Here is a 288,358-nt window from a genome sequence, read left to right on the forward strand (position 1 = left end):
CTTCAGTTTAAAAAACTTTTGGAACATGTAGCACAACTAAAATCGACAAATTATAACTTCCTTTGGAGCTCTTACTACACAAGACCGTATCATGGAAAGGCTGGGCTCCGACTTCTCTAAACTGCTGTAAGCATTCTGTATCTCCAAGTGAAACTGATTGGTCAGTTTTCTTTAAGGCCAATAGAAAAACATTATTCTCCCGCGATAGTCCGTGCTTTTAATGGCTATCCAATCAACAAATAACACACTTTCGATCTGTACTTTTTACAGAAATAAAAATTAATATTCTGATATTTTATTTGTACTTTAAATTATTAACTTTTTCCATTTGCACTCGAATTAGCTTTCCTTTTATCATAAAGTTACTTTACATATTATGATACAAAACTCCCCGTCGTGTGCATTCACAGTCTCTTAAAAACATCTCACGCTAGTTCGTACAGTGTTTATCAGTAGAACAATGCTCTACATATTTACTTTAGACCACATTCACGCATCATTCACACTACTAAAAACATATACAAAACTGTACAAACATAAATAAACAAAAAAACCTTCAAGAAATAAACAAAACTATTCACAAAACATTCTCTTGAACTGTTTCCTGAATGTCTATGTGCCCTACGTACTCGACTGAACCAGTTTCAGACCATGTGTCACTGTGCAGGCACGAGTCATTCTCCTGATACATAAGCCCTATGCAGGAGCGATGTAAGGCGCCACGCTTCAATCTGTATCTGCAGTTGTAGTTTGCCATTCACTGAGTGAAGCATAATTTCAGTTTTTCGTGGTGATTGGAAGATGGCCTTGATATTTTTCTTCAAGGATTCTCGCAGGGAATAAAGGCGAATTTCTCTTCCTCTGCCTCTGCCTCCTCTTTGAGGACAGTTATATCATTAATTTTCTTTAATGCGTGTCTAATCTGCGCTTTGCTGTACCCTTTGGCGAAACACATCTCTAAGGTGTTGCAGCTGAGAAGAGAGGCTGTCTTTGTCACAAATGGCATTTTCCCTGCGTAACAGAGTCGTTAGAACAGTGTACTGCTACATCAGATGGTGACACCTCGTTACATGAATGTACAGATCCATGTGAGTCTTCTTTTTCTAGACTGCATATCCTAGGGTACTGTCTGCTATTCTTCTTACTAGAATGTCCACAAATGGAAGATACCCATTCTATTGTAGTTCCATCATGAGCTGTGTTTTGGTGGACGCCATTCAGGCTGTGCAGGAACTTATTCAGGACCTCTCTGCCATATTCCCACACAGCAAAGGTGTCATCCACGTAACAGAAGAAGTTTTTAGTTTTGAGCTATGCAATTTTTAATTCCATCTCCTCAAAGTACACCATATGGAGAGTAGCAATCCCGACAGCAGGCGGCGAGCTCATGACTACTTCATCAACTTGTTCATAGAACTCACCACATTTAAAGTAGATTGTGGTCAGTACCTGTTTAAATGGCTTCGCCAGCCAAATTCGTGGCCAAACTGAAACACATGCGACTGCAGAATGACGATCTGCTCGCGAGCTTCGACATAACACCTCTTCTCCCACAAGCACCACTTCAAGACCCCTTGATTCTCTTAGCAGATCATTTTGAGCCCCAAATGGTGAAGCAAATAAAGCGCTGCGATGTGCATGTTCAAGGAATAAAGGTAAACCAACAGTGGCAGAACACACCCTCAACGAAGGACATGCATTCGAATTTCAGAAAAAAAATTTTGTGCTGAGCTACAGTCTTTTGGGAGGACATTATAAATTAATCGCTACCAGCTAAGTTCTACATTGAATCATGCATTAGTAGCTCTATGCCAAGAACACACCCAGCAGTTGACGTTTCTCAAGTCTGGGTAAGACTGAATGCATTGAGTGTCAAACAGCAGTCCGTGCAACCCCCCCTCCCCACCCCCCACCCTCCCCCATCACCACAGGTCCCTAAACCCTAAACCCTGCGTGTTGGGAAGGGATTTATTTTATTTATTTATTCTTTGGGCAGGGCCTCTAGATGATGTTTCAGCTGACACTATAGTGTGCATCATACAATTTTATTTATACAATAAATGTACAGTAAACAAAACAGGATTATATTTTATTGGTACTCATGAGATTATTATGTATTTTCTGTTACAGTCAGCAGCTAACATGTAATCTGACGGCAGCCACTCAGTTTTATATATATATGTGAGATGCCTTTGCAATGTTGACAAAGCTCAGCCTGAGCCAGTGAAGCGAGTGCATAACTGCTGTTGTGAACTACACTACTGTGGCTGATGGAAAGCTGTGATGGTGTGCTTGTGCTGTAGCTTTTGTGGAAAGCAAATTGTTACTGTGTCACTCTCACTTGTCGTGTTTTTGCGTACAGCAAGGTCAAATGAGACAGACAGAAGAAAGTTGATGCAGTGAAGGGGCCTTCAGTCACGAAACTCAGCGAGTTACTGATCAACAGGACAAGGAAGACAACCACACACTTATCTCTCTCCTCCACATCCAATGCAGAGGTACAGTATGGACAGGGATGTGTGACAAGACAGCCAGCTACTGCAAGAACAAAGTCGCCTCGAGTCTGTTGACTCTGATGTCACTATCGAGCTGCAAGCAGCGGGCATATCGTTGAGGTGTCGAGGGACAAGAAGACGCCACCACAACAGCATGACAACATGACGAAAGTACTCATCCATGGATTGCCTTGGATTTGCGATGAGGCAGCTGTCAAAGAAGGGCTGTTGCAGGCTAGTTTTGTGGATGCAGCAACCAAGAAGGAGCTGCCACTGTCTGTCATCACCGTGCAAATGACACATGAAAGCTCCTTGGCTTCCTGATCGAAATAAAGACCCTCCCTCCAGGCCTGGATGCTAAGCCAGGAAGAGGGCCATATGGCTAAATTTTGACACAGTGCCCTGAGATGTGTCAACTGCTCGCTGCAGCATGAGAGCTGCACCTGTGACAGAAGAAGCTCTGATATGTGCGCACTGTGACTTGCCTTATGTCTCTGGCCATGTCTGAGCCACAGACCAGAAGACCATTACCAAGGAAAAACGCCATTAATGGGGAAGGCGCCAACAGAGGGCAGCAGCACAAGCAAGAAGTGAGCAGACAACTGCCACTTCCGCCGACTACGATGGACCATAATATTTCACTAGGGGCAGTGGTGTGAGAGGCTGGCCACAAGCAGAAAAGAGTACAGTGTAGCCAGCACCTGAGACATGGTAGATGATTGCCGACTGCAATGAGCCGGAATATCGCGCCAGCGGCTAGGGAGGGGGGAAGGGGGCGGGAACCAGCTGTCAGAATAAGGGGGTGCAGTGCAGCCAGCACCTGAGAAGGACAAGAAGAAGAAGTGGGCGACCCTCCCATTTACTGAAGTCGACCATAGGGGAACTGTTCCTCAAAGATGCTATGACGAAAGAGAGAGTTGCATACGAGACTGTCTTTATGGCAAATGCCGAAAAAGCCAACTACCAGCTACGAAATCAGTATGAGGTGATTATCAAAGCCTCACTGTCTTCCAAGATGATACATAGAATTGCCTTAAAGGGTAGTCAAGCTGAGGCAGTGGAGCTTCCCAACCAATGATATCCTGGATCGTGAGGGGGAGGGGCCACTGCTGGCAGCACAACTGAGAGGTATGACACATGAAGCTACAGCCAACCTGGGCCTGCTGACACACCCAGTCACCACTGATGGAGTGCTGCAGAGGAAGCCCCACAACAGCACATGGCACTACCACACAGATTTGTGAAGAGCAGATGGCTATGACATGGCCATCAAGCTGCATGATGCCCACTACTAATGTAACCTATCTCTGCATTCGCTGCAGATAGCAACCAAGTCCTCTTCTGTCCATTCCATCTCCAAATGAGCTGGTATCAGTGGGACTCTGACCGAGACATATGGACAACATCACAATCCTGCATCCCGTGATAAACTCAATTCATATAACTAATCGGTGCAGAGGTGACAGCAGAACTTTATGTGATGATCGCAGTGCTAGTGCAGTCATGGAGGGTGTCCATTCTTATTGAAAAAAACTCTAGACTTGATCGCTGCTACTGAGCACACTGATGTTGGAACTTATGAGGACTGTGACATCATGCCCTGCTGCTAGCATTAGTAGAGTTGTTGTGTGTCATTCGTAAAACACTAGCAATTATCGTGTAATGCTGCAGCAAGGGCTCAGTTAGTCGTACAGACACTTTTGCTGTGGAGAATATGCAGTCTGCCACGATGGAGATCAAGATGGTGTGCCCTTCCTACGTCAGTACAAAGACAAGGCATGGGTGGAGCTGCACGGCCCCCTGACGACTGCTGCAACCTCGCCATTATCGAGAGACAGGCACAAAGCATGGACAACTTCATGCCAGTCAAGACTGCTGCTGCCAAATACTTCATAGTGGCGCCCAAAAAGAAGATGATGCCACCATGCAGTGGGAGAAGTCAACTGAGACACTACTATGAGGACTTTCATGGATCTGCAATGAGGCAACAGTCAAGAAGGGACTGCTCTGTTGCATGCAGGGTTTGTAGATGTGGCCATAAAACTCCACAACCAAACAAACAGAAAAGAACAGCCACTCTTCATCATCGCCAAGCCAGTGGCTGATCCTCAGCGAAACAAATGTAGCAGCGAGATCTTTGATTTGCAGAATCTCCTTGGCTTTCCTGTTAAAGCCGAGATCCTCCCTTCATGCCTGGATCCTTAACCTCAGCGCTCTAGGTGCCAGGGAGAAGGTCACATAGCAAAAGACTGTCACAATGCTATGATGTGTGTGAAGTACTCAGGTGAGTACGTCAGCTGCACCTGTGACAGAAGAGCAAGCCAAGAGGAATTGTTGGAGGACACAAAGACATGGAAAGGCCATGACCTTGCATCCAGAGCTGAGCAGAGGCAAGCCAGCAAGGACTTCCCCTCTCACATGGATGGCCATCACCACCACCAGTAATAGAGACGAGGGGGGAAACCTCATGAGCACTGCAGAGTAGAGGCAGTCAGCATCAGCCAGCTATGAAGAACAAGTTACCGTAATGGCAGAAAGTGGCACATAAACAATTTGTGTAACAGATGCCTGGTGCACCCTGGTAGATGCTGCCCTGTAAGAAGCAGAGAAAAAAGTCAGGGAGGATGCTCATCTCCTGCTGTTGAAAGTCTACAATTGGCAAACACAAATGGAGTCATGAGTGGCACAAACCAATGAGCAGAGGGGCACAATGACATTCTCACAAATTGAGGCACCCACACCAATAACAGGGAATGCAGACGATCATGACATATGGGCCAAAGTTGGTCATGTTGATCTTTCGAGTGATCCACACAACGGAAGTCATCACAGCAGAAGCAGCTCCAACACCTGCAAAGGGACATGGGCAGGATCAGCTGCAAGTCACAGAGTGTTGAAAGAGTCGGTCAACACAGCATAATGATGCCTCCCAAGTGATTTAAAAACTACAAACTGAGTATGGAGAAAGAGCAAAGGCTACACAGACAACAAAGTAAGGAATACAGCCACACTCCGACGGGGAAACACCCTGTGGACTAAAAAACTGCTAACACTAGCAGTTCTAGACAGGATTTGAGGAGGTTTCTCATGGCTGTGATGTAAGTACCATAACTGTCCACAACAACGCCCTCCAAATATATTTCTTACTGGGAGATAAGCCAGCTAGAATTACAGAAAAATAATAAAGATGCAAGCAGAATAACACAACGCAAAAAGGCTGACAATAGCAGCCAAAACGCCTTCAAACAGCCTGCTCTTCTCCGAAAGGGGGGGTGGAAAATAAAAGCAATCTAGACACCATATAGCAGAAGAAAAGGGTGACACGATCTCACTGAATGACACTCATCAAAACTTTGCGGAATTTCCATGCAGCTGCCTGGATGGAAGCCCAAGATTCCATCAGCAGTGTATGTCATTAAAGTTTAGATTAGATTCAGTTTTCGTTCCATAGACCCAAAAAATGAGGTGATTCTCGTGGCTGTGGAACATGTCAGAAAGTACGACATAAAAACATAAAACATTTGAATATAATACTTACTACCCTGATCATTTGTCAGGAGATAGTCGAAAATAAGCTAATACAATGCAGTAAACTGGGACAGCTAATATTTACAGAATTAACACACTGTCAGAAAGGCTGGCAATGGCAATGGATTGTCTACATTCACAGATAATGAATTGTTTCTGCAATCACCACCTCCCCCCTTCCCCATTAATTTTCGAGTACATTTCGCGTGGGGAAACAGCGGTCTGGTTAAAAGTACTTTAAAAATGGATTACAGACAGTTTCGACCACAGCAAAACGGTTATTTTAATGATTGCCGGTTTCAGTGAGTTTACGATCATGGAGTTAAAACACCTGCTCCTTTCACCGCCACCGCATACCATCATTGTACAAGGATCTGAGAATGGTCACATGCTGTCTGAAACTGGTAACGATTGAAATAAATGCTTTATTGCGGTCGAGACCTTTAAGAATAACATTTCCATCCTGCAGATCGAAACTTGATATTTTGCAAAGAAATATTTACCGTATTTCATAACGTTTTGCTCTTAGATGCCCATCTAAAAATGAAAAGCTATTCAATATTAATATTCTAGATGACACTATTCTCCTGTTGGGATTTATTCTCCTTTTATTTAATGAAAATTCGTTTGTCTTATTTAGTGCCTCATTTCATTTCAGTATTAAAGGGCAGTATTTTCTTCAACTAAATATTGAATATTAACCGGAAATCTTTCGAGGCAAGTGATGTAATTATCTATGGTATCATGAACTTCATAGTCGTTCGTCGAGTAGGCCTGTGGGTGTACAAAAATATAAAAACGGGCACCTGACAAAGGGTTCACTGTTTCTTTCAGAAACAAAATGTCCGGGAAACTGATTATCGGAAATAATTGCCGTAAAAATGCGCTGTTCATATGTTCGTCATGTAAGTTAATAGCGGTGTAAAATCATAAAGCAGAGGGAATGTTCGCCGTTTTGTGATGTCATGGATCAAGGCCGATAAAAATTCATTTGCCAACCGTCCGCTGTGCTGTGACTTGCTCGAATTTCGAGAAGCAGAACCCACAGCTGATTGTGACGAAGAGTTCAGAGGCGCTGTAGGTGCCGTGGTTCTCGTTTCCAACGAGGTTCTATTCCTACTAACTGCCTTGGACTGGACAGAAGTGAGAGCGAGCGGCACCTGTTGGTTTAAATGAGAGTTATTAATACGTCGTCTGCAGTACTAGTTTAGTAGTGATGGGCTAAACTGCGATTTTCCGATATCAGTGATTTCTGTGAATGCTACTTTTCAGTATCTGTTATTCTTAACTGTGATTTGTCGCAGTTAAGAGTCGCAGTTAAGGAACCTAAGTCGCGTATCCCTCCGCCACTGCTACTTCTGCTACTTCCGCGATTTCTGCGACTTCTGCTACTTCCGCGATTTCTGCTACTTCTGTGACTTCTGCTACTTCTGCGATTTCTGTGACTTCTGCTACTTCTGCGACGTACCACCGTATGAAAAAGTTACATCTGTCCACACAGAAAATTGCATCTCAACAAACCTGTCATTGGTAAGTATGTTTTATGTTTATTCTTCCGTTGGCTTTAATTTTGTATTAAAGAAACAACTGTGAAAATATTAATAGTCTAATTAATACGAAAGTAGCCGCACAGTACCGTAATAGTTCGTGTTTAGAAAGTGAATTCTAACATATTGTTATGTTCATAGGTACCTGAACTACATTTCAGTCACTCAGTAAAGTGATAATTCAAAATATCATTGTCAACAGATCTAAAGAAATTGCCAGTCTTTAGACCGTTTTCGTCAGACGACAGGTTAGTTTCTAAGCGTTTTGATGGACTTAATTACTTCAGTGAGATCGTTCTTGCGAATGTGATATAGCAAATATTAGCAAATGTGATATAGCAAATATTAGCAATCTACTCTGTCAATTATATTGCTAGTAATTAGTGACAGCAAAAATTCTTTAATAATCCTTGTGTTTTTGCAGACGCAGTTCTGACTGATTACTGGTTGCTGTACATATCTATCCACATCAAGGCTGTTGAGAGACACTCGTGAAGATTCAAGACAGCTCTTAGAGGATTTGCAGTTTAAAAGTGAAATAATTATGAAATAAGTGTGTGACTGATTAAAGTGTTTTATTGAAGTTGTTGTGCGATTTTAAAGGAATAATAAATGTTAAATACATTGAGTGAATAATAAAAATCTCATTTTCCACATGTTAAGCCATCCTATACCCGTAATTTTCCGCCACTTATTTATTGGTAAACACTTGTTGGAGAGTGACATGCCACCCCCCCTTTCTCCACAATCTTGGTGTGACACTCACTGACCTGTAACATATCCCGAAGTCTACAATATGCATTATGCATTTTGAGGCTGTTGATATGAAAGTGGGAAGTACAGATCTTCCAGTTAAATCAGGAATAGCTTAAGTGCATTACTTGAAAGTGACACAGGAAAAGCTTACTTATGTAGGTGGTAGTAGTGTCGGCAAAAAGTTCTTGTGTGTGAAGTTGCCATGTAGAACACCAGGTGTAAAACTTTTCTCCCGAGTCTTGAACTGTGTCGGAACAAAAGTGAGGCATTCATATGACTGTTTTCATTTCTCTACACTTATACAGATGACTTAGTTCTGCTGTGTTAACATTGCAAAGTCCTGTAGGCATGTGGAGTATTAACCAAAACTGTCATATTGGAAGCAGAATCAAACACATTTGTTACGTTACTTGATATTTTCAGGAGAAAAAGGCAATGTTGCTTCTTATTAATATAATACATTCAGAGTCACAGCAGTATTTGACCAACCATAACTGATGCTGAATGTGCATGTCGTCATATAATATGAAGGGCTTATTTCAATAGTGGTACAAGTCCATTACCTACACTTTTCTGTCTATAATGCTTCTGAAATTAGTGATCCAAACAAACATAAATAAAGGTTCATCTCTAGCAAGAAGCCATATGCTTGAATATTTCTGGTATCTCAACTGCAGATTTTTCAGCACTCATTTAACTTTACGACTCTATATCTCAAAATTAACAAAAATGGACTTGTACCACTATTGAAATAAGCCCTTCATATGCACACACAGCACATCGATCTCGTGAGGCACAAGGCTCTCATAACGAAGTACATACGTCGGTCAACAGATGACACTAGGAAAAGTATGTTAACTGCGCTTTTTAGTTGCTACTTGCGACTCTTAGTTGCGATTTGTCACAGAAATCGCAGTTTGACTCTGTAGCGAATCGCGTAGTATGAACTTTGCTCAACAGATGGCAGTGCTAACTGCGCTTTTTAGTTGCTACTTGCGACTCTTAGTTGCGACTTGTCACGGAAATCGCAGTTAGATTCCATTGCGTACCGCAGAGATGGACGTAGTACGAACTTTGACCCACAGATGGCACTGTTAACCGCGCTTTCTAGTTGCTACTTGCGACTCTTAGTTGCGACTTGTCACGGAAATCGCAGTTAGACTCCTTAGCGTACCGCAGAGATGGACGTAGTACGAACTTTGGCCAACAGATGCCACTGTTAACCGCGCTTTTTAGTTGCTACTTGCGACTCTTAGTTGCGACTTGTCACGGAAATCGCAGTTAGACTCCATAGCGTACCGCAGAGATGGACGTAGTACGAACTTCGGCCAACAGATGCCACTGTTAACCGCGCTTTTTAGTTGCTACTTGCGACTCTTAGTTGCGACTTGTCACTGAAATCGCAGAAAGCAGTGCTAAATTCGACCAATAGATGGCTCACGTCTTTCAATGTGAAATACTACTTGCGACTGCTAACTGTGACTGAAATCGCAGTTAGATTCTGTAAAGTTGCTACTGTGATATCTGTGACTTCTCAGTCACTGTGATTTCTAACAGATACGCGATTTCCTGCCCACCACTATAGTTTAGTAGTGCAAGGCACCGAATGGCCATAGGACCAGAGTCTGTTCATCTGGTACCTAGAGTCAGTGTAAAACTTGGAGGATTGTCAAACAAAATGACCTGAAATCCACTGCGGTCTGGGATAACAAGACGCTGTGGGTGTGAGTTTACGCTATAAAATCAAGTTTCCTCCCACCGCCAATTATATTAAATCTTTTGTTCTTTCGACTTTTATGACGGAAAGGCCGTAATTTTAAAACATTATTCCTGGGAAAAATAAACATATTTAAGATACTCTCTTTGAACTTAATTTCAGATGGACCAAATTTTAGTACTGGTAGCTTTAATACACCTGTTGTATTGCCCATATACGAAGGTAGAAGAGAGCTTCAATTTACAAGCAACACACGACATTTTATTCCATGGATTCAACTTTACCAAGGTAACTTAAGTAGAAAGCCGGTGGTTTTTTTGTGTGTGTGTGTGTGTGTGTGTGTGTGTGTGTGTGTGTGTATAATATATAATCTGTGTGTTGTAGCGTTATTCGTTCAGAGGACAGTGGGCACGTCGTCAGTTATACGAGGCCCCAATCATGCTCCACGTCACCTTTCGTTTGATACATGTAACACACAATAAAGAGTTTCTAACTGCAATAAGAAAGACCTCACAACAGTTGACTTTTATAGTAAATTTTTGTGCCGGAAATAAATTTTCCTCTTCCGGGTAATTGGTTGCAGTATAAGCCTGCACATGGCAATGTGATTGGCTTGAAACGCACCGTATTGTTCCTTTCGATTGGTGATTGAATCACAAATAAATGCGTTAATTTGATTAGGCGATTTTTCTAGAATAAGAAGTATGCAGTATTGATATTTCAAGAAACACTGGTTATAATGCCTGTATGATACTGAATAATGGTTCAAAAAGAAAACCAAACTAGTATCCAAGCCATATGAACGTGTTTGAAATTACTTACAGGTACAGTAAGAACAAATAAATTGAGAAATATGGACTTATTACACCTGGCAGCACCTTAATATTTGCAACCTTGAAGAAATTATAAATTACACCTATAGTAGTGTACTTGAATATCTGGTGTACAGGCATGTTTATCTTCCCACACTTTTCCCTTGGAATTTGGTCAGCCAAGCAGTGTATTGTTTTCCAAAGGGTTAAATGTGATACTGTAGTGATTATTTTTACTGCATCCAGATTCAAGATACACTATTTTACTTGTGTTATGTTACAACCTGTTCTGATCCACTGGTACTCTTTGACAAATCTAAAAAGGAATGCAGTTATTGTATCCATAACTCATTGTGATTGTTTCAACAATAAAGAGGGGAAGAAGTGGCTTTATAATGTTTGCACTAATTTAAACTGATAAGTTGTGTTAAGACAAATGTGCAGTTTAGTGATTACCAAATCAGTGTCAATATTTCAATAAAACATGAAAAGATTGGTCAGTGAAAACCAACAAAATTATGGTTTTCTTAGAGAATTTACAAATAATAAACTTTTTTAAACATTTCACAGAACATCATTTTATGACTACCACTATTTTCTCCCATTTTATAGCTAAACCATTACCACTTCATACTGTAGAGGTAATATCAGAATAGTATGTATATTTATAAAAACCAGGCATTCATCCAAAGCTCTAGATGTTCAAGTATTCTGACTGCAGCAGCATTTTGATGCATCTGTCATTGAAGTAGAAAACACTTGTCATGTTTATCAAATTTTAGTTCTTGACAGTGCTCTTGCAGATAATTTCAGGAGCTTTCTGAGAAAACAAATATACATCCATAGCTGCTGACAGTAACAGTGAAAGTGAGCAATACTTTGGTTCTTTATGATTTTAACGTAGCTTTGATTGACAACTCTTGTTATAGACTTTATCTTGAACACACATTGTGCTACTTTAATGTGTACTGAGGTGGCAAAAGTCTTGGTTTAGCAATATGCACATATACAGATGGCAGTAAAATTACATACATGAAGTGTAGAAGGGCAGCATGTTGGTGGAGCTGTCATTTGTGCTCGAGTGATTCATGTGAAAAGGTGTCCGATGTGATTATGGCTGCATGACGGGAATTGACAGACATTGCATGTGGAATGGTAGTTGGAGCTGGATGCACGAGATATTTCATTTCAGAAATAATTTGATGATGATGATGATGATGATGGTTTGTGGGGCACTTAACATCATGGTCATCAGCGCCCATACAAGTTCCTAATCTTTTCATTTCCATGTCTCGGGTGATGATGACGATGCACACTCTCTCTCTCTCTCTCTCTCTCTCTCTCTCTCTCTCTCTCTCTCTCTCTCTCTCTCTCTCTCTCTCTGTCCGTGCATGGAGAAAATCTTCGACCCGGCCAGGAATCAAACCTGAGACCACGTGATCCAGAGGCAGCAATGATAGCCGCTAGAACACGAGCTGCGGACAGAAATCATTAGAGAATTCAATATTCTGAGACCCAGAGTGTCAAGAGAGTGATGACAATACCAAATTTTAGGCATTATCTCTCACCAAAGACAACTCAGTGGCCAATGGCCTTCATTTAACTGCTGAGAGCAGTGGCGTTTGAATAGAGTTGTCGGTTCTAACAGATAAGCAGCATTGCATAAAATAACCACAGAAATCAAAGTGCGACATATGAGGAACATATCTGTTAGGACGGTTCGGTAAAATTTGGCATTAATGGGCTATGGCAGTGGACGATCAACATGACTGCCTTTGCTAACAGCACAGTGTCACCTGCAGTGTCTCTCCTGGGCTTTTAACCATGTAAGTTATATCCTAGACGAATGGAAAACTGTGGCCTGTTCTGATGAGTCCTGATTTCAGTTGGTAAGAGCTGATGATAGGGTTAAAGTGTGGCTCAAATGCCACGAAGCTATGAATTCAAGTTGTCAACAAGGCTCTGTGCGAGCTGGTGGTGGCTCCATAATGGTGTGGACTCTGTTTACATGGAATGGACCAGCTCCTCTGGTCCAGCTTAACCCATCATTGACAGGAAATGGCTATTTTCGGTTACTTAGAGATCATTTGCAACCATTCATGAACATCATCTTCCCAAACAGCAATGGAATTTTTGTGGATGACAGTGCACTGTGTCACCAGGCCACAGCTGTTTGCAATTGGTCTGAACAACATTGTGGGCAGTTTGAGCAAATGATTTAGCCACCCATATTACCCAATGTGAATCCCATCGGACATTGATGGGACATAATCAGGAAGTCAGTTTGTACACAAAATTTTTCTGCACTGGCAACACTTTAGCAATCATGAATGGCTGTAGAGGCAGCATGGCTCAATATTTCTGCAGGGGACTTCAAACGACTTGCTGAGTCCATGCCACATCAAGTTGCTGTGCTACGCTGGGCAAAAAGGGGTCCAACACGATATCAGAAGTTATCCCACGACTTTTGTCATTTCAGTGTAATTCTGATACTGGACTTCAACAATGAATTTGTAGATGAAAATAATATCAACAGTGTTGCTGTCATGCCTGTATTTAACAGCTTTACAGACCACAACAAACAAATGTTGACACAGTCTTCCTGTAATGTGTTTCAAAAAACAGTAGAACTCTGTTGGAGAACAAGTCAGTTAGTAAATAATTACACAAAATTGTGTTGAATTTTCAACTGTTTAAACAGTGGATTCAGCAGATTGCAGATAACTTCCTTCTTTGTTTAGAATCTGATATAAACTACAAATTCAACACATTTCTTCCATTGTTCCTACACAATTCTATTTTATGCTGTTTGTACGAGGGTTGAATGAAAAGTAATGCCTCCACCATCGTTAATTGGGTTTGGATGGGAATAGTTAATAAATCAATTTCAAAAATAATCTTAGAATGTGATCTTTAATTACCAATATTCACTTCTCCACATAATCACCAGCCAAGTGGATACATTCCTGCCATCAATGAACAAGCCGTCATGGAAGAAGTCGACACTCTGTTTCCGTAACCACAGTCTCTCAGTTCTCTCAACATCTTCATCAGAAGCATAATGATGTCCCCACAGATCGTCTTTCATTTTCGGGAACTGATGGAAGTCAGACGGTGCTAAATGCGGACTGCATAGAGGATGCCATACAGTGGTGAGATTCAGTCTCTGCAGTTCTGCTGTGGTGGCATGTGAAGTGTGTGGTTTGGCATTGTCATGCTGCAGTAAAACATTTCCCTTTTCCTTTCAGACCCTTGTTAGCTGTCGTTTCAGAGTTCACAATGTTGTGATGTAACACTCTGAATTTATTGTGGTTCCACGATCAAGGAAATCAACACGGATAACACTTTTTGGTTTCCAGAACACTGCGGCCATGATTTTTCCAGGTGAGGGCTGCGTCTTGAATTTCTTTTTCTGGGGCGAGTCTTTGTGTTGATATTCCATAGACCGACATTTCGTCTCTGGGTTGTAATGATGTACCCACCTTTTGTCTCCTGTTACAATTGAATGGAGAAAGGCATCACCTTTATTCTCGTAACGTGAGAGGAGTTCCTGGCAAATTTCAAATCTGTGCACTTTCATTTCAGGAATTAGCATCCGGGGCACCCGTTGTGCACTGATCTTCTGATAGCCAAGCAAAGCAATAATGTGACCCACATGTTCTTGTGAAATCCCGATTGTACTTGCAATTTCTCTCTGAGTGGCATGATGATCGTCCTGAATCAATCTGTCAACAATTTGCTTGTGAAACTCGGTAATTAAATAACAATAAGAAAATAAATAAAAATAATGGTACGGCTTCCACATTAGGAGATTTAGTAAATGACAAACCGATGGCAACAGTATCTATCCCTTTTGTAGGTAATGTTAGTTACAAATTAGGGTGTTTGCTTAGAGCCTATAACTTTAGAGTAGCCTTTTCCACCAACTCTAATCTGCACAAGAATTTAATCCACTCGTTGCAGATCACAGATGATAAATTGTCTCAGTCTGGAGTATAAAAAATTACTTGCGGTGACTGTTCGAAATTTTACATAGGTCAGACAGGCTGAGCTCTCATGACTAGATATACAGAGCACATCACCACTAGAAGCGGTGATGGCACGAGGGGTTCCACTTATGCAGAACACCTTATACAGATGGCTCATGCGCCGAGTCCTCCGTCTAACATCGAGTGGCTTCATACTGAAGTTAAGGGTTCAAAACTGGATATCTTAGAGGAAATGCAGATTTTTAAACACCTGCAGTATGCCAAAGATGATGTCCTTAACAATCAACTCCAATTAAAAAACAGAAATTTCTTTGAAGGTTTCGGTCCCTTACTTAATTCTTCACATTAAGTTGCATGACGTGGAAGTTGGTTGATGCATGCGCACAATGTTGATTGTTCACGGATGGTAACGATGCCGCCCCCCCCCCCCCCCCCCATTTTGGTAAATTTTCTCTCCTACTGTGTTGAGGGTTTGGTTAGCCAAGAAGAACACCATTTGTATTTTCTTATTGCTGCGCGCTTTTAGGAGGTATTTTATGTATCTTCGTTGGCTTCTATGTAATTATAAGATCATGGAGCCAAGGTATGTTATAAATCTTTAACGTCTTCTGATTATGGCCTGGTCGGTCGCTTAGTATTATGGCAATGTAGCGACTATGGTTGTTTCTCTTGCAGATATTATTAGTGCGGTTTTATCCGTTAACAATAACGTCCTTAGCATAGCTATCTTTTTAGTTTAGTTGTAATTTCTACCTAATTCTAGGGCCTCCATATTAACTTGTGGCGAATTTACCATCCGTGCACAAAGTTTGTCGTGCACTGCTGTTAAATATGTCTTAATTCCTTCATCATCGCTTTTATCATTTGCTCACTTTGCTATTTATGCGACAACTTTTGGCAATCAGTTAGGTCCCAATCCGTGTTAACTTTGTAATCCCGCTCCCATTCGTAAAAAGAGCATTTCCTGGCCGTGCGCATGCGCAGTGATTTCGATAGCCGCGCGTGTGAGCAGCCCGCAGTGCTTCAGTTTGGTGGGCAGCCTGTGACCACCGTACATTGGCTGGGGAGAGGTAGCACACACAGGGTTGGGATAAGTAATATTATTGACTTGGTACATATGTACCATGTATTTGTAAAAAAAAATTTATGGGGTCTTGCTGCTATAGGTGTTGATTTTAGCCTTTGACTATGCCTATTTAGGCAAGCTGCTTTATATTTGTTCTGAAGAAGGTGTGGTTACCCACGCTGAAACCTACAGGGTGTTTCAAAAATGACCGGTATATTTGAAATGGCAATAAAAACTAAACGAGCAGCGATAGAAATACACCGTTTGTTGCAATATGCTTGGGACAACAGTACATTTTCAGGCAGACAAACTTTCGAAATTACAGTAGTTACAATTTTCAACAACAGATGGCGCTGCGGTCTGGGAAACTCTATAGTACGATATTTTCCACATATCCACCATGCGTAGCAATAATATGGCATAGTCTCTGAATGAAATTACCCAACACCTTTGACAACGTGTCTGGCAGAATGGCTTCACATGCAGATGAGACGTACTGCTTCAGCTGTTCAATTGTTTCTGGATTCTGGCGGTACACCTGGTCTTTCAAGTGTCCCCACAGAAAGAAGTCACAGGGGTTCATGTCTGGCGAATAGGGAGGCCAATCCACGCCGCCTCCTGTATGTTTCGGATAGCCCAAAGCAATCACACGATCATCTAAATATTCATTCAGGAAATTAAAGACGTCGGCCGTGCGATGTGGCCGGGCACCATCTTGCATAAACCACGAGGTGTTCGCAGTGTCGTCTAAGGCAGTTTGTACCGCCACAAATTCACGAAGAATGTCCAGATAGCGTGATGCAGTAATCGTTTCGGATCTGAAAAATGGGCCAATGATTCCTTTGGAAGAAATGGCGGCCCAGACCAGTACTTTTTGAGGATGCAGGGACGATGGGACTGCAACATGGGGCTTTTCGGTTCCCCATATGCGCCAGTTCTGTTTATTGACAAAGCCGTCCAGGTAAAAATAAGCTTTGTCAGTAAACCAAATGCTGCCCACATGCATATCGCCGTCATCAATCCTGTGCACTATATCGTTAGCGTATGTCTCTCGTGCAGCAATGGTAGCGGCGCTGAGGGGTTGCCGCGTTTGAATTTTGTATGGATAGAGGTGTAAATTCTGGCGCATGAGACGATACGTGGACGTTGGCGTCATTTGGACTGCAGCTGCAACACGGCGAACGGAAACCCGAGGCCGCTGTTGGATCACCTGCTGCACTAGCTGCGCGTTGCCCTCTGTGGTTGCCGTACGCGGTCGCCCTACCTTTCCAGCACGTTCGTCTGTCACGTTCCCAGTCCGTTGAAATTTTTCGAACAGATCCTTTATTGTATCGCTTTTCGGTCCTTTGGTTACATTAAACCTCCGTTGAAAACTTCGTCTTGTTGCAACAACACTGTGTTCTAGGCGGTGGAATTCCAACGCCAGAAAAATCCTCTGTTCTAAGGAATAAACCATGTTGTCTACAGCACACTTGCATGTTGTGAACAGCACACGCTTACAGCAGAAAGACGACGTACAGAATGGCGCACCCACAGACTGCGTTGTCTTCTATATCTTTCACATCACTTGCAGCGCCATTTGTTGTTGAAAATTGTAACTACTGTAATTTCGAAAGTTTGTCCGCCTGAAAATGTACTGTTGTCCCAAGCATATTGCAACAAACGGTGTATTTCTATCGCTGCTCGTTTAGTTTTTATTGCCGTTTCAAATATACCGGTCATTTTTGAAACACCCTGTAGGTAAACACCAGGTAGTTTGTGCAGTCGATGCGGATTTTTCATAATTATTTCGATACTTACGATTGCTGACGCTCTACAATGCTGAAAGTTCTTAACTTGGTAATTGCGGTCACAGGCCATCCAACTCTTTGTTTGTCATGCACGTCAAATGTTCCCACCTCAACATCTTTAAACTTATTCGCCCCACGATGCACAGTACTCACATCAACACAATCACCATAAACTGCCTTCATTCTCTGATGAATTTGCTTTGGAGTGACACCTTCTGCTGTCAAGAATTCAATGACTGCACATTGCTTAAATTGCATTGACCGACTGTCTGTGCAGGGTTCCGTACTTTACACTGTAACAACACAACCTTTCATTGCTGAGGCTTTCTGCCAATTGGACCTGTAGAGAAGAGGCTACAGAACAAGCCAGTACCTGCTGCATACCAATGCTACCAACTGTTGAAGAATTACGAAGGTGGAGGCACTACTTTTCAGTCAACCCCCATATAATGGCCTCAATATCAACAAGATGTAAAGATTTAGACTTGCCTCTTCATAGTATAACAGTAGAATAGGAATTACGTGATGTAGAATTTAGACGACAAAAGATTCCCTTTGTGAAAAATTTTTATACAGACCTTTGAATCTTGAGTACTCCTAAAACACTTAGGGTAAAATTAAAGAGCAATGTGACATTAACACACTACTACTAGGCTGCTCAGTGATCACAGCAAAGCCTCAGACCTGATGCAGTTTGCCCACCAGCAGCCACAGCAGAACCTCGTGTCTAATGCTTCTGGGCCATCTCAGCCTAGCAGGGACACAGTCATCACTGTGTGTGTGTGTGTGGGGGGGGGGGGGGGGGCAGTCGACGTATTAAAAGATCTTATGTGTAGAAGAGAGAATTCTATTTATTTTAGAAGACAGGTCATAATCAATAACTAACACTCTATTACCAACAGTTTTGCAAAATTCTCTAGTTTTTTAATATAAACAGTGACACACTTGTAAAACTCTGAAAGTATAATACAAATATGATATGAAGCATTATTAATCAAGGAACAAATGAAAACATTGAGCCAAATAAGACTGAATCCCTAGACAATAGCTGTAACAGGCATGATAATATCTTGAGGGCTGTAAAATTGAATGGTTATTTCCTGTCAACAGCAGCAGAGTTTGTTCCATTAATATACAATTAGATGCACTTCTACAGACAATGCAAGTGCTGCTGACAATCTTTAGTTTAATAATTATTTGATCAGATGCAAATGATGTGGTTTTAGCATTTAAATCTCTTCTGGTTTAGTAGTACCATTTCTGAACAATGACGTAAGGCATGTTTACTAACTGATTCTTATGTACTACAGAATTGGAGATAAATAAATCATGTATAACTGCTCACTCATTTCTTTTCTCCCAGTCTTTTCAGAAGCTTTCACTACAGTAGCTTACAATAGAATTTTGACTCACTTTTCTGAGGGAAATTACCAACTGTTCCACAGTTGTGCTTGAGGCTTTATTTCTGTATTGTATTTAAAACAAAACATACACACCACAAAATCACTTTAAAACTAGAATCCAGACTCTATAATCATTCAAAGGCGATGTTCTTACCAAGTGAGCTATCATGCTGCCCTCACAACTTCACTCATGCCTGTACATGTCTCCTACTTTGCAGGACTGTCACTCCTGGAACAAAGGCTGTTCTGTAGAAATGGCTTTGTCTAGCAGATGACTCTCTAGGAGTACCGAGTGAATTTTTCATTCTGCAGTTGAGTGTGTGTTGCTTTGAAATTGTGGTGTGAGCATTGCTTAAGAAAGGGAAGGTTTTGTGTTTGAGTGCCGATGTTACATGCTTCTGTAACATGCCAGGAAGTTTCAAAACTGTTCATTACTATAGAGCACAAGACTCGTTCGGAGAACAATCTCCTAGGCAGTGTCTTCACAATATCCTTTCTTCCAGAAGTGTTAGTCCAACAAGGTACAAAGGATAGCATCTGTGAAGTTTGAAATGTAGGAGACAGGTACTGGGAAAAGTGTGCTATGAGAGCAGTGAGGGGTCATACGTGGATAGCTTTCTCAGAGTATTGCTGTAAAATGCAAGATTCCACGTTTGAGTCCAGATCTGACACACAGTTTTCATCAGTATAGAAGTTTCAAACCAGTATGTTCACCATTGCAGAGTGAAAGATTGTCCGCTCATAAATACATAGATTAACTAAAAGCAACAGGAAAGTACTGCAATTATTAAGAAATTGTACTCTTAAGTTTGGCAGCCTTGAGGGAACATGTGCTAACTTTTACTGAGTCTTCCACGGTACATGAGATTGGACATAAATAGCATTAAGACGTTTGCTGAACTCTGCTCAGCTGCATGTGAATAAAATATAGCTTCCAGACCGAAACTCCATCTTTGAGACTTAGTCTTCCTCCTTTTAAAGCACGAGTCAATTGAGTGACGTCCTTGTTGCACACCCTTCTTTGTTGCTAAGAGGAAGTTATTTTCAGTTTATCAACAATCTTTCAAGATGATTGGTTCTAACATGCCACATTGGTGTGGTGATCCTGTGAGTATCTCAGTAGTTTTAAGTTAAACAATGGAAACTCCAAGTTAGAATATCAACAATATTATGAAAAGGATAGATTGCTACTCACTGTAAATGCGACCCGTTGAGTTGTAGACAGGTGCAACAAAAAGACTGTTATACATCGTAGCCTTCGGACAAAGCCTTCTTCAGCAAAGCAAAGCAAAGCGCGCGCGCGCGCGCGCACACACACACACACACACACACACACACACACACACACACACACACACACACACACACACACACACACACACGACTCCTTCACCAGCAGCTCCGAGCGAAATGTGACTGTCACATGAATAGCAATCTAGAGTGGGGCAGGGGGCATGTGACAGTCATATTCCCATCAGAGCTGCCAGTGGTTGCACTTTGTGAAGACCAAAACTTGAATGGATTCTGCATCAACATGAAGTACAGTGTGGAGTCTGTCAGAGCCCTTTACCTTTTAGTCTAAATGTATTATACATCAAATGAATTCACAATTACGAATAAGGATGAAGAATGGAATGAAGACAATGAAAATCTGTGCTGGTCTGGGACTCGAATCTGGATTTCCCACTTATTGCAAGTGGTCACCTTACCATTTGGCTGTCTGCGCACAACTCGTGGCCAGACCCAAACCTCCATATGTCACCAACCATGTGTCTGCTGCACCCTGTACTGGTTGGTGACATGTGGAAGTTGGGATCTGGCTGTGAGTCGTGCATGGGTAACCAAATGGTAAGGTGACCACTTGCGATAAGCAGGAAATCCTGGCTTGAGTCCTGGTCCAGCACAGATTTTCATCATTGTCATTATGTTCTACAGCTGATGGTAGTCCTTATTTGCAATTGCAAATTCATTTGACGTGTTTCGTAACAGCTGTGCATGCATGTCCAAAGAAACTTTGCATCATAATCAGAATAACACAGGCACTGCAATATTGTAAATGTGTTATTGATCAAGCAAAGACTGAGAAACTGCTTACTGTCTTGTTGGCATATGATCGGCATTCAGAACAGTTTGCATTGATTCCAGGCTCTGGGATTTAGAAACACACTGCCGTGGACTGAGTGTGCTGTCTGTGTAACTTTGCTGAGCCTTAGCACTTTTCACACCAATTGTTTCGGCACTGGCAGCCTAGCATAGCCAGAGCAAATGCCTGGGGAATTACTTTTCTGACCCAGGCAAATTTCTTTTGGGAGTAGTAGATTGAGGAAATTCAGGGAATGGCATTAGGCAATGGATTCACACATGCCCTTCTGTGCTCACACTTTGCTGCTTGAAGTTTGACTGGGAACGCAGTAATATGGACTACAGAAACACAATGGCTTCGAAAACTTCTTATTTATGGACTTACGAACTTTGTGATTGCAAGATAGGTTAGTAGAGATGGAAAAGGAGTTAAATAATAGGAAATGGGATCCAGTACAATTGTCACAATTATGGCAAAGGAACAGAGTGAGGAAGACATTCACATGTAGGTTTGATTCTAAAAAATAAAATTGCAAGTAATATTATAGACATTGAAGAATTCTTGTACTGAATTTGCAAGACTTGTTTTAAAAATAAACAAACTGTATAACATTGATATAATTCAAAAGCATATGCACCAACATTCTGATAAGGAAATAGAAAACAGCTACAACTTTCAAAATAATAAAGAAGACTTTAGTGCAAAACTAGGATGTAATCTGGAGAACAATTCATCAGTGGAAAACTTAAGCAGACTCTGTAAAGAATGGTTCTCAACTCTTAGAAAATAGACCTGGAAATGACCAAAGGCAAACAAAAATAAAACGGATCATATGGAACCATTAAGAAGTTGTACAGGAAGTGACAGCCATAAAACATTTTAGAATTTCTGATGCCTGTAGAATCCTGAGAGAGAGGAAAAAAGGAGAAAGAACCATATCCTTTAGTCAGAAATCAGAAATTTAGAATGAGCTTTACTGGACATGGCGTATTCCCTTGGGCCGCCCCAATCTTAGACATACCTGGCCAATTATAAGAAGAACTAAAATTAAACATGGACGCCAAAGCATAGTTTAACCATACATTTTTCAGGTTAACAACTCAGTGCCAAAAGTGGATGAAAAAATAAGTGACAGAAAAAATTTTTAATACCAACTGGGGATTGAACCAGAGACTTTTGGACTTGAAGCAACAATTTCAGTACTATAGAAAATGAGCACTTATGCATGGATGAAAGTGACAATTGTTTAACGAAGTGGAAGACATTGCAGGTACAGTTCAAGAAAAGAAGAAAAAAATCACATTAAGCAAACAATTATAGGGACATTATAGAACTAAACAAAATTATTCAGAAATGTCTTTGAGAGGGTGCGACAAGGTGCAATAAAAGTATGGTAAGTGAAAATTTCGAAAATATTAACAGTATGAAGAAGGAAAAAATATATTTACGTTGAGCAGACTTGTGCATTGCCAGTTAAGATGACAGATGTCACTGTTACAAACAAGATATTCATTTATTTGGTCCATCAAATCCTACATGTACGAAGGTATAAAAGAATATTGGAGAAACTTAAATTTTTAGTGCAAAAATTCAATTTATATTCATTTGTACAGCTGGCCAAGAATTCTTGAAATGTTTATAAGCCAAAGAGATGAATCAGTAACAAAGATAGTAAATAATGAAATTCTATCAGTAATGAGGTAGTGAAGTTTTTTGAGATATGAAGAATTTTGTAATGTATTTGTGTGAAACATGTAATTACATGCATAGCAATTGGTAGTACAATACAACAGTATACAATCTAATTTTACTTTATAATAGGAACTTAAGAATGTAGTCCAAATTATGTGACATAGTAATACTTTAGATTTTAGTTTCTACAGTAGGCTATACAAGCACTGCTCAATGAGCCACGATTTTAGGTGTTTTTTGAATGTCTCTCCAGTTATTACCTTCTGTTCATTTGGCAGTGCATTGAAGTATTTTGCTGCATTAATATATGCACTGTTTGCTGTTCTCTTTTCAGTCTTCTGTGTATCATATGGTAATTTTGTACTTGTCTGTATTGTGATCATGAATTTCTGCATTACGACATGTATGTTTCTTATCTTCTACATTTAATACTATTGTTCCAAACATATACATAGAATAGATAGTCAGAATTTTAAATTCTATAAACAATCCCTTACATGATGTTCTGGCATCTTTTTTGCCTAATATTCTCAAGGCTCATTTCTAAAGTTTAAATACTCGGTCTACATGAGTTTTGGAAGCCCCGCCCCACAATGCAAGACCATATGCTAGAAATGGATGTATTAAACCAAAATACATCATCCTCATTGTTTGGGTATTGACATATGGAGCTATTCTTCTTAAAACGTATAGGCTAGATGATAGCCTTGCACATACATTGTCAATTTGTTGTGTCCATAGTAGTTTGCTATCTATGTACCTAGGAATTTACACTCACTTTAGATTTTCCGTAAAGCATTGAAGGGGATTATATTTGTTTTTTGTAAGTTGACTTTTAGATTGTCATTTTCAAACTTTTCCTTTGCAATATCTATAAATTTTTTTACCTCTATGCCGAGATTAAGAAAGGAAAGGGGCCTGTTTTAAATGAAAGTAATTCATTCATTTTCACACTGTGTTCCATAAATCTCATTATTAAGGAATGTAGATCAAGTCAGATTGCATTTAAGTGCTGAATTCTTTAAATAATACATACAATAAGTTAAGAGTAAGTGCTAAAACTGCTGCAGCTTTTATCTGACGCACTTAGGTAACATTACAGAGACTATTATATGCTTTCCTGTTGAATACAAACATTGGAGTAAAGCAAAACTTACATCTCTTGAGAACCACTATGCTAATAAATTATTGGAGTGGCTAGTAAAGATGGAGTGCTACTTTTTATTTGAATATCTGTGGATTTTAAATTACCTGTCAGAAATCTACTGGCAATTTGTCAAAAGATTTTTTACCCGAATAAAGAACTCCATTTTGAACCCTAGACGGGGATGGACAGTTTATTTTTACTTGCAGTATTCTGTGTCTGTGGCATTTACAGTTCATTCTAAATTGACTATTTTTTTTCAATTGCAAATAAATGTATTGCCATTTGAGTGCAAGAATCTCTAGGTCCCTGAATAGGCTTCTACAAGATGTTGGTTTATCAACTTTACATCGTATTTGTATTGTTTCTGTAAAATAAGTACTTCTTTTACATTTGCTGCATTTCTCTAGAAAATTATGACATAGGACAATATAGAGTGAAAGAATGCTAGCAATCCTGTCTGCAGATTAACACAATGAGAGAGATTTCCAAGTGCAAAGTAGGCAGAAGAGGGATTTTTTTGTTAACCTACGTGCTTGTACAACCTCAGTCTATTATTCATCTGGATGCCAAGGAACATAACACATTGAGCCTCGTCTAATGTGTGCCCATTGATCTCTAGTTCTGGTAACTGTAAATGTATTTTGATTTGTTTATGGTTGTGTAATATTAGTGCCGGCCGTGGTGGTCTAGCGGTTCTAGGCGCTCAGTTCGGAACCGCGCGACTGCTACGGTCGCAGGTTCGAATCCTGCCTCAGTCATGGATGTGTGTGATGTCCTTAGGTTAGTTAGGTTTAAGTAGTTCTGAGTTCTAGGGGACTGATGACCACAGATGTTAAATCCCATAGTGCTCAAAGCCATTTGAACCATTTTTTGTAATATTTGTCTTTGTAATATTGCTGAATCAGCTGGAACCCCGTTCTGTTATTCTCGTAACTGTGTCTGGCATGGATGTGTTTCGGTCATTTATCAATATACTAGTGTTGTCAGCAAACATCACAGCTTTTGAAGAGTGCTCCAATGTTTGTCAAGGCCAGGAGCCGACCAAACACTGAACCTTTGTGGACATCATATTTGAAGTTTTTTCCTCTCAGAATTTTGTCTTATTCCTGTAGTATCATTTACTGTTTTTAAGATAGGAATCCATTTGTGCCAGGGGAATGCCTTTACCATAATACTACTTTAGTTTTCCAGTGGTACTTAATGATCTACACACAAAATGGCCTTGGAAAAAATCACAGAAAATATGAGTGATGTAATTTGCCATATTTATTCTACTAATATCATATATTCCTTTCTCAGTAAAGAAGCTAATAAGGGAAGCAAACTGAGGTGCTATTGAAAAGATATTCATAGAAAGATCATTCAATGTTCTGTTGCAATTCATAAAAAAATGAGAACATGAGGAAGAGGAAGATAGGTTTATAATTAGATGTAATTTGATTTTCGTCAGTTTTGTAAATGAGAATTGCTGCCGTTTACTCTAGTCTCTCATGAAATACGCGTAGACTCATCATCTGGGGTTCATATGTAACTCAAGGGTGTCCATACCAAGTCAGCACAAGACTATAGTACTGTGGTGGAAATACGATTGTGATAGAAGAAATAATTCAATGAAATAATTATTTTTGTCATCTTTCTGACTTTCGATGTACCAGAACTGTCATCTGGCGATGGAGTATGCAATGCCTGTCTAAGTAAGACTAATGGATCTGCGTCTGATAGCTTCATTTTTGGTACCTATATTTTTGAATGTCTGCAAGAATTCATTGGATTTAGCACCAAATGATTTGAATTCAACACCATCTTTCTTATAGTTACACAATCAGGAAAATTTTTATTATTTTCCTTACTGAGTTTATTTCCTTTATGTCCAGTAATGCCCCAGGTTATTCTTTCCTTGTGCTTGGAATTTTGAATTCTTCGGCTGTAGTAGGGGTTACATGATTTGCGTCTTCTTAATCACAGGCTGAAGAATTTTGCAATACTACTAGTAGGTACCTTTGTGTCTTGATCTTAAATTAGTCGTCCTTTCTCTCTACTTGCACTTTGATGTCCCTGAATCATTGTAAAGGAGAACTGGTTTCATAGTGAAGTAAGATTAGTTAATAATTAAATATCTTCTATTCAAGATCAGATACTGCTGCTTCTTAATCTCGAAGTGATAAACCCAGTGCCAAAGGAAATATCTCGATCCTAACAGGTTGCTTCACATCATACATGAAAAAATGTGTAGGGAGTCTTCACACTGTGACCCATTTCTCACTATTCTGTGGTAGTTTGCGCACTTTTTTTGCATTCTGAGGATTTTTATCTAGGCCAGAGAGATTATTTAATATAATTTATAAACATTACCATGTTAAATGTTTTTCAATAAAAGGTGGTGATACCTATACGTGATTTAATTGGTACTGCAGCAGAAACTGAGATTAGGTTAAGTGGCAATGGATTCACAAGTGTAAAGTATTAAAAAAATGAACAAAAATATTGGAGTAAAATGTAGTATCTTAATTAGATATTTTTATCATATATATTATTTCTCATGTCAACGTCCCTTTTATCAACACATGCTAAGCGTGCAGGATTGAATGAGATATCACCAGAAAAGTTTTTTCACCAGCTTTTAACATTGCATACTGATGTGCTAAAACTTACTATTTGTGGAAAATTTTAACGTAATGAGACTCGTAATTATCATTGGCAAAAGGGCATCACAGATGCTCTCCTTCATCCCTATATTTTACAAAGCTAGCTTATTAATCGTCAATAAGAGACACTCTTTTCATATTATCTAATTACAAATACCTTTTGTTTGTTTTAAAGTACTTATTAATTCAGTAATTTCTATACAGCACTGTCGTTGATAATAACCATGACCACTGTGGCAGTCCATTATTTCTGCCTATCATATAAGTTGACTTTTCTAAATGAATATACTTTCCAAAACAACAAACGTAGTCATCATTGTCACCGGCTACTATTATCCCAATGACTACATTTATTTGTGATAAATTTCTATCTTAATTCATCATTTTCTTGCATTAACTGTCCTCTTAAGTGTGTGTGTGTGTGTGTGTGTGTGTGTGTGTGTGTGTGTGTGTGTGTGTGTGTGTGTGTGTGTGTGTGTATGATATATATATATATAATCTCCCACTTCCAGCTCCACACCCTCCAAAACCTCAAAATTCCAATCAACACAATCTGGAACCACAACACCCTAATTCAGTAGTTAACCTTTCCTCCAAACCTCTCTCCCAATCCGAAACCTCTGTCCTATCCAAAGGCCTCACCTTCAGCCCCACTCCCAGATTCAACCAAACAGCCCTCGTCAAAGATTTACGGTCCTACACTCGTACTCTCTGCTGGAAATATCACTTTGCCACGAAGAAAAATGATCCTAATCCTACTCCTAATGATCCAACTCCCCAAGACACCATCCAAATTGCCCCCCAGGGGGTCCACAACTCTTTTGTGGACACGTGCGTAGCGAGCACGGGACCCCGAGCTAATGTGGCCCTCCTTCCTTTCCGGGCTGCATACCTTCCCTTCCCTCTCCGCATCCCTCCCCGTCCCCCATCTTCGCCCCCCCCCCCCCCCCTCACCTCTGTCTCTTTCCTTCCCTTTCTCCCCCTCTGGGAGTATGGTTTGTGCCTACGTCCGGAGACGGACGCTCGAAACTGTTCCAAATTCCTTGCTTTTACACTTGCAAGTCCTTGTCCTTCCTCTGTCCTTCTTTTCCTTCCCTCTTCTCCTTGCCCTTTTCTCCGCTGCGGCGTTTGAGACCCCCTTTTCTTTCCTTTCCCTTTCTCTTTTTTCCTCCCTGTGCGTGTCTGAAGGCCGACCCACGCACTTCCATGCGTAGCCGGTGACGGGGTAACGCGTAATTCCCCGCCCCGGGTAGACAGGTAGGACACGTACGTACCCCCTGGTAACGGCCAGGCCCAGGGAGGGGTGATTACCCGAGCTGATACCTTCCGAAAGTGCCGATTGGTCCCTCCGTCCGTTTGTCGGGAGGTGTGACCTGAGGTGTGAACAATCACCTACGGCGGGTGTGCCCTCGGTGAGGGCCCTCACAAGGGAGGAGCGCGCCATCGGAGACGCCGGTAACCATGGGGGATTCTTCCGCAATGGTTTCCTCACCTTCCACTATGTCTGCTCACAAACGTAAGTTCACTGAGTCTCAGCCACAGACGGTTCTTCCATGGTTGCCACAGTTCCTTGTTGTTTCTCGGTCTGACGAAGGTCACGACTTTTCCACGGTCAACCCTCTCATTATTCAGAAAGGTGTCGACGCAATTGCGGGTCCTGTAAAGTCTTGTTCCAGATTACGGAATGGTACCCTGTTGTTAGAAACACACAGTGCCCTCCAGGCTCAAAAATTGCTGCGTACTTCTCTGCTCCACACCTTCCCTGTCCGGGTGGAACCGCACCGTACCTTAAATTCCTCGCGTGGAGTCGTTTATACACGCTCCCTCGATGGATTGTCTGACGAAGAAATTCAGCACTACTTGTCTGACCAGGGCGTCACCGCTGTTCATTGGGTTATGAAAAGGGTTGACTCGAACATCATTCCAACCCGCACTGTCTTCTTGACATTTGACAAAGTTCAACTCCCATCAAAAATCAAAGCAGGCTATGAGATAATTTCCGTTCGCCCTTATGTCCCAAACCCTACGCGTTGCTATCGATGTCAGCGGTTCAATCACACCAGCCAGTCCTGTTCCAATCCGGCCAAATGTGTTACGTGTGGCAAGGATGCCCATGAGGGTGCTTGTCCACCTCCATCCCCTCACTGCATCAACTGTATGGGTGACCACGCTGCTTCCTCTCGAGATTGCCCCATTTTTAAAGACGAAAAGCTCATCCACGAAATAAGAGTGAAGGAAAAGGTGTCGACCTTTGCTGCTCGAAAGTTACTCGCCAGTCGACAGCCCACCGTGCCTCAGAAAGGAAAATACAGCACTGTCCTTGCTTCTCCTCGGCCAACAAAGGAGGCGGCCACGCAGACTTGCGACCTCACATTTAGTACCACAGTCGTCAGATCGGCCAGCGCAAAGATCGCCCGTTCAACCTCACCACTTTCGCCTGCCCACTCTCTGGCTCACCCTTCGTCGGGTTCTGCTAAATCTCGAGCCCAAAAGTCAGACGCCAAGTCTTCGAAAAAAGAGCATTCTCGTGCAGAGTTTTTACGTACTGCAACTTCACAACCATCGGTTCCTCCTTCATCTAAACATCATACCTCCAAGAAGGCTACGAAGAAACACAGTTCCTCTCCTTCTCCGCCAAGGCGTGCCCCATCTACAGCACCACCTGGCGGAAATCGCCCTCGGCCATCTTCTGTGTCGCCGAGGCGCACTGCTGGTGGCCGGTCAACTGGCCGATCGTTGGTGGCAGGAGCTGCTCCTGACCAACCTATGGATCAGGATCTTCTGCCTTCGACTAAATGCCATTCCATGCTGTCGGTCGCAAGCTCTGAGCAGTCGTTGAGTTGACAGCACCCTTGGTCACGTTTCTCCATTTTCTGTTCACCCTATGTCCATTATCCACTGGAATATCCGCGGCATTCGCGCCAATCGGGATGAATTGTCGATCCTCTTACGATCCTACTCGCCGGTCATCTTCTGTCTTCAGGAAACAAAGCTGCGTCCCCATGACCGCTTTGTTCTCCCTCATTTTCAGTCCGTCCGATATGACCTCCCCTCTGTTGAAGGCACTCCAGCCCATGGAGGACTCATGATTCTGCTCCACGATACTCTCCATTATCACCAAATCCCCTTAAACAGTTCCTTCCAAGCTGTCGCCGTCCGTCTTTCCCTTTCTGGATACACGTTCTCTCTTTGTACGGTATACATTCCATCGTCCACACCAATGGCACGAGCTGATCTCCTTCATCTTCTTGGTCAGCTTCCACCCCCCTATTTGCTGGTTGGGGACTTCAATGCCCACCACCCGCTTTGGGGATCTCCACATCCTTGTCCACGTGGCTCACTATTGCTAGACGTCTTCCACCAAGCGGATCTAGTCTGCCTCAACACTGGAGTCCCCACATTTTTGTCTGCCTCCACGACAAATTTATCTCATTTGGACCTTGCGGTCAGTACTGTTCCGCTAGCTCGGCGCTTCGAATGGTTCGCCCTTGATGATACACACTCGAGTGACCACTTTCCATGTGTTCTTAGACTGCAGCCTCAACTGCCTTATATGCGCTCGCGACGCTGGAAGTTTGCCCAAGCCGATTGGACACTTTTTTCGTCTCTAGCGACATTCGATGACCGTCGCTTTCCCAGCGTCGACGATGAGGTCACACATATTACCGACGTTATTCTCACAGCTGCGGAACGTTCAATACCACGCACCTCCGAATTGCCCCGGCGCCCCCCAGTTCCTTGGTGGAACGAGGCATGCCGTGACGCAATACGTGAGAGGCGACGTGCTCTTCGCATTTTCCGTCACCATCCAACTTTGGCAAACTGTATCCGATATAAGCAGCTCCGTGCGCGATGCCGTCGCGTCATCCGCGATAGCAAGAAGGCAAGCTGGACATTCTTTATTAGCTCATTTAACACCTTCACTCCCTCCTCGGAAGTTTGGAGTCGGCTTCGACGGTTCTCAGGCGCGCCTAGTTTCTCCCCGGTCTCTGGGCTCACTGTCGCGCATGATACCTTCGTGGACCCCGTCGCAATTTCTAACTCATTGGGTCAGCACTTTGCTGAGATTTCGAGCTCTTCAAATTACCCACCAGCGTTTCTCCCGAAGAAACGTGCAGCGGAAGTGCGACATCTTGCTTTCTCCTCTCAAAATCGCGAAAGTTACAATACTGTTTTCTCCATGCACGAACTCCAACATGCACTCTCTTCTTCTCGCTCCTCCGCCCCAGGACCGGATGGTATCCATGTCCAAATGTTGCTGCATTTATCCACCCATAGCCTGCGTTACCTCCTTCGCCTTTATAATCGAATTTGGACCGACAGTACCTTTCCCAGGCGATGGCGGGAAGCTATTGTCGTTCCCGTTCCGAAACCTGGAAAGGACAAACATCTCCCCTCTAGCTATCGCCCCATTTCTCTCACGAGTAGTGTCTGTAAGGTTTTGGAGCGTATGGTGAATTACCGTTTAGCTTGGTGGCTGGAATCCCACAGTCTTCTAACACCAGCCCAATGCGGATTCCGACAGCATCGTTCTGCCATTGACCATCTTGTTGCTCTCTCCACTTATATCATGAACAATTTCCTCCGGAAACGCCAAACGGTAGCAATATTTTTTGATCTGGAGAGAGCATACGATACCTGTTGGAGGACAGGCATCCTCCGCACACTGTTCTCTTGGGGCTTTCGAGGCCGGCTGCCCCTTTTTCTTCGCGAATTTATGGCAGAGCGCACATTTAGGGTGCGGGTGAACACTACTCTCTCCCGTACTTTCTCCCAAGAAAACGGGGTACCCCAGGGCTCCGTGCTGAGTGTTGTACTGTTTGCCATCGCCATTAATCCAATTATGGATTGTCTCCTTCCTGATGTCTCGGGCTCCCTCTTTGTGGACGATTTTGCGATCTACTACAGCTCTCAACGGACCAGCCTTCTTGAAAGACGTCTTCAAGGATGTCTCGATCGCCTCCACTCGTGGAGCATCGAAACCGGCTTCCGTTTCTCACCCAGTAAGACCGTTTGGGTTAATTTTTGGCGACGTAAGGAGTTTCTTCCGCCCTCCTTACATCTAGGTCCTGTCAACCTTCCGTTTTCCGACGTCGCTAAATTCTTGGGTCTTATGTTTGACAGAAAACTGTGCTGGTCCTCCCATGTTTCCTATCTTTCGGCTCGCTGTCTGCGTTCCCTTAACACCCTCCGTGTCCTGAATGGTACCTCTTGGGGAGCGGACCGAGTGGTCCTTCTCCGCCTCTATCGCGCCTTAGTGCGCTCGAAATTGGATTATGGAAGCATGGTCTACTCCTCTGCTCGGCCGTCTATTCTTCGGCGTCTCGACTCTATCCACCACCGTGGATTACGTTTAGTGTCTGGAGCTTTTTACACCAGCCCTGTGGAAAGCCTTTATGCTGAGACTGCTGAACCTCCGCTGCCCAATCGGCGGGCAGTCCTTCTGAGTCGTTATGCTAGCCATCTGTCTTCCATGCCTGCTAATCCAGCCCATGACCTTTTTTTTGACGCCTCCTTTGATGTCGGGTATGCAGGCCGCTCCTCCTCCCTACTACCCCCGGGAGTCCGCTTCCGTCAACTGCTCCATTCTCATTCCTTCCGCTTTCCTAAAACCTTCTTGACAACTTGGGGTACAGCACCGCCTTGGCTCCGTCCCCGGATCGACTTGCTCAGAGACCTATGTCAATTTCCCAAGGATGGTACCCCTACACTTGTTTACCATCGGGCATTTGCTGCTCTATGTGCACAAATGACGGAAGCCACATTTATTTACACCGATGGCTCGAAAACATCGTTAGGTGTAGGGAGTGCCTATATTGTTGGCGACACCACAAATCACTTTCGGCTTCCTTACCAGTGTTCGGTTTATACTGCGGAGCTTTACGCTATTCTCCAGGCTGTCCACTACATCCGCCGCCATCAGCGGATACAGTACGTAATCTGCTCAGATTCTCTCAGCTCTCTCCTAAGTCTCCAAGCTCTTTACCCTGTGCACCCTTTGGTCCACCGGATTCAGGACTGTCTGCGCTTGCTCCACCTGGGGGGCGTCTCAGTGGCGTTCCTCTGGCTCCCGGGACACGCTGGTATCTGTGGAAATGAGGCGGCCGATATAGCGGCCAAGACTGCAGTCTCTCTTCCTCGGCCAGCTATTCAGTCTCTTCCGTTTACCGATCTACGGAGCGGTTTATGTCGCCAAGTTGCTCATTTATGGCATGCGCATTGGTCAACACTTCCCCATAATAAATTGCGGGAAGTGAAAGCCCTTCCTTGCGCTTGGACCTCTTCCTCCCGAACGCGTCGTCGGGAGGAGGTAATTTTAGCTAGACTCCGGATAGGGCACTGTCTTTTTAGTCATCGACATCTTTTAAGCGGTGATCCTCCCCCACTCTGTCCCCACTGCTCTCAGCTGTGGACGGTCAGACACCTTTTAATTGAATGCCCCTATTTTAATCCGTTACGCTCCCGTCTACAGCTATCGCCTGATCTATCGTCGATTTTAGCAGATGACACGCGCTCAGCTGACCGCGTTCTACAGTTTATTAGTGACAGTGAAATGACGTCAGTCATTTGAAGCTTTTTTTGGGGGACAACCAACCCCTTTCTATAGTGGATTTTTAAGCATTCCTTCTGCCTTTAGTTTCTCCAATTTTATGACTTTGTTCCCATTGCTGCTGATTTTAAATTTCGTTTTTTTCCTGTTTTCTACGTCACGGGTTGGGCGCTAATGACCATAGAAGTTTTGCGCCCTAAAACCACAAACAAAAAAAAGAAAAACACCATCCAAATTGAACCCTGCCTGCAACAGTTCCGACCTCCGTCGCAGCGGGACCCACCTCCTCTTCCTCAAAATCACCCTCTCCAAACCTTCCAGGAATTTCTGACTTCCAGCCTTGCATCTCAATCCTTCTTAAAAAACCTTAATCCTACTCCCAACATCACAACTGCTGAAGCCCAGGCTATCCGTGATCTGACTGCTGACCGATCCATCGTCATTCTTCCGGCGGACAAGGGTTCCGTGACCATGGTACTTGATCGTCGGGAGTATGTGGCTGAGGGACTGCGTCAGCTTTCAGACAACACCACATACAAAGTTTGCCAAGGTAACCCCATTCCCGATGTCCAGGCGGAGCTTCAAGGAATCCTCAGAACCTTAGGCCCCCTGCAAAACCTTTCACCTGACTCCATCAACCTCCTGACCCCACCGACACCCCGCACCCCTACCTTCTACCTTCTTCCTAAAATCCACAAACCCAATCATCCCAGCCGCCCCATTGTAGCTGGTTACCAAGCCCCCACAGAAAGTATCTCTGCCTACGTAGATCAACACCTTCAACCCATTACATGCAGTCTCCCATCCTTCATCAAAGACACCAACCACTTTCTCGAATGCCTGGAATCCTTACCCAATGTGTTACCCCCGGAAACCATCCTTGTAACCATTGATGCCACTTCCTTATACACAAATATTCCGCACGTCCAGGGCCTCGCTGCGATGGAGCATTTCCTTTCACGCCAATCACCTGCCACCCTACCTAAAACCTCTTTCCTCATCACCTTAGCCAGCTTCATCCTGACCCACAACTTCTTCAGTTTTGAAGGCCAGACATACCAACAATTAAAGGGAACAGCCATGGGTACCAGGATGGCCCCTTTGTACGCCAACCTATTCATGGGTCGCTTAGAGGAAGCCTTCTTGGTTACACAGGCCTGCCAACCCAAAGTTTGGTACAGATTTATTGATGACATCTTCATGATCTGGACTCACAGTGAAGAAGAACTCCAGAATTTCCTCTCCAACCTCAACTCCTTTGGTTCCATCAGATTCACCTGGTCCTACTCCAGATCCCATCTCACTTTCCTTGACGTTGACCTCCATCTGTCCAATGGCCAGCTTCACACGTCCGTCCACATCAAACCCACCAACAAGCAACAGTACCTCCATTATGACAGCTGCCACCCATTCCACATCAAACGATCCCTTCCCTACAGCCTAGGTCTTCATGGCAAACGAATCTGCTCCAGTCCGGAATCCCTGAAGCATTACACCAACAACCTGACAACAGCTTTCGCATCCCGCAACTACCCTTCCGACCTGGTACAGAAGCAAATAACCAGAGCCACTTCCTCATCCCCTCAAACCCAGAATTCCCCACAGAAGAACCACAAAAGTGCCCCACTTGTGACAGGATACTTTCTGGGACAGGACCAGACTCTGAATGTGGCTCTCCAGCAGGGATACGACTTCCTCAAATCCTGCCCTGAAATGAGATCCATCCTTCATGAAATCCTCCCCACTCCACCAAGAGTGTCTTTCCGCCGTCCACCTAACCTTCGTAACCTGTTAGTTCATCCCTATGAAATCCCCAAACCACTTTCCCTACCCTCTGGCTCCCATCCTTGTAACCGCCACCGGTGTAAAACCTGTCCCATGCACCCTCCCACCACCACCTACTCCAGTCCTGTAACTCGGAAGGTGTACACGATCAAAGGCAGAGCGACATGTGAAAGCACCCACATGATTTACCAACTGACCTGCCTACACTGTGACGCATTCTATGTGGGAATGACCAGCAACAAACTGTCCATTCGCATGAATGGACACAGGCAGACAGTGTTTGTTGGTAATGAGGATCACCCTGTGGCTAAACATGCCTTGGTGCATGGCCAGCACATCTTGGCTCAGTGTTACACCGTCCGGGTTATCTGCATACTTCCCACCAACACCAACCTATCCGAATGCCGGAGATGGGAACTTGCTCTTCAATATATCCTCTCTTCCCGTTACCCACCAGGCCTCAATCTCCGCTAATTTCAAGTTGCCGCCACTCACACCTCACCTGTCATTCATTATCATCTTTGCTTCTGCACTTCCGCCTCGACTGACATCTCTGCCCAAACTCTTTGTCTTTAAATATGTCTGCTTGTGTTTGCATATGTGTGGATGGATATGTGTGTGTGTGTGTGTGTGTGTGTGTGTGTGTGTGTGTGTGTGTGTGTGCGCGCGCGCGCGCGCCTGCGAGTGTATACCCGTCCTTTTTTCCCCCTAAGGTAAGTCTATCCGCTCCCGGGATTGGAATGACTCCTTACCCTCTCCCTTAAAACCCACTTCCTTTCGTCTTTCCCCTCCTTCCCTCTTTCCTGATGAGGCAACAGTTTGTTGCGAAAGCTTGAATTTTGTGTGTATGTATGTGTCTGTTTGTGTTTCTATCGACCTGCCAGCGCTTTCGTATGGTAAGTCACATCATCTTTGTTTATATATATATATATATATATATATATATATATATATATATATATATATATATATATATATAATAGAGGGAAACATTCCACGTAGGAAATATATATCTAAAAACAAAGATGATGTGACTTACCAAATGAAAGTGCTGGCAGGTCGACAGACACACAAACAAACACAAACATACACACAAAATTCAAAGCTTTCGCAACAAACTGTTGCCTCATCAGGAAAGACGGAAGGAGAGGGAAAGACGAAAGGATGTGGGTTTTAAGGGAGAGGGTAAGGAGTCATTCCAATCCTGGGAGCGGAAAGACTTACCTTAGGGGGAAAAAAGGACGGGTATACACTCGCGCACACACACACATATCCATCCACACATATACAGACACAAGCAGACATATTTAAAGACAAAGAGTTTGGGCAGAGATGTCAGTCGAGGCAGAAGTGCAGAGGCAAAGATGTTGTTGAATGACAGGTGAGGTATGAGTGGCGGCAACTTGAAATTAGCGGAGATTGAGGCCTGGTGGATAACGGGAAGAGAGGATATATTGAAGAGCAAGTTCCCATTTCCGGCATTTGGATAGGTTGGTGTTAGTGGGAAGTATCCAGATAACCCGGACGGTGTAACACTGTGCCAAGATGTGCTGGCCGTGCACCAAGGCATGTTTAGCCACAGGGTGATCCTCATTACCAACAAACACTGTCTGCCTGTGTCCATTCATGCGAATGGACAGTTTGTTGCTGGTCATTCCCACATAGAATGCGTCACAGTGTAGGCAGGTCAGTTGGTAGATCACGTGGGTGCTTTCACACGTGGCTCTGCCTTTGATCGTGTACACCTTCCAGGTTACAGGACTGGAGTAGGTGGTGGTGGGAGGGTGCATGGGACAGGTTTTACACCGGGGGCGGTTACAAGGGTAGGAGCCAGAGGGTAGGGAAGGTGGTTTGGGGATTTCATAGGGATGAACTAAGAGGTTACGAAGGTTAGGTGGACGGCGGAAAGACACTCTTGGTGGAGTGGGGAGGATTTCATGAAGGATGGATCTCATTTCTGGGCAGGATTTGAGGAAGTCGTATCCCTGCTGGAGAGCCAGATTCAGAGTCTGGTCCAGTCCCAGAAAGTATCCTGTCACAAGTGGGGTACTTTTGTGGTTCTTCTGTGGGGAATTCTGGGTTTGAGGGGATGAGGAAGTGGCTCTGGTTATTTGCTTCTGTACCAGGTCGGGAGGGTAGCTGTGGGATGCGAAAGCTGTTGTCAGGTTGTTGGTGTAATGCTTCAGGGATTCCGGACTGGAGCAGATTCGTTTGCCACGAAGACCTAGGCTGTAGGGAAGCGACCGTTTGATGTGGAATGGGTGGCAGCTGTCGTAATGGAGGTACTGCTGCTTGTTGGTGGGTTTGATGTGGACGGACGTGTGAAGCTGGCCATTGGACAGGTGGAGGTCAACATCAAGAAAAGTGGCATGGGTTTTGGAGTAGGACCAGGTGAATCTGATGGAACCAAAGGAGTTGAGGTTGGAGAGGAAATTCTGGAGTTCTTCTTCACTGTGAGTCCAGATCATGAAGATGTCATCAATAAATCTGTACCAAAGTTTGGGTTGGCAGGCCTGTGTAACCAAGAAGGCTTCCTCTAAGCGACCCATGAATAGGTTGGCGTACGAAGGGGCCATCCTGGTCCCCATGGCTGTTCCCTTTAATTGTTGGTATGTCTGGCCTTCAAAAGTGAAGAAGTTGTGGGTCAGGAAAGAGGTTTTAGGTAGGGTGGCAGGTGATTGGCGTGAAAGGAAGTGCTCCATCGCAGCGAGGTCCTGGACGTGCGGGATATTTGTGTATAAGGAAGTGGCATCAATGGTTACAAGGATGGTTTCTGGGCGTAACGGATTGGGTAAGGATTCCAGGCGCTCGAGAAAATAGTTGGTGTCTTTGATGAAGGATGGGAGACTGCACGTAATGGGTTGAAGGTGTTGATCTACGTAGGCAGAGATACGTTCTGTGGGGGCTTGGTAACCAGCTACAATGGGGCGACCAGGATGATTGGGTTTGTGAATTTTAGGAAGAAGGTAGAAGGTAGGGGTGCGGGGTGTCGGTGGGGTCAGGAGGTTGATGGAGTCAGGTGAAAGGTTTTGTAGGGGGCCTAAGGTTCTGAGGATTCCTTGAAGCTCCGCCTGGACATCAGGAATGGGATTACCTTGGCAAACTTTGTATGTGGTGTTGTCTGAAAGCTGACGCAGTCCCTCAGCCACATACTCCCTACGATCAAGTACCATGGTCGTGGAACCCTTGTCCGCCGGAAGAATGATCATGGACCGGTCAGCCTTCAGATCACGGATAGCCTGGGCTTCAGCAGTGGTGATGTTGGGAGTAGGATTAAGGTTTTTTAAGAATGATTGAGAGGCAAGGCTGGAAGTCAGAAATTCCTGGAAGGTTTGGAGAGGGTGATTTTGAGGAAGAGGAGGTGGGTCCCGCTGTGACGGAGGACGGAACTGTTCCAGGCAGGGTTCAATTTGGATGGTGTCTTGGGGAGTTGGATCATTAGGGGTAGGATTAGGATCATTTTTCTTCGTGGCAAAGTGATACTTCCAGCAGAGAGTATGGGTGTAGGACAGTAAATCTTTGACAAGGGCTGTTTGGTTGAATCTGGGAGTGGGGCTGAAGGTGAGGCCTTTGGATAGGACAGAGGTTTCGGATTGGGAGAGAGGTTTGGAGGAAAGGTTAACTACTGAATTAGGGTGTTGTGGTTCCAGATTGTGTTGCTTGGAATTTTGAGGTTTTGGAGGGAGTGGAGCTGGAAGTGGGAGACTGAGTAGGTGGGAGAGACTGGGTTTGTGTGCAATGAGAGGTGGTTGAGGTTTGCTGGAAAGGTTGTGAAGGGTGAGTGAGTTGCCTTTCCGGAGGTGGGAAACCAGGAGATTGGATAGTTTTTTGAGGTGAAGGGTGGCATGCTGCTCTAATTTGCGGTTGGCCTGTAGGAGGATGCTCTGAATAGCCGGTGTGGATGTGGGAGAGGAAACATTGAGGACTTTTATTAAGGATAGGAGTTGACGGGTGTGTTCATTGGCTGAGTTGATGTGTAGGTGAAGGATTAGGTGGGTGAGGGCAATGGATTGTTCAGTTTGGAACTGGTACAGGGACTGATGGAAAGAAGGGTTGCAGCCAGAGAAGGGAACTTTAAGTGTGAGGCCTTACAATTGTTAGCCCCATTTTCGTAATCTTTCACCACAACACCACTCCTTTTAATACATTTACACGTTTTTTCGAAATTTTCCCGAATTTCTCCGTCCTTTAACGTGTTTTAGCGGCAACACAACCACCTAACCTTCATGCACATCGCTGTCTACCAACCCAAGTTCACCACAGGATCAACTTAACCAACACCTTTTCACCTTTTTTCATACCAGATGTCCAGTTATTTTCTAGTTCACCCTTATCTCTCCCCATATATTTTTATCTATCATTTTTATTTCAACCTCATGTTACACTTTCCACCTTCTGATACCATGTCACCCTCACAACACCCCCACCACGACCCCATTAAGTTTTATTTACATTCCCTCCGCAAACATGCCTTCACCCTAGCCAGATTACGCTCGCATATTTTATTTTCTCAGGCTTGTCTGACATTTGGCATCCGTTACCCCCAGAAACCATCCTTGTAACCATTGATGCCACTTCCTTATACACAAATATCCCGCACATCCAGAGCCTCGCTGCGATGGAGCACTTCCTTTCACACCGATCACCTGCCACCCTACCTAAAACCTCTTTCCTCATTACCTTAGCCAGCTTCATCCTGACCCACAACTTCTTCACTTTTGAAGGCCAGACATACCAACAATTAAAGGGAACAGCCATGGGGACCAGGATGGCCCCTTCGTACGCCAACCTATTCATGGGTCGCTTAGAGGAAGCCTTCTTGGTTACACAGGCCTGCCAACCCAAAGTTTGGTACAGATTTATTGATGACATCTTCATGATCTGGACTCACAGTGAAGAAGAACTCCAGAATTTCCTCTCCAACCTCAACTCCTTTGGTTCCATCAGATTCACCTGGTCCTACTCCAAATCCCATGCCATTTTCCTTGATGTTGACCTCCACCTGTCCAATGGCCAGCTTCACACGTCCGTCCACATCAAACCCACCAACAAGCAGCAGTACCTCCATTACGACAGCTGCCACCCACTCGACATCAAACGGTCGCTTCCCTACAGCCTAGGTCTTCGTGGCAAACGAATCTGCTCCAGTCCGGAATCCCTGAAGCATTACACCAACAACCTGACAACAGCTTTCGCATCCCACAACTACCCTCCCGACCTGGTACAGAAGCAAATAACCAGAGCCACTTCCTCATCCCCTCAAACCCAGAATTCCCCACAGAAGAACCACAAAAGTGCCCCACTTGTGACAGGTTACTTTCCGGGACTGGATCAGATTCTGAATGTGGCTCTCCAGCAGGGATACGACTTCCTCAAATCCTGCCTAGAAATGAGATCCATCCTTCATGAAATCCTCCCCACTCCACCAAGAGTGTCTTTCCGCCGTCCACCTAACCTTCGTAACCTCTTAGTTCATCCCTATGAAATCCCCAAACCACCTTCCCTACCCTCTGGCTCCTACCCTTGTAACCGCCCCCAGTGTAAAACCTGTCCCATGCACCCTCCCACCACCACCTACTCCAGTCCTGTAACCCGGAAGGTGTACACGATCAAAGGCAGAGCCACGTGTGAAAGCACCCACGTGATCTACCAACTGACCTGCCTACACTGTGACGCATTCTATGTGGGAATGACCAGCAACAAACTGTCCATTCGCATGAATGGACACAGGCAGACAGTGTTTGTTGGTAATGAGGATCACCCTGTGGCTAAACATGCCTTGGTGCACGGCCAGCACATATTGGCACAGTGTTACACCGTCCGGGTTATCTGGATACTTCCCACTAACACCAACCTATCCGAACTCCGGAGATGGGAACTTGCTCTTCAATATATCCTCTCTTCCCGTTATCCACCAGGCCTCAATCTCTGCTAATTTCAAGTTGCCGCCACTCATACCTCGCCTGTCATTCATTATCATCTTTGCCTCTGCACTTCTGCCTCGACTGACATCTCTGCCCAAACTCTTTGTCTTTAAATATGTCTGCTTGTGTCTGTATATGTGTGGATGGATATGTGTGTGTGTGCGCGAGTGTATACCCGTCCTTTTTTCCCCCTAAGGTAAGTCTTTCCGCTCCCAGGATTGGAATGACTCCTTACCCTCTCCCTTAAAACCCACATCCTTTCGTCTTTCCCTCTCCTTCCCTCTTTCCTGATGAGGCAACAGTTTGTTGCGAAAGCGTGAATTTTGTGTGTTTGTTTGTGTTTGTTTGTTTGTGTGTCTATCGACCTGCCAGCGCTTTTGTTCGGTAAGTCACCTCATCTTTGTTTTTATATATATATATATGATTCAATATAATGGAAGGAAACATTCCACGTGGGAAAAATTATATATAAAAACAAAGATATTTAAATATGTCTGCTTGTGTCTGTATGTGTGGATGGATATGTGCGTGTGTGCGAGTGTATACCTGTCCTTTTTTCCCCCTAAGGTAAGTCTTTCCGCTCCCGGGATTGGAATGACTCCTTACCCTCTCCCTTAAAACCCACTTCCTTTCGTCTTCCCCTCTCCTTCCCTCTTTCCTGATGAGGCAACAGTTTGTTGCGAAAGCTTGAATTTTGTGTGTATGTTTGTGTTTGTGTGTCTATCGACCTGCCAGCGCTTTTGTTCGGTAAGTCACCTCATCTTTGTTTTTATATATATATATATATATATATATAAAACAAAAACAAAGATGATGAGACTTACCGAACAAAAGCACTGGCAGGTCGATAGACACGCAAACAAACACACACACAAAATTCAAGCTTTCGCAACCAACGGTTGCTTCATCAGGAAAGAGGGAAGGAGAGGGAAAGACGAAAGGATGTGGGTTTTAAGGGAGAGGGTAAGGAGTCATTCCAATGCCGGGAGGCTTTCCGCTCCCGGGATTGGAATGACTTTTTACCCTCTCCCTTAAAACCCACATCCTTTCGTCTTTCCCTCTCCTTCCCTCTTTCCTGATGAAGCAACCGTTGGTTGCGAAAGCTTGAATTTTGTGTGTATGTTTGTGTTTGTTTGTGTGTCTATCGACCTGCCAGCGCTTTCGTTTGGTAAGTCACATCATCTTTGAATTTAGATATATTTTTCCCACTTGGATTGTTTCCCTCTATTATATGTATATATAGGGTGATTTTTTCCACCGCGTACAAACTCTAGAGATTGATTGATGAAAGGATATGGAACAATAAAGTTCTGATGAACTTATGTCTGTAAATGCATGGTTTCCATGCTAGAGACAATTTATTCAATAATACTATGTTACGAGACTGTGGTATGTACATGCTGTTGCCATGTAGCTGCAGATTCAGTATGCATGGTTTCCTCTTAGAGGGTGGTACTGTTCCGCATGTGTCATGCCCTAGTGCCCTCTCCTGCCATAGTAATTGGTAATGTTATCTCTGATTCACTTTTCTTGCTGACTCACCTTGTAGTGGACGTGATGTAGCATTGTACACAACGGTTTCACATTTGAATCAAGAGCTTGTTGACATGGTGTTTACTTACAGAAAGGCAAATAGCAACAGGCAGCGGGCAGCAAGGTTGTATCAGGAGGCCTATCCCCACCGACAACAACAACAGCATCCAATGTTTGCAACAGTGTTTAGACATTTGTCTGAGATGGTCATTTCAGGAAGCAGGAAATCATGAAGGATATACCTGAAATGTTCAGACACCAGACTTGGAGGAAAATTTGATTAACATTGTAGAAGGTGACAGCCTTGTCAGTACAGTGTAAGCCAGACGACCATGTGGAACATTCTCCACGACAATTGTTACTACCCTCATCACTTACAGCAACAGACTTTGCACATCGGAAGCAGTTTTGCCACTGGTTTCTTCACCAGGCAACCACAATTCCGGGATTTGTGTCATCCATCCTATTCACAGATGAGGCCACCTTTACGCTGTTTGTTATCTTCAACTTTCGTAACAGTCATATGTGGGATAGTATACAGGACCCCCATGGTATGGTGACAGTGAATCATGAGCATCGGTGCAGCCAGAATGTGTGGACTGGAATAATTGGCGACCATATTTTGGGACCAGCCTTCCTTCCAAGTCGCCTAACAGTACGGAACTATCGGCATTTCTTGTGGGTGACTTTACCTCCCCTGCTGGAAGAAGTGCCATTGATGATTCAAAGCATTGTGTGGCTGCTACATGGTGCTCCAGGCCACTTCACCATTAATGTCTGGACACTTCTCAGTCGTGTCTTCCGTGGTTGGTAGATGGGATGAAGGGGTCCAGTTGTATGGTGTACTTGTTCATCAGACCTCAACCCATGCTATTTCTGTTTATGGGGCCAACTCAAAAGTATCATGTATGCAGAGCCACTGGAGCAGCATATTCGTGCTGCCTTTGACACTGTTCGGATGGAGCCTGGTCAATGTGAATGTGTGAGACACAACATGCTACAGTGTGTATATGCATGCATTGAGGGACATGGAAATCCTTTTCAACTGTAACTGTGGCTGCTGGTACAGCACACATCATACCGCAATCTCTGTAACAAAGTTGGATTGAATAACTGGTATCTAGCATGGAACCATGCATTTCCAGACATAAGTTCATTAGATCTTTTTTGTTCCGTATCCTCTCATCGATCAGTCCCTAGAGTCTGCACATGGTGTAAAAAAATCACCCTGTGTAAAGGAATTTGTTGCACTTAGCATTAGCATTTGGTTTATTGTAGAGGTAAATCCAATTATTTTGCAAGCTTCCTCTGCAGAGTTCTGTTTTTGTATCACTGATCAGTCTTCATGTTTCCTTAATCTATTCTTAGCAGTGCATCCCACCAAATGGTGTAATTTAGCTTACTCTGTGTCATAATCTGATAATCCGTTGCCAGTAGGTGAGGTCCATGTTGTTAACAATGTACATGTATGTTCTGTATAAATATTTTATTTACCAAGTTACCACTATTTTAGCTAATTTAGTGTCATAATTTGTAATTGATACTAAGTAACAACTGGCTTGCAAAGACTCCACAAATTATCGTTTTGTTGTCTACTGAAATTTAATGCTTTTATTTGAATGTGTTTCAGTATGACCACCATGAATTTCCTGGTGTTGTTCCGCGAACATTTATTGGTCCCATAATAATTTCTGTATTGTCTTCACCCGTAGTGCTAATTATTCACATACTTGGGTTGAGCAAATTTTGGGCACAGTATGTTGGTAAGTAATTTTTTCCTTCTTTTCTATGTATGAGTGTTGATATTTCTAGTCTGCTACCTCAGTTACTGCTTTTTTGACTGTTGACTTGTGCGGCAGTGCAGTACAGTGCACTTCCTGTGTTGTAGCTTTTTTTAAATGTAATTGTTGACTTTGAAACTTTTTTCCTATAGTGCGAGCAGCTTTGGGCCTTTGTGTTCTGGGAGCCTTTAGAGTATTTCAAAATACCATACAATCGGAATTTGGACAGCAGTTTACAAGATGGTTTGTTGCCATTGTTGTGTCGCAGTACCATTTTATGTACTATCTTAGTCGACCACTTCCTAACATCATGGCACTTCCTCTCGGTAAGAAAATAAAACAATATTTCAGTTCAGTCGTATAGGATTAAGAGTTATACTGTATTGTACATATGAATTGGCACACTGTTGTGCTGTAAAAATGTTGACCTGTTGTCCATTACATAATATTTAAAATGCCACAATTGTAAGTCAAATTTCAATTGCTCTTCCAGAGGCAGAAAAATGTACTCACAGTGCCAGTGCCTGCAGTGAAATGTTGAATGAAAAGATTTTCCAAGAACTCTCTTCCACTTGAGTAATTGTGACCTAATCATGAGTTATGTTAGTTCATTACTCATTCAAGAATGTAACTTCCTGAAGTAATGCATTGCAGTGCTTTATTGCTTCCCAATGCCAGGTAACTGCAACATCCTCTTACAAGCCACCATACCACCAGACTATTTTTCTTTCGTTGTACGTAACCAGCCCTGGCTCAGAACCTGCTTCTATGCAGTCACATACCTACTTGTTAATCAACCACTATAGGAAATGTCTTAGACCAAGAGTGAGTTCAAATCTCCATCTGGCCATGTAAATTGAGGTTTTCCATGCTTTCTGTAAACAACTTAAGGTGAATAATGAGGTGGCCCCATTGAAAGTGCATTGTCAGTTCTTTTCTTTATCCTTCCCCAATCCAAGCACAAGCGCTCCATCTCTGATGACACCAATGTTCTTTCCTTCAACAAAATAGTCCAAGATAATTTAGAACTTTAAGTGTAGGAGCAGGATATCTTTCTATGAATAGATAAGAAATTAAGAATTGCTCATTGTAATTAGTGGGAACTGAGTGGACCATATGCATTATTGCACAATTGCAGATTACTGTTTGCAATTTGACAAAAGAGGTGGATTGCTGGTTCTACCAATTGTGGTTCCCAGCCCCAGATTGTCAGGTAGGGTTCGAACATACCCCTGGTAAAGGCCAGGCCCAAAGAGGGGTGATTACCTGAGCTGTTACCTTCCCAAATTGCCAGTTGGTCCCTCTGCCAATTGTTTGGGAGGTGTGAACAATCACCCAAGGTGGGTGAGCCCCACACCGAGGGGCACCTCCAGTTGAAGGAGCGCACAGTCAGAGATGCTAATAGTTGTGAGGGATTTTCTCAAAATGAACCAAATGTCTTCTTCTCAGTCTACGTCTACTAAACATAAATGGAAACAGGCTATCGATTCAGAGACTCTCCCAGCTGTACCTTGATTCCTTGTGGTTTTGCTTACTGAAGACGGTCAGTCTTTGCTACAGTTAATCTGTTTATTTTTCAGAAAGTTGTTGATGCAGTTGCAGGCCCTGTGAAATCATGCTTTCATTTATGCAATGGCAATCTGCCTTTAAAGACTACTCGTGATTCTCAAGTACAACAGCTGCTCGGAGCTTTTCTCCTCCACATCTATCCTGTTTGTGTCAAGGCGTATCAAATGCTGAATTCTTCATGTGGTATTATTTACACTAGGCTGCTCGATTCTCCGATCGAGGCAGAAATCCAAACTTACCTCTCTCCTCATGGCGTCATTGCAGTCCGTCAAGTGATGAAAAAGGTAGATGCATCGTTGGTGCCCACGTGCCCTCTTTTCCTCCAATTTGATAAAGTTATGCTTCCATCAAAGACAAAGGCAGGCTATGAGGTTATCACAGTCTGACCATACATTCAAAAACCGATATGCTGCTACCACTGTCGTCTTTTCAACACACACTACTATCCTGAGACACCCGGCCAAATGTGTAACCTGGGATAGGTAAGCTCACGAGTCCACCTCCTCCTCGCTGCTGTATCAACTGTACAGCTTCTTCTTGAGTGTGTCCCACGTATCTTGATGAGCGGGCCATCCAGGAGATCCAGTGAAAGGAAAAAGTGTCTTACTCTGTTGCTCGCAAGTTTTTGGCTAGTCAGAATTCCTGCAGTTTACCATCTGGCACTTACACTATTGTTCTTACTACATCTCGCACCATGAAGGATGTGGCCACGCAGACGTGTGACCTCAAATTCAGCATCACAGTTGTAAAATCCCCCAGTGTCACAGTAGCATCCCTGTCTCCTTCTCCTGGAGCTGTGCAACAAGCCATCAGATTTTCACCTCATGCGCTGATATAATCTGCTACATAGGTGGTGGGCCAGGAAGGATAGAAGGAATACTCAGAGAAGACTTTTTATGTCCCTCCACCCAACAAACACCTGAATCATCATCTGCCAACTGCAAAGGCTCCAAGAAATCAAACAAGGGCAAACGGTCATCTCCTTCACTGACTAGGAGATCCTCTTCAACAGTGTAACTGCGTGATACCCTCACCTGGGTGACCTCCGTGTCACTGGTCCACATTGCCTGCCGTTTTTCTGCCCACGACTCTGCAGACCAACCTAGGGAGAATGCTGATGCCTCTGTAGATCTCATGGAGCAGGATCCTCCAGCCTCTGCACCCTGTAGCAGAGAGTCTTCAAAGGCTGTCACTCAGCAGCAACCGAGGTGACACCCCTTCATGTTTTCGCTCCTCCCCTTTGATCCTCATGACTCTCCTCCAATGGAACATTCAAGGCCTTAGATTCAACAAGGAGGAACTGTGGCTGCTCTTGCAGTGGCAGCGTCCTCTTGTTCTCTGCCTTGAGGAAACAAAATTGCATCCTCATGACCGCTTTGACCTCTCGCATTTCTTTCCGGTCTGTTTTGACCTTCCCCTCCCTGAGTATGGCATTCCATCTCAAGGGGGTTTCATGTTGCTCATGTGGGATGATGTTCATAGTCAAACCATCTCCCTGAACACCTGGCTTCAAGCTGTTGCTCTCTGCAGATCATGGTCTCGCGGTCGCATTCTCCCTTCCCAAGCATGGGGTCCCGGGTTCGATTCCCGGTGGGGTCAGGGATTTTCACCTGCCTCGAGATGACTGGGTATCTGTGTTTTCCTCATCATTTCACGATCATTCATTCAAGTGGCGAGATTGGACTGGGCAAAGGTTGGGAATTTGTAAGGGCGCTGATAACCGCGCAGTCCCACAAACCAATCATCATCACTTTTTCCCTTTATACCATTTACATCCATCCATCATTCGGTGTCACCAGGACAGACTTTCTCCAACCTGTTGGGCAACTCCCTTACCCCGTTTTGCTGCTTGGTGACCATCTCAGTACCTGTCAGAGAGGTGCACTCTTGTCTGACTTTGTCAATCAGCTCAGCCACATCTGCCTTAATATTGGAGCACCCACGTTCCTTTCAGACTCCATACACACCTATTCCCATTTGGACCTCTCATTTTGCACTGCCCAGCTTGCTGGTTGTCTCGAGTGGTCTGTTCTCTCTGACAAATACTTGAGTGACCATTTCCTGTGTGCTGTCTGTTTGCTGACTCCTACCCCGCCTACGTTCAAACCCAAATGGCAGCTTTCTGAGGCCAACTGGAGGCTTTACTCCCCCTGGTGACCTTCAACAAAGAACCTTTTGCAAATTGTGGTGACAAGATTGAATACCTTACCTACGTTTTCATTACTACCGCAGAACGTTCCATTCCTCGAACTTCACCTTTACCACACTGTTTCCCAGTCCCTTACTGGACTGAGGTTTGCGTCAACACAAAATGTGTGTGAAGACGAGCTCTCCACATTTTTATCCATCATCCTAAGATGGCAAATGTGTTCATTATAGACAGTTGCATGTGCAGTGTCATAGTATTCTTCGGGCTAGCAAGAAAGCTAGCTGGACTTCATTTACTAGTTCTTTTAAGAGTTCTATTCCCTTTCCATCATATGGACGAGCCTCTGATGGCTTTCTTGGACCAAGATCCATTACCAAATTTCTGGCCTGACGGTAGCAGATGATGTCATAGTGGACCCTGTTGCTACCTCCAACTCCTTGGACCATTATTTTGCGGATATTTCGAGCTACACTCACTATCACCCTGCCTTCCTCCATTGGAAACAAGTGGAGGAAGCTCAGGTGATACCCTTCTCTTCTCAGAATCATGAGTGCTACAGTGGTGCTTTTACTATGAAGGAGCTAGATCATGCTCTCATTTCATCCTGATCCTCCACCCCTGGGTCAGACGATGTTTATGTTCAGATGTTGCAGCCCCTTTCTCTAGCAGGCAACCACTTTCTCCTTCATACGTGCAATCACATTTGGGCAGATGGCACATTTCCCAGATGCTGGCATGAAGTGAGTGTCATACCCATACCTAAGCCCAGTAAGGACAAACACCTTCCTTCCAACTACCACCCCATTTGTCTCACTAGCTGTGTTTGCAAGGTGATGGAATGTATGATTCATGCATGGCTGGTATGGTGGCTCGAGTCTCATAATTTACTAACCACTGCACAATGTGGATTTTGAGAGCGCTGTTCTACAGTTGACCACCTCATCACTTTGTCAACCCATGTCATGAATAGTTTTCTGTGGAAATATCAGACTGTGGTCATGTTTTTTGATTAGGAGAAAGCCTACAACAGCTGGTGGAGGACTGGTATCCTCTGTACTCTCTACATGTCGGGCTTCAGAGGCACCATTTCCATCCGGGAAAAGTGTGTGCCTCAGGGTTCTGTCCTGAACGTCGGCATCTTTGCTATCACCACTAACCCTGTTATGGCCTATCTCCAACTTGGCATCTCCAGTTCCCTTTTTGTTGACGATTTTTCCATGTATTGCAGTTCTCCATGAACTTGTCTCCTTGAGTGGCACCTTCAGTGTTGTCTTGATTGTCTTGACTCATGGAGCATTGACAAGGGCTTCAACTTTTCCACTGACAAAACATTTGTAAGAATTTCTGATGGTGCAGACAGTTTCTTCCACTGTCTTTACATCTTGGGCCTGTTGCTCTTCCATTTGTTGAAACTATGAAATTGCTGGGGCTCATGCTTGATAGGAAATTTTTGTGGTCCTCTCACATGTCTTACCTGGCAGCCCACTGTACCGGACCCTCAATGTCTTACGTCTCCTCAGCGGTACTTCCTGGGAAATGGATCAGACCACTCTCCTCCTTTTGTACCAATCCCCTGTCCATTTGAAACTAGACTATGGGTGTTTCATTTATACTTCTTCATATCCATCCATCTTATGCTGTCTCAATACAATCCATCATCATGGCATCTGTTTGGCCACTGGTGCCTTTTACAGGAGCCTAGTTGAGAGTCTGTATGCAGTTGCTGCCGAACTCCCACTGTCATGCCGATGTGATGTTCTCCTCAGTGAATATATATACAGTTCATCTGCCTTGCCTGTCCACCCATCCTGTGCCTCCTTCTTCGATGATTCCTTTGACCACCAGTATGGGGTGTGTCCCTCTTCTCTGCTACATTCTGGAGTTCACGTTGGCTATTGCTCCGGCAGCTTAACTTCACGCTATCTGCCACTTTCCCAATGGATGTGAAGCCTTCACCACCTTGACTTCATGCAGTGGCCCATTTTCACCATGGACTTAATTTGCTTTGTAAGGACGTCACTCCAGAGTTGCTCTATCAGCGTAAGTTTCTCGACCTTCACACAGAACTTCACTATAGTACCTTTATGTATATGGATGGCTCTCGGACTGACTGTGATGTCGGACGTACCTTCATCATTGGCACTGACATTTTTCAGTATCAGCTTCTGGAAAACTGCTCAGTATTTATAGCAGAGGTTTTCACCCTGTATCAGTCCACACAGTACATCTGGTGATACAGGCTTTTTCAGTTGTGTCATTTGCTCCAAGTCTCTCAGTGCCCTTCAGAGCCTCTGTGTGCTGTACACCGTCCATCCCTTAGTGCAACGGGTCTAGGAAAGCTTTCAATTGCTCACTCTTGATGGAGCCAATGTGATGTTTATGTGGGTCCCTGGTCACATAGGTCTGATGGGAAATGAGGCCACTGGCACTGCTGCCAAGGCTGCAGTCCTTGTACCTCGGCCTGCTAGTTCTTGCATTCCCTCTGATGATATCTGTGTTGCCGTCTGTCAGTAGGTGGTGACACTTTGGCATCATCACTGGTCTTCCCTTCATGGGAACAAGCTACAGAGAATTAAACCTCTCTATGTGGCTTTGCCAATCTCCTCTTGGCCCCCTTGCTGTGCGGAGATCATTTTAGCTAGGCCATGTATTGGACACTGTCGTTTTAGTCATCGCCATTTGTTAAGTGATGGTACTCCACCACTTTGTGCCCATTGTCACAAATCTTTAATGGTTCCCCATTTCCTGATGGAATGCCCTTTTTTTAACCACTTATGAGTTATCGGCCTTTTTAGCAAACGATGTATGGGCTGTCAACTGTGTTTTACTTTTTAATCATTTTAGCAGTGTGTTGAAGGCCATTTAATCTTTAGTTTGGGACCTCCATTGTCTCTATGGCATATTTTATGCCCCTTTCTCAAACAGAAAGTCTCTGTTTTTAGCTGTCTTTCCTTCCGTTGATTGGGCTTAACATGTAGTCATTTTTAACTCCTTTTCCATCTTCTTGTTTTACGGGTCTGTGGGCGTGTATGACCTTAGTTGTTTTTGTGCCCTAAAACAAAACAAAACAAACAAACAGACTATGTTGCAACAGAAGTCATTGTCCATTTGAATTACCCCATTTCAATTTACTTTATAGTATTTTACGTCATGTGGTTAATTAATCCTTCTTGGAATTGTGGCTAGTAAAAACTGTGGTTCCAGAGGTCAATACGAGGGGCATTCAGTAACTAATACAACACATTTTTTTCCCCTGAAAGCGGGTCAATTGTATTTAGCATCCCAATACACCATATTATTCCCCATTGTTTTGATTGCAGAAACCTAATTTTCAACTTAATCTCCATTCAGAGCGACTGCCTTAAACCACCTTACTGGGAGGGCCTATATGCCTGCATGATAGCACTCAATGTCAGAACCAGTGTCTTGCTGCACCAATAACCTGCCCATCATCCACATGCAGCTTCCCACAGAGAGCATTCTTCATTGGGCCAGACAGGTGTAAGTCGGAAAGTGTGAGATCTGGGCTGTAGGGTGGTTGAGGAAGAACAGTCCAGTGAAGTTTTGTGATCTCTTCTCGGATGCACAGACTTGTGTGAGACCTAATGTTGTCATGTAAGAGGAGAAGTTCGTTTGCATTTTTTTGACAGTGAATGTGCTGAAGTCATTTCTTCGATTTCCTGAGGGTAGCACAATACATTTCAGAGTTGATTGTTGCACAATGAGGGAGGACGTCAAACAGAATAACCCTTTCAGAGTTCCAGAATACTGTTACCGTGACTTTACGGGGTGATGATGCAGCTTTGAACTATTTCTTCAGAGGAGAGGTGGTGTGTTGCCACTCCATGGATTGCCATTTTTTTCTGGTTCAGAGTAATGAATCCATGTTTCGTCCCATGTGATGATGTTTGATAAAAAATTTTCTTGATCAGCCTCATATTGGGCAAGCAATTTTGCACAGGTGGTCCTTTGTTCTTCTTTATGGTATCCTGTTAGGTGGTGAGGAATCCTGTGAGCACACATCCTTGAGCACCCCAGCTGGTGGATGAGTCTGGCAGTAGTACCGACAGAGATGTCCAGTTGTGCAGTGCAATGTTTGATTGTCAGCCATCACTCACCTCGTACAAGAGTGTCTGCACATTACAGCATCGCATAAGCACATGAGATATTGGACAGATTTGCATTACCTTGTTGTGATGACAACAGACACTTCGCCCAATAACTCTATAGTTTTGTTCAGTGTCAGAGCCCTGTAGACATTGTGCAAGTGCCTATGAATATCTGTGATGCTCTGATTTTCCACCAAAACAAACTCAGTGACCGCTCTCTGCTTGGAACACATCTTCATTACAGATACCATTTTGAAGGCTACTTAAAGCACTACCATTTATTGGAACTTCATGAAACGATAGGGGCTGAAGCCGGAATATTCCACAATGTTCCGCAACAAAATTCATATTTTTTCAACCAAAATTGGCTGGGGGAAAAAAAAAGATGATTTGCATTATGTGAATGCTCCTCATATTTGCTTGTCTGATAAGCTTCCAGTTCCCACCAACTGTTGCCTATAGTAGGATCAGCAGTCCATTTATACACTTGTATGGTGTTAGCTCAATACAATTTTTGTTTCTTCTGTACAAAAAGGGTCAGTCATTTTGTGTTCTATTGTGTTACATTAAACTGACACCATTAGCTTCATGTAAATATCAGTCTTGTAGAATTAAAAAAGGCAAAAAATGTGATGTGTTCTTGTGAAGTGTGCTCAAAAATCTTGTATGTTTGATTGTTTTTTGTACAGTTACTGGCCCTTCAATCCATATATTTATTTACTGACTACATAAATTCAAATTACTCATGTTTGAAGATCAATTCTTCAAATCAGATAATGCACTTCTTGTCTTAGAAACTTAAAATTTTCTGATGTTTCTATGCTTAGTGCCTGTGACATAAATGGTTATCTTTGTCAAAAATTGCATCCAGTAGCCTTCTCGAAACAAAATGTTTAGAACAAGCAACCTGACATTTGACTCAAATTGATAATGTGCTTAGAAATAAGAAAATGCAGAATATTCACATTTTTTGATCGTGGTGTGTGCCTCTGATCCACTCATCAAATCAGAATTTCAGAAACTGAGCTTTTTAAAATATTTTATAAATCTCCTTTCATGTACACAACAAATGCTGAATTATAGTTTGTACAACACATGCTTTTATAGCTATCGTTCGCTAGGTATTTTAAGTACCTTTTCTGTCATAACTGTTTTCCATGTGGTATATCATATAGTGTGGCTTTAGTAAAAAGAAGCTATACTCATAAATAAATAATTTAGGAGTAAGGGAGACCCCCCCCCTTCACAAAAACACACACACACACACACACACACACACACACACACACACAAAACAATTTGGGATTGAATTTGGCAAGTGGATTGGGGTGAGGTGGAGTTTGTGTCAAGTGGGGTGGATAAAGGGTAGTGGGGGGAGGGGGGGGATGGAGGGGGAGAGAGAGAGAGAGAGAGAGAGAGAGAGAGAGAGGCGCAGGAAGATGGGCCGCGGTGGTGGGTAGCTAGCAGAGGGAGGCAGCAGGTTTGCTGGCTAGGACTGGGAGAGGGAGGGGTGGCAGATGCACAGTCTAGGCATTTGATACACGGGTATCGAAGCCAGTGGGGTATGGCACACAACAAAAATGATATGGATTAAGGAGGGGGTGACAGGAAATAAAGACTGTTGGGTGGAGGATGTGCATTAACAGAGTTTGGGGCCAAGAGAGTTATGGAAGCAAATGGTTTGTTGCAAGGATAACTTCTATCTGCGTGGTTCAGAAAAGCTGGTAGTGGAGGGAAGGATCCAGATGGCCCAAATTGTGAAGCAGCCATTGAAATTGAGCATGTTGTGCCACTGGATGGTCAACTTTGTTCTTGGCCACAGTTTGGCAGTGGCCATTTATTCTGGTGGGTAGCTGGTGGGTTATCAAAACAGCTTGAAAAGTTGTCCAGTGGCTGCAGTGGAGTTGGTATATCCCATGGCTGCTTTCACAGATGCTTGTTCGTCCGATTCTTGAGTATTGCTCATCAGTATGGGACCCTTACCAGGTTGGATTAATAGAAGAGATAGACATGACCCAGCGAAAAGCAGCGCGATTCGTCATGGGGACATTTAGTCAGCGCGAGAGCGTTACGGAGATGCTGAACAAGCTCCAGTGGCGGACACTTCAAGAAAGGCGTTACACAATACGGAGAGATTTATTATCGAAATTACGAGAGAGCACATTCCGGGAAGAGATGGGCAACATATTACTACCGCCCACATATATATCGCGTAATGATCACAACGAAAAGATCCGAGAAATTAGAGCAAATACGGAGACTTACAAGCAGTCGTTCTTCCCACGCACAATTCGTGAATGGAACAGGGAAGGGGGGATCAGATAGTGGTACAATAAGTACCCTCCGCCACACACCGTAAGGTGGCTCGCGGAGTATAGATGTAGATGTAGATGTAGATGGCCTGCTCTGTGATGGGGTAGAATAAATCTGTGACTGGACTGTAGTAGCAAGTGCTGGGTGAGTGGATTGGACAGGTCTTGCACCTTGCTCTTCCACACAGATATCCCTGTGGCAAGGGATTGGGAGTGGGAGTGGCATAGGGATGGTCCAGACCTAGATGTTGCATAGTTTGGGTAGGTGATGGAATATCACTTTAGGAGTAATAAGAGATATACTTGAGTAGGATGTCTCTCATTTCTGGGCTTGTTGATAGATAATCAATAGTTCCATTGTTCCATTCCGGGGTGATACTGGGTGAAAAAGGGGCCATTTCTTTGTAGCTGATTCTTGGGGGGTGGTGGGAGGATTAGGGGTGGATAAGGATATGGTACAGGGAATCTGTTTTTGGACTGGGTTTTGGGGGTGGACGGGGGGTGGGGCAGGCACTCGTGAGACCTTAAGCGCACTGAACAAGGAGTTTTTGTCACGCCATATATTCCATTCAGGTTTGACAAGGCTATATGAGTGGGAATTTTTGGTATGAAGGGACGACAGCTTTCAGAATGCAGTTACTATTGGTGGTTAATGGGTTTAATATGGACAGAGATGTGGATGGAGTGATCAGAGTGATGGAAGTCAACTTTCAGAAAGGTGGCACATTGGGTTGAGGAGGACCAGGTGAAGTGGATAGGAGAGAAGGTGTTGAGATTGTGGATGAATGATGATAGGGGGTGTTGGCCCTGAGTCCAGATCATGAAGATATCAACATCGACCTGAATGACAAAAGGGGTTTGGGGTGGCTTGGAGCATTTGCTCTAGATGGTCTATGAAAGGGTTGGCATTGGAAGGTTCCCTTCCAGGTGCCTGTGGCTCTGCTGCAGATTTGTTTCTATACCTTCCCCTCAACAAAGATGTAGCTGTGTGGTAAGCTGTATGAGGAATGAGGTAGTGGATTTGGAGACTGAAGGACATTGGGAGAGGTAGTGTTTAGTAGTGCAAGGCCACAAGTTTGAGAGTGTTGGTGTATAGGAAGGTGACATCAGCAGTGACAATTAGGGACTCAGGTGGTAAAAGGATGGGGATTGTGAGAAATCAGTGGGAACTTGTTAGTGTCTTTGATGAGTGAAGCTAGGTTAGGTGGAGGTGTTGCTTAACAAGAGCAGAAATTCTTTCAGTGGGAGTGCAATAACTAGCTACAATGGGATATCCAGGATTTTTGGATCTTGGGTAGCATGTAGAAGGTGGATGTATTGGGCATTGTTAAGATGAGGAGGGAGATGGGCCTTAGAGAAATTCTGGAATGGGCATGAGGATTTCAGCAGGGATTGGAGGTTATGGTGGATTTCCTGGATGAGATAAATCACAGCATTGTCATTGTGTGTCCAGCTGGCACAGTATAGTGGTGTGTGTGTGTGTGTGTGTGTGTGTGTGTGTGTGTGTGTGTGTGTGTGTGTTTGGGGGGGGGGGGGGGGTTAGGGGAGGGGCAGGTTGTGTGCATGAGCACTTATGCTATTTGGTGAAAGTCTCCTTTACTCCTAATTTTTTTTTTCAATTTGCCCAGAACTTTCTTATATATTGATATTCGCATATGTAACACATACTTTCTATGTTGCTAGACTTAAGAAGTTTCTTTCTTTGTATAATTTATTTTAATCTTTTACACTTTCTTTCTAAATCAGCCCCCTTTTAGGAAAGAAAGTCTGTCTTGTTCAGAAGAGAGCCATCTGAATTAGGAGTCAAGTCCATCCAAGACATCCATGCAAAATCTCAAAAACTGCAGATAGTCATACTGAAGTTGCACTACGTTTTTCTCTCTGTGTTGTTTGTCAATAGGAACTGCTTTTTTGACCACAGAAATGTTAGCCTATCATGACCATAGTATGAGGTCAAAACATCACTTTCATATCAACAGGAAAGTTTAGAGTTTCGTGCAGAAAAAAGTATATTCCTCAAGCACTAAAGTGTTCAACTCACTACTGCCAGACATCAAATTTGTTATGGTGCAACACCACAATTTAAGAGCTAAATGAAGAAGTACCTTCTCAAAATAGTAATAATAATAATAATAATAATAATAATAATCACCCAGTGAATTTTTTGAAGTAAATGAATATGTGTAAATAGTCTGCTGTATTATAGAATATTTCACCAGTGCTCATACCAAATTATAGACTCAACTTCATGCAAAGTAACACATACCAAATCATTGACAAGTTTTTATGTTCAGGTGTAAGATATATTAATCAGTGTTATGGCTTCATTTTGGCTTGTGGTAACAGATGAACTGTTTCTTTAAGTATGTTTAATGTCAATATTACTACATGAGTATTTACATATTTTTTGTTACATCTTTTTGCTTATACCACTGAACTCTACCTTGTAAAATCTGATCAGTTTCTTATCCTAGCATTTCATATAATAAAAACTAGTTTTATATTTTAAGCATAATAATATACATGGCTCCTCATGTAATGCTGACACTCTTAATATTTCATAAACAATTACAGATTTAAATTGAGGTTTTTAATAAGTGGTAGTAAGGAGTGTGTGTGTGATGCATAGCTAATACTTGTATTTTCTGTTACTGCTTGTGTGTTGAAGCAATGATACTTTTCTGTGGTTCTGTTTTTGTTTTAATGGCATTCTTTAGCTATCAAAAACAGAAATGTGGTGATATTATGCTTGTCTAATGTTTGTAGTTAAACTATTTTCAAAACTAATGAGACGTTAAATGCTCTATAAATGTTGTATACTGATTATGATACAATACGAGGTCTGTTGGAAAAGTATCTGACCTTTGGCCGGGAAAAAGAAACTGGCTTACCTGGAGTGTTGGACACATAACCACCCTCAGAGTAGTTCCGTTGGGACTCTGGACACTGCTCCCATTGGTGCTGCCATTGTTGGAAGCATGCCGAAAAAGCCTCTTCCAGAATGGCGTTTAGCTTGGCTGTCGTTGCTGCCATATTGTCCTCTTTTGTCTGAAATCATGTTCCTTCCAGTAGCCTATTGAGTTTGAGGAACATCAAGAAGTCACAAGGGGCCTTATCAGGAGAGTAAAGAGCCTGTTGAAGCATAGGCATCTGGTTTTTCACCAAAACTGTCTGAATCAAGTGCGAGGAATGTGCTGGGGCATTGTTGTGATGGAGACGCCAGTTTCGTGTTGACTTCAAGTCCAGTCTCTTGTGGCACAAGTAGGTGATGGAGAAAATCCCTGTAGTACTCATTGCTGAGAGTTTGATCCTGTGGTTTGTACTCAGGGTGTATGAGGGGTGTCTGAAAAGTCCGTGCAAAAATAAAAACTACTTACATGTTTGAGGTAAACCTTTTTTATGTTTCGACATAGTCTCCTTTTAGACTTATACACTTCATCCAACACTGTTCTAATTTGTTGATCCCTGCTGAATAATAGGAATTGTCCAAGTCTGCAAAATAGCTATTAGTTGCTGCAATCACCTCCTCATTTGAATAAAATCTTCATCCCGTCAGCCATTTCTTCAAATTGGGGAACAAATAATAGTCCGAGGGAGCCAAGTCTGGAATATAGGGGGGTGTGAAATAAGTTGGAATCCTATTTCCATTAATTTTGTGACCACAACTGCTGAGGTTTGTGCTGGTGCATTGTTGTGATGGAAAAGGACTTTCTTGCGGTCCAATTGCCAGCGTTTTTCTTGCAGCTCGGTTTTCATACGGTCCAATAACAATGAATAATATGCATCTGTAATAGTTTTTACCCTTTTCCAAAGAGTTGGTGAGGATTATCTCTTGCGAATCCCAAAAGACAGTCGCCATAACCTTTCTGGGGGAAGGAATGGTCTTCACCTTTTTTGGTGCAGATTCTCCCTTGGTAACCCATTGTTTAGATTGTTGTTTGGTCTCAGGAGTACAATAATGTATCCTTGTTTCACCCACATTGACGAAAAAATGCTTAAAGTCCTGCGGATTCTTCCTGAACAGCTGCAAACCATCCTTGCAACACTTCACACAATTCCGTTTTTGGTCAAGTGTGAGCAGTCGCGGAACCCATCTTGCGGATAGCTTTCTCATGTACAAATATTTATGCAAAATATTGTGAACCCATTTATTCGAGATGCCCACAGCACTAGCAATCTCATGCACCTTAACTCTTCTGTCATCCATCACCATATCATGGATTTTATCAATGATTTCTGGAGTCGTAACTTCCACAGGGTGTCCAGAACGTTCAGCAGCACTTGTGCCCATATGGCCACTCCGAAAATTTTGAAAACACTTATAAACTGTTCTAATCGAAGGTGCAGAGTCACCATAATGTTTATCAAGCTTCTCTTTAGTCTCCTGAGGCGTTTTGCCTTTCATAAAGTAATGTTTAATCACCACACGAAATTCTTTTTCATCCGTTTTTTGACAGTCACCAGACTTCCTTGATTCACGTGAAACACAAAGAAATGCAGCAATACGTGCCTTTGGTGCCTTCTCTCAGACTCTGCACAGACTTTTCAAATGCCCCTCGTACTGCACCACACCAGGGGAGTCAAGGAAAGCAGTCAGTATCACTCTGATGTTGCTGTGCACTTGGCAGGCCTTTATTGGTCTTGGTAATGAGGAATGCTTCCACCGTAACAACTGGGATTTGGTTTCCAGGTAGTACCTGTACACCCAGGACTCTTCACCAGTGATTGTGGTGTTCACAAAGTCAGGGTCACTGTCTGTGGTGTCCAGCACGTCCTGTGAGACTTCAACACAAAGTCACTTTTGCTCCACTGCCAGCAGCATCAGCATGAGTTTCACTGACACACTCCTCGTGGCCAAATCTTTGGTCACAGTGGAATGTGTCAGAAAAGTGCTGGTGCCCACCTCTTCCACAGTTTCTCTGACAGACACACAGTGGTTCCGCATCACTACAGCGTTCACTTCAGCAATGGCGTGGTCATTTTGGCACGTTGATGGCCATTGGGAGCATGGCTTGCTCCCACCGATGTGCAGCCATCATTAAACTGGTTGTACCACTCCATAATCCGTGTGATGCACATAACATCGCACCAAAAATTGTCTGAAAATTCCATATGGTTTCCACCAGGCTGTCACCCAGTTTCTGGCAAAATTTGATGCAGTAGCACTGCTCTAATCGTCCCATCATTTCCCTTGCAATGGAAAACTGACACAAGCACTACACACTACCTCACACAACTGCTGTTTGCCACCAACTGATGTTGTTGACAGCCAGGAAAAAAAAATCATGCATGCATACAAAGATTCAAGGTTGGCTCATACAATCTCAGTAGATTCAAATCCATCAGGTGTTCATTATAAAAAATGAGGTTGCATGCTCTTCGAACAGACCTCATATATGAAATTGTTGCAATGTCAGTTGTTTCTGCCAGCTTACTTGCTAATGCAGCAGAAACAGCAAGTCTTTCCTACAGAAACACCAGCCACACAGGGAAAAATTAACTACTCTTTTCATGTGCTGGCCATTTTCACAACAGCTGTATCTAAATTACAGTAGTTCAAAAGAAAAACATGCTTTGCATGCTGCAGATTAAGTTTTTCTATTCATCTTGTGCACCCAGATGTGTTTTGTCGTAGTTATGAGGCATCTTCAGAGGGTGTCCTGAAATATTAAATGATTTTTTTGTTTGCACATATAGGCTATCATTTACACTTATACATTGTTGTTGTTGTGGTCTTCAGTCCTGAGACTGGTTTGATGCAGCTCTCCATGCTACTCTATCCTGTGCAAGCTTCATCATCTCCCAGTACCTACTGCAACCTACATCCTTCTGAATCTGCTTAGTGTTTTCATCTCTTGGTCTCCCCCTACGATTTTTACCCTCCACGCTGCCCTCCAATACTAAATTGGTGATCCCTTGATGCCTCAGAACATGTCCTACCAACCGATCCCTTCTTCTGGTCAAGTTGTGCCACAAACTCCTCTTCTCCCCAATCCTATTCAGTACCTCCTCATTAGTTATGTGATCTACCCATCTAATCTTCAGCATTCTTCTGTAGCACCACATTTCAAAAGCTTCTATTCTCTTCTTGTCCAAACTATTTACCGTCCATGTTTCACTTCCATACATGGCTACACTCCATACAAATACTTTCAGAAATGACTTCCTGACACTGAAATCTATACTCGATGTTAACAAATTTCTCTTCTTCAGAAACGCTTTCCTTGCCATTGCCAGTCTACATTTTATATCCTCTCTACTTCGACCATCATCAGTTATTTTGCTCCCCAAATAGCAAAACTCCTTTACTACTTTAAGTGTCTCATTTCCTAATCTAATTCCCTCAGCATCACCCGCCTTAATTCGACCACATTCCATTATCCCCGTTTTGCTTTTGTTGATGTTCATCTTATATCCTCCCTTCAAGACACCATCCATTCCGTTCAACTGCTCTTCCAAGTCCTTTGCTGTCTCTGACAGAATCACAATGTCATCGGCGAACCTCAAAGTTTTTATTTCTTCTCCATGGATTTTAATACCTACTCCGAATTTTTCTTTTGTTTCCTTTACTGCTTGCTCAATATACAGATTGAATAACATCGGGGAGAGGCTACAACCCTGTCTTACTCCCTTCCCAACCACTGCTTCCCTTTCATGTCCCTCGACTCTTATAACTGCCATCTGGTTTCTGTACAAATTGTAAATAGCCTTTCGCTCCCTGTATTTTACCCCTGCCACCTTTAGAATTTGAAAGAGAGTATTCCAGTCAACATTGTCAAAAGCTTTCTCTAAGTCTACAAATGCTAAAAACGTAGGTTTGCCTTTCCTTAATCTTATACATTATAGATTTAAAACAGTTAGTCGAAGCTTGTAAAATGAAATGGAAAAGTACTTACAGATCTGTGCCTAATTCGTTATTTTTAAGCCAAACAGCTTTCTCCCAGGTGGCAAACTGGTTGAAGGTTTGCAGTTTTTCTTTTGGTCACTGTTTTCAATCTGTAGCAATTTAGCTACCTTTTCTGTGTGTGTAGTCTCATTTGTTTCTGTAAGTGCTGCCAAATTCATCAGGTTTTGCTTTCAACTGTTTTTTTTTTTTTTTTTTCTGTGTTTATAAGGGTGCTGTGTAAGTTCTGTGTGTATGTGTGCTTTTATTATTTTATTTTTTTCTTCACATTTATATCCTTGGGAGAGAAATGGAATTTGTGATCATCTATTGTGATTACTGTGTATTATATGATCAGTCAGTGTAAACAGTGAGTATTTAGTCATATTCACTTGGTCATTTAGCAGCATTTTCCATTAGCCTTTGTTCTGTACATGTGGTAAATTTTTGTGAGGTTAGGACATATCTTTCATTATTTATTCTAACTATTTTCATGTGTTTCTCTCTTGTAGTAGGTTTATGATTATATTCTCTTAAATGTTCTGCAAAAGTTGAGTGGCTTGTACCATATTTCGGATCAACTGAACAACGGGGTACAACCCATCAGCTTTGACCAATGATGTCAAAGGTTGCTCGTAGATATTAATGTCTTTAGTTTCGAGCCATAGTTAATAAGTCGGTTGTCTGCTGTGGATAAGCACCATCATTGTAAATCGAAATAAATGAATGTGCTTTTAAAAGACAGCACTAGACATTGCGTAAGATTCTTTTTCATTTGCATTGATTTAAATAATTGATTCTTTCCAGTTCTTTCGGTACTTAATTTCATTCTTAGTGATTTTGAGATAATTTGGAAGAATAGCTTTTCATTTAGAAGAATGTTTAGCTTTTCATTTTCATTTGTAGTTATGGATTTATCTATTCCCTTGAATATGGAAGACTTAAAGCAGGCTTTTGGCATAGATATGATGGCAACCATTCAATTTTTGCAAATGTCTGGTCTTCTTGCTGATTACGTTTGATGTTGTGAGTGCGGCGAACACATGCGCCTGCTCTTTGTACTCACAATTTATTCATATGGAAGTGTAGCAAGGATTGTCTATGGTGCTCAGTTAGACGAAGAGCCTGGTTTGAGAAATCGAAGCTGGCCTTGAGGGATATAATAGAAATTACGTACTGTTGGTGTTTGAGAGATCCTGTGTGGTTGTGTGCGCATGAATATTGTGTGAGTGAGCGTACCATTTTAGACTGGTATTCATTTTATAGCGAAGTTTGTGGGGAATATATTGAGTGTAGGGGGCCTTTGGGGGGAGGGGGAGGGGGAAGGGGTGCTATAGTAGAGATCGATGAGTCTAATTTCAGTTACACAATGTGATGATGTGGTTTTTAAATTAGTTCCTAATTGAATGAAGAAAGTGTTGATAAAATTAATTGAAGGTCATGTTGCAGAGGGTTCTGTAGTTTTTTTCCAGTGGTTTTTCTTCATATAGGGATTTGGGGAATAGGGGTTTTCAGCATCTTGTCATGAATCATAAAACTGAATTCAGATCTTCATCAATTGGAGGTTGTACCAATAGTATAGGAGGTTATTTGTCAGCCATAAAATCTGTTGTAGGGAGGGGGACACGACACATTTTGACAATACAGAGCCATTGAGATGGATATACATAATGTACCTGTTACATATTGCCCATTTAAGTGTGTCATTTTGCAGTCATTTCTCATTTTCCCTTGCTTAGTACTAGTATCACTAGGTTTTTTCAGTTCTATACAAAGACTACTGAAGGCGAAAAGACCAACATTTGTAAAATTTGTATCCCATACTTCACTTGACGACGTATACGGGTCAACTGAAGTGCAGGATATTGGTGCTACACAGATGAAAAAAGCAACATATGTATCATTGATATCATTTACCTACATAGGTCAACTGAAGAACAGGATACAAATGTTAGGTATGCCACTATTTTTCGCCTTCGCTAGCACTAGTATCTTATTCTTCAGTTGACGTATACAGGCCAACTGAAGTACACGGTACACGTGTTATAAATGTCATTATTTCCCATTCACTAGTACTAGTATCCTATTCTTCAGTTGACTTTCATAGCTGAACTGTAGAATGGGATACAAATTTTGCTGTTGTCAACTGAAGTATGGGGTACAAGTTTTATATATGTCGTTTCTTTCCGCCTTCGCGTAGTTGAACTGAGGTACAGGATGCCTATGTTACGTATGTGATTTCTTCGTTTTTGTTAGCAGTAGTATCCTATTCTTTAGTTGGCATATACAGGTCACCTGAAGTATGTGATACAAATATTTTGTGTGTAGGTCTTTTCGCCTTCGCTAGTAATGCTATCTACATAAGAACAGAATGCTACTAGTAGCGGAGGCAAAAGAAAAAACATCTGCAAAATTTGTATCCCATACTGTAGCTAAGCTATACAGATCAACAGAAGCTCGAGATACAACTTATTTATGTGTCAACTGAAATATTCCATGCTACCGTTACTTCTATTCCTTTTTTTCTTCACTTTTTACAGAAGTACTAGAACTCAAAAAAGCGATATTCTTAACATTATGTTCAAAATATTACTGGATGTGACGTAAGTGTACCATCTGTTTTCTCTCCTGCATTCCTTTGTTTATGAACACTCATCTTTGCTGTTAATTCTGTCTAATAAATCATCTCTGGCAAATTCTGATGTCATTGGTCAAAGCCGACGGGTCATATCCCGTTCATCAGTAGTCCCCATATTTCCATGCCCTGATATGTTCTTTGTACTGGATGTTGAATGTCCTGCTGGTTGTCCTACATATCTTCCATCACATTTGTTATATTGTAATTGATATATTCCTTTTTTTCTGGTAGACATCTGTGTCTTTTGTTATTTTTGGAATGTACTTTTGGATTGAACTGTCTGTTTTGAATGCCATGTTCATACATTGCCTTTTGAAATTATTTGTTATTTTATGTGTGAATTAGTGCTTGTAGGCCATTGTTTACCATTTTGAATCTTCTTTCTTGTTTTCATGTCTTCTTTGTGTCACTGTTTGTTGTGTGTGCTATTTGTGTGGTGTTATGATGTGCTGTTGTTTGGGGCTGAGTATGTGTCCTGTTTATTGACTGTATTTGTTGTTTAATCACATTGTTCAAATTTATGACTAGATTGCTATTGTATCCAATGTTTGTTGCTATTTGTGTGATGATGCCTGTTTCTCTCTAGCAGCTTTCTGTGCTAAGCCGTTCTGTGTGGAGTCTACGAAGCATGTATCTGGGGGCTGATTTCTTATGTGAGTAGGGTTGATTTGAAATCTGATGTATGACTGTGTCCATTGTAGGTTTTGTGAACCTTATCTTTTTGTGTGCTGTTCTTATATCTGTATGCAGTTGATTAATTTTTGCTGGAGGTTCATCAGTTAAACAAAGGATGTCATCCATATATCTGATTCAATAAAGTCTGTTGTAATTGATTGTGATAAAGTTTATAAAAATCAGGTTTTGGACATAGGTTATCAAAATGTTGGCTATGACAAGTGACACTGGGGATCCCATTGGTTGCCATCTTCTTGTAAATAGTACTCATTATGAAATTGAAAGTAGTTCATTCAGCTATCAGTTCCAGTATTTTGTGTATTTCTGTGATGGGTTCATCAGATAGTTGGCTCTTATCCTTCAGGTTTTGTTTTATGATGTTTATTGTTTCTGCTACTGGTATGTTAGAGTACGTATTATCTATGTTGAAAGAGAATAGGGCAGATGTGTCTGGGATTTTTATACCTTTTATGAGTTGCATTAACTGTGAGGTTTTTCATATAGTTCTGTCTTCTTCTATTTTATAGGTTTCAGATACTAATTTCAACATGTCCTTCAAATTTGTAAGTGGGAGCTTTTTTAAAGTTTATAATCAGACGTAAACGGATATTAGTTTTATGGATCTTTGATTGGCTTTGGAGGGTGGGTGCAGTGGGTAAAGGGATATTAGTTTTATGGACCTTTGATTGGCTTCAGAGGGTGGGTGCAGTGGGATTACTCCATATTAATTATCCTTTTTCTCAGTCATCTAAATTAATATGGAGTAATCCCACTGTACAGACCCCAATGCCAACCAAATATCCGTTACGCCCGATCAGAGCCTATTATTTGGCAATCACTAGGGCTTCAGAGCATGCTGACTTCAAGCCATCTATGGTACATCTAGCAGGACATATTCTGCGATGTTTAAGTGCTCCGTAGTTTGTTGAATTCCGCAGTCAAAGGGTTGATGATGTGGGATAACCCTAATACTTCAAATTGTCTTCTGGCATTGCTACCCTGTCCTTAGCCTGTTCAGAGTCTTCCATATGGGCCATTCGTTGGTGAAACCAGCAGCTAGACTATTCTAATGTTGTCCAATGGTGTTCAGACCTCATCTTCCATACAAGTAGTTGGGGACATGTCTGTTGGGCAGTTTTATCTTTTGCTCTCATGCAACTTTGTAGTGAGTGCCTGTTGGATATCTGGAGGGGCAGTTCCAGCTAAATGTTTTAGTTTTATCCCAAGGTACAGATTTCAGACATCCAAGAATGAGTCTACCCAACTCATTAAGAGCAATACAGTATCTGCTTGTTTAGCATGGCGGAATTGTACCAAATGGGGCTAGCATATTCACCTGTTGATGAACTCGAAGATAAAGCTGTACTTTTAACTTTCTTGCCACCACATTCCAGAACATTCCCACAATTTTGTGCAATATGTTGTTTCTTGCAGATACTTTTCATTTTAAATTAGGTGCTGCTTGAAAGCCAATGTGTGGTGTAGAGTGACCTGAACATATTGAGTTGGAAACATGTGCTCCAGCTGCACTCATCTTCAAGTTTCCTGAGGGTCCGTCTGTTCTTCACATGGAATGTGCACGCTTCTGTTTTGCTGGAATTTGGTTTTACCTGATCCTTGTAGTAATATTAATCTAACTCCTCCAAAGCAGAATTAATATTTATTTCCACCTGTTCAAAGATCTCACTCTGGGAACAGAGGGCAAGGTTATCACCATGGTTGAAACTTCATGCATTGTTAGGTAGGGTTTGAATCATTGGTATAAATATTGGGTAACAGAGAAGCCAAAACTCTGCTCTGTGGTAACACATTCTTTTGGATCCTCCATTGGCTGTGCTAACTTTGAAATTCTATAAATAACTTTTGATTTTGAAGGACATTTTGAATCATTCATGTAAGATAGTGATCTTTAGTTATTCCATACATTTCGATTGGAGCATTTGACTGTTGTTTGTGTCTTTAGCTTCTGGTAGATCAATGAATGCTACCCCAGTCACCATTCTTGTATCAAATTTTCATTCAATATGCTGGCTTAGATTTAACACAGGTGCTGCAGAGTCCTTACCCAGTCCGATTCTAGATTGCTGTGGGATTGAGAGGGAGTCAACTGCTTCTACTTGTAAAAGTCTCTTATGGCTCATTCATTCGAAGATCTCATAGAGATGATATAGAAGAGAGATGGTGTGTAATTACTTGGGTCGTCAAATTGCTTGCCTGGTTTCACAGTGGCACATACATGGGACTTCTTACCTAGCTTTGAGATCTGACATTAATGAGACAATTATTGAGGAAACTTAGGAGCCAGGCATACATTTTTGGACCAGAATGTTTTATGTTTTCAATTCTTAGTGTATTTACCAGGTTTATAACTGATATTGGTCCCTGCAGTTATTCAGTTGGGAAATATCACTCCATATGTCTTTCTGAGACCTGCATACTTTACTTAAGACTTAGGAATGCAACAACCTGATATACCATTATTAATGAGGTTACCTGCTATTTGATCACCAGAAACATTGGGATGTACTGATCTCTTCAACAATCTCCATGCTTGTTGACTGCTTCTCAACATATCTAGTTCTTCCATGAGTTCTGTCTACTTCTCTCAGTTGACTTCAGTGAGTATGTTGTTAAAGTGGTGGCCAGCTATTTTTGTTTCCTTATTCCATGGATTTCCCTTGAAAAGTTGAAGGTACTTCTTTAGTTGTTGCCCTGTACTCAGAGGTTTGTCGGTATGTAATTGGTTCTGCAATTCTGAGGAATAGTCATCTGTGAGTGCTTGTGTACTATTTCAGAAAGTTGTTTGTAGGGCTCAAGTGTATGGACTAGTTCAGTTATCTTCTGATCCAATATGATTGAATTTCTGCCAATTAGCCTTTCTGAAGTTAAATCTTCAATGGTCTTATTGCCGACATAACTTTGCATATTAATGGTCATGTTAGGTGTTTAGGATGGTGCCCATACAGACTTCGCACATTGTTCAGCAATGTTATCACCAACAGACAAAAGATCAGGAATATAGCCACTCCTCCAGCTGCTACTATAGAATGATGTGGGTTGTTTGTTGCAATGAATTAATCTTAGCTTATAAGAGTCTGCCCATTGGATAACATTTTCACAATTTTCAACATCATCAGCTGTAACCCCATACAATACTATGACTGTTGAAATCTCGAGTTATGGACTTAATTTTTCCTTTTTGAAAGTTCTCAGATGTGTTGAAATTGATTTGTTACCTGGAGGTTTGTACACAGACGAAATAACACAGCCACTAAATTCAGTGGTGATAATCTCTAGTTGTATCTTTTTCTGACATCAGTTTACATGATCTTAATATCTGGTTTTGCAAACACTGAGCTCTCGCACTGTTGATGCAGCCATTTCACAACGTGAGATATACAGTGGACCCTGGGAGTAGGAGTGGGGGGGGGGGGGGGGAATGGTGGTTTTGGGGTTTGTGTTAACAGCTGTCTGTGTGGGGAGCAGCTGAGACACACTGTTTTTTTTGGAACAGATATCAGATCACCTTCATCTTGAGCTTCAAACCATCGCAAGGCATTATGTAGACTTGTAAATACTTCAGAAGCAGCTGATATAATCTCACCATCAATTTCTGGACCACTTGTTAATGAGATGCTGGTGACATCAGCTTTATCAGTGATGAGGTTTACAACTTCAAATGCTGCCAGCCACAACTTTCGAACAGTTGCTATGTAGTTGCTCTATGAAAGTGTGAACAACAACTGAACTGCAAGCGACTGACATACATAGAATGAGTGAGTAATATTGTTGAATGTGAGTTCCAAAAGTGCCTGTTGGATGGTATGTTGGCTCCTCTGTGAGGCAGCGATGGCTAACAAGGTAAATTGATCGAAATTGAAAAAGCCGTAGACACGACCTGTCTGAATCGTGGACTACAAAGAATGTGAATACGGACAGACATACAGATAGGCAATTATAACTCGAGAACCACTTATACAATTTACATGTTTCTTTCTTTAACTCACAGATATATTCATTTACTATCTATTAGTATATATTAAGCTACTTCAGGTAACACAAGAAATAAGCTGTGGCTAAATTGTAAGTCAAGTCGCAAGAAAGTGGGCTGCCGTCACGCTCTCTTGCAGTATGCTGCTTAAACTATTAGAGCAAAATCATTTGATTTAGTAATGAATCATAGACCTCAAAAAGAACCACAAAAAGTCGGCGGGAGCATGTGTTTGTCTTTCACAGTTGAGTCACAATGACACTTTCTCAGCTTTGCAGGTGATGAAACAGGCGACTTCAGAAGACAGAAATCATCATTATCGTTCAAGCGTAATCTTTTATTTAGGTACATCTTTTTGAGCTCTACAATGTGGTACTACATAACATGATATAGTTCTTATGGACTACGTAACGTATTTCAAGAGAGCACGCTGGCGGAAAACATTTTTACTTCAAATAGATGATGAAATTTAAACGGCTGAACAGACTTTCAGAAATATAGCTAAGAACTGTCCTGATTAAACCAGCTTTCAAAGAAAATGGCTTTAAAATTGGCACTTTCGTTTGAGAACTATGTTGGGGCAGACAGACACAGACTTATGGGTCAAACGTATAAACCTCCGTTCTGCATTGGGAGTTCAAATTTGCCCCCTGTGGGAGCTCCCCTCTACTGTATAGCGTCAACCATGTTCTAACAAGGGTGCGGGCAGATAAAGATTGAAAGGTCAAGAGTGACGTGGACAAAGGGACGTATTGGCTCGAAAGGTTGCCAACTTTTAGTCAAACATGCTCCATACGCACATTTGGTAGTAGCTATGACATAAATTACGACAAGGAATAAAATGATTTTGTGAAAGCACATTATACAGACATTCACATTCAAACATGTCTTACATTATTTGTTTCTCATTGACGCACATGGCCTTACTACATTGTTGAGGTTGTTGGCAGTCATAAACAAAAGGCGATATGTAGTGATCAAAATTTTTGAATGATACTCAACTTATCTTGGATATACTGTACGCGTTCTGGCTGAAATTAAGCCCTGATGTTTACTGCCTTGCCTACAATTTTCTTGTCTTCTAGTGCACTCTTTGGTCAACGTTGATTGTCTTGAGTTTACATTATTACTCACATTTGCAATGATTTTATAAATTAAAGTTGCTAAGTACCTTTCCCAAAACCAGTTAAGGTGAAGTTCAGTATTGGTGTAAAGTGTTGTGGATTGAGCAAAATGCGATGAACATTTAGCCTTTTCATCCATCTTGCTTATGTCAACTGTCTAAGCTGTTCCTTTGTGCTGCACTTTTAGGTCACTGCATGAGTCACTCAATCATGTGATAACGCATGTCACATTGACTTCAGATTAAGGGTTGTTACATGATCAAATTAGTAGGTTATTAATCAGCCTGTATTCCATTGCTTACAGCTCCACTGGTAGTTCGGGTGATAACTGCTGGGCAATTGCCTATATGCATTAAACCAGTGCTGGAGCTCCTTCATGTTAATAATTATGCTAATGTGTTCCTTTGGTAATTGTAAGTTTCATCTGTTTATTGTCTACTGTTAGTCAGCTAGTTTCACTTTCCATGGATCATTTGCATGATAAATCATAATGATGTGGGGCACGTCATTTTAAATTCACAGTGCAAATTAATTTATAAATACGGCTAAATGATGAAAATTTATAAGTTTTTATTTATTTATTTATTATTATACAGGTGTGAGTTAGTATTTCCTACCCACCATCTTTTACACATTATAATAATAGAATTTTATCTATGTAACAGAAGGAAATGTCAAGGAGAAACTTTTTTAGTTTGTTTTCAAGTTTTACTCTGTTGTCTCTCAGACGTGTTATATCTCTGGGCAAGTGTTGAAAAAATTTAGTTGCGATATTGTGCACTACTTTTTGTACTAAAGACAATCTTAATGAAAAGTATGTACATCATTGTTCCTTTTAAACTGAGTGGTTTATTTACAACAAATTTTCTGAGGGAATAAATATTCTGTGAATCAGTGGTAAACAGATGTCAGAAGATGATAGTGGGTGAGCACCAGATTTTATTCTACAGCATATTTTTGAGCAATTAAGACTTCCTTTCTTAAAGATACAAAATATTAGAAATTGGACAGATTGTTACTCGCCATAAGGCTGACCTACTGAGCTACAGACAGGCACAACGAAAAGTCTGTTACACATTACTGCTTTCAGCAAAAGCCTTCTTCAGTAAAGAAAGATGGACAGATTGTTACTCGCCATAAGGCTGACCTACTGAGCTACAGACAGGCACAACGAAAAGTCTGTTACACATTACTGCTTTCAACAAAAGCCTTCTTCAGTAAAGAAAGATGGACAGATTGTTACTCGCCATAAGGCTGACCTACTGAGCTACAGACAGGCACAACGAAAAGTCTGTTACACATTACTGCTTTCAACAAAAGTCTTCTTCAGTAAAGAAAACACACACACACACACACACACACACACACACACACACACACACACTTACACTTACACAAGTAAGCACCCCTCACGCACACATGACCGCTATCACTGGCAGTTCCAAACAGATTGTGACTGTGATGTGAATAGCAATTTGGAGTGAGATGAGGAGGGGGAAGGGATAGCAGGGAATGGGTGGGGGAGGAGAAAAGTGCTGTCTGGCAGGGTGTGCAGGGACCAGAGACTGCCAGATGCACCATTAAGAGGTGGAGCGTGGGGGAAAAAATTGGAGAATGGAAAAGGAGAGGACCAGGGAGGGGGAAAGGACAGGTGGGCACATTGGCAGAGGGCGGCACACAAAGAGGGTGAGGGAATGTGAAAAAGCAGGAGGTGAAAGGATGAGGGGGCGGAAACTTTTGAGTGGAGGATGTGGGGACAGTAGGTTACTATGAGTTGAGGCCAGGATAATTTTGGGAGTGGAGAATGTGTCATAAGGGTAACTTCCATCTGCTCAGTTCTGAAAAGCTGGTGGTGGAGGAAAGGATCCATATGGCTTGGGTTGTGGAGTGCCATAGAAATGAAGCATGTTATGTTCAGCTGCAAGTTGTTCCACTGGGTGTTCTGCTTCACTCTTGACCATAGTTTGACAGTGGGCATACATCATGGTGGATAGTTGGTTGATAGTCATACCAATATAAAAAGTTGTGCAATGGTTGCAGTAGAGTTGGTAGACAACATGGCTACCTTTGCAGGTGGGCCGGCCTGTGATGGTGTATGGTAATCCTGTGACAGGACTGGAATAGGAATGGGCAGGTCTTGCACCTGGGTCTTCCAAAGGGATACATATGATCCCTGTGGAAAGTGGTTAGGATTGGGAGTGGCATAGGGTTGGACTAGGATGTTGCGGAGGTTGGGTGGGTGATGGAACCCCACTTTAGGAGGCATTGGTAGAATCTTAGGTTGAATGTCCCTCATTTCAGGGCATAATGATAGATAATCAAAGCTCTTATAAGGATGTGGTTCAGTTGTTCAAGTTTAGGGCAGTATTTCGTGATTGGGGTGGGGAGGGGGGGGGGGGGGGCACTCATTTGTAACTGGCTTTTGGGAGTGGGTGGAGGATTGAGATGTGTGGACAAATGCCATGGGAAATCTGTTTATGAACTAGGTCTGGGGGATAGTCGACAGGTAAGCATTCGTATGCCACTCCAGTCCCAACACCTTTCCATAGGGGTCATATCCCTGTGGAAGATCCAGGTGCAAGATTTGCCCTAATCCACCCGCCCAGCACTTCCAATTCCAGTCCTGTCACAGGCTTATCTTACTCCATCAGAGGCCAGGCCACCTGTGAAAGCCATGTTGTATACCAGCTCTGCTGCAACCAATACACAGTGTTTTGTATTGGTGTGACTATCAATAGCTCTCCATGGTGGTGGGTGGCCACCACCAAACTGTGACCAAGAGCAGAGTAGACTGCCCTGTGGCACAACATGCAATTGAATATAACATGCCTGATTTCAGAGACTGCTTCAGAACCCAAGCCATATGGATCCTCCTGTCCACCTCCAGCTTCTCTGAACAGCACAGTTGGGTGTTATCCTTATAACACATTTTCTGCTCCCAAAATTATCTTGGCCTGTATCTAAAGTAACCTACTGCCCCACACCCTCCGCACATCAGTTTCTAACCCCTTGTCCTTTCACGCCTTGTCCTTTCACCTCCTCACTTTTCCCATTCCCTCTTCCTCTTTGTGTGTGCCCTCTGCCATTGTACCCACCTGTCCTTTCCCCTTTCCTGCTCATGTCCTTTTCTGTTTCTCATTTTTCCCTCCAAGACCCACCTCCCGATGCTGCATCTGGCAGCCTCGCCTCCCTGTACATCATACATCATGCCAGACAGCACTCTTCTCTTCCCCCACCCATTTCCTGCTATCCCTCCGCCTTCTCCACCCAACTCAAATTGCTATTCATGTTACAGTCACATTCTGCTTGGAGCTGCCAGTGATAGCAGACATGTGTGCATGAGGTATGCATACTTGTGTGAATGTGGCTGTGTTTTCTTTGCTGAAGAAGGCTATGGATGAAAGCTGTGATGTGTAACAGTCTTTTCGTTGTGCCTGTCTGCAACTCTATGAGTCAACTGTACAGTTGGTAGCAATCTGTCTTTTTCCAAATATCATTGATATTCCAACATGAAGTTTCTGTTTCTTTCCAAATATTGTTGATATTCCAACCTGGAGTTTCCATTTCTTAAAGATGAGATACCCCAGAACATTATTGCATATGACATTGTTGAATGAAAATACACAGAACATGTGTACTTACTGATTTGTCTCTCCCCAAGGTTTGCAACGACTACAAGTGCAAATATGGCTGAACTAAGTTGGTTTAGGAGTTCCAAAACATGATTTCCTAGTGTAAATTCTTGGAAATATGGACACCCTATTTATCATGTATCACCATTTGTTACACTTATCATTATGTAGTACCTCTAGATGTGCAGAACTAAATATGTTGTCTTTTTGAAATTGGGAATGAGACCTTTCTCAGAAAACCAGTCAATAACCTTTAAGAACATTGTTAACCATTTCTTCAATTGCTGTTTGTATGCTTGGATTACTTAAAATACTACTGCCATCTGCAAAAAGAACTAATTTTACTTGTTGTTCCAACAATTATAAAAATGATAGATTGCTGCTCATTGTAAAGATGACACATTGAGTTGCAGACAGGCACACTGAAAGGACTCATGGTGAGTCGCTGACAGGCACAACAAAAAGACTGCTAAACAAGTAAGCTTTCAGCTATATGGCCTTCTTCTGAATTAGACCACACACACACACACACACACACACACACACACACACACACACACCATACATATTTATTCACGTAAATGCAACTCTCACATGGATGACCGCTGTGTCTAGCTGCTGAGGTCAGGCTATTGTAATATTGTCATTATTCCATCCTGGATTCTCCATTGTTTGACACTGATAAGACTGTTATACACTTAACTTCAGCCAAAACCTTCTTCAGAAAAGAAGGGAAAACATACACGCATTTGCACAAGCAGGAACATCTCAGGCACATGTGACCACTATCTCTGCTTTAGCGGGTCTGGCAGTCTGACGAAAATGGCCGGAGGTAGTGGTTATACATGTATGAAGTGTGCCTGCATGTGCATAGGTGTGTGTATTTTCTGTTCTTTTCAGAAGAAGGCTTTGGTTTTAAGTGTGTATGATTCTGCTTGTTGTGTATTAGATGGAAGATCATTTACATAAATGAGTTACAATGGTGGACCTGAAATTGAGCCTTGAGGAACCCCATATATGATTTCTGCCCAGTCAGGAGACTCTCCCTTGATTACACTGGTTGGGTTGCTATGAACAACTTTCTGACCTCACCTAAATCTGTGCCTGTTTATAAGCACATGCAGACTGCACATGCACACACTGCCTTTCACCCACAGTAAGTAATCATAATCATAATATTTATTTCTCCTCTCATCATAACCTTAAAAATTTTAGTTGGTGTGTGTTCTCTATTTGAATCAGTGTAGTTCCACAAAAATCAGGGCATGTTATTGTGCTGTAATTCGATTATTTGCAAAAGATAGGGCTAAACTATTAGTATTATCACTGTCCTTGAATTCTCAACACACTAGTTTCACTTTATTTCAGGTGAAGTGCTGTTCTTGATGCAGGAGCTCTCATATCCTTTTGTCACACATACTCATTCTGTCTTCAGCTGAATGAATAATTATTTCACATCATTTTTTAGGGTTCCACACCTCAGTTGGTAAAAATGTAACCCTTATAGGACAAGGATCACTTCGTTGTCCATGTGTCTGGCTGTCTCTCTGTCTGTCTGACTGTTAAATACCCTTTTCCTCAGGAATGGGTAGATGTATCAAGCTGAACTGTATGTCACATGCTAAGGGCTATAGACCCTGGGGGGAGCGGTGTAAAGAATCAAAAGATACGGTCATTTATGTCACATTTTTTGATACTCGCAAACTTACTTACTTAGTAGAACTGATAGGATACTTCCTGTTGACTTAGAGTCGTGAAATTTGGCAACAAGCAAGACTTTGTAGAGAAACTAAAGGAAACATTCTGAAAATTGTGAGTTTGTAATTAAATCATATGAAAAAGATTGTCATTTGTTATTAGTGTGTCTGTGTCTGTATGTTAAGACCCTTTTTTCTCAGGAACGGGTGGACATATCAAGTTGAAATTTATGTCACATACTAAGATATAGAGTCCCGTGGGAGTCTAATAAATGTAAGCTTCTATATCAAAGGTACGGTCTTCTATATCACATGTTTTGGAGCTTCCAATCTCACTCATCAATACCTGTGGGATACTTCCCGAATCATAAAATTTGGCAAGAAGCAAAGTTTCACCATAGAAGTAAAGGGAAAAAAATCCAAAAATTGTTAATTTGCAATTATCACACAAAAAAAATTCATATGTTGTATGTCTGTCTGTCTGTCTGTCCGTCTGTCCATCCAGCCATCTGTCTGTTAAGAACCCTTTTTCTCCGGAATGGTCGACACATCAAATTGAAATTTATGTGACATGCTAAGTTCTTTGGTCCCTTGATAGTGTAATACACATTAGGTTCTAAGTCAGTGCGGTCAAAAGATACAGCCATTCATTTTTTATATTGGGATGCTTGCAAACTCACTCATCAAAACCTACAGGCTACTTCCTGTTGGCCTAGAGTCATGAAATTTTGCAAGAAGTAAGATTTTACAGTATAAGTGAAGGAAAAATATGAAAATTGTGAATCTGTACTTTTTTCCTACAGTTAAATATTACTTTTTTTATCCAACTTCAAGCTTAAAATTAAAACATTCTCAAATGTTTTGCAATTTCTGAGACTGATTGTTGCATTTACCAATGTTGATAAATGGCAGAAATTATCAAGATTCTCCATTCCCAGGACCGATGAACTGTCTGTACTTATAATTACATTTGTACAGAAACTTCAGAGCGTGAGTCCTACTCACATCTGGCCAATGTTTCGAGTAGTTGTATCCTTCATGTGTAGTTATAAATGTAGCCCAGCCATGTTTTTTGTAATATATTATGATAAGCGGTATCAGGAAGCTTAGCATGTCAAAATAGGAACTGTGTACACACTTAAAATCTGTCAGTATCTTATATAGTTCAAGAACCTGCAATAGTAGTTTGATTGCTTCAGCCATTACTTCCATTTTCTGTCTGACACTTTGAAAGGTCAAATCACTGCAATTCCTGCAGGTGTAAAGATTAGTCAGAAAAAAAACAGTCATTGAGGATGACTGATAGACAGTGTTATAAAAAAAAAAATAAACTATGAAAAACCAAAACTATTTAATGTTTGAAGTCATAGTAAATGGTCACATCTTTTCTGAACTTTATAACGCATGATTACAAGCATGAATGCTTATGAGTATCAGAAACTTATTCAAGAACAAACTTTATGAATGAATCTCTTGCAAATGAAATACACATTTTGTAACTTTCAGTCAACATAATTTGCAGCTTCTCAACTGTGTTGGGTATGGAGCTTACATTTACTCTCATTTGCACATGTCTAGATGGAGTATCTGTGCCATCCTATAATTTACAACAATTTCCTCCATTACTTGTAAACATCACTAGTTCCCAGTACTACACTTTTTCCTTCAAAAGTAACTATGCTGTGCGTGGCACATTGGAATGTTCCATTAATCTTGTGTTCATAATATTTTTGAGAGTTTGTTCAGTATTAGCCCTCCATTTTTTCTCAGAGACATTGTCTGCTGTATTTGCATTTCTGCTATTAATGTTCCATTTAGTAACTATTAATTGTTAATAATCTTGCACTCAGATCTATATATAATAAAATATCTCTTGTAAACTTGTTGAGCAGTGTATTAAATACTTTTGGAAAAACTGTGGCCAATGATTTCTTCATTATGTAGCTATTTGGAAAAACTATGGCCAATGATTTTTCCACTATGTAGCCATTTACTAAAATATTGAGCTCAGGGAATCTACAATTCTAGTCATATCACTAATAATGAACAGTGAAATCATGAGACGTACCAACTTTGAATATTTTAATATTTTGTGGCATTTCCAGCCTCCCTGTTTATGCTGAGTATGTTGCTACAGTAGTTAAAAACATGAAAGATGCAAAAATTTCATAATGGATGAGGCAGCCAAAAGTGAGGCATTGCTGTGAATCTTTAGGTTCAATTTGGCAGTATTGTTATTATAAAAATATTTTGTAAGTCATTATTATGAAAAGGATATAGTGCTACTCATCATACAGAAGAGATGTTGAGTCACAGATTAGCACAACAGAAAGACTGCAATATATTTAAGCTTTTGGACAAAACGAGTCCTCCTTCGAGAGGAGGAAACATACACACACATTCGCCCAATTACAACTCACACACATGACCACTGCCTTTGGCCAGTGTGTGTGGGAGAGTTGTGCTTGTGCGAAAGCGTGTATGTTTCCTACTTTGGGAGGAGGACCTTTTTGTGGAGGAGGAGGAGGAGATTAGTGTTTAACGTCCCGTTGACAACGAGGTCATTAGAGAAGGAGCGCGCAAGCTCGGGTGAGGGAAGGATGGGGAAGGAAATCGGCTGTGCCCTTTCAAAGGAGCCATCCCGGCATTTGCCTGAAGCGATTTAGGGAAATCATGGAAAACCTAAATCAGGATGGCCGGAGACGGGATTGAACCGTCGTCCTCCCGAATGCGAGTCCAGTGTGCTAACCACTGCGCCACCTCGCTCGGTCGACCTTTTTGTCTGAGAGCTTAAATATATAGTAGTCATTTTCTTGTGCCTGCCTGCGACTCAACGTCTCTTATATATGGTGAGTAGCGGTTTATTCGTTTGATAAATTGTCATTAATCCATCCTTGGATATCCCATTGTTGATTCTTTTCTTTTGTAAGTCACTGTTTGTTAACCCCTGACATAGTCGCATTTGGTAATACTCACATGATGTCCCATACATTCAGCCTTACAGACTAGTACAAATTATAAATAATTATAAGTAGTTGCATAATTAATTTTGACTGATGGAAGAGATAATTCTTATTCATAATTGTTACAATGAAATTCTTACAGTTTTACTTGCCCTGCATAGCTGGATCAGGCAGAACCACGTGAATTTCATCTCCTTTTCTGCTGCTGCAATCATCATATTTCGTGCTGAACTAGCGTTGTTCCTGGGAATTTTGCTGCTGTCTGATGTAATCTTCCGAAAAATCAGTCCACTAAGGTAATAACATGGCAAGCAGTTTGATAGCAAAAATTAAAGTTGTTATGAAAGAATCAAGGTGATGGAAAATTGAAAACATTATCTCATGCAAGGAAACTATGGTCCAAGATTTCATATTGCCATATTAAAATTGCCCTTAAGGTTGTAATCTCTATTGTTTTATTATGACTGAAATTATTGAAACTGCAGAACATATAACTGTGTGAGTGTAATTCGGTACAGTTCTGTAATCTACAAGGTGTACAACTTTGCTTCCGCCGTTTGCTGATAGGTGGCGACAGCAGTAAATAGCGGTCGAAAGAAACAGATTGCAGATGTCAGACAGTTAGCTTGGACCTTGCTCAACATAACCTCATTCAAACATTAGTCAATTGTGTCTGCGTCATAAAGTTGTTCTTGATTGATAATGTCAGTTTACGAGCCTTATTCTCATCATTTGTGGGAGGTGTTACTGTTTTGTTTCAATACGAAGAAAACAGCAGCTGACTGTCATCGAATGCTATGAAGTGCATATGCTAAGGACGCTATTAGTGAAAGAACGTGTTGTGAGTGGTTTCAGTGTTTCAAGAACAGTGATTTTAATGTCGTAGACAGGCACAGTGGTGCAAGAGAGAATATTTTCGAAGATGCAGAATTGGAGACATTGCTGAGTAAAGACTGACATTGAACTCAAGAAGAATTGGCACAATTAGTGGGAGTGACACAGCAAGACATTTCAAAATGTCTCAAGGCTATGGGCATGAAGGGAACTTGGATCCCATGTGAGCTGAAACCTAGAGATGTTGAATGTCATTTGTGTATTTGTGAACAGTTGCTTCAGAGGCAAAAACAGATGGGATTTCTGCATCACATTGTGGCCGGGGAGGAAAAATAGGTTCATTACGATAAACCTAAATACAAAAAATCATGGGGATATCCTGGCCATGCTTCCACGTCAACGGTCAAACAGAATATTCACGGCTCTAAGATCATGCTCTGCATTTGGTGGGACCAGCTCAGTATCATGTATTATGAGGTGTTAAAACCAAGTGAAACAATCACAGTGCTCATTATCAAATGCAATTAATGTGTTAAATCGAGCATTAAAAGACAAATGGCCGCAATAGGCTACAGCAAGAGGCACGATAAAGTAATTTTGCAGCACAACACTTGACCCATGCTTCAAAAGAGGTCAAAACATATTTTAAAACATTAAAATGAGAAGTCCTACCCCACCCACTGTATTCTCCAGACATTACTCCCTCTGACTATCACCTATTTAGATCAATGGTGCATGGCCTGGCTGACCAACACTTCCGATCTCATGAAGAGGTCACGAATTGGATCAATTCGTAGATCACTTCAAAAGGTGTACAATTTTTTCGACGCGGAATTCATACACTGCCCAAAAGATGGGTGAAAGTAGTGGCCATCGATGGAAAATACTTTGAATGTTACATGTGTAACCAATTTGCTTCATTGAAGCCTCGAGTGTTGGGGGAAAAAATGGCAGAAGCAAAATTGTCCACCTTATATCAAATAGAATTATTGCTAATAGGTTATCTGTCTATGATGTGTTTATTGTAATGTTCCAAAGTGTTAAGTAAGAAATGGGTAGTATGCAGATATGTAATAAATTTAGTCAGTAATGACTTGCAGTAGATTTATGTATGCAACTCTCGAGAGACCATTATTTATGTATGCAATTCTCCAGAGACCATTATTTTTGCAAATCTCAAGGGAACATTATTTATGCAACTTCCTAGGGACCAACAGTTGTAGGAGGTCAGTGGTGAACACAGCTTGGATGATAAATATAATGTATAAACTGCACAAATTTTTATTGCATTTTATTGCATTTGGCTTTCACCGAGGTACATTTTTGCACCATAAATTAGCAATGTACTAGGTTTTTTGGGTAACTCAGTTTTCTGGCTAGGCTTTTCTGAGGCTAATTTAAATAATTCGTGGTGTACAGGCCAGTCTTGCATCAGTCACTTTTTCCTCTAAAAACTTTTCAAAGTGGCAATGTGTAAAAATAATAGCTTCCTATTTCTCTGAATACAATGTATTAACAAAATCACATTTTGATTTTAGCAATAGGTCATCAATTCACTGAGCAATATAATCTGTCTCATGTGGGATAATGGAAGACTGTGCCATTTTAAAGTATATTTACTGACAAGGGAACCTCCCCATCGCACCCCCCTCAGATTTAGTTATAAGTTGGCACAGTGGATAGGCCTTGAAAAACTGAACACAGATCAATCGAGAAAACAGGAAGAAGTTGTGTGGAACTATGAAAAAAATAAGCAAAATGTACAAACTGAGTAGTCCATGCTTAAGATAGGCAACATCAAGGACACACTGAGCTCAGGAGCGCCGTGGTCTTGTGGTTAGCGTGAGCAGCTGTCGAACGAGAGTTCCTTGGTTCAAGTCTTCCCTCGACTGAAAAATTTAATTTTTTATTTTCGCAAAGTTTTGATCTGTCCATTCGTTCACGGACGTCTCTGTTCACTGTAATAAGTTCAGTGTCTGTGTTTTACGACCGCACTGCAAAACCATGCAATTAGTAGACGAAGGACGCATCTCTCCAATGGGAACCGAAAACATTTGATCGCAAGGTCACAGGTCAATCGATTCCTCCACAGGAAAACACATCTGATATATTCTATACGACACTGGTGACGGCATATGCGTCACATGACAGGAATATGTTAATACTAAAATGTAGACTTTCACGGCCGGAAATATCATGTCCATTATAATTATCCGGGCTGTTATGTTGTGGTCGGTTGATGAATTCTGTGTCGATTCCCAACGTTTCGTCTCCGACTGCGGGAGACATCTTCAAGGGGGTCCGTAGCTCAATCGAAGGTCCAACACACCCACTGGCTCGCTACTGCAGCAGTAGCGAGCCAGTGGGTGTGTTGGACCTTCGATTGAGCTACGGACCCCCTTGAAGATGTCTCCCGCAGTCGGAGACGAAACGTTGGGAATCGACACAGAATTCATCAATCGACCACGGCATAACAGCCCAAATTTTTCCGTGTGTAGACCGTCAAATCCTGCATCTGTCCAAGCAAATCTGAACATGTCCTAGAATTTTGGAGAGGGAAGTTAATTATGTGTGAGTGCCTGAACTGAAAATTGTCTGAAAATAAAAAATTAAAACTTTTCACTCGAGAGAAGATTCGAACCAAGGACCTCTTCTTCCGCAACTGCTCACGCTAACCGCGGGACCATAGCACTTCTCAGCTCTTGTTATCCTTGATGTTGCCTATCTTCCGCATGGACTACTCAGTTTGTATATTTTGCTTATTTTTTTCATACTTCCATACAACTTCTTCCTGTTTTCTCGATTGATCTGTGTTCAGTTTTTCAAGGACTATCCACTGTGCCAACTTATAACTAAATCTGAGGGGGGTGCGATGGGGAGGTTCCCTTGTGAGCAGGCATGTCATATTGCCAGACAAGGGGTACCAAAAACATAGCAAATCGTATTCTAGTGAGAAGCCACTTTTGCTGTATGCCAGTAGACTGACTCTCAATTGCATAAAATTCAGTAAATCTATCTTATTACATGCAATTCTGTTTGCACTCATGCGTTCAGCTTTTCTTGTAATGATTTATGTAGCAGAAGACACAGTGTTGCAGGATAGTTGGGGATCTCTCACGGAAGGGACATATTCATAACGTTTGTGAAAGCTGAAAACAGATACCTTTGGAATTCGAATATTATTCACTGTTCAGTAAGTTTAATATTCTGACACTGACATTGTAGTACATCTGCTTACTTGTAAGATTTATGATGGGTAACAAGAACATGTTTAAAAGAGCAGAAAAGGAAAACTTGTTTGAGAATGTTGTACACTTCTTTGAATGGTAATAAAGTTTGGGCTCATAACAAAGAGACCTTACCTCCATTTTGTGTTCACAAATGAATACTACTGTTCCTTGCAAACAAGATGCTGTTGTCAACCACAGATGTCGCAAGCAATTAGATATACTGTGAAGTCGGTCAAAAATTTCTAGTTCATTAAATGGAGACTTAGTTCTGCTTTCTTTGCACTTAGTAGAAATTGCTCTCGTTCCATTGTCTTGCGGATGTGATTGCTAGCATACTTTTATTATTTTGGCATAACCTTCAGGACAATTCAGTTAAGATTTAAAAAGTATTTATTCTGCACAAGTTGACAGTCAGAATATTGTATAGAGTTGATAACCAAACACCTTGCAGAAACTTCTTCAGAGAAAGTGGAATTATTACACGAACATGCAAGTATGTTTACCCTCCGTAGTATTTGTGATTAGTAATAGATAATTCACAGTTAAGTGAGAAAAACCCAGCCACAGTACTAGAAGTAAAAATAATTCCTATGTAAAGAATGCACCCCTGCATAGGGCACAGACTGGATTTTTATATACCAATGCAAAAATCTTTAATAGGTTGCCAGTAGATATCAGGGAGGATATTGCAAATCTCCAGATATCTAAAAAATAAAACAAAACAGGACCTTACTACCCATTCCTATATTTATCAGAATATTTGGGCTTAGGAATGTAAATTCCATTTAACAATAATGTTTGCATTAAACAGGTTACACCTTTTCCAGTATATAGACAACTAATAGTTTTCTCTGGAGTGTCCGTTTTGTGAAGATATGCACTACAAGATGTGGAAAACCCAAGTAGCCAGAACAATGGAAGTGTTCAGTCTACGAACAACAGAACAATACTATCTGGATTTGCTATGAATAACGGAACAATACTTCTTGGTTGCATGACTTGATGTGAGTGTGGTGTGCATCACAGTGTAGTAGAATGGCCTTGGCCTGGTTGTGGTGATGTCCCATTAAAGTTGGGAACACTATGTTGAAGTTCTATATCTACATCTACATCTACATTCATACTCCGCAAGCCACCCTATGGTGTGTGGCAGAGGGCACTTCACGTGCCACTGTCATTACCTCCCTTTTCTGTTCCAGTCGCGTATGGTTCGCGCGAAGAACGATTGTCTGAAAGCCTCCATGCACGCTCGAATCTCTCTAATTTTACATTCGTGATCTCCTCGGGAGGTATAAGTAGGGGGAAGCAATATATTCGATACCTCATTCAGAAACGCACCCTCTCGAAACCTGGACAGAAAGCTACACCGCGATGCAGAGCGCCTCTCTTGCAGAGTCTGCCACTTGAGTTTGCTAAACATCTCCGTAATGCTATTACGGTTACCAAATAACCCTGTGACGAAACGCGCCGCTCTTGTTTGGATCTTCTCTATCTCCTCCGTCAACCCGATCTGGTACGGATCCCACACTGATGAGCAATACTCAAGTACAGGTCGAACGAGTGTTTTGTAAGCCACCTCCTTTGTTGATGGACTACATTTTCTAAGGAATCTCCCAATGAATCTCAAACTGGTACCTGCCTTACCAACAATTAATTTTATATGATCATTCCACTTCAAATCGTTCCACACGCGTACTCCCAGATATTTTACAGAAGTAACTGCTACCAGTGTTTGTTCCGCTATCATATAATCAGACAATAAAGGATCCTTCTTTCTATGTATTCGCAATACATTACATTTGTCTATGTTAAGGGTCAGTTGCCACTCCCTGCACCAAGTGCCTATCCGCTGCAGATCTTCCTGCATTTCGCTACAATTTTCTAATGCTGCAACTTCTCTTTATACTACAGCATCATCCGCGAAAAGCCGCATGGAACTTCTGACACTATCTACTAGGTCATTTATATAAGTTGTGAAAAGCAATCGTCCCATAACACTCCCCTGTGGCATGCCAGAGGTTACTTTGATAACAACATGCTGCGTTCTGTTTGCTAAAAACTCTTCAATCCAGCCACACAGCTGGTCTGATATTCCGTAGGCTCTTACTTTGTTTATCAGGCGACAGTGCAGAACTGTATTGAACGCCTTCCGGAAGTCAAGGAAAATAGCATCTACCTGGGAGCCTGTATCTAATATTTTCTGGGTCTCATGAACAAATAAAGCGAGTTGGGTCTCACACGATCGCTGTTTCCGGAATCCATGTTGATTCCTACAGAGTAGATTCTGGGTTTCCAAAAATGTCATGATACTCGAACAAAAAACATGTTCTAAAATTCTACAACAGATCGACGTCAGAGATATAGGTCTATAGTTTTGCGCATCTGCTCGACGACCCTTCTTGAAGACTGGGACTACCTGTGCTCTTTTCCAATCATTTGGAACCTTCCGTTCCTCTAGAGACTTGCGGTACACGGCTGTTAGAAGGGGGGCAAGTTCTTTCGAGTACTCTGTCTAGAATCGAATTGGTTTCCCGTCAGGTCCAGTGGACTTTCCTCTGTTGAGTGATTCCAGTTGCTTTTCTATTCCTTGGACACTTATTTCGATGTAAGCCATTTTTTCGTTTGTGCGAGGATTTAGAGAAGAAACTGCAGTGCGGTCTTCCTCTGTGAAACAGCTTTGGAAAGAGGTGTTTAGTATTTCAGCTTTACGCGTGTCATCATCTGTTTCAATGCCATCATCATCCCGGAGTGTCTGGATATACTGTTTCGAGCCACTTACTGATTTAACGTAAGACCAGAACTTCCTAGGATTTTCTGTCAAGTCGGTACATAGAATTTTACTTTCAAATTCACTGAACGCTTCACGCATAGCCCTCCTTACGCTAACTTTGACATCGTTTAGCTTCTGTTTGTCTGAGAGGTTTTGGCTGCATTTAAACTTGGAGTGAAGCTCTCTTTGCTTTCACAGTAGTTTCCTAACTTTGTTGTTGAACCACAGTGGATTTTTCCCGTCCCTCACAGTTTTACTTGACACGTACCTGTCTAAAACACATTTTACGATTGCCTTGAACTTTTTCCATAAGCACTCAACATTGTCAGTGTCGGAACAGAAATTTTCGTTTTGATCTGTTAGGTAGTCTGAAATCTGCCTTCTATTACTCTTGCTAAACGGATAAACCTTCCTCCCTTTTTTTATATTCCTAATAACTTCCATATTCAGGGATGCTGCAATGGCCTTATGATCACTGATTCCCTGTTCTGCACTTACAGAGTCGAAAAGTTCGGGTCTGTTTGCTATCAGTAGGTCCAAGATGTTATCACCATGAGTCGGTTCTCTGTTTAATTGCTCGAGGTAATTTTCAGATAGTGCACTCAGTATAATGTCACTCGATGTTCTGTCCCTACCACTCGTCCTAAACATCTGAGTGTCCCAGTCTATATCTGGTAAATTGAAATCTCCACCTAAGATTATAACATGCTGAGAAAATTTATGTGAAATGTATTCCAAATTTTCTCTCAGTTGTTTTGCCACTAATGCTGCTGAGTCGGGAGGTCGGTAAAAGGAGCCAATTATTAACCTAGCTCGGTTGTTGAGTGTAACTTCCACCCATAATAATTCACAGGAACTATCCACTTCTACTTCACTACAGGATAAACTACTACTAACAGCGACAAACACGCCACCACCGGTTGCATGCAAACTATCCTTTCTAAACACCGTCTGTGCCTTTGTAAAAATTTCGGCAGAATTTATCTCTGGCTTCAGTCAGCTTTCTGTACCTATAACAATTTCAGCTTCGGTGCTTTCTGTCAGCACTGGAAGTTCCGGTACTTTACCAAAGCCACTTCGACAGTTTAAAATTACAATACCGATTGCTGCTTGGTCCCCGCATGTCCTGACTTTGCCCCGCACTCTTTGAGGCTGTTGCCCTTTCTGTACTTGCCCGAGGCCATCTAACCTAAAAACCGCCCAGTACATGCCACACAACCCCTACTACCTGTGTAGCCGCTTGCTGCGTGTAGTGGACTCCTGACCTATCCAGCGGAACCCCACCACCCTATGGCGGAAGTGAGGAATCTGCAGCCCACACGGTCACAGAACCGTCTCAGCCTCTGATTCAGACCCTCCACTCTGCTCTGTACCAAAGGTCCGCAGTCAGTCCTGTCAACGATGCTGCAGATGGTGAGCTCTGCTTTCATCCCACTAGCGAGACTGGCAGTCTTCACCAAATCAGATAGCTGCCCGAAGCCAGAGAGGATTTCCTCCGATCCATAGCGACACACATCATTGGTGCCCACCTGCAGATGGGTGCACCCTGTACCCTTCATGGCATCCGGAAGGACCCTTTCCACATCTGGAATGACTCCCCCCAGTATGCAAATGGAGTGCACATTGGTTTTCTTCCCCTCTCTTGCTGCCATATCCCTAAGGGGCCCCATTACGCGCCTGACGTTGGAGCTCCCAACTACCAGTAAGCTCACCCTCTGCGACCGCCCGGATCTTGCAGACTGAGTGACAACCTCTGGAACAGGACAAGCAGCCATGTCTGGCCGAAGATCAGTATCAGCCTGAGACAAGGCCTGAAACCGGTTAGTCAGACGAACTGGAGAGGCCTTCCGTTCAGCCCTCTGGAATGTCTTTCACCCCCTGCCACACCTTGAGACGACCTCCCACTCTACCCCAGGTGAGGGCTTAGCCATACCAAAATAATAATTGTCTCCTTCTACTGATCCCCCCCCCCCCCCCCCAACTCAGATGATATAATAGCTGAACGGTTCAAAGAAAACTTGAATCTCATTACAAATGAGTACCCCACTCATACAGTTATAATTGGTGGAGACTTCAATCTACCCTCGATTTGTTGGTGAAAATACATGTTCAAAGCCGGTGGTAGACAGAAAACATCTTCCAAAATTGTACTAAATGCTTTCTCTGAGAATTTCTTTGAACCATTAGTCCATGAGCCCACACAAATTGTAAATGGTTGCGAAAACACACTTGACCTCTTAGCCACAAATAATCCTGATCTAATAGAGAGCGTCATGGTGGATACAGGGATTAGTGAACACAAGGTCATTGTAGTGAGGCTTAAAACCATATCAACCAAAACCACTAAAAATAAATGCAAAATATATCTATTTAAAACGGCAGATAAAAATTTGCTTGATGCCTTCCTAAGAGAGAGTCCCCATTCCTTCCAAGCTAATTATGTAAGTGTAGACCATATATGGCTCAAATTCAAAGATACAGTATCGACAGCAATAGATAGATTCATACCACATAAGTTAATAAGAAATGGGACTGATCCACCATGGTACACAAAACATGTCAGAACACTGTTTGCAAAAGCAACAAAAAAAGTGTGGCAAATTCAGAAGAATGCAAAATCCCCAAGACTGGCTGAGTTTCACGGAAGCTCGAAATTTAGTGTGGATGTCAATGCGAGATGCTTTTAATAGTTTCCACAATGAAACATTGTCTCAAAATATGGTAGAAAACCAAAAGAGATCTGGTCATATGTAAAGTACATTAGTGGCAAAAAACAGTCAATACCATCACTGCACGATTACGATGGAAATGTTACCGATGATGGTATCACTGAATACAGTTTTCGGTAATTCTTTCACAAAAGAAGATGAAGTACACTACTGGCCATTAAAATTGCTACACCAAGAAGAAATGCAAATGATAAACGGGTATTCATTGGACAAATAGAACTGACATGTGATTACATTTTCACGCAATTTGGGTGCATAGATCCTGAGAAATCAGTACCCAGAAGAACCAACCACCTCTGGCCGTAATAACAGCCTTGATACGCCTGGGCATTGAGTCAAACAGTGCTTGGATGGCGTGTACAGGTACAGGTGCCCATGCAGCTTCAACACGATACCACAGTTTATCAAGAGTAGTGACTGGCGTATTGTGACGAGCCAGTTGCTCGGCTACCATTGACCAGACGTTTTCAATTGGTGAGAGATGTGGAGAATGTGCTGGCCAGGGCAGCAGTCGAACATTTTCTGTATCCAGAAAGGCCCATACAAGACCTGTAACGTGCGGTCGTGCATCATCCTGCAGAAACATAGGGTTTCGCAGGGATCAAATGAAGGGTAGAGCCACAGGTTGTAACACATCTGAAATGTAACGGCCACTGGTCAAAGTGCCGTCAATGCGAACAAGTGGTGACCGATACTTGTAACCAATGGCACCCCATACCATCACTCCAGGTGATATGCCAGTATGGCGATGATGAATACACACTTCCAATGTGCATTCACCGCGATGTCGCCAAACATGGATGCGACCATCATGACGCTGTAAACAGAACCTGGATTCATCCGAAAAAATGACGTTTTGCCATTCGTGCATCCATGTTTGTCGTTGAGTACACCATTGCAGCCGCTCCTGTCTGTCATGCAGCGTTAAGGATAATCACAGCCATGGTCTCCGAGCTGATAGTCCATGCTGCTGCAAATGTCGTCGAACTGTTCGTGCAGATGGTTTTTGTCTTGCAAACGTCCCCATCTGATAACTCAGGGATCGAGACATGGCTGCACAATCTATTACAGCCATGCGGATAAGATGCCTGTCATCTCAACTGCTAGTGATACGGGGCTGTTGGGATCCAGCACGGTGTTCTGTATTACCCTCCTGAACCCACCGATTCCGTATTCTGCTAACAGTCATTGGATCTCGACCAACACGAGCAGCAATGTCGCGATATGATAAACCGCAATCGCCATAGGCTACAATCCGACCTTTGTCAAAGTCGGAAATGTGATGGTACGCATTTCTCCTTCTTACACGAGGCATCACAACAATGTTTCACCAGGCAACGCTGGTCAACTGCTGTTTGTGTATGAGAAATCGGTTGGAAACTTTCCTCATGTCAGCACGTTGTAGGTGTCACCACCGGCGCCAACCTTGTGGGAATGCTCTGAAAAGCTAATCATTTGCATATCACAGCATCTTCTTCCTGTCTGTTAAATTTTGCATCTCAAATCACTTAAGAAAGGCAAATCCTCCAGTCCAGATGGTATACCAGTCAGGTTCCTTTCAGAGTATGCAGATACAGTAGCGCTTTTCTTAGCAATCATATACAACCACTCACTTGACAAAAGGTCTGTTCCTAAAGACTGGAAAGTAGCACAGGTCACACCAATATTCAAGAAAGGAAATAGGAGTAACCCATTGAATTACAGACCCATATCACTGACCTCAGTGATATGATATGCGAGTTGGGGTGACAGTCACTGAAGCAAAGGTGGTTTTCTTTGTGGTGAGATCTATTTACGAAATTTCAATCACTAACTTTCTCTTCGGAATGCAAAAATATTTTGTTGACACCCACCTACGTAGGGAGAAATGATCATCATAATAAAATAAGAGAAGTTAGAGCTCAAATGGAAATATTTAGGGGTTCCTTTTTCCCATGTGTCATTCGAGAGTGGAATGGTATAGTAGTAGTATGAAAATGGTTCAATGAACCCTCTGCCAGGCACTTAAGTGTGAATTGCAGAGTAACCATGTAGATGTAGATGTCTGACAACTGCTGAAATCAATTTTTTGACTGTAATCTGACAATGTCCTATTCCTACCTCTTTCTCTTCAACTACTATTTCCCAGGCCTTCTCCACCTTTCCCTCCATTCCCATGTCCCCTTTTGAGCATGTCTGGTTGTTCATGGTCTTATCCAAGTATGAAGGGCACAGAGCCTCCCTTCCTGATCCTCTAATAGCCTCTTTCTCTCATTAAGTTCCCTGATAAATTCCTCCCGACAGAACCCACCACTCGTAAACCAATGGCGGGTCCTGCACTTCTCATTCATGGTTAGAATTCACATAAAAAAAAATAAAAGATTCAGAAGTGCAGTTGGGATGTTTCCTGCTGTATTTGATGGATGTCCTGAGGGGTGGGGGGTAGTGGTGGTGGTGGTGGTGGTGGTGGTGGTGGTGGCGGTGGCGGTAGGGGGGGGGGGGGGGAGCTTCATGTAATAATTGCAATGCTGTGGTGTAAAGATTTGCAATCACTGGCTTGTTTATTTGGAGTACAATTCTGTTCTCTGAATTTTTCTTTTTTATTTCCTTGTACTTTGCCTCCTGGACAGTCTGGCCTGTGTTGGAGATAAAATTCATGCTTATCTAGGTTCAACAACCTACCAAATAAATGAACTCTCTTTTTGAAGTTTTGCATCTATTCTTCCAACTTATACAGCTCTGAAAACTCCCATATACAATTGTCAACAATTTAGCTTTGACAGTTAAACTGAGTGTTCACAAAATTATTGACATCTCTACATCCACTCACTAACAGGCTTTAGTGCAGGCTCTTCGCTGGAACTCATTCTTCTTTTTTTTATGATTTAGGCCAGTGTCAAGGCCCACACTATTGTGTGGAGTGCAGTGTGTCTTAGAGGCAGGGGTGCAACAGCATGGAATAACCACCAAATCAGCAGGTTTGGAAAGCTTGACCAAACTGCACAGCTGCCCCATTCTTGTAGAGTTGCTTTTTCCATCACATTCATTAGGATACACAAGCAATATATATTCTCAACATAGTATATGTATCCAGAAGTCCCTAAAATTATTAATAAAATTTAACTGTGTGTTTGGTGAGCGTCATTTGTTGGTACTGTTAACGTTGTGCAACACAACACTTCATGGAACAGGTATTTCACACCTCACAATCTAAACAGAGACAGCACTTTTCGTACATTACAAGCAATAAAGAAGAGTCATTGGCGACCGGAACTTTCATCACGTTCCATAGATTCTGTCATCAGATATGTTACAAAAGTCATAGTATACATTCATGAAAGAGAAGAAACTGTCAGAAACTAAATTTGTATATTGTATAAACAATGAAATATCACTGTGCTGTTCTGTACAATTTGTACTTAAAACACGGAAAAGCTGCTAATTTGAATAAAGCTGCTGCTTCTTCAGATATATGTTAAGAACCTACTTGTTCCCCCCTGATATTAACTTTACACTTATATGGATATATTGATATTTATCAAAGAATAACTGTCATTTACATTTAACAGCAGAGAGTCCAGGTTGTAATACCAACAATTATGGAAAGAACAGAGTGCCATGCACCATGAATATGACATATTGAGGTGCAGACATGCACAACAAAAAGACTGTAGTTACACATTAAGCTTTCAGTCAAAGCCTTCATCAGAAAAGAGAAACATATACGCATTCATGCAAGCGAGCACTACGCATTCATGCAAGCGAGCACCTCTCAAACACCACACACATACATACACACACACACACACACACACACACACACACACACAAAAATTGCTATCTCTGGCAGTGAGGAGTGAAAGGATGTATGTTTCTCTTTTCTGATAAAGGATTTGGCTGAAAAAATTGTGTGTGGTAGTCTTTTCGTTGTGCCTGTCAGCAACTCAACATGTCATTTTTATGGTGGGTAGCAATCTATCCTTTCCATAATTGTTGTTGTTTCCATCTGTAATGACTGAGGTTGTTTACAATGAGCATTACTGCTTTTCAGCCAGCTAACAGAACTCTTAACTCTTTATATCTAGGTAACCAGATAATTTGTGGAAAGAATAAGTTATAAAGTATCACTGCTTAGAATTTGTAATGATTTCCAATGTCTTGCTTTATGTCTTATTGAAGGTTGTTGAAAAATATTTGCATCGGAATCCAAAACCCCATTGCTAACTGTAGAGGCAGAGGCACAATGAAAATTTTTATTTCTGTATGTCTTATAGTGCGGCTGTATAAACCACAATCAATATGAAACATTTATTTTTCATATTATTAGAAGCAGATACAAGTACAAAGTAAATGTATTCAGAAGTGTGTGTAAGAATTCTGTGGGTAAAGTCTTTAAAGACACATGGTTATCTTCAGAGTGTTCACACTGCTTCCATTGCTGAAATGGAAGACATGCTTAATCTAACTTTTTAATTAATTTGTCTTTTTCTTGACTCTGTTTTGTTTTCTATTAGTTTGTTTTCTATCAGTTTATACTAAAGACAGCATATCATTTAGGATATGACCATTAATGGCTTTCTTTGACTGGTCAGTTTTGTTTGTTGAAAATTGCACAGTGTGACCCTATGTGAGACTTAAGTCTTGATCGTTTGTTGTGAAACAGTTGTGCATCTGTTGAGGTATTGTCCTATCTGACTAGCATGACACATTCCATCTGTGATCTAAATGTCTGACTTCTTCAGTCCAAGCTGAGGTGGGTGGCACAGTGGTAAGACATTAGATTAGAATTTGGGAAGACAGGCCTGCCATCCAGATTTAGGTTTTCAGTGGTTACCCTGTATTATTTAAGGTGAAATCTTCAATGGTTTCCTTGTGAAGGACATGTTGATTCCCTTCCTCAGTCTGAGCCTGTGCTCAGTTTCTAATGACACTGTCGACAAGACATTAAATCCCAATCTCTCTTCCTTTTATCAACCCATATGGAAGAGGATGTAGATGAAAATGAAAAGGGGAGATATGATACTGCGTGAAGAGTTTGACAGAGCACTGAAGGACCTGAGTCAAAACAAGACCCCCGGAGTAGACAACATTCCATTAGAACTACTGACAGCCTTGGGAGAGCCAGTCCTGACAAAACTCTACCATCTGGTGAGCAAGATTTATGAGACATGCGAAATACCCTCAGACTTCAAGAAGAATGTAATAATTCCAATCCCAAAGAAAGCAGGTGTTGACAGATGTGAAAATTACCGAACTATCAGTTTAATAAGTCACAGCTGCAAAATACTAATGCGAATTCTTTACGGACGAATGGAAAAACTGATAGAAGCCGACCTCGGGGAAGATGAGTTTGTATTCCGTAGAAATGTTGGAACACGTGAGGCAATACTGACCCTACGACTTATCTTAGAAGAAAGATTAAGGAAAGGCAAACCTACGTTTCTAGCATTTGTAGACTTAGAGAAAGCTTTAGACAATATTGGTTGGAATACTCTCTTTCAAATTCTGAAGGTGGCAGGGGTAAAATACCGGGAGCGAAAGGCTATTTACAATTTGTACAGAAAGCAGATGGCAGTTATAAGAGTCGAGGGACATGAAAGGGAAGCAGTGGCTGCGAAGGGAGTGAGAGAGGGTTGTAGCCTATCCCCGATGTTATTCAATCTGTATATTGAGCAAGCAATAAAGGAAACAAAAGAAAAGTTTGGAGTAGGTATTAAAATCCATGGAGAAGAAATAAAAACTTTGAGGTTCGCCGATGACATTGTAATTATGTCAGAGACAGCAAAGGACTTAGAAGAGCAGTTGAACAGAATGGACAGTGTCTTGAAAGGAGGGTATAAGATGAACATCAACAAAAGCAAAACGAGGATAATGGAATGTAGTCGAATTAAGGCGGGTGATGCTGAGGGAATTAGATTTAGGAAATGAGACACTTGAAGTAGTAAAGGAGTTTTGCTATTTGGGAAGCAAAATTACTGATGATGGTCGAAGTAGAGAGGGTATAAAATGTAGACTGGCAATGGCAAGGAAAGTGTTTCTGAAGAAGAAAAATTTGTTAACATCGAGTATAGATTTAAATGTCAGGAAGTCGTTTCTGAAAGTATTTATATGGAGTGTAGCCATGTATGGAAGTGAAACGTGGATGATAAATAGTTTAGACAAAAAGAGAATAGAAGCTTTTTAAATGTGGTGCTACAGAGGAATGCTGAAGATTACATGGGTAGATCACATAACTAATGAGGAGGTATTGAATAGAATTGGGGAGAAGAGGAGCTTGTGGCACAACTTGACTAGAAGAAGGGATCGGTTGGTAGGACACGTTCTGAGGCATCGAGGGATCACCAATTTAGTATTGGAGGGCAGCGTGGAGGGTAAAAATCGTAGAGGGAGACCAAGAGATGAATACACTAAGCAGATTCAGAAGGATGTAGGCTGCGGTAGGTACTGGGAGATGAAGCTTGCACAGGATAGAGTAGTATGGAGAGCTGCATCAAACCAGTCTCAGGACTGAAGACCACAACAACAACATCATGATTACTAGAAGAATTTAATTGTGAAAAGAACTGTGGGTGATTGCTGGCCTTTTAAACATTGTTTTTTCTTCAAGACACAGTGAAAATTTTGATAGATACTTAATTATTATTTCTTGGAACAAGTTCAGAGACTCTGGAAGCTCAATGTTAGTCTCTGAATTTTATTATTTTTATTGTTATTATATTTGTCATTACTACTGCCACAGCATCACAGCAGTGATATGTAGAAATGCCTTTGTATACTAGTTGTCACATGTGATATTTACTTTGCTAATAAAGTTTCATTTACATTACAGTAATTCTTTTCTGTTTACAGGGTCATTCAAATTGGTGTTCCGGTTGGATTAATATTTCTTAGCCTGTCAGTGTTAGTTGACTCAGTATTTTGGAACAGATTATTATGGCCAGAAGGAGAAGTTTTATATTTCAATACTGTGCTGAATAAGAGTCATGAATGGGGTGTATCCTTTTTTTTTAATGCTTTGTTTTCATTCAGATCATTTTCAGAATGCTCTCGTAGTCATTGTTGATTTCTCTCTTATCCTGTTCTGCTGTGGCTGCCTAAGTCCAGTGCCCCAGATGGCTGAGTGACTTGATCAAAAAGAATTTTTTTTCTATAATTTCCTCTTCAAACATTCTTGTGATAAATGTTTTCTGAATTAATTTAAGTTCTAAAAAACTACAAAACAGAATTGCTAGCTGTACTTTTAAGAGGCAAAGTACTTAGCACTGCTAATAGACATATGAAGTAGTACCCAACATTATCCGAGCTTTTGGAGAAACTTTTCTCCCTTTTTTTCTCACAATTTGGGGGGGGGGGGGGGAGGGGAGGGGAGGAGTGTGGTCCCTTCTCACAAAGGGTAGGTCTGTGACTTGCCCTCCTTTTTAACCTTACCCTAATCTCTTTTTAACATTTTTGTTCGCAACAGTGTATTTTTGTAAGCATTCATAGTTTCTTGTGTTTTTTTAGATGGGAACTACCTTTTGTCTGTGAACTGTAAACAAGGAAGCAAATGCTGCATAAAAATTATTTTTGTGTCTTTTACTGTAATTAAAACTGATTTCTATTTCCAGCAACAAAAATCACTGAACAGTAATTGTACTAGGAAGTAAGTGTAAGAATTCCAATATCTTCGAGGAACCCTCAGATGTATATGTTATTACTTATTTTGAGTAAATACATTATGTACGTAAGGTGTGGTTTCCAAGAAGATAATTCAATAACATAACAAGTAAAATTGCTAATGTTTATGCCAACACAATAGGAGATACTTCTAAGAGCAAAATATCCTTATCTGAGCTGCGTGGTTCTACATCTACACTCTACATGCCACCTTATGGCATGTGACATAGGGTACATTTTGTACCTGTCTCACTTCCCTCTTCCCTGTTCCAGTCGCATATGTTTCATGGAAAGAACGATTGTTGGTAAGCCTCTGTGTAGGCTTGAATATCTCTGATTTGACCTGCATGGTCTTTTCACGAGATATACATAGGAGGAAGCAATAGACTGACAACTCTAATAGGAACATAGACCTTTGGAATTTAACTATAAATCACATGATGCAGAATGCCTCTCTTGCAACATCTACCCCTGGAGTTGGCTGAGCATCTCTGTGACACTTTCGCATGTACTAAGTGAACTTGTAACAAACCATGCCGCTCTTCTTTGGATCTCCTCTGTTTCCTCTGTCAATCTTATCTAGTGCAGATGCCAGACTGGTGAGCAATAAGTATTGATCGAACGAGGGTCTTGTAAGCTAGCTCTTTTGTGGGTGAACAACTTATCCAGAGGATTCTTCCAGTGAATCTCAATCTGGCATCTGCCTTACCTGCAATCAATTCTGTGTGGTACTTTTATTTTATTAAATTGCTCCATACACTTACTCCATGGTATTTTATGGATGTGACTGCTTCCGGTGAGTGTTCTGAAATTGCATAATCACACAGTAATGAGTCTTTCTGCCTATTTATGCACAATATGTTACATTTGCTTAGGTTGAGGGTCAACTGCCTCTCCCTGCACCAAGTGTCAGTTCTCTGTAGGTCTTCCTGCATTTTGCTACAGTTGTCTAGTGGTGTGATTTCTCTGTATACAGTAGCATCATCCACGAAAAGCCTCATGGAACTCCCGATGTTATACACTAGGTCCTTTGTACAAATTCTGGAAGGTAATGGTCTTATAACACTTCCTTGGCATACGCCTGACATTACTTTTAAGTCTGAAGATTTCTCTACATTGCCAATGTTCTGTTTGTGAGAAACTCATCAGTCCAGTCACATAGTTGATCTGATATTCCATATGGCCATGTTCTGTTCATTAGACAGCAATGCAGAAGATTATCTAACACCTTCCGGAATTCAAGGAATGTGGCATCAACCTGGGCACCAGTATCTACTGTCTTTTGGGTCTTTTGGATGAACAGAGCAAGCTGGATTTCACATGGTCATTGTTTTTGGAACACATGTTAATACCTATGGAGAAGATTTTTGGTTTCCAGAAACATGATAATACATAAGAATGAAACATGGTCCAAAATGCTACAGTGGACCAATGTCAGAGTTATAAACCTATTTATGTTTTGTGTCCATTTTAACTTGTTACCCAGCTAGACCCCCAAAAATTTTTACGCAGAGTGTTTCATTGAGTGTGTCGTCATTTGTGTCTAGCTCAGGTACCATTAGCTCATTTTTGATTATTTGAAATTTTATAATATGGGTCTTTGTGAGTTTAAGAATCAAACAGTTTATTGGGAATCAATTCTAGGCCTTTTCAACTATCATCTGACCTGTTCCTGTTAGAGATGAGTGTAGATCCTTCATTAGTGTGTAATCAGCAGATGTTAAAGTTTTTTAACCACCCTTTAAAGTTATTAGAAAACCATTTATGTAGATTAAAAACAGTAGCTGGTACAGTTTTGTGACATCACAGTTTGGAATTTCATGTTGCATAGCATTCTTAAGTGTGAAAGGCAGAATAAGATGCATCAGATTTTGGCTTTGAGAAGAAGGAGGTGACAATTGGAATGTAAGATCACTTTTTACATCACAAGCTTAATGTAGAAGATACTATATTGAATTACATCCTTTGCAATTGAAGCCCATATTTTGTCTTTTTAAGTTATAACTTACGTCCTATGAAAGTATGCCGTTTCAAAGCACTGGCACAATGACGATATCTCAAGAACACATTGTTTTGGGTACTATTTGTTGTAATAAAATGACATATCAGTCACTGAAGGCTCTTTTTATTCATGCTTTTCATATTATAACTCATGCATTATCAAAGTATGCCACTTAAAGGCACTGCCACATTGAACGTTTATCAAAACCTATTGTTTTTCATAAGATTTGCTATCATCAAATGTCGAGTAATGCCATATCTGTAGTTAAAGCTTCTGGAACAACATAAAATAAAGGACATGGACAAACATATCTACCAAATGTAGTATAGTGGATGAGATGTGATCTGTGAACTGAAAAGTTGCAGTTTTGAGTATTGCTTAGATATCTTTTTATTTACCTTTATGTTTTCTGAAAGTTTTTTGGGCTTTAATTTAATTCAGGAGTATTCCATGCTGTGTCTTTATAAGAGAAGTTTCCATTAAGGAGTGAATTTGTTCAGCAGTTTTGTGAATGTATCAAGAAACATGTATCAAGAAACATGAACCATGAATTGCAAGACAGCTATCTACTTCACTGTCTGATTCCCTTAAATTCTGTACAGTGTATACTAAAGACAGAGCAACTCGCTTAACTTATGGACAGGGGAGCAAATTTGTATTTTAATAGACAGAATGAAAGAACAACAATGTTAGTATACTGTTTGAAAGAACAACAATATTATTATACTGTTAAAAGTAACAATGCACAATAGTTACTTTTTGGTGACTGGTAACTAAGCTAACATAACTATTTTATGTGTGTCCACTTTCATAAACAAGCTCTGTGGTTTGCACACCAGATGCAACCAACAGTTGCTGCTGGGTAGCACTGCAGTGGCGGATAATGTTGAGGAACGTATTCTATGTAATGTACCATCTCATTTCTGTGCGTGCATTGAGCACATTGGAAGTAATGTTTCACATTCAGAAGCAAAGAGAGGATGCAAAGAGAGGATGGCTAAATGGTGAAAAGAATATGTAGAAGGAATGCATAATGGAAACACATTTCAGGACAGTGTTATAAAAAGAGAAGAGGAATTAGATGATGATGAGATGGGTGATGGGATACTGCAACAAGAATTTCACAAAGCATTGAAAGACCTAAATTGAAATCAGACACTTGGAGTAGATGACATTCCTTCAGAATTATTAAGATAATTGGGAGAACCAACTCTGGTAACATTTTTCCACATAATATGCATGATATTTGATACAAGGATATACCCTCATATTTCTAAAAGAGAGTATCATCCAACTGTGGTTGTCAGACAAACAAACAAGACATTATCCTTTTCAGAGCTAACTGCAGAAAACACACACACACACACACACACACACACACACACACACACACAGTGTTTGATCTAGATGATAGGTTGTAATTTGGGGGCGGGGAGAAAGGAGATGTGGAGCAGAAGGGAGGCTTGGAGTGAATTTTAACTGTTGGCTGGAAGGAAGAGACAATAAAAGTACAGGATAACAGGATAGTAATGTGACACCAGAGAGCATCTCTGGTATGAAAAGGGGAGTGGTGTGTTTTGCACAGTGATGTAGAGAACTGGAGTGAGGGTAAGATAGAATTGGGGGGGGGGGGGGGAGTGAGTGAGTGAGAGAGAGGGAGAGGGGGGGAGGGATGGAGGAGGGTACAAATGTACAGAGAGTGAAGTGGGGGGCTTTGAGACAGGGATGAAGGTGGGTATGGGACAGGTGTTAGTGGTGAGTGAGGCAAGGAGGATAGCTGGATCAAAGTATGTGTTGTAAGGACAGGTCATGTCTGTGTAATTCAGAGAAACTAATATTTGGGCAGGAGTATCTGGGTGACACAGGTTGTAAAGCAGCTTTTGAAGTTGAGCTCATTCTGGTCAGCTGCATCTTCTGTCATATAGTGGTCAGTTCTGCTCATGGCCGCAGTTCGACAGTGGCCACTCATCCAGGTGGACTGTTGTTGGTGATGACATCCATGTATAGGACTGCGCAAAAGTTACAGCATAGATGGTAAGTGACATGACATCTTTCAGTGGTGGCCCTGCCATTTATATGATAGGATATGCCTATGATTGATCTAAAAGAGGAAGTGTTGGGTTGGTGCATAGAACAGATCTTGCACCTGGGCCTTTTACAGGCATATGACACGTGTTAAAATGTTGTGAGGAGGTGTGTCATAGGAATGGATCAGCATATTTTATACGTTGGATGGGTGACACAATACCACTTTGGGTTAGGTTAGGTTAGATTAGCGTGTTTAGTACACAGGGTGGTCATTGGAATGCCACTTGCAAGGGGTGGGAATGATTCTGCATAGGATGTTCCTCATTTCAAGACTTCATGATGTCTGTGGTGGTATTAGGTGATTAGAAGTGTGTTACTCTTACCTAGTTCATGAGGACAGTTGGAGGATGTGACATGGTAAATCTGTTTGAGAGTTAGGTTTTGAGAGAAAGGTCTGTCTGTAAAAACTTTAGTAAGACCCTCAGAATATTACGCAAGGGAGTGCTCATAATTACAGATGTGCCACCCTCAGATGTACAAACTGTATGGTAGAGAGTTTTACTGAGGATAGGACGGTAGCTATCAAATGGAGGTATTGTTGATGGTTAGTGGGAAATATGGGCAGATGTTTTCATAAACCGATTGCAGAAGTGGAGTTTCAGGAGGACCAGATGAAGTGAATGGGAGAGATGGTATTGAGGATGTGGAAGAACGAGATAGTGTGTTGACTGTGTCTCCAGTTCATGAAGATATCTTCAGTGAAACTGAATCAGACAAAGCTTTGTGTTTTTGGGTGGCTAGGAAGATTATATCTAGATTGCTCACAAAAGTTTGGCATAGGAGGGTGTCTATTGTCATGCCACAAATTGCCGTATGTTTACTTACATATCTTTTCCTCAGGAGAAGCCATTGTGTGTGAAGATGTAGATTCTAACTCATGACATATAGGAGGTATTCAGCCCAAGACAGGCACAAAGTAAAAGAATATAAGACATTTTTAAGCAGTCCTTTGAAGCCGTTACCCACAAACAAATCCAGGGTAAGGCTATGGGCACAAGCATGGCACCATCCTACGTTAACCTATTCATGGGCCATCTAGAGGAGTCCTCCCTAAATACCCAGAATGCCAAACCCTTCACCTGGTTCAGATTCATGTCACTCAGCCTTCAGTCACAAACTGACCCCCATCTCTCTCGCCACAAAATTTACTTCATCTTAATCTCATAACTGCATCTTACACCTACAAAGCCACCTTCCCTGATAGAGAAGAATATTACAGAAGATAGATTCATACTCCTTGACTCAGCCAGGTTACTTACCTTAGGGGGAAAAAAGGACAGGTATACACTCCCGCGCGCACACACACACATATCCATCCGCACATACACAGACACAAGCAGACATTTGTAAAGGCAAAGCAGACAAATGTCTGCTTGTGTCTGTGTATGTGCGGATGGATATGTGTGTGTGTGTGTGCGAGTGTATACCTGTCCTTTTTTCCCCCTAAGGTAAGTCTTTCCACTCCCGAGATTGGAATTACTCCTTACCCCTCTCCCTTAAAACCCACATCCTTTTGTCTTTCCCTCTCCTTCCCTCTTTCCTGATGAGGCAACAGTTTGTTGCGAAAGCTTGAATTTCGTGTGTATGTTTGTGTTTGTTTGTGTGTCTATCGACCTGCCAGCACTTTCGTTTGGTATGTCACATCATCTGTGTTTATATATATATAATGGAAGGAAACATTCCACGTGGGAAAAATTATATACTTTATTTTCTAATGACTTCAATTCATTTTCCCACATTTCTTTTAAAACAGCAGTCTGCTTTTCAAGTTTTTCATTAAACTCACTATTAAGTTTACTAATTTTTTCACTAAAACCACTGTCAAGTTTGCTAATTTTTTCATTAAAACCACTGTCAAGTTTACTAATAATTTTTTCAGTTTGTCCTTGTATAGAGCCCATTAAAGCGACAAACATTTCCTGCGTACTTCCTACTTCCATTTTTGGCATCACTGTTTCTTATTTACCTTGTTCCAACGGCACTATACCAAATTTGGTATCCGCATTTGACAAGTTTGCCACATTTGATTCAGTAACATTACTAACACTATCATCACACAACTGATCGTTACTGAGTTCATGCTTAATGTCACTTTTGGGATTAGTATTATCCCCACTATTTACATTAACAGACATACTTGAAGCAGACTCAATTCCACTGTCCGTAAATAACATAGAAATATCATCAAAAACATCCCCTTTTATTTTAGCATCTACTCCTTCTCTCTGGTCAGGTGTGCTAGTTTGTGCAGCACTCACACTTAATACAAGTTCTTCCTCCTTCACCGTATTCACAAAATCTTTATCATTTGCCATGTTTCTCAGTCTTTCAGCACATACACACACAACAGATGTAACAAAGTTGACTTATCTTTTGTCGAATGCTGCAGCCTCGGCATGTTGAAACTGCGAGTCCGATCCCCTGCAGCTGCCGTAACAGTTTCCGGGCCCCTGCTCGTCGTGTAGGCTGGCTGCGCTGACCCCGTTGTACTGCTCGCCGCCACCGCTAAGATGCCATCTGCTGCCATCTGCTGCCATCTGCTGCTTCACTTCGCTCCTGTCACTACTGCAGCCGTTGCGGATCATCTTCTTTCTTGCAACTCCAGCAACTCGAAATGGGTTCCGTTCAAACTTCTGCTAGTACCGGTTCACGAAATTCTTTCACTAACGTTCACTGTTCAGTCCATCAAAATCTTTCTCTCAACCACGGATTCAAAATACTATGGCTTTAGTGCTTCCCAGAACCGATGCACGTGCGGCGGCGCGGTTCTTTCCGTTTCTTTACGACGGACCTGCACCTACCTGTGTACACTGTCTCAGCAGCTCATCAGTAGGGAAGCCGAGTGAAACTTAACTGTACTTCGACGTGAACCAGGCTGCAATTAAAGCCACTAATCTACATTTCGGGAGAGAGTTTTCATACAAATGAAAGTTTGGAAATTTTGTCCTCAATTAATATATTCTGAAACTTAGGCAAACAAGCATCACTGCCAAGCCTGTGCTAGTCATAACACAGTCACTCACAATCCCTTTCACTCACGTTAGCAAATTTATGGTGTTGCATTTCCTGAAAACGTAATAGCTCCAAAAAACTGATTGTTTTTTATTGATAATGCTCGCCAAGTATTAGGTCTGTCGGTACCAAATGCAGTTGCAGTTTTTAGCCACCGACCTACTCAATACGCCACGCAGAATATATGTCTTACCTCTTCATAAAATTCACTTAAAAATTCTGAAATTTCTACACACACATCGAAATAATTATGCCGTCGCTTTCCAACACTTTTGATGTATGAAACCCTGCTAGATCCGACAACTTATCATTTCCATCGGAATTACAACTGCACACGTCCGATCTCTTTCACGGCTAGGCTTCGACTCCTCTCTAGAATACTCTGTCTTCTCTACCAGCAGAGAAAGGCGCGCAAAGAATAGTGCTTTACCATTGGTCAGTTCACTCACCAGCCAATAGCAAAACAACATTCTCCCGCGTCGATCCGCACTTTTCATCAATAACCTTTCCCTTTACCATAAACTTACTTTCTACAACAATCCCCTTTGTTCATATCCATACTTCTTTGAAATGTTCCCACACTAAATCCTACTACTCGTTAAACAATTATCTTCATATTAACCTTAAACCTTCATATTAACCTTAAACCTTCATATTAACCTTAAACCACACTCACGCATCATTTATACTGCTAAAACACATTTATAACATTTTACCTACACAAAAAGACATAACAACACTTTATGAAAATACTAGAACAGTTTATGAAAAACATTCTATTACTTTAGTGCACTCTAGTGGTCACAATTGAAACTAAAATCACAGTCCCCCTATCCAATATTGTCCTCTATCGACTGATACATAAACTACGTGCGCGTCCAGTCTCACGTCACCATCTGTCACTATCCAGCTCTGAGACACATCTCCCACTTAACCGCCTCCAAGGTAGGATCATTATACGGCTCTACACCTCAAGCTTCTCCCCCATTTGCTTCACCTGGTCCTAAATAACCCAACAAGCTGCCTTCCCCGTTTTTGACCGCTACCTCAAAGATGGCTACATCAGCACCTCTGTTCATGTCAAACGTACCAACCATCAGCAGTACCTCCACTTTGACAGCTGTCACCCGTTCCATGACAAGAAGTCCCTTCCATGCAGCGTAGCCACCCATGGCCATCGCATCTATAGTGATGAGCAGTTCCTCTCGAAATATACCGAGGATCACACTGAGGCCTTCATAGACCATAATTACCCTCCCAACCTTGTACAAAAACATCTCCTTTGCTTTATCTCACCAGTCACCCACCACTTTCCAAAGTTCCACTGTCCAGCCACAGAGGAGCATTCCCCTCTTGACTCAGTACTGCCCAGGACTGGAGCAACTGAATCATATTCTTCACCAGGGTTTTGACTACCTCTGGTCTTGCCCTGAAATGAGGAATGTCCTATCCACTATCCTTCCCACCACTCCCACAGTGATATTCCGTCGCCCACCGAACCTACACAGTATCCTCATCCATTTCTACACAACCCCTGCTTCCAACCGCTTGCCTCATGGCTCAGCACTCATATCCCTGTAACAGACCTAAATGCAAGACCTGTTCCATTCATCCTCCCATCACCACCACTACCACCACCACCACCACCTACTCCAGTCCTGTCACAAGCTACACCTATCTCATCAAAGGCAGGGCTACCTACAGCTAAGCTGCAACCACTGTGTTGCATTCTATGTGGGCATTACAACCAACAAGCTGTCTGTCCACATGAATGGCCACCGATAAACTGTGGCCAAGAAACAGTTGGACCACACCATTACTGAGCATGCCATCCAACATGACATTCTTCATTTCAGTGACTGTTTCACAGAGTGTGCCATCTGGATACTTCCTACCTACACCAGCTTTTCTGGATGGTGCAGGTGGGAACCCTCCCTGCAATATATCCTACATTCCTGTAACCCTCCTGGCCTCAAACTTAAGCCCCTTCCCTGTTCTCATTCCAGCACTACACAGCTCTCTATTCCACCAATGCACCCTCAGTATTTTTACTTCTCTCCATTTCCACTCGCCCCCCCTTCCTCTAAACTCCCGACTGCACCCAACCGCCCTACCCTCCTCCACCTCACCCCTGTACAGCACTTTACCGTCCCCCACCCCTACCTTTCTACCCCTCCCCCTCTCTGCCCCAGCTTACTCCACCCGGTTCCCTCTTCCATCATGCGCTGCTGCTCACGGCCTGGACTCAACAACCAGGGACTTTAGTCATGTGTGTGAATTGCGTTTGAATGTGTGTGTGTGTGTGTGTGTGTGTGTGTGTGTGTGTGTGTGTGTGTGTGTGTGTGTTTATTTTGGACGGAGGCCTTGTTGGCTGAAAGCTCACTTTCTGACAGTCTTTTTGTTGTGCCTCTCTATGACTCTGCACCTCTGCTATATGGTGAGTAGCAACTATCCTTTTTATAATATTGTGACAGAATGTTGGTAGACAAAGCAGTTTATTAGTGCCTTCTGTGAGGTAATCACTGCAAGTCATCATGAAAGTGAGAAAGCATGTGTACATAAGGGAAATAGCCAAATCTTGGACTGTAATCAAGTGAAGATAGTTGTTCTTGTGGTGTCACCGCCAGACACCACACTTGCTAGGTGGTAGCCTTTAAATCGGCCGCGGTCTGTTAGTATACGTCGGACCTGCGTGTCGCCACTATCAGTGATTGCAGACCGAGCGCCGCCACACTGCAGTTCTAGTCGAGACTCCCTAGCACTCGCCCCAGTTGTACAGCCAACTTTGCTAGCGATGGTTCACTCTCTACTTACGCTCTCATTTGCCAAGACGATAGTTTAGTATAGCCTTCAGCTACGTCAATTGCTACGACCTAGCAAGGTGCCATATTTTTAGTTTTAGGCAAAGAGTTTGGTGCAAAAAATATTTCCACTGTTTTGATCACGAAAAGGATATTAGGTCATTGATGAGTCTGACATGATTGAATTTAGTTGTGGGGCTAAAGGTGGGGTCATTGGTTAAAACTGAAACTTCTGTGAGACTGGGGTTTGTGTTAGGTTGTTTGAACAACATTTCTTTGTTTCTTTTTGGGTTCTTGGTCTTGTGGGATGTTGGAATGGAGTTTTTGGTGATGTAGCAGATGGAAAAGATAAGATAGGTAGTATCTAGCTGCTATGAGGGGTTTAAGGTGGGGAGGGGTGAGGGGCAGCTTCACTGTACCTAGGGTAGGCATTGTTAGTTAGTGATACTCTAAGACTGAATTAGGATCTCAGTAGACTGTAAATGTTTGTAGGTGGTACCTGGAGTGCCCTTCCATGTGTTGGATGGCAATAGGTTCGATCTGAGTGTTGGTGGAACATGAAGATTTTGATGTCATTGTGAAAGGAGGGTGGCATTCAGAGAAGGGAATTTTTGTGATCTGATGGAAATATGTTTTCCTCGAGACATATGAGTCTTAACTTTATATTAGATAAGGATAGACACTGAAACAATTAATTAAAATTTGTGCTATGGCTGGGACTTGGAACCCAAGTCTCCTGCTTGCCAGGCAGGCATGCTAATCACTACACCACTATAGCATTGTGGCTGCCACAGATGCCCTCCCTAAAACAAACTTCAGGTCACACCTTCAGTCATTTTCCTCTTCTTAAATTGTCAGTATTTCCGAGGCTCTCCAACATTGTCTTAATTGCTATTCCAACACTGGAAGCGGGATACTGGACACTACCCACATCCTGCATTGTCTTCTAGCCATCCTCACCTCATTACCCCCTCAGGTGGCTTACAGCTCTTTTGTAAGTACATGCATGTTGTGCATGGGACCCCAAGCTTTTGCAGCATCTACTTCTTTTCTTGTGCCACAATCATCCATCTACAAATATTTTGAACCCTTTTGCTGCTACAGAAGTGCTCTTTGTGTTCCATGCTGTGTGAGCCTTTTTTATGATTGTACTGCTTGCCAAATGGTGCTGCCTGTTCTGAGAGGTGGCATTCTGGCCGATATGAAATACTTGTCATCCAATTTTTAGAAAACTATTAGGTGAAAAATTTTAATTTTTGCACATCTTACAGTCTTGATACCTGCGCTCAATAAAGAACTGAATTTCTTTGTGTTACCCATCATACTTACTGCACTGCATTCAAATTAAGGAAAACATGAATAATTTTAGAGAGTTCACAGAGGTAAAAACAGATTGTGTAAACTTTGCATGTGGTTGATTTTGGCTCATACATTGCAGTTAATTAAATGTAGATAAGATATCAAGATTTTATGTAAAATTGAGAGCAGAACTATATCTCATTTCATTCTCAAGTTATTGGGTTTTATATCCAAAGAACGGTCATGCACCCTGTCATGTCCTTGCGTATCGTAAATCATGTAATCATAACAATTGTCATACCTCATAAACAATTCATGATATTGAAACAAGGTTTTCTGCAAATGATAAAATGCAATGAGGCACATATGTTGTATGATAAATACTCAAAACTTTGTTATTCACTGAGATATAGAAGTAACTTGTCTGTAGGACTGAGAGCTCAGTGGCTCAGGATGCTTTCAGATATTGATAGCACTGTAGGAAAACTCACTTATATGCATCCACAGCACCTGGGGAATGGCGTAGCTGGACATATATACATGCCCACAGCAGTGGAAGGCTTAATTCTTACTTTTTTCCCATGGTGGCAGTCTTTGATATTGACCCGGGTATGTCTCTAGCTTCTGCTTTCTTTTGTTTTCAGCTTATCCATTTAATTTACACCAGTTTTTCAGCTGAAGTAATTTTGGTCCCCTTCTGGGTTTGATGCCCATTTTCAAAATTTTGTCATGTAGTATGGGAGCCGGCCGGTGTGGCCGAGCAGTTCTAGGCGCTTCAGTCTGGAGCCACATGACCACTATGGCCGCAGGTTTGAATCCTCCCTTGGGCATGGATGTGTGTGATGTCCTTAGGTTAGTTAGGATTAAGTAGTTCTAAGTTCTAGGGGGCTGATGACCTCAGATGTTAAGTCCCATAGAGCTCAGAGCCATTTGAACCATTTGATTTTTGTATTGTGGGCTGAATGGGGAAGAACACTGTAAACAGCACCAACTGCTTACTGTGGTAAAGATCTTTTGCTCCCAGTAACTACTCAGGCTCATATATGCCTCAAAAGCCAAAATGGTAGCCAGTCTGACATATTGGGGTCATTATGAACCCTTTTGGTGATGCCTCCTGACAACAAAACTACGCCTGAGCTGCTAGCTCCCCATGCATGCCGAGGGAAAGATGCCCATCTTCTTGGGGCATAGGGGCTTCTGGCAACAGCTGTCATACCAGATGACCTTTGTTGCAGCTACAGGGTGAATGTTTTGCACATCAGACGCATCAAACTACGTGAATGTAATGGCCATACTCATCCAGCTATCTCAATGGATATGTATAAACATTTCCATACAGGTAGTTATAATCCAACAGTTTTCCCTACCCTGGCTACGTCATGGAAAAAGTGGCAAGCTGTAAGACTGAAAATGAAATAATGACTCGAACATGTCAGAACTGAATACCTGGTGTGTACTGACCACATAGAAATAGTTTTACAATCACAAAACCATTATTTCTCATAGAACAAATAGAAGACAAATTTGGAGAAGTGGACTTTTTAGGAAAACGGTGAAATGGGTCACTGTTGATTAAAGCCTCCTCTGCTGCACAATCTCAGGCTCTTCAGACATGTGAAAGACTGGTGACAAGCCAGAGACATTTACTTCACATATAACTCTGAACATGGTACAGAGAGTTATCTCTCCAGAGAGACCTTACACTCCAGGCAGGTGAGGTGCTACAAGCTAATTGAGAATGGCGTGTACATTTCGCCTGTTATGTAAAAAAAGATGACAACAGGTACAGGCAGTTATGAAGTAAATGTACTCCCAGAAAAAGTTAAAGTTATTGAGTAGTTGTAGGACATGAAACCCTATGTTTCACTGCCCATGAGATGTTTCCATTGTTTACACTTTGGACATACGTCATCCAGCTCAACAGAGACCCTGAATGCGAAAACTGTGGAAGATTACTTCACAAAGTTTGTCCTTGCAAACAACTGCTTTTGTGATTAAATTGGACAGAACACCAGCCTCCATGTTCCCCAGATTGCTCAGTATTTAAAAAAGAGAAGAGAGAGAGAGAGAGATTACTGCCAGGAAATAAATCAGTTGACTGTCAGTCATATACTGAGGCAAGGAACAAATACAAATGCATGCATCCAGTTGATAAGATGACAAGTTGTGAAAAAGTCATGGCTGTAAACCTGCCTACCTCAACTTTTTTAAAACCAAATCCGCTGCTGCCCTCCTCTCTCGTGGTTCCTGTCGTACCATCCTCAGGAACTACTTCCTGCATCCAGCCTGGGAAGCATCTCCCTCCTATGGCATCTGCTGGTGACAGGGGTGTCTCATGGGAACTCCATGGCTGAGAGGCCTGGTACTAGCCACTGGCTGAAGGAGCCATGCGCTGTCTGCTCTTCATCTGTTCCTACACCCACAATGGAAAGCTCTCCCAAGAATCTCAACTGCCAAAAGTGAAAAAGAAATCTTGGAAGAACGGAACTTGAGTAAACTCAAAGGCACCAGATTCCCCCCATGCCATCATATTCTGAACCAATGTTCACTGATGTGCACTGATGAGATGCATGGCTGTTGAGGTGGAACAATCATTAGTGGGCAACTTCTGGGGAACCTTCCACACCTCAGTTGTATGAGTCTTACCCAGGCATGTCGGGCTCTGGGTAGGTGGACTTTAGGTTCCCTAGGTGCTCATGGTATCAAAATGGATCCTTTGAAGTTTTCTCTTCCCCCTCCCAGTGGAATGGGTGGGCCGCTGGTAGGTAACAACAAACAATGAAATAAGAGGGCTCAGGTAACCTCCTGACTAAGTCATTTGTAACAAAACACATGGTGTTTCTCAGAATGTTTTTCTTATAGTTAAAAGAAAAGAGGGTAGTTTCGGAAATATTTCACCATTTTACATACAAAAAGGATTGGAGGGCATTGCTGGAACATTAAAATCTGTCAAGCTCTTGTGAAACGGTGCCCTGTTGGCTGAACGGTCCAGTTACCTACAAGTGAAGAACCTGCAAAAAGTTCAATGCCTTGGGGAGTATGCAATTGAAACTGAACTGCATGACACCCTGAACAACAGCAAAGATGTTGTGACATGCAGAGATCTGGTTGACACTCCCCAGGGAGAACTGAATGCTGAATGGTCCCTGGAAGGCATTGTTGACATGCAGAACATTATGAAATGAGTGGATGGCAATCTAGTGAAATCAGACTCGTTTATACTGATGTTCAGCAGCACGAAACTTCCAGAGCATGTTAAGGCTGGCTTCCTTTGCCTTAGCATATGGCACTATTTCCCGAATCTGATGTGTTGTTTTAAGTGCCAGTGCTTCGGGCACACTATTGTTGGATGTAAGAGAGAAGCCACTTGGGACAAATGTGTGAAGGCCGCCTTGAAGGAGTTGGCTGTTAATCTCCTGTGAAGTGTGCCAACTGCTCTGGGGATCACACTGTCTGGAGTAGGAACTGCAGTATCTTTCTTGAAGAAAGGAAGATACAGCAAATAAAAACAACTAAACATATCTCTTGTGGAGAGGCCAATGAGATCTGTAGGACCATGCAGCCCCTGTCGTTCGCTACCTCCTTTGCATCTGTTATTAAAAAGTCCGTCCCTAAAACCAATGCTGCTACAGAAAAAGAGGTTACCAGTGTCAGTGCTAGCACTTGCTTCTGCCAGTGCACCTGTTCTGCCTCCGTTATTTTGGAACCCATATCTCCACACAAGGCTTCAGACAAGGTTCTGGTTGCCACTGTTGTGGAGCTCCCTGCCCCTCCGAAGTTTCAGCCTGGTCCACCATCCAGTGCTACTACTACTACTACTACTGCAACCATGGTTGTGGTCCCAAAGCCCGCTCAGGACAAAAAATGCAAGACAAAGTGTCAAACTATAACATCCACAGGAAGTCACCTGTCTGAGTGGATCGAACTTGTCCTCTGACGTATCTCTTGATCCTTTACCAGAACAAATGAAACTTGATTTCAGACTGGGGCAATCACCTCACCCCAAAGTTCAGCCACCTCATATGTAGGCTCCCCTCCCAGGCAGAAAGACAGGGTGAAAGTGCAACCCTGTGATAAATGGCTCCCAGTTTTCAGCAGAACATTAATGGCATTCAGGACCATATGGAGGAACTGAACTACAAGAATGCCCAGTGTGAATCTGTTTGCAGGAAATACATTTTAAAGTGTTTGATGCCCCTGTCCTATAGGGCTGTACAGTCTTATCACAAGGATGACCTGACTGGGGAAAGGCCCAAGGGAGGCATTTGCGGTGTTTGTAAGTAACGCATACCACTTCTCTGCTCTTTCCCTGGCTACTGACCTGCAAACAGTTGCAGTTGAAATACACACGCCAGAGGATCACAGTTTGCTCCTGTATTTACCACCTTCTGATGCAGCAGACTTTGAGGCTCTTGCAGATCTTCTGGGACTACCACCCCACCCATTTCTCCTCTTGGGAGGCTCCAATGCTCACCATGTCTTGTTGGGCTTGACCTCCACTTGTCCTCAGAGTCACGGTTTGGAGGGCCTCTTGCCATCCCAAGAGCTGTGCATCCTAAACACTGGTACTCCCACCCATTTCTGTGCTACAACTGGGTCAATCTTGGCCATTGACCTCTCTTTTTGCTCTCCCGCCCTTGCAGACTCTGTTCAGTGGAAGTCATTGATGACCTTCATTCCAGTGACCACTTCCCACTCTGCATTCATTTCCTGGAAGAGAAGCCATCAAAATGGATGGTCATCAGTGCTAACTGGATGCTGTTCAGCAAGCTGGCTATGTTCTAAGATCACAGTGGTGTCCAACAATGGGTGGACACATCACACAAGTGATCCATCATGCCACTGACTTATCCATCCCCAAGTCTTCTGCTGATCTTAGGATGTGATATGTACCTTGGTGGACAGATGAGTGCCGTTCAGCAATCCAGGACAGACATGTGGTTCAGACAAACTCTGGGTCATTAGAGTCGCAAGAGCCAGGGCTCGGCGTGTCAGGTAAACACAGCCGCTTACCAGTGGTAGCAGTACTGAAACAGGTGTGTCTCCAAACAACACCTGGAGACATTGCTCAGACGCTGGCTGAGCATTTTGTTAAAACTGCTACCAATGCCAGCCAGGATTTGGCATTTTGTTGCTACTGTGCGACTGTAGAGAAAGGAAAACTGGACTTCAGATCCAACAATTCTAGACTTACAACTACCCTTTCTCCATGTGGGAGCTGGATTCAGCTCTGTCTGAGACTCATACTACTGCACCTGCTGGCGACCAATCTGGCACTGCATGCTTCTTCGACATTTGCCAACTGTGTCAAAGAAAATCCTCGAATGCTTTAATCTCATATGGCTGACAGGTAACTTCCCCAACTCATGGAGAGAGGTGTTTTTGATACCTCTCCTCAAACCAGGAAAGGACCGAACATGTCCCAGTATTTATGGAGTTCTGCCTTAAAGAGCTGTGTAGGAAAGGCCCTGGAGCGAATGGTTAACTGTCATCTGGTCTGGTTGTTAGAGACCAGGCACCTCCTTAGCAGCTCTCACAATCAGTGTGGATTCCAGAAATTGTAGTCCACTGTTGATAACCTGACTCTGCTAGATGCAGCTATTTAGCAGGCTTTTCTACATAAACATCACTGTATCGGCACATTCTTAGATATAAGTAAGGCGTATGATACTACTTGGAGACACTGTATTCTCGAACAACTGCATCAGTGGAGCTTTCATGGCCACCTCTCTATCTTCATACAGTCTTTTCTATCTCAGAGGATTTGAGTTGGTGACTCGCTATCAGATCATTTTGAGCAGGAGAATGGTGTCCCTCAGGGCTTGCAGGTAAGTGTGTGTGTTCATTTTAATCATTCTTGTCATATTTTTAATTTGCCTGACTTGCACTAGCCTTCATTTTGGAGTCTCAGTGAGGTCACTGGGCAACATTTTTGACTCAAAATTGTTGTGGTTGCCACACCTGAGAGGCACGAAAGCCAGAACGCTCAAGGCACTGAACATCATCAAATGCCTTAGCCACAGGTATTGGGGAGTGGACAGGGCATGTATACTCCAGGGAGCAGTCAGGGCAGGTCTGCTCCAGTTTTATAGGGCTTTCGTACATTTATGGATGGACTATTGGTGCACAGCATGTGGATCAGTGAGGCCTTCTTATTTGAAGATCTTCGTCACTGTCCACCATGAGGGAATTCGGCTGACCACAGGTGCTTATAGGACCAGTCCCATACCCAGTTTCTGTGCTGAGGCTGGGGAACTGCCACTCACCATCCAGTGACAGTTCCTCATGGTGTGTCATGCATGTAAGTTCTTTGCAATTCCTGCTTTACCCATGTACCATACTGTTGTTCATCCACCTGTTGAACGCCTTTTCTCTAATTGTCCATGAGCCACAATGCCATTCAGGGTCCGCATGCAGCGTGTATTGGAGTCACTCAGTTCGGAGCAAGCACAACCCCAAATCCAATGTTTTAACTGTCTGCTGCCCTGGTTACTGCAGAGGCACACTATCATTTTAGATTTAGTACTGTATGGAAGATATTACACTCCTGCTTCTGTTTTTAATTCGATATTTTCTGACATTTTATATGAGCACCACAACTGTAGCTGTGTTTACTGATGGGGCTAAGCAAGTGGGCCTCTGTTGGTTGCTCTGTTGTTTTCCCAGATAATGCCCTCGAGATCCAAATGCCCCCACAATTTACGGTCTTTGAAGCAGAATTATATGTGATCTTGAAGGCACAGGAGCAGATGCTACAGTCTTCCAGTGTTAAATATGTTGTCAATCAGATTCTCTTTGTGCCCTTCAGTCTCTCCAATATTTGTACCCAGCAGATCCAACTGCGATGACTGGGGAAGGAGGTGTCTTTCTGCTGGGTATCAGGGCACATGGGTATTGCACGGAACAGAAGGGCATACATAGCAGCCAAGGAGGCACGTTGTGATCCTCAGGTATTTCAGTGTGTCATCCCCCTGCATGCTTTCACGTCACTGTTGAAGTAAAAAGTCATGTGTCAATGGGAAAACAAGAGGCTGGAGGTGACTGACAACAAACTCCATGTTGTAAAGCCCACAACTGGGTCGTGGTGTACTTCCTTCCAGCCACATTGATGGGATGAGGTCCTTCTTACTCGTCGTTGCTTAGGCCACAGCCCTATAATGCATGGATTCTTACTCCAGTGAGAGGACCCTCCAATGTACGGTGCTTGTGGCATGCAGATCACTGTTTGCCACGTTTTATAGGACTGCATTGTATTTTACGACCAGCAGGCTGTGGCACATCTGCCGACAGATATGCTTTCTACATTAGGTAACATTCAGATGAATGTAGTTCAAGTTTTAATGTTTTGTGAATTGTCCAACATTTTTAACCAGATTTTAGGGGGATGTTATTTGTTAAAAGGGTGACTGGATAACCCAAGTTTTTTGTTACATTGTCAACCAGTCACATTTCCCTATGCCTGTCTTTAAACTCTTCTGTGTTTTGTTTTCTCTGTGTTTTTTTCATGTATCACTACATTCCCTCCTCCTAATTTGTTTTAGCACATGTGAGGTGGAGTGACTGTGTGGTTGCTTCGAGTGCATGAACGTGCAGTAGTTTTGGAGGTTATCTCTGTAGTCATTTGTTGTGATAAATGAAAGGGCACTGATGACCTCAATGTTAAGTCCCCACAAGATCCAAAAAGAAACACACACACACACACACACACACACACACACACACACACACACACACACACACACACACACACCTACACACCTTTTGTAGGCTTTATTTACATGCAGGCAGTCATATACTTACATTGAGACAACCAGTGCCCCCTCCCCTCCCCTCTCTCCCACTACTTGGGGATTTCAGTGTGCAACACCTCATGTGCAAAAGTACCACTTATCCAGTAGGAGCCTCCTGACTGACTGATCTGCAGTTCCTCAATAACTGTAATCCTATCCATTCAGTACCATCCCTAGCTGCTTTTTGGGCATTGACCTTTGATTCTTCCTCCAACCTTGTAGCTTCACTACAATAGTCACTATGTGGGGCAGTGGCACTGTCTTTTACGGGAGCCTGGAAACTATTTTTGTGATCAGCCAGAAAGCGATGGAGAACGTACTGAACATAGTTTCTAGTCTGCAAGTCCACATTCTTGTCCAGCCCACTGAAAGAAATGTTTCTACTCTATATTTACTCCGTGGGGTCAGGAACTATGATTATAAATTAATATTTTGAATTATAATTGATAGATATATTTGGTCCACTTTCACACACACACAACGTCGTAATATTCATGATGTTAATACTAATAATAAATCTCTCTATCCTAAACAGCACTATGAGTAGTTCAGAGGTGACCTCTACGGTAAGTTCCCATTAAATGGTCTTTCGAGCCTGACTACTGACAGTCAAAGTAACTGCTCGCCACAAATAAAATAACTATCACCACTTGCCACATGGATTTGTTAACATTACAGACGGCACACCAACAGTTACTTCCATGAAATCTAAGTGATCCAGGTTGGTGTACAGTCCTCACAATTTCACTTCCTATTTGTACCTAGAACAAGTGTTTAGTTGCAGTCTGGCTGTGACATCATCTGAGGCATTGTGTACTCCGACATTTGACTAATGTGGACCATGTGGTAGCTGGGTGCAAAGTGAAGTGAAGTCACTGTCTCTCTGGCTGTATTTATATATGGGCGCAGCGTATGGCCAAGGGAGTACCTGCTGTCATCCACTCTATGCCACTGGTAGTAGCCTCTAAATGACTGCTTTCTCAGACACACCATACTTTATAACAATGTCATGAATCAATTCAGAATCTTCGTAATTTTTGTATGAATGAATGTAGTGAAATTGGTTAAAATCACAGAAAAAGTTTTAGTTCACCTCCATTTAAAATTTGCCATCTAGAATTTTTAGAACGAAACTGACAGTAGAACATGAACATGACCTCTGAACTACAACTTTAAGAGACCTTGTTTAGGTTATTATTAATGTCAAGGTCTTGAAACTTATTATAGCTCTATTATTTAATAGGTTTCATCACATGCTGTAATCAGAAATGTCTAGCATTAATATAACAGATGCTTAATCTTCTACAAATAAGGACATTTTTGTTCCAAATTTAGTTTTCAGTAAATTTCTCGAAAACTATTAGAGGTAGCTTAGTTCGATCACTTAGTTACTGTTTTTATACTAAACTGAAGCTTCATATAGATTTTCATATTTGTTTGCCTAATATTTAGCACCTTCAGTTTTTCATAAAAACATGAATTCAGACTAAAATTATGTTCTCATCAACTTGAAACTTGTACCAGTTAATTTTGACATACATTTTCACATTCTGACCAGTCTTTGGTTTCCTAGCTTTATTACTTTGCACCACTTATTTTTTTCTTAAAACCAAGTATTTAGGGAAAGATATTCATCTGATCAATCTGATATTTGACAGTTTAAACATTAGTATGCCAAAGCACATGCTCACAAAATTAGGAAAAGCAACTTTAACTTTTAATTTCATTCTTAAATTATGGTGCAATACTTCTGTGCTATGCACAGATGTGCTAGTAGCAGTGAACTGGGGTAAGTTGTGGCACTCTCGGTCACCTCTGTCTCTCTCAAATGATACAGTGCTTGTTTCACCATATCACCCCCTGTTTGGTTTTGTGAAAAAAATGTATTTTTAAATAAAATTAAATATTAGAAACAAGGGATGTTGTTATAGCTAACCTCTTTTAAATGAAATTGATTTAAGCAAAATTCCTTAACACTATACTTACAAAGTAACCTACATATATACATAGAAAATAATGACATAATGAAGTTTTAGAAATCAGGTAGATAAATTACATAGAAACCTGAAATAAAATTCTCAATCATTACAAAATTATTTTTTTACATATATTTTTCAGTCTTACTTGAAAGAAAGAACACAATATTTTTCACTTTTCAGTACTCACATATTTATCACAATCGTAGGCACCAATGTGAGCATCCATATGTTTTAGTACAAAAAGGAAAGGGGAGGATTCACTGTAGACCATGTTGCCCTCGCTTCCTTCTCCACTACAGTTTGTAAGCTGCCTTACATGAAGCCTCCATGTCCCTGAGAAATGATAGTGCAGTCTAAGCATCTGTTCTCAACTTACATCTAAGGGAGGACAAAACACATTTTATATTCTATTTTCCTGTAATAGTTCCAGTAATTGAGAAGTTACCAGAAAGATTCTCTCCCTCTCCACTGTCTCCTCCACATCCACCTCCCCATGTCCCTCTCTCCCTCTCCCCCTCTCCCTCTCCCTCTCCCCATCTCTCCCTCTCCCCCTCTCTCCCTCACCCCCTCTCTCCCTCTCTCCCCCATCTCTCCCTCTCCCCCTCACCCCCTCTCTCCCCCATCTCTCCCTCTCCCCCTCTCCCTCTCCTACTCTCTCTCCCTCTCCTACTCTCTCTCCCTCTCCTACTCTCTCTCCCTCTCCTACTCTCTCTCCCTCTCCTACTCTCTCTCCCTCTCCTACTCTCTCTCCCTCTCCTACTCTCTCTCTCTCCCTCTCCTACTCTCTCTCTCTCTCCCTCTCCTACTCTCTCTCTCTCCCTCTCCCTGTCCCCCCTCCCTCTCCCCCCTCTCTGCCTCTCCCCCCACTCTCTGCATCTCCCCCCTCTCTCTCTGCCTCCCCCCTCTCTCTCTGCCTCCCCCCTCTCTCTCTGCCTCCCCCCTTCTATCTCTGCCTCTCCCCCCTCTCTCTCTGACTCTCCCCCTATCTCTCTCTCTGACTCTCCCCCCTATCTCTCTCTCTCTGACTCTCCCCCTATCTCTCTCTCTGCCTCTCCCCCTATCTCTCTCTCTGCCTCTCCCCCTATCTCTCTCTCTCTCTGCCTCTCCCCCTATCTCTCTCTCTGCCTCTCCCCCTATCTCTCTCTCTGCATCTCCCCCTATCTCTCTCTCTGCATCTCCCCCTATCTCTCTCTCTGCCTCTCCCCCTATCTCTCTCTCTGCATCTCCCCCTATCTCTCTCTCTGCCTCTCACCCCTCTCTCTCTGCCTCTCCCCCCTCTCTCTCTGCCTCCCCCCTTCTCTCTCTGCCTCCCCCCTTCTCTCGCTGCCTCCCCCCTTCTCTCTCTGCCTCCCCCCTTCTCTCTCTGCCTCCCCCCCTCTCTCTCTGCCTCTCCCCCCTCTATGCCTCTCCCCCCTCTCTCTCTGCCTCTCCCCCCTCTCTCTCTCTGCCTCTCCCCCCTCTCTCTCTCTGCCTCTCCCCCCTCTCTCTCTCTGCCTCTCCCCCCTCTCTCTCTCTGCCTCTCCCCCCCTCTCTCTCTCTGCCTCTCCCCCCCCTCTCTCTCTCTGCCTCTCCCCCCTCTCTCTCTCTGCCTCTCCCCCCTCTCTCTCTCTGCCTCTCCCCCCTCTCTCTCTCTGCCTCTCCCCCCTCTCTCTCTGCCTCTCCCCCCTCTCTCTCTGCCTCTCCCCCCTCTCTCTCTGCCTCTCCCCCCTCTCTCTCTGCCTCTCCCCCCTCTCTCTCTGCCTCACCCCCCTCTCTCTCTGCCTCTCCCCCTCTCCCTCTCTCTGCCTCTCCCCCTCTCCCTCTCTCTGCCTCTCCCCCTCTCCCTCTCTCTGCCTCTCCCCCTCTCCCTCTCTCTGCCTCTTCCCCATCTCTCTCTGCCTCCCCCCTCACCATCTCTCTCTGCCTCCCCCCCTCCCCATCTCTCTCTGCCTCCCCCCTCCCCATCTCTCTCTGCCTCCCCCCTCTCCATCTCTCTGCCTCTCCCCCCTCTCTCTATCTCTCTGCCTCTCCCCCCTCTCTCTCTGCCTCTCCCCCCTCTCTCTCTGCCTCTCCCCGTCACTCTCTGCCTCTCCCCCTCACTCTCTGCCTCTCCCCCCTCTCTCTCTGCCTCTCCCCCCTCTCTCGCTGCCTCTCCCCCTCTCTCTCTGCCTCTCCCCCCTCTCTCTCTGCCTCCCCCCTCTCTCTGTGATTCCCCCTCTCTCTCTGCCTCTCTCTCTCTCTCTCTCTCCCCCCCAATCTCTCTCTCTCTCTCTCTCTCTCTCTCTCTCTCTCTCTCTCTCTCTCTCTCTCTCTCTCTCTCTCTCTCTCTCTCTCTCCCCCCAATCTCTCTCTTTCTCTCTCTCTCTCTCTCCCCCCAATCTCTCTCTTTCTCTCTCTCTCTCTCTCCCCCAATCTCTCTTTCTCTCTGCTTCTCCCCCCCTCTCTCTCTCTGCTTCTCCCCCCTCTCCCTTTCTCTGCTTCTCCCCCCTCTCCCTTTCTCTGCTTCTCCCCCCTCTCCCTTTCTCTGCTTCTCCCCCCTCCCCCTCTCTCTGCTTCTCCCCCCTCTCTGCCTCTCCCCCTCTCTGCCTCTCCCCCTCCCCCTCTCTGCCTCTCTCCCCCCTCTCTGCGTCTCCCCCTCTCCGCCTCTCTCCCCCCTCTCTGCGTCTCCCCCTCTCCCTCCCCCTCTCTGTCTCTCCCCCTCCCCCTCTCTGTCTCTCCCCACTCCCCCTCTCTGTCTCCCCACTCCCCCTCTGTGTCTCCCCCTCCCCCCTCTGCATCTCCATGCTCCCCTCTGCATCTTCATGCTCCCCTCTGCCTCTCCCCGCCACCCCTCTGCCTCTCCCCTTTCCCATGCCTCTCCCTCCTCCCCCTGCCTCTCCCTCCTCCCCCTTCTTCTCCCTCCTCCCCCTCTGCCGCTCCCTCCTCCCCCTCCCCCTCCCCCTCTGTCGCTCCCCCTCCCCCTCTGCCGCTCCCTCCTCCCCCTCTGCCTCTCCCGCTCCCCCCTGCCTCTACCCCCTCTGCCTCTCCTCCCTCTCCCTGTGCCTCTCCTCCCTCCCCCTCTGCCTTCCCCCCTCCCCCTCTGCCTCTCCCCCATCTTCCTCTCCCCCCTCCCCCTCTGCCTCTGCCCCCTCCCCCTCTGCCTCTCCCCCTCTGCCTCTGCCCCCTCCCCCTCTCCTCCCTCCCCCTCTCCTCCCTCCCCCTCTCCTCCCTCCCCCTCTCCTCCCTCCCCCTCTCCTCCCTCCCCCTCTCCTCCCTCCCCCTCTCCTCCCTCCCCCTCTCATCCCTTCCCCTCTCATCCTCCCCCTCTCATCCCTCCCCCTCTCCTCCCTCCCCCTCTGCCTCTCCTCCCTCTCCCTTTGCCTCTCCCTGTGCCTCTCCTCCCTCCCCCTCTGCCTTTCCCCCTCCCCCTCTGCCTCGCCCCCATCTTCCTCTCCCCCCTCTGCCTCTCCTCCCTCCCTCTCTGCCTCTCCCCTCTCTGCCTCTCCCCTCTCTGCCTCTCCCCTCTCTGCCTCTCCCCTCTCTGCTTCTCCCCTCTCTGCTTCTCCCCTCTCTGCCTCTCCCCTCTCTGCCTCTCCCCCCTCTGCCTCTCCCCCCTCTGCCTCTCCCCCCTCTGCCTCTCCCCCCTCTGCCTCTCCCCCCTCTGCCTCTCCCACCTCTGCCTCTCCCCCCTCTGCCTCTCCCCCCTCTGCCTCTCCTCCCTCTGCCTCTCCCCCCTCTGCCTCTCCCCCCTCTGCCACTCCCCCCTCTGCCTCTCCCCCCTCTGCCTCTCCCCCCTCTGCCTCTCCTCCCTCTGCCTCTCCTCCCTCTGCCTCTCCTCCCTCTGCCTCTCCTCCCTCTGCCTCTCCTCCCTCTGCCTCTCCTCCCTCCCCCTCTCCTCCCTCCACCTCTGCCTCTCCACCCTCTGCCTCTCCTCCCTCCCCCTCTGCCTCTCCACCCTCTGCCTCTCCTCCCTCCCCCTCTGCCTCTCCCCCCTCCCATGCTGCCTCTCCCCCTCACTCTCCCACTCCCCCCTCCCATGCTGCCTCTCCCCCTCACTCTCCCACGCCCCCCTATCTGCATCACCCTTCCTCTCCCTCCCTCACTCCCCCTCTCTCTCTCCGTTTCCCCCTCTCTCTCCCTTTCCCCCTCTCTCTCTCTCCTTTTCCCCCCTCTCTCCCTTTCCCCCTCTCTCTCCCTTTCCCCCTCTCTCTCCCTTTCCCCCTCTCTCTCCCTTTCCCCCTCTCTCTCCCTTTCCCCCTCTCTCTCCCTTTCCCCCCTCTCTCCCTTTCCCCCCTCTCTCCCTTTCCCCCCTCTCTCCCCTTTCCCCCTCTCTCACCCTTTCCCCCCTCTCTCCCTTTCCCCCCTCTCTCTCCCTTTCCCCCCTCTCTCTCCCTTTCCCCACTCTCCCCCCTTTCCCCCTCTCTCTCCCTTTCCCCCCTCTCCCCCCTTCCCCCCTTCCCCCCTCTCCCCGCTTCCCCCCTCTCTCTCCCTTTCCCCCCTCTCTCCCCTTCCCCCCTCTCTCCCCTTCCCCCCTCTCTTTTCTCCCCCTCTATTCTCTCCCCTCTTTCCCCTTTCCCCCCTCTCACCCCTCTCTCCCATCCCCTCTCCCCCTTCCCCCCTTTCTCCCCATCTCTCCCGTCTCTCCCATCCCCTCTCCCCCTCCCCCCTTTCTCCCCATCTCTCCCCTCCCCCCTTTTTCCCAATCTCTCCGCTCCCCCCCCTCTCCCCATCTCTCCCCTCCCCCCTCTCTCCCCATCTCTCTCCTCCCCCCTCTCTCCCCATCTCTCTCCTCCCCCCTCTCTCCCCATCTCTCTCCTCCCCCCTCTCTCCCCCTCTCTCTCCTCCCCCCTCTCTCCCCATCTCTCTCCTCCCCCCTCTCTCCCCATCTCTCTCCTCCCCCCTCTCTCCCCATCTTTTCCCTTCCCCCCTCTCTCCCCATCTCTCCCCTCCCCCCTCTCTCCCCATCTCTCCCCTCCCCCTCTCTCCCCATCTCTCCCCTCCCCCTCTCTCCCCATCTCTCCCCTCCCCCTCTCTCCCCATCTCTCCTCTCCCCCTCTCTCCCCATCTCTCCTCTCCCCCTCTCTCCCTCCTCCCATGCTGCTTCTCCCCCTCTCTCCCTCCTCCCATGCTGCTTCTCCCCCTCACTCTCCCACTCCCCCCTCTCTGCAACCACCTGCCTCTCCCCCTCTCCCTCCCTCACTCCTCCAATCTCTCCCCTCCCCCTCTCTCCCTCCCCCTCTCTCCCTCCCCCTCCCCCTCTACCCCTCTCTCCCTCCCCCCTCTCTCCCTCCCCCTCTACCCTCTCTCCTTCCCCCCTCTACCCCTCTCTCCCTCCCCCTCCCTCTCTCTCAAATTGTTATTAACTTTTTCAGAATGATTAGTTGCAATAAGTTAATCATAAAATCCTAACATTTAACTTCATTATTAAACCTGAATCACAAAATCAGCAGTTCTGTTTTCTTTTATACATGAACCATAGGTATTTTGCACTGATGGTCAATTTATGTTCTTAAATAGTGACATTTTGGTCTAATTTTTCAATTTATTTTATTACTGTAGATGTTGCTTTGCTTTGAAAATCGAGTAACCTTTGTAAGTTTTTCCTTCCTTTGGCTCAATTATCGTACAGATCAGTATGCTAAAGAAATCATTTGTTTGACAGCAGTTACTTTTCTTTGTGACACACATAATTAGAAAGCTGTTTTTATTGTACCATGCCCATACTTTATGACCTGCATTTCTTCAAATATTCATTTATTTGTGTTTTGTTATCTGATTTTATCTGATTATTGACCATCTGCCTTAAGCAAGATTAAGCGTTTCTCAAACCTTTTTAGGAGACATGCGGGAATTACTCATCAACTTCTCACCTTTTCAACACATATGTCAGCCTGCTGACTTCATTTCTCCTGTTTCTCCCCATTTTCATTTATACATATATTTTGATACTTCTTTCTCCATTTTCTCTTCGTCAGCCTACTGACCTCATTATTTACCTTTAGATTTGGTGTGATCCTCACACCACTTCAACACATCTCCTTTAATTAATATTAAAACGCTTTGGCTTGCCTCTAATGGCACCACATTGTATCTCTCTTTACCTTCAGACAACCTTTCTCCCAACTGGAAATTATTAATCCATGCAGAGTCTATTGGTTCAGATTTTAGGAAATTCCAGCTTTAATAATTTCTCTTAATGCAAAGTGTTCTGTGTTCTTAGGTACTAACCCTTTTTACAGATCTTATTTATTGCTTATTTACTTTAGCCATGCTTTTTCTGTTATTGGTGCTCAAAAGTTACTCATTGTTATTTTAACCTTTAGAATTTCCTCCTGCAATTTACTTGTCACATTCTTTTGTAAGTCATCATTTGGTTATCGTCATGTTCGAGAATCATTATGATTCACTAGGAAGACATTACAGACTAATAGCATATGTACAGCATGAAGACATATATTACTTACTTACTATCATAGGACAGAAGAAGGGAATGAAACTTGAAAGGGATAAAGTTTCATCCAGCTGGGACCACACAGTACGACAAACCATCTATCCGCCAAAGAGTGGCAGGCTCCTACAGTAGCTACTTGCTGGCCTTTTTAAACTGCTTCAGATCTACAATATTTTGTAGACCTAGTTCTTTCTTACTCTTTGGGTATTCCAAACGGTATGTGTTTGTATGAGGTTTACTTATTACCCTGAATGGTCCTTGATAAACATGCATAAAGTTCTTTGTTTCCACTGAAATTTTCTTAGATTTTTCTTTAGTTTTGACCAACACTAGCTCACCAATGCTAAAACTAGTGGGGAAGCTTTTGCATAATGCCTCCTTTTTCTGTCCAAGGCTCTTTTATATATGTTTGCCCTAGCTTGTTCCTTCTTCTCATCTAAAGAGCTCTGAGTTAGGTCTGGAAAATCAACAGTGCTTGAAATGATAATATGTGGTTCCTGATTAAACATTAGTTTACAAGGAGCAAAGCCTGTGGCATCGTGTTTAAGATTATTGATAATTTCTTCAAAATTTTTTATATGATCGGCCCAAGTGAAATGCTTTGTGGCACCGTAAGTTCTACACAGTCTGCTTAACTCAAGCACAACTCTTCTGCTCATATTCCCCTGCGAAAGATATGCTGAGATCCTTATTCGGCAAATTATGCTCTTTTCAAGACATACCTTAAATTTTTCAGATACAAATTGAGGGCCATTATCTGATAGGATATTCTTTGACTTGCCAACCTTTACAAAATACAGGGCTATTACAAATGATCGAAGCGATTTCATAAATTCACTGTAGCTCCATTCATTGACATATGGTCACAACACACTACAGATACATAGAAAAACTCAAAAAGTTTTGTTCGGCTGATGCCACACTTCAGGTTTCTGTCGCCAGAGCGCTCGAGAGCGCAATGAGACAAAATGGAGACAGGAGCCGAGAAAGCGTATCTCGTGCTTGAAATGCACTCACATCAGTCAGTCATAACAGTGCAACGACACTTCAGGACGAAGTTCAACAAAGATCCACCAACTGCCAACGCCATTCGGCGATGCTATGCGCAGTTTAAAGCTTCTGGATGCCTCTGTAAGGGGAAATCAATGGGTCGGCCTGCAGTGAGCGAAGAAACGGTTGAACGCGTGCGGGCAAGTTTCACGCGTAGCCCGCGGAAGTCGACGAATAAAGCAAGCAGGGAGCTAAACGTACCACAGCCGTCGGTTTGGAAAATCTTATGGAAAAGGCTAAAGCAGAAGCCTTACCGTTTACAATTGCTAGAAGTCCTGACACCCGATGACAAAGTCAAACGCTTTGAATTTTCGGCGCGGTTGCAACAGCTCATGGAAGAGGATGCGTTCAGTGCGAAACTTGTTTTCAGTGATGAAGCAACATTTTTTCTTAATGGTGAAGTGAACAGACACAATGTGCGAATCTGGGCAGTAGAGAATCCTCACGCATTCGTGCAGCAAATTCGCAATTCACCAAAAGTTAACGTGTTTTGTGCATTATCACGGTTTAAAGTTTACGGCCCCTTTTTCTTCTGCGTAAAAAACGTTACAGGACAAGTGTATCTGGACATGCTGGAAAACTGGCTGATGCCACAACTGGAGACCGACAGCACCGACTTCATCTTTCAACAGGATGGTGCTCCACCGCACTTCCATCATGATGTTCGGCATTTCTTAAACAGGAGATTGGAAAACCGATGGATCGGTCATGGTGGAGATCATGATTAGCAATTTATGTCATGGCCTCCACGCTCTCCCGACTTAACCCCATACGATTTCTTTCTGTGGGGTTATGTGAAAGATTCAGTGTTTAAACCTCCTCTACCAAGAAACGTGCCAGAACTGCGAGCTCGCATCAACGATGCTTTCGAACTCATTGATGGGGACATACTGCGCCGAGTGTGGGAGGAACTTGATTATCGGCTTGATGTCTGCTGACTCACTAAAGGGGCGCATATCGAACATTTGTGAATGCCTAAAAAAACTTTTTGAGTTTTTGTATGTGTGTGCAAAGCATTGTGAAAATATCTCAAATAATAAAGTTATTGTAGAGCTGTGAAATCGCTTCAATCATTTGTAATAATCCTGTAGTCCTTTTCTATCTTCTCTACAAGCATTTTGGCAGTAACTCTCTTTATCGGATACAGTTCGATGTGAGTCACCATAAAAATATGGGTACATCCTCGTTTAGATGTTGGGAGGGGTTCAAAAAGATCGGCTGCACATAATCCAGCGGTTCATTCAGTTCTACATGGTGCATATCTCCCTGCACTATACTATTCACCACATGTACCTTTTGAAAAGTAACACAGGATGCTAGACGTCTTGCTACTCTATGATGAGTGTTATCAAAAATGACTTTCTCACTTAATTTAGCAATGCATTTCTTGGCCCCAAAATTGCCATATCATAGATGCATGTAATCTATTGGCAGACCCACATGTTGTGAAGGAAAACATATTTTCCTTTTTGCTGAATCTAACTTTCTTCTTTAGAATAAAATTCCTTTATGTAAGCAATAGTATTGTGCTGCTTTTGGATGATTAAGAACTCCTAAATGGCTTTTGACTAACCTTAACTGATCGTCATCGTTTTGCTCCCGTCTTAAGTTTTTAAATATTTTCTGCAAGGCATTCTCCTCCTTGATCTCATGTATGGTCAACATTCTTACTTCATTCCTATCTGCTAAGGGAATTTCTGATTCCCTGCATAACTCAGCACTTACTGATAGCCTATCTGTCACCAGATTGTTATAGCTCTATTATGAGAGCGTTTGAAAAGTCCGTGCAAAGTCTTAGGGATGGTACCACCGGCACATATTGAGGTCATGTTTAGTTAGTGGCATCTTTGGAAAGAACGCACATCAAGTTTCAGCCATATTGGTGTATTTCTTTGTGTTTGGCATTCGTGTGAATCAAGGAAGTCGAGCGATTGTCAAAAAATGGATGAAAAAGAATTTCATGTGGTGATTAAACATTACTTTATTGAAGGCAGAGCATCAGGAGACTAAAGAGAAGCTTGATAAACATTATGGTGACCCTACACCTACAGTTATAACAACTTGTAAATGGTTTCAAAATTCTCGGAGTGGCTGCATGGGCACACCCTGTGGAGGTTACGACTCCAGAAATCATTGATAAAATCCATGATATTGTGATGGATGACAGATGAGTTAAGGTGTGTGAGATTGCGAGTGCTGTGGGCATCTTGAATGAACAGGTACATAATATTTTGCTTAAACATTTGGACATGACAAAGCTATCCACAAGGTGGGTTCCGCAATTGCTCACGCTTGACCAAAAACAGAATAGTGTGAAGTGTACAAGGATGGTTTGCAGCTGTTCAGGAAGAATCTGCAGGACTTGAAGCATCGTTTCGTCACTGTGGATGAAACATGGATACATTACTAAACTCCTGAGACCAAACAACAATCTAAACAATGAGTTACCAAGGGAGAATCTGCACCAAAAAAGGCAAAGACCATTCCTTCGTGCGGAAAGGTTATGGCGACTGTCTTTTGGGATTCACAAGGGATAATCCTCATCGACTATCTGGAAAAGGGTAACACTATTGCAGGTGCATATTATTCATAATTATTGGACTGTTTGAAAACTGAACTGCAAGAAAAACTCCGGCATTTGGACCGCAAAAAATTCTTTTTCCATCACGACAATGCACCAGCACACACCTCAGCAGTTGTGGTCGCAAAATCAATGGAAATAGGATTCCAACTTATTTCACTTCCCCCCTATTCTCCAGACTTGGCTCCCTCAAACTACTATTTGTTCCCCAATTTGAAGAAATGGCTGGCAGGACAAAGATTTTATTCAAACAAGGAGGGGATTGCAGCAACTAATAGCTATTTTGCAGACTTGGACAATTCCTATTATTTGGAAGGGATCAACAAATTAGAACAGTGTTGGATGAAGTGTATAAGTCTAAAAGGAGACTATGTCGAAAAATAAAAAAGCTTTAACCCAAACAAGTAAGTAGTTTTTATTTTTGCACGGACTTTTCAAATGCCGCTCGTATTTATTGGGTTCATATTGTGCTGTAATTAGAACTTTCTAGCATTAATATAACAGATACTTAATCTACTACAAATAAGGACATTTTTGTTCAAAATTTAGTTTTCAGTAAATTTCTCGAAAACTATTAGAGGTAGCTTAGTTGGATTACATAGTTAATGTTTTTATACTAAACTGAAGCTTCATATAGATTTTCATATTTCTTTGTCTAATATTTAGCACCTTCAGTTTTTCATAAAAACATGAATTCAGACTAAAATTATGTTCCAATCAACTTGATACTTTTACCAGTTAATTTTGACATACATTTGCACATTCTGAGGAATTTTTCGCTTCCTAGCTTTGTTATTTAGTGCCAATTTTTTTTTCTTGAAACCATGTATTTAGGGAAAGGTATTCATCTTATCAATCAGAGATTTGACAGTTTAAACATTAATATACTAAAGCACATGCTCACAAAATTAGGAAAAGCAACTTTAACTTTTAATTTCATTCTTAAATTATGGTGCAATACTTCTGTGCTATGCACAGATGCGCTATGGTGGTGTGATGCTAGTAGCAGTGAACTGGGGTAAGTCCTGGCACACTCACTTGCCTCTGTATCTCTCAAATGATAAAGTGCTTGTTTTGCCACAACTCTGTGACAATATTTGTGACAGTAACCACTTTTTGTTGATTTTGCAATTTCCCTACTACAACATGATGGCAAATTACCACATTGCCAGTTGTATGCCTCTACTGTCATCTTTTTGCCCTGATCTATCCGACTGTATTCATGAGGTTGTGGGAGGTGTCTCGAATGTATTCACCCGGGCCATTGGAACTGCTGTTCCCCTTTCTGCAAGCTGCCCTCTGCCACTGGCCATTGCCACGATGGAGTAAAAACATTGCAACACCTATTCGAGGTCACCAAAGAGTGCTCTAACGTCTCAAGTGACATCCTTCACAGACCACTCAACTCACTTTTAAGCAACTTTGCACTACTGCTTGCTATTTCATTAAACACGGTAAGGAGGAATGCTGGGAGTGGTATGTCTCTTCTCTGGGAACATATACCTCTTCATACATGGTTCATACCAAGCTCTGTAGCTTCTGCCTCCCCCTCCCCTCCCCCCCCTCCCCCAAAGATCAACACTTCTGGACTCCCCCCCCCCCCCCTCCCTGCCCCAAAGATCAACAACTGTACCAGGTCTCGTCATTTACGTTTTCAGACACATCCGTTGTTGTTGAACACCAAGCGACCCACTTCAAGACAGTGTCTGTGTCCTCTTCTTACCTGTCTACCTTTTGATTGCTTAAATGTCAAGTTGAAGACATCTCTGTATTTTTCAGTCCCCTGCCTTGCCAAATTGTATAACGAACCTTACACTGACTGGGAATTGCGTCAGTTTATTGCCTTGTCACAGTGTACTGTCCTAGGCCCTGATTCAATTCATGATCAGATGATTCAGCATCTGAATGTTACTCACAGGCTCCTGCTACTCACAGTCTTCAACCATATTGGTTGGGAGGTGCCTTCTGTGCACAATGGTGAGATAGTATTATCATGTTAGATAGTATGATCATGTTCAGTAAGCCAGATGGAAACCCAACTTCTGTCAACACCTACTGACCAATTGGCCTCACCAGTGTGCTTTGAAAATTGCTTGAAAGATTGTTGCTTGCCAGTTATCCTGAGTTCTTGAATCTTGGACCTTTTTGTCTCCCTATCATGGAATTTTTTGGAAGGAGCCTTTCACAACTGACCATCTTATTAGGTTGAAAATGGCAGTCCAGCAGGCTTTTTCTCAACACCAACACCACATTGCAGTCTCTTTTTAAATCTACATAAGGCATATGACATTGCTTGTCAGCATCATTTTTATTTATCTTCCATCACTTGGGCTGTTGAGTCTCTCTATTGGATTTTATTTACCAGCTTTTATTCCACTGGTTATTCTTGATTAGGACTGGTACACCATTAAGCTAATCACGGGTCTAGGAGAACGGCATCCTACAGGGCTCCATGCCATCAATAGGCTAGTGATCTCTGTTGGGCCACTGGTGAGCCCTGCACTATATATTGATAACTTTTACATTTGGTATAGCTCCCAGTCTGTAGCCTTGACTGAGTGCCAACTCCAGTGTGCCATCCAGAGGGCCTCCACTTGGACCCTTTTCCATGGCTTCCAGTTCTCTCCTGGAAATATTGGTCATGCATTTCTGTCATCATACAGCAGTCCATACCCAGAACTCTTTTTGGGAACCCATCACCAGGATGTCATTGCACAGTCTTGATTTCTGGAATGACTCTTTGACAAAAAGCTAACTTGGCTGCCCCATATTTGTCAGCTAAACACTAGCTACATGCAGAAGCTAGGCACACTCTTCTTCCTTGCCCAGTCTGTTGTGGTGAAGATTGCACTATGCTCCCCTGTAGATACTGGGCTGTGGTATCATCCCAACTGGATAATGGTTGCCAAGGTTATGGCTCTACAGCACCTTCCCCTTGAAAATGTTGGCACCATACTTTAATTGTGGACTAAGACTGGCCTCTGGTGCCTTCCAGACTAGTCCGGTAGACAGTCTGCTTGCTGAAGCAGGAATCTACCCTCTTCAGTTTTGGAAGCACCAACTCTTGCTCACTTATGCTCCATCCGACAATTTCCTACTCATGCACCTAATCACATTCTTTTTGCGTACTTGGGACATCGACTCCCTGATACCTGCCCTCGGGCAGAATTATGAGATGAAGTGCACCTCCAGGTTTGCTGCCAGGACCTCTGCCTAATTTCCATAGAATGTACGGCCTGTGTTTTCCCCATGTTTGATAGTTATCATCCCTTGCATGCTAAAATGCTGCTTCCATAGTTAGCTTAGTAAGGTCTTCAGTCTTGTTTATATGCTTGTTTACCACTAAACACCCCAACTGTATGGTGATTTGTTATCCTTATTCAATCCATTATTTATATTCTGCCAAGGACTTTCTGCAACCAAGTTTTAAAAGTCATGATTATAAAAGACTAACACAAATTATTACAGGATGAAATGTCTTGAAGAAGCTAAACTGGGAATATGTTTTGGATTCTGGACAACACTGACGCTGTGATTTACAATAAAAGATAGGTTGAACAAAGGCAAACCCACATTTGTAGCATATGTACATTTAGAAAAATTTTTTGGCATTGTTGACTGGCTTACAGTCTTGGGAAGAGAACTGATGTGCAATAATTGTCCACACAACTGTTTGTCTTTCACTAACGTAATTACTGTATTCACAAGTTTGGGCATGATCTTTTGTGCCAAGTGACCATGCATAAAGTATATCCATTCTTATTACAACTGCATGATTACTTTGCAGTTCACACATAAATGTTTGGCAGAGAATGCATAGAACTACTCTCAGACTATTTCTCAACATTTCCACTCCCGAGTGGCATGTGAGGAAAAATGAAATAAATCTCTCCAGCTCTGATTTTATAACATTAGCCATTTCTCCAAATGTAGTTAGGTGTCAACAAAATATTTTGGTGTTCTAAGAAAGTTGGTGACTGAAATTTTGTGAAAATATCCGCTGCTACAAAAAAAGCTGTTGTTTTAAAGATTGCTGCTCCAACTTGCTTATGATATCTGTTACAGTGTAGCCCCTATTTCATGATAATATAAGATGAGCTGCCCTTCTTGAACTTTTCAATGTCTTCCAACAGTAAGATGAGCTGCCCTTCTTGAACTTTTCAATGTCTTCCAACAGTCCTATCTGATAAGGATCCAACACTATGCGCCAATACTCCAAAGAGGACAGACAAGTAAGGAGTAGGCAGTGTCTTGAGTAGATTTGTTGCATGTTCTAAGTGTTTTGCCAATGAAACAGTCTTCAGTTCCCCTTCCTCACATATTCTAGGTTGATAATTCGAATTTTAGTAGTCTGTAATTGTAATCACTAGGTACAAAATTGAATCAACAACCTTAAAATTTGTGTGATTTATCATGTAACTGATATTTAACTGATTTTGTTTTAGTACTCATGTGGGGGACCCCACACTTCTTATTGTTCAGTGTTAATTACCACTTTTCACATCATGCAGAAATCTTGTGCAAATCACTTTATAATTTATTTTGATTTTCTAATGTCTTTACTAGGTGGTAAATACATCATCATCTGCAAAACTTTAAGAGGGCTGCTGTTCTAAATTGTGTATATAGATTAAGAACAACAGGGGGCCTATAACACTTTCCTAGGAAATCCCAGATATAACTTTACTACAGTTACTGTTACTTGTAACATTTCTGACAGGAAATCATGAATCCAGTTATACAGAAGACACTCAAACCTCCAGCTGCCAGTGAATCAGACCGGTACCACACTCCAGTACAGTATAGGTTATGTTATGTGCTGTCGTTCAGGAGAATGGTAATTAATAAGTAATACCTGATCTACAGAGAACGTGAAACACACAACTGTGAGTGTTGTGTCATGTAGAGCTCCTGTGGGGAAGTCAGTAGAGTGTTAGTTTGTCATACCAAGCATCCTGGGCTCGAGCCTTGGTCATCCCAGTTTTTGCACTCTAGTACATGTGACAAGTAAAAGCATTGTAACTCTTCAGGCTTTCCCGGCGATCTAATGACATCTTGGGTTGTCGGGTGTTCTGCCGGATATCAGCGTCGTACTTGCACGATATTTCGGTCACGTAGCTCATGATCTTCATCAGGTGTGACCTCAGACTGCTCCTCGAGTGGACCAGGTCCACTCGAGGAGCAGTTTCAGGTCGCACCTGATGAAGGTCACGAGCTACGTGACCGAAATATCGTGCAAGTACGACGCTGATATCCGGCAGAACACCCGACAACCCAAGATGTCAGTAAAAGCATTGCTTGGAGTTTATAGCCAAGTTCTATTGGCAGTCCGCTTTTGCTTCATTTATTTGAAAGTAACAAACCTATGGACTACATTTGAAGCCTCACAGAATAAACATAAAAAATTGTAACAGGAGAATGAAGAAACAATTGCATCACTCATGTGGAAGTATTAATAGTGATAACAATAATAATAATAATAATAATAGTGATATTATAAGAGGAAGAAGAAGAATATAATTATTACTGTTAATACTTCCACAGGTGTGATGCAATTGTTTCTTTATTCTTTTGTTCTGATTGTGTGAGTTTATTCTGTGAAATGGCAGATGTACACTGTGGAATTGCTACTTTCAAATAAATGAAGCCAAAGCAGACCACCAATGGAACATTGCTATAAACTCCAAACAGTCCTTTTACATGTCAGGAATATGTTGTCCCACATAAGAGTTTCACACAGGATGCTTGCTACAACAAACTAACACTCTACCAACTTCCCCAGTGGAGTTCTACATGGCAGACACTCACTCCCTGTTATGTTGTTGTTGTGGTTTTTCCTGTGTAGTGCCAGGGTTACTTATTACTCACTGTCAACGCATGTTCTCCTGAACAACAGCACATAGCTTCAATTATATCACAGTTTTAGTTGAAATTCTTTCAATATACAACATTTTGTATCGATCTGACTGACTGATGTCTGGAGTTTCGATTGTGAGATGATACTCCATGGGCATACCATTTGATTAGAAGTCACTTACAAGGAACAGTGTCAAAATCCTTCTAGAAGTGTAGAATTGATTCAAGGTCCCCTTTCAATAGTTGTCATTACTGTGTGTGAATACAGAGCCACTAGTGTTTCACAAGAATAATATTTTCTGAATTCTTGCTGGTAGTGTGTCAACAGATTACTTTCTTTAAGATATTTTGTAATGTTGGAATGCAGTACATGTTTCAAAATCCTACTACAAATCAAAGTCAGTGGTAGAAGTCTATAAATCAGTGAATTATTTCTACTATCTGAAGATCTTAACATTGTTTACCAGGTACATAATGTATAAGCAACAATTGTCCTGTAAATGGTATCAAGGTTTCACCTATGACTGCTGTTTCACTTATATGTCCTGCACAAAATTTCTTATCCATTAGATCCAATATTTTTCTTATGACTTACAAGTTTTATCATGATAATTAACTGACATTTGTAAAATGAATGCAACAGAAAAGTAACTGTAAATGATTTCTGCTCATATCTGTAAGCAAAATGTTGATTTCTTGAACAGAATATTTGCGCTGCAACAATCTTTTGCTGAAGCTTCCAGGCAGATTAAAACTTTGTGCTCTAACAAGACTTAAAACTGGAGTGTTTGCCTTTCACAGGCAAGGGGTTTACTGCGTGAGCTATCCAAGCACCACTAACAACCATACCTCACAGTTTTACTTCTGTCAGTAATTCATCTCCTTCTTTCCAAACTTCACAAAAGTTCTCCTGCATACATTGCAGAAATAGCACTCCTCGAAGAAAGGATGTAGAAAAACAGTTTATCCATCACCTAAAGGACTGTTTCGACAAAGAATCTTCACTCTGCAACTGAGAGCATGCTGAAACTTCCTGGCAGATGGTAGACTGAAATAGTGTGCCAGTTGGTATTTCAGTGTGGGATCTTTGCCTTTCGTGGGCAAGTGCTTTACCAACTGAAGTATCCAAGCTTGATCAACTCTCCATCACAGAGGTATTAACAGAAGTAAAGCTTTGAGGGTAGGTTGAGACTCTCAAGCAGTAGAGAACTTGTCTGCCAAAGGCAAATGTCCTAGGTTCGTGTCCCCATCTGGCACACAGTTTTGATTTGCCAGGAAGTTTCACATCAGCCCACACTTCACCACAAAGTGAAAATTCATTCTGGAAATCTTCTATTGCCAGTTGTTCTACTAGTCCAATGCACATAAATTTCTGTTGATTCAGTAACAGTATATTGCAAAACTGGATTGTTTTAAAATCATTATTATCTGTAGGAAGTAAGAAATTACTATTGGCGTTTTCTTGACCAGCGAACACAGTCCCTTTCAGATGACTTCCAGTAACCTCATACATGAGTCTTTCAATAAGACCATAGAAAACCCAAGAGATGGTACTTATAGTATCTAAAGGGTTTGCTTGTATCAGGTGTCTTCTGTCACTGGAGGGCTGGTAATGTTGCAACATCATACATCATGTGTTTTCATTGTCCCAACTGACTGAAGCACCAAGCTGACATTTATTTCACTAAATGGAAAAAAGTGAATCTCGAGCATTGATTAAACACTTCTATTTAAAATGCCTAATACTAAAACAGATCAAAACTGAGTTGGATGGAGTTCACAGCACATCTGCTCCTGTTTTTGCAACTGTTTACAAATGACTTTAAATATGGTCACACATCCAAAAAAAGAGGATCAACACTTGGGACGTCCAATGGAAGTGACCACCCTTGAAATGATTGACAAAAGGCACTGTATGCTTTTGAGTGATCAACAAATCAAAGCACAAGAAATAGTTGAGACCACAGGCCTATCACAGGGTATAGGGCTTTCAATTTTTCATGAAAAATTGAGCATGAAAAAAATCTAGACAAGATCAGTACTGTGTCTGCTTCCAGTGGACAGTGAATGCAACCATGTGCTCAATGCTGAGGTTGTTTTGGGCCTTTTCTGTCAAACTTCTGCTGTGTTTCTGCATCAACAAGTGACTGTGGACAAAAAAAAGGATACACTATTACACTCCAGGAACTACGGTACAATCAAAAGCGTCGGTTTTCAGGTGAACAGGCTCCAAAGAAAGCAAAGACAGTGAAATCGACTAGCAAGGTGACAGCAGACAGCCACAGTTTTTTGGGATGCATGTGGAGTCATCTACATCAATTGTCTGAAAAAAAGGACAAACAATAACTGGAGAATATTATGTTTTGTTACTGCGCTGGTTGAATGAAGAAATCAATGAAAATGTCTTCATTTGAGGAAGAAAGGAAGGTCCTCTTCCATTGTGACAGTGCACAGGTGCACACCTGCACAGTTTCAATGGCAAAAGTTATGTAATCAAAGTTAAAGTTATTGCAACATCCAATTTCCAAACTTGAAAAAATTGATTGGTGCTTGATGGTTCACTTTGCCCAAATAGAGGCCTGTTTTGCAGACCTACTGAAATCCTACTTTTTGGACAGCTTGAAAAGTTGGAGCAATGCTTGGAAAAGTGTATAGAGTTAAAATGGCATTATATTGAAAAATAAAAAAAAGAAAGAAATTCCCAAAATAATAGTTCTTTCTTTTTCAACATACTTACTGAACAATCCTCACGCCACACACAAGTTGGTGGTGATTGATTTATATCTGCACCAGAATCTCTGATGTTCCTACTATTACCACCACCATAATCATCATTGTCATCAAAAATGTTGGTATCCTACATTTAATATATCCTGAAATCCACAAGTTGATGGTACGGGATACATTTGAACTAAAATCATTTATGATATCACTTTACTCGCTGTTCATAACATTATAAAATAATCAGTCAGCTTCATGATTCTATATCACAACATTGAAATTTCGTAATTATTAGTAATAAATAATGATATGAATATAATAGAGGGAAACATTCCATGTGGGAAAAATATATCTAGAAACAAAGAAGCTGTAACTTACCAAACGAAAGCGATGGTACGTTGATAGAGACAATAAAAACAATAAAAAACACACACACAAATTTCAAGCTTTAGCAACCCAAGGTTGCTTTATCAGGAAAGAGGGAGGAAGGAGAGGGAAAGACGAAAGGATGTGGGTTTTAAGGGAGAGGTTAAGGAGTCATTCCAATCCCGGGAGCGGAAAGACTTACCTTAGGGGGAAAAAAGGACAGGTATACACGTGCGCGCGCGCGCGCACACACACACACACACACACACACACACACACACACACCACACACACACACACACACACACACAGGCAGACATATGTAAATGCCAAGTAATTTATTTCAAATAACATTTTGCAAAAATAAATGAAAATCAGTAAAACAAAATGTTATTCCTGCTCTTATGTTAACCCCGTATCAGCATAATCAAGAAATACAAATTCATGCACAGAAATGCAAGAAACCCACAGGCAAGCAAGACTACAAGGTGATTTTTTCCACCATGTTCAAACTCTAGGGACTGATCGATGAGAGGATATGGGACAAAAAATGTCTAATGAACTTACGTCTGGAAATGCACAGTTTCCATGCTAGAGACCATTTATTCAGTCATACATTGTTACAGAGACTGTGGTCTAGTATATGCTATACCATGCAGACACAGTTATAGTATGTGTTGAAAATGGTTTCTATGTGCCTCAATGCATTCGTGTACGTGCCATAGCATGTTCTGTCTCACAAGGTCACATTAGCCAGGATGCATCCAAACAGTGTCAAAGGCAGCATGAATACACTGCTCCAGTGTCTCCACATCTGGAAATGGCTCTGCATACGAGATATTTTTGAGATGGCCCCATAACCAGAAATTGCACAGGTTGAGATCTGGTGAATGAGCAGGCCATGCATCTGGACGTTAATGGTGAAGTGGGCTAGGGCACCATTATGTAGCATCCACATAACTGTTTGAAACATCAATGGCACTTCTTCCAGCAGGAGAGGCAAAGTTACCCACAAGAAATGCTGATAGTTTGGCCTGTTAGGCGACGTGGAAGGAAGCCTGATCCCAAAATACGGTCGCCGGTTATCTCGGCCCATACATTCCGGCTGCATTGATGCTGATGATTTGCAGTCACCATACCATTGGGGTTCTGTGTACTATTCCACAGGTGACTGCTATGAAAGTTGAAGATACTACTCCTCGTAAAGGTGACCTCATCTGTGAATATTATGGATGGCACAAATCCCAGAATAGTGGTTGCCTGGTGAAGTAACCAGTGACAAAACTGCTCCCGATGTGGAAAGTCTGTCGCTAGTAAAGTCCTGCACAAGCTGTAAGTGATAAGGGTAATAACAATTGTCATGGAGAATGTTCCACACTGTCATCTGGCTTACTCTGTACTGGCAGGCCAATTGCCTGGTACCGACATGGCAGTCACCTTTCACTGTGTTAATCACATTTTCCTCCAGGTCTGGTGTCTGAACATTTCGGGTATGTCCTTTATGATTTCCTGCTTCCTGAAACGATCGTGTGTCAGACAAACGGCAAAACACTGTTGCAAACTTTGAATGCTGTGGTTGTTGTCAGTGGGTATAGGTCTCCTGATACAACCTTGCTGCTTGCCGCCTGTTACCATTTGCCTTTCCGTAAGTGAACACCGTATTGGCAAGCTCTCGATTTGAATACTGAGCCATTATGTACATGCTGTATCACATCCACTACAAGGTGAGTCAGCAAGAGAAGTGAACTGGACACAACATTACCAATTACTATGGGAGAAGAGGGTGCTAGGAAATGATGTATGAGGAACAGTACCATCCTCTAGGAGAAAACCATGCATACTGTTACTGTGGCTACATGGTACAGCACGTATTAGGCCGAAGTCTCTGTAACAAAGTATGATTGAATAAATGGTCTCTAGCAAGGAAACCATGCATTTCCGGAGATAAATTCATTAAACCTTTTTTTTTTTTTTTTCCATATCCTCTCATAGATCAATCCGTAGAGTTTGTACAAGGTGGAAAATTTACCCTATATGAGATGCCACAAGTATGACAGAGACTCAGCTGATATCATCTCACATAGCCAAGTTTTAATCTACAGGCCATGTGGCTTGTAGGTGGTACATTTTGTCAACAAGTCACACTTGTCTCTCATTTGCATTGGAAACTCCTCATCTAAAGAGACTAGAGCATAGGGCTACTGGCATTTACCTGACATCTTGCATGAGAAATGGCTTTGTCCATCAGTGACCATGTGGTAGTCAACATGTTAAAGGAGCCCACATTAAATGGACTTACCTCTAAAAAAATAGGGTATTAAAATAATGCTTGAATGTGCATTTATGGATATGAGAAATATAATCTGAGCAATAAGGCACCCTTTTCACATGAAAGTTTCCATCTGTGTGGCCAGTCAGAGAATGTAAAGATATGGACCTCGTATGATAAAATACTGCATTTTTCATCCAATAAGATAGTTACAAGCTTTAGAATTTCATATAAAAGTAAAGATAATGTGATGACATTATAAAAAAGATAAGGTATAGGACAACTCCCTGGAATACATTTGAAAGTGGGGAAATTTCAAAGAGTTGACAAGCTATGATAGACTTTTGGGAGGTGGTAGTAATTATTTACACACTGAGTAAAAAGTTGTTTTTTTGTCTACACAAAAGACATTAAGTAATATTTGCAAGGAATAAAAAGATCCTTGAAACTACATCTATGCCTAATTTTCTATGCTGGAGGATTGAATTTGGATCAGAAAATCAGTGTAAATGAATGTAGATTGATTAGTACAGTGCAATGACAGTGTGTCGTCACATTTGGCAGTTACACAATAAACAAACTAAAATATGTATTTTTGAGAATTTAACAATATTCCTTAATCATAATTTCAGACATCACCTTTTCTGTGGTATTTCTACTCTGCAATTCCACGAGCAATGGCATTTTCTGTTTTTCTTGTTCCTATAGGAGCGTATTATGATGAGAGGGTCAGGAAGCTAATATTGCCTGCCATAGTTTTTGTCTTCCTTTTCTCTTTTCTTCCCCACAAGGAACTGAGATTCATAATATATGTGTTTCCTTTTCTGAACATTGCAGCAGCTAGTGCATGTCACAGGATGTAAGTAATGATACTTTAATTCTGCTTTGCTTTTACTGTAAAGATATATTATAGTCTGACAAATAGATTTTTAATTATTCATTTGTTGCAGTTTTACAGTTTTGAAAGAGGTGTGCTTTAACTGCCTTTTAAAATATGTTAGTGTTGGTTATATGTTTAAGATTTGTTTGTACAGTTTGATTAACTGATAAAAACATTGTTTAGAGCTTTTTATTTATTTCTTCTGGTAAATGTGGATTAAATCTGGATCTCATCCTACCTATTGTTTGTAAAATAATGTTCATATTTTTTACAATTTTGATCTCCAAGAAATGTTTCCATTGGCGAGGACTAAACGTACAAATGAGTAATAGGTAGCTACGAGGGTTGTTTTTTAAGTAAGGGCCGTTTTTATTTTTAAAAAAAAGATACAAATACTTTTGTTAAAAAAACTTTTATTTTCTGATTCTACACACTTTTACCTATTTTTCTACATAGTTGCCTTGTTTATTTAAGCACTTGTCATACCGTACAACTAAGTTTTTAATTCCCTCTTCAAAGAATTCGGCCGCCTGCTCCAACAGCCAAGAGTTCACGGCCGCTTTCACTTCATCGTCGTCATTGAAGCGCTGCCCGCCAAGATGGTGTTTTAGGTACCGGAAAAGGTGAAAATCGCTAGGAGCAAGGTCGGGGCTGTATGGTGCATGGTCCAAAACTTCCCAGCCAAAAGAATCAATCAAATCCCGAGTCTTTTGAGAGGTGTGAGGCCTAGCATTATCGTGCAGGAGCAAAACTCCTTTTGTCAGCATGCGGTGCCTTTTGTTTTGAATTGCTCTGCAGAGCTTCTTTAGAGTTGCACAGTAGGCATCTGAGTTGATTGTCATTCCTCATGGCATAAAGTCCACTAGCAAAACACCGCGCCGGTTCGAGAACACAGTTGCCACAATCTTGCGCTTTGACATCGTCTGTTTGGCTTTGACATTGACGGGTGAGGTTGTGTGTCGCCATTCCATCGATTGTCGCTTGCTTTCGGGAGTGATATGGGATACCCATGTTTCATCTCCAGTGGCAATTTGACTCAACATATCATCCCCTTCTTCCTCGTAACGAATCAAAAAGTCCAATGAAGTGGCAAATCTCTTCCCTTTGTGGTCCTCCGTGAGGAGTCTGGGTACCCACCGAGAAAACAGTTTCTTAAAGTTTAGGTTTTCGGACACAATTTTGTACAAAAGCGATCTTGAAACTTGTGGAAATTCCAAAGAAAGAGTGGAAATTGTGAATCTTCTGTCCTCACGAATCTTTGTTTCGACTGCAGCCTCCAAATCATCAGTGATCACATAGGGCCGGCCTGAGCGTTCTTCGTCATGGATGTTTTGACGGCAATTTTTAAACGCACTTTACCTTCACTCATTGCATTCAAGCCATAAACTTCTGTTAACTGACGATGAATTTCTGCAGCTGATAGGCTTCTCGCAGTCAAAAAACATATCACTGACCGTATCTCACACGCGGCGGGCGATTTAATAATTGTAAACATTATAAAGTAGCACAGTGATGCGTACACGTCAGCTACAGAGCTGCAACTTGCATCAGTGTGAACGGGAAGGATACCAGCAATTGGTGCGGTGGCTTGTTGCGGCGTCCGCGCAAACTACGGGACTATACGCGCGAACAGCCCTTACATAAAAAACAACCCTCGTATGATACATTTTCTGCTTCACACTGGTGACAAAAATACAAGCAAATAACGTATTAATGACATTCTCTTTGCAATATGCTTGTTCCACTTTGCCTGGAAGTCAATATTTGTCCCCAAAATTTTGCATTTGCTACACTGCACTGTAGAATTATCATCTATGTTTAATGTGACTGCATTATTTATCATCAGTAAGCTGTCATTAATGGTGTTTTTTTTTTTTTTTTTTTTTTTTTCGTCCATTGTTACTGTATTTTATGCTGACCAGTTGTGAACATTCTGGAGTGTTTCATCTGATTTCTCTACCATGTTTCCGGTACTTAATCTGTGCTTACAATGCTGCTGTCTTTTTCTCCATGTTTAACAGGGTTTGGAAATTTGTTGATGTATAAAAAGGTCAGTCATGTTCTTATGATACAAGCCTCAAGACCTCCTACATTTATGTGTTTTGTATCTGATAAATGTGTTGCGAAACAAACTTCATTTGAGACCTGTTCTGTCTGCACTCCATACCCAATTTTATTCATCATGTGCTGCTGCGTCTATTCCTAATTATTCAAGCTTCTTTGGCAAAATTACGTGGTGAAGAGTGCCAAAGGCCTCAGGTAGATCTGAATGTATGCATTTAACAGAGTCATCATCATCTAGTGCAAGTACAATACAGTATTTGTAAATTCTACTACTTTAGAAACCAGTCTGTGGGAGTATCCCTCAGAAGTCTGAGAGTTTTGGTCTGCCAAGGAAATAACAGTTGCTGTTTGCCCTGAAAGTAGTGTTGAAAAGTTTCATGCTTTGTTCACAACAATGGATAGTTCTAAGTGGTGCAAGGATCAATGCATATTCAAGACTGAGACATGCTTAAAACAACCCATCCCATGTTGAGACCAGGCAGCATATTCTGAAGTATGACATCACTACTTAAACAAAATGCTCAAAAATATGTTCTATTTCGTGTAAGAATCAAACAATGGAAAATCCAGCATGGAATTTACAGTATTATGGAAAGGATAGTTGCAACTCGCCATATAGCAGAGATGCTGAATAGCAGATAGGCACTACAAAAAGACTATCACAAAATAAACTTTTGTCCAACAAGGCCTTTGTCAAAAATAGAAAACACACACACAGAATAGCAACTACCCTTTTCATAATATCATTTCATTTAAGAGACTTCCGTCCTCCCTATAGCCCTAATGTTATCTAATGTGACATCACCTTTAAGTGAAAGCTTCAGCAGACATGAAAATAATGTACTCCTCTGCCAGTAGAAACTTACAAAAGAGACTCAGTGAATGGAAAGATTCTATAGTTGGCCAAAATTCTAAAAATTCTGGAACTGAGTTATAGATATTTCTTAGCAGTATTTCGATCAGTTTCCTTTGTAATGGCCATCAGTTGTAAGAACAGTGTATTTTTGGGCCTACGTAACAAAAGGCAACAGTTCAAAGTGATTTACATCTACACCTATACTCTACGAACCATTGCAAAGTACGTGATGGAGGGCGTCCGATTGAACTGGTTGTTAGAGATTATTCCTGTTCCATTCACATATGGAGCATGCAAAAAATGATTGACTGAATGCCTCTGTGTGTGGTGTAATTGATCTAATCTTATTCTCACAACCCCTGCAGGAGTGATATGTAGGGGGTCACAATATGTTCTAAGTTTCTGCAACAGATCAGTGTCGCAGATAGTGGATGGTAGTTTTGTGGGTCCCAATCCGTCTTGTAGATGGTTGTTGCCTATGCTTTCTTCCAACCACTGGCCACCATTTTTTGTTTGAGGGATCTAAGATAGATTATAGTCAGAAGAGGAGCTAACGCACCCAAAAATTCAATATAGAATCCAATAGAAATTCCATTGGGATGCGAAGCTTTGTTCAGTTTTAACAGTTTCAGCTGTTTCCCGACATTAATGACAATAATACTGGTTTCACTCCTCTTTTCAGTGGTAAGAGGTTTAAATTGGGGCAGTTCTCCTGGGTTTTTCCTTTGTAAAGAAACATTTGAAAACAGAGTTAAGTATTTTTGCTTTTGCTTTTTACTCTCAACTTCAGCTCCAGTCTCGTCCATGAGTGAGTGACTGGTCACGAACTTTGATGCCACTAAGTCTTTACGTATGACCAAAATATTGTTGGGTTTTGTGAAAGATCATTTGACAGTTTTCCCCTACAGTAGTCAATGAATATTTCATGCATTGATCTTTTGACTGTCACACAAGTTTCATTCAGCATCTCTTTATCTGCAGCTCGATGATTTGTTTTATATCCATTATGGAATACTCTGACTCCCTCAAAGAGGTCAGGTTATTTGTTGCCATTAGATCTATTATATTTCCATCATGAGTGGGTTTCTGAACTATCTGTGCAGCTAGTTTAGTAACGTTTCACAGGATGTCTTGTCACGCCCTCCACTAAGGAAACTATAATTATCACAGTTGATTGTCGGGTAATTAGTCTCCTGCAATGATTGCAGTATCATTTTGGAACTTATGTATAGTGAACTGAGATTTTCTTTAAAATTTTTGGTTGCACCAGGAGGAGAATCTGGTGGTCGATAGAAGGACCTATGATTATGTTAATATTTTCCGTGTGTTGTTACTGCCCTTAACGTTACCAAATAGGCATTATTTCACATGTCAAGATATATTATTTCTCAAAATTCATCTGGAGCAAAACTCCTCATGTCTGCCATAAGAATTACACCAATATATAGTGTTGGATGTTCTAAAAGAATATAATTGATTCCATTTCCTTCATACAGCAGTCACAAAAATTACATAGCAAGAAACTTTTCAGCCTCTTTGAAGTCAGTCAGATGATAATCTCTTCGCTGGATGCTTCCAAGTGGATGAAGTAATGGCGCAAGCAAGCAGGCATACTCAAAATTCAGTCAATTTCCATTATGTACAGATTTAAGGGAAATTTTGCCTTCAGGCACATATAATCAGTCACCTAATAATTTTATTGGACCATCTCGTATGAAGAGTTTGTGTGTGCTACCCACATACACAGATATGTCTTGGAAGCAACTCTTAATGTAGCAGGTTCATGTGAAGTAAGCAGTACTTCTGTGATGTGGTCCAGGGTGTTAATTAAACAAGCCCAAACTTAAAATGATTATTTTTTTTTAAATTATTTGATTAGATCTTGCTCCAAACTCAACTTCACCAACAGTCACTTCATTTTTTATTCATTTGTTTGTTTTTAAATTGCAGCAACGACTCCTGCCTGGTGTGCAACTTCTTACTATTTGGATCCAAGATGCCTTCATTACTCCTGCAAACACAAAATTATAAAAATTTTCACTCATCCATGGGTACTTGAGATGCTTTGTGTCTCATTACCTGTAATTATTTCTGATAGATAGATTTTTGTAAAAAGAAACTTAATTGTGTTGTATTTCATCTGACGAATATTTCTCAAGCAGACAAAGTAAGGGAAACATTTTCAAAGGAAAATTAATGAATGTCATATTTGCCAAAAAAACTACTGTTTTATTTATTTGCATAACTTTTAAAATCTCTTGTAGAGAAATTTTGCAGTGGAATTCCTTGAATTAGTAACATTTTCACTGTAGTTTGGAAGTCTGGCTCACTGCATTGCAATCTTTCCAGTGCTTACAATTCATTGCCCTGCCATGCTACCATCAGAACTGGCTTAAGGCTGAGGCACAGGCTGCCACCACTTAGGGTGCCAAGCTGAGAGGGGCACCACAACTGCTAGATTTCTATACATGATGCATCATACTTAGTAGTGGTTGCTTGTGGTGCCAAGCTGAGAGGGAAACAAGTAGTGCCAAAATGTTAGATTTGTATACAATGCCTATCGCAATTAGTTGTGAAAACTGACACAGCTGAAAGTGTAAGAGAGAAAATGGGGAAGGAGGGAGCACGCAGTGATAAGTCACTTGTGTTAAAATATGTTCTCAAACTGGCCCTGACAATCATAAGAATATCACATTCTCTTCATCTTGCTAAGTGTCATATTCAGAGTCCAACTCAAAATCAGTTTATTTCGACTGAAATTTTGTTCTGTTAGCAGAGCAAAATACCTATTAAGTACTCCATTTTTACTTTACTACTCTGTACAAATTGTTTTATGTTCTTCCCAAAATTAATCACATCAGTGGCATCTCAGCTATGACTGAAAGCATTGTATAAACACTGACTAAGAATAATTAGTAGCCATTAGTGTTACTCTTTCATCTGCCACATCTAGTATGTGACACTGCACAGTGAGATCTTTTGCCTTTGAACAGGAACTGTGGGCAATGAGTTTAATGTTATTGGCAGTAGAGAGGTTTGCCTGGCTCATACAGGTTTTTGATTCCATATTTTTGGCCTATTCAGTTCATAAAAGAAGGTAATTGTAATCCATTGCTCATAGTAATTACACATTCAGCTTCGTTTTCCTTTGCAGTTGAACTTAAGGAAAGGGATAGAAATCTAACTAAACATGTTCTGACAGGTGAAGTTATTAGACAAGGTAGCAACCTTTCACGAACACTATTTGTTATATATATGTTAAGCATTATTAGAAGGTGGAAATCAGAGATTCATGTAGTGGTACACACAAGAAATTAATATTTCATTCAACATCACACTTGGTTCTGATTACCTTCCCCTTATGGAGGTTAGTGAAGGTAAGCTACAATATTCAGTATTTGTTTAAATAGGATAGTAACATCAAACAAGATTAAAATTGTTACTGAAAAAATCTGTTGGTATTTGTAGGAAGGTGACCAGTAAGAACAAAAATACACTTCACTTGGTGTGTGGGGTTACCACAGCTGTAGTAACTAATAAAACCACAACAGCTATCAGATATTGTTTTACTTATCACTCAGTCACAGCTACTTTTGTGACCCTTTTGAAGCAATACATTGTTTTCAGCGATAGTTGATAATCAGTTCGTTCTTATATTTTACTTGCTTGCACAAATGTGGTGTATTACCTCACACTTAAACACAGTTGCTTATGACACTGTCAATCCATCAAGGCACTTTACATTGTTTCTCAGTTATACTGTTTTTCATAACTGGTGATTCCGTATTTTGGTTTTATGTTCCCTTGTCTTCTCGTACTGTCATGTAGATAATTTCTTGCTTGGGTTTGGTTCCTACCATTGCTTATGTCTGCCTGAGGTCACTGGGCTCCTTTGTTGGTCCTCTAATTCTGCGCCTGCACACCTCGGCGATCTTCCGTGAACATGACCCACGCACTCAGCATGTGTTGTGCTGGTGTCCTGGCCACTTCACCTGTGGTTTTTTCACTCCCATTGTTAGTAAGCAGGTTCTACTGAGGGATACTTTTCCATTTCTTTGGATTTCATTCTTACCATCACTTTACTTTTAGTGTTTCATCTTGCCTCATGAGTTCTTTCATTTTGTGGATGACAGTTGCATTTATTACACACTGATTTCAAGTGGGAAGATAGGGGACATCTATTATTTACCCTCATGGAGTTCTAATCACATCCGTAGTCCTTATGTGGTAATTGACACTGTGACATTTTGGCACAGTCAGACTAAGGTTAGATCTTACTGTAAACATTATATCTTCTTCAAGTTCACCTGTTTTTCACCTGAAGATATGAATTTATAGTCCCAAAACTAGCTGTGACTGAGTAATAAATAAAACAATTTATGATAGCTGCTGTGGTTTTACCACATCTTAAAAACCAATGAAATCTTTAAAAAAAACAGAGGCTGGAACACAGCCACACAAAAAAAGAAAGAAAAAAAACAGATACGATCTATATCCTATAATGGAACACAGCCATACGAGAACCAGGCTAACCAGTCCTTTTTCTTGAAGAAAGAAACCTTGTTTCACAAAGCGCCTATCATCCAGTGCACATTGATCTATTGGTTATTCATATGATTTTGAAACGCATCCCTGTTGGATTTTGAACATTTTTGAACACATTCTAAGTTGATTTCTGAATGAATCATAAGTCAATTTTTGAATGTGTGCATAAAGTACGTGATGTCTCTGCCAGGGGAATCACCATAGCACCTAGAAATAAAAAACTTTCCCGTAGACAATAGAGGACAGGGCGGAATGACTGAATGCCAATCACTGTTTGTTTATGTGGTTGACTGGCTGTGCAAATGATCAGTGTTGTTATAATTGTTAGCAAAATCCATAGATTCAGATTACCAGAGTGGAAATAAATGGCTCACAGGAATAAGAAATAAGAAAGATTACAAATTATCTTCTCGGTGTATCACAGAAAATGAAATTTTGACAGAAAATTTTTGCCAGGTCATTGCACTACTGTGGACCAGTTATACAGTCCCCGGTTAGTAGCCATTTAAGTACAGTTCTCAGAACAGTACTTAAAATGTTCTGTACGGACATGTAATAATGCCTAACTGGAGAATAGATGCGGGATAACTAAATCGGTGATTCTGGCAGGGTTAGTGAAGTTATCCAGAGAACAAGTTTTTTTGAAAGGTAGGAATAGTTACAGAATTATAGATGACAAGATTGTTTGTCAGAATGAGAAAGCAGAAGAAATGGGGACCTCACATAAATTGTGTGGAAGAATATGATTATTCAAAATTTATATAAAAATTTTGTACTACTACTTTACGATCTTGTGTTTGAGAAGCTGGAGCGTACGAATGAAACATGAAATTATTTCCTAACATAAAACTTTTTGCTTATTGTAGGCCTAATAGGCATTTGATATTGGTTCTTCATGAATTATGATCTGTCATGTTATTTATGTAAATGAGGTGCATAAAAATGACCATTTGTACCAAAACAGTCTTGCTTATTTGGCATGTGTTACAATTGCTGCAATATTAGAAAGGCCTGTTACATTGTATCAAACAGACAGTGACAAAACAGACGTAATCAAATAGAGAAACCACACAAGTCTTGGGTACTATTCTTATTAGCAGCTTTTTCAGTATTGGACAACAAGATTTTGAGTTTTCATGTAGCAAAAGATTTGACAAACTTTGATGACTTAATAGACTCTGTCGCAGAAAGGAAAGCATGCCATGTAAAGCTGTAGAAAGATGAGAGAGGAAAAAAAATGTTGGGAACTAAGGATTGAAGAAATATGTATGGTCTTGATGTCTCATTTTTATTGGTCTTAAATTCCTATAGAAGAATGCTGTGTGAAGTGGCATGGCAGTGCACTTTGGCACACTCAAGAGCAAATAACATGCCTTACATTTCCTTGAACTTATATATTTTATGTATCAAACTCCTCAGAAAGATGTGTACTACAAATTGAACATATTTTTGAAAAATCAATTTTTTAAAGATTTTTGACATCCTATCTCAAACACTTGAGAGGGGAGGGGGGCATCACTATCAGGTTTTTGCCCCAGTTCAGAAATATCATAGATCCGGGGCTGTGAATGTGTGGGTGCATTATCATGATGCAACAGCCATGAATTGTCTCACCACATTTTAGGCCGTTTCCTTTTCACATTTTCTCACAGGCATTGCAAAATGTGCTGATATTACCATCAATTAACAGTTTGTCCCTGTGGCATAAATTCATGATGAACTAATCCTTCAGAGTCAAAAACTATCAACATGGCTTTGATGTTTGACCTGACCTAATGGGCTTTTTTTGGTCTTGGAGAACTTTTCTGAACCCATTGTGAAGATTGGACCTTGGTCTCAACATTATCACTATAGCCCACATCTCATCACCAGTTAAGACTCTCTTAATGAACATCTTGTTCTCATTTGTGTGATCCCAAAGCTCTCCACTGATTGGTAGGTGAAGGTTTTTCTGGTCTCGATTTGTGAGCTATGGGATGAACTTGTGGACAAGATGATGCATTACAAGATGCTTTGTCAGGATTTTGTGACATGAACCAACTGAAATGTTACATTCTTCTGTTCTTGGGCAGTTGGTCTTTGATTGGCATGTACAATTTCATTGACATTCCTGACATGAGCGTCGCCGGTAGACGTCAAATGGCATCCTAAACAAAGTGTCACCTTTAACTTCCATCTGGCCATTTTTAAACCATATGAACTGTTTGTAACACTGAGTATGGCTTAAGCACTCACTACTGTAGGCTTCCTGCATCATTTGGTGTGTCTCCATAAAGGTTTTCCAATTTTCATGCAAAATTTGATGCAGATGCACTGTTCTTCTAATTCTGCCACCTCAAAATTTGGCAAACTGTGCAATACAACATTCTACTCAATACAACACTAAACAATAACCAAGGCCAATATTACACTGTCATATTTATTTGACAAAGCTGATATTTCAAATATTTATGTGAGAGATATTTGACAGTGTAGTAGGGAACATTGTCAAATCTCGCGTTGTGTTGAAGAAATATGATCAAATCTAGAGCCTCAAAGTGGATTTGATCATAAAATTTGTTCATCTTCTGTTCGCTGCAATGTGAAATGTAACTGCTTGGAGCACTGGCATCGCTACGGCTATTTGACGTCTCTGTAGTGTGTTTGTAAACATGGCTTCAAAGTCAGGACCAGTGATGCTTGGGACTCTTTTTGATAACCTTGCTTCAACTGGGGTGGGGGATAAGCAAGGGGCACAATGCATGCTATTAACCATGTGCTGATGGGCAGGTGGAATGTGTTGCAGATGACCTCACATCCACAACCACAGCTTCAGCCATCCACCTCCACATCTGGAAACATCCAGGCAGCTTTTTAGCAAGACGGAATAGAGGAGGTGGTCAAATTCTAAAATAAAAAATAAAAAAAAATTCTTAGCTCTCCATTTTACTTTCTCTATTTTTGAACTCTAGATGCCACAAGTTAAAAAGTGCTTCATCTGTTCCATACTTTTTATTAATTTTGTAGTTATAGGAACTCTAATTCTATTAATTAAATTATTCAAAAATAAAAATAGTTCTTATAGCCCATAAAATTTACTAAACATTTATTTACCTTTAGATATTCCCCCTTCAGTGCTTTATAAATCACTTCACACATTCCTGGAATTATTTTGGTTAATGGGCAATGTGGTATTCGAATGCTGCTAGAGTAGCTCTGTCCTGTATTAAGAAATCGTAGTGTCATGGTGAGCTTGTCTTTTGCACATATAGCATCTCTCAAGTGAGTATTCTGTCTTGTAACGTGAGAAACCACTTTGCTGAGCAAATACTGAAAAACACTCTCATCCATTCGTAAGTCATTTGTATGAGATTTGATGTCCTCCACTTGCAGCTCTTGTAACAAATTTTTCTGAATGCTTTTATTATCTCATCATAATGCCCATGGCTTCACCCAAGTATGTTTCCTTTTTTGTGCCACATTTTTTCCAAATGTACACACAATGCAATTGTGGTACAAGCAACTGCGGCACATAATAACTAGTAGTTGTTGTCTCCGCCATCTTGAAATTTGACGAAAAATATGATGACAGTGTAATACTCCTTTTTAATGCCACATCAAAGATCTTTGTCAAATTTCTTTGTCAAAGAAAATGCAGGCATGTGCAGGGATGCTAACTGCATTTCGCCCCAACACACCACTGGCACGAAATTGTGAATGTTCTGGAATTTTTTGGACAGACCTTGTATGAGCTGTATTTGTCATGTTCTGCCATTTATTTAAATAATACTTATTATATGAACTTCATTTTACACACCAGAATGTTACATAACTGTACTGAAAATTGTATCTTTTCTGTGGTCGGTTGCATTCAGTTTTCAAATAATTGCATTGTATTATAATGTGTACAAAATGGCTCATTTTGTTGAATGGATAAATACAAGTCCTCTATGGTTTTCAACGGAATTTTTTACCATTCTTTGAGCAAAATTGTTGCAAGTTTACATAACAAGGATGGGGGTGGATAGCGATCTTGTTCCCTTCTCTCCAAAGTAGACCACAGAGGTTCAACAAAACTGTAACTGTAGTGACCATGGGAGATGTGACAATTTATCTTCATGCCCACAAAATTGGTCCTGCATAATGCAGTCTGAGTGAAGGGGGGGGGGGGGGGGGGTGTCCTAACTTCTTGGAATACAGCATCAACATTGGGGAACAAACATGGTGTCACGGGATGGACCTGATAAGCCACAATGGTCACGTAATCATTGGCAGTAATGTGACCTTCCTAAGTAACCATGGGCCCATGGAATACCATGGTAAGGTAGCCCAAATCATCACTGATCCCCCACCATGTTTCATATTTGGGATGTAAAATTGGCCAGAAGTTGGAAACCATGTGAAACAAGACTCATCCAACCAAAGGACTTATATCCATTGCTCCATTGTCCAGGTTTTATAGCTTCAGCACCACACCACATTTTCCTGTTATGGGCGTTTGCATCACTGATGAGAGGTTCTGATACTCCAGCTTGCCCTGGTATACCCTGCTTATTGAGTTTCCTTTGTATTGTTTTGATTCTGACACAGTTCATGAGTGCTACATTCCATTCTGCAGTGATTTTTGCAGCTCTCGTCCTCTTATTTTTCTTCATGGTCTTCTTCAGTGACTGTCTTACATGATCACTTTAAACAGACACTTTCATCAAAGATGGGACTTAACAACTGATGTTTTCTGCTTCCCCTAGATGCGGTTCAAATTTTCGATACAGTGCCTCTTGAAACATCAAATATGTTGACTGCTGTGGTTACAGAAGCCCCGACTTTACGAGCACCAACAATTTGCCCATGTTAAAATTCGCTTAGCTCTTAGGTAATGGTCTCATAACTTCACAGAACACTGTTCTGACCACAACTAATCCTTGCAATGTATTAAGGACATTGCAAAGGTGCTGTTCTTGGTCAAATGAAACAGCGCAACCTGCAGACTTGGCTAGCATTTGCATTTTTGTCAACCCGAGTATGTTCTGTTATCATTGTTACACTGGTGCCCCAAGTACAAATTTTTCCTCATTGTGCTCATCATGTAATGTTTCTTCCTTAAATTTTTTTCCTCAGTCCCCAGTTTGTTGTAGGATATTCTTTTGTCACTTATTGCTTATTTACCTCTGGAAATGATTTTTTAATGTTCACAATGCCAAGTTACACCATGGTTTGGAGTCCGTGTTAAATTGTCCTCCTTTACCTTGTGGGCTGAGTCACTTTTAAGGTTGGAGGAAGGAAAGAGCACACCAGTTCCAATAGGGCCACACACGTAAGTCTTCAAGCCGACTTTGGGTTGAGGAAAGCTTTAACTTTTACTAAGCAGCCAAAGAAACCAAATGCATGCAAACTACATATTCTTTCACTGGCTATAAATATTGCAATATAAGGGGTAATCAAATTAAAACCAAACACCCACCCAAATGAGACCAGAGAATGGGTCCATTCAAAAGTAATCGTCACACATATTAACACATTTATCCCATTGGGGGACATGATGATCAGTTTCTGTTTTGTGGAAAACAGTTGGCCACCGATGTATCCATAGCCATGCCCACTCTTGTATTTCCTCATCCGGCTGAAACTGACATCCATGAATGTCTTTCTATAGGTTGCCAAAGCTGTGATAATCACACACTGAAAGATCTTTGCTATACGAAGGATGTTGCAGTACTTCCCAATCAAACTTCTGAAGTGTAGCCTTCATCTGAATGGCAGTGTGGGGGTGAGCATTATTGTGCAACAGGAGGATTCCATCTAACAGCCTCCCAAAAGCTTGAGGACAGATGCAAAGCCAACTGTGGAAACATCCCACATCTCATAAAGCACATTTGGATTACTTTTGAATGGAACCATTCCATGGTCTCATAGTGGCGGGTGTTCAGTTTTCATTTGACTGTCCCTGGTGCTGAAACTATTGCTTCCTCTGAGCTTTATGAAATTCAATTACGGGGCTATCTTGGATTGTGTTAAACATAAACTCATAAAATCAATGCTTGCAGTTAAATTGTCACTTATTGTTATAATGTAGTAATTATCTCTAATGAAATCATTTGAAATCTTATCTTCCATAAAAGACCGGTTATAAAATAATTAGTTACAATTTTTACAGTTTTCCTCTCTCATAGATTCTTATGATAAAAGTTTTATCAATAATTTTTCAAAAGGTACATGTGACTGAGGTTTAGCAGTGCTGCACTTTTCTCATAAAGTATAGATTTATGACAGTATAAAATCTGTGAATGGTTGTCTCTGAATTTTAGAGCTTTAATCAACAACAAAGACTCAGAACTGTATATATTGATTTAAACTGCTTAGTGAGTGATAGAAGTGTTTAGGAAAGTACATGTAAGATTTCTTTTAATAGAATGTAGGTTAATCTTCTGATATTTGAACAGTGGTAAATTTACATGTCATGAAGATTATTTTCTAAAAACATTGATGAATAAAAATTTGTATCCTGATTTGTATATTTTCCTCAGTGTAAGACTGTTGAGCCTTAAAAAGATATTAAATGTTATATTAGCTACAGGCCTGTTTCTAGCACTTTTAGTACAGCGGTGGCAAAAACTTTTCTAAAATTTCTGTACCTCAGGTGGCTAGTGTTTCTGCAAAGATGGCATTTCTCGTAACCTGAAGTAGAGTGTAGTTTATTTTGAGTTACGTATATATTTATATTTTATGGACGCTTTACCTCTTATGTAGTTATGTCCTATTTGTAATACACGTATGCTGTGCTGGAATGGAAGAAAATATGTGCCATTTATTCTGAGACTACCTTATTTATTGGCAAACCTGTTAGTAGGAATGTTAATTTTATAGCTTCTGCCAGTAAAGGAATGCAACAGTTCTTTATTGGCCGACGACCTGAAAGCTATTACATTTCACAATGTCATTAGAACTGTTGATTTTGAGTTGATGTGTGGCAGGATTATCCATTTCACTATCCTGCAGCAGTATTTGTGCTGTAAAGATCTGAATTGTCGCATATCATCTTGTCAACTGGTAGCCTTATGGGACATTAAATGGTTTGTTTTCCACTTTCCATTTATGCTCCATCTGTAAATAATTTTTATTACACTTCAGCCCAGAGAGAGGCAGCAAGCATTGTTTAACATAGATTCAATTGACATATCTCTCTGCAGAAGTTAAGATTTTGTGAGTTTTCTGGTTTCCTTCACAGAGAACCCATCAGTAAATGACAGACACGAACTAAAGAAGTTGATCCACTCAAACCAACAAAAAATATCATCTCTCATATATTTGGGAAAAATTTTTCTCATTAATGATGAAAAGTTGTTTGAACATCAGAATATTGAATGTACCATAAATGGAACACGAGCTCCAAGAAAGACAGACATTATGTTGTCAACTCATTGTTAGCTGAGCATTATATGTCATGTGTAAAGTTTAAAAACGCATATATACATACACTGATGAGCCAAAATACTGTGACCAGCACCCACTGTGGGACTAAATGTCACCTAGTTGTGTTACGGGCTGGGGACACAGTAAGGAAAGTAAATATGTGGAGCAGAGGTAAATGGGGAATCATTTTAGTAAATCCATTGACATAAGTGACTTTGACAGAGGACAAAAATCAAACAATGGAAAATCCAGGATGGAATTTAACAGTATTAAGAGAGGGAAAGTTGCTACTCACCATACAGCAGAGGCGATGAGTCGCGATAGGCACAACAAAAAAAAATTCACATAATTATAGCTTTTGGCCATTAAGACCTTTGTCTCACACACACACACACACACACACACACACACACACACACTCACTCACTCAAGTGCAACTTGTACACTTGTCTGCAGTCTCCTCTGCACGCGTGCGCGTATGTGTGTGTATTGCTGACAAAGGCCTTAATGGCCAAAAGCTATAATTGTGTGAATTTTTTTGTTGTGCCTATCATGACTCAGCACCTCTGCTGTATGGTGAATAGCATCTTTCCTCCTCTTAATATTGTTTGGCACAGGACAGTATTTTATGATGTGGCATATGTGAATGAGCATCTTGGAAATGGTGAAGCTGGTTTTCTGTTTGCATGCTACTGTCATGAACATCTGTGGATAGTGGTTGAAGGATGGTGAAATCACGAACAGGTGAAACATGTTGGATGTCCACACCTCATTAGAGATTATGATGAACATAGGGGCTCACAGTAGACAATCCATATGTGTTTCCATGTGACCCTGCTACATTGTCAGTCACAATTGCTGTGGGCAATGCATCACTGATGTTGGAACATGGATTAATGGAATATCATGTGCTCAGGTGAATCACGTGTCTTGTTAAATAAGGTTAATGGGCATGCCCTGTTATGCTGTCATGCAACTAAATGAGTGTTTGAAACACGCCGACTGGCACAGACTCAGACTGATGGAGCAGTATTGTTCTATGAAGTCATTCACATGTGCATTTGTGGGACCAGTGGTGGCAATAGAAGGCACCGTGACGGCTTTACTCTTTGTGAACGTTATTGCAGACCACCTGCATTCCTCCATGCATGTTGTCTTCCCCCTACAATGATGGCCTCTTCCAGCAGCACAACTGTCCACATCACAAGGCCAAAATCATGCTACATTGGTTTTAGGAGCATAATAGTGAACTCGTGTTGTGATGTCTTGACTCTAATGCCCAATTCACTTGATCTGAACCCAGCGGAATATATCTGGAACACTATTAGTTGGCTGCTCTGTGCTCACAAACCACTAACCCATAATTTATGGAAATTGCATGACCATTGTGTAGAGATCTGGTGTCGCATTCCTCCAGAAACCTGTTAAGGACTTTTTCAGATCCTTGCTATGCAGAGTCACTGCTGTATCATCTTTCAAAGGTGAACCAACATGCTAGTAAGCAGGTGGTCATAATGTTTTAGCTCATCAGTATATTATTATATTATACATGTGTTTATACAGGAAGTTATTGATATTCATAAGCTTGACAGAAGCTGTTGTAGAAAGGCAGTCTCAAAATAAATTAGGCCTGTATTCCTCCATTGCAGATCATTTTGGCTGTGATGTATGAGCTGAAACAAGTATAATCAGTGGCAAGTGGAAGTTCCTTGTGTAGCATGACTGTATATAACTTGCAGTCATGAACAAGACACTTCTCCCCAGGAAAGATATCTGAAGATGCTGCCAGCAGAATATTCATATGGTTAATAATATAAAATTAAGGACAAAGATATTCTGGTAAGATGTTATTTATCTCCTAAATCCATAAAACTACATATCAATATGTATAATTGTTTAGTTTTTCAAGACCTTTTGTTCATTATTTTAATTTATTTAATACTTGCAACTTTTAAGATTTTTCTCAATGTGGTTGACAGAGGACTTAGATATATCCACAAGAGAAGCAACAAATTTTGCTTCTCAAAGAAAGAGGCATCCAAAATGAAACTTTAACCAAATATAATAAAGAAAAGTAAAAATCTTGCAGATGGAAGATGGGTTCTCTACAGCAGGCTGTTCCAACTGAGTTCCAGGGAGCCGGAGGGCTCCGGAATACTCACTGCGCCAGCTCGGAGCCCGCATGGAGGGGGAAAGCGAACTCACTGCCCCTGGCCGCATGCAGCCGCAACTGACACAACAATCCGTGTTCAGTGACAGCTATGACTAGCTGCGGGAGCCCTGTTCCTCTATTGGAGGATACCTTTCTATTTATTGAGAGGGATGGTCGTCCGCAGTGTCTTGTATGTCATAAAGTATTTGATTCTGCAAAGAGGTTCAATATATGACGACATTATACATGTCTTCACGCAGCGCACTACGGTCAGGTAGAAGGCATTGCACGCAGAGAACTGGTAACCAGGCTTAAGATCGACATACCAGGAGACGTAAGTTTAAAAAACGGTTTCGTAATACGGAGGGTATCAAAACATGCAACATAGTTAGTGTTCTGTAATGCGTTTATAATTTTCAGGTGAATGTGAGCAGAGAAAACACTACTGATTCTGCAATTCGAGTGAGCTACAGGGTCGCTCACATCATTGCGATGAGTGGCAAGCCGTTTTCGGTGGGACCTCTCGTAAAATCGTGCATGGTTGCAGTTGCAGAATGTTTGTTTCCAAGGGAGGTGCAGGCAATTGAAGGGGTTTGCCTGTCAAAGCAAACAATGTCTCGTCGAATCCTGGACATGGCAGCGGATTTAGAGACACAATTCAGGAAAAAGGCAGAGAGCTTTGTTGCATTTTCGCTAGTGCTTGATGAAAGCACTGACATATCGGACTGTGCTCAGCTTGCAGTCTTTGTGCTTGGTGTCGACGTGGAGCTGCAACTAACTGAAGAACTCTTGGATGTGGTACCACTTGATTACACCACAACAGGACGTGACATTTTTGAAGCTGTTTGTGAATCAGTGGACAATATGAATTTGCCGTGGGATAAACTCCATTCTGTAGCGACAGACGGTGCACCACAAATGATCGGGCGTCACCAAGGTTTTGCTTCTCATTTGAAAAATAAACTCAGGGACAAATTCGGGAAAGACATTTTGACTCTTCATTGTTTTATTCACCAAGAGCACTGTGTGCTGAAACAGTAGAGCTAGGTGGCATAATGAAAGATGTCATGAAGTGTGTGAATTTTGTGCAGCGTCACGGTATGGATCATCGCCATTTCAAACGATTCCTGAAAGATGTACCTTATGACAGTACAGTTCGTCGGCTGAATCGGGGAAAAGCTCTTGATGTTTTCTTTGCCATTCATGAGGAAATATCCCTTTTTCTCGAAATGGAAGGGGAAGAAATGCGTTGTCTGAAAGATATAAAATGGATATCAGACCTGGCGTTCCTAGCTGACATAACTATGCATCTGAATAATTTAAATCTGTCATTGCAGGGCAAAGGGCAGCTAATCGTTGACATGCACGACCAGATCAAAGCGTTCATGGATAAGTTACGTTTATTTGAGAGGCAGATGTTCAATCGTCTTGCTTCTTTAAAACTACCTGAAGGTACTACTTTCGGCGATTACCAAGCAAAGTTAAAGCAGCTCATCACATCATTTGAAACATGATTCTGAGACCTCACTAGTTTTGAAATGGAACTTAAGGTGTTCAGCACTCTTTTTTCAGTTTCCCCCGATGACTTGTCATAGTCACTTCAATTGGAGATCACTGATTTGCAAAATTCAACTTTGTTAAAAGAGAGGTACTACAACACATTGGATTTGTCATGCTGATATCATTCATTACAGCAAAAAACATTTCCCAAGCTTCACAACAATGCCACTCAGATCATGTGCATGTTTGGATCTATGTATTGTTGTGAGCAGCTTTTCTCAGCAATGAAAAGAGTAAAAGTAAGGAAAGATCGTTTCTTCAGGTTGGAACAATGAAGGCCATCATCCGCATTAACGCTGCGAACACTTTGACGTCTGATATTTCCGATCTTGTAATGAAAAGAAAATGTCAAACTACAGAGGCCCAATAAATTTAGTATGCAATTTCTTGTAAAACAGTTGTTTCTTATTCATTTTGTGAACATCATATTTCCTGGTGTAGCATGTCACCACGTCTTAGCAGCTAAGAGTATGAGGTTGTCGATCTTGTAAGACACAGCTGGCACATCAGAACGCTTGCCTTGCCGCTTGCCTCAGCCAGCCATGCCACGTGCCGGCATGCCGGCCCACTTGAATGGTCACAGTGAGTGACACGGCTCCCTGGAGCAGGGAGCGCGCCGTGGCTCACAACAGAGCCGACGAGCTGGAACAGCCTGCTGTACAGGGTGTTTCAGTAATACATGTGCAGACTTCATTCACTTTTGAGCTATTAATGAAAGTTAACAGTTTAGGTGATTGGATCTCATTAACACCCAAACTCATAATAAGTGCTCGAAATGCCCTTCTCTTGCTTCTAAAGACTCATTCACTTGTTGAATCATGGTCTCTTGCACCATTTCACGTACTCCCTGACAGTTTCAGTTGATTTTGCAGGCTTCTGTGACATGTTGATGGAGTTTCTGCATCCAGGTGGTCTGCTGCGTAGGCCAATTGTTTTAGGAGCCCCCAGAGATTATAATCTAAAGGAATCCTTTACTCCATCTAGACCCTGCATGCTGTATAAAATGACTGGTTGTTAATGCCTCTTTTAATTTTTCAAATACCACTTGACAGTTCGCTGCCCAATGGAATTTCATTCTCTATTTTAACAGTTGCAGAAGTGATTGTGCAATATCCACTAATCCCTTCACAAATTTTCTACAGTAATTTGCCAATCTCACAAAAGACTGTGACACCTTACTCATCTGGGCTGTCAGAAAATCCCTCACTATGTGTATCAGCCCAAGATCTCTCTTCACTCTTCCCAACTAAACACATGACCCAAGTTAATTTACTTCCTCCAGTGCAAAATAACACTTCTCAATACACAAATTGAGGTGCATGGATCACAGTCTCCTAAAAACTTTCTTTACCTGCTGTACATCTTCCTCCATACCTTTGAAAACAGTGACATTGTCAAGATACACTTTGCACTGCCACAGCTTTAAAGCCCTTAGCACTCTGTCCAGCAATCTTTGAAACATGGTTGGTGCATTTTTTTAAACCAAGTGGCATTCGCCAATATTGGTGATGGCCCCAAGGTGGTGTAAATTCAGTTGTTGGTCAGTCAACTGGCACCACTTCCAATTGGTGGTAACCACTCTTTAGATCCAATGTAGAAAAGTTCTGACACTGCCCTAAGTTATTGCTGTTCTACTATTTAAGTAGCGATAGTCGTAATGGGATCAATACCATCTGATGACTTATTAGGAACAATGATGACATGTGCTGCCCAGGGACTAGTACTTTCCTCTATTATGCCATGTTAAGTTGTCGGTGGATGAATTCTTCCATAATCTGTTGTAATTGATGCGCTATCCTATATGGTTTTCAGCTCACTGGTACTTTATTTCCAGTTGAAATCTTTTACTGTGTTACAGGTGTTGCCAACAACAGGCTATGAAGATTAAACAGGTCCTCAAATTCTGACAATGCCTTGTCCATAGCTGATGTCTCCATCCACTTCAAATGCTCTACTTTTGTGCATAATGCAGCTGATCTGGCAGCTTGCTGAAGGCTACAATACACATTTGTTCTATCTAGGTCATCTTCATTCAGAATGTCAAAATTGGTGACTAACAATTACTTCAATGCCAAAATTATCTACACTGAAGGGAACCACTCTCTCACCATCCATTTCCTGTATGCATATGCCACTCCTACATGCAAAGATCACATTGCATCGAACACCTCATTCTCCCTTAGTGGCTCTACTATATACAACATGTTAATAGGTAGTTCCGCTCCCACACTCACCCACAGCAATTTCCTGGTGCCTCACAACACTTTATCAAGCTAACTGATTATTAGTGATTAGCCTGCAGTTTGATTGCTTTGTCCATGACCGACAAACCTTGTGGCTGTAAACCTCTGGTGAACGATTCTCCTATCTGGAACAATGTTCCCCCAAGTTCCACTGTGTGTCACTGAATATCAATTTAGTCTGATAACTAATCAGAAAATGTAACCCCAGGATTGTGATATACCCTTCACCTGCATGAGGCAACACTTCCACATGCAACCAGAACTGTTCAGTGTGAACCTGAAACACAACCATGCTGACCCTCAGTGACTCTACATCACCTGTAACTGGAACTTTCAACTGCCTCTCACCCAAGAGGTCCAGACTTGCCTATGACACTTGCACTACTGTGTCCAATAATAGTCTATGCTTCCTACCATTCACAACACCCACTACCAACACTCTTCCTCTGTATACATTTTTGCAGCATTGAAATTTACTGGGAACATCATCCAGTGGACTTTAAAGTTCCAGTTGGTTTTTAATGGTTTTTATTCTGCCCCAACCTGTTCTTCCTTTTGTTCCTAAATCCTGTTGTTGGTGCCCATTTCTCGCATTATGTTTGGTGACACTGTCTGTCTCGAGATGTGTCTTGAACATCCACATCTGTAACACTTTATGTCCATAGAGACACTCTGTTTAATTTCTACTCTTGTTGTAGTATCTATCTCGTCTAGCTCTGTAGCTATTCTAGCAGCTGTATCCTTTGGGGTTTGTGCTCATACACACCTTGACATATCAGATGGCAGCCCCCTTAGGAAAGTGTCCAATGCGCTATGCTCCATCTCCTAGAGAATAATTTTGTTTGGTTTGTCATTCTGTGTTAGTTTGTATGTAGTTGCAGTGATTTTCCCAATTCTGTTGACAAAACTTTCCACTGTCTCATTCTGCCTCTGTGACACCCTACTCAACTGCTCCCTAAAAGAACGTTATGCTGTTCTGTTTCTTATAGTGTTGCAGAGATCTTTCCATAATACCTCAAAGGTAAGTGCATTTCTCAACCCTTCATGATATCTAACAAACAGTTTTGGTTCACCTGTAATGTGCAACTTAATCATTTGTGATAGTTGTTCATCCTCTATCCAGAACCACACCCTTGCATCTGCAACTAACAAGTAAACGTACCCAAGGAATACATTTCAGTTATGATCAGCTTTGAATATGTTGCAGTGTAAAGCAAAATAGTACACACGCATTTTTTATACTTGCTCAGATGGCCATTAAGGGTGAAACAGCCCTTAAAAAACTGAGATTAATATTTGTAAATGAGTACCACTGAAATAATAACAGTTACACACTGAAGGGCCAAAGAAACTGGTACACCTGCCTAATGTGGTGTAGGTCCCCCACAACACAATGTGGTATGGACTCAACTAATGTCTGAAGTGGTGCTGGAGGTAATTGACATCAGGAATCCTGCAGGGCTGTCCATGAATCCATAAGAATGCAAGCTGGTGGAGATCTCTTCTCAACATCCCAGATATGCTCATTAATGTTCATTTCTGGGGAGTTTGATAGCCATCAGAAGTGTTTAAACTCAGAAGAGTGTTCCTGGAGCCACTCTGTAGCAATTCTGGAGGTGTGGTGTGTCACATTGTCCTGCTGAAATTGCCCAAGTCTGTCCGAATGCACAATGGACATGAATGGTTGCAGGTGACCAGACAAGATGCTTATGTACGTCTCACCTGTCAGTCATATTTAGACATGTCAGGGGTCCCATATCACTCTAACTGCACACAACCCATACCGTTACAGAGCCTCCACCAGCTTGAACAGTCCCCTGATAACATGCAGGGTCCTTGGATTCATGAGGTTGTCTCAATAACTGTACATGTCCATCCACTCGATACAATTTGAAATGAGACTTGTCCAAACAGGCAACATGTTTCCAGTCATCAACAGTCCAGTGTCAGTGTTGACAGGCCCAGGCGAGGTGTAAAGCAGTCACCAAGGGTACACGAGTGGGCCTTTGGCTCTGAAAGCCCATTTTGATGTGTGTTCGCTTCAATGCCAGTTGTCATGTTGTGTTGTTTAATCTTTCCTAGATAAATATATTCTAAATGTATATTGTTCTATATATACATTTTCTTTTAATTTTTTGAAATATAAAATATCTTGTGTTATATGTGCATTTTCTTTTTACATATGGTGGTTTTTTCTTTTCATATATAATTAACTTATTTTTTAAAATTTTGACACATTATTGTTGTAACATTATTGTAAGTCTGTACAATAATGAAGAAGTGCAGAATTGATTGGGTCAAAAAATTGCTGAATGCACTTTGATTTTGCACATCAAGCACATCAGACAACTACAATTTCATGAGAGAAGTGGGAAGGCTAATCTTACACAAGCACATGGGCAGCAAAGCATGGGCAAATGTTTTGAGGGAAACTGTGTTGGAATGCCTAGTTCGCATCCTGTCACACTGGGTGTTGGACACACAGTCTACCGTTTTTCTTGATCCACCTTCACATTTTTTAAGACGTAATTGTAATTATGATGTAAACTTGCAGTTAAGAAATAATGTTCTAAAAATTCAAGCCCTCTTACAAGATTTCAAATTTTTTCTGCAACATCAAAGTGCATTCAGCATTTTTTTGACACAGACAGATTTACAATAATGTACAAACAATTTTAAATGTAACATAATTACATCTGAAAATGTTACAACTTAGAAACAAACAAAATACACCAAATGTAAAAAGAAAACAAATATAACACAAGGTATTTTATATTTCATAAAATTAAAAGAAAATGTACATATAGAGCAGGATATGTATAATACACATTTAGAATATATTTATCTGCAAAGGACTTATTAAACACCACCACATGACAATGGCACTGAAGCAGATACACAGTGGGCGCGCTTACAGTTACGTATAGAGATATTTCTAGCTTGTAACAATACCAGAGAAGGAAAGTTGCTACTCACCATATAGCGGAGATGCTGAGTCACGATAGGCACAATAAAGTGATTCACACACTCATACCTTTCGGCCATTAAGGCCTTTGTCAACAGTAGACACACATACACACATGCACATGCACACACACACTCATGTAAATGCAACTTGCACACGTCTGCAGTCTCAGAGAGCTAAAACTACACTCTAGTTCTAGTTTCATCTCTCAGAGACTGCAGACGCGTGTGCAAGTTGCGTTTGCGTGAATGCGTGCGTGCGTGCGTGCATGCTTGTGTGTGTGTGTGTGTGTGTGTGTGTGTGTGTGTGTGTGTGTACTGCTGACAAAGGCCTTAATGGCCTAAAGCTATGAGTGTGTGAATCTTTTTATTGTGACTATCGCAACTCAGCATCTCCGCTATATAGTGAGTAGCAACTTTCCTTCTCTGATATTGTTATATTCCATCCTGGATTTTCCATTGTTTTATTTCTATCTTGTTTATGACAAATGCATCTTTGGAATAGCAATGCATCATGTATGGCTGAATTTGTTATTAACGATGCTATACGTTTTGCTCTCAGTCAAATTTGAAATTAAAAACAAAATGGGCAGCAGGGGCGGCAGCAGCGGGAGGGAGGGGATTTAAAAAGATGACTTTTCGACAAATTTGGGTTCACTGTTGTGACATCCATTAAAACCATAGACCTTTTATTTAAAGTTTTTTTAAATACTGTTACTGTTTCAATGGTATTCATTCAGAAATATTAAACTCAATTTTTTTTCCCAAGAGGTTGGTTCACATCCTTAATGGCTGTATGGGCAAGTATAAAAAAATGTGTGTGTCTTTTCCTCTACACGCAACTTATTCAAAACAAATCGAAATCAAAGTGTATTCCTGGGTAAGGTTGCTTGTAAGTCATTTATAAAGGACAGCACATCCTCCATCGGTTTGTCTGGAAAAGGGTAACCAAACTAGCTGCAGCTGAATATAATGAAGGAGTTATCAAACTAGATGAGGCCCTATGTTCTCTCATAGCAACTAACTGCTTATACATTTCTGAGTTATCTGTTTTTAACTGCACTGTTTGATTTATCAAAGATTTAATAATTTTTCTGTCGGAAACACCCTGTTTCTTACACTCTGACAGGAAACCTCATCCATAAAATCACACTGAATAGGCACAAAACATAATAACACTGTGCATCCAGTGTGGATGAGATGACCTGTAGCAGCAGCAGCAGCAGAAGCAATGCCTACCCAACGAGCAGCTGCAGGCAGTGAGGAGTTTGTCCTTACAAGCAATGACATCTGAATGGCTGCACAGCCCTGACATCAAATTGCAACCTCCAGGGTAGGAGGCCACCAGCAACTGAAGTAGGCCCACAGATGGCTCACTGGTTGGTGAGCACTAAGTTGGTGAAATGGGCTTAGTGTACACAGCAGGGCCACAGCCAGCAGCAGAGTCTGGAGATGGTGACTTGTTGCGTACTGACCCATGTAGACTTATAGACTGTCTCAGGTGTGTAACTCAGGATGGTGGTTGGCAAACTGCAATTTCCTGACTGGAAATGATGAGTATTTATAAAAACTTGTCCCATCCTTGGTTTGCTACAGCATCGGTTTCTTTAACATAAGCCACAACAAACCGTGACTTAGATGTGGAGCAGCTGGGTCATCCTCCTGCAGTGGCTCTGCCTTTCTGCTGCATTAGTGCTCTGGTGCCTCTGCTTGGTTTGCAGCATATGATAATCGTCCTGATGCTTTGGAGCCAGTACTTTCCACATCAGCAGGTAGCCACTCATGAAACTGCATCTGGTCGGTCTGGTCTGGCCCGCATCCATGGCCTTTTGTGTTAGCTGCTACAGTCATAAGATTTATTCATTTTCTCAAAGATATTGTCTTGCTTTGCTGAACATTTCATTTTATTTTACTATAGATTTACATTTATTCTCTACGAGATGTCTTATGGCACTTTTGTGAAGATGTAATAAATGTATGTACTTTTAAAACTACGGTCCCCTGAGGGCTCTAAAAGAAACTGATGTGTTGTCTACAGAAAACAAAGAAAAAAGCTATTTTCTTGCAGCATAGTTGTCATCATCATCATTCATTAAAGAATGTGCATAGATTATTTTAAAAAAATTACTACTTCATTTTGAAATAACCTTCCCTCTGTTACAGATGGGAAAACAGGGCAAAGTCAGCTTTCCACTCGGTCATGGCACTGGGCGTAGCCTCTCATCTGTTACTGAATGCTGCATTCTCATTGTTCCTCTTATGTATTGCTGGTACTAACTACCCCGGTGGAGCTGCTATAGCAAGATTACACAGACTGGAAAAAGATGAACCCTACGTCAATGTGCATATTGATGTGCTTACTGCTCAAACAGGAGTGTCAAGATTTACACAGATCCGTTCCCACTGGAGGTAAGCTGGCTGCAAGTGATCAGATAAAAATTTTTGATTCCTTAAAGGTTATTGGGTGAAGCTGCCAGATCATATTGTATGAGAAAATTTATGCCTTTTTATTGTTTGTTTTTGGCCTTGATACCTTATGAGTAACCATTTCACACGTCATTTTCTCTTCCTGTTATGTCATACTGAAACACAAATTTTCAAAAATTTTGGTTTAGTAAAATAAAACGAAATGTCAGATGCTTGGAATTAAAATTTTATTTTTATCTTACTTCAAAGAAGGACTTCTCACAAAATGTCAAGCTTTTCTTGAGACTTGAGAAATTTTTAAAGAGAGTAATATTTGATCCCAAGAGTGAGAAGTGTCAAGCTTAGTGAAATCGCCATGCTGTCTCTCTTATACCTGATGATGTGCATAATTCCAGGTCTCATTTTCTGAACACAAATTTGTTTGAAGTCTCAGTAAAGTTGCAAAGTCTCTTTGAAGTTACTTGTGTAAATAGTGGAAAACATATAGCAATATTGTGAAAAGCAAAGTTGCTACTCACCACTCAGTGGAGATTCTGAACAGCAGATAGGCACAATAAAAAGGCTGACACATGTAGCATATTTAAGCTGTGTTATGAGCATCATTCTTATCCTAGTGGCTTCATACATATGGGAGCCACTAAGTAAAAGACATAATTGAAAGGCTCAGTTATCTGGTGCAATATCACACAAGTGTCTAAAAAGAGAGGCATTTGAGCATGAATCACAAAATATCTTGAATATAAGGTTTCTCTAGTTTGGCCAAGGCACATATGTGGATCAAGGAGGAAATATTATCTTACCAAGTAATTTTTGCTAAAGATTCACTTTATTCTAAGACTTAATGTCTTCTGTGTTCAATAACAGTTCACAGACATGAAATAGTGACATTCCTTGACTGTTTGTAATAATAGTTCAAACACTGCATGGTATACATCCATATGTCCAGGAGGATTGACAGTTCATTTCTTGCACAATATTTCCATTGTTAACATAAACATCTTTGTAAGTTGTTGCAAGTGATGATCTGATGTGGGTGGAATCCAGGCAGAAGCACATGTTCGACTGTCACTCACTGAACGTGATGAAGACATCTATGAAATTTGTTACAGTATTGTATATAAAAGTGGATTTGCCACAGCAGAAAATGTAACTTCTATGATTAAAGCCAAGAAAACATCACAGACTGCAATGTTAACCCTTTGGATCAATCAGGCTGCAGCCATTAATACAGTTGTGACTGTGATGTACATATAAGTAAGAATATAGAGGGGGATAACACTACTAATCACTCAGAAATCATTTTTTAATTCCTTAACTGCATCTTAGCTTCCATCACAGAAAATAAACTTTGATATTAGCATGTCAGTTATTTTGCTATGAAATCTGGACCCATGAAAGCTATAAAAGAGGATGTCATCTTGAATTTGATTCTACAACAGATGGGAAGAAGTAACCACTAGATGTTCACACAGTTGTGTTTCTCTCTCTCTTATTTATTTATTTGTCATCATAATACAGTGAAAATAAATAGCTGAAATATACATACCCATAGAATATACACTTTGGTGACAGAATTGATTCGATACCTCCTAATATTGTGTTGGATCTCCTTTTGCCTTGTATAGTGCCGCATCTCAACTTACATGGACTCAAGAAGTCATTGGAAGTTCTCAGCAGAAATACTGAGCTACACTGCTTCTAGAGACCATAATTGCGAAAGTGTTTCTGGTGCAGGACTTTGTCCATGAACTAACATCTCAGTTATGTCCCATAAATGTTCAGTGGGGTTCTTGTCGGGTGAGCTAGGTGGTCAGATCATTCACTTGAATTGTCCAGAATGTTCTCCAAACCAATCGCAATTGTGGCCCAGTGACAAACACATCCATAAAAATTCCATCATTGTTTGGGAACATGAAATCCACGAATGGCTGAAACTGGCCTCCAAGTAGCCAAACGTAAGCATTTCCAGTCAATGATCAGCTCAGTTGGACCAGAGAACCCAGTTTATTCCATGTAAACATGCCCCACACCATTATAGAGCCATCATCAGCTTGTATGGTGCCTTGTTAAGTTGGATCCATATCTTCATGAGGTCTGCACCACACTCAAACCCTACCATTAGCTCTTACCAACTGAAATCAGGGCTCATCTGACCAGGTCATAGTTTTCCAGTCATTTAAGGTCCAACCAATATGGTCACAAGCCTAGGAGGGGCGCCGCAGGTGATGATGTGCTGTTAGTAAAGGCACTTGTGTCAGTCATCTGCTACCATAGTCCATTAATGACAAATTTTGCTGCACTGTTCCGTTGGATATGTTCATCATATGTCACACATTGTTTTCTGTGATTATTTCATCCAATGTTGCTTGTCTATTAACACCGACAACTCTATGCAAATGCTGCTGCTCTCAGTCATTAAATGAAGGCCATTGGCCCCTGCATTGTCCGTGGTGAGAAGTAATGCCTGAAATTTGGTATTCTTAGCACACTCTTGGCACAGTAGATCTAGGAATACTGAATCCCCTAGTGATTTCTGAAATGGAAAGTGCCATGTATCTAGCTCCAACTGCCATTCTGTGTTCAGTCTTGTTAATTGCCATTGTGTAGCCATAACCATGTCTGAAACCTTTCCACATAAATCACCTGAGGGCAAATGCCAACTCCACCAAAGCACTGCCCATTTATACCTTGTGTGTATGATTCCACTGCCATCTGTGTATATGCATATTGCTGTACCATGACTTTTGTCACCTCAGTGTGTGTTTTTATGAGGCTAGGCCACGAGGCCAGCTTGCTGAAGAAACCATCCTGACTAACTTCCCATGCCATTACTAAATACAAGAACATTATAGAAACTTTCCTGATTGTTTTTTACATGGTCTGTTCCACATGGCTCATTTCTTTGTCATCTGTCTGAACAATATGTACATCCATGTCCCATGTGACATTATCTGAAACAGTGGTTTTAAAGATGTGTTGCAATAATATTCACCACTGCATCACATTTACAGTTTGTGTTTCACTTTTTATAAGTATTTACACATCCGTGAAAGCCATGCACCAGTGAAGACCACATGAATGAAGTTGAAGACACAATTTAATATCCCAGCTGTAATTCACAAAAGTCTTGACATCATTATTTTGACTGTGTGACAATAAAATATCCATTACAAATTGCATATTTTTTTAAAGTTGTTAGTGATTCTTAATGTGTGACTTCTCATCATTGTCATCTGCGGTTTCCTTGCTTGGTACATAGGTCTCTTCGCCTTTTCTTGTCTCTCCACTCTGTCCCAGTCCTCTCCTCTCTTTACACATTCGTTAACTCCAATGATCCATCTGTCTCTCTATTTTCCTCTAGATCTCAAGCCTTCCAATGTCGTTTCATGAGCCTGTCATTGAATCCTGCCTGCCTCCATTCTTTTAAGATGTCCTTACCATTTTGTTATTTCTATCATCCAAACAGTATTAGCATATCAAATGTAGGCAGAAAGAACCGAGCTTCGCAACCTAGAATAATTATTGAATTACCACAGTGACGCAAGCAGCACTGCTGGGTCCAATACATCAGGGCAGATGTGCTCATACACCCAGAGCCACCACATCATAGGTGTGGGCTTGGCCCTTTAAATAATGGGGCTTTGGGTGTTCAAGAACATGTTTTGTCAAGCTGCCATTCTGTCTGGATCACTAGAACCAAAGAGACTGGCAGTCTGTTGGGATTCAGTGACATCACGCCAGACTGATTGATGGCCAGATCGCTACTTGCTTGCTGACTTCAACACTGAGATGCAACCAATCTTGTGCATACTGCAGCCATGGTCTGCCATTGCTGCCTACTGGGATAAGAAGATTAGGGTGTGGCCAGCTCTCCTACACTACGGTCATCACAGATGATCTGCAAACTGCCATCTTTGGCATCTTCACATCAACCAGGTGTTGAATGTCTGTGCAGCCTTCTGGCTGACTCATGAACATCTTTGGCTATTTTGATTGATTCGTGGTGGATGATCAGGGCCTAGTCTTTGTGACAACTGAAATCCTGGACCACAGTTGGCAGTCTCCATCTGAGCGCTCAATGGGCCATCTCTGACAGCACTGAGGCGGTAGCCGCACTGGGTCATTGCAGAGAATTTGGGTGGGCAACATCTTTCTCGCCCCACTGCCATAGTCACTACAGCATATAGCTGTGGCACTGACCTGTGGGAGTGACATTGATGGCTTGCTGATGAGGCTTCAGCACATTTTTGCAGCACGCGATCTTAGCATGGCCACAGACTGCAGCTCTGAAGATACTTATAACTCTTTACGTTTAGCACAATAAATAAATTTTAGTACAGATACCGCTGTGTGACTGACACCTCCGGTCATGAATTAGACCACTTCCCCTCAATTTTTGCTCGATCTCCTTTCCACAGTGCAACACCAGCATGTGGAATGCAGCATTGCCCATGTTAATGATGCATAAGTTGAATATTGGAGCATAATATGCTTGTTTGGTACATCCATCCCATAGTCCAGACTGCTTCTTACAATTTGCAGGAATCCATGGGCTTGGCTTCCTCTTATCATTCATCCCTCTGTCTTCTATATGTTCCTCAGGTACTTGAAACTCTCCACTTTCTTTAGTACTTGCTCTCTAATAATTAATCGCTACTCTCATGTTATTCATCATTGTAACCACCACTTTGCACTTATGTGTTTTAAATTTCAATTCATACTCTCTCACCACTTCCTCCCATACATTTAGCCTTTCTTGCACCTCTCCATCTCCATTTCTTCACACCATTAAATCATCTGTAAACATCATTGCTTCCATGTTCATACTGCCACTCCTGTTGCCGTTACCTCATCCTAATGGTGCAAAAAGCAGAGGGGAAGTGGACACCCCTGCTTCAGCCTACTTTTCTGTTCCAATCAGTCTGTCTTCACTCCTCTCCTCCCACTTTTACATAACTCACACTTCCATGACACATTTCGTTTATTTTTCTCATAGTTAACCTTTCAGTTTCCCTTCTCTGGATGGTTTTCCAAACCCTACTTCATTTCAGACTGTCATAAGCTTTCTTAAAATCCAGGAACACCATTACTAAGTACTTACCAGATGTATAGTCTCTCTCTTTGAGCTCCCTGATACTAAAAACTATATCGACTGTCAGTTTTCCCATTCTAAACCCAAATTGTTCCTCTGTCAGTTGCCCTCGTTGCCCTCCTATCTCCCAGCATGACAAAATAACTCCTCTATGAATCTGGCAATCTTTTCTAAAAATTGGCATTATGATTGCCTTTTTCCATTCTTCAGGTGGCATTCTTTTTTTCCATTCTGTTTCATGGCCTAATAGAGTCACTGCACTCTGAGTTCCTTCTACTTTCATGGTTTTCATCACTTTCTCTACCTCTGTCCAGGTTGGGCACATCTCAAGATCTTCTACATCCCCGTACTTTTCATTTTCCTCTTCAATATTTCCATTGGAATTTAGTAAATCTTCAGAATATCCCTTCCATTTCTCCTTGAGTTCACATGTTTCATTAATATCTACTTGGGGAATTAAAGATTTTAAGTTGAATCTTATATTTCTGTCCAAAATTCCATATTGCTCATATGCTATGTTAGGCCTAATTTTTTGGGTATACAAGTTTTAAGTTTGAATATTATTTTAAGTGCATCGCATTACTATATTAATAATATACACATATATTAGTGTTCCACATAACTTCGGTGAGTCTTGTGATCTGTAGATGATAGAATAATACTGTTATTGCCAAATAAATTTTGTGAAAAGATTGCAAACAACTATGAGTGGGAAGTAACAATATTATGAAAAGGAAAGTTGCTACTCAGCGTCTCTGCTATATGATGAGTATACTCATCATATAGCAGAGATGCTGAGTCGCAGATAGGCATAACAAAAACGCCAGCAAGGCCGCCAACAAAAAAGACAAAAAACACACACACACAAATGCAACTCACACACATGAGTGCCTGGATTTTCCATGAATGGGAAGTGTCTGAGCTACCATAGGAAAGTTGGTTCTGGGGTTCTGTTCAGCTGTTGTGACAGATGGTTACATTTGGGGGAATGTTGTGACATGGGAATTCGGGAAGTAAATGAGTCCCTTCCATGGTATTGCAAAGAATATTCAAGGGATAGGAAAATAGCTCAACAGGAAGGGAAGATTAGAGCCCATAAGGCTGAATTGGTTAGTGCCAGGGAGTAAACAGTGAGGATAAGGGGGGAGAAGGGTGATGACAAGCAGGAAATGGTCACAAGGAATAGGGGTCAGAAAGAGAACAGTATCTGACAGTTTTGTCATTGGCACAAACAATAGATTTGGCTTGCTACCTCAGTTAACTAAAGAAGAGGCTCTGGTAGATGAAAGTGTAGTTAATAACCAACAGACTTTTACAAGGAAATCAACTACTTCAAAAAAAGTGAAAATTAGGAGGAAAGTTCTGTTGTTAGGTAATAGCCACAGAAAAGGTATGGGCCAGATCTTGCAGGAAAAATTTGGTGATGGATACCAGATCACAAGTTTTTTTAAGCCCAGTGTATGTAGGATCGTTGTGCAAGGGCTACACAAAACAGAATCATGTTATGATAATAGGTAAAGCAGGAAATGGCATTGATAGAGATCAGGGCTACAATATTGAGTGTGTTCTGGTAAAAATAGCATCAAATGTTGCTTGGTTCCTCCTTTCATGTGGTGCAATTGACCCCAATTGAACAGCTCTGTCAGGAATGTCAGTATGGAGTTAGATAAGCTGCTTCAGGCTGCTACTTTGTCAGGCATCAGTTTGGTTCCTGTTGATGCTATTGCTAGGTGGGACTTCACAAGGCGTGACCTGCATCTCAGTATGAAGGGAAAGGGTAAATTGGCTGGGATGATAGCAAAATCTTTAACACTTTGGGTCCTGAGCCATTGTGCGCGGGTGTCTACCATAAAGACTGATTTTAATGTATTTTAAACTACTACAACTCAACACTGGAAATCATGATAGTACCTCTTTTTAGGCTAAGATCAATATCCAGTGATTCAATATTGAATGAAATTTAGAAACTCAAGACAGGCAGGTACTAGAGATATTAAAACATCACAAGATTCTCATAAAAGTACAGTGAAAAATAATGTTAGTATGCTGCATCAGAATATTGGGAATTAAAAAAACAAAGCAGATGAGCTTTTTGTTTGTTTATAAGATTTAGAAACTGAGGGTGGAATACATGTATAAGCCTGCCTGAACATCATATAGTCACAGATATGACAAAGGTAAATATAGGTGGATATATGCTTTCAGCACATATAAATAGAGACACTATGTAGAGAGAAGGATTTGCCACATATGTTAAAACTTATCATAGTGTGAAAAATGTATAAACTAAAAATTTTGTGTAGGGCAACATATAGAAGCATGTGCCTGTGACCTTTACACTAAATAATAATACATTCATAATTGTGACTGTGTGTACTTCCCCGTTGGAAAAATTTCAGCTATTTTTGAGAAACTTGGATTCTCTGTTGTGCTATCCATCAGTCAGAGGGAAGAAAATTATTGTTTTAAGGAATTTCAGTGTAGATTTTCTGAAAGAGTCTGATAGAAAGCATGGCCTTGAAGTATTACTTGATTATTTGAATTTGAGATCAGTTATCGATTTTCCTAATTGGGTAGTACAAGAAAGCAGCAAACTGATAAATAATGTTTATATAGATCAAGATAAAATGAATCAAATAAAAACTTTTCCTGTTAAGAATGGTCTTTCTGATCATGATTAACAGCTAGTTACAGTGTATGACATAGCCCCATACAGTAATGCAAAACAGTTCTCCAAAATTGTGCATTCAGTTTATGAGTTAACAACTGCAAGTTTTAGGGAAAGCTTGCGGCAGTTTGACTGTTATGAGGTGTACAGGGACCCTTGATGCTAATTTAAAATTTAATGTGTTACATGATAGCTTTGTGAGTATATTTGAAAACAGTTTCCCTAAGAAAACAGTGAAACATAATTGTAAGAAACCATCTTAAAAGTCATGGCTTTACGTGAGGGGTAAAAAAATTTTGTAAGCAGAAAAGGAAAATGTATCTTATAACTAGAAGGAGTAATGATCCAGAAACAGTCAAACATTATAAGTACTACTCCACTGTATTAAGAAAAGTTATTGAAAAGTTCAAGTATGTTCATTATGTCTGAGATTAGCACCTCTGATAATAAAATTAAAACAATTTGGAGTATTGTTAAAAGGGAAACAGGGCAACTGAGAGCACAGGAATACTGTATTTCTACCAAAATCAATGAAAAATTTGTTGACACAAAGTCAGAAGTAGAAAATATGTTTAATACTCATTTTTTTAAATGTTGTAGAGAAAATAGGATCCAGCAGTTCATTAGAAAGTGCAAAGCTTTACTTGGAAGAGGCAATTCCTATACAGTTTGATAAAATGAAATTCAACCCACCTCTCGTACTGAAATTGGCAAAATAATAAATTCACTCAAAAATAAAAGCTCACATGGATTGATGGCATTTCCAACAGAGTACTAAAAGCTTATTCCCAACAGATAAGTAGAATTCTCAGCTACATATGTAGCAGCTCACTGAAACAGGGCATTTTTCTGGACAGACTGAAATATGCTACTGTTAAACTATTGCAGAAAGAGGAGATAGGCATGACACTAACAATTACCACTCAGTCTCACTTCTGACAGCTTTATCCAAAATTTTTGAAAAAGTAATCCATTCAAGAGTAGCTTGACATATTTGTAAAAATGAAATACTAACAAAGTGTCAGTTTGATTTTCAGAAAAGCTTTTCAACAGAAAATGCTATATATGTTTTCACTGATCAAATATTAAATGTTCTGAATAACAGAACATCAAGCATTGGGATTTTTTTGTGATCTCTCAAAGGCTTTCAACTGTGTGAATTTCGCAATTCTTCTACATAAGCTTAAGTATTGTGGTATGAGTGGGACAATGCACAAATCATTTAATTCAAGTTTACCTGGAAGAATGCAGAAGGTTGAAATTAACAGTATTGATAGTCTGCAAAAATCAGCAGAGTCTTTTTAACCTGGGAGGCATCAAGAATGGTGTCCCACAGCATGCGGTCTTGGATCCCTTATTGTTCTTAATATTTATTAATGACTTGCCACTCTATACTCATGAAGATGCAATGCTTGTTGTTTTTGCTGATGGTGCAATTATAGGAATCACTCCTAACAAACAAGAATTAGCAGAGGAAATTGTAAATAATGTCTTTCAGAAAATTAAGTGGTTCTCTGCAAATGGACTCTCACTAAACACTGTATATACAGTTCTGTACAGTAAATGGCATAACATCATTGACAAATATTGGCTTTGAATGGAAGTCTATTGTTAAGGCAGAATAATCCAAAATTCTGGGTGTGTGCATTGATGAGAAGTCGAATTGGAAGAAACGCATTGATGATCTAAGGTTCAGCTACCTATGCTATCAGGGTTACTGCAAATTTTGGTGATAAACTAATCAGTAAATTAGCTTACTGTGCTTATTTTCATTCACTGCTTTCATATAGCATCATATTTTGGGGAAATTCATCATTAAGAGAAAAGGTATTCATTGCACAAAAGCTGATAATCAGAATAATAGCTGGAGCCCACACAAGATCACCTTGCGACCATTTGTTTAAGAAATTTGGGATATTCATAGCACCTTTGCAATGAATATGTCCACTTATGAAATTTGTTATTAATAACCAATCCCAATTCAAAAATAATAGCAAAATGCATTGCTACAAAATTAACAGAAAGGATGATCTTCACTAATCTGGGTTAAATCTGACTTTGGCACAGAAAGGGGTGAATTATGCGGCCACAAAAATCTTTGGTCATCTACCAAATAGCATTAAAACTCTGACAGATAGGCAACCAGCACTTAAAAACAAATTAAAAGAATTTCTGAATGATAACTCCTTTCACTCAGTTGATGAATTTTTAGATATGAAGTAGTAATAGAAAAAAAAGGATGAATTTTTAGATATGAAGTAGGAAAAAAATTATATTGTGTAAAGAATACTTATGTTAAGCTGACACGTTCCACATCATTACAAAATGTCATATTCATGATCTATGGAACAAGTATTAATGTAATGTAGCTTCCTTTCCTTCATTATTGGTCAGCCTAACATTTTCCTTCATGCCTCTCTTCTTAGCCTTAACCATTCCATAGAGATCCCTTTTACTCCCCTCACTGTCCTCTTCCATCATTATTGACCACTCTTCCACCCAGTTCTTCTTCTGCCCTGCTATGACACTCTTAGACATCTTTTTCTTCTTCGTTATTCCACAATGGTGTTTCTTTCCACCTTTTCTTACCACTGATTCTCCCACATAGTCTTCCTGCTGCTTCCATCAGCATAGTTTTGAATCTTCCTCATTCCTCCTCTATTAACTTCATGTCATTACTTGGTATGCTTCTTTGCATTTCTCTTCTTTCAACTTCTACCCTCATATCTTTTTGTCAATCTTTCTTGTTCCCTTTTCCTCTTTAATCACTGTAGTTGTCAGTACTAAAAGTCTGCGATCACTGTCTAGGGCATAGGTGGGCAACCAGCGGCCCGTGGGCCAATTCCAGCTCACAATTGGTTTAAATCCATCTTACAGAAGAAATTTCAGGGAGAGAGAGTGAGGTGCTCCCATTGTACTCAGCCTGGGATTAATTTTCAGATATTTACACTAATGCTTGGTACATGAGTACTGCTTTCTTGGTGGCCATACAGTCGCTGGAAGTTTTAGTGAGCTCTGCTGTCACGGGTTCAAGCAGTTTCAGACATTTCATAAAGTGCTAATAAAATACTATTTGCGTCTATCATTTGCAATGGTAGAAATGCACATGGAAGTTAAGGGCCCCTCACATGTACAATAGTATTGTCAATACATCAATATAATGATGATCTTGGGGCATATATTGTTATATTGTCGATAACAGAAATACTGACAAGCAGTACTGATGCTGACCAAAATATCCTCTGTGTTACCAATACATATAGTTCATGTGAGGACGAGTATTATCTGTTTGACAATTCACCAAAGTGTTGTTCATATTTTTCCAGTTTTACCTTTGTAAATTGCAGCTAATATATGCTACATAAAAGTGATTTAGACTTCCAAACTTTTTAAAATGGACAAATAATTGATCACCTAGTTTATTTAGTGTTACAGAAACATCCCATGCCTGTTTGATCAGTCATAAAAAGTATTTTTGGACAAACATTTAAAAACACATGTTAATAGTATTTGTGGATATTAACACACACACAGTTTCAAACATGTGCCTATGATCTGTGGCCAAAAAAAGCAAAGTTACTCCTACTTGCTTGTCAACTGAAATTGCCTATCTCATTGCCATATTTTGCTTTACTATTCTTTTTGTTTTACATTAGTAACTAATTCTTGTTCTCCATTGTGGACATATTATAAAACTCCTTTTGTTGAAATTGAAGGTAATATGCAATGAATTAGCCGCTTTATCGGTGTTCATTTTTCCATGAGAACATTTCAAGATGCCTGGCATTCCATTTCAGATGTTAACATTTATTTATGATGCAGGAATATTATTTCCTTACCAATGGAGTCGCAGTGTATTGCAACAAAACTTTTTAAGACAGCTACTGTAAAAGTCATAAGTGAACAAACAATGTTCATGGTGCATAAATAAATGTAAATGTCTGAATATGGTATGAACATAAAAGAAATGTACTCTGAAAAATGTGTATTATGAGGCATAGTTTATTGGTGCAGCATGTTGGGAAAGGGATGCCATTCATATCTATTCATTAACCCATAACCATTTAATGCCACAAATGCTATAGTTTTGGCTTTATGCGCTAGGAGTGCTTCAGTCCTGTCAGTTGACAAGGTGGCCCACCAGTCTCAGAATGGGTGTGAATGAAGAACACATTTCACAAAAGATTTTCCATGCTTGATATAGGGCTTCAGTAGGTATTACCTATACATCTGTGACTGTTATCTTTGTGCCCTGGCCACAGATTATGTAGTCTACCACAGATTATGTAGTCTACCACAGATTATGTAGTCTACCACAGATTATGTAGTCTACCACAGATTATGTAGTCTACCACAGATTTACTCAACAATAGCTTATGACTTAACTTCTTCTCAGGCCGGGTGTTGCTGACTGCTTCCTTTTACAAAAATCTTCACAATTTTTGTCCTCCTTCGTTTCTCCTTTGTCACCCTTCCACTTCCAACAATTCCTCATAGCCCTGTCTTTCCTTGCCTGCAGTAAATTTTGATCTCTCATTATCATGGTCTTGTGTCTGCATTCCCTCTTCAGAGCCCTACTCTTTATCAGAACATCCAACTTGCAGTGCATATACTTGCAGAATTTCCATATCCTCCTCTTTCATGTTCGTTCTGACCTTCATCATTCTGTCACTTGTTCCTTTCACCACCTCCCTGAACCACTTCCATAAAAACTAATGCCACTCAAGTTCTTCATTTTCCCTTTATCAGAACAGCACAGTGTATATCCACTCATCCAAACCCTACTTCCTTTCCCTCCCATGTAGTTTCTAACAATCATAGAATATCCATTCCCCTCCTATTAAGTCCACCGCTTCCTCCACCCTCCCAGTTAGTGTCTATATGTTCATTGTACCAAATCTTAGTCCTTGGAAATAGCTAAGTTGTCTTGCATTATATTCATTGTTCCTGAGGCCTGTTCGGTGTTTGAAAGCATGAATTTGATCTAATACTGGCTTGCTGGTCATTCGTAGCTGTATTTTATATCAAAGTTTCTCCCTGACCATTTTTGTCAGCAGGAGACATTTTATGTGTCTTATACCCTTCAACAGCCAGGAAGTGTTGACAAACAGTTTACTCAGGACATTTTATTTAGTATTTGACCATTAATGTCTGTCCTGCAGGTCATTTTTGTGTATTTGAAGTGAGACTTACATTGTGAGCTGCAGACCAGCCATAGGCATGTTCAACTATTATCTGACATGTCTTTGGTAAGGCTGTTTGGACCCTTGATTGGTATATTTGTCCTATGAGCAAACATTACAATCTTATAACCACATATTAATACTTTGACTGCTGGCCATCACTTAGAACCATAGCCATTTTTGTGGATGTTTTAGAAACTACATGTCTGTTGCAACATGAGGAAAACCAACTGGGATCATCAATGTACATTATTATTTATTTATTTAAAAGTGGGAGGAATTGTACCCCTTCAAATTATGTGATCTGAAATCTACTGAAATTTTCATGCCCCATCAATTGATGAGATTGACAATCAAAGTGTTGACAGTCATTGGAAGGTCAGTTATGTAAGTTAGAAACAAGTGTGGGCCCAGTAATGATCCATATGAGACATCACATGTTATGTTTCGCCAGTCTGTCAATGAGACCTTGTTCTTTCTGTTATGAAGATAATGATTTCATCTATGCAGGAGAGACACCATTAACATCCTGAAACTTTAGTTTGCTAAGTAGAATTTTATGTCCAACCCAGCCAGAGGCTTTGGCAAAGTCACAAAATACATCAGCAGGGTAACTGTTATTGTTTAGCTCTGCCAACACTTCATTTGTGAGCTCTTGTACTGATTTCACTGTGATGAATCCTTTATGAAAGACAAATTCAGAGGCAGTTGACAAGTTCTGCTCAGATAAATGAGTTAGTACTTTATGATAGCCCACATTCTCCAATAGGCATGTATTTAGAGGTGGCTTGCTTATCTCCAGTTTTATGGATTGGTGCTGTGACAATAAATCTAAGTCTGTCAGCAAATACAGTGCATCTCCAAAGTCTCTCCACAGTGACAAGTTTTGTGTGTCTTGCCTTGCAGGGCACGTAAGGTTAGCAGCATGTTCATGTTGTACTAGGGGCTGCAGTTACATTAGGAGATGGGATTCAATATTATTACTATTGAAACAATGAAATCACTTAATTACAATTAAATACATTGTACTCGCCAATATCACAGTAGGTGCTGGATATGTTTTCCTCTTTCTTGAAGGCATAGCTCAACATGTTTACATTGTGAACACCTTTACCAGTGTTCCAAATGTAATTGAATGCAGATAATGAATTATCGCTGGCTTCAATTCATCTGTTGTCTTTGGTTTATTGTGATACACGAGTGTTTTAGCTGAAATCCAAAGGAAACAGTCGACTGGAGAAAGATCCAGTGAGTGCAGGGACCAGAGACCTTTTTGTAATTACTCTATCTCCAAAGATTTCATCTAACAGTCATAGAGATTGGTGCACCATATGACCAGTCGTGTTGTCATGTTGGAAAAATGAATGATTTATCATCTCGTTTTCATTCAGCGGGGCAATAAATAGATAAATTATTTGGGAACAATAGAGATCAAAAGTGATGGTAGTATCGAAAAAGATTGGCCCAATAATTCGCACTCACATTACAGCAACTCGTACCCTGATTTCTCTGACTGATGACCTCAGAAGTTAAGTCCCATAGTGCTCAGAGCCATCTGATTTCTCTGCCTGAAATGGTGTTTGTAGTAAGGTGGTTGGATTTTCTGATGATCAGATTCGTGAATTTTGGGAATTAATGTAGCCAAATAGGTGAAACCAAGCCTCGTCAGTGAGAAAGGTTTGATCTAGAACACCAGCTCCATGTTCGATGAGGTTCTGGGGTTGCGGCCCGATCATGTTGTCTTCTTGTCACAATATTTCGGCTGACAGTTATCCAGCCATCTTCATGTGAGTGTCCGTCGATGGATACTGTAAGTTCCCGGTGTTAGCTTTATAGCAAAAACTGGTGCGGAAACAAATGCACATCGGCGGCTTGCCACAGGAGCATCCTCTATCAAAATCCGCGCCCTCTGCAAATACTGGGCAGATTAGCACAGTGCTAAGAAGGAAGAAATGTGACCACCCACAACATCAAGAAGATAAGGTGCTGTTCAAGTTCTGGGCATTTCTTCCATATGTCAGCAACCTTTCATCTAAAGTAGGCGGGATCCTAAGGAAACGTCAAGTTGAAGTAATCTTCTGGTCACTGGTGGAGATTGGTGCCGTTCTCGGTTTGGTAAAAGTTGATCTGGGTCTGCGGAAGACTGAGATCTACAAAATTCCTTGCCAGCGTGGCAAAGCTTGCATCTGTGAAGACACGTGCAGTACACGAAAGATGCATTGAACATGAACGCCACACTCCTCTTTTGCAGCCCAGTAAGTTGGCCGTAGCTGAGCATTGTACCACAGGACACGCTATGGATTTTTCTGCCATGAAAATCTTGGCCCCAGCAAGAATTTTTTGGGATTCAGTAATTGAAGAATCTGTGAAAATACACCTAGCACAAAATCTTGTAAATTGTGATGGCAGTTTTCAACTGGACAGGGCTTGGGACCTGGTGATCTCTCTAATTTCTCCTGTGAGAAGACAGTTTAATCATAATGACACGCCTGGTAACATCTGACATCTGGTTTTTAGCAATGAAAGCATTCCGACAGAGGGTGGACATGTAGTTTTCACCTTTATGCGTACGCCTGCGTACCACAGATAGAACAGTATTTGCAGAGGGTGCAGATTTCAATAGAGGACGCTCCTGTGACGGCCGCCAATGCATATGCATTTCCGTGCCAATTTTTGCCATAAAGCCGACATTGGGAACTTGCGGTCTCCAGTGACAGACACTCACCTGAAGATGTCTGGACGATTACCAGCGAAAATATTGTGGCAAGAAATTAACATGATCCGGCTGCAATCCTGAAACCTCATTGAACATTCAGTACACCTGGAAAACGTCAAGAATCACTCCAACCCCATGTCAGTTAGCTAATCACTGAAACCATTCACTATATGATACTCATTTCACATGGTATATACAATGTAATTGTTCCACAGCATTAATTTTATACGGATACATTCCCAGTTCTGCGGTTATAGACCTTACATGCTGTCATACAAGAAACTTTAGCCTGTTGCAATAATCTCCTAACTGATTTTGTTGGACTCTGCAACATGATGTCCAAAATGTCGTCAAGCTTCTGTTCTGTTGAAATTATGGTGTGCCATGAACTGTACCTATTGTCTGTATTTTGTGAATTAGGGAAAATTCATTATAAATTGCTGTCTCCTGCACTCCATGAAGTTTCCTCCTGCATGGAAAACCTCTTCCACTAAAAACACTCTCTCTGCAGTAGTAAGCATTCTCGCTACACTCAGCTTACAAAAGAAATGGACAATAACACAACTAACAGCTGCAGTGCACGTGCAACACTACTACCCCCACCCTACAGGTCCACGGAACATGTGCAGACGAGACTTGAACGTTCTGCCAATCATACGCGCTCCACATGGAGAACCTCGCCAATGTGTAGAGACTCTGCAGATGCATGGTATGTCCTGAGTCACTGATAGACTACAAAAATGACTTAATGATAATCTTATCAAATCAGTACAAATTTTAATATTCTTTTAGAAACATGATCATAACCAGCTAATTAGAACTTTTTAGTGTTGTGATTAATTTTATAATTTCCTTAGGATTGTAGTTGTAAATTAACATATCTTATTGATGCACACAGGCTGAACAATTTAACCTAATAAATCAGTATTTTGTTGTTCATTAGTGGGTGCAATGTTAGTTGCCACTGTAATAGTGATTCAAAAGTGTCACCATTTCTGCCCAGAGCTATTTTCTGGGGGGTCAGTTTCATTTGGGTAATTATTTTTGTTTCCTTTTTGTGTAACAATATTCCAAGCTGATGTTGCCTTATTCTTAGAGTGTATTTATAAGAAGAAGAAGATACTTAGAGAGACCTCTGGAAGATGTACGACTGTCTTCTTTATATAACATTTTTACTGATGTCTTCAGCTGAATAAATACTTTATTTACTATAGAGACATTGTTTGTGTAATTCTGTAAGTCAACAGGGAATCAAAGTATGTAAAATAACCTCCACTTATTACAAAGTAGGAAAAGATGGATTGCTACTTACCATAAAGATGACACACTGGCCCAAACTGGTCGAGTTGGCAGTTATGTGCACATGAGTTACGCTTGATTGTATGAATAAACAGTGTGTGTTTCTCTTTCTGGCAAAGGCTGTGGCCGAAAGCTCATGTGTATGTGTCTTTTTAATTGTGCCTTTCTACACCTTAAGAGTGTCATCTTTATGGTAAGTAACAGTCATCTTTTCCTACATTGTTGACGTTCCTACCTGGTGTTTCTACCACTTATTTAATTAGATCAGCACAATGGAAGATACTTTTAAGTACATTAAAATATTTAATTCTGATTATTCAATTCATATGTAATCCAAAAAGTCACTGTTTTTCAGGCAATACATTTTTTCCAATGTAGTTGGAAAGGGAGATATTTAATGCCATGCTGGTAGCAAGCACTATGCATTATGTAAGGCTACCAGCACTTTTACATTGAATAAAAATTTCAATTTAGCTTTTTGGATGAAGAATCAAGTTTCTAAAGAACATTGTTCTAGTCCATCCAGAATTGTTTTTCCTCAAATGTGTGTAATTCCTGCCAGATACTGACCTCTGTGAAGAAGGTCTTCATTGAAGACTGTCAGAGAGCAGTGAATTCCATGATATACAGTTTTGGCATGAAGGATACAAAGAGAAGAAGATTCACACCACTTTACTGGAGAGTCTTGATTTTCTGATTTCACCTTTGCATAAATGAAGCCAAATTGCTAATCACTGTTTTTTTTGATAAATCTGTTAATGAAACAGAAAGAGTTCTGGTGCAAGTGTTAGAACAGTTTATACAAATAAATGAATATTTCACAGTAAGTATCAACATGTAGAGTTGGTTAAACACTCATTCTGATTTTTTAAATTGAACATCTATTTTACGGTGCTGCAACGCACCTAAACATAACTGTACCATTAAAAAAAAGGCCATCTTGTAATTTTTCATGGGTTACAATTATCAAGAGTATGAGTCATGTTTGTTTGTTTCAGGTACAATAAAACAGAAGGACTGCAACATGGAAGTGAAGACATGATGCATTTTACGCATCTTCTCATTGAAGCAAAAAGTAAATATTCTCCAAATTTGAAACCATACATAAAAACACATGAAATTTTGGATTCAGTAGAAGGATTTTCACAGATTATGTTTAACTATAACACATTTCCACCCATAAAGATAAAGACAAAACCCATGATATTCATTCTGAAGAAGAAATTGAAGAGTGATATATATGAACGACAATACAGATCCCTTGAAATTGGTGAAGCTACCTTAGTAACTGAAGATGCCTTCTTTGAAGATATGCAGTTAGAAAATCAGGAAGCTATTGCATTTGATGAAGAGTCAGATGTATCTGAAATTGATGAAGAGTTAGAAGTCAAAGGTCTGAGTGAGTCACCTGAAACAGATGAGCTTCGGAAAAGTGATGGCGATATTGAAGATGACAAACGTGTAAATATAGAAGCTGTTTTAGAAACTCCAACAAGACATGTGACTGAAGAACAGTCAGAAGCTACAACAGGTGAACTAGGCAAGAGGACAGACATTCCAGCTACACAAGAAGATAAGAGAAATCTGAAAATTAAAGAAAATATTAAAAAAATAATTGAGAAATATAAAACAAAAGATAAATCACAAGGAGATATGCCACAAAAACAGAAATCTGCATCAAAAGACATAACAGCAGATGAAATCAGCAAAGCACAGGATATACAACATCAAATGGAACTGGAATTCAAAGCTGACAGTTTTCTTCAGAACCCTGAGAGTTCTGTAGAAAATGTAAGGAATGTGAATAGAGAAGCTGTCGTGACAGGTTACAGTGCAAAAGAAAATGGAGAGTTGCATACAAAGCGAGAGCTAAAAAGAAAACTTGTTCGTGAAAAACTAAAATTAGCTAAAAAGATTACCACTACTGAAGAAATGATTACAGATGTTGCACAAGATGAAACTCAAGAGCCTATGACTGAAACTGAAATCAATTTTCAGGCTGATTTGCTAAAGCAGAGTGTGGAGGACAAAGGTGAAGAACCAAAGACACCTTCTAATGAAATAAAACAATATTTTGAAACACCTCCTGTCGGACGAATAAAACGATCAGCCCGCCAAACAACTTCTGCAGGCCAGCCCTCTGAAGCAGTAAAAGATACAACTTACAAATCAGAGAGTGTAGTGGTCAAAACTGAAAACCATTCTGTGGGTGATGGGATGGAATCAAAAATCATGGAAAGAAGAGCAAAACTTAAAAATCTAATTAAGAAATTGGAACGTATGAATGACAAAGCACGTAAGACAGATACTGAAAGTGAAATTGACAGAACTGAAGGGGAAACAGTTGTGCCCGAAGAAACTTCATATGAAGCTGGTAGTGGATCTGAAAAGACAAATCATTCAGAAGAAATCATTCTCCAACCAGATGAAATGAAACAGAGCAGTCTTAGCAAAAGTGTAAAGCATTATATCAAGAAAAAAGTTCAAGAAGAGAAACTGAAGTTGCCTTCCACAGCTATTGATAATTCACATCTGAAAGCTGCTGCCTTAAAAAAGGATTTGCAATTGGAGAGCAAAGATTTTGAGATTGCAACAGAGCAAGCTATTTCAGTCCCAGATGTTATTAGTGGGGACACTGCTGATACAGCTGTCAAAGATGAGCATAGAAACAGTGAGAAAATAGCAGATGAAAAGCAACTTGACTTGAAAATTGGTGGTATGCCAGTAACTAGCTTTGAAAAACAAAAAGAAGAAATTACAGGAAAAGGTTATTTTAAAGAAGCAACTGATACTGTACCACCTGACACTGGCCCCCAGAAAGCTAACAAGAAAAGGAAAAAGTTAAAAGTAGATATATCTGTAACAGATTCTTTGTCAAAAGTCATTGCGGACCAACTGTCTCAGGACGACGAAGTCACATCTGCTATAGATAAAAATACAGAAGAATCCAAGGTGATCTCTACTCAGGAAGCTGGTAAAGAAAAACTTTTATCAGAGCAAACCAAAGCTGAAAATGTAGCAAGTAAGGAATATGTTTTGGAACCAACTAATCTTGTTGTGGATCACCAGATAGAAGCTGAGAGCATCTCAGAGAGGACTGATGTACCTGAAAGTGGAGTCAGTAAGGACAGTAAGAGATCAAAAACTTCAAACACTTCTACGAAGTGACTAGACTTCCTTTGTGACAGATGTTCTGTCTAATACGCTTGAAGACTCCTGATTAAAATTTTGTTTATATTTGTAATATACTGTAAAGTGTTAGTACAGAGATCACACTATTTTACATTTGTTGAATATGAAAATGTTCTTTTTTATATGAAATGTTGTTTGTGATTATACTAAAAAAAGTATCACTTTCGTAAGTATATATATGCATTTTCATTGTGATTCTTTCTTTGAACGGTTCACCTCATTTATCAAAAACATATCCATTTTACAATTGCAGTCATCTTCTAGAGATTATATTCAGTAATAAACATGAAGCAATTTTTGTTACAGTATTATTAGGATGATATCCTGTGCTAAATTTGTTTTATTCAGCCCTCTTCTGTGCAGATAATCTCATGACATTTCATTTCCTCAAATTCTAAAAATAATATCCAAAACTAGTCACTTCATATACTTTAAATATTTTGGACTATCCAAAAAAACTACTCTATAATACCATCATTATTAGAGACAGATTAAAAAGACAATCAGAATTAATTGAGACATTTATTGAAACCTACATGTGGCAGTGGACAATACTTTAATGGAGATGTATTGTTTATTTGTTTAATAAGAGTATGTTGTAAGAATTTTATGAAATATTCCTACAGACCCAATGATTTTTCACAATGCAGCACTGTAAAAGTACCAACAGAAAAACTTGTATTAATTATTTGAATTGTGATTTGATTAGTGGACAAAGGAATCAGTGTGTGCGGCAGATGCGCACTCGTAACACACACACACACACAGAGATATATATATATATATATATATATATATATATATATATTTTGAAATATCTATTTTGCAGTATGAGATGGAGTGGATATAACGGAGCTATCACACAAAGACTGGAAACACTGATGAAATAAGTCAGTAGCAATTATCATTCAGTTTTGTGCCTCTTAGAGGCAGTATATGGAAATTTCTTCCTTCATATTCTTTTTCTGGTGTTTAAAATGAATGAAAATCTGATCAATAAGTTACATTTGTTTCAAGCTCTTAACAAACAATATACATATGGAAAATGTATTGTTCAGAGTAATTACTTTCGACATTTTTTATTTTCATTGATCTTCCTTTTTATAAAAAGTGGTGATAGCTGTATTGAGGCAGCTTAAAAAGCACAAGGAGGAGTGTCTTATTCTCATACAGAAAATACAAAAGAGAATATTGGGTGTATGTGAGATGGAAATGAAATGAGAGACAAAAGTTAGATGAAGATGTAGATGGCAGAAGTACAAGAACAGAAAGGATACATAAAATTAGATGTATATTGAAAAAAGAAAAAAACGATGATTATATTGAGTACTGTGACAGGTAAGAGTCTCATCTTACCTGTGATAGCTACTCAATATCATCATCATTTTTTTTTTTTTAATACGCATCTAATTTCATGTATTCTTTCTGTTCTTGTACTTCTGCCATCTACATTTTCATCGTACTTTTGTTTCTCTTTTCATTTCCATCTCCGTTTTCACATACACCCAGTATTGTCTTTTGTATTTTCTTCATTCTCTGAAACAGGATGGAATGACGTACAATGTTCAGTTGTTGAATATGTACCATGGTGTAGATTAAACTGGTACTTCTTTGTTGATTAAAAGTCTTCTACAATCCATTGGTTTTGAAGGACTGATAATAATAACTGATTCCTCAATAGAAAAAGCAGGTGTGATATGTGGTGTTCATATGAGGATCGACAACTATAAAAAGAGTTGATCAGCAGACAGGCACAGAAAATGACAATACATCATCAGCTTTTCAACGAAGTCCTTTTTTCGAGCTAACGAAAGCATTCGCACTGCAGTGTCAGGAGACAAGAACTAAGCAGTTTATTGTGCTTTCTACATACTTGTCAGTTGCTTAGCACTTCTATTTAGTGAGTAGTGAGATCTTCAGATACAAATGGTAATGTTTGCGTAACAGCAGATTTCCAAATGGTACATAGCTTAATTAATTAATACTTAATTCATCTTTTATTTGACCTTCAGGATAAAACTGCATCTTAGAATATTAGTAAAAACTTACTGCTATGAGTGTTAAAGATTTTTCTTAGCAGAGCACAAGATTCAATGACAAAACATGTGCAGCACTGATTGTTACAGTATACTATTATATAATGAAAGCTGTTTTATGGTAACATGAAAAAAAGGTTTATCTACATTTGAGCAATAATGGAGATCATAAATGGTGTGATAAAGCCACATATTCATGAAACCCTGATTATTATAGAAATGTTCCTTTATTTGTCTCTTTTTATACATGCAATGGCTTTTTTCTTGTTGAAAATATAACAAGTTTAAGCAAATCAAGTAAATCATCTGTTCCTTGTAACAATGTTGTCAGCATTTATCATGAAACAGTGAGTATTGGAACGTGCTGCTGTGGCAAATATACAAATAAAAAGTCAGCAACTTCAAAAACATTTGTAGAAAGAGTAAGCAATAATAGTTATTAATTACTTTGTCTAGTCAGTCAGTGAGGGCTTTTTTATCTTGAAGTAGTAAATTCTATCTCTCCTGCCCCAGTTACATCCAGTGATAAAAAGAGAGTCAAGTATTTAGCATGTAATAATTTATTTCTTTCAATAGGAATAAAGGGAGAGGAAAAGATGGAGGAGGTATAGTGGGAGGGGGGGAGGAGTAGTTTAAACACTGTATCAAACAGTGCAAAGTCATTCAAGATCCAGGGATAAAACATGTGCCTCATTTCAGAGGGAAACTGAATTAAACAATGTTGGTTGCTTTTCTGTGGTTTTGTGTGTTTCGACAAAAATTGCATCAACAAGCTAAATGTGCTCCACATAAATTATCATGCCCCTTTCACCAGTTAAAACATCTGGGTGGAGAGGTTGCAGTTGATGTATAAAACTAGTCACTGACATTTTATCCCCATCGATGGAAAAAAATTTTGAGGATAAAGCAGCAGCTATATCACAAGCTCAAAGAGATCCCAAACTTAAAGACACATTTTGAGCTGTGTAGCGGGCACCACAATTTGCTGCTTGATGCCACATGCATATATCTCTCTGTTCAGTGACATTATTCTTGATCAAAAGTAATCATTTGTTACTCTCTGGTGCAAAGATGACTTCTGTATTTTATTTAACTCCCTTTTCTTTTCTATCAAAGTTATCATGATCTTATAAATTTCTGTTGCCTCTCTACCAAGCCTGCATGATGATACATTTTCTCGGCTAAAGCGCTTGTCTTGCAAAATTTTATTTCATGGACTCTATTTTGACAGGCATGATCCACTATGACTGTTTATCAGTTAGTCCAATGTTAAAGTTCCTTTTATGTTCAGTTAACCATGTTTTAATATTTCTTCTTGTGTTTACAGTATATATTTAGTCACAACTACATGGAGTTGTACACATACAATCTGTGGCTAGTGGTTGCTGTACCTGTATTGCAATTCTATGGCATTCTTTCATTTTCCTCATTGGTTTAAAATCGATTGAACCTCGTGCTTGGCGAGAAGTTGTCGTTGTGATCAGCAATCTTGAAAAAATAGGGGGGGGGGGGGGGGGGGGGGGGGGGGAGGAGGAGGAGGAGGAGGAAAATTTTCCCTGTTGGCAGCCAATGTTCCTCATTAGTTCTGAAACACACTATTTTTGGACTCCCTATTGGAGTAACCGTTTTTCTTGCAAGCTTCCTGTTAGAAAGTGAGTTCTTTTTGTAAGTAAACCGGCTCGCATATTAAGCAACTGACGTACATGTGCCTCTAGTAACAGCTGGTGTGTAAAAAATTCTGTATAGCTGTGACCAAGCATGTACTGGAACCACAAAAAGAAGTGTTTAATACTCACTTAGCTGAACACAAAAGGAACTATGCCAGCTTGCACAGCTGGTATTTACAGTCTTTGTGTCATTTTTTTGTGTACATAGCCATTAGGCCATGGTCTGAGGCATGTTTCTGTACCTAATGATCCATCTCATGATGCTAGAGACATCTTCAAAGGCTGTAAAGATGCAATTGGTAGCAGCTCCCTGCACACCCAGTCAATGTGCATAAGAACTTCCAAAAGAAGCATTAACACCTGGCTTAAAGAACACAAGAACAGTTGTCATCTGGGCAGCATGGATCAATTGGCAGTAGCAGATCATGCACTGGTACCAAGGAATCGCCAAATTTATATCCTATAGGTTTATCAAGGTCCAACCATTACTATGCTGGAATGTGCACAGAGATCATATGAATTAATAAGCACTCGGGCCTAAGTGCTACATAAAGCAAACAGAACCAACTTTTCTGCTTTCCCAGCTCCATAACAGGCCGGTGCACCTCTGCGATCTTAGCAAGCAATCTGATGGCATCATAACTCAACTGCTGTGTAGGTGCACATACATGCTTTGGCTTGCTCAGCTTTTTTTTTTTTAGTTTGAAACTATTAACAGTGTCTTTATAGTCCCTGATGATGTCTCCAGCATTAAGAGACTAAACGTGACGTAATGCCCAAATAACAAAAATCACCGAGGAGATAAAGGGAACTGTCCATTTGGACAGATTGTTAACTTACCTGTAGCAGAATATGCTTTTTGAAACAGAGACCATGAGGTGAGTTACTGTGAGACGAGTGCTCTAGTCTAGATGGTGCATCATCTGCATACTCAACTTATAAACGCTATGAGAATTTTAATAGAAATGAAGAGAGAGTTAAATTAAATAAGACATGGATGGCAACTTTGCACCATTAGAGTAGCAATCAATTGGTTTTAATTGAGGTTGATGTCACTAACAATCACATGTGCAGCGTCATGTGATGACTGATGATGCCATCTATACATCTCTTAATGTGCCTATATATTCAGCTCCCCCCCCCCCCCCCCCCCTCCTGAGCTACTGATGCAGTTACTAATTTGTCTGTGAATATGCCTTCTGCAGATGAGGAGGAAATCTGACTGAATAAAAGCATCAAGCAAGGCCTTAAAGCCCAGAAGTAGTGACTGAAATTAACACTGGCCATGAGAGCCTTCATTGTATTATCAGACCACCTACTTGGTTACTCCTGATCTGAAACTACTGATAATAACAGTGGCCAACCATGATACAGTCATAAAAAATGTGAAGCTTCCTCTTGCTTTGGATTAATTTGTATCTCCATGGACAACAAAACTGTCCAGAGAAGTAAAGGAATGTATATGAACAGTCTGTACGTGCAACACGTAATATTCTGTAGACTACACACAATAGCAGTGCAAAATAGAGGTGTTTGGTACATTCTTAACCGTTTGAGTACTTGTTCATTGCTTTCTATGTCACTTAAAAATACTTAGGATTTCAGATTGATTGGAATTGTAGTGTGGGAGATGAGTGCTCAAATTAGTTCATGTTATTAATAAAGTAAGTAAAATCTTTCAAAGTAAATAACTATATCTAAAAACAAAGATGATGAGACTTACCAAACAAAAGCGCTGGCAGGTCGATAGACACACAAACAAACACAAACATACACACATAATTCTAGCTTTCGCAACCAATGGTTGCTTCGTCAGGAAAGAGGGAAGGAGAGGGAAAGACGGAAGGATGTGGGTTTTAAGGGAGAGGGTAAGGAGTCATTCCAATCCCGGGAGCAGGAAGACTTACCTTATGGGGAAAAAAGGACGGGTATACACTCACACACACACACACACACACACACACACACACACACACATATCCATCCGCACATACACAGACAATTGGTGTGTCTGTGTATGTGCGGATGGATATGTGTGTGTGTGTGCGAGTGTATACCCGTCCTTTTTTCCCCATAAGGAAAGTCTTCCCGCTCCCGGGATTGGAATGACTCCTTACCCTCTCCCTTAAAACCCACATCCTTTCGTCTTTCCCTCTCCTTCTCTCTTTCCTGATGAAGCAACCGTTGGTTGCGAAAGCTAGAATTTTGTGTGTGTGTTTGTGTTTGTTTGTGTGTCTATCGACCTACCAGCGCTTTTGTTTGGTAAGTCTCATCATCTTTGTTTTTAGATATATTTTTCCCACGTGGAATGTTTCCATCTAAAGTAAATAACTAGGTAGAATTACCACTTGACACAAGTTTTACACTGTCAGATGCAGTTGTTTTCTTAATTTGTTGAATGAAACCATTTAGTTTCGTATAAAATTTGTTTTTACTGAACTGAACATATGGGCCACATGTTATTCCTGCAGTTTGCTATTCATTTTGTCCTTTCCCCATCTAATTTCTAGAGGATGAGCCTCTTGTTTCTGAAAGTCAAAAATTCATTGTTTCATATTCACGTCAGCTAAACCATAATCCTTGAACCTCGTGGTAAGTATTGTGGCAGTTTATTGTAATGTTAATAATATGAATAAAAACAAAAATAATGAATATTGTGTAAAAAAATAAATGCAAGTCTAGATAAATGAAAGCTATAAGAGGTAAGATATGTCTCTTTCTTTTATCTTTACTATCTTTTTCATTTTTGACTTCTTATTATGTGCTGGGTCTTACTGATGAAAAGTGGTAGTTATCTTTTGTGTATGACTCCCTCTCTATCATTAGTCAAGTATCTCTTCTTTCACAGTGCATTACAAAACTAATTGGATTGCTTTAAAAAGTTTTGAAATTTCATTGAGTCTGTCTATTCTGTATCTTCCTATGTACATTAGTACAAGTTATAAGAGACATACTTTTCCCTGTGCCTCTTTTCTTCTGCCTCATTTCCAAGTCACTTCTACAGAAAACCCGTTACTTTTCAAATCTAAGGTTTCAGTGCCTACCATGTAATGATGGTGTGTGCTAGATAAAGTTCCTGGCTGTGGCTGACACACAGCAGTCATAGTAATTACATAGAGTACCTGTAATCATAACATTTACAGACAAATATGCTGTACTAATTACATCATGAGCAATTTCATTAACTGTAAAGGAAAGAATCATGCATTTGTTCAGACAGCTCATTATTTGTGTTGGAATGTTACGCTTTAATCTTAATATTAGTCCTTGTCCGTTCAGTACTGCTAACACTATAAAACTCCATATGGACATGTGTTAATATTTATATTACAAGATTGATCATGTATTACAACCACTTGTCTCAACGAGTTTTCCTGTAAATAATTGAGTATTTTGAGACTGGAGTCTGCATTTTATTAATAATTTGTATGAAAGAAGACTGTGATGCTCAGTCTGTTTGACTTCGTTATCAGTGCCTTAAGAAAATGTGTCAAGAATAATAGTATACTTCTGAATTTTCACTTATTAATAATAAAAGGTGTTCAGTAAATAATCAATTTTATTCATGTTTTCTGTATTCTGTCTGTGAAGGTCATTATTTTTATATACAGTTTACTGTAAATATTTCCTTGTGATTAGAAATTGATGTGACCATTCGTAGGCTGTAACACTGAAAAGTCATTAGAGAAAATTAGGTTAGTTAAAATATATTACATACTAGAGACTTATGTGATGATTCAAATTATTAACATTATGTTGTACTTGAACATCAAAACTAAAATGTCAGCTGTTTAAAATTGACTCATGTTTCATCAGCCATCTCTCGATGGAATTAGGCTTATGTACAACACTGTAAAGGAATTAATGTGAATAAAATAGTTTCCATTTCTTTGTTTCAGCAAATTATAGTGATATACATTAAGCATTTATGATATATCAAAGTTGAGGACAGCTTGACACCCTTCATATAAAAGAGATTCTGAGCAGTGTGCAGGCACTTAGAAAAGATAATAGATTGCTTAGGTTTTGGACAAAATCCTATATGAGCACTAACACTCACGCAAATTCAGAAGAAGAGAGAGTGTCTCTCTCTCTCTCTCTCTCTCTCTCTCTCTCTCTCTCTCTCTCTCTCTCTGTGTGTGTGTGTGTGTGTGTGTGTGTGTGTGTGTGTGTGTGTGTGTGTGTGTGTGTGTGTGTGCTGAGTAGTTATCCGTTCTCGTTTACATATGGTGTCTCCGCAAAGCTAATATAGTAGAAAAGGGAGGTTAAAAATCTCTTTATTTAATCACCAATTAGAACAAAATTTGATCTTTTGTTCTACCTGAAGCACATTGTACAGACTAAAAATGTTAACTGATTTGCTTATCAAGTTAAGGGTGGAGAACAGAAAGAAGGTATTCCACAAAGTGATAATTCCATTCCTTCAAAACTGTGTACGTACTGTTTTATTTTATTTTTTTGTACTTTTGTTGTTGTTTAGTTTCATTGTTTGTTTTTATTATTATTTACTCAGTCTTTTCATGTAAAACTTAAGTGGAAGGAAGCAGGTACTATTATTTTATGAGTGATGCCTCATAATTTCTTGCAAAACAAGAAAAATGTTAATGAACAAATAATTTTATTGTTTCTCAAAATATTCCCCAAATAATTTATACACTTTTGAATGCTTTTAAACAAATATTTGAAACATTCTTTTCCACTTTGGTGTTGATACCTAAAAAAATATGATATTTAGTGATTTCAACAGCTTCTTGAGGTCAAGGAAATTACTGTCCATGCATTTTTTGGTTTGAAGTAAGGGAACACAAAGAAGTCATTTCATGGTTCATTAGGGAATATGAGCAATCAGATATAAACTGAATGTTTCTCTCTGTCAAGTAATCAATCATTTGAAGTGCTGTAAGGCAGCTGCATTTATGATGATGGAGAATTATGCAATATTCTTCCTGTCATAGATTACTTATGGCAAGCAAACTGTAATATACCATTCAGCATTAATTGCTCTTCAGCCCTGTAAAGCAGTACTCACAAAATGTCCAGTGTAACCAAAGAAACACTGATCATATTTGTGCAAATACTTTGCTAACAAACCCCTTTTGTTGATTACAGTTAATCTTGGAATACCCAAAAAGTTGATTATTTCTTAGTTTCTGGCTCCTACTACTACAACCAAGTTTTAGTCCTCTTAACATATTGTATACAGATTTTGCATTTCCTTGGTGCAATTGTTTGAACATTTTCTAACACCAATTGACATAGGCCCTTTATTGAGCTTCTATCAAATTGTATGGAATTCATCAAGAACAGATCATTTCCACAGTTAAATATTCACACAGAATTGAGTAATCCAATATTGTGCAGTTTCAGTAGTGTCTCAAGATACGCATCACACAGCATCAATTGTTTTTTGTCGACTTCCAAGAAACTTATCGCTGACAGATGTGTGACTACAATGAGAGTTTACAAACAAAATGTAAACAGTCTTTTCTGAAGGTGGCTGGTTACCAAAAGTTGGTTGAAGTGATTCTAGGCATTGTTGATGAGTTGAGATTATTATGAAACTCGAAAAATTCATCCAAAGAAACCCTTCATGAAAAAATATAATTTCTTTCACAACACTTTTCTTTAAATTCTCACTGGAAATAAACAACTTGCACTATTTCTGAGCTACCATTGTTAACAATAGCAAATGACAAATTCGTGTCATCAAAGAAAAGCTGATCTTCACTAATTAACACTTTTTGAGTTAAATACTAAAGAACCAGAACTCTATAGCATATAAAGATCTAATGTAGCACTGCCTCTGAAGAGGCAGAAAAGGCAGTTCCCAGCAGTTAACACTCTCAGTATTATATTATTGATAATTAAATCCCTCAGATGGGTGTCTTATCATCTTGAATGCTATATAAAAATGCATATTTGTGCATATACTCAGATTAAAAGTTCTTGTTATTTGACAATTGTCACCTGCATTACAGCATAGCTGTACTGGTTTTCAGGTACACCTCAGTTAAGATTCAGACAACAGAGAGTGAACTGCCAAAAGGAGCAGAATACATTTTTGCTGCTAATGTCAGTAACCAGCAAATTGGTTGCAGGCATGAACCATATAGAGCAAATATTTTCTCCTGGAGACACATAGTTAGCTAAAAAATAACATGAAACATGGATCATGTGATTTAGGTGGCTTATGTGTATCAACAATACAGATAGCTGTACCATAGTTGCAACCACAACAGAAGAGTATCTGTAGACACAAAGGCAAAATGCATGACAGAAGTACATGTATACATGCCTTCTAGATCCACGGGCTATGAAAAAATGAAGGAATATATGACAACATAAAAGAAATTATTGAGTTTGTCACCAGTGACTTTCTGTCTAACTACTCAGGTGTAAGATGTTGGAACATTGTTTAGTTTGTCATTTGCTGAGCCAGACATCTACAAGTCAGCAAGAACTGGAGGCAAACGTTATCTCTGATTTCCTAGACACCAAAAGACATGAAACTGAACTACCCCACATTAATTGACATAAAATTTGGTCAACTGTTGTAGGCAGGATTCATCCATATTCACTTAAAGCCACATCAAAGACAGACACATTGTGTGAAGCACATATTCAGTGATGTACACTGATGAGAATACACTTATCACCACCACCTGCTTGACAACTTGTTTCTCCATCTTTGTAATGAAATACAATCACTGATTCTGCTTATCATTGATCCGAAAGTTTGTTGGTTGGTTTGTGAAAGTAGTGACATAAGATGTCTATGCACAAGTCATGTAACTTGCATAAATAATGGGCCACTGATTTGTATACGCACCAATGGTCTTGCCACAGTGGTAACACTACTTCCCGTTAGATCACCGAAATTAAGCGCTGTGGGGCTGGGCTAGCACTTGGATGGGCGACCATCTGGTCTGCTGAGCGTAGTTGGTAAGCAGGGTGCACTCAGCCCTTGTGAGGCAAACTGAGGAGCTAGTTGATTGAGAAGTACGGCTCTGGTCTCGGAAACTGATGACATAAAGTCGGGAGAGTGGTGTGCTGACCACATGCCCCTCCACATCCGCATCCAGTGATGCCTGTGGGCTGAGGATGACACGGCGGCCCGATGGTAACATTCAGCCTTCATGGCCTGTTCAGGAGATTTGTATAAATGGTGATGGCACCCAATAGCTATCCAAGTGGGTTCCGTAGGATTTACATCAGGTATGTGTGGTCACTGAGACATCAACGTGAGTTCACTAAATAGCTCCTTGAACCACTGTAGTGTGATAGTGGCTCCAAGTCATAGACTGCTATACTGTTAAAAGATGACATCGCCATTGGGGAAGATATCAGCATGAATGGATGCAGGTGGCTTGCAGCTGCCAGTTTGTGTTCAATTACTGCCAAAGATCCCAAGCAAGTGCAGGAGAATGTCTCCCATGGCTTAATACTGCTCCCATCAGCTTGCGTCCATGGTGCGCTGCATGTTTTGAGCCGCCATTCACCCCAGTGACGGCGTTTGTGCAGACAGTCATCGACTTAGTGTAGCAAAAATGTTTTTCACCCAAAGAGCCGACACATTTTCATTGATCAATGGTCGAATCTTTATGGTCTGTTTATCAATTGCAATTGTAATTGACGATGTTGTTGGGTCAACATGTGAACATGCAGGGGTGCTCTCTGTGGAGCCTCATGATCAACAATGTACAATGAATGGTGTGGTATGAATCATTTGTGTGTTCACCAGCATTGGGCTTTTTCGGCAGAGATGCCACAGATCACATTCCATGAAGAGTCATGGACATCCAAAAATTTAGCACCTAGTGGTAGTTTCACTGTCTTCCTACCTCTTTCTGTAAATGCTCATGACAGCAGCATGTGTACATTCGACCAGCTTTGCTGTTTTCGAGTTACTGGTTCATAGGCCTTGCGTAATAATAATCTATTCTTCAACAAAGTCCTTATCTCAGTGGATTTCCCCATTTGCGGCCAATATCTTCACTAGGGTGATCCCCCATTGATTCTGCTGTGCTGACACACTTTTTTCACAGTGTGTCACATGCTGCAGTGCCTTCAGGCAGCATCCAGTCTCGTGCTGGGGAGTGATCATATTGTTTTGGCTTAGCAAGGTAAATCTCAGGATTGAAATAAAAGATTTTTTGGCTGATTAGCAGTAAAACGTGAAAGCAAATGCTTAGGTGAAATGCAACAACCCTCTCGTCGACTAGAGCATCTTGTAGTGTTTCTCTGGCTGTGAATTATAACTGCTGGGAATCAAACCAGGGCCTGCTTGCATGGGAGTCAAGCACGTTACCACACAGCTAAGCAGGCAGACATTGAAGACAATAATACATGGACTAAAGATAAAACTAGGTAGGATTCATTTCATGACATTGGGGACCCGTAAAGCTAGTTAGTTAGTCTGCAGTTACAGAGATCAGTAATAGTGACAGCACGTGCAGAGATATCAAAGATTGTTGCAGAGTGCCATGAAGCCTTTGAGAGATTAGGGGAAAGCAACAGGGTAAACCTGCTGTGGGTCTTGGTCACTCAGAAATAAGTGACAATGAAGAAGCTGATAGACTGGACAGGATAGGTGCGATGACTGCATTTAATGGACCAGAACTTGTCCTAATTATCACTAAAGTGAAGGTAAAATCAAAAGTGTGTAGCTGGGTCAGGAGGCTGTACATAGAATATTGGTCTATGGTCCAAAAACAAAAAGATGGCAAGCTAATGATGCTGAAACCATGTTTCAAGAGAAGTTCTGTAATCCTGAACTTGACCAGAAAACAGCTTAAACTCATTGTAGGACTCATGTCTGGCCATGGGGTCTTTAAGAAAGACCTACACTTGATGGGTGTACAGGAAGAAATCCGTAAGTGTAGACTATGTGGTGAGGGTGGTGAAAATACACCATATCTAAAACCACTGTTGTTTTTGTCTCCCTGCATTAATCAAATCAGTGGTGACAAATTACTATTTAGAGAACAGGTTCCTGAGAAGCAGCGGGGAGCACAGAAGTAATATTAACTGAACGTGCAATTAAAGAGTTTGAATCCCTTAAATAGGTCTTCAACTGCGCACAGCTTGCAAAAGGTCCAAATCTTGTAATTGGCATGGGCAGTAATTCTGTGACCTATGTGGGAGAACAACTAACCACTCTAAATGCTAAAGCTCAGTTGCAGTTGACTAATGACAGTTCCCAGTAGTCCATACGATTCTACAGAATAGCTTTACAGGAGACACATTGGAAGGAGTTCTGCGAGTCGAGAAACAATCAACCAATAACAAACTTGTGTAATTTCAAAACAGCGCCAGTGTTGTGAAAGTACAGTCACTATCTTCTGTCCACAAGCTAAGGTGGTGTTTCAGATGGTGTCCACATTTTCAAACAGTTCAACCATGCACTTATTTTCTAATTAAAGTTTGATACAATAACTGTGCATATGTTGTCTTGATTTTAAAACAACAATAAAACTTTAACCCTTAAATGCATGATTTTTTTATTTCAAGATGTAAAAATTACCATGTTTAGTTTATAGTGCCTACATTACAAAAAAATATTGAAAATTTTTTTAAATTAAATTAACAAAGCATTATTGTTGACAGTCACTGCAGAGACAAAAACAGACCTAATTTCAAATTTATCATAAAAACACTCAAATTAACTGTCTACACCATATCTACTTATGTTTTCAAAATAAAAAAGTAATTTTCAAACCCACCAATCAGTGCACAAACACCAAAATACATCTCTACTTTCCGCCAAAACACACACACAGCATTACGTCCACACAGCTGATTGTCGAACTGGTTCAGTTCATCCTGCCATTTACGATCGCTATGAAGAACTACTAGCAGCTTAGCAGCTGCAGTAGAGTGTATACACTTAACTACATAATGAATTTGTTACAAAATGTTGCTCTGTCTAGGATACGTCGAAGAAATGATGTCTGTAGCTGATCAGCTACACTATGAATTAAAGGGTTAATTCTATATTTTTGAACATCTGTTTGAATATCTATACACTGGGAACTTGCAGTAGAGTCATTAGTAATACTTACATTTGCTGTAATGTAAGTGTGCTATGTCAATCTTAGATTTCTATGTCATTTGACTCCTTGGTATTGATGGCATTCCATGTAGGAATATGCTGTTAGAGGTGACACATTCTACAAGCAGTGTGACTGTATGGAAAGCGAATGTGTCATTGTTAACTTACTTTGGTAAAAGTAGTAAGTTTTAAAGTTATAAACAGAGTGAATTCTTGTCAAGCTGTGTTTAGTGCGGGAAAATGAAGAAGACATGAGTAAGCACGATTTTTACGTAGCTGGTGAGCTGCTACGTAGACACAGAGAGTGGAATTGGATCCCCATGGGACAGCAGGGGTTGTGCCCAGTGCAGGTAGGAAAATAGTTATTATTCTGAAAAAAGAAGGAAGAAAAAAAAAAGAAGAAAAACATAACACTATCAGGCAAGGAGGCTAGCATTTGGCTTTTATTGAGTGATCACTCTTCATCTTCCAATACATATGGTAGCATTCCTGAGTTGAAGTGGTAATTATGGTCAGTTTAAAACCTGTGACACAAGTGGCCACTTGTGGGATCAAGCTGGGAGGGCTGCCAGAGGCAACAAATGTAAAATTTGTGTACAGGGTGTATCATAATTAATAGCAAAACCTGATATGGGTTTCCTTGCAAGGTAATTATGAATGTGTGGTTAAAAGCTGCTACTAACTTCTGTTTCAAGCATCGTCCTAATTAGTATTAATGTGTAAGAAATGTAAACTTTTGTGGTTAAGTCCCTATCTAATTGTGCTTAAGTTTCCCCCAAGGCTAACCTTAATGAGAATGTGCACTCATGCCTGTTAAAAGATGCATTCCGTACATTGTCTTCACATTTGGAGACAACACTACACTTTTCTCTGTAGTGAGTTACGAATTCTTTCTGAATCTACCTACTGGTGTTGTACTTTGAGGAAACAAGTATCCAATCTGACTGTAAAACCTCTCATTGTCATTTGTTGGGAAAGCCGAGTAGATGACTTGTAGGCTCTTAGACACTACAACGAACAAGTGTATGATAGTGTTTGTGAAGCTATGAGCGGTGTCAATAAATAATACAAAATATTTTTTTCTGGAGGCAGGCTGGCTTTAGTCAAGATTCCAGTACATCTTTCCCCACTCTTTTGTCTACAAAACCCTAGTTTTCAACATAATCTCCATTCAACTTGATGGTCTTACGCCATCTTACTGGTAGGGCCTGTATGCCCACATGTTACCACTCCAGTGGTCTATGTCAGAGCCAACATCTTGCTGCCTCAATATCCTCCCTATGAAGGTGACAATATTCAATGAAAAACTGCCACAATCAGCCTTGTAACATGCAAGCAACTCTGCACAGATGCTCCTTCTTTGCTCTTTATGGTCCTGTGTTACATGGTGACACAATGAGAGTGTCCATATGTTCCAAAATCGCAGGAAATACAGCTGTGTGCAGCCGGCTGGCACGTGAGAGACCAGACTGGTTTGCACTACCTGGTTGTGATGATGATAGACACCTCACCCAGTGACGCACTGTGCTTTTGTTCACTGCCAGATCACTGTAGACATTCTGCAAGCACCTACAAATAGCTGTGATGCTCTGGTTTCCCACGAAAAGAAATCCAATGACAGATCTCTGCTTGGAACACATCTCTTTTACAGGTGTCATTTCGAAGGCTACATGTAGCACCACCAGCTATTGGAACTTCATGAAACTAAAGGGGCTGAAGCGGGAATGTTCCACATTCTCCCACAACTAATTCTGTCTTTTTTCAATTGTAATTAGCCAATAAAAAAAGTGTTGCATTACTTACAAAACACCTCTCATAACGAAGATCCCAAAGTAGATACTTTGGCAGAAAAAGTGCAACTGTTATTGCAAGAAAGCTACAAGAATTCAGATTTCTACATTATACAGTTGTCTGGTATGATAATTTGTTTAGGGTCATCCAGGTCAGCAAAACTCTCCAAAGAGTTAACTTAAATCTACAGAGCTGTGGTATAAGGTGATAAAGACGTACGTAAGGTCAACACTTCTTGAGGAACAGTTGTGCAGCATAAACAGTCAGCATAAAATTAGGTGACAATGTTTATATGGCTGCCCCATGTTTCTGGAGGAAAGTGAAATAATTTATAAATTATAAAATTAAAATTCAATTATCAAACAAAGAAAATAACAAATGTTGCAATTGCCATTTAATTTGATAGGCTGAACATTCTTATTTAAGCGGTAATAATTTTATAGAGTGCACATCTTATTTAAGCTGTAACAATACAATGGGTTTAACTACTTATGCTTTCACCAAAACTTTTTAAGAACTCAGGAATTACATTAAACTGAAATTAATTGTTTCTTGATGAAATATTTAGCACTGCAGAAATTTATCTCTATTACAGAGGAATGGCTACTTATTTTAAAAAAATTTCTACTCTCACTAGATTAATTTTTATAGATTCTATCAAGAACCTAAGGTTTAATAACTAATATGTGGCGGGTGGGGGCGGCATGCCTCAATATGTTGCTTGTGACCTCAGTAAAAGCATTGCATCTGAGGTTTAAATGAGCCTCACTGGACTCACATTTGGGAGGACAATGGTTCAAACCCACATCCAGCCATCCTAATTTAGGTTTTGCATGATTTCCCTAAATCACTTCAGGCAAATGCCAGGATGGTTCCTTTGACAGGGAGTCGCTGACTTCCTTCCCCATCCTTCCTTAATCCAATGGGACCAGTGACCTTGTTGTTTAGTCCCATCCCCCAAATCAACCAACCAACCCCTTTGTACCTATTATGAAACCCTATCTTTGAGATTCCCCGCAGCAGCTTTCACAGGTGCATTGGAAAAGTGGCCCACTTGCAATGTGGAATGACACGTACCAAACTGAGTAATACCATGTCAACCCCCAAGGGTATGGTACCAAATCAACAAGCACTGGCAACACCATTATCACATATTACTCACTAGCTGCATATAAAGATTAAGATATGAATATGTGTGTCTACTTATGTATACACTTGAACTCAACTTCTGTGTAATGATTAAACAACTTCTAGCCGATTATTTAATGTTCTTAGATAATTGAGTAGGATATGGAACAATCTTACATTGTCATCATGTAAACAGTACTGGTATAAAGTTTTTCTTTGTACACCAGAAGTTGAACGCACTGTAGAACACAAGTGATACATGAACACTGAAACTATGTCAGCATTAGTTTGCTAATTGTAATTTCAGAGTAATTCAAATATTAATTAAAGACATTGTTACAAATAGTAATTCAGTTTAATATTGTATGCAAATTGAGATGTATTAAAAACATTATTATGGCAAGAGATGCTTTGTGACATACTGTATATCATCTCGTGTAAATTTGGAAACGTCTTGGTATTAATTGCACAGATCTGATTGTCCGTCTTGGATTCCAAAGTTACAAGTTTCTCTTCAAAATTCTGTTTACTTAGTATTTTAGATATTAGTGTTTGACAGGATGAAAGAACATTTTACCCCCATAATTTTTTCAAATAATGTTGACAAAACCATTTTCTTTTGTACTTCCAATATATTAACAGAACTAAAGAGTTTACAATCAACTTGCACTCCATAAAACTTGATCCATCATTGACTTCCTTGTAGTCACTGCAATGTCATTTAAATAATATTATATTAACGTCATTTAAATAATATTACTATTACCGAGAAATGAACTTACATTATTGTAAATATAATTGTGAAAAAATTACAACAGAAAATTAAATATTTTGCAAAATTTACACATGATGTGAACTACAGTACGTCACGAACAATGTATGTGTGCAATACCAATAGGAAACTCATTGAATTATAAGAGACTTTTCCAGTAATGGGAATAATGTGTGGGCCGATGTATCCATTAAAAGATTTTCTGGAGATGCCTGTTAATTTTGTACAATACTGTCATAATAATTTTGTTTTTGATGTGACTGATATGTTTAAAGAAGTTTGTGGGTGAAGAAGTTTTTGGATAGGTAAGCACTGCCTTGGCCGAATCAGTACACTAATTCAGGCATCTTATGTTGAATTTGAAAAAGTTTTCTAAACAAATTCTGGTCAACTCAGTCCAAGCTAGGATTAAAAGTGAATTTTTAAGCAGACCAAATTATATACAGGGAAGTGGAAGAGAGAGAGAATTTTGTGTAAAACAACTCAGAGGAATAATCCATTTAGATAGACCTTTTGATGAATTAATGTAAATAGAGGCATTAAAAAGAAGATAACAATGGAAGGTACACTGGGGTTTACAGTAGTTTAGTGAGTGTGATGATTCTATTGAGCAATTTCTAAAATATGTGGAGAAATTAGACAGAGCATGGAGAAGAACAAGGGAGAATTTTATCAGGGTGGTTATTATGGTCTTTAGCATGGGGGATGAAATCAAATTTCTAAAATATGTGGGGAAATTAGACAGAGCATGGAGAGGAACAAGGGAGAATTTTATGAGGGAGGTTATTATGGTCTTTGGCATGGGGGATGGAACCAAAGTTACAGTGGGGGAAATCATGAGAGAAGCGATGTAGGCAATGTGAACTGATTAGCAAGGAGGAGGTAGCAGGAGAGACTCTGAGTGGGATGATGGACACAGGAATAGAAACAGAATATTTGAATACAGGAATAAGCCATGGGAAAAGAATAATAGTCCACATGACAACAGATGACAAGATATTGGGGGAAACTTTCAGGAAAACTGCGGGTTATTCCATTGGAAGCCTGTCACTTTTGGGGTGAGAAATATTAATCAACATTGGGCCAACAACTACAGAAAAACACCTGCAAAGGAATTTAAGGAGAAGTGTTCCAGATGGATAAATGGTATTTTATGGGGAATTTTAGAATGGAATCTTATCAATGTGTGTAAGGACAGAAAGATTAAAGACACTTGCAGCAATGAAGGGGAACTGTATGCAGAAGTACTCACAATTTTTTCAGTCAATCAGATAATAAAAATTTCAAGAGAGAGGTGGTGTCGGATAATAATTTTCATGAACATGGAACAATTTTATGAGTAATGAAAGGGGGCAAACTAAAAATGAAACTGCTATTTCTGATACTAAAGGTGGAGTGTCTGATAATCATGCACTGGGGAGGCAGCATGAGATTATTTCAGTTAATTGTGATGGAAGTGGTGAAGAGTTTGTGTCGACTATCAACAGCCACTGTTGACAGCCATCCATTTTTTGAGCTAGCTTCTTTGACTCTAACATAGTTGATGGTCACATCACTTACTTGTATGTGCTTCCTGTTATTCTGTCCTGAGTTATCTGTGATAATAGTATACTTAAGTCATAAGTGTGGAGTCATTCTATCCTCCACTGGGTGTAGTGTGTGAATACAGACGGTGTTGACCCCTTTTCCCGTTGATTTCACTATTTCACCATTCCGCACCGTTTCTGTTTGTGAGCCATCAACATAAACAATTACAAACAAAGGACTTGTTTAATACTAAAGTTCCATTGATGCCATTTGCACTGGATAGAAAACATGTGACACAGCTGTGATCCTCTGTGCAAATGCAGCCACAAAAACATCTTGTCTTGCCGCCGAACACACCAGAGCATGAAATTAACTCTTGTGAGACATTGCTACCATGGTGGGAATGCCATGCCATGCTGCAGACTCCGGATGCAACAGCACCAATCAACCATGAACATTACTCACTCCTGACATTCCAGCTGGCCTTTGATCCATGTTTTCTGCAAGAACCATGTCGTGGCATCCACAATAAAGATGCTAAATTTGTGTGTCTCATCAGCCACTTGCATGAACATACCGACCTGATTAGTGACCTAATACTCTCACCACCTGCTCGGCTAAATATGTCAGTGCATGGGACATTATTATCGAGTGCCTGTCTTGCATGCCAGAGGATGCACTTCTTCATGTCATATATGAAGAACAGCTGGGTGACAAATCACCAACATTCTAACACAGTTTCTTTGCCCTTGTCAACCATGAAGTGATCCCTTTGTGCCTCACTGGACTCACATTTGGGAGGACAATGGTTCAAACCCACGTCCAGCCATCCTAATTTAGGTTTTGCATGATTTCCCTAAATCACTTCAGGCAAATGCCAGGATGGTTCTTTTGAAAGGGCACGGCCACCTTCCTTCCCCATCCTTCCTTAATCCGATGGAACCAGTGACCTTGTTGTTTGGTCCCCTGCCTCAAATCAACGAACCAACCCCTTTGTGCCTATCATGAAAGCCCTATCCTTGAGATTCCCCCCAGCAGCTTGCACAGGTGCAGCTTGTACAATAGCTGAGTCAGACCCATTGGAAAAGTGGCCCACTTGTAATGTGGAATGACACGTACCAAACTGAGTAATACCATGTCAACCCCCAAGGGTATGGTACCAAATCAACAAGCACTGGCAACACCATTATCACATATTACTCACTAGCTGCATATAAAGATTAAGATATGAATACATGTGTCTACTTACGTATACACTTGAACTCAACTTCTGTGTAATGATTAAACAACTTCTAGCCAATTATTTAATGTTCTTAGATAATTGAGTAGGATATGGAACAATCTTACATTGTCATCATGTAAACAGTACTGGTATAAAGTTTTTCTTTGTACACCAGAAGTTGAACGCACTGTAGAACACAAGTGATACATGAACACTGAAACTATGTCAGCATTAGTTTGCTAATTGTAATTTCAGAATAATTCAAATATTAATTAAAGACATTGTTACAAATAGTAATTCAGTTTAATATTGTATGCAAATTGAGATGTATTAAAAACATTATTATGGCAAGAGATGCTTTGTGACATACTGTAATTCATCTCGTGTAAATCTGGAAATGTCTTGGTATTAATTGCACAGATCTGATTGTCTGTCTTGGATTTCAGAGTTACAAGTTTCTCTTCGAAATTCTGTTTATTTAGTATTTCAGATTTTAGTGTTTGACAGGATGAAAGAACATTTTACCCCTGTAATTTTTTCAAATTATGTAGACAAAACAATTTTCTTTTGTACTTCCAATATATTAACAGAACTAAAGAGTTTACAATCAACTTGCACGCCATAAAACTTGATCCATCATTGACTTCCTTGTAGTCACTGCAATGTCATTTAAATAATATTACTATTACCGAGAAATGAACTTACATTATTGTAAATATAATTGTGAAAAAATTACAACAGAAAATTAAATATTTTGCAAAATTTACACATGATGTGAACTACAGTATGTAACTAACAATGTGTGTGCAATACCAATAGGAAACTCATTGAATTACAAGAGACTTTTCCAGTAATGGGAGTAATGTGTGGGCTGATGTATCCATTAAAAGATTTTCTGGAGATGCCTGTTAATTTTGTACAATACTGTCATAATAAGAACAAGAATCTTTATTAGCCATTCAGTATTTTCTTATACAATGGGCTTCGTCAATAAGTTCAATTACAGTATAAAGATGGTTATATTCTCATAACAATGTATATATAAATCATACGAATGTTAGTGTAGTACAATAGCACACATTTGGAATTTTATATATTGTTAATTTTACAATAAAAAGGAAAACATTATACAGATTTATATTAAGCAGGGACTATTCATGTTGATGACACTATGTCATTATAATATACATGTTGATAACATTATGTCATTATCCTAAGCTATTGATACAAATTTAGGTCCTACTACAGGCAGAGGTACGTTTCTCTATGTTAAAACAGCAAATCTGCCATATTACAATCTTTAAATTCATCAACTGAGCTTTACCTTTGAGCCATTGACCCAATGTTGTCTTAAATTTACTTGTAGATACTGTTTGTACAATTTTAGGGAGCATATTAAATAGTTCGAGGCCTACGTATTTATAATTATTATGTATCTTAGACAGTCTAGAGTATGGCAGATCAATTGTGTGGTTTCGTCTTGTATTGTAGGTGTGGACAGATGAGCTAAGGGGATATTGAGCTATGTTTTCTTTTACATGTAGTAAGCAATAATAGATGTACAAACAAGGAACTGTCATGATGTTAAGTTTTTTGAAATGTTCCCTGCATATATCCCTAGGAGATAAACCCACAATACATTGAAGAGTTTTTTTTTTGCCATCTGCAAATTGCTATTAAATTGGGAGAATTTCCCCAGAGCAGAATACCATATGAAAGATGGGGATGGATATAAGCAAAATATGAATGCAGCAGTACGTTTTGACTGAAATTACTCCTAAGCTTATAAAGTAGGAACATAGCACGTGCAAGTTAAGAACAGACGTATGTGATATGTTTATACCAGCTAAGTTTCTGGTCAATCATAATTCTTAGCAGTTTAACTGACTTATTTTCTTTGTTTCATACCTTCAAATTAAAGAATATTTCCTCAGGTTTTGTTTCATTTATGAATAGGGAGTTTGCACTAAACCAATGAACCGATTTTTTAAATATTATATTATTTTTTTCTCGTACAGATTCAAGAGTCTGTCCTGAATTGATAAAAGTTGTATCGTCTGCATAGAGGACTGTTTTACAGGGTAAATACTGTGGAATATCATTAACATACACTACAAACAGGAAGGGCCCAAGTATGGAACCCTGTGGCACACCTCCTTTTATTGTTTGTGGGTTTGACAGCTGCCCATTTACACTAACAAATTGTACTCTGTTGCTTAAGTAGGATTCTAATAATTTCAGGGTGCCCTCTTCCATGCCGTAGTGTCTTAATTTCATGATCAAAGTACTATGAGATACAGTGTCAAATGCTTTACTCAGGTCTAGGAGAGAAGCACAGGAGATTAATTTATTTTCAAAGCCATCATATATATCACTAACAATATTTTCAACTGCTTTAACTGTGGATAGTTTAGACCTGAATCCATACTGTGAGTGACTTAACAAGTTATTCCTCTCAAAATAGTGATTTATTTGTTGTGAACACAGTCTTCGATTATTTTAGATATTATTGGGATTAATGAGATAGGGCGATAGTTACTTGGATTTGATTTATCTCCTTTCTTAAATATGGGAATGGTTACTGCTATTTTCAAACAGTCAGGGAAAATCCCTTGCTGTAATATACGGTTAATGAGAGTGGTTAGAGGGGGCAGAAGATCACTTGATATCTTCTTTATGACAAAGTTTGACAGACCATAGAAGTCCTCTGCTCTGTAACTACTTAGTTTGCCTATTGCTTTGCTAACATCATTTACAGTTACTGTTGCCCAGCAGAATTTATGGACTACATACACTGCTGGCCACCATAAATGCAACACCCTGAAGGAAGCATCCAAATCAAGTGAAATTTACACCGTGGGTTTGCAGCGATGAGATATGCAACTGATTAGAATTTCAGCGCAGATGCACATCACGCACGCCTGTGGCGCCACCTCATAGCGCCATTTAAGGCTTGGCGATTTCGACGAGTGTACGTTCGGCACGTGTGTTTACCGTGTGGTTGTTTCACAAGACGATCAGTTATGCCTCGTAGACAACAGCAAACATCATTTGATCAAGTATCCAAGTTCGACAGAGGAAGGATAGTGGCTTACCGAGATTGTGGATTATCATACAGAGAAATTGCTAGTCGTGTTGGACGAAACCAAACAACTGTAATGCGGATATGTGACCGTTGGATGCAGGAGGGTACGACGGACCGACATGGTCAATCGCATTCACCTCGGTGCACCACTGCACGTGCTGATAGGCAAATTGTGCGCATGGCAGTGACGGATCGCTCAGTGACATCCCGAACCATAGCACAGCACATAGCGTCTGTAACGCATCATCCAGTGTCTGCGCGTACCATTCGACGCCGTTTACAGCAGAGTGGTCTGTCCGCAAGACGTCCATTGCTTCATCTACCATTGACGCAGAACCACAGACGTCTCCGTCGCCAATGGTGTGATGACAGACGGATGTGGACGGCAGAATGGAATGACGTTGTCATTACTGACGAGGCACGCTTCTGTCTGCAGCACCACGATGGTCGGATTCGAGTGTGGAGACACCGTGGAGAGAGGATGCTGGACAGCTGCATTATGCACCGCCACACTGGTCTTACACCGGGTATTATGGTATGGGGCGGTATTGGATATTACTCTCGCACGCCTCTAGTACGCATTGCCGGTACTTTAAATAGACGGCGCTACATATCCGAGGTTCTGGAGCCAGTTGTCCTTCCTTACCTTCAGGGCTCGGCCACAGCCATATTTCAACAGGATAATGCGCGACCACACGTGGCACGCATTGTCCAAAGGTTCTTCGTCAATAACCAGATTGAACTGCTTCCCTGGCTGGCTCGCTCTCCGGATCTTTTGCCGATAGAAAACATGTGGTCCATGGTTGCTCAACGAGTGACCCAGATTACATCCCCAGCTGCCACACCAGATGATCTTTGGCAACGTGTGGAAGCTGCTTGGGCTGCTGTACCCCAGGAACACATCCAACGTCTCTTTGACTCAATGCCGAGACATGTGGCAGCGGTGATCTCCACAATGACGGCTACTCTGGCTACCGATTCTGGCAGGAACCACATGTCACAGACGTCTGTAAACGTAATCATTTGATACTTGGTCAACATGTTATCTACAAAATAAATTTTGTTTTGCTACCTCTTGTCTTTCTTGGTGTTGCATTTACGGTGGCCAGCAGTGTACTTATTTGAACCTAAAAGAGTTTTAGCATCAAGTATGGCGTTGAGGGGAGACAAATCTTGTTGTAAACTGAAGTTAACAAAGTGTGAGTTTAAGATATCTGGGGCTATGGGTATAGCTAGTTGAGTTGTTGGTCTATTTATTTCACTTTTAATTACTTCCCAGGCAGTTTTACAGCTGTTTCTGGATTTAAGAATATAGTTATCATTCGCCCTACGTTTTAACAAACTTATTTCAGATCTATAAATTTTTCTTATTCTAATGTTCATCTCTTTGTACTCGTTGCTGTTATGAGATCTGTCCTTAAACATAAGAAGCATAATCCTGATGCTGTTGAGGTATGGTGTAAACCAATTATTTAGTCTCTGTGGTTTATGAGCTTGGTTATTATTCTGTCTTTTTACTAATCTGGGACAACACTCATTTTGTTTTTGATGTGACTGATATGTTTAAAGAAGTTTATGCGTGAAGAAGTTTTTGGATAGGTAAGCACTGCCATGGCCGAATCAGTACACTAATTCAGGCATCTTATGTTGAATTTGAAAAAGTTTTCTGAACAAATTCTGGTAAGACTCAGTCCAAGCTAGGATTAAAAGTGAATTTTTAAGCAGACCAAATTATAGACAGGGAAGTGGGAGAAAGAAAGAATTTTGTGTAAAACAACTCGGAGGAATAATCCATTTAGATAGACCTTTTGATGAATTAATGTAAATAGAGGCATTAAAAAGAAGATTACAATGGAAGGTACACTGGGGTTTACAGTAATTTATGAGTATGATGATTCTATTGAGCAATTTCTAAAATATGTGGAGAAATTAGACAGAGCATGGAGAAGAACAAGGGAGAATTTTATCAGGGTGGTTATTATGGTCTTTAACATGGGGGATGGAATCAAATTTCTAAAATATGTGGAGAAATTAGACAGAACATACCAACCTGATTAGTGACCTAATACTCTTGCCACCTGCTTGGCTAAATACACCAGTGCATGGAACATTATTGTCGAGTGCCTGTTATACGTGCCAGAGGATACACTTTTTCATATCATATATGAAGAACAGCTGGGTGACAAATTACCAACAATCTAACACAGGTTCTTTGCCCTTGTCAACCATGAAGTGCTTCTGGATGTGGCCCTGTGGACATTGTTAGTAGTGAAGCTATCTGAGGACCTGCAGCTATGACCATTATCACACGCCGCTGAGCCTTTGAAAGGCCAACTTCTCCTCGCTGACCAAGTATACCACTAGTACCTCATCACCAGCTCTTGCCCTCAGAAAGTCACCTTGCGTTGGACAGGGATTGTGACGGTGCTTTAGCCACCACTTCTCCCTCTTACCCATAGTGCAGGGGGTGCGTGAAATTGTGTGTGACACTAGACAGCATTGCACAGCTATGTAGGAGCTAGCCATTAGCTCTACCGGATCTGGCCCCCATCCTCATCACTCCCAGTCCATTGTTAGTAGCCAGCATAGTGCGGCATATGGCATGAGTGACTCTTGCCGCAGTACACATTCCGTCTACCCACTAAGCTGGTTCCTTTGTGTTTGGCAACATCATAAGGAACTGTTAACGTCTGTGCATATGTCACCCAAACACACCACACAGGCTGGTCTAGGTGCTTCATCCTGTGTCACTGTAATAGGGTGCCAACTCAAGATGAGTCGTCAGACCCTGTGGCTTCACCTTCTAGAAGACTTCATGTGCTAACTTGAGCTACTAATACACTATTCCTTGTCAACAAAGGTTCCATTTCAAGTTTCATCCCCCCCTTCATAGTCCATCTGAGCCGCCAACAGCTCTCATATCACCATCCAAGGTGTCACCAATCTTTGGCTCCACATTATGCATGAGCTTCAATTCTCTTGGACTTTCGACATCGCTGATGTGGATGGCCCGATCCTTGGGATCAATTTCCTTAGACATTTCAGTCTTTCACTGGACCCTCACACATCTGCATTGTTTCACCATGCTTCAGGCATGTGCAATCCCAGTTCCTTTGCCTCCTCCACTACCCTACATTGTGTACACTTCCTCCAAGTACTCTTGCCTGACAGCTTCTCTTTCCAGCTCCCTCACCAACCTGTTGACTCAATGCCAAGACATAAATGCCATATGTGCCAATAACAACATCCTCTGTCAGCTGATAACTGATGCGTCAGCCAACTTTGCGCATGCTCTCCACACTGTCGATGACCTCATTGCTACATGGTTGCCTTCCATTGGGGGTTATGATAACTCACTCATTCTCTCTCATGAGAAACTGCACGTGCCTTCATCCAGCACCTCTGAACTAGGACATTGATGCAAAACCTAACCGTACCTGATACAAGTTCACTACAGCAAAAGATCATTTTGTCTGTTACAAACCTATTGTAAAAATTTGTAATCTATCAAAGAACCGAAATAAATATGAAGAATAAATTTTGAAGCTTGGTCTTGTTTAGTGTATATTACCCCGTTAAGGTAGATCAAAAATAAATGTGCCAGTAACATTTTAACGTATGTCATAAATGGTTGGTTTTCTTGGCTTGAAATTTTTATAAGCATTAAAGATAAAAAAAATTTGTTCAACTTCCTATACAAATATGATAAATATTAGAATTTGGAGTTAATATTCAGTTACATAACATTGTCCTCTGATTTTTAATCTTGACTTAATACAGTGGGCTGTAAACAAAATTAATGCAACATCAGATAAGTCGTCCTGCTATAGATACTTAGTGCTGCTTGCAAAGCCAAGGTGGGTCACTATAGAAATTAGAGTAACTGGGGAAGCCAAGATGGTGATGGGGAAGTATGTGAGACCCAAATTTTGACAGTCAGTATCAATAAATCAGTGATCACTTGCAAAGATGGAATATGAAATAGTATAAAGCATGAAATTTTGAGGATAACATGTAACAATTACAATAATCATAATAACAAAGTTAAAACTAAGTTATAAGAGGTTTGTAAGAACACATATCTAGACTGGTGAGAAGATAAGTTAATATGAAGGAATCTGGTATTCCTGCAAGTGGCATGCAACAAAAAGAAAAAGAGGGCGCTAGCATATAAAGATGTCAAAAATATGGGTTTCAGGGAAACTGAAGAATATCTTTTACATGAAGCAGATTATGAAAACCAATGTGAGATACTGGGGAGGGTAACTGTTTAATTGACACTGACAGTCCTATACCTGAAGGATCTCTGAAGAATTAAGACACAAAATTAAGCATAGTAGAAAGTTTTTTGAGATGCCAGTAGTAGGGAATAAAGGGGAGGGGGGGGGGGGGTGGCACTGGGAAATGTGGTAAGGTTGTAAAGAGACAAGTATTACTTTCATTCAAATCTGGAAATGGAGAATTTACTCAGGTGTGGCTTGTAACACCAGAGTTGAGTCAAAATATTATTTTAGGTGTGGACAGGAAAGCAAAAGTAGCATTTCCTTTGACAAGCAAGAAATTGGTTTTTACTGAACCTAAAAGTGGGATTTCACTTCAAACAATATTAATTATAACCAGATTTGGGGGGAGGGGATTGACTTATGTGGGTGAAAGAGAATTCTATGAAGAGAATGATGATTCTCTCTCTCTCTCTCTCTCTCTCTCTCTCTCTCTCTCTCTCTGTGTGTGTGTGTGTGTGTGTGTCTACTTATTATCACCAAACAAAGTCGCTTCCATGCAACTTGACTTGCAACCACATTATTTAGCTAAATATTCACAAAGACGAAGTGTATTTTGCCATAACTGTGAGGACTTGCACTGCATTCTCCATGTACAGTGGGATGTCCTCCCCACTACTGCCCAACAATGGTGAAAAGTAACAGCTAGGATGTTTCTGCTTCTTTAAAGTTTGTTACCATCAGATTCTCTCACACATTAATTAATTCAAAAGTTAATAACATGTCAACAGCAATCCTAAGAATAGCCAAATATGGGCAATATGGAGCTGTTATGATATAATAAACCTGTACAATGGATTCCTTATGCCTCAAGTACTCACTGTAATTGGGACAAATGTTTGGAAACATAGAGGAGAGTAGTACACAGTGAAACAAAAATTTAGTTTTTGATGATTTTGTAAAAATTGTTTCTTACTTAAGCAGATGATTATACTTATTTAAAAGAGCAATGCATTGCCTAAATTTTGGAATAAAACAAATATAACTTGGCAGCTAATAAATAAATAAACTTAGAGTTTTAAAAAGACATTGCAAATGCCTCACTATGTACCGTTAATAGTGCACAGTGAAACTTTCATGTTATGTCGTTTTATGCTTGCTAGCTCTCTTTACAGTTCTTTTCCATTTTTTCTTTTGAGTATATCACTTTCCTTAAGGCTTTTTTTTCAGGAGTCACTTGCTCAAGTCTTTTGACTGTCCAGTTGTTTTTCTCAGAGGAGCTTTTGGGAAAGCATGAAATTCTATTTGTGAGATAAATGATTTGCTGGTGCTACTGTTATCAGTGTACAAGGTACATCTGACTGCCTCAATATTTTGCATATTATCTTTCAAAGTGTTTGGAGGGGTCACACATCTATTTGAATCCAATGGTTCTACTAGATTAGGCACACCATCAAAATTTGGAGAGGGATGTGAAACTGCAGACATGCGGAAATCTGACTCATCGAAGATGTTTGCATTAAGTGGATAAATTCCACATTTTTTAAACCCATATGTTGCATTTGTTGATATCATTGCCTTAAGAAAATTTTCACTAACACATTCTGTAACTTGACAAATTGTTATAGACATGGATTTCTTAGAATCAATGAGTCCACACTGTTTCACTGTGTACTGTATACAAGTGTTTCACTGTGTACTAAAGAAATCATAAACTAAAAAAAACAATTACAATTCTTAACCTACATACCTAGCACATCTTGAACTGTTGTGAGGATGTAGAACCACTGGCTCTCCACCCCCCAATAATATCGCTGCCTTACCACAGCAAGAACAACTGTGTCTTTGCCAGATCAGTTCACTGTAGTATGCACTATGTATATGCTGTGAGAATAAAAGTATTCATAGTAAGTGATGAGAGTGCGAGTAATTATTTATCATCAAAATTATCACGCCCACTCCCCATTACCTACACTGTTCTGTACATAGCTAAAAGTGTAAATTTTATCACAAAATAGAAAATTACTCTTAGCTCTATGGATTATGGAAAATATTAAGTTTGTACGTAGATATTAATTATAATTCCTGACTACCCAAACAGTACAATAGCATATGAAGAAGAATACAGATCACGATACTTTTCACAATTAGATTCAAGATGTCTTTCATAAAGGTCAACTTATACTGATATCAAAGAAAAGGTATTAGTAGAAACAGCTTAAACAGAATGTTTCACAGTGTACTACTGTCCCCTACTATTTTCTTAACAGTGTTATGAAAAGGATAATTGCTACTCACCATATGATGGAGATTCTAAGTCGTAAATAAGCTCAATAAAAAGACTGTCAGAAAGTGAGATTTTGGCCAACAAGGCTTTTGTCAAAAGTAGACAATGTACACACACACACACACACACACACACACATATATATATATACACGCAACTGTAATTCACACACATGACCACAGACTTTGGCTGATAAAGACCAAACTGCAAGTAGTAGAACATGACTGGAGAAGCAACCAGGTGGTGGGGGTAAGGAGGAGGCTGAGGCAGGAGGGGGAGGGATTGCAGGGTAGGGGTGGTGAATGGTAAAGTGCTACTTGTGGAAGCATACAGGGTCGAGGTGGAGAGAGGGTACGGCAACTAGGTGCAGTCAGAAGGTTAGATGGAGGGGTGGGGGGGGGGGGGGGGGGGTTTGCAGAATAGGAGAGAAGTAAAAAGACTGAGGGGGGTGCATTGGTGAAATAGAGGGCTGTGTAATGCTGGAGTGGGAACAGGAAAGGGGCTAGATGGTTAAGGACAATGGCTAATCAAGGTTGAGGCCAGGAGCGTTATGTTCAAAAATAGATCTCCCATGCCTTATCTCTTCAGTCACCCACCAACTCCAAAAGCCCACTGCCCGGCCACAGAAGAACATTCCCCTCGTGACACAGTACCACCCAAGACTGGAGCAACTGAATCACATTTTCCACCAGAGTTTTGACTACCTCCTGTTGTGCCCTGGAATGAGGAATGTACTACCCACTATCCTTCCCACCCTGCCAACAGTAATATTCTGCTGCTCGCTGAACCTACACAATATCCTCGTCCATCCCTACACAACCACTGCTCCCGACCCCTTGCCTCATGGCTCATGTCCTTGTAACAGACTTGGATGCAAGACCTATCCCATACATCCTTCCACTACCACCCACTCCAGTCCAGTCACAAGCACCACCTTCACATCAAAGGCAGAGCTACCTGTGACACCAGTCATGTGATCTGCAAGCCAAGCTGCAGCCACTGTGCTGCATTATATGTGGGCATGACAACCAACAAGCTATCTGTTCGCATGAATGGCCACTGACAAACTGTGGTCAAGAAACACCTGGATCACCCATTGCTGAGCATGCCAGCCAACACAATGACTGTTTCACAGCCTATGCCATCTGAATCCTTCCTGCCAACACCAGCTTTTCTGAACTGCATAAATGGGAACTCTCACTGCTGTATATCCTATGTTTCCGTAAACCTCCTGGCCTCAACCTTCATCAGTCACTGTCCTTAACCATCTAGCCCCTTCCCTGTTCCCATTACAGCACTACACACACAGCTCTGTATCCCACCAATGCACCCTGTCTTTTTACTTCTCTCCTCTTCTGCAAACCCCCCCCCCCCCCCCCCCTCCCACCGCATCTAACCTCCTCACTGCACCTGGCTGTTGTACCCTCTCTCCACCTTGACCCTGTATGCTTCCACAAGCAGCACTTTACCACCTTCCACTCCTACCTGCAATCCCTCCTCATCCTCCTTACCTCCACCACCTGGTTGTTACCTCTCCCATCACGCACTGCTGCTCGCAGTCTGGTCTCGGCACTAGAGACTGTGGTCTTTTGTGTGTGTGTCTGTGTTTTGTCCATTTTTGATGAAGGCTGTGTTGGCTGAAAGCTCACTTTCTGACATTCTTTTCGTTATGCCTATTTGCGACTCAGTATCTCTGGTATATGGTGAGTAGCACTATCCTTTTCACAATATTGCTAAATTCCAGCCTTGATTTTCTACTATTTTCTTAAAATCACTAACATACAATTTTTGCTTATGACACATGTTTTAAATCTGATATTATTTGAAAGTGAAGAACAGAATCAAATTTCAATACGATTCTTACTATGTAATTGCAAATCATTATGAGGTCTGTCAGACTAATTTTCAAAAGACTGTTATTACTGAAACAAAGTACATTTTTATTAAAGCTGGGAAGCATGCTAGGAAGAAATTATATTTGGTATTTTATGAGTAATCCCCTGAAATGTGTATGTATTGTTATATTTACAGATATGACAATTTTCATTGTGAATGAGACTGATCTGTAATGAGGTTCATATATTGCATCAATTCATTTTATTTTACAATTCAAAGCTCATTTACTGTTCTGATATATGTCAAAATTCATTGTACTGCTTTAAGTTTCTGTTTTTAGCAATCATTGTAGCAAAATGGATATAATGCTCCTGTGGAACCAATTTTGTGAGCACAGTTTTGCTCAAAATTCGAGGTGGCCTTTGTGCTTACCTGATTTGTAAATATGTAATCGATTATTATAGGCACATACTGTGCCAGCTTTGTACAAATGTACAATGGCTTGTCTTATTGCCAGAATGTCTTTAACATGTTTGCTGCAGCTGACGCTTACAAGCATTTCTGCGATCAACACGTCAGTGCAGCCGACACTTATAAGCATTTCCACAATCAACAAGCCAGTACGGATATCGCTTATAAGTGGTGCATTCGCTAGCTGAGTACTCAATTTAGTTTGTTTGGCTGTGCACTCATGTTAGTACAAATAACCAATGAAATATCACGAGCCAGCCGCGGTGGCCGTGCGGTTCTAGGCGCTGCAGTCCAGAACCGCGGGACTGCTATGGTCGCAGGTTCAAATCCTGCCTTGGGCATGGATGTGTGTGATGTCCTTAGGTTAGTTAGGTTTAAGTAGTTCTAAGTTCTAGGGGACTGATGACCTACCATGTTAAGTCCCATAGTGCTCAGAGCCATTTGAACCATTTTTTGAAATATCATGTTACATTTTCCTGTCTGCAGCTGTGTGTTTTTGTCTTTAGTCATCCGTGTTGTACATTGTTTGCAATGGTGGCGAATCAAGTGACACCTAGGCCTTCTAACCCAAAAAAGATATGAAGAGTGAACAATATACTGACCATGAGTTACTGAGTGTGTTAGAAGATAGTGATGTTGAGTTCAAAGGGGAGAAACAAGAGGAGGGTGGCTGGAATTTGGAGACTGCAGAAACATACCATAGTGATGATAGTGTGGAAGCAGAACTGTTGAATATGTTTAGTGACAGTTCAGAATCAGACAAAACAGTTGACGATGATGAGGAAATCGCTGATGATAAAGAACCCGCGCTCGCAGAAGTAAGCAAATCAAGTGCGATTTGGCATAAAGAACCACATGGGATGCAGTAGCATCCATTTACAAATGCAGAATCTTTGCAGATAAATCCTGCTGGTAATATGCCAGTGGGTTTCTTTAGGCTACTGGTTATAGATAACATACTGCAACGAAATGAACAGTAACACACACAATATATTTGCAAGCGAAAATGCGAAAGAGGGCTCTAATTGGAAACCTGTAAGTATAGGAGAAATACTAGTCTTCTTGGGTATTTCATTACATATGGCTAATATCAAATATGCCCGATTACAATACTACTGGAAGAGAGACCCACTGTTTGAAAATAGAGGAATAGCGATGAGTATGGGCAGAAAAAGATATTTGTTCATCTTATGCTCACTGCATTTAGCAAAAAATCCTCTGAGGAGAACCAAAACCAGATTATCGACTATATAAGGTACGCCCTATATTGAATTAATTTTTTAACAACAGAATGTGTTAGGTGTATTATCCAGGTAGGAATCTATCTGTAGATGAATCAATGATTCTTTGGAGGGGACGATTGTCATTTAGACAATATATAAAGAACAAAAGGAATAAATATGGCATCAAACTGTACATGCTAAATAATCCAGACGGTTTTGTAAATAAATGCGCTGCGTACATGGGGATGTGTGGTGATATGTGGGGAGAAGGGCATGCTGAAAATACAGTACTACATTTGTTGGAAGAAAAGCTGCATGTTGGCCATCACATTTATATGGACAATTTTTACAACAGCTTTGCTTTAGCTAAAACCCTGTTGAATGCAAAAACACATTGCACCAGAACACTAAGGATAAATAGGGGAAATACCCCTAAAGACTTGGTATGCACAAAACTGGGGAATGGAGACACTACTGTACAATATTCAGATGGTGTAATGATCAGCAAATGGAAGGACATATGAGAGGTCTCCTATATTTCCACAGAATATCCTAATACAATGGGACATGTGTCAAATGCATGCCAGCAAATAGTCTTGAAAACCCTGCCAGTTATCAAATATAATAGTTGTATGTCTGGGACTGATAGGCAGGACCAGCTATCATATTATTTATGTGAACAAAAGACCATCCACTGGCCAAAGCAACTATTCTTCCATGTAGCAATACCAGAGAAGGAAAGTTCTACTCACCATATAGTGGAGATGCTGAGTTGCGATAGGCACAACAAAAAGATTCACACAATTGTAGCTTTCACCCATAAATGCTTTTGTCAGCATGACACACACACACACACACACACACACACACACACACACACACACACACACACACACACACACAATGCAACTTGCACACACATCTGCAGTCTCAGAGAGCTGAAACCACAATGCGAGCAGCAGCACCAGTGCATGATGGGGCGACTGGGTGGGGGTAAGGAGGAGGCTGGGGCGGGGAGGGGGAGGGATAGTATGGTGGGAGTAGCGGACAGTGCAGTGTTGCAGTTTAGATGGAGGGCAGGAGAGAAGGTGCGGAGGGGGGAGGGGGTAAGTAGCGGAAAGGAGAGAAATAAAAAGAAATTAAAAAACCGGGTGTGGCGGTGAAATGATGGCTGTGTAGTGCTGGAATGGGAACAGGGAAGAGGCTGAATGGGTGAGAACAGTGACTAACGAAGGTTGAGGCCAAGAGGGTTACGGGAACGTAGGATGTATTGCAGGGAAAGTTCCCACCTGTGCAATTCAGAAAAGCTGGTGTTGGTGGGAAGGATCCATATGGCACAGGCTGTGAAGCAGTCTCTGAGATGAGGAATATCATGTTTGGCAGCATGTTCCGCAACAGGGTGGTCCACTTGTTTTTTGGCCACAGTTTGTTGGTGCCATTCATAGGGACAGACAGCTTGTTGGCTGTCATGCCTACATAGAATGCAGCACAGGGGTTGCAGCTTAGCTTGTAAATCACATGACTGGTTTCACAGGTAGCCCTGCCTTTGATTGGATAGGTGATGTTAGTGACTGGACTGGAGTAGGTGGTGGTAGGAGGATGTATGGGACAGGTCTTGCATCTAGGTCTATTACAGGGGTATGACGCACGAGTTAAGGGAATGGGAGCAGGGGTTGTGTAAGGATGGATGAGTATATTGTGTAGATTTGGTGGACGGCAGAATACCACGGTAGGAGGGGTGGGAAGGATAGTGGGCAGGACATTTCTCATTTCAGGGCATGACGAGAGGTAATCGAAACCCTGGCAGAGAATGTAATTCAGTTGCTCCAGTCCCAGATGGTACTGTGTTACAAGGGGAATCCTCCTCTGTGGCCAGACTGTGGGACTTTGGGATATGGTGGGAGACTGGAAAGATAAGGCACGGAAGATTTGTTTTTGTACAAGGATGGGAGGATAATTACGGTCAGTGAAGGCTTAAGTGAGGCCCATGGTATATTTTGAGAGGGACTGCTCGTCACTGCAGATGCGATGACCACAGGTGGCTAGGCTGTACGGAAGGGACTTCTTGGTATGGAATGGGTGGCAGCTGTCGAAATGGAGGTATTGCTGGTGGCTAGTAGGTCTGATATGGACAGAGGTACTGATGTAGCCATCTCTGAGGTGGAGGTCAACATCTAGGAAAGTGGCTTGTTGGGTTGAGTAGGACCAGGTGAAGCAAATGGGGGAGAAGTTGTTGAGGTTCTGGAGGAATGTGAATAAGGTGTCCTCACCTTCAATCCAGATAGCAAAGATGTCATCAATGAATCTGAACCAGGTGAGGGGTTTAGGATTCTGGGTTTTTAGGAAGGATTCCTCTAGATGGCCCATGAATAAGTTAGCATAGGATGGTGCCTTGCGGGTGCCCATAGCCGTACTGTGGATTTGTTTGTAGGTAATGCCTTCAAAGGAGAAGTAATTATGGGTGAGGATATAGTTGGTCGTGGAGACTAGGAAGGAGGTTATTGGTTAGGAACCCACAGGGCATCTGGAAAGGTAGTGTTCGATAGCAGTAAGGCCATGGGCATTGGGAATGTTAGTGTACAGGGAGGTGGCATCAATAATGATGAGCAGGGCACTGTGTGGTAAAGGGACAGGAACTGTGGAGAGTCAGTCAAGGAAATGGTTGGTAACTTTTATATAGGAGGATAGGTTCTGGGTAATAGGTTGAAGGTGTTGGTCTACGAGAGCAGAGATTCTCTCAGTGGGGGCACAGTAACTGGCCACAATGGGGTGTCCTGGGTGGTTGGGTTTACGGACTTTTGGAAGCATATAGAAGGTGGGAGTGTGGGGAGTGGTAGGGGTAAGTAGAGAGATGGACTCTGGGGAAAGGTTCTGGGATGGGCCTAAGGATTTGAGTAGTGACTGGAGATCCTGCTGGATTACTGGAATGGGATCACTGTGGCATGGTTTGTAGGTGGAAGTATCTGACAGCTGACGGAGTCCTTCTGCCACATAATCCTCGCCGTTCAAAACAATGGTGGTGGAGCCTTTGTCTGCAGGTAGGATTATAAGGTCGGGATCAGTTTTTAGATGGTGAACTGCAGTTCTTACTGCAGTTGTAAGGTTAGGTTGCATGTTGAGGGATTTGGGGAATATAGTTGACATGTTAATGTTCAATTCACATTACCTATATAATAAACACTATGATTATAGAATACAAATAATAAAGGGAGCACTTCCACCACTGGACGTTACAAGAGGTGCTTGTAATAAATATCGCAAAAACAGAGACATACATTGTGCAAAAGTGAGATGCAGCCGAAGGGAAGAAGCAAGTTATGAGGAAACAATGTACAATGTGTGCGGAATGCGGCAAGCGTACGTATACCCCATACATGTGCATAACGTGTCCAAACAAACCTGGATTCTGTTTGAACTGCTGCACAACTACACATCCATAATGTAATGGGATGTCATATCTTCAGAGGAAGATCTGTTTGTGTGTGATTTGTAAGGTGTTTGTATTTGTTTTATCAGATAGCCAAGTAAAATGTTGTTACATTGATTGCTCAGAACATGAGGTTTCTGTACAGTATGTGGACTTGTTTGTGGTTTGCTATAAAACCATCACCTCTACACCATACAAACTTATTTGTTATATGGGATTGGGTTTCCATAGCACCACATTGAAGATCAGTCCTGTTTCTTTTTCTCCAGTCCATAAATCTTTTTGTGTTTTCAGACTCTAATTCTTTCTCTATGTAGCAGATTTATCGCTTGTTTGAATTGCATTTTCCTTCCAGTTTGCAATAAAATCGATAAATCAGAGGGCATTGTTAGAAATGTTTGCAATAAATATGTATGATGCTTATAAGCATCAGACAGCATGCAGCATTTATCGAATGATCGGCATGCAGCTAAAGCATACTTGTATTTCTATATCTGGCATCACCTCTTGCGCAGACATTATATTTGCTGTCAATATTACGTTCGTGCACAACATTAACTTACAGGTTCACAGGAGTATGATTTCAGCTCTCAGCTCATGTGCGCTTAGAAACATCTGCCTAGAGCGTTAGTGGCCTGCGCTGGTGATCACAGCTAATGTGTTGACAGAGAAATAAAATTCACTGAAACTGTGAATCACGAATGGCACAAATTAATGTGCGCATTACTACTTGTTTGGCGAGTCTTTTTTATACCAGGACTTCAGCTTATTTCCTTCCTACAGCAACAGCAACAAATCAACTCTACAAAGCAGATAACTCAAGTTACGTATTTGATCACAGCCAAAAGAGGAAATATTTCGTCTGGTGGAGGAGCTGGTATCAGTGTAAATTTCTGACTAGGATGTTGACACAGTTTTGAAGTTTCAGGTATATTTTGACAGTATATTGTGTGCAATCAAGATCTCAAACAAAATTTGAACAAGGGAAAGAAAAAACAAGGATGAACAAGTATTTGAACAAAATATGATTCAAATTTCAATCATGAGTAGACGAACTAGAACATCATACAGTTCAGCCATCAGAACATCATCATTTGCAACAAGGTGAAGAACTTTTTTTGAGGATTGCAGTTTAATTTTTTAATTTTATTTTGAGTGATAATTCTGATTTAGTTAAAGATCTGGGAAATATAGGTGTGGTAAATGAAGAAATTTTCAATTAAAGAAGGGAGGAGGAGGAGGAAGAAGTAGATTTATATTGGAACAATGACAATATTAATGAGCAGAATTTGTGGAATTATGGTTTATTCATCTCATGATGTACATCTGCAATCCATTTGGTTTGCATACAGGAGATAAGTCAAAAATTTATAATACAGTTACAATGATTTCACCAATAACAAATGGCACTAAAATACATAATAACACTATAATCATATTTCTTGGAATATATAACGTACTGTATCCAGCTCAAATTTCCAGTTCGTCCTGCATGAATTCATCCACCGAGAAATAATATTTCAGTGTCAGTGCCTCATACAACTTTCTTTAAGTGAACCTAAATTCATCTGCATTAACTTGTTCTCTTTTAATTTACTACAAATTTTCGTCCCCATGTACTGACGTTCCTGAGCGCACAGTTTGAGGCAGTGTGTGAGGAGCATGAAATTTCCTTTGTTTCTAGTATCATGTGAATGAACAAAATGGTTTCCCTCAAATAATTCATGCATGGTGTACAAAAAGACAATAATCTCATATTACATATAGGGATGGCAGAGTTAATATTTGAAATTTTCTAAATAAAGGATGACATGGTTCTCTATGATTTGCAGTGCACATATGTCAAATGATTTTTTTTCTGTATTTTTAATATCCACATTATGTTTGTTGAGCTACCACAAAAAACAATACCATACCTAACAATGGATTCAAAGTAGATTGTATATGCTATTTTTCATGAGTCCATGTCAGCTGTAGTTGATAATATTTGCACTGCAAATGCAAAGCTGCTCAGTTTGTTTGTTAGGTACAAAGCTGCTTGGTTTGTTTGTTAGGTACTCAATGTATTCTTGCCAGTTCAAATTTTTATCCAGATTTGGACCTAAGAATTTGACTGAGTCAACTTCTTATATATCTTGGTTGTAGTGAACAATCTTAATCTTCTCACATTTTGCTGTTTGGTCTTGAAGTGCATCATGTGAGTCTTAGATATGTTTAGATTCAATCCATTTAACTGAAACCAAGTTTCTAAGGTAATGACCACAGATTTGGAATTTTTTTACAAACAGTGATTTTCAACTAAGGCAGAAGTATCATCTGCAAACAGAACTGATGGGGAGCTAATATTTAACAGTAAATCACTAACACAGAAGATAAATAAGACAGAGCCTAACATGGAGCCTTGTGGAACAGCCTGAGATGTTTTTTCCTAATCAGAAGAATAATTTGTGCCATTTAAAAAGGTGCAAATCTTTGCTTTCTGTTTGATAAGCAAGATTTAAGCCACTGTAGGGCACTGCCATTAATGCTGTACTTTTCAAGTTCGTAAATAAGCAATGCATGGTTTATGAAATCAAACGCCTTTCTGATGTCACAAAAAATTCCTGCAACCTTATTGCTCTTATGTAATGATGTACTTTTCTCAGTGAAACTGTTCACTGCATCTATGGTGTTTTTCCCATGTTGAAAACCTAATTGATTATTTAGAATAATAGAATATTTGGCAATGAAGTTTTGGACACGGGCAACACCAAGTTTTTCAGATATTTGAGATATGATTGGGAGAATTGAGACAGGACAATAATTTCCCATGATCTTTCTTGAGCCAAAATAATGTAGAGTCTCAGGAGGCAGTAGATAATGAAGTTAGCAGTGTCTGTACACCTTTGCTTGGGTTTGATGAGAGAGAAGGCATGAACAGTAGCAGTAGCAGTAGCAATAGTTTGTTTGAAAGACTTGCAAATTTAATAAAAGAAACTTCAGAAAAACAGAGTAAACAAGTTAATGAAAGGTTTGATAAGCTATAAAAATATGTCAAGAGGCAAGGAAAACCACTGCTGGTAGAGAAAAAAGACTTAACTAAAACTAAAATCAAAGTAAGACAAACACTACAAAAAACAGAAAATCTTGAGAATAATATACTTAGTCTAAAAGAAGTTTTCAAAAATGAACATCACAAATTTAGTAACAGGTCTGAGGCAAACCAAATGGTTAAAAACAGCTATAGTTAATTAAATCGAAAGTAATGATAAGCAAATCAAGACATTACATTTAATAGACAAAAACGATCACCAAATTGTAAATAAAAAGGTAGATAAAACATCTAAAATGATCAATGATGATCTTTCTGAAATTAAAAAATGGTGTTAATGCATGTTTTAGTAATATTTCAATTGCAAAATAAGCAAGCTTGAAGAGAGGACTGTAGCTAAAACTTTTTTCTGAAATAACAATAAAATTTGGAGTTATATTAATATCAAAAATTCTCCAGATGATGATAAAATCCATTCTGTAGATTTCATTTGTCAATGCTAAGATAATTTTTCCACCAGTATGTCAGATAACTCGAAAATCAAATTTGTAAAAATGCTTTTAGATAATGAGGCCCTATCATGGTAAATAAGATTATAAATCCAAACGTGAGTTTGTAGAATTTGAAAGATGTTTCATGAACAAATTTTGGTCAGACACTAAGAAATCTAGAACAAAGTCAGAGTTTTTAAATGGACCTTGTTTTAAAGAAGGTAGTGGCAAAATGAAAACCTTTTATGAACATCAGATTAAAACATTAGTCCACCTTGAAAAACCATAAACCCTTAAAAGGGTGATTACCACATGAAGTTAAATAGGGATTAGTCTATGGACCACATGACTCAGTAAAAGAATTTTTAAGATACATAGAAAAAACTGGGTATGGCTTCGGGGAAAAATAACACACATAGGGAGAGACAGGGAAAATGAGTTTCTTAGGAATGGAGTGATCATGGAGATGGAGATGGAGATAGGAGGAGGGATAACAGAAACAATTATAAGGTTAATTATAATATTAACTGAAGGGATAGCCACTGAAATGATAGACATAGGGATGAAGAGGGACATCATGAACAAATAATAGGCAATGTGCAAATAATAATGATGGGAGTTGTGGTAATAGGAACTTTGAAAATTGTAGGAGATATCAGGAAACCTACGACGTGCCTCATGAGCAGTCTGTTGGTATGAGGCAAGGAATGATAGACACCAAAATCAGGCCAACAGTAATTTTAGAAGAGGGAGAAGTAATTATTATAAGACAAATCAGAGTGGAGACACCAGTAGGTCACATGCAATGAATAGAATAGAATTTACTATAGTATTTTGGGAGGATATTCTAGGAGAGATGAAAGATGAAAAAAAGCAAGAAAGAACTTGACAATATTAAAGAAGGAAAGTTGCTACTCACCATATACCAGATGTGCTGAGTCGTGATAGACCAGGCCTCAACCTTCGTTAGTCACTGTCCTCACCCATCCAGCCCCCTCCCTGTTCCCATTCCAGTACTACAAAGCTGTCATTTCACCACCACACCCAGTCTTTTAATTTCTTTTTATTTCTCTTATTTCTGCTACTCCCCTTCCCCCCCCCCCCCCCCCCCCCCCTGCCACTCTCCCCGCCTTCTCTCCTGCCCTCCATTTAAACTGCAGCACTTCACTGTCTGCCACTCCCACCATACTATCACTCCCCCTCCCTGCCCCAGCCTCCTCCTTACCACCACCTAGTTGCCACTCCCATCACGAACCGGTGCTGCTGCTCGCAGTGTGGTTTCAGTTGCCTGAGACTATGTACTTGTATTCGAGTTGCGTTTACATGAGTGTGTTTGCGCATGTGCGTGTATGTGTGTCTATTGTTGACAAAGGCCTTAATGTCCGAAAATTATAATTGTGTCAACATTTTTGTTGTGCCTATCTTGCCTCAGCATCTCTGCTATATGGTGAGTAACAACTTTCCTTCTCTAATATTGTTACATTCCTTCCTGGATTTTCCATTGCTTGATTTGAAGAAAGAACCTGAAGTAGATCTTAATATGATATTTTAACAAATTTGTATGATGACTCAGGCAACAGTAAATGAAGTTGTGCTGCTGATAAGTCTTTTTGTTGCACCTATCTGTGACTCAGCATCTCCACTATGTGGTGAGTAGCAACTGTCCTTTCCACAATATTGATAATGTGAATTATGATGAACATGGCAGTGTGAGATTAATGAATAATTCTGATGCAGAAGTTAGTGAATCTCTTGGTGCTGAGGTTGAATGTGTAGAGGAAAAGAATCATGTACTTAGGAGGAGAGAAGAGAATGTAAGGAGATGCTTAAACGATGATGCTATCAATGATGATTTGAGTACTGATGATGATGATGTATTTGCTGATGACTTTTCTGATGATAATGATGATGCTTTGCTATTGATGAGATAGATGGAATGATTTATGTGGAGACTAAAGATTATAGTTCAATGCAGATTGAAGTTATTACTGTTATTGTAGGTTTAGAGGATGACTCTATGTTAGGTAGGGAAGTACATGATAAACTGCTCTTGCCAATTGATGTCAGTATGATTGTGTCCACTTGTTATGATGATAGAAAGAAAAAATATTTAACTAGTATTTAAATATTAAAGATAGCTTGTGATACTATCATAATGTTGGCAATGGTAATAAAATGCATTAAACTTGAAGCTGAAATTTGCAAAACAGGCACTCAGCTAATGAAACAAAATTTAATTCTAATGAGGAACCATCCAACCATAATGTAGTTTTGTAAAGTTTACAGTCTATAGAGAGTAATGAAGTTTCAGAGGAAAGGAAAGGATTGCAATTTAGAGAACTTGAGGAAGATTTATTATATGAAAATGAAAAAATGTGATGAACTGGGAAGCCATTATATTTCTGTTCAAAGTAATAGCTGGAGAGGTAATTGTCTTCTGGATACAGGTAGTCCCATAACAGGAATGTTGAAAAAGTTAAAAGATAGGATAAAGAGTAGCGAAAATTTTACTGAGTGCCTGTAGAATCAAAGGAGCTATTGGAAAATGTAGCAAGTTGATCACTAGACAAGTTTTGATAGAATTTAAAATCAATGATGTTAGCTTCACTCTAGGAGTCTTAGTAATTGAGGAATTGAATGAAAGTCTGATACTTGGTATGGATTTGACACTTAAAACAAAGGTAAATTTTAATTGGAGGAATATGAAAATAACTTCTATTATACCAAAGAGTGGGATTTCTGGAGAAATAAGTATAGTAATGTTAAACGATAGCCAGTCATTATGTCAGGGGGTAGAAGAGTTTGGAGATAGAGGTTCTTTTGAGGAAGATGAAGACCATTGTAATGATGAAATAAAAAGTAACTCATTAGTGAATTAATAGCTAAAAAATTGTCTGAAGCAGAAACTTTAAATAAAGAAAATAGAGAGGAACTAGACAATTTTCTATGGAAGTACAGTGATATTTTTATGCTAAGTCAGAGAGAGTCAAAGGTTATCAGTGTAGACTTAAATTAAAAGCACATGATCCATTTTTGTTAATCCCTATGCCATACCAATATGTAAAAGAAAGGAAGTAGAAAGAGAGTTGCAGAAAATACAAAAGTGGAGAATAGGTGAGAGAAGTAGGAGTCAGTAAAACCACCCTTTAGTGGTGGTATCTAAACGTGACAGAGTAATAAAACTTGTATTACACTCAAGACATTTAAATCACTACCTTGAAAGAAAAACAGACTATGCAGACAATAATGATTGCTAAATAAGTTTGAAAATGTAAAGTTTATGAATGTTCTTAATCTAACATCCAGTTTTCACCAAACTGAACTAGAATTCCAGAAGATATAAAGCATTTTTTATGATGGAAAAAGCTTTCAGAATTCTATTGTATCATTTGGTTCAAGTGTTTCTGTAGCAGAGTTTATCAGGAGATTAGATTTTGTTCTGTGAAGGGAACTTTTGGAAAAAATTGGTTCAAATGGTTCAAATGGCTCTGAGCACTATGGGACTTAACTTCTGAGGTCATCAGTCCCCTAGAACTTAGAACTACTTAAACCTAACTAACCTAAGGACATCACACACATCCATGCCCGAGGCAGGATTCGAACCTGCGACCATAGAGTTCGCGCGATTACAGACTGCAGCACCTAGAACCGCTCGGCCACTCCGGCCGGGGAAAAAATTGGCTTTATATGTAGATGATATTTTGTTGTTGAGTAGAACTTGGGAAGTACATATAAACACTTTGAGAGAAATTGGGAAAGAGATGAGACTAGGGGGAATCATATTAAAACTTGAAAAATGTAGAATTGCTGTGGCACAATTAAAATTCCTTGCCCACAACATTACTGAATTTTTTCTGATTAAGAAAAAATCATAGTCACTGCAAAATTTCCAAAACCTGGGAATAAGATGGAATTAAAGTTATGTTATAGATTAGTAGGATTTTATAGGAAGCACTTTAGAACCTAAGCATTAAATGCACATTGTTTCAATATCATTTTAAAGACATTTACAGAGTGGGAGTGGAGTGAAGAATGTCAGCTAGCTTTGAATGAAATTAAGAAGTAGTTGTGTGACAGCAAGATTCTACACTCCTGGAAATGGAAAAAAGAACACATTGACACCGGTGTGTCAGACCCACCATACTTGCTCCGGACATTGCGAGAGGGCTCTACAAGCAATGATCACACGCACGGCACAGCGGACACACCAGGTACCGCGGTGTTGGCCGTCGAATGGCGCTAGCTGCGCAGCATTTGTGCACCGCCGCCGTCAGTGTCAGCCAGTTTGCCGTGGCATACGGAGCTCCATCGCAGTCTTTAACACTGGTAGCATGCCGCGACAGCGTGAACGTGAACCGTATGTGCAGTTGACGGACTTTGAGCGAGGGCGTATAGTGGGCATGCGGGAGGCCGGGTGGACGTACCGCCGAATTGGTCAACACGTGGGGCGTGAGGTCTCCACAGTACATCGATGTTGTCGCCAGTGGTCGGCGGAAGGTGCACGTGCCCGTCGACCTGGGACCGGACCGCAGCGACGCACGGATGCACGCCAAGACCGTAGGATCCTACACAGTGCCGTAGGGGACAGCACCGCCACTTCCCAGCAAATTAGGGACACTGTTGCTCCTGGGGTATCGGCGAGGACCATTCGCAACCGTCTCCATGAAGCTGGGCTACGGTCCCGCACACCGTTAGGCCGTCTTCCGCTCACGCCCCAACATCGTGCAGCCCGCCTCCAGTGGTGTCGCGACAGGCGTGAATGGAGGGACGAATGGAGACGTGTCGTCTTCAGCGATGAGAGTCGCTTCTGCCTTGGTGCCAATGATGGTCGTATGCGTGTTTGGCGCCGTGCAGGTGAGCGCCACAATCAGGACTGCATACGACAGAGGCACACAGGGCCAACACCCGGCATCATGGTGTGGGGAGCGATCTCCTACACTGGCTGTACACCACTGGTGATCGTCGAGGGGACACTGAATAGTGCACGGTACATCCAAACCGTCATCGAACCCATCGTTGTACCATTCCTAGACCGGCAAGGGAACTTGCTGTTCCAACAGGACAATGCACGTCCGCATGTATCCCGTGCCACCCAACGTGCTCTAGAAGGTGTAAGTCAACTACCCTGGCCAGCAAGATCTCCGGATCTGTCCCCCATTGAGCATGTTTGGGACTGGATGAAGCGTCGTCTCACGCGGTCTGCACGTCCAGCACGAACGCTGGTCCAACTGAGGCGCCAGGTGGAAATGGCATGGCAAGCCGTTCCACAGGACTACATTCAGCATCTCTACGATCGTCTCCATGGGAGAATAGCAGCCTGCATTGCTGCGAAAGGTGGGTATACACTGTACTAGTGCCGACATTGTGCATGCTCTGTTGCCTGTGTCTATGTGCCTGTGGGTCTGTCAGTGTGATCATGTGATGTATCTGACCCCAGGAATGTGTCAATAAAGTTTCCCCTTCCTGGGACAATGAATTCACGGTGTTCTTATTTCAATTTCCAGGAGTGTATATAAACATAGAGACCTGATTTATCTTTACCATTTTGCTTAATGACAGACAGTAGTGATACAGGGTAAGGTGTGCATCTGTTTAAAGGAAAAAAAGGCTAATGGAGTAATAGAACATCATTCAATTGCATTTGCCAGAAGAAAATTGCAAAAGCATGAAAAGAATTATTTGATCACAGAAAAAGAACTTTTGGCAGTAGTTTGGGTTTTTAAGAAATTTAGAAATTGTCCACAAAATTAAAGTTTACTCAGTTCACAAAGCCCTATCATATATTCAGAAGTATAATCTGGAGGAGGAGGAGGAGGGGGAGGAGGAGGAAATTAGCATTTAATGTCCCATTGACAATGAGGTCATTAGAGGTGAAGCACAAGCTCAGATTAAGGAAAGATGGGGAAGGAAATTGGCCATGCCCCCTCAAAGGTACCATCCTGGCATTTGCCTCAAACACTTTCAGGAAATTAAAGAAAACCTAAATCTGGATGGCCAGAAGCGGGTTTGAACAGTTATCCTGTCAAATGTGATTCCAGTGCGCTAACTGCAGCACTATCTCACTTGGTAAGTAATCTGTACCATGAAAGAATTACCAGGTGGGCAGTTTACTTACAACAGTTTGACTAGACAGTTCAGTATATTTAAGGAAAGGAAAATGTAATCCAGATACGTTATCTAGGTTACCAGTGGGTGGGTGAAGATGAAGTTGAAAGTCTAGGAAAAAATTTCAAAATTATGTATCGGAAAGGAGTAAAAGATAGAACAGAATATAAGGTTATTGCTTTGTAACATACAATTTCAACTCATTGACTTAATGTACAGGAGACTTGTCAAAACACAAAAATTGGTTTACAATTTTTCTTATAATATCAAACAATGGAAAATTGCGACTCAGCATCCCCACTATCTTGTGATATCATTAATATAATGTAATGTACTGGATATGTAATTAGAATGCAACTAATATTTTTCTTAAAAAGTAACAAACTTTTAAAAATTAACAGTCCTAAGTACTTGTTCTCTGCTGCTCAAATTTTCTGGTTGTTCAAGAAATATTCTACTGTATAATAACATTTCTAATATAAGGTTTTTTTTCAGTGTTTCTAAATTTATACCGAGCATTTCTCTTCCTTTCACTTTGTTATAATTTTGCATATCCATATACTGAGGACTTTGAGCTTAGGCTTTTGAATGGTAGGTGGTCATCATAAAATTATTTTGATTTCTAGTGTTGCAATGCTGAAAATGGTTTGTTATATGTAAATCAGGGTTGCTATGTACAAAGACAATCAGCTCATACATGTATAGTGAGGGAATGCTTAATACAGGCTGTTACAAAAAGGTATGGCCAAACTTTCAGGAAACATTCCTCACACACAAAGAAAGAAAATATGTTATGTGGACATGTGTCCGGAAATGCTTACTTTCCATGTTAGAGCTCATTTTATTACTTCTCTTCAAATCGCATTAATCATGGAATGGAAACACACAGCAACAGAACGTACCAGCGTGACTTCAAACACTTTGTTACAGGAAATGTTCAAAATGTCCTCCGTTAGCGAGGATACATGCATCCACCCTCCGTCGCATGGAATCCCTGATGCACTGATGCAGCCCTGGAGAATGGCGTATTGTATCACAGCCGCCACAATACAAGCATGAACAGTCTCTACATTTGGTACTGGGGTTGCGTAAACAAGAGCTTTCAAATGCCCCCATAAATGAAAGTCAAGAGGATTGAGGTCAGGAAAGCATGGAGGCCATGGAATTGGTCCACCTCTACCAATCCATTGGTCACCGAATCTGTTGTTGAGAAGCGTACGAACATTTAGACTGAAATGTGCAGGAGCTACATTGTGCATGAACCACATGTTGTGTCACACTTGTAAAGGCACATGTTCTAGCAGCACAGGTAGAGTATCCCATAAGAAATCATGATAATGTGCTCCATTGAGTGTAGGTGGAAGAACATGGGGCCCAATCAAGACATCACCAACAATGCCTGCCCAAACATTCACAGAAAATCTGTGTTGATCACGTGATTGCACAATTGCGTGCAGATTCTTGTCAGCCCACACATGTTGACTGTGAAAATTTACAATTTGATCACGTTGGAATGAAGCCTCATCCGTAAAGATAACATTTGCACTGAAATGAGGATTGACACATTGTTGGATGAACCATTCGCAGAAGTGTACGCGTGGAGGCCAATCAGCTGCTGATAGTGCCTGCACCCGCTGTACATGGTACAGAAACAACTGGTTCTCCCGTAGCACTCTCCATAAAGTGACGTGGTCAACATTACCTTGTACAGCAGCAACTTCTCTGACACTGACATTAGGGTTATTGTCAACTGCACGAAGAATTGGCTCGTCCATTGCAGGTGTCCTCGTCATTCTAGGTCTTCCCCAGTTGCGAGTCATAGGCTGGAATGTTCCGTGCTCCCTAAGACGCCGATCAATTGCTTCAAACATCTTCTTGTCGGAACACCTTCGTTCTGGAAATCTGTCTCGATACAAACGTACCGTGCCACGACTATTGCCCCGTGCTAATCCATACATCAAATGGACATCTGCCAACTCCACATTTATAAACATTGCACTGACTGCAAAACCACATTCGTGATGAACACTAACCTGTTGATGCTACATACTGATGTGCTTGATGCTAGTACTGTAGAGCAATGAGTCGCATGTCAACACAAGCACCGAAGTCAACATTACCTTCCTTCAATTGGGCCAACTGGCAGTGAATCGAGGAAGTACAGTACATACTGACGAAACTAAATTGACCTCTAACATGGAAATTAAGCGTTTCCAGACACATGTCCACATAACATCTTTTCTTTATTTGTGTGTGAGGAATGTTTCCTGAAAGTTTGGCCATACCTTTTTGTAAGACCCTGTATACTTAGATTTTTTAGGAGTGGGTGACATGATTTTCCATTGCCCTGCATTGTGCATATTTCTAAAGATGGTTTTCTGAAGTTTTAATATTTGACACATATGATTTGAGTTACCACAAAATAGAATTCTGTACCTTATTACTGATTCAAATTAGCTGTGATATACTACTTTTCTTATGTCCATAGTGGTAGCATTGTACAATACCCTCATTGCAAATGCTAGGCTATTTAATTTATTTGCAAGTGAGCCCTATTAGATTTTTATCCAGTTGCATTCCTAGGAATTTTTCACAGCTAGCTTCCTGCAAATCCTGGATCATGTGACTGATCTGAACATCATTTAATTTTGCTGGTTTTGTTTTAAACTGCATTAACTGAGTCTCTCCCATGTTTAATTTTAAACTGTTTAAATCAAACCTGCTATCTAATTTTTCTAAAATATTTAATACAGAAATTAGGAACATTTGCCATCAGTTCAGAATGGTTCCAAACCAAATGATCTTTGGAATCTTATAAAGAGCTATTTAGGAAAGAAGGGACATGAAAAAGTAGAGCTTTATTATCAAATTTATAAAGGTATTTTGTCTTAAAGACATATATTGATATACTCATGAAAGTTTTGGAAATTGTGGTTCACTGAAGTGCCTTCAAAAAAAAATAAAATAAAATAAAAAAAATAAAAAAAAAAGAATCAGGAAAACATATTTTCACAACACTGCCAGAAGAGTCAGAAGTTTCTTGCTAATTGTGATAGATGTCAAAGGGTAAAGGTTAGCAAGGTTTCCAATAAACAAATGGATCTAGTAGGCAGTGACTTTTTGATGAATTGCAAAGAGCTACAGGTGGGTTTCAGTACATATTTGTCATGGTAGATTTGTTCTCAAAATCAGTATTAAAATCACAAAGATCTATTTTCACACAGTAGCCATACCAAGAGCCATTTTAGCTGATAATGGAAGTAAACTGACATCAAAAGTTGTAGTGTTTTGGGATATTTGTAAACATCTCAAAACACCATTGGAAAACCATTGACAAGAGTAAATTGAATAAGGATAAATGTAGTGGGAAAAGGAAACTGTGCATTTTACTTCCTTGTATGCATTGAATGTGGAGCAGTGGTGGAGCCAGTGAGAAGGGAACCAGTAAAAATGGTATTACAACCAATGGTTGTCCGGGAGTTATTTGTACCATGATGCAGCAAGTGCCTCAATCTGAGGGCCATGGAGTAAACAACACACCAACAAGTGTGTAATGAACAACTGAAGAGCAGTAGTTATTTTTCTGGTTTCTCTCTCAGGTATGCATGTATGGACGTTTGAATGTACTCAAGAGAGTGGTATTACCATAGCAATTGTTAGTTGTGTTGTGAAAAGTAATAATGAAAATATTGGGCAAAATATACCCCTGTTTGTGAGAAATGTGGCTATTTATTTAGTAATGCAATACAGAGATCTTGTGGAAGCATTCCATGGATCTTCACCACAGTTGGATTGACAGGGAGGTGGCACAGAAGTATCTGGACCACCTAGAGGATAAAGGTAATACTTACTTTCATCTGGCGGTGTATTGGGGTCGGCAAAATATTGCCCTGATATATATAGGCCAGGGATGCAACTTCCCGCTAGTGCTGGTATAAGACGCACCAGAAATCTTACAAAATAAACAGCAGGAAAAGAAGGAAAAATACACCCCAAAGTATGGAACAGTTTATAGAAGTCTACAACAAAAAAAACATATACTTATTTCCACTTACCGAGCGAGGTGGCGCAGTGGTTAGCACACTGGACTCGCATTCGGAAGGACGACGGTTCAATCCCGCGTCCGGCCATCCTGATTTAGGTTTTCCGTGATTTCCCTAAATCGCTCCAGGCAAATGCCGGGATGGTTCCCTAATCCTATGAGACCAATAACCTTGCTGTTTGGTCTCTTCCCCCAAACAACCAACCAACCTTATTTCAACTTATTCACCAGACTTCAACCTGACTAAATGATACATAAGGGTGAGCAGGGGGGGGGGGGGGGGAGGAGGAGATTAGTGTTTAACGTCCTGTCAACAACAAGGTCAACAGATGGGTTACAAGCTCCAATTAGGGTAGGATGGAGAAGGAAAGTGACTGTTCCCTTTCAAAGGAATCATCTTGGCATTTGCCTTAAGCAATTTAGGGAAATCACTGAAAATCTAGATGAGGATGGCCAGACATGGGATGGAACCGTCATCCTCTCGAATGAGAGTCCATTGTGCTAACCACTATGCTACCTCACAATACATAAGAGTAATAGACCATTAATGTAGAACCTACTGCAGTAAGAATCATTCAAATTAGAATATATCAGTAGTTTTGAAGATATATTAAATAGCTTACAAAATACTACAGCAGGATTCTCACCATATGAAATTTTCTATAAGAAGAAACCTGCTTATCTCATTAGTGAACTAATTGAATTTCCAGCATGTAAAAGCATATCTGCCACTCAGAGACAACTATGAAACAGCATTACATGAGAAAGCAGAGACATGATAGGAAAGTAAAATCCACACAATTTAAAATTGGAGTTTTAGTTTCAGCAAAAAGTTACACAAAATCTCAAGCAGTAAATAGTGAAAGTAAGAAATTTGTTGATATCTACACAGGACCATTTGAAATTTATCAAAACCCGCACCCTGATGCTTACAGGCCCATTTACCCAAAATCCAAGAAGCTTTATGAGCTCGGAAATGTAACACAGCTGAAACCATACAGGCATTTTGACTCAGTTGGTACATTTTACACATCAGTTTGTTAACTCAGAACTTTTTTTTGTACCAATTTGAATTTTCTTCAGACATATATGATCATTGCAACCCTCAGGGGGATTCATACTCTTTATGATTGTGTGTGGCAATCTCAGGACCCTAGCCATTTGACATTGTCTTCAACATATACATAGTTTCCCATGTCACATCCTCTCTTTTCCTATTCTTTATAATCATTATATACACACACAACAGAATAAATACACATAAAAAACTTGCAATATATGATTTGCATATGAGTATGATTTCTTCATGCACAATCCTATCTGAAACCCCTGACGTTCGTTTTGCATACATTTTATCAGTATGCTTATTATAGCAAAATATGTCTTCCTTTTGGACATAAATTGCCTGCATGCTGCTTTTGTTGATGAAAACAATTCCTGACATCTATTCCTTTACACATGAGAAAACTGGTAATAAATCATCTACACTCACCCATCTATAAAAATTGTACTTGTCACTTTGTTCATCAATTTATTACACATGACTCAGTGGATTCTTTACTACATCGCTTATTGCTCACACTTCTCTGTATAAACAAACACTTGTCACTTTGCCTGTTGTCATTCAATTTTTTTTACACACATGTTTATATGAATCCAGTAGCAGTTTCCTTATTATCCACAAGCTTAAGAAAACTTCCTCTTGTCAGTTAACATACTTGGCTGGTTAGACCTATATGTGTCACTTGGATTGGTTATATGAACCGACACTTGTGGCTTTGCTTAGTGTCACTGTGTTAATTATACACTTAGTTACATAAACCTACATTTCTCACAATGCTTGGATATTTATCTGAATTATATAAAACTTGCATTTATATGGAATGTCCATTATCTATATGAATGTAAGAAGCAACTTTTGCCTCCTTCATTACATATATAAATTTACACATTACAAGCAAGGATCATACTTATCATATTGCACCAGTATATACACTGAAATATTAAGCCTTACACAATGTATTGGCCTAACATGTAAACAGGAGTCAACAAATGAAATACAAACTGGGATGATGTACTTATTTTCTCACAATTTTCAGCTACAATACTCTTGATAATATTGAAGTTAACAGCAGTAGTATCCTAGAGTGATGAGGATTTTGATTACACTATGCCATGCACATTGTAACTTTGAAGGCACAACTGCTTGACAAGAAGAAAAATTTTGTGCCTACTTTGATCTTTACACTAATGAGACACTTAATTCTGTCATACTACTACTACTACTACTACTACTACTATTTGAAGCAATAGATGAAACCATGCATATATATTTGTTAATACTATAATCACTATAAGTTGGGATGTTTACACTGTCATGAAAGATTGATGAATTATTACACATATACACACGTGCATTCGAGATTTGATATGCAGACCTACGGAGTTCGATAAGAAATGATTTGCAATGTTGCACTGAGAAATTTAAAATGATACATGGGGAAAGATTTGTTTACTTGTGGAAGTAGGATTGCCGTATGGTTTATGTCTCGTCTGAACTACATTTATACTCTGATGTCTTATACTGATGATATTTTCTTGCATATACAAACTTGACTACAACATGTAACTGCACTTCTATATTTCTCATTGCACGAGGAGAGTGTAGAAACACTAAGTGGAAAAAGAAAAAAGCTTTAAGTGGTTTGTGTCTGTGCTGATTGAGATTGTGACTATGATGAGAGTAAAATATTGAAAGGAGAAGTAAAGTTTCAACTGTGATAGCAGGGAGAAATTTGAATTTTTCCCCTGATAGGAAAAGTTTGCTCAAATTTTAAATAGAGTAGAGTATACAACAGCATCACTTTTGAATAAGGAAGTATCAAGATGTAATGTGAAAACTTACAACAAAAAAAAAAATGGTTCAAATGGCTCTGAGTACTATGGGACTTAACTTCTGAGGTCATCAGTCCCCTAGAACTTAGAACTACTTAAACCTAACTAACCTAAGGACACCACACACATCCATGCCCGAAGCAGGATTCGAACCTGCGACCGTAGCGGTCGCGTGGTTCCAGACTGAAGCACCTAGAACCACTCAGCCACTGCGGCCGGCCTGAAAACTTATCTGTTAAAGTATGTATACAGAGTATTTCACTAAATGTGTTTGCCTCTATAAGTTACGAAGTAATAGGTGACAGAAATATTTATTGCGGTAGGTCACCATAAGAAACGTTACACTGTCTGTGGAGCTATGAGCATAGTTTATTGTGTTATTATCCAAAGAGTTACAGCAAAAAGATACAATTTTTTAAATGGAACAATAGTTGTTTCTATCATGCACTGTAATCAGTAACACCAGCTGTGTATACATCAATTTAAATTACATTCCTGTCACTTTTAGTTTGGGAGCTACAACCCTTTAAAGTTTCAGGGGCAGATACCACACATGCTGTGCATAATGCAATGCGCCTTCTAAATGTGGTGCGGCCGAGTTGTAACGTCGCCGTTGTCACGGAGTGAGAAGCTTCCTCGATGTGCTGTTAGACTGCCGAGTGTCACGCACATGGCTGTATACCTGACAGTTCGAGCCACACAAACGGGGCTCAATATACCACAGTTACTGACATCGGATGAAGATGGCATACATGAACAATGAGTACGTTGACATGTTGCTGATGCTTGGTGAGTACCGACACGATGCCACTGAAGAAGCCATGGCGTACGCCGTGAGATATCATAGGCAAAGAGCTCCGGCAGCCATTATGTTCTTACGTGCTGAACGACGACTTTGGGAAACAGGCAGCTTGGTAATGTGCCACAATAACAGATGAAGAACTGCAACAAGTGAGGAGATGCAGGTGTTTGTTTTAGCTGCAGTACACTAAGATCCTCATGTCAGCTTACAAGCCATTGCTGCAGTCGCTGGTGTCAGTCTCACATCTGTGTGGCGTATAGTACACAGCCACAGGTTTCACCTGTACCACCTGTCACTGACCCAGGAGCTGCATGTGAACAATTTCCATGTGAAAGTTACATTCTGTGAATGGGCCATGCATAATTTCATGCTGGAATCTTTACAAGGTGTTATGTTCTCTGACGAGTCCACATTCACAAATTATGGTGCAGTGAATCGTCATATTGTGCGCTACTGGGCCGCAGACAATCCTTGGTGGGTACGACCTGTAGACCGTCAAAGTAGGTGGTCTATTGATGTATGGTGTGGAATCCTTGGGGATGAAATCATCGGTTGACACTACTTCGCAGGTACACTACCAGGTGAGTTATATCGCATGTTTATAGTCAAAAGTTTGGGTGGTCTCCTTGAACATGTGTGTCTACACACAAGAGTCCATATGTGGATGCAGCACGATGGTCATCCAGCCCATACTGCATGTGTTGTGAAAGAACTGAACAACAGGTTTGCAGGAAGGTGGCTAGGGCGCCATGGTCCTCATTCATGGCCTGCAAGGTTGCCCAACTTAACACCATTACATTTCTTTTTGTGGGGATATCTAAAGGATCATGTTTAAGTCACTGAGCCCACATCCCCAGATGATCTAAAATGGCGCATCGAGGACATATGTTCCTCTGTGACACCTGCTATGTTACATCTCATCTGCAGATCCTTTAGAAGGTACATTGCATTGTGCATTCAGGAACATGGGCACACATTTGAACATCTCATTTAAATCAACTTCCCACTGCCAGAACATCCATCACTCACCACACAGCCATGTATTAGGTATAGCATGTGGTATCTGCCCCTGAAACTTTGAAGGGTTGTAGCTCTCAAAATAAAAGTGATAGGAATGTAATTTAAATTGATGTATACACTGCTGGTGTTACTAATTCCAGTGCATGGTAGAAACAACTACTGTTCCATTTTAAAAAAGTTGTATCTTTTTGCTGTAACTCTTTGGATAATAACACAATAAACTGTGTTCCTAGTTCCGCAGGCAGTGTAACGTTTCTTATGTTGACCTACCACAATAAATATTTCTGTCGCCTATTACTTCGTAACTTACAGAGGCAAACACATTTAGTGAAACACCCTGTATACTTAGCTTGGTAACTGGAGTTGAGGATACTGCGATACATTTATATATGTTTGTTTTTTGTTTATGAGCCATTTTCTGTAAATGAAAGGTATACTTCATAAATATGTAGAGTAATGATTTAGATCCTTTATTAGCCAGAGACTTGATTATTGTGATATATATAAAAAAGATAAATGATTTTTGAAGCTGGATCTTACTTGGGACAGTGAATAATTACTATTACCACATGCTGTGCTGTGAATTTTGGTAAAACATAGACAGAGAGTAAAATGCTTGCAAGTAGGTTTACTTATCTGCCTCTTGAGCAAGTAAAATGCTTGAAATGGAAAAATCAAAGAAATATGTTACAAATGAAAAGTGACTAAAGTCAAAGTTAGAACTTTTGCCTATTTCCTCCTCAGACTCCGAAGGTCTTTGTTTTTCTTTTTTCATTAAGACATTTTTCTACTGCAGACATTTGACATTTATCTACATCTACATCTATGTTTATACTTCGCAAGCCACCCGACGCTGTGTGGCGGAGGGCGCTTTACGTGCCACTGTCTTTACCTCCCTTTCCTGTTCCAGTCGCGTATGGTTTGCGGAAAGAATGACTGCTGGAAGGCCTCCGTGCGTGCTCGAATCTCTCTAATTTTACATTCGTGATCTCCTCGGGAGGTATAAGTAGGTGGAAGCAATATATTCAATACTTCATCCAGAAACACACCCTCTCGAAACCTGGACAGCAAGCTACAACCCGATGCAGAGTGCATCTCTTGCAGAGTCTGCCACTTGAGTTTGCTAAACATCTCCATAGCGCTATCACGCTTACCAAATAACCCTGTGACGAAACATGCTGCTCTTCTTTGGATCTTCTCTATCTCCTCTGTCAACCTGACCTGGCACAGATCCCACACTGATGAGCAATACTCAAGTATAGGTCAAACGAGTGTTTTGTAAGCCACCTCCTTTGTTGATGGAGTACATTTTCTAAGGACTCTACCAATGAATCTCAACCTGGCACCCGCCTTACCAACAATTAATTTTATACGATCATTCCACTTCAGATCGTTCTGTACACATACTCCAATATATTTTACAGAAGTAACTGCTATCAGTGTTTGTTCCGCTATCATATAATAAAGGATCCTTCTTTCTGTGTATTCGCAATACATTATATTTGTCTATGTTAAGGGTCAGTTGCCACTCCCTGCACCAAGTGCCTATCCGCTGCAGATCTAGCTGCAATTTTCTAATGCTGCAACTTCTCTGTATACTACAGCATCATCCGCGAAAAGCCACATGGAACTTCCGACACTATCTGCCAAGTCATTTATATATATTGTGAAAAGCAAAGGTCCCATAACACCCCCCTGTGGCACGCCAGAGGTTACTTTAACGTCTGTAGGTGTCTCTCTATTGAGAACAACATGCTGTGTTCTGTTTGCTAAAAACTCTTCAATCCAGCTACACAGCTGGTCTGATATTGCGTAGGCTCTTACTTTGTTTACCAGGAGACAGTGTGGAACTGTATCGAACACCTTCCGGAAGCCAAGGAAAATGGCATCTACCTGGGAGCCTGTATCTAATATTTTCTGGGTCTCATGAACAAACAAAGCTAGCTGATGTGTAAAGATTTGTTACCTGTGGCATATTATGTAAACTACATTACCATGAATAACTTATTTGACATTTAACATTTGTTATTGTTGGCATATTAAAATGTTTTGTCACCTGAACTACAGTGGCATGCGTTGCCTGAAATATAATTAGCAATCAAGAGACAGCATTTGTAATATTATTTGGTAAAATCCATTACTTGTTGCTTATAAATGTATTGCATTATTACTTGTAAACATGCATACTGAAGTATTTACTTTGTCTTAAATGTTGCCATTACTCATTTCAGTTTTGTGAATTATTGGTATACTGGAAATGTAAAAGTTTATTTAATTTTGTCTTGAAGTACTAAGATTCATACCTGATAACCAGAATTAATTAAGAATAATACTGCACTTTTTGATGTAATAATGTTTTATACACCTGTGTTTCTTGCAATTTTGTGCCAAGTTAGAAACATGCGCTCCATCTCTTGTTTAAACAGTAAAGTTCCACAAAAATGTTTATGGCAGTGGTGTTCTGATTACGTAAATTACTATCATACTTAAGCAACAGAAGATTTACATTGTCATTTTCACTTGTAACTAACACAAACGTAAAACTGTACCCACCTGCAGTTATATGACTAGGTTTCGAAAGTTGTGTTCAGCCTTTGGCTGTACAAACCTTTTGGGGTATGTGAAACGTAACAGATAGGAGCTTCCTGCTTCTTTAAGGTTTGTGCCAGGAGATTCTCTCACACATTAATTAATCCAAAAGCTAATAACATATCAGCAGCAATCCTAAGCATAGCCAAATATGGATACTATAGAACTGTTATGATGTAATGAAATTGTACAATGTTTCCTTATGCCTCAAGTAGACACTATAATTGGCAGAAATGTATGAACCATACAATTTTCTTAAAATCACTAAAATACAGATATTATCATTGTCTATGACACACATTTTAAATTTGATGTTATTTGGAAGTAAAGAATATAATCAAATTGAAATATAAGTCTTACTATGTAATTGCAAAGCGCTATCCTGCCTGCCAGGCTCATTTTCAAAAGACTGTAATTACTGAAATGATGTACATTTTTATTAAAGCTAGGAAACATGCAAGGAAGAAATTATAATTTGATATTTTATTAATAATCCACTAAAATGTAATATGTATTGTTATATTTACAATTTTCATTGTGAATGAGACTGATCTGTAACAAGAGTCATATATTGCATATGGCATTTTTTTTAATGATTTATAGAATGTCATTTACTGTTCTGATATCTGTCAAAATTCATTGTATTTCTTTAATTTTCTGTTTTTAACAACCACATCACTGTAGCAACATGTATATAAGGGTCCGTGGAACCACTGTCCTGCCTGCAGGTTTGCTCAAAGCTTCAAGGTGATTTGTAAATACACTCCTGGAAATGGAAAAAAGAACACATTGACACCGGTGTGTCAGACCCACCATACTTGCTCCGGACACTGCGAGAGGGCTGTACAAGCAATGATCACACGCACGGCACAGCGGACACACCAGGAACCGCGGTGTTGGCCGTCGAATGGCGCTAGCTGCGCAGCATTTGTGCACCGCCGCCGTCAGTGTCAGCCAGTTTGCCGTAGCACACGGAGCTCCATCGCAGTCTTTAACGCTGGTAGCATGCCGCGACAGCGTGGACGTGAACCGTATGTGCAGTTGACGGACTTTGAGCGAGGGCGTATAGTGGGCATGCGGGAGGCCGGGTGGACGTACCGCCGAATTGCTCAACACGTGGGGCGTGAGGTCTCCACAGTACATCGATGTTGTCGCCAGTGGTCGGCGGAAGGTGCACGTGCCCGTCGACCTGGGACCGGACCGCAGTGACGCACGGATGCACGCCAAGACCGTAGGATCCTACGCAGTGCCGTAGGGGACCGCACCGCCACTTCCCAGCAAATTAGGGACACTGTTGCTCCTGGGGTATCGGCGAGGACCATTCGCAACCATCTCCATGAAGCTGGGCTATGGTCCCGCACACCGTTAGGCCGTCTTCCGCTCACACCCCAACATCATGCAGCCCGCCTCCAGTGGTGTCACGACAGGCGTGAATGGAGGGACGAATGGAGACGTGTCGTCTTCAGCGATGAGAGTCGCTTCTGCCTTGGTGTCAATGATGGTCGTATGCGTGTTTGGTGCCGTGCAGGTGAGTGCCACAATCAGGACTGCATACGACCGAGGCACACAGGGCCAACACCCGGCATCATGGTGTGGGGAGCGATCTCCTACACTGGCTGTACACCACTGGTGATTGTCGAGGGGACACTGAATAGTGCACGGTACATCCAAACCGTCATCGAACCCATCGTTCTACCAGCCCTAGACCGGTAAGGGAACTTTCTGTTTCAACAGGACAATGCACATCCGCATGTATCCCGTGCCACCCAACGTGCTCTAGAAGGTGTAAGTCAACTACCCTGGCCAGCAAGATCTCCGGATCTGTCCCCCATTGAGCATGTTTGGGACTGGATGAAGCGTCGTCTCACGCGGTCTGCACGTCCAGCACGAACGCTGGTCCAACTGAGGCGCCAGGTGGAAATGGCATGGCAAGCCGTTCCACAGGACTACATCCAGCATCTCTACGATCGTCTCCATGGGAGAATAGCAGCCTGCATTGCTGCGAAAGGTGGATATACACTGTACTAGTGCTGACATTGTGCATGCTCTGTTGCCTGTGTCTATGTGCCTGTGGTTCTGTCAGTGTGATCATGTGATGTATCGGACCCCAGGAATGTGTCAATAAAGTTTCCCCTTCCTGGGACAATGAATTCACGGTGTTCTTATTTCAATTTCCAGGAGTGTATGTAATCAATTTTTAAAGGCACACACTGTGCCAGCTTTGTGGCTGTACCATGGCATGTCTTTTTGATGGAATGACTTCAACACAGAAATCAACTACGTTGAAACTCAAAATCATGTTTGGCATGAATTAATGTGGAAATTACTACCCACTTGGTCAGTGTTTGTTGTACAAAGACTTCAACTTATTTCTTTTCTGCGGTAACAGCAACAAACCAACTCTATGAAGCAGATAACTCAAATTTAGTATTTGTGATATCTGCCAGAATTTTACCTCTCTCCTATCAGAATACATAATAACATTATCAGGCTCTACTTTGTCACTGATTTTTTATGCCACTCTGGACTTCTTCGCCTGTTCAGAACAAAGGTGTGTCTGTTGCTGCAAACTTTGCAGTAGGCTAGTTTTATTTAGGAACAGTTCATATCCATCTGCCAGCCTTTAAACCTTCCTTATGCCACGGATTCACCTGCACCCTGATGTCTTGGATTTCTCGGTCAACACTCTATGCTGCGCCAATGGTGGAGCCCTCTCACTTTGGTCACTTTTGAATGAAGACCAACCAGCTGAACTGAAACATGAACAGCTCGTGATCCACTACTTGGACCATATTCCAGTTTTCCCATCACACTTATTCCAGTAAAATACTCTATACAGCTAGATATGTTTCTACTTTCTCAGTTCTTTCTTTACATATTTTAATTTATTCAATAATGGATGAAGACTATGATGAGCATAGGCAATGGACAGGCATACCACTGTTATGTATCATGTTATAAAACAAGAATGACAAACCTGGTCAACTAGACGGTTATTTACGTTCACTGATCTGGTGTGTAACTTCACTGACTAAATAAAAAACTGTATAATTATTTCTTATACTAACCTCAGTGATGTAAATAAACATTCATATCATCAAATGGAAACCAATGCTTAACAGAAAGTTGACAGTATGACAGCATAGAGCATGTGCATAAGTAGTATTAAGGAACACATAGCAACATGACAGCATCATCACATTCAACTCCCTAAGTAGATCAACTTTACTTTCATGTCAGTGGAACCTGTGTTGGACTTGCCTAATGATAGTGTTGTACAATTATGTTTTGTGGTAACTGTGACTGATGGTTTCAAGCGATATTGCCCAGTACGCATGTCCTGAGTGAGCCTATGCTGCTTAAGTGAAGGTACTGAAGCTGCATGGTCTACAGAACATGCCCCATAATTCAATTGGGTTGATGAACTGCCCACAAGGTGTGCATCCCACCCTTCCTCCAGCAATAAAAAATGCTGGCGTTAAGTATTTATCTTTCCTGTAGTAGTACATCTCGAAAATGGCACATCAGGAATCTCAGGTTGTGTGAAAGCAGTGAAGCCTGGAAACAAAAGCAGCTGTTGTGGCTGCCAAGGGATAGTTATCATTTCAACCTATCACATCCAGGCCATCATTATCTCACTAACCATCACACACTAATTAATTACCACCATGCCATATATCAGTCAATGCTCACTTGGTTAACACCATACCCTGGCATGCAATATTGAAGTAAATGCAAACTGGCAATAGCCATTTTAGGTATATGAAGATGTATACAACCAGTGACGTGGGGAGTGGGAGGGTGACATTCAGAAGACAGAACTCTTTGTATGGATAGGGCTGCCGTAGTCCATGTCTATGAGGGCTTGTTCTAGTTTTGAAGGAGTTCTGTTTTTTTTTTTAACTGAAATGGAGAAGCCCAGTTCTTCTATGTGTTTGGAGGAATTTGATCGATTGGAAATAATTAGATTTTAATAAATCTTTTTTAAAATTCACTAAATGATCTCTGTCATATAGGTAGTTTGTTCATTCATTTTATATTAAAAAGGCCACAGGCAAGTGTGCTCATATGCTCTCCTATACACATATTTTCCATTATTCTTTATTGTGAACAATGAGAAGCCACCGAAAATCACACGCATCACATGCCACCCAGACAATTGTGCCCAGGCAAGCCAACTGTGCACATATAAGTGTCGCTCCACATGTCCATGCCGCAAACATATCCCAATACTGCAGTACATGTCTAATATTCCCGTCTTCCCTGGGACACTCGCTTTGACACAAAATTTCTTTATGGTTTTTGACCATATTGTCCACAGACATACTTGTAGTGCTGGTAGACTCTGCTATTTCTTGTATCTCTTGTTCAACTAATGCCTGTAGCTGTTCCTCCAAACTTACCAAAGTGTTTAGTTCACTTGTTGTGTCAACCAATTTCCTACAATGTTATAATGTCTTTAACTGGTCTTGTGTACCTGAGATTTTATCATTTAATGTCTTAAATCCATCATGTACCTCTTTGAATTGCTCTTCATCCTGCTTCCTTATTACATGACATTGTTTTCGGATGCATATGTGTGTATGTGCGAGTGTAAACCTGTCCTTTTTTCCCCCTAAGGTAAGTCTTTCCGCTCCCGCGATTGGAATGACTCCTTACCCTCTCCCTTAAAACCCACATCCTTTCGTCTTTCCCTCTCCTTCCCTCTTCCCTGATGAGGCAACAGTTTGTTGCGAAAGCTTGAATTCCTTGTGTTTGTTTGTGTGTCTATCGACCTGCCAGCACTTTCGTCCGGTAAGTCACATCATCTGTGTTTTTAGATATATTTTTCCCACGTGGAATGTTTCCCTCTATTATATTCATTCTGTAGTTTCTTAGGTAATTTACCAAGGTCAGGTCTACATTAGTAATTTTATCATTTAAAGAGTCTACTTTCGTAACTGCCTCCTTGCCTTGTCTTTTCAAAACTGACAATGCTTGTCCTTGGGTTGTAATATTATTTGACAGTTCATCCAATTTCTTTAATTCTTCTGACATACTGTTATCCATTTTGGATGTAGAAACCAGTGTACAGTATAGACAAAATTTTACACACTTCCTTACACTTCAAAAATATGACTGAACACCATTGTGTAAAACCATTGAAATGTATCTCTACAACTTTTGATATGATAAACTACTAAACAAAATTTTTAAGTCAATGCTGTGCACAGCTCACCTGCTTAACAGTACAGGTAGCTGCACCACAGTGCCGATGTGTCATGTGAGTGTGAAGTGGTGTAGCAATGAGCCATTGTGCAGTTCTTGCGCATTCACGTGACTAGCCAGTGCACTGCAAAGCAAAGCTATGTTGCTGTTGTTTTGGTTTATGTCTGCCGAGATGCCATTGGACAATGATACCGCAATCATAACCTTGAAATCAGCACTCTAAATTCTCCAGCATCATCAACGTAATGCTTCTCAACTCACATGGCAGAAGTTTTCACTCAAGCATATGAATTTGCCTTGTGGCTGACTTTGTAATGGTCAACTATTTTCCTTCATCCAGTTCTTTGTAGCAATATACATGTCTTTAGTTTTAACTAGACGAGAATTACTTCTCCTTAAGTTCTTAAATTATTTTGGATGACACTACGGAATGTCATCCCCACTGTTTACTTCAATTGCTCTGGCAACATTGTATTTTCTTGCGTTATTTATTGAAAATTCTTATTTCTGCAACATGTAACATTACACAAATGTAGGCAAGCTATTCGACCACCTGGAATTAGTATGAAGTAGGATGAAATTGTTTGTTTGGCTGAACACTAGTGGCGCAATACTCAGGATGTGGCATGGGTGGCTCAGCCAAGGTGCTGCAGCCGCGCAAACCACAGTGACCACACCAGACCAGGCCAGCTCCGGTGAAAAGCTGTGAGGGAAGGTCCAGATGTGTATAAATCCTGGTACGGGGATGAAGAGATAGAGAAAGTATATGAGGATATTGAAAGGGTAATATTGTATGTAAAGGGAGATGAAAATCTGATAGTCATGGGAGACTAGAATGCAGTTGTAGGGGAAGAAGTAAACGAAAAGGTTACAGAAGAATATGGGCTTGGGACAAGGAATGAGAGAGGAGAAAGACTAATTGAGTTCTGTAATAAATTTCAGCTAGTAATAGCCAGTACTCTGTTCAAGAATCACAAGAGGAGGAGGTATACTTGGAAAACACCACGTGATATGGGAAGATTTCAGTTAGATTGCACCCTGATCAGAAGAGATTACGAAATCAGATACTGGATTGTAGGATGTACCCAGGAGCAGATATAGACTCACATCAAAATGTTGCAGTGATGAAGAGTAGGCTGAAATTCAACAGATCAGTCGGGAAGAATCAATATACAAAGAAATGGGATACAGAAGTACTAAGGGATGATGAGACACACTTGAAGTTCTCCAATGCTATAGATACAGCAATAAGAAATAACTCAGTAGGCAGTACAGTTGAAGAGGAATGCACATCTATAAAAAGGACAATCACAGAATTTGGAGAGAATAACATAGGTACAAAGGAGGTAACTGCGAAGAAATCATGGGTAATGGAAGAAATACGTCAGGTGATCGATGAAAGAAGTAAGTACATAAATGTTCAGGGAAATTCAGGAATACAGAAATACAAGTCGCTGAGGGATGAAATAAATAGGAAGTGCAGGGATGCTAAGACAAAATGGCTTCATGAAAAATGTGAAGAAATCGAAAAAGAAATGATTGTTGGAAGGGCGGACTTAGCATACAGGAAAGTCAAAACAACCTTCAGTCACATTAAGAGCAAGGATGGTAACATTAAGAGAGCAACAGGAATTCCACTACATTCCATCAGAACAGCTTAACAGCTCATGCATCCAAGTTGCTGACAAGAATAACATAAAAAAGAATGGAAAAGAAAATTGAGGATGTGCTAAATGATGATCGGTTTGGCTTCAGGAAAGGTAAAGGCATGAGAGAGGCAATTCTGACATTGCAGTTGATAATGGAAGCAAGACTGAAGAATAATCAAGACATGCTCATAGAATTTTTCGCCGGCTGGAGCGGCCGTGCGGTTCTGGGCGCTACAGTCTGGAGCCGAGCGACCGCTACAGTCGCAGGTTCGAATCCTGCCTCAGGCATGGATGTGTGTGATGTCCTTAGGTTAGTTAAGTTTAATTAGTTCTAAGTTCTAGGCGACTGATGACCTCAGAAGTTAAGTCGCATAGTGCTCAGAGCCATTTGAAGAATTTGTCGACCTGGAAAAAGCATTCGACAATGTAAATAGTGCAAGATGTTTGAAATGCTGACAAAAATAGGGGTAATCTAAAGAGAGAGAGGGGTAATATACAATACATACAAGAACAAGGAGGGAATAATAAGAGCAGATGACCAAGAAGGAAGCAATGGATCGCAGAAAATGGAGAGGCAAAGGACCTGCTAATATAGCAGATAACTGATGATGATTCCTTTTTGCCTGCTTCACTTACTGCATTTTTGTATTTTCTCCTTTCATCAATTAAATTCAGTATCTCTTCTGTTACTCAAGGATTTCTACTAGCCCTCATCTTTTTACCTACTTGATCCTCTGCTGCCTTCGCTATTTCATTCCTCAAAGCTACCCATTTTTCTTATACTGTATTTCTTTCCCCCATTCCTGTCAATTGTTCCCTTATGCTCTCCCCGAGACTCTGTACAACCTCTGGTTCTTTCAGTTTATCCAGGTCCCATCTCCTTAAATTCCCACCTTTTTGCAGTTTCTTCAGTTTTAATCTACAGTTCATAACCAATAGATTGTGGTCAGAGTCCACATCTGCCCCTGGAAATGTCTTACAATTTAAAACCTGGTTTCTAAATCTCTGTCTTATCATTATATAATCTATCTGAAACCTTCTAGTATGTCCAGGGTTCTTCCATGTACACAGCCTTCTTTCATGATTCTTGAACCAAGTGTTAGCTATGATTAAGTTATGCTCTGTGCAAAATTCTACCAGGCAGTTTCCTCTTTCATTTCTTAGCCCCAATCCATATTCATCCACTATGTTTCCTTCTCTCCCTTTTCCTACTCTCGAATTCCAGTCACCCATGACTATTAAATTTTCATCTCCCTTCACTACCTGAATAATTTCTTTCATCTCATCATACATTTCATCAATTTCTTCACCATCTGCAGAGCTAGTTGGCATATAAACTTTTACTACTGTAGTAGGCATGGGCTTCGTGTCTATCTTGGCCACAATAATGCATTCACTATGCTGTTTGTAGTAGCTTACCTGCACTCCTATTTTTTAATTCATTATTAAACCTACTCCAGCATTACCCCTATTTGATTTTGTATTTATAACCCTGTATTCACCTGACCAAAAGTCTTGTTTCTCCTGCCACCGAACTTCACTAATTCCCACTATATCTAACTTTAACCTATCCATTTCCCTTTTTAAATTTTCTAACCTACCTGCCCGATTAAGGGATCTGACATTCCACACTCCGATCCGTAGAACGCCAGTTTTCTTTCTCCATAACGACATCCTCTTGAGTAGTCCCCGCCCGGAGATCTGAATGGGGGACTATTTTACCTCCAGAATATTTTACCCAAGAGAACGCCATCATCATTTAACCATACAGTAAAGCTACATGCCCTCGAGAAAAATTACAGCAGTAGTTTCCCCTTGCTTTCAGCAGTTCACAGTACCAGCACAGCAAGGCCATTTTGGTTAGTGTTACAAGGCCAGATCAGTCAATCATCCAGACTGTTGCTCCTGCAACTACTGAAAAGGCTGCTGCCCCCCTTCAGGAACCACACGTTTGTCTGGCCTCTCAACAGATACCCCTCCATTGTGGTTGCACCTACGGTACAGCCATCTGTATAGCTGAGGCACGCAAGCCTCCCCACTGATGGCAAGGTCCATGGTTCATGGGGTTAATTTTCAATATGACTGTAAAATGACTTGTTCTACATCATGACAATTTATCATGCAAAATGATCCATAGAACATGAAAAGTAACTAATTTAAAGCAAATTGCCAGTCCCAGAGCACTTTGAAATCTTATCAAGATCTGACTGAATATTTACGCAGCTTCTTTCAGACAGTACTTCATCATAGGTAACTGCATCATCTTCAAAAAGGCTGATTTTACTATTAGTATTGTCTGCAAGGCCGTTAATTGACAACATGAACAGCAAGGGTCCCAACGCACTTCCCTGGGGCACACCCGAAGTTACTTCTACATTTGACAATGACTGTCCAATGTAGAAATAACTTATAAAAGCCCAGGAGCTAACTCACTACAAATAATAAACTTTAGCTGTGCTCCTGCAGTCAAATAGTCAAAGCATTGACCAGAATTGTGAATTAATAAAATACACAGGAATATTAAATACAAGATAAATAATTAATTTAATAGAAAGGATTCCATCAAATGTCTGTAATTGACACAGATGACAGAATTATGTTGAATAATGTTTATTCAAGAAAATACATCTCAAGTAAGTGGAAAGTGGTCCTATGATATCCAAATAAATTGCTGACAGCAAATTACCTTATCAAATGTAGTAAAGTTGTGTTGCAAGCATTATGATAATGGTAGTAGGAACTCCCAGCTAAATAGCCATCAAAGACTTGTGAAAACTAAGACCATTTTGTGATCACAATACACAAAATATTTGCTAGCTAAAAATAGTTCAGAGCTTAACTAGATGATTTACAAATTAATGTGAGAGATAATGAATAGAAACTCGTACTCTGTGTGTTCTCAATTCCATAATGCAACTGGAAAAAGTAGGAGCATTATAGTGACTGTTCATTGCCCAGAATAAATCACCTATATGGCCAAACCACACACATTATGACAGTCAAGTCTGCTTTCTTCTAGCATAAATGTAAAAAGTGTCCAGAATCTTTTCCTTGAGTGCAACACCTGAAAAGTGTCTGTCTCCACTTGACTTCAACATTGTTCCACTACTGTCTGCTTTTCCATTGGCTGAAGGCCATCTTGACCAAAAATACATCATTCTTAAGTTCTACAGACATGGTTTGACTCAGCCTGACCACTTCCAGCATTAAACTAATATATTTGAACAGTATTTAAATAAAGAAATGTTGTAAACATTTGGTCACAATCAGACCATATGTCTGCTTGATAGAACTGTCTTTTGGTTCTCATTTCAACAGTCGTGTCAGCTAACCACACGATTGGCCACTTCTTACATTACCATGATTTTGTATTAGCAATTTTAACCAATAGTGAAATAAATAACTGGCAAAAATAGTACACATTCATTAAATAAATACACAAGTATGACAAGGTATGAGGTATTTGTGATGCGTCCATTTGCTGTGTTATTGTGGAGATTATGGTGTTCTGAGAGAGAGATGTATAATGAGAAGGATAGGAGTTGTCATAAATCAATAAATACATAATGTGATCAAAAGTGTCCACACACACCCAAAAACATACATTTTTCATATTAGGTGCATTGTGCTGCCAGGTACTCCATATCAAAATTCTCAGTAGTCATTAGACATCATGAGAGAGCAGAATAGGGAGTCCACGGAACTCATGGACTTCAAACGGTGGTCAGGTGACTGGGTGTCACTTGTGTCATACGTCTGTACGTGAGGTTTCCACACTCCTAAACATCCCTAGGTCCATTGTTTTCGATGTCATAATATAGTGGAAATATGAAGGGACACATATAGCACAAAAGCGTACAGGCCAACCTCATCTGTTGACAGAGAGATTGTCGACATTTGAAGAGGGTTGTAATGTGTAATAGGCAGACATCTATCCAGACCATCACACAGGAATTCCAAATTGCATCAGGATCCACTGCAAGTACTATCACAGTTAGGTGGGAGGTGAGAAAACTTGGATTTCATGGTTGAGCAGCTGCTCATAAGCCACACATCACGCCAGTAAATGCCAAATGCCTCACTTGGTGTAAGGAGCTTAAACACTGGATGATCGAACAGAGGAAAAACATTGTGTGGAGTGAAGAATCACGGCACATAATGTGGCGATCCAATGGCAGGGTGTGGGTATGGCGAATGCCCAGTGAACGTCATCTGCCAGCATGTGTAGTGCCAACAGTAAAATTCGGAGATGGTGGTGTTATGGTGTGGTCATGGTTTTCATGGAGGGGACTTGCACCCTTTGATGTTTTGCATGGCACTATCACAGTTCAGGCCTACATTGATTTTTTAAGCACCTTTCTGCTTCCCACTGTTGAAGAGCAATTTGGGGATGGCGATTGCATCTTTCAACATGATCGAGCACATGTTCATAATGCACAGCCTGTGGCGGAGTGGTTAAATGACAATAAAATCCCTGCAATGGACTGGCCTGCACGGAGACCTGACCTGAATCCTATAGAACCCCTTTGGGATGTTTTGGAATGCCAACTTCATGCCAGGCCTCACCAACCGACATCCATACCTCTCTTCAGTGCAGCATTCCGTGAAGAATGAGCTGCCATTCCCCAAGAAACCTTCCAGCATCTGACTGAATGTATGCCTGCGAGATTGGAAGCTGTCATCATGGCTAAGGATGAGCCAACACCCTATTGAATTCCAGCATTACTGATCGAGGACGCCACAAACTTTTAAGTGATTTTCAGCCAGGTGTCCACATACTTTTGATCACTTAGTGTAAAATAGACAGAAATACTTAGCTTTCAGGGATGACAGCTTTGGTGCAATCCTATCAACTAAGATATCTTTTGGTGAAATGCTTGAAGTGTTTAAAAATAGTTAATTCAAAGGTTCATCATGAACCTGTAAAATATTTACTTTTGTAGTTTTGAAGATACTGAAAATATTGTTATATAAGTGGATGTGCTTCATTTTTCTGAGATCACGGGTGTATTCAGATTTGCTTTATTATTTGATTGTGATTTTTGTCGTATTTCTAAGTGCTGTAAGATGCGATCTTTCAGTTTGTCTGACACTCCACCATTGCTGGTGGACCAGCAATAGCAAGGAAAGCGTTTCTGAAGAAGAGAAATTTGTTAACATCGAGTATAGATGTAAGTGTCAGGAAGTCGTTTCTGAAAGTATTTGTATGGAGTGTAGCCATGTATGGAAGTGAAACATGGATGATAAATAGTTTGGACTAGAAGAGAATAGAAGCTTTCGAAATGTGGTGCTACAGAAGAATGTTGAAGATTAGATGGGTAGATCACGTAACTAATGATGAGGTACTGAATAGAATTGGGGAGAAGAGGAGTTTGTGGCAGAGCTTGACAAGAAGAAGGGGCCGGTTGGTAGGACATGTTCTGAGGCAACAAGGGATCACAAATTTAGCATTGGAGGGCAGTGTGGAGGGTAAAAATTGTAGAGGGAGACCAAGAGATGAATACACTAAGCAGATTCAGAAGGATGTATTCTGCAGTAAGTACTGGGAGATGAAGAAGCTTGCACAGGATAGAGTAGCATGGAGAGCTGCATCAAACCAGTCTCAGGACTGACAACCACAACCACAACCACAACCACAACCACAACCACAACAACAACAACAACAACAACAACTTTGCAAATTAATTTGTACATCTATTTGTACTCTTAACATCACCATATAATCCCCCCACCCACACTTTCAAAATGAAAACATCGATTGAGTTAGCAATTCCTACCTACCACCTATTACACATTACAAACATAGAAATTCTTCTACAGAATAGGAGTAGTTGTCAAGGAGAAACTTTTTCAATTTATTTTCAAATCTTACCTAGCTATCTGTTAGACATTTTTGTTACAGTGTTGTGCACCTCTCTTTGTGCTAAAAACAACCTTAACGTTAAGTAATGAATGTCATTTTTTCTTCTAGTATTGTAATTATGTACCTCATTCTTCCTTTTTAACTGTAGTGGATTATTTACAACAAACTTCATGAGGAAATAAATATACTGTAAAGCAGTAGTCAGAATAGAATTGGAAGGAGAATCAGCATTGGTCATATTTTTTTGTTTTATTATCTGCAAAATCGATTTTTGGTCACTTAGTGACCATCCATTGGTTGGCTATACCATCAATCCCATAAAACTTCAATTTATCTACGAGTCTACTATGATTCACACAGTCAAATGTCTTGGATAGGTGATAGAAAATATGTACTGGTCCTATTTTGTTATTTAATCCTAGTAATATGTGGTGTGTGAACATGTAAATGGCATTCTCAGTACAGCCAGCCTTCTGAAACCCAAACTGTGATTTGCTGAAGTAGTTACTGATGTCTCTCTTATCACCTTTCTTAAAGAGCATTTTAACAATGACATATTTTAGTCTTTCTGGAAAAATGCCTTGAGTTAGCAATGCATTACATACTTCAGACAATACCAGACTTATTATATGGGAACAAATCGTTAGTACTCTACTGGAAACACCATCAAAACCAGAAATGCTTTTGTCCTTGAGAGAATGTATGACTGTCTTAATTTCAGAAGTAGAAGTTGGTGTTACATTCATATGATGTAATTTTATGAGAGTCACTTCCTCAACATATTGCTGTTATCTTTCTCTTGACCTGTTGGTCCCTACGCTTTCTACTGTGTTTAAGAAATGATTATTAAATACATTTACTACCTCCGACTTCTTGTTTATAGCCCATCCATTCAATTAAATAGTAATGTTACCCTCTTCTGTGGTTGATTGTCCTGTTTCTTTGTTCACTATACTCCATATTGCCTTAACTCTGTTGGCAGACATACTGATTTCTGCCATTATGTGCATATTTCTTGATTTTTTAATAACCTTTCTTAGTAATGCTGAGTGTCTTTGTATTGCGCAACTACTGCAGGGTCTCTACTTGTTCTTACCAAAAGATACTTTTCTCTTTTCCTTACACAAAACGCTTTAATTCCCTTAGTGATCCATGCCGCCCCCCCCCCCCCTCCCCCCTTTTTTTTACATGGCTGTTTAATGTCCCTTCTGATTAGCTTATGCAGAAAGCTATTTTCAAATACTAATATGAATTTATCATGGAATAGATTAAATTTTGTATTGGCATTTGGTTCTTTATAAATTTCATCCCAGGTTATTTCTTGTAAACTACTCTTAAAAACATTTGATGATTCTGACTGATTTCCACTGAGGTGTATCCACACTGTAAGGCATTATGTCATTTATCCTGACTAACTGTGCACCAAGATCAGAGAGAGCATTCATTACTGGGTAAACAGTTATTTTCTTGCTTTGTGCCTCATCAAAGAAAACATTATCGATTAAGGACCTACTGTCTTTATCCACTTATGTTGAAAAGTTAACTACAGAAAGCAAGTTGTAGGATCCAGATGAGATTTCCAGGTCAGGGTTTGTTGAATCCATGGGAGTGTCTCACAGAGATTTTGAAGGAACTGAACTGGAAGACTCTTGAAGATATATGTGAACTATACCAAGAAAGTCTATTAACAAAGTTTCAAGAACCAGCTTTAAATGATTATTCAAGGAATACGTTACAATGCCCTGTGTGTTGCTCACATAGAAATTGTGAGGATAAGATTAATTACTGCATGCACAGAAGCATTCAAACAATCACTGTTTCTGTGCTCCATACATGAATGGAACAGGAAGAAACCCTAATAACTGGTACAATGGGATGTATCCTCTGCCTTGCACCTCATGGTGGTTTGCCAAGTACAGCTGTACATGTAGATTAAGTCATCCAAATGCAAGCTATGTTAGACTCTGATTACCTGCATATGTTGTAGGTATGCAGTAAATGGACATTTTTAAAAAAAAAAAAAAAAAAAAAAAAAGAGCATAGCACTTGCAGATGTGTAGCAATGGCAAAACTGCCTATGGGAGCATTAAGAGTCCTATAGCGAAGTTGTCCCTTCTCCCTCAGCAGTAAAACAGTGGTGTGTCCCCATTTTGGTATATACGTTACTGGCCAAACCCGATTTTAGGATGAACTAGTTTCGCCTAGGTCACACTCATTCATCCTGTTACCGAGAGGATAAAATAGTTTAGCCTAGGTTGAATTTACATGCTTTAGGATAAACTGGTATGTCCTAGTCTGAACTAGTTTCACCTAGTTTGTATCTTCTATAAGCTTTTCAAAGTAAACTGAATAAAGGCACAGAAATAACATAGTCAATATGATTCATTAAAGTTATTTATTAACTAATCAGTAATTTCACATCTGTCACTAGATCAACTTACATATACCCATCCACAGAAATCACCTTATCTGCATTTTGCTTATTTACTTATTTTTGCAAGGTTTACTTTGGGGACACTTAGAATTGCAGAGTATTTTGTTTTTCTTACACTTGTATTTGTTTTTGTACAGTTTTTCATGCAACTGCATTTCACAAAGCCTTGCCCAGATCTAACAGAATGTTTTGTGGCTGCGGTCCTTAAAGGTACTTCAGTATCCTGGTTAATATCTCCCACATCTAAAAACTTTTGAATGCAGACGTTGAAATTGGTTCTTAAAAAATTAAAGAAGTTACAACAAATATGGAAAATTTTAATAAAATTATGCCTGCAATAAAGTTTTTGAAGTACACCATGTTTGGTGCCAACTTTGTAGAGGCTCTCATCAGTCTCTTGAAGTATTACTCCAATTATGTTTCAAAGGTCACCTCTGCCTTTATCTACATCTAGGATAGGTATGGTTACGTTGTCCCCCATGTCAGAATTTTTCTAACATTTTGAATGTTGTTTGTGTCAATTTTCACAATGTTATCATCATCACTGTCTTTGTACTGTTCACTACTGCTGTCATCTTCAATAGCCTTCATTAGGTCATCTTCATCCTGAAAATCATTTCTGATTTCTTGAGGCAACGAGGCAGTAGAAAGTCCTACTCTGGGTTCGATTCCGAATAATGCTTTGTAAGGTGATTGTTTTATGCCAGAGTGGTAAGCTCAGTTTTTCATGAATTGGACATACCTTAGTCCTTCCAACCACTTCGTCAAACTGCTGTCCTTTAACAAAGAACTTATATTTTCAATGTCTTTGTTGGCACGTTCAACAGAACCCCGACTTTGGCTGTTCCTGTATTTTCAGTTCTGACCAAAGATTTGAGAGTTCACTTATAACATTACTGACAAATCTCTGCCATTATCAGATTGATGAATGCACGGCACCCCTACAGTTAGGAGCATGTCATTCAAATGATAAGCCATTTCTCCAGTCCTCTTTGGTGTTAACACATGAAGGAGAACAAATTTTGTGAGATGGTCCTCATAAACTCGAATGAATTTTAAATTCCTGTCTGATTGCGTTTGGAAATCAATCAAATTGAAATGGAATCTGCTCTTCATTTCTGAATGGACAATTAATTGGCTTTGAAATGAGGCCTCTTTTCTTTTTTGTCTTCTTTTGTTGACAAACATCACACATTGATAAATAGAGGTATATCATTTCCTTTGTGATATGGAATATTTTTTTGATGTCTTGGCTAACATCCTATCGTAACCACCATGAACCACAACAACATGAGCTGTGTCAATCACATCATAAAGTTCATCAGCTGGAACAACATATTTTATATTCCCTTCACACTGTACAATGAGTTTTTCACATCACCAGTTTTCAAAACAGCAATTGTTTCAGTCTTCTTTTTTGTAATGATGTTCTTTTTACCAATTTTTCCGTGTCTTCTACTTGTTTAACCAAATCTGCATATTCGTCTACTGATAACACATTATAATGAGAACACTTTTTGTTTTCATTCTGCAAAATTTCCTCCAGAAAGAACCTTTTCTCTCCACAGCTTCTGATTGGCTTGTCTACTACACGAAGGCTCATCCATGATGAAATGCCTCACAATAATTATACTAGGATTATAATAAAGTCTTTTAAACAAAACCAGCAACTTAACACACACACTCATCGATGCAAAATACCATTCAAAACAAAGAACAGTGCAAGCAAAGAGTGGTTGAGAGGTGCGAGGGGGCAAGCCAGAGACGATTTGGGGATTCCCCGTTCGTACAGGCAGCGATAAGCATTCCGACTAAGCAAAATTAGACTAGGACGTACCAGTTTATCCTAAAGCATGTAAATTCTGACTAGGATTTGACCTAGGCTACACTGTTTGATCCCATTGGTAACTGGATGAACGAGTTTGACCTATGTGAAACTTGTTCATCCTAAAATCGGGTTTGGGCAGTAACATACACACCAAATCGCTCATTCTCAAATTACATTTTAACGTAGTCAACTCTTACCTCACAACCTTAGGTTACAAAACGATAAATAATTCCTTGCAGACTGACTTGCCAGCATAATTTTTTTTAACGGTTTTATTGTATCTTATACGTTAGTGTCTTTCATACTTCATATCCCTTGATATCGTATATAGTAATTTTTGTTTTGTTTTCTGTGACTTTGACTTAATGCTTTCTCATTTTGCTGTTTTGTTTGCTATAATGGTCATATAAACCTCCTGGTCATTAGCACCTTACAGTGTAAGGTTATACTGTTATTTGTGTATGCAATTTTGAGCGTATGCTATTGATAATTATATGAATATTTTGTAGCTTTGATCATATTAGGTCAGCTTTGTTTCTTGTTGGGTGTGTCACCTGTTAGTTTAAATACCTGTGATTACTACTTATGAGACAGCTCAGTTATAACAATTTTTTAAAATGAGAAGACTCATTTTACATTGAGAGTATGCCGAGTTCTTTGTCTCTTGTCACTCCTAGCGACACACTGTTTCTCTGCCACAACCTAAGTCTGCCTTTTATACTACAAAGAATACCTTCTGTCTATCCACTGAGTCAGCTAATTTATGGAGCAATATAGGGGATGAAGAAAAATGCCACACTTGGCAGTCGGCATGCGATTTCTCATCACAGTTCAAGACAAAAGTGTATCTAGCAAAACCTAATTCCATCAATATGTATAATAGAAATGAGACTTAAAACATGAGGCTCTGGCAATGCCGTATCTGTGTGCAGCCTGTCCTAGAACAGGTAACATGAATTATGCGCTGTCCTGGAGTTTTCTCATTAGTCCAATGAGATCAGGCAATGCTGCAGGAAACAATACACAGACTCGCTGATGTTCAAGTCATGTTCATGCCAAACATTTCTTTCTTTTTTTCTCTCAGTTTAAGCATCAAATTGATCCAGTTTACATCTCCACATTGCAGTATCCTGAGTATTTCTTTCTGTTATTGTTGCCTTTATTTAAACATTAAGACATAACACAAACTTCTTACAGATGTAAACAACCACTCTGTTTCACCCATGACACAAATAAAGCCAATAGAAAATAATATAGGCTACTGCAACATGATCTGTATCCCATGAGATACAAAAAACACATAAGTAGGCTACACTAGATTACACATTATACTACACACAATAATTCCATTCTGTACGCTTGACAACTAGGCTTATCTTCACAGTTCTGGTACATTCATGTATGAGGAACATTCACTTTAAGATGTGTTCAAAGTGACCACCTCGCAGTTGCAAACATTTTGCCACTCGCTGGATAGTACTTTGCTGGAACCTATACAACATACCTGAATCCACCGTTTGCTGAAGTGGCATGCATGTGAGCTATTAGGTTGGGTACATCCATGGGTGGATTACTATAAAAGTGTTCCTGTAAGTGCCCCCTAATGAAAATTAGTGGATTAAGGACTGAGGAATGTGGAGGCCAGAACACTGGGCCTAAATAAACAATCCATATTACTGGAAACACTTCATTTAAATAGTTAGGCGTGTTCATTCCAAAGTGTGGTGTTGCACCTCCGTGCTGAAACCATAGCTGTTGCCAAACACCAAGGGAACATTTTCTAATGTGTCAGGCAAATTACTGCAAAGAAATGCACGATACTGAGGCGCCAAAGTGTGCCTTTCAAGTCATATTCATGGATGATGCCTGTTGTGTTCTGACCAATAGTGGCTGTTGTGGTGGTTGAAAATACCTTCATGAGTGAAGCTATATTTGTCAATCTGTATCACGTTATTTATAAAATGTTCCTTGTCTTCCACTTCACGCAAAAGCCAGTCACAAAACTGTGTATTGTCAAATAGGGTCTTCTGGCCACTGGAGTTGAGTTAGAGTATCACGATATGGATGCAGTTCTTCATCGAGCAAAACTTCAACAACCAGTATTTGAGACAACTGGAACTGCTTTGCCACATCACGGGTACTTTGCACTGAGAAGATTGGTAAACAGTTTTAAGAACTGCATCCTCTGTGGATTATGTCTATTCCTTGGATAACTTCCATCCATTACTTGTATATGGAGATCAACAGTTTCCTGAAGGTGTTGCTCCAGACAACAAGGAACGTTCTTATCACAATGGTGCCCCTAAGGGTACCATGCAGCAGCAGCATGAGCAGCAGCGCCACCACCAGCAGCAGCTTGGTTATCGATGCACCCCGCAGCAAAAGCATATCGACATATTCATCGTCTGTCTGCTCCACCTGGAACCCGTGCTACATGAACTGGACAGGAACAGTTATGGTTGTGGTTGTGGTTGTGGTTGTGGTTGTGCACCGTATGGTTAGTAGACATATGCATGCACTTTAATGGATCCACTGTCATGTGACAAAACAATGTCCTGCTTATAAACAATGAGACCTAGGAGCAGATGTCTAAAATATTAAAACAGGACCTTATGAGGATTGAAAACATAGCTCCATGGTGGATGTGGTTGTGATGTTCCAAAGCCTATGCAATGAGATATAATGGCTGATATAGTAGTGCAGGGTGATATACGTCATTCTGTAAATTCTGATGCACTGCATGATGTAACTGTGTTGTCAGTCCTCGTTTTCATATGTGTATTTTCAAAATGTACCTGATCTGATTTTGATAAATAAACTTTTGTCATTAATCTGGATGAGGAACTGTATGCTGGCCCCTTAGTGCTACATTTTTTCTTCAGCCTGTATTGTGCTTACAAGTAGGAGCCACACATTTTAACTTAAAGAGGCTACAGTAGACACACAAAAATGAAACATTTTGTGACAAGTGTCCGTCCATTACTAGCAATTTGTTAGTATTTTTAACAAACTTGCCACTGGTCATTACAAAATATATAGGTCTTGTCAACATCAGCATTAGCCAGATGAGCTTTCCTCATATCTTGTTTGATTTACGTTATTGGAATTCATTCGCAAATCCTTTAAGGTGATATTCCTGAACCTAATCAACTCAGCAGCCCGACATTGTTTTCCAAACAAGAAAACAGGACCTGTGTGGTGAGTGTATAACCAATAGCCAACAGCCAACAGCCAATTTAGGGCTGTTAGTAGGCAGGGCCAATAAGGCTGCAATTATTTTGGCATTATCATACTTCTGCGCGATAACCTCGAAGCAGTTTCTAGGTTTCCTGATGTGACGTGTTTTAACATGTACTTCGCTTCACTTTGCACAGTAGAATTGAAGTAACAGAATTTCTGTACATCATCAGTTCAGTTATAATTTACAATAAAACTCAAAAAAAGGCATCCCTGTATAATGACCACTTAAGGTAGTCCCCTTTGAAACCAACAGCTATTAAATGTCTAACTTTCGAAGAGCTAACATTGCTTTACGAATTCAGTGATTCCACAGATTGTGACAGGTGAGCATGTCTTTTCATTAAAGCTTCCACACTAGATTCTAAGAGTCTTAGTAATCGTCAAATTCCAATGTATCCTTGCTGTGATCCATACATTCATTTTCAGTTTCTTGTGTGCTCGTGCTGATTCAAAAGTTACCGTAATCCGTATCCCAAGTAGACTCATAATTTCAGCTCAACAAATTTGATGGCAGGACTATCAGCAGTTTGCTCAAAACTTCCCATCCACAAGAGAGTGGCCCTTGTTTAATCAGTCCTGTTCTCTCACAACAATACATTCTGTGTGTGAGTAGATGACAGGCAGCCAGCAGTTGCACTTACCGGCTGCAATCAGTACAGCAGGGCACTATGATTTGGAACAGCAGTGACATCACTGAGCCAGTGGCTGGCACTGTCTGGTACTGCAGTCTCAAGGGCAAACTTTCCATGGGAATACATTGAGATGTAATAGAAGACGGTGCCTTTCCTCCTCGTCATGAGGAACACTGCTGTTAAGGCTGTTGGTTCTGGACAAGCCTTCAACTCCTTGCAGCACTTAAAAGATGGAACCAAAACCATGTGCAGTTCTTTAAAACACACACATGTGCATATGCAGCTATTTCTGGTGTGCACTGTATTCAGTTCAGAAGATCAAAAAATGTCTCCAGAAGTGTTCACTTGCAGGTCTGTGGTACGCATCTGCTGATCACTGCATATTCATACCACTTGTCTGCACTGAGCAGACAGACAGGCTGCTCTAGGTAGGTGCACATGAATAGATTTATAAACTTCCCCGACAGGGAAGCATGCCATAGTGAAAAGGCTGACCTGAACAGTTACTAGCCAGAATAATAAGTGTTGCAGAAATGAGAGATCGGTCTGACGGAGGAGATAGAGAAGATCCAAAGAAGAGCGGCGCGTTTCGTCACAGGGTTATTTGGTAACCGTGATAGCGTTACGGAGATGTTTAATAAACTCAAGTGGCAGACTCTGCAAGAGAGGCGCTCTGCATCGCGGTGTAGCTTGCTCGTCAGGTTTCGAGAGGGTGCGTTTCTGGATGAGGTATCGAATATATTGCTTCCCCCTACTTATACCTCCCGAGGAGATCACGAATGTAAAATTAGAGAGATTAGAGCGCGCACAGAGGCTTTCAGACAGTCGTTCTTCCCGCGAACCATATGCGACTGGAACTGGAAAGGGAGGTAATGACAGTGGCACGTAAAGTGCCCTCCGCCACACACCGTTGGGTGGCTTGCGGAGTATAAATGTAGATGTAGATGTAGAACATAGCTACTGGAGAAGAAAATTTATTTGTGATGGAGGACTGGAATTTGATAGCAGAAAAATTAAAAAGAAGAAAATATCTGGAGAACATGAATTAGGAGAAAGGAATGAAAGGGAAGCCACATGGTAGAATTCAACCCAAAGCACAATGTAATGATTTCAAACTGAAAGTAGATAATGTAAGAGCAATGAGCTGGATAAATTGATTGAACCAGAGGTTGTCTAGATATTGACTGAAACAGAGGGAAGGAACGCAAAAGAAAATGAAAGGGTAGCTTTGAGAGTTGGATCAGTGATTGCAGCAGAGGCAAAACTACAAGGCCTAATAGAAAAACATTGGATAGTACATAAAATACTCAAATTTAATTGATGAAAGTAGAAAATATAAGCAGGAATGATTGAAATATAAATGCAAATCTATAGAAGCATGCATGGTCATTGGAAAGACAGATGCTACATAAAGGAGAATTGATGAGAATTTTAGAGAAAAGAGCAGCACCTGCATAAATAGCACGAGCTAAAATGTCAAGACAGTGCGAAGCAAAGAAGTGTAGGCTGAAAAGAAGCATTCCACAGGGCATATCATGATTAATGGCACACAGTTGAAAGTACACGATACTAGAAGCGAGAAAGTCCAGTAAACATGAGCTCTAAAATGCATAGCTTAAGAGCTACAAGCACCGCATTGTCGCTGCTGTGAAATATCTCCTCTACTGAAGAAGTGCTCATAGCTCTTTATGGATGCATTTCAGAATCCATGTTTACTAGACTTTTTTGGTTTGACTATTCTGTATTTTCAACTGAATGCCTTTACACCATTAATTATGAAATACCCTGTATAGACAGGCTATGATTATAATGGAAAGAAACTTGAAGAAAATTTATGGAAAGGAAAGAAGACAGAGCACTCAAAAACTTCAGTCAAAAGAAGTCTCCTACAGTAGACAACATTCCCTTAGCATTATTGAGATCCTTGGGGAGCCAATTATGACAAACAGATTTCACCTGGTGTACAAAATATGAGACAGGCTAAATATGCTCAGACTTCAAGAAGGATGTAATAATTCCAGTTCCAAAAAAGGAAGCTGTTGACAGGTGTGAATATTATTAAACAATCAGTTTAATAGGTCATGGCAGCAACATGCAAGAACAGATTACTTACAGAAGAATGGAAAGACTGGTAGAAGCCGACCTTGGGTACGATTAGTTTGCGTTCTGGAGAAACAGGAACAGGCGAGGCAATGCTGGCCCTACAGCTTATCTAGGGGGATAAATGAAGGAAAGGAAAACCTGTTTGTAGTATCTGTAGAATTAGAGAATGTTTTTGACAATGCCGATTGCACTACACTCTTTGAAATTCTGAATACAGGGAGCAAAGGTTGTTTATAACCTGTAAAAAAAAAAAAAAACAAGGCTGCTAGGTAAGAGCTGAAGGCCCTGAAAGGGAAGACACAGTAAAGACGTGAGAAAGACAAGGTTGTAACCTATCCCCAATGTTACTCAATCTGTACACTGAGCAAGCAGTAAATGAAACGAAAGGCAAATATGGAAAGGGAATTAAAATTCAGGGAAAAGAAATAAAAATTTGATATTTGCTGATGACAATGTAATTCTGTCAGAGACTGTGAAGAACAGCTGAGTGGAATGAATAGTGTCTTGAAAAGAAATTATAATATGTATATCAATGAAAGTTAATCAAGGCAAATGGAATGAGGTAGAATTAAATCAGGTGATGCTGAGGGAATTATAGTAGGAAATGAGACATTAAATGTAGCAGATGAGTTTTATAATTTGGGCAACAAAATAACTGATGACGGAAGAAGAGAATTTATAAAATGCAGACTGGCAATACTAAGGCAATTTCGAAAGTGGAAAGGGTCTGTGTTGACTGTAGTCTGATACGGAAGGAAATGTGGACAATACACAGTTCAGACAAGATGTGAATAGACACTCTTGAAATGTGGTGCTACTAATGAATGATGATGATTAGAAGGGTAGATCAAGTAACTAATGAGGAGCTACATAATGAAATAGGAGAAAAAAAGTTTATGGCACATCTTGAATAAAAGAAGGGATTAGTTGACAGAACACATTCTAAAGCATCAAGGAATTGTCAATTTGATAATGTGAGAAAGTGTGGGTGGGTAAGAATTGTAGAGAAAGACCAAGGCTTTAGAAAATAAGAAGACTATGATGATGCCACAGAACAGCAACACACCAGTGAAATTCATAATCCCTGATAATAACACCTATTTCTTGTGTCTAGCAATGTTGTCTGTGCTGCAAACATAATGTGTGAGAGATTGCTGCCTGCCAGCCTACCTATTTAGGTCAGGACTGCACTCACATTTATGAATGTTACATGAACTTAAAACATGGAATGGAAAGTCATGATAATTTAAATAATATTGCATAAATTTAACAACCCACTGGATATTGGAGGTGTTTCGTCATTGACAGGCACAAAAACAAGACTGAAAACTGCTGATTTTTAGATGAGTCCTTTTTTGAGCTAGGGCATACAAGCAATGCTAGGACTGTGATTTGGCAGGTAGACTGGTTTGAAATGGTGTGACGGGTGGAGTGGGTTAGAGGAGAAAAGAGATGGGGTGTGAGTGGGCGTTAGGGGGAGAGGCAACATAGAATTGCAGGAGGGAGAAGCAGCAGGTGCATGGGTTAACAACAACAACAACAACAACAACACAAATGCACCTAACTGGTGAGTGTGTACAGTGCAGAATGACAACAACATGGGAGAGTGGATTGGGAGGAGGTGACAGAACAAAGGATGAGAATACTGCCAGGAAGAGATGTGGGTGCAGGGTATTAGTGAAGACTGAGGACAGGACGATTAAGGAAATCAAGTGTGTGATGAAAAGAATCACACTGATTACCTGATAAGTCTTCCGTCAACTGCCTGTCTGCTCCACATACATGCACCACTGTAGTGATCCCGTCACCAAAGTTCAGTATCACCCCAGAATCTTTCCCCTGTATCCATCTCTCTCCTCACCCCACACATTACTATTTCATTTTTGAGGGATAGCTATACAGACAAACTTGCGGCTTGGCCATGGGCAACTGAATGGCACCCTCTTATACCAATCTGTTTATAGGCAATCTAGAGGTACCCTTCCTTGCCTCCAAAAATCCCTTGTCTGGTTCACAAGGAGACTTCACGGCAATCATAATTTTATAATTTTTTAAATATTTATGGTATGCAAAGTACAGAACTCAAATATCAATTGCTCAAAGCAGTTTCACATAGCTCTAAAAAATTCTAGCAAATCAACTTGAAGTTATCCGAGTGTCTTTAATATCCCAAAGTGAGACCGTTTTTTTCGATAGGCAGCATAAGTCTGTGGCAGAACCAACACTTGTCACATGAGGGGAGGGGGGGTTGAGGTGTTTTCCTGTTGTGGATTGATTTAAGTGATCGATACAATGTGAGATGCCAAGTCGTTACTTGTTCTCTGTAATAACAGTTGCTTTCTTTTCCAAATTTCCTGGTCACCATCTCTTTTTCTCTTGATGTTGCGGTCCTGCTTGGCAGTGCCAAGTATCTGACTTATTTCCCAATTGTAGAGGGGTGAGGAGTATAAGAAAGCTTCCACATTTAAACAACTCACTACAAAATCACAAAACATTGCTTCTCAATTCTTTTATATTCAATTACATTCTCAACTCACAACAACTGATAATTTAAAAAGCTTTTCAGACATCATGTTCATACGTGATACTTCATCTGTACTGAAGAGAGCATGGCATAGAGTCTGTTGTTGTTGTTGTGGTCTTCAGTCCTGAGACTGGTTTGATGCAGCTCTCCATGCTACTCTATCCTGTGCAAGCTTTTTCATCTCCCAGTACCTACTGCAACCTACATCCTTCTGAATCTGCTTAGTGTATTCATCTCTTGGTCTCCCTCTACGATTTTTACCCTCCACGCTGCCCTCCAATACTAAATTGGTGATCCCTTGATGCCTCAGAACATGTCCTACCAACCGATCCCTTCTTCTGGTCAAGTTGTGCCACAAACTTCTCTTCTCCCCAATCCTATTCAATACTTCCTCATTAGTTATGTGATCTACCCATCTAATCTTCAGCATTCTTCTGTAGCACCACATTTCGAAAGCTTCTATTCTCTTCTTGTCCAAACTATTTATCGTCCATGTTTCACTTCCATACATGGCTACACTCCATACGAATACTTTCAGAAATGACTTCCTGACACTTAAATCTATACTCGATGTTAACAAATTTCTCTTCTTCAGAAACACTTTCCTTGCCATTGCCAGCCTACATTTTATATCCTCTCTACTTCGACCATCATCAGTTATTTTGCTCCCCAAATAGCAAAACTCCTTTACTACTTTAAGTGCCTCATTTCCTAATCTAATTCCCTCAGCATCACCCGACTTGATTAGACTACATTCCATTATCCTTGTTTTGCTTTTGTTGATGTTCATCTTATATCCTCCTTTCAAGACACTGTCCATTCCATTCAACTGCTCTTCCAAGTCCTTTGCTGTCTCTGACAGAATTACAATGTCATCGGCGAACCTCAAAGTTTTTATTTCTTCTCCATGAATTTTAATACCTACTCCGAATTTTTCTTTTGTTTCCTTTACTGCTTGCTCAATATACAGATTGAACAACATTGGGGAGAGGCTACAACCCTGTCTTACTCCCTTCCCAACCACTGCTTCCCTTTCATGTCCCTCGACTCTTATAACTGCCATCTGGTTTCTGTACAAATTGTAAATAGCCTTTCGCTCCCTGTATTTTACCCCTGCCACCTTTAGAATTTGAAAGAGAGTATTCCAGTCAACATTGTCAAAAGCTTTCTCTAAGTCTACAAATGCTAGAAACGTAGGTTTGCCTTTCCTTAATCTTTCTTTTAAGATAAGTCATAAGGTCAGTATTGTCTCACGTGTTCCAGTATTTCTACAGAATCCAAACTGATCTTCCCCGAGGTCGGCTTCTACTAGTTTTTCCATTCGTCTGTAAAGAATTCGTGTTAGTATTTTGCAGCTGTGACTTATTAAGCTGATAGTCGGTAATTTTCACATCTGTCAATACCTGCTTTCTTTGGGACTGGAATTATTATATTCTTCTTGAAGTCTGAGGGTATTTCGCCTGTTTCATACATCTTGCTCACCAGATGGTAGAGTTTTGTCAGGACTGGCTCTCCCACGGCCGTCAGTAGTTCCAATGGAATATTGTCTACTCCGGGGGCCTTGTGTCAACTCAGGTCTTTCAGTGTTCTGTCAAACTCTTCACGCAGTATCATATCTCCCATTTCATCTTCATCTACATCCTCTTCCATTTCCATAATATTGTCCTCAAGTACATCGCCCTTGTATAGACCCTCTATATACTCCTTCCACCTTTCTGCTTTCCCTTCTTTGCTTAGAACTGGGTTTCCATCTCAGCTCTTGATATTCATACAAGTCGTTCTCTTATCTCCAAAGGTCTCTTTAATTTTCCTGTAGGCGGTATCTATCTTACCCCTAGTGAGATAGGCCTCTACATCCTTACATTTGTCCTCTAGCCATCCCTGCTTAGCCATTTTGCACTTCCTGTCGATCTCATTTTTGAGACGTTTGTATTCCTTTTTGCCTGTTTCACTTACTGCATTTTTATATTTTCTCCTTTCATCAATTAAATTCAATATTTCTTCTGTTACCCAAGGATTTCTACTAGCCCTAGTCTTTTTACCTACTTGATCCTCTGCTGCCTTCACTACTTCATCCCTCAAAGCTACCCATTCTTCTTCTACTGTATTTATTTCCCCCATTCCTGTCAATTGCTCCCTTATGCTCTCCCTGAATCTCTGTACAACCTCTGGTTCTTTTAGTTTATCCAGGTCCCATCTCCTTAAATTCCCACCTTTTTGCAGTTTCTTCAGTTTTAATCTACAGGTCATAACCAATAGATTGTGGTCAGAGTCCACATCTGCCCCTGGAAATGTCTTACAATTTAAAACCTGGTTCCTAAATCTCTGTCTTACCATTATATAATCTATCTGATACCTTTTAGTATCTCCAGGGTTCTTCCATGTATACAACCTTCTTTCATGATTCTTAAACCAAGTGTTAGTTATGATTATGTTGTGCTCTGTGCAAAATTCGACTAGGCGGCATCCTCTTTCATTTCTGTCCCCCAATCCATATTCACCTACTATGTTTCCTTCTCTCCCTTTTCCTACTGACAAATTCCAGTCACCCATGACTATTAAATTTTCATCTCCCTTCACTACCTGAATAATTTCTTTTATTTCATCATACATTTCTTCAATTTCTTCTTCATCTGCAGAGCTAGTTGGCATATAAACTTGTACTACTGTAGTAGGCGTGGGCTTCGTATCTATCTTGGCCACAATAATGCGTTCACTATGCTGTTTGTAGTAGCTTACCCGCATTCCTATTTTCCTATTCATTATTAAACCTACTCCTGCATTACCCCTATTTGATTTTGTGTTTATAACCCTGTAGTCACCTGACCAGAAGTCTTGTTCCTCCTGCCACCGAATTTCACTAATTCCCACTATATCTAACTTCAACCTATCCATTTCCCTTTTTAAATTTTCTAACCTACCTGCCCGATTAAGGGATCTGACATTCCACGCTCCGATCCGTAGAACGCCAGTTTTCTTTCTCCTGATAACGACATCCTCTTGAGTAGTCCCCGCCCGGAGATCCGAATGGGGGATGTAACATTTTTATTTAGTGCTCAGCCACTGTCGACAAGCCCCTTTCTTCTTTGAAATCCACAGCACCTCCAAAGCACGACTACAAAGTGCGACTGACGCCTCACTGGCCAGACCAAATTACACATCCATTGTTGCTTTCTGCAATGTGCCTGCATTTTTCTTTCTCATATCTACACACAAATTCCAACAAACCCAGACACAGTAGATGCTCTTTATGCCATTAGTAATTAAAGTCACGTTTTTCACATGCAGATCTTTTATCAGTCTAGTAAAAGGAAAGTGAGACTTGTTGATATGTTTTATAGCAACATGTACCACTACAGGGTTGGTTCGATTCCCAGCCAATGTAAATTTTTAAACAAAGGTACATGTTCTATGATCATTTCTGTGAAATGTACAATACATAAAGATGGAAAGAAAAAAAAAAATTGTCTTTTAGACTGGCAATAGCTGGATCGTTTATCTCATTTCATTCATCATCATCATCATCATCATCACCACCATCACCACCACCACCACCACCACCACCACCACCACCATCACCATTATTATTTCTTTACTTTCTCAGACGTTAAGTCTGGTTAAAAATGGAAAGTGACGCGGACCTTGATCAAGCGTCACTTCCTTTTAACTGTACGGTATATGTTATATTGCATTTAGGAACTTTCGGGTAATTGAACATGTATCAATAATTAGGGATTTCTGTAGTTGTATATATAAGTTAGGATGTAGCTGTATTGCATTGATGTACTGGTGGATATTGTGTGGTATGACTCCTGTAGTTGATAGTATAATTGGTATAATGTCAACTTTATCCTGATGCCACATGTCCTTGACTTCCTCAGCCAGTTGGATGTATTTTTCAATTTTTTCTCCGGTTTTCTTTGGTATATTTGTTGTATTGGGTATGAATATTTCGATTAGTTGTGTTAATTTCTTCTTTTTATTGGTGAGTATGATGTCAGGTTTGTTATGTGGTGTTGTTTTATCTGTTATAATGGTTCTGTTCTAGTATAATTTGTATTCATCATTCTCCAGTACATTTTGTGGTGCATACTTGTATGTGGGAACATGTTGTTTTATAAGTTTATGTTGTAAGGCAAGTTGTTGATGTATTATTTTTGCTACATTGTCATGTCTTCTGGGGTATTCTGTATTTGCTAGTATTGTACATCTGCTTGTGATGTGATCTACTGTTTCTATTTGTTGTTTGCAAAGTCTGCATTTATCTGTTGTTGTATTGGGATCTTTAATAATATGCCTACTGTAATATCTGGTGTTTATTGTTTGATCCTGTATTGCAATCATGAATCCTTCCGTCTCACTGTATATATTGCCTTTTCTTAGCCATGTGTTGGATGCGTCTTGATCGATGTGTGACTGTGTTAGATGATACGGGTGCTTGCCATGTAGTGTTTTCTTTTTCCAATTTACTTTCTTCGTATCTGTTGATGTTATGTGATCTAAAGGGTTGTAGAAGTGGTTATAAAATTGCAGTGGTGTAGCAGATGTATTTATATGAGTGATTGCTTTGTGTATTTTGCTAGTTTCTGCTTGTTCTAGAAAGAATTTTCCTTAAATTGTCTACCTGTCTATAATGTAGGTTTTTTATATCGATAAATCCCCTTCCTCCTTCCTTTCTGCTGAATGTGAATCTTTCAGTTGCTGAATGTATGTGATGTATTCTATATTTGCGGCATTGTGATCGTGTAAGTGTATTGAGTGCTTCTAGGTCTGTGTTACTCCATTTCACTACTCCGAATGAGTAGGTCAATATTGGTATAGCATAAGTATTTATAGCTTTTGTCTTGTTTCTTGCTGTCAATTCTGTTTTCAGTATTTTTGTTAGTCTTTGTCTATATTTTTCTTTTAGTTCTTCTTTAATATTTGTATTATCTATTCCTATTTTTTGTCTGTATCCTAGATATTTATAGGCATCTGTTTTTTCCATCGCTTCTATGCAGTCGCTGTGGTTATCCAATATGTAATCTTCTTGTTTAGTGTGTTTTCCCTTGACTATGCTATTTTTCTTACATTTGTCTGTTCCAAAAGCCATATTTATATCAATGTTATCTTTAGTAATTGGTTGAGTTGTTGCTGCCAGTAGTTTTAGATCATCCATGTATAGCAGATGTGTGATTTTGTGTGGGTATGTTCCAGTAATATTGTATCCATAATTTGTATTATTTAGCATGTTGGATAGTGGGTTCAGAGCAAGGCAGAACCAGAAAGGACTCAATGAGTCTCCTTGGTATATTCCACGCTTAATCTGTATTGGCTGTGATGTGATACTATTTGAATTTGTTTGGATATTAAGTGTGGTTTTCCAATTTTTCATTACTATGTTTAGGAACTGATCAATTTAGGATCTACTTTGTATATTTCCAATATTTGTAGTAACCATGAGTGGGGTACACTATCAAAAGCTTTTTGGTAATCAATGTATGCATGGTGTAGCGATCTTTGTTTAGTTTTAGCTTGATATGTCAATTCGGCATCTATTATCAGTTGCTCTTTACATCCTCGAGCTCCTTTGCAACAACCTTTTTGTTCTTCATTTATAATTTTGTTCTATGTTGTATGTGTCATTAATTTCTGTGTAATGACTGAAGTTAATATTTTGTATATTGTTGGTAGGCATGTTATGGGGCGATATTTATCTGGGTTTGCTGTGTCTGCTTGATCTTTAGGTTTCAGATAAGTTATTCCATGTGTAAGTGTATCAGGGAATGTGTATGGGTCTGCAATGTAACTGTTAAATAATTTATCTAAAAACACAGATGATGCGACTTACCGAACGAAAGTGCTGGCAGGTCGATAGACACACAAACAAACACAAACATACACATGAAATTCAAGCTTTCACAACAAACTGTTGCCTCATCAGGAAAGAGGGAAGGAGAGGGAAAGACGAAAGGATGTGGGTTTTAAGGGAGAGGGTAAGGAGTCATTCCAATCCCGGGAGCGGAATGACTCCTTGCCCTCTCCCTTAAAACCCACATCCTTTCATCTTTCCCTCTCATTCCCTCTTTCCTGATGAGGCAACAGTTTGTTGTGAAAGCTTGAATTTCATGTGTATGTTTGTGTGTCTATCGACCTGCCAGCACTTTCGTTCGGTAAGTCACATCATCTGTGTTTTTAGATATATTTTTCCCACGTGGAATGTTTCCCTCTATTATATTCGTATCATATGTTAAATAATTTAGTTAGATGTGAATGTGTTGAGGTGAATTTCTTTAGCCAGAAATTTGCTATTTTATCTTTTCCAGGGGCTTTCTAATTGTGAGTAGAATTAATTGCTTGGGTGACTTCATGTTACAAGATTATCATTTCAGGCATTTGTGGTATCATCTTGTATGTATCTGTTTCTGCTTGTATCCACCGTCTGTTATGTTGTACCGGGTTTGACCATATGTTGCTCCAGAAGTGTTCCATGTCTGTTATGTTTGGTGGATTGTCTACTTTAATGTGTGTGTTATCTATTGTCTGGTAAAATTTCTTTTGGTTTGTGTTGAGTATTTGGTTTTGCTTCCTTCTATTTTCACTTTTTTTGTATCTTCTAAGTCGTTTGGTCAATGCTTGTAATTTCTGCTTCTTTTCACCTAATTGCTGTATCACTTCTTGTTGTGAGATTTTACCTAACCTTTTTCGTTTTTTTTTTCTGACATTTCATTTCTTATAAATTGTGTTAGCTGTCTGATGTCTTTTCTCAGTTTTTCTATTCTGATCTGTAGCCTGTGTTGCCATGCTGGTTTTGTGGGTTTCTTCTGTGTGTTGGTTGGTTCTGATCTCTGCCTAGTGTGTATATTTAGTGTAGTGAATGCTCCTATATAAACCAGTAGTTGTAACTCTTCCATAGTTGTGTTGTCATTTATTTTGTTGTCATTTATTTTATTATTATTTTCATTTTTCCTGTTGACTTGGAGTAGCTATGTCATTTAAATATACAGTTCATCAAACGTGCTAATTAACACATATCTTTCATTTTATGAAAAATGCATTTCATCTTATTGCTAATTATGTTTTGTATACAAAATCCAGTAACTTTTGTGAATATAAATCTTTAATTACCAATATTTTATAAAATATCATTAAAATTAAAAATAATTTCAAAAATTAACTTCTTTAATCTCCTTGTATTTCATACTTCACGGAAATGCTCATGGAACAAGCACTTTTGTTCATAATTTACCACATCTGGGAATCAAACCCAGGCCACCCACGTGGCACAGGAGTATTCTACCCCACAGCTACACAGGCCATTGAAAAGTGGGAAAATCGACATTGATTTAGAGTATTAAAGACATTCAGAAAACTTCAAAGAGAATTTTTGAGAGTTGCACAACCTGCTTTGGATGACTGAGTTTTGAAGATGTACCATAAATATACAAACACCCAGTTGGTGTGTGCTCTCCATGTCAGATTCATTGATGATATCCTTAAGACCTGCACCCTGGGCCAAGAGACCCTATCCTCTTACCTCCACAGGCTGTACAAGTTCTCTCCCAATTGCTTCACTTGATTCAACTCAGCCTTAAGTGTCACCTTCATAGACGTTGATCTCTCTCTCTCTCTCTCTCTCTCTCTCTCTCTCTCTCTCTCTCTCTGATGGTTCCATCCATGCTTCTGTTCATATTAAGCCCACTAGACGTCAACAATATCTGTTTCTAGGAATTCCTTACCTCCAACTTGGCCTCATCATCCTTCCCCAGGTCTGTTCCCAAGAACTCAAACCTCTTAACTGAATAAATAACAGCCATCTGCAACCTCAAGACAGACTGGATCTAATCACCATCCCTTCAGACAAAGGCTTCACAACTGTTGTGATGAATTGAAGTGACCCCTCCCCCCTCCACATGTCCACTTTTCACTTCCTAACATCCACAAACCTAACAATCCTGGATGCACATTGTGTTCCCACTGAGAGAATGTCCAGTCTAGTTGACTGACATACCTACCAACTGCTTGTAGACCAGCCTCTCATATTAAAGAAACAAACCGTTCCCTTCACTAACTGTCCACCACCCCACTACCATCTGGATCCCTATTTGTCACAGCCAATTACATTCTTACACATAACTATTACTCCTTTCAGGAGAAGATAAAGATAAACACACAGTGAGAAAGAAACGTCTGAAATGACAGTCTTTGACTTACTCCAACATCAGTTGCATAGACCCACACAAACATACTGTCTCACTGGCCTTAGTACAACAGAGAGGTTTGAAATGTGCTGTGTGTAGGATTAAAACAAAACTAAAACCATAGAAGAGCGGAAAGAACAGCATGTGGAAATGTGACTGGGTGATCACTTACGAAAGAATTTTGGGTAACTCAGTCACCCAGTTAACACATCTCCCTAAAATTTTAAGAACCACATTGGACACATCACAAAACAGTAAAAGTCTAAACACATTAGTTTCAAGGTCACTTAAAAACAGAGATAGCAGGTCTGCTGGCAAATCTGGTGCTTCCCTCTGGTCTTACAGTAAACCAGTCAAGTAAAATGTGACACACAGTGACCTGTAAACCACAAGAACCACACATTGGAGCAAGAAGCATGCATCATAGATCTGTGGCCTACGCGAAGATGAGTAAGGAGGAAGTCATCCCATCTTCACATCAGAAAGGAAGTATGTCATAGCTACATCATGGGCTTCATTAGACACAGCTTATTATCAGTCTCTTCTGGCCACTCGTCTTCCCATCGACATATGATTTTGTACCGCAACAGCTAGGTGATAGCATGCAGGGGGATAGCACACTGAAATAACTGAGGATTACTACATGCCTCCTTGACTACTACATGCACCATTTCGTTTCCTGCAACACCTCAGCAGAAAGACACCACCTTCTCAAGACACTGTAGCTGGAGGGAGGTGACATGGATATTTCAGACTACTTTATCTGCTGGGTACAAACGTTGTAGAGAGTGAAGCACATCCAGAGAATCTGAACCACTGATGAATTTAACACTAAGGAGATCTCATCTGTTCCAGTGCCCACAACACTGCATACAGTTCCGCGTCGAACACAGTAAAGTTTTGAGGCAGTCAGACTTTGAGGACATGATCAGGGAAAACAGCATAGCAACCAACAGACTCCCTGTTTCGACACACCTATAAAGACAGCTGCAGAATTGTGGTGCCCAGTTAAAATAGCAGAAAATAAAGCACAAAAACATATGCAGGAATGGAATCTCTCACGTACTACACAAAATCTAAAATCACCCTGGGCCTCTGCAGTAACCATGGTGGCTGGCAGTTAAAACCCTGGATTTGTGGCTGTACATGCTCTACGCCAAGTGACTCCAGCACATGCTGGCTAGCCCACTCCCCTCATGGTGGATAGCATCAATAATCTTTAGATAGAACGGTCTCGCTGACCCATACACTGTGCAGCCATAGTGTAGTCGTGAATGCACAAAAGCTTTATAAAACTAGAGGAGATGCGCCACGCCCATCTGCTCCCATTGAACTTCAGCTGAGGCACTTTCTGATACTCTGTGCCTTCTGGGTTCTGGTTTTCAGATATCTAAGGTTCTAATATTTGCACAAATTAAAGTGTGAGTATGGGTCTGGGTTATACCAACTTATTCCCCCAACCGCATTCCACTTCTTTACGAGATGACTTACTTGGGATTTGCAGCCACCCTTCTTTACTGGCTAGCCGGCTGCTGGATACTCTTTGGACTACTACTCTGTCGAATAGTGGTAGGTACAGGAAGTTTTAAGCATCTTTCTACTTATAAAATGAGTAGGCATACAAACTTTCCTTTTCGTCAGTTAACGATGTATTTGACTTTCATGCACAATATAATTCACACTTTCAATATACATATGTAACTTTCTTTTAGTACCGTCGAATATTAGAAACAAAATGAGCTACAGTTAAAAGAAAGTTGGATTGACTACTATGAATTTATTAAAATGATTCAGAAAACGTGTATTGCCTCTACCAAGGCTGAGTCAAGAGTCTCCAAGAGCACTTTTTCAACTGTTCTCATTTTAATTAACAATAGTCACTGACACAATAAGCACAGAGCGGAATGTAAACTCCATGGTTCTTCCTTACACACCCACTAACACATCTATGGACTGCCTGACATGTACTTGACGGTGCCATTCGACCACCGCATCTACTTTCTTCCCGCGATTGATTTTAAACTTGCACACACAAACATGTGATGCACAGTAAGTAGGATTTTACCATCATATCTAGAATATCATGTGTTCAAGATGGTAGAAGGCTGAGTGGTTCTAGAATTTAGAAAGAAATTCTCAAATCACTACATATCCTCCTCCTCCTCCTCCTCCTCCCTCTCCCCCCCTGATCAAACAATATTTCATACATAATTATTATACAAGTAATATCACTCATAATAGCATTTCATATCTTAACAGTACACTTTTTTTTTTTAACTGTATGTTTATATACATATCTATCCTTTGATTAACTATTCTCTGTCCTCTCTTGCACAATCTTTAACTTATTTTTTCTCTGCTCTTTTTTTGCTTTACTTTGTTATTAAGACATGAGGATTTATTCGTTGTTTTAGTCAAATTTACTAATATTTAGGAATTGTGAGGATTCTTTTTCTTATTTCCTTTTTCAATCGAAAACTTCAGGTGTTTATGACACATGAGTAATCTATTTTCAATTCTAATCTTTTTGTACTACCTTTTTCCTAATATGTACTATTTTCATTGGCTGTAGCTTGGAGGAATTCTGGGCGAAATGAAAGTGTTCTTTTGACACTCAGTTACTTCCATGAAACATAATAATGCTAGTTGTTCATAGACTTTACACTTACCAGAATAATTCCTATAAAATTTGTGACTTGTCATGATACTGTCCCTGTCTCCTAGGATCAGCACCAATTCCTTGCTTGAGGGTTGACCTTATGAGAGCACTTCCTCTTTCCATTCTGGTAGGTTGGCACCTTACAAAACATCTCTATTTTTTAGGCCACAGATCGTCCTATCTCCATCTGCCCTTTATACTTAGTGATTGCCAGGTACGGCCCCCTTATCCTTTCTGAGTAGGCCTCACGGTTCATTACCCTAAGTGTATATTTGTGTATTCTGATTTTTATCTAAAGATAAGATGTAGGTTATTAGTAACCACGGAAATAAGGAAGGACTTCAGCGACAGAAGTTTATGAATATGGAAAGAATGAAAAAATAGACAGGTCCTCAAATGAGAAGTAAGCAAGGAAAAAATTGATGTGGATGCTAAGATCAAAGAAGAGAAAGAAGATAGCCCCAAAGACAGGAAACCCTTCCCACCCTCCTTCCACAGGATCCCTACCTCTCAGGAACTCGAGTGAGACGCTGAGAGGTTTGGTGTTAAATCATCGCCTACAGAACAGACTTGGCCCACCTTCACCGTCGAGGTCCCCGAAGGAAATCCTAGCAACCCTATGGAAATGGCAAATGATGAAGAATCAGGCACACTTGTTTGTGAGGTGCGATATGTGTTTTGTGTTAGTCACGTTATTTGTTCTTATGAATCATGCTTTTAGCTACAATACCCACCTCTTTCAAAATTTATACAAACACTTATCTATATCACATCTCATAAAATGTATAAAATACTCTGTACAAAATAGAAAAGCTATACACTTCAGTATAACAATTGTTCAATTAGTCATGTCATATTACATTTTCCACAAATACACTACTTATTCAGTTTATTTTGTCTAGATATCACCTTTTTTCTGATCCTCTTAAGTTGTTCTCTATTTTATGGTCATATCTGGTTTTTTAAGCAATAAGATTATAGGATAATTTTAGATTTTAAAGGAATTCGGTGCAAGAAAACTATTTTGGAAGAAAACCGAAAACAACTCGGGATCAGACGGTCATCACTCTGCCTGTTAACTCAGAATGTTAACGTCCCTGGGGGATGATGACTCTGCCTGTGTCCCATGGATCTGATACTAACTTTTCTTGTGCACTGGCAGACCAGTAATTTTCTTTAAATTTCTTTTGAAAGTCTCCCCGAGAAGAAAAATTCTCAATATTTACTGTTCCCCATTCTGAGGCTCTCTCTAGAAGGTATCCCACAGCAATTTTATCTTCTTGGAATCTTTCCAATTTTTTGGCAAAGCTTGGTTAAATCTTTTTAAGAAATGGGTCAGATGTACCTCTCTGTCCAGCTTAAATTTAGGGAATTGTCTAGAAACCCTGAATTAGCTCCCCATTGTAAATCAGTCACAGCTTCACTAGTTAATACAACATTAGGTGAAGATACCCTTTTTTCTACCTTAATCTCTTTCCACAGGTCGTCCATACCCTTCCTGATATCATTAAGTTTGGATGAAGGAATAGGTCATATGTTCCCGGATGTTATTCTCTTGGTAACTTTTTGATCTAGTTTCTCCAAATTGTTCCTCGAAACTAATTACATTTATAATATCAGAGTTGGATATTTTCTCTTTGAAATTCTGTTCTACATTATCTGCTTGTGTACTGACAACTGTAATTTGCGACTGAATGACTGGCATCAACTCATTATTCTTCTCTACACTCTCTTTTAAAGTATACAAACCATGCCTTACATCATTATATTTAATATTGAACACATTTTCAATAGATCATAACTTTTCAATAAGTTCTGATTCTACATTGTTACATTTGTCCTCAATGTCTAGTTCTAACCTTTTTGACAGATCTTGCTAATTGTCATTCTGTTTATAAGGTCAGCCAACATATGATTTATATGAGTGGTTAAAGAATTTGTCAGCTCGTTCTATTTTTAAATTCTCTACTTTAGTACTTAAAGCGTCAAATTGTCTTCAAAGCACCCATGCCTTCGTATAGTTTACTAAATTCTTTACTTCGAGAGTCTAGTTTGCACTTAACAAACCTAAATTTGATCTTTGAATATTTAGAATTTCCCTCTGAGCATTTAAAGTTTCACTTTGGGAATTTAATTGCGAACCTAATAAGCATTTAACTGAAAATTTACTGAGGCTAGTTGTGTATCTAATAACTAACTTAAGACTCTGAGCTTTGATTAAATTTATCAACTCAGCCTAGTTAGGCACCTCTTTGCTAACTATCACGGCAATAGCTGGGTCTAGAGTTTCCCCAGCCTGTTGTATATTTTCCATACTCTTGTATGCTTTAGCTCTTGTAAGCATTTAAAACTAACTTTAAATATGACAATTACACAAAGTTTACTCAACAGTATCTGTTACCACTTCATATTAAAGTAATGAAGTTTTGTTCCACGCTCACCCGGTGTAGAATTCTCGAAGCATAGGTGAGCAGATGTGGAGGCAGAGGCAGGTCAGCACAGGTGAACAGCAGCTGGCACCAGTGGCCTCAGATGTACTTTGGTTTCCGCGTCTATGTCCCCACGATGTGTGTGTGAGCTGTATACTTCCCACACTGGACCTTTTTGGTTGAAGTGTTCTACTCATACTACTTCTTAGACAAATACATAGAAACCTTCTTCGCTGTTTTTATTGTTGTGACTTTTTCATGTCTTCACCATTTTTCATTCAAATTTTGCTCCATTAGATACTTGAACATATTCCAATGTCTCAGAGTAAATCCCTTGTCGTATTACGTTTAGTTGATATGGCAACACACAACAGATTCTTTACTCATTTTTAACTGAAAATTCCCATTTTTTTTTTGGTCCTTTCACGCAGGTCGCCACGTTCTAACGTTTTGTGATGACAAAGTGCGAAAGTAGACATACAAACTTTCCTTTTCATCAGTTAACAATGTATTTGACTTTCATGCACAATATAATTCACACTTTCAATATACATATGTAACTTTCTGTAAGTACCTCGTACTGTCGAACATTAGAAACAAAATGAGCTACAGTTAAAAGAAAATTGGCTTGACTACTACGACTTTCTTAAAATTAATCAGAAAACGCGTCTTGCCTCTACCAAGGCTGAGTCAAGAGTCTCCAAGAGCACTTTTTCAACTGTTCTTGTTTCAATTAACAATAGTCACTGACACAATAAGCACAGAGCGGCATGTAAACTGCATGGTTCTTCCTTACACACTCACTAACACATCTATGCATTGCCCGGCAGGTACTTGTTGGTGCCGTTTGACCGCTGAGTCTACTTTCTTCCCGTGCCTGATTTTCAACCTGCACACACAAACATGTGATGCGCAGTAGGTAGGATATTACCATCCCACACTCGTATCTAGAATATCGTGTTCGAGATGGTAGAAGGCTGAGTGGTTCTAGAATTTACACAGAAATTCTTGAATCACTACAAGGTGTGGTGACAACTGGAGAAGGAACAGAAAACAGCACAATTGTCCACTGCATTGTACAGGACTCCTTACTGTAGTTGTGATACTGCTTATGGCTAAGGCAAAGAGGTAACAAAACACCACAGAGCGAAGCAGCACAGTTGTTAGCACACGGGACTCACATTCGAGAGGATGGTAGTTCAAACCCACATTCGGCTATCCTGATTTAAGTTTTCCATGATTTTCCTCAATCGCTTCAGACAAATGCTGGGATGGTTTCTTTGAAAGGGCACGACTGACTTCCTTCCCCATCCTGATCTAATCTGATGGAACCAATGACCTTGTTGCTTGGCCCCTCCCACAAATCAACCAACCAGCCTGCTTAAAACACTGCCCTGGGGTACACCATTCTCCTGCCCAAAACAATCCAAAAGCATATCACCAACTTGGGACATAAAAAAAGTGCTTTGTACCACTTCTGCACAAAAAATATTTAAGGTTTTCATTTGACTCACCCTCATATGTAAGACTGAAACATTCAAGCACGATTTCGTTTGATGTTGCTAGCAAATGTCAAAAGCATGCAGTACCAGATTTGATCATGACCAGGTACAGTATCACAAGTCTCAGATAGTGTCAATTTCAGCTTCCACATGGAGAGGGTAATTGGATCTGAAGTCCACTTGCACTTTCACCCTGTCTTTCTACCTGGGAGTGGAGCCTACCATGTGAGGAGGCTCACCTTTGGGGCGAGATGATGGCCCCAGTCCAACACCAAGGTCCATTAGCTCTGTAGAGTAATCAAGAGATACGTCTGAGAGGATCATCTCAACATCATCGGACAATTGACTTTTCGGCTCTACCTGTGGTTGATACTTTGTCTATCATTTTTTGCCCTGGGTGGGCTCTGGAGCCACAACAAGGGCCGTGGTAGTAACAGCACTGGACAGTCAACCAGGCTGAACCTTTGGAGTGGCAGGGAGCTCCACAATAGCAGTAACCACAAGCTTGTCTGCTATTCTAGGGTGAGGTATGGGCTTCAAAATAACTGCAGCAGAACAAATGCACTGACAGAGGTACTTGCGCTAACACTGGCAACCTCCATTTGTGTAGCAGTATCAGTTTTAGGGACTGGCCGTTTAACAACAGATGCAAAGGAGGTACAAACATCATGGACTACATGGCCTCATAGATCTTTTTAGTCTCCTCATACGAGATATGTTTAGTGGTTTTGATCTCTTGTATCTTCTTTTCTTGAAGAAAGACACTACTGCATACAGGGTGATCCCCAGAGCAGTTCACACACTTTACAGAAGTTGAACAGCTCCTTCATGAATGACCTTTCCACTTTTGCCACAAGTGGCTTCTCCCTTACATTTGACAGTAGTGTGCCCAAACTTAAAACAGCACATTGGGTTGGGGAAATAAGGCTTCATGCTGAGGCAAAGGAAGCCTCCACAACATGCTCTAGAGTTTCGTGCTGTTGAAAGTAAGTATAAAGGAGTCCAATTTCACTAGATTGCCATCCACCCTTTTCTTTATACTTCGCACATCAGCAATGCTGTCTTGGGCCAACTTTCTGGGAATGTCAATGAGATCCATGCAAGTCACAACACCTTTGCTGTAGTTCTAGGTGGTGTGCAGTTCTGTCTCTACTGCCTACTCACCAAGACATCTAGCTGTTTGGAGGTTCACTGCTTTCTGGGAATTAGAAGTTTCCATCAACAACATCCTGTTGCACAAGCACCTGACTGACTTTAAAGAGCCACAGATTCCCTCTAAGCCCTTTTGGGTATAGAAGGGCAAAACCTTCTCAAAACTGCCCTCTTTCCACTTGACTATGAAGACCGCATTCTGATTAGCAGCTTGTGTTCTGTTACTTTAAATACCACCACTCCGAACAAGTCCAGAATGAGGAAGACTGGCTGCACAAGCCCTCATTTTATAGTTTGTTGGTACCTACCAGCGGCCCACCCTTTCCACTTGGAGGAGGAGGAAGAGAACATTTCGAAGGACCCATACCGGTCCCATGAGCAGCTAAGGAAATAAAAGTCCACCTAGATATAAGCTCACGTGCCGGGGCAAGCATTATACAACTTAGGTGTGACAGGTTCTCCAGAGGATGCCCACTAAGCACTGTTCCACCTCAACAGCCATGCAACTCATCAGCAAGCAGCACACCTGAGACCGAGGGTTTTTATATAGATGTTTTTACTGTCCTTGTGAACTAGGCGGTCAACCCAAGATCCCCATTCCCTGTGACACAGCACGTTCCACTGCCTCACCACACGGTAGTCACTGAAGCACGCCCAGAGCTCAGGAATCCCAGGATTATCAAGCCCGTACCCAACAGACAAATGCTGAACTTCTGAGGGCTGCCCTATATGAGTGGCATAGCAGTCAGCCTCAGTGCACACTTCCCCCACTGCCACCCAACAGTCCAATCATCAGGAGGGGGCAGAGGGGAAACTGCGAACATGTTGCATTTAAATGGCAATGCAGTTGCACTGCTCCGACTGTTTCATATTTCACATGTATCAACAACATAGATCACAAGCAAAATAAATTTTTAGTGTTATTTAATTAATTTTGACATGCTGAAGACATAATTTTTATCATGTACGAACTGTCAGCATAGATTTTTCACACTTAGGTTCCCACGTAATCTTGTTTTGTAAATAAAAAAGGTCTTTCACACATGCATGTTTAAATATTATACCACTTTTGCAACCTCATTATGGAGACATGGAATCTCCACCCAAGGAAAGTAATGTCGAAGTCGTGGGCAGTTTTAACGTAAAAGGATTTTTCTTTTAAACAAGAATTACCTTGCAAGGCAATCAATTACATCTGCACATGCACAGGGATACTTTCAACAGAAATGGTCTCGTAATCTGATGTAAAATTGGCAGTGTCCTCAAAACATTTAGGAAACTATAATTCTTTCGATGCCACCATGAATTCTTCAAACCTCACATTTAATGTCAATGAGCTTATAACTGGACTGTGTGTGTCAGAATGTGTTCCCTTATAGCCTAGCTACCTGCAGATAGCAGATCTACCGTGAAGAGAATTCATTTTCTGTGTACGCTGAAAGTCACAAGCACATTGGCAGTGTGGCACACAGTGAGTAGATGTGTGAAAAGGGAGGTGATGGGACAGAGGGTGTGGAAACTATTGGGTGGAGGGTGTGGGGATAGTAGGTTACCACAGTTTGTGGCTGGGATAATTTCTGGAGCAGAGAGTGTACTGTAAGGATAACTCCTCCATCTGTGAAGTTTAGAAAAGCTGGTAGTGAAGGGGAGGATCCAGATGGGTAACTTTGTGAAGCAGCCATTGAAATCGAGCATGCTATGTTCAGCTGCATGTTGTGCCAGAGGGTGGTCATTCAGCTTAGTGGATAGCAGTTTGGTAATCATACCAATATAAAAAGTTGAGCAATGATTGCAGCAGAGCTGGTATTGGCTGAGGTTGCTTTCACAGGTGGCCCAGCTTCTGATGGGTAGGGAGGGGTGAGCCTGTGACAGAGCTGGAATACAAAGTGCTAGGTGGATGGATTAGGCAGGTCTTGCACCTGGGTCTTCACAGGGATATGATCCTTGTGGCAAGCAGTTCATATTGGGAGTAGCACAGGGATGGACTAGGGTGCTGTGGAGATAAGGTGGGTGATGGAAGAGTGCTTTAGGAGAGATGGTAAGGGTAGGTTGTCCCTCATTTCAGGGCACCTTGATATGCAATCAAAACCCTGATGAAGCATGTGGTTCAGTTGCTCCAGTCCAGGGTGGTATTGGGTGACGAAGGGGGAATCTCTTTGTAGCTGGTTCTTGGTGGTGGTGGTGGTGCGAGGATTGGGGTTGTGTGGGGAAATGGCAAAGAAATCTATTGAAATAGACCAGGTGAGGTGAGATGAGGTGAGGTGAGAAAGAAGGTGTTGAGCTTGTTGAAGGAATGAAGATAGGGCATCTTGGTCCTGAGTCCATATCATGAAGATAACATAATTGGACTTGAACCACACAAGGAGGCTAGGAAGGTTTCCTCTACATGATCCATAAGAACGTTGGCATATTTGGGTGCCATGAGGTGCCCTTGGCTGTGCTGCAGATTTGTTTATATACCTTCCCTTCAAAGGAAAGCAGTTGTAGGTTAGGGAAAAATTAGTAAGATGTAAAAGAAATGATATGGTGGGTTTGGAGTCTGAAGGACGTTGGGAAAGATAGCATTCAATAGTGCTAAGACCATAGGCATGAGGGATGTTGGTGTATAGGGAGGTGGCATCAACAGCGATGATTAGCAATCAAGGATGTAAAGGGATTGGGATGATGCAGAATCTGTGAAGGTGGTTGGTGTATCTGACATGGGAGGCTAGATTATGGGCAATTGGTTGAAGGTGTGAGGGCTGAAATTCTTTCCGTGGGGGCACAATAACCAGCCACAATGGGGCGTCCAGGATGGTTGGGTTTGTGGATTTTGGGGAGCAAGTAGAAGGTGGGTGTGCGAGGTGTCATAGGAGTGAGGATGCAAATGGATTCGGGGGAGGACCTAACACTTTAAGCAAGGATTGGTGGTAATGTTGGACTTCTAGGATGGGATCACTCTGGCAGCATTTATTGGTGAAGGAGTCATAATTGGCAGAGGCAGTGACTGATTAATAATGACAGTGGTGGAACCTTTGTCTGCATAAAGGATGGTTATTTCAGGATTTGTTTTGAGGTTGCATACGGCTGTCCTTCCTTCTACTGAAAGAAGTGTGTTCTTAGGAAAGGACCTGGGGAAAGGTCATGAAGCCAAGTTGGAAGTAAGGAATTCCTGGAAGGTGACCAGGGGTGATTAGATAGTAGGCTCACAGTTGGATGGTGATATGCACTGAGAGACAGGGTTCAATATTGGTATTAGGTTGCCTGTGGTTGGAGGAATAGGTGGGAAAGCAATCATTTCCATTGCAGAGATTGGCTGAAGGAGAGTAGGTCTTTGCCAAGTTCAGATTGGTTAAATTTGGCTGTAGAGCTCAGGACAATTCCTTTGTAGAGGGCAAACTTCTATGGGGCTGAGGATTTTGTGGAAAGGTTAACAACAGTGTTCTGTGAATGAATCTACGCTGGGTTTAGGAGTGCTGTTAGGGAGTTTTGGGGATGTGGCAAACTGAAATATTTCACCTAGGCAGTGTCCGAGAGCTATGAGGGGTTGATGAACACTGTGTGTAGGATAGGGGTTGGATAGTGGTGTCCCAAGGCAGCAGTAAGATGTCAGCGGGTTCCATAAGCTTACGAAAGTGGTGTTGGAAATGCTCCTCCAGATGCTGGAGAGCAGGGCATTCAGTTTTAGATATGTTATGCGTGTAGCAGGGACTGCACAGTAGCAGTACCTAGTGGAAGGCACAAAGGTGGTTCTGGGATACCTGTGCCATGGAGATATGGTTTAGCAGTACCAGTTTTGTGAAGACCAGAGACTGGTGGAATCTGAGAAGGTGAAGGTCACTGTGACAGGAGGGGTAGGATCCAGAGAAAGGAACTTTAAGGTTAGGCCATGGGGGAGAGAGGGAGGGGGGGGGGGGGTGGAAGCGGGTGGGGTTCCATGGTTTTGGCAGCATTTAAGGAACAGATGTGGGACTGGGTTTTAGCCAGGGAAAGGGATACTTTTCTAAACTAGTGCTGAAAAGAAGGAGCAGGGGTCCTTTGTTGTTGGGATGGCCTTGGGGAGATGGGAATGACGCAGAATTGGACAAATGAAGGTTTGGGTGGTTGTGAGAGAAGACTGATAACAGGACAGACACGTAAAAATAGATACAGACACACAAAAGTACACGCAAGTATGTAAAAATTTACAAATACAAAGAAACAGACAAAAAATGCAAGAGAAAAGGAATGAATGAGGTACAGGAATATACCCATGTTGGGATAAGGGAAAATGGGAGGGATTGGTTTGGTCGAGATTCACAAGTTAGTATGGCAAGGGTGGGTGTAGAAAATAAAACATGAAAATACATGAGAATGGGGGAGGAAATGTGATCAATAGGAATAATTGCAACTATTGTTGTTTAGGGTTTGAGGCATGAGATGCAGCACCAACAATCTGCATGGTCATGTAGCCATATGTTGTGCGAGGACGAGATTGTTGATACAGCATAGTTCGGAAGTCAGGTACTAAGAAGAGTAATGCTTTAGAAAATAGCTGTTAGTCAAAATCGAACAATAGGAACTCCACAATATTAGGGAAAGGATAGATTGCTACTCACCATGAAGTCGACATGGAGAGTTAA

The 288,358-nt window shown here is 40.7% G+C and overlaps 1 protein-coding gene across 2 annotated transcripts; it reads left to right on the plus strand.

Annotated features, from left to right (window-relative positions):
* The first annotated feature begins 9,908 nt into the window (after positions 1–9,908).
* On the plus strand, positions 9,909–184,811 carry LOC124794826 (probable Dol-P-Man:Man(7)GlcNAc(2)-PP-Dol alpha-1,6-mannosyltransferase). Of its 2 annotated transcripts, none has more exons than XM_047258488.1 (9): positions 9,909–10,050; positions 10,206–10,331; positions 44,093–44,225; positions 44,396–44,569; positions 78,128–78,281; positions 94,377–94,521; positions 138,039–138,265; positions 164,223–164,468; positions 182,443–184,811. In XM_047258488.1, the coding sequence occupies exons 2-9, from the start codon at positions 10,206–10,208 to the stop codon at positions 184,610–184,612; spliced, it is 3,375 nt and encodes a 1,124-aa protein (XP_047114444.1). In that variant the 5' UTR covers positions 9,909–10,050; the 3' UTR covers positions 184,613–184,811. The 2 variants fall into 2 exon arrangements, with proteins under 2 accessions (XP_047114444.1, XP_047114445.1); XM_047258489.1 differs by having other exon boundaries at positions 9,915–10,044.
* The last annotated feature ends 103,547 nt before the right edge of the window (positions 184,812–288,358 follow it).

This window comes from Schistocerca piceifrons, chromosome 4 (genome assembly GCF_021461385.2).
Source record: "Schistocerca piceifrons isolate TAMUIC-IGC-003096 chromosome 4, iqSchPice1.1, whole genome shotgun sequence".
Classification (NCBI taxonomy): Eukaryota; Metazoa; Arthropoda; class Insecta; order Orthoptera; family Acrididae; genus Schistocerca; species Schistocerca piceifrons.

Coding starts and splice junctions, on each gene's coding strand:
- LOC124794826 (XM_047258488.1), top strand. CDS start 10,206: ATGGACCAAATTTTAGTACTGGTAGCTTTAATACACCTGTTGTATTGC. Junction 10,332..44,092: donor ATGGATTCAACTTTACCAAG/GTAACTTAAGTA, acceptor AATGTGTTTCAG/TATGACCACCATGAATTTCC. Junction 44,226..44,395: donor ATTTTGGGCACAGTATGTTG/GTAAGTAATTTT, acceptor TTTTTCCTATAG/TGCGAGCAGCTTTGGGCCTT.